At 40.8% G+C, this 214,205-nt stretch overlaps 11 protein-coding genes and 1 pseudogene across 19 annotated transcripts; 8 read left to right on the top strand and 4 right to left on the bottom strand.

The window, feature by feature from the left end:
• Window positions 1-8,326: 8,326 nt before the first annotated feature.
• On the top strand, window positions 8,327-32,017 carry LOC117551256 (AF4/FMR2 family member 1-like). Of its 3 annotated transcripts, none has more exons than XM_034224053.1 (9): window positions 8,327-8,574; window positions 9,071-9,913; window positions 12,893-12,934; window positions 14,426-14,512; window positions 14,721-14,754; window positions 15,038-15,081; window positions 16,630-16,771; window positions 16,870-18,071; window positions 31,916-32,017. In XM_034224053.1, exons 2-7 carry the CDS (start codon window positions 9,110-9,112, stop codon window positions 16,636-16,638), a joined length of 1,020 nt encoding a protein of 339 aa, XP_034079944.1. In that variant the 5' UTR covers window positions 8,327-8,574; window positions 9,071-9,109; the 3' UTR covers window positions 16,639-16,771; window positions 16,870-18,071; window positions 31,916-32,017. The 3 variants fall into 3 exon arrangements, with proteins under 3 accessions (XP_034079944.1, XP_034079946.1, XP_034079947.1); XM_034224055.1 differs by having other exon boundaries at window positions 31,900-31,959; XM_034224056.1 differs by lacking the exon at window positions 16,870-18,071 and having other exon boundaries at window positions 31,916-31,961.
• On the top strand, window positions 19,126-46,216 carry LOC117551286 (nuclear pore complex protein Nup54-like). The gene is made up of 15 exons (XM_034224097.1): window positions 19,126-19,166; window positions 32,445-32,509; window positions 36,233-36,316; window positions 36,471-36,506; window positions 37,057-37,143; window positions 37,294-37,452; window positions 37,974-38,212; window positions 38,294-38,481; window positions 38,892-39,088; window positions 39,185-39,239; window positions 43,708-43,801; window positions 44,301-44,408; window positions 44,571-44,690; window positions 45,747-45,857; window positions 46,018-46,216. The coding sequence occupies exons 1-14, from the start codon at window positions 19,126-19,128 to the stop codon at window positions 45,759-45,761; spliced, it is 1,488 nt and encodes a 495-aa protein (XP_034079988.1). The 3' UTR covers window positions 45,762-45,857; window positions 46,018-46,216.
• A 1,172-nt stretch (window positions 46,217-47,388) lies between these two features.
• On the bottom strand, window positions 47,389-70,526 carry LOC117551266 (serine/threonine-protein phosphatase with EF-hands 2-like). Its single transcript, XM_034224078.1, has 18 exons — window positions 70,490-70,526; window positions 68,713-68,724; window positions 62,135-62,262; window positions 61,660-61,714; window positions 61,330-61,505; window positions 61,119-61,233; window positions 60,944-60,990; window positions 59,973-60,139; window positions 59,825-59,861; window positions 59,387-59,536; window positions 59,236-59,268; window positions 58,929-58,989; window positions 58,630-58,811; window positions 57,921-58,063; window positions 50,108-50,214; window positions 48,344-48,507; window positions 48,158-48,245; window positions 47,389-47,625 (listed from the first exon to the last, which is right to left on the bottom strand). The coding sequence occupies exons 1-18, from the start codon at window positions 70,524-70,526 to the stop codon at window positions 47,441-47,443; spliced, it is 1,887 nt and encodes a 628-aa protein (XP_034079969.1). The 3' UTR covers window positions 47,389-47,440.
• LOC117551272 (growth/differentiation factor 5-like) lies at window positions 65,585-69,444 on the top strand. The gene is made up of 5 exons (XM_034224082.1): window positions 65,585-65,729; window positions 66,931-67,088; window positions 67,209-67,301; window positions 67,401-67,513; window positions 68,155-69,444. Exons 1-5 carry the CDS (start codon window positions 65,608-65,610, stop codon window positions 68,296-68,298), a joined length of 630 nt encoding a protein of 209 aa, XP_034079973.1. The 5' UTR covers window positions 65,585-65,607; the 3' UTR covers window positions 68,299-69,444.
• Window positions 70,527-81,535: 11,009 nt separating the features above from the next.
• On the top strand, window positions 81,536-90,196 carry LOC117551269 (AF4/FMR2 family member 1-like). Its single transcript, XM_034224080.1, has 8 exons — window positions 81,536-81,761; window positions 82,258-83,100; window positions 86,126-86,167; window positions 87,672-87,758; window positions 87,967-88,000; window positions 88,284-88,341; window positions 89,888-90,038; window positions 90,137-90,196. The coding sequence occupies exons 2-8, from the start codon at window positions 82,297-82,299 to the stop codon at window positions 90,167-90,169; spliced, it is 1,209 nt and encodes a 402-aa protein (XP_034079971.1). The 5' UTR covers window positions 81,536-81,761; window positions 82,258-82,296; the 3' UTR covers window positions 90,170-90,196.
• A 1,143-nt stretch (window positions 90,197-91,339) lies between these two features.
• nup54 (nucleoporin 54) lies at window positions 91,340-107,849 on the top strand. Its single transcript, XM_034224079.1, has 12 exons — window positions 91,340-91,406; window positions 92,141-92,227; window positions 92,378-92,536; window positions 93,058-93,296; window positions 93,378-93,565; window positions 93,976-94,172; window positions 94,269-94,323; window positions 101,094-101,187; window positions 101,720-101,827; window positions 101,991-102,110; window positions 107,023-107,133; window positions 107,294-107,849. Exons 1-12 carry the CDS (start codon window positions 91,355-91,357, stop codon window positions 107,420-107,422), a joined length of 1,539 nt encoding a protein of 512 aa, XP_034079970.1. The 5' UTR covers window positions 91,340-91,354; the 3' UTR covers window positions 107,423-107,849.
• A 919-nt stretch (window positions 107,850-108,768) lies between these two features.
• LOC117551267 lies at window positions 108,769-146,183 on the bottom strand (annotated as a pseudogene).
• Window positions 141,270-144,188, top strand: LOC117551273 (growth/differentiation factor 5-like). The gene is made up of 5 exons (XM_034224083.1): window positions 141,270-141,391; window positions 142,587-142,744; window positions 142,865-142,957; window positions 143,057-143,169; window positions 143,811-144,188. Exons 1-5 carry the CDS (start codon window positions 141,270-141,272, stop codon window positions 143,952-143,954), a joined length of 630 nt encoding a protein of 209 aa, XP_034079974.1. The 3' UTR covers window positions 143,955-144,188.
• LOC117551270 lies at window positions 145,340-147,883 on the top strand. The gene is made up of 2 exons (XM_034224081.1): window positions 145,340-145,769; window positions 145,931-147,883. Exons 1-2 carry the CDS (start codon window positions 145,388-145,390, stop codon window positions 146,305-146,307), a joined length of 759 nt encoding a protein of 252 aa, XP_034079972.1. The 5' UTR covers window positions 145,340-145,387; the 3' UTR covers window positions 146,308-147,883.
• Window positions 147,884-155,985: 8,102 nt separating this feature from the next.
• On the top strand, window positions 155,986-181,819 carry aff1 (AF4/FMR2 family, member 1). 5 transcript variants are annotated; one of them, XM_034224077.1, is made up of 21 exons: window positions 155,986-156,244; window positions 158,647-158,767; window positions 159,152-159,994; window positions 162,510-162,551; window positions 162,695-162,781; window positions 162,990-163,023; window positions 163,307-163,364; window positions 164,911-165,061; window positions 165,429-166,436; window positions 166,529-166,620; window positions 166,720-167,032; window positions 167,185-167,279; window positions 167,556-167,619; window positions 167,721-167,857; window positions 167,953-168,024; window positions 168,442-168,535; window positions 168,698-168,735; window positions 168,836-169,062; window positions 170,842-170,957; window positions 178,569-178,670; window positions 180,908-181,819. In XM_034224077.1, the coding sequence occupies exons 3-21, from the start codon at window positions 159,191-159,193 to the stop codon at window positions 180,959-180,961; spliced, it is 3,588 nt and encodes a 1,195-aa protein (XP_034079968.1). In that variant the 5' UTR covers window positions 155,986-156,244; window positions 158,647-158,767; window positions 159,152-159,190; the 3' UTR covers window positions 180,962-181,819. The 5 variants fall into 5 exon arrangements, with proteins under 5 accessions (XP_034079968.1, XP_034079963.1, XP_034079965.1 ...); XM_034224072.1 differs by having other exon boundaries at window positions 155,986-156,188; window positions 164,920-165,061; window positions 180,908-181,818; XM_034224074.1 differs by having other exon boundaries at window positions 155,986-156,188; window positions 180,908-181,818.
• A 3,983-nt stretch (window positions 181,820-185,802) lies between these two features.
• On the bottom strand, window positions 185,803-202,949 carry LOC117551263 (macrophage mannose receptor 1). Its single transcript, XM_034224071.1, has 37 exons — window positions 202,909-202,949; window positions 202,283-202,338; window positions 199,674-199,819; window positions 198,722-198,834; window positions 198,479-198,618; window positions 197,598-197,821; window positions 196,986-197,092; window positions 196,787-196,905; window positions 196,556-196,691; window positions 195,951-196,033; window positions 195,735-195,854; window positions 195,535-195,636; window positions 195,293-195,451; window positions 195,120-195,202; window positions 194,307-194,451; window positions 194,178-194,222; window positions 193,922-194,089; window positions 193,178-193,297; window positions 192,770-192,880; window positions 192,659-192,691; window positions 192,396-192,530; window positions 192,125-192,271; window positions 191,414-191,548; window positions 191,146-191,303; window positions 190,553-190,697; window positions 190,344-190,398; window positions 190,146-190,212; window positions 189,916-190,049; window positions 189,788-189,831; window positions 189,478-189,651; window positions 188,703-188,857; window positions 188,502-188,615; window positions 188,300-188,415; window positions 187,202-187,356; window positions 186,906-187,112; window positions 186,077-186,254; window positions 185,803-185,993 (listed from the first exon to the last, which is right to left on the bottom strand). Exons 2-36 carry the CDS (start codon window positions 202,290-202,292, stop codon window positions 186,178-186,180), a joined length of 4,182 nt encoding a protein of 1,393 aa, XP_034079962.1. The 5' UTR covers window positions 202,293-202,338; window positions 202,909-202,949; the 3' UTR covers window positions 185,803-185,993; window positions 186,077-186,177.
• A 315-nt stretch (window positions 202,950-203,264) lies between these two features.
• Window positions 203,265-213,937, bottom strand: klhl8 (kelch-like family member 8). Of its 3 annotated transcripts, none has more exons than XM_034224138.1 (12): window positions 213,837-213,937; window positions 210,995-211,214; window positions 210,708-210,769; window positions 210,213-210,378; window positions 209,752-210,072; window positions 208,834-209,020; window positions 208,369-208,512; window positions 207,622-207,733; window positions 206,869-207,037; window positions 206,218-206,377; window positions 205,489-205,690; window positions 203,265-204,985 (listed from the first exon to the last, which is right to left on the bottom strand). In XM_034224138.1, exons 2-12 carry the CDS (start codon window positions 211,190-211,192, stop codon window positions 204,862-204,864), a joined length of 1,845 nt encoding a protein of 614 aa, XP_034080029.1. In that variant the 5' UTR covers window positions 211,193-211,214; window positions 213,837-213,937; the 3' UTR covers window positions 203,265-204,861. The 3 variants fall into 3 exon arrangements, with proteins under 3 accessions (XP_034080029.1, XP_034080030.1, XP_034080031.1); XM_034224139.1 differs by having other exon boundaries at window positions 213,517-213,911; XM_034224140.1 differs by lacking the exon at window positions 213,837-213,937 and adding an exon at window positions 211,739-211,870.
• Between the last annotated feature and the right edge of the window lie 268 nt (window positions 213,938-214,205).

Here is a 214,205-nt window from a genome sequence, read left to right as displayed (position 1 = left end):
ACCAGCTGGTTAAAGGGACTGCTGTGTGTATACGAGCTGTTCTTTTTAAATGAACAGCCACATGTTTAATTTATAAAGCATTCTTACAAGTGATCCTCAGTGAATTCTTATCTGCCGTGTTTTGACCAACTTGGAACTTTGGTTTAAAAGTTGGATAACAACAGAAAGCTATTTTCCTAAAAATAGAGGACAGATAGGATGCTCAACTGAACCACCCTACCACTAAATTATAATCTGAGCAGAATATATTACATTTAAGGCACAATTATGCCTAACATGATGATTTATTTTCTCCTGTAATCATGTGGCTTCAACTATTATATATATAGCTGACTCAGAAAGCGACTCAGGTTCTGGTCCAGGCTCTCGTCATCTCACGCCTAGACTACTGCAACTCCCTCCTGGCTGGTCTACCTGCATGTGCCATCCGACCTCTGCAGCTCATCCAGAATGCAGCGGCTCGTCTGGTTTTCAACCTTCCTAAATTCTCCCACACCACTCCGCTCCTCCGCTCCCTTCACTGGCTTCCGGTAACTGCTAGAATCCACTTCAAGACAATGGTACTTGCTTACCGTGCTGCGAATGGATCTGGCCCTTCCTACATCCAGGACATGGTTAAACCGTACACCCCAGCGCGTGCACTACGCTCTGCATCAGCCAAACGACTCATTGCGCCCTCGCTGCGAGGGGGACCCAAGTTCCCATCGGCGAAAACACGTGGGTTTGCTATCCTGGCTCCAAGATGGTGGAATGAGCTCCCCATTGACATCAGGACGGCAGATAGCTTGCACATCTTCCGGCGCAAACTGAAAACTCATCTCTTTCGACTCCACTTCGAGCGTTAGAACGATTAACGAAGCACTTTTATACCAATAAAGGACTGGATTACCTAAAGCCAGTTGAGTAGCACTTGAAATGTTTGGCTCTATGAAACCTGATATACTTATATGATTCTGTTTTCTTCAAGGTTGTGTCTTCCTGGTCGAATGTACTTATTGTAAGTCGCTTTGGACAAAAGCGTCAGCTAAATGCAATGTAATGTAATGTAATATTATTAACTCAATTAAATGACAAACAACATCCAACTTTTTAATTTATCTTAACATATTTATTATTGCAAAAAAAAAAAAATGCTATTCAGCTGCTTCAACATGTGAAGGTCCTGCTATTATTCAAAACAAAGAAATAAACTTTGTTCTCTGGAGACTGGGATGGACGTGCTTTATTATTTTCTGACGTTTTATAGGCCGCACAATTATTGATCTAGAAAACAATCTTCTGATTTAAACAATGATAAAAGCAATTCTTGGTTGCAACCATAAAGTGGTACATATCCACTTTGTGCAACAATGTCAACATGAGTGAATGTTATGCATATATGTCTGAAGCATGCGAATCACTTTAAAGTCACTATTTACCTTTTTTAATACTACTAGCAGAAACTTGACTTTGGTCACCCCCTGTATCAGCTCTCATAACTTCCTAAATGTGCTACTGTTTTCACATGTCAGACGTTTACCAGGACGACTGGATTGACTAGTCATATTGTGAGTGGGGTTACCTTTGGTGGTTGTTTAGGTGTGCAGTTCTGATTTTAGTCTTAAGGTTCCTTGGCTTTTGTCTCTCGTTGCTTTAAGTTCCACTGTGTTGCGAGTTTCTCCGAATCTGAATGATGGGCTTTCCTGACTGGGCTTGACTTAAACAATATATTGTTTTGTTCAAACCATATTGTTTAAATAGGAAATACAATTCCTGTTCAAATAATACAACTACTCACAATGCCGACATTTAATTTAATCGCAAAGTAGTGCAAGCTAAATTGATGAGCATTAAACAGACATGCAGGCTACCTGTGTGCTGTTGAAGCCTGGTTTAACATGTGCACACGTAAACAGAGATTAAGATTATACCTGTGTGGGGGGGGGGGGGGGGGGGGCTACTTCTGCACAATTTGTTTCACCCTTTTTAAACACTAACCCCGGCATTGCTATCACTTGCAGGAGCTTATTCTAATTTATTCTGTGAGTTGTTTGCTTCTCTGTGTTAGATCATCAACAAAATGTTTCATGTTTGTTTTTGGATCACTGGTGTGTAACTTAATACAGGCAGGCACCTTGTTAGGTTTCCCGAGAAGTGACTGGAGATGAGAACCCGCTATGCAAGCACTACAACGGAGACTGTGGTGAAGTGTCAAAAAGGCTTTATTTTGTCCACGACACTGACCAGGAGTTGACGAAGCACACGTAGAGGGAAGACGTAGAGCTGGGCTGCTCTGGAGGGGAGGCTGGACGTGGCAGGCAGAGCGGCTGGAGTATGTGGATCTGGAACAGGAAAAACAAGCAGGATTAGGAAATGATCTCCCTTCACTAGGAGCATCAAAAAAGTCACTAGGAAAAACCACTAGTAGGCCTGGACGATAGTTTACCACTGAAGAATAAACGAAGAACTGGCGAAGTCTGAAGATGGGAACCAGGGTTTTAAGCAGGTGCAGGTGAGTAGTGGCAATCAGTGAGATGAGCAGCAGCTGAGGCGGTGAGTTGGCGGGAATCGGAATGTAGGTAACCACGCCCAGCCAGGGAGACAGACACATAGGTTGCGTTCCGATAATCCAAAAATTAGCTCCTAAATTCTAACCCTATCTCCTATTCCTTGACCTCTGAGTGAAACGTCACGGGGTTAAGGGATAGTGGATAGGAGAATTCAAAAGGATTTAGGAGAAGAGACTGCGGTGCTTAGAGAATCCGAATGCACTTTCACTATCCGACGTGTTTATGATGCGCCAGCGGACGTCATGAATGTGCGTCTGCTGCTGTGGGGAAACTATGGAAACTAGGGGCCCATTCCAATAGTCCATTTAGCTTAGGAACCTTCCTAACCAAGTGAAATGACCCGGAAGTACGTCACTGGCTGCCATGATAAGTGCCGTTCCAATTCTCCAAATGAAAGGAAAGGAGGTTTCAAACTTCCTTTATAACCTCCTTTAGCTTAGGAACCACTGGACCTCCCTAACCAAAAGGAGAGGAGAAAATGCTGCCCCACAATGCATTGCAGCCGCAGCATTTGCCGTCACTCAACAGTCGGCCGTTCACGGACACAAACGATAATGGGAGAAATTATATCATGAAAGTTACGGTGCTTATTACGCATTTTAAAACGTATGTGGTAAGTTGCCAAAGTGCTTTGTTTTGAACGTTCATCAGTATTATAATCAAAAAGAGAAATATGAAGGTTAGTTTTTACTGAAATGATCAAATAAAATCAACATTTCACTGAGCTGTGTGGGGTTGTTCAACTTTTAAAAGATGTTTGAATGGTGATATAGGCTACACAGTGATAGATGTTAAGGACTAACGTTTATAATAAATACATTTGTATTTATTTTAAGATCTTTTAATAGTTCATACAATCATACGTATTGGGATCATTTGTATTAATGTGGACCGGAGGGAGAGGGTGACGAGCATAAGTTTCACTTTCCTTTTTTATTTCAATTCCAACTTTGGTCATGAAGAATATGTTTCTCTGTTGTTCATAAAGCAACAGCATCAGAGCACGGTGCAGAGTCTCTAGATGAGTTTACAGTAGTCCCTCGTTCTTATTAAACATCCATGTTGTAGTCCGCTGTATAGAAAACTGTAGTTTCCATAGTTTCCCCACAGCAGCAGACGCACATTCATGACGTCCGCTGGCGCATCATAAGTACGTCGGATAGTGAAAGTGCATTCGGATTCTCTAAGCACCGCAGTCTCTTCTCCTAAATCCTTTTGAATTCTCCTATCCACTATCCCTTAACCCCGTGACGTTTCACCCAGAGGTCAAGGAATAGGAGATAGGGTTAGAATTTAGGAGCTAATTTTTGGATTATCGGAACGCAACCTAGTTTTCTATACAGCGGACTACAACATAGATGTTTAATAAGAACGAGGGACTACTGTAAACTCATCTAGAGACTCTGCACCGTGCTCTGATGCTGTTGCTTTATGAACAACAGAGAAACATATTCTTCATGACCAAAGTTGGAATTGAAATAAAAAAGGAAAGTGAAACTTATGCTCGTCACCCTCTCCCTCCGGTCCACATTAATACAAATGATCCCAATACGTATGATTGTATGAACTATGAAAATATCTTAAAATCAATACAAATGTATTTATTATAAACGTTAGTCCTTAACATCTATCACTGTGTATATCACCATTCAAACATCTTTTAAAAGTTGAACAAACCCCACACAGCTCAGTGAAATGTTGACTTTATTTGATCATTTCAGTAAAAACTAACGTTCATATTTGACTTTTTGATTATAATACTGATGAACGTTCAAAACAAAGTACTTTGGCAACTTACCACATACGTTTTAAAATGCGTAATAAGCACCGTAACTTTCATGATATAATTTCTCCCATTATCGTTTGTGTCCGTGAACGGCCGACTGTTGAGTGACGGCAAATGCTGCGGCTGCAATGCATTGTGGGGCAGCATTTTCTCCTCTCCTTTCGGTTAGGGAGGTCCAGTGGTTCCTAAGCTAAAGGAGGTTATAAAGGAAGTTTGAAACCTCCTTTCCTTTCATTTGGAGAATTGGAACGGCACTTATCATGGCTGCCAGTGACGTACTTCCGGGTCATTTCACTTGGTTAGGAAGGTTCCTAAGCTAAATGGACTATTGGAATGGGCCCATAGACAAACAGACAAAACAAACACAGACAGGGGAAAAAGAAGGAGGAAGTACTGCAGATAGTGCTGTAGCGACGCGTCGACTTCAAAATATCGTTGACGACATATTTCCGCGTCGACGCGTCGCTACACACACGTGGTTCACCCAAAGCAACAAGCAGTTCGCAATCGCACTTCAAACACAATGGAGACTGAAACGGCTACCACCTCCTCCTCAAACGATTGCGCACGAAGCCCCCAAACGAAAACATCTCGCCCTAGGTCTTCAAAAGCATGGGAATATTTTAAAGTTAGTCCAAAACGCAAAGATATTTATATATTTATATCTCACTGAGACTGCTGCATATCCTAGACCGGAAGCAGCAGCTAGCTGTGGTGGCTACCATTAGCAGCTAGCATTTGCTCTCCGATTTTTACATACAAATGGAATTATGGATTATAAATTCAATCATTTTTGTATACATAGACGTTAAAAACCTATGGATTAACCGATTAAGCCGCATTTTTTCTCATTTTAATGCCATTGAACATGTCTTGATCAGATTGACAGCTACGGTGGTGAGACGATCTCCCTAGAAGCTCTGTAAAGGTACGTGTTGTGATGACTGTATTTGCTTCCCCTGTCGCGAGTCCGGATCACTCAGTGATGATACTATATACCTACATAATCTGTGGAGTCTCAGCTTTAATCGGATATTGTATGTGCAGCTACGATACGTAATAAGGGTACTTTTATCTTGAGTTCTGTGCCAATGTCCGTTAGCATTTTTCGCTCAGGGGTCATTTAGATGCTTCTTATGAGACTTGTGTTTTGTGTTGGTAAACATGGTTTGTATCGTCAGTTAGCTGAGATTATTTCTGTTAATCTGGTATAACACATTAATAGCTTCTTAAATATTAAGATCCCCTGAGACACAGTATCGTGAAAAACATTTTTTTTACATTTCGTTTTTTTTACATTACATTTTTTATGAATTGAACAACAGAAAAATAATCGTTAGATTAGTCGACTAATCGATCAAATAATCGCCCGATTAATCGTTTTCAAAATAATTGTTTCCCCCCAGCACTAACTGCAGATCCTCACACACCTTGTGTTGGTTTATCCCTGGGTGGTACTGTGACCGGGCAGTTGGTGCTGTTTTTGTATTTTGGCCAGTCTCTCTGCTCCATTAATGAGTAAGTGCTCATCTGTTTGGCTTAAACCCAAATCTGTGTTGCTCCACTTGTTGCCATGGAAGCATCCCATTGGGGTTGCTGTGAGTGAGGATGATAAACACTGTTTTGGGAAAATTACTAGTTCCAAATGTACATTCAATTTACTTCAGTATTTTTGTATGTGTTAAACAGGTCCTGACCCTATGAGGCCGCTTGTTGTTTCTGAATATAATTTACTATAATGAACAACTTATTTTTACCCATGGCCTTATATTTGGACTAGTCATATCCATGTGATGTCTGCATGGGCTGCATGTCATCTTTAGGGACTAAAAGGAACAGATGTGTGGGGACTCCTCATGGTGTCTGTAAGTCTAATTGCACTGACGTTTCTGGTGATATGATGGGCACTGAGTTCTCCCATGAGACCCTGCTTCTCTGCCACTTGGGTACATAAGGCTGTGATTAGATGTCATCAATTGTTATTCTTTAAAATGTTCTCGTGTCGTTAACCAAAACCTTTTTTTATCATATGAATCAGCCGGAGTGAGTCAATGCTTTGTGGTTTATTTGATCAAATCAAAGATAGCCTAAACAAATATGGCTGTGTTAAAAGATTGGTTGGAATTATTAGTGGTCACCAATTACATGTTTGGTCAGCAAGGCACGTACTGCATCTTTGAACTGGGTCATCACATTTAGTGTTAGAATAATGCACTTAATATCTTTCTTTCTTTTTAATGTTCTACAGCAGGGGTCTTCATCTAAAATTCAACGAGGTCCAGTTAGAGAAAATCTCCCCATGCAAAGGTCCGGAACATCAAAATGTCTAACTTGCTTCATGAATTAGTGTGATATATATTGAAGTGACCTGTAGCTTTATCAACGTCTGCATGTAATCAACAACTGACTGCCAATCAAATAAAGAAAGTACAATTCAAAAACAACAACATTTATTGTCAATTAACATTACTTAAATACTGTGGATATGTGTAATGTTCCTCTCGGGAAGCATGACTTAACAGTTTCAGCCGATTATAGAACAATATCAGTCTTTACATCATAACAATTGAACAGTTTTAAAGTTTCTCTTTCTTTCCCTCTTATATTGCAGTCCTTCACTCACTTTTTTTAAAATTCAGTGTGAGAATTGAGCTGGAGCTTGTCCTGCCAGGAGTTTGTAAATCTGGGCTGAAATGGTGTCAGGGCTATTCTCATACACATGCAGGTGCTCATTGGTTACAGTGATGCAAACACAGGTATGGTGAAAAAAGAGAGAACTATTCGAAGCAGGAAAAAACAGTGTAATATACCATCTGACAAAGGCCTGCGCTATAATGCTTCAATTAACTGTTCTTTATAATATACTCAGATCAATAGGAGACAGAGATGTTAAGTTATAAATCAAGGGTTTTTATTATTATTTACAGCAGGGGTGGGGAACCTTTTTCCTTTCAATTTTTACAACATCCTCCGAGGGTCGTACAAATGATTGAACTCAACCTCTGCTTAAAAAAACTAAAATCACAGCCCATTCATTTGGCCTTTCTTTCATGCTGTGCACAGAAAAAGCAACCTCTTAATCCAGATATCTCACCATGACTCACGCATGCATGCATGTGCACGGTGTGGCATGACCACCAACACAGAAAGATATGGACACAAGATGTGTGCAAATGTATTTAGTTTCCTATCCATGGGAACATGATTTAAGTGGGGGGGGGGGACCTAACCTCCTCTAGGGGGGTCCGGGGGCATGCTCCCCCGGGAAGATTTTTTTTAAATATTGAAGTTAAAAGCATCAATCTGGTGCACTTTGAGAGCAACATGAAGAGATCTATGGATCCATCTTTCAACACCCATATGAAACAGAACTGTAAGCATATTTTTCTTTTTGGATATTTTACAAATCACTCCCCTTTTAAACTCTATTCTTGTTATTTTTAACAACTTTTTTGTGACTGTCATATAGTATTTTATACCTGTTTTTGATTTAGTCTCTAATGTCTCATTAATAACTATAATGATCATATCAAGGTGTGCGTTAACCTCCTCACTGAGCTGAGGTTATGTGAGCCTCTCAGGAGAGAGCTCTCTTCCACCTGGTTGTAGAAAAGCTCTTTAAATTCATTAGCATAGCTAGCTAACCAGATGATAATAACAACAGATCGCCACTGTGCTTACAACTAAAGACACAGCCACGCAAACACTGCGGCATGTGTACGGCTCCTTATGGGTACTGCAATATTTGAAGGGCTGGAGCGGCGTTCCGGTGCTCTCTGTCAGCACTCCTTTCAGACGAGACATATACCACGTGAAGACACGTTCCGCTCGTGTTGTGTTCAAGGAACCTGTCCTTGGCCAGGACAAACAGGTACTCGCTTGTTTAATTATTTTTGCGGTCTAGATTTCTTCTTCTTTTTTGAAGTGAGAAGTTGTCCGTCAGTCCGACTCTTCGGTTCTCCACGAATTACACAAGTCACCCAAATCAGCGTTAAAAAAGCGGGAGCCACCGAAAAATCCCCTATTAATGTATTGATTATAGCTCCGGGTCCGTATAGGTCGGCATCTGGGTCCAGATCCGGACCGCGATCCGCCTGTTGCCGACCCCTGTTCTACAGCATATACAATGAAGAAAGGAACCGTCTTCGCCTCTGAGCGCGGGAACAGAGGAACCAAGAAACAAGCCCACCCAAAGAACCCAACCCTGAGAATGTGCCACTCTTTAGGGAACCATACAAGGTAAAGACCCACTCTACAGGAGTTACCTGCTCTAATGATCACACTGGGCTTCAACTGTTCATATTATTGATACAAAGATTATTATTTTTGACTTCTTTCAAAAGCAACGGTTTCAGGATCAAAATGACTCTATTCATTATCAGAGGGAAATTGATCATTTCTGTATGTGTGCTGTATTGTTGGCTTAAAAGTTACATAAAACCTTTCACCTTCTAGTGTTTTTTGTAGTGTGCTATACAATTATGTTTACTTTACAAAAAGAAACTGTCAAAGACAACAACATAACCTTTGCATTTTAAGTCCAATGTGTGAGGAGTGTCAAGAGAGATATTCTTAAATGTAACGTACACATTATTGGGAACAAATAAATAAATGGCAAATGATATTGAAACAAAAGCAAGTTTGTTCCACCTACTGTTTGTCTTAATTAACCAAATCCTACATATTGCTACCGATATATTGCTTCTAACAAAGTGTTTACCCTTTCTTTACGCAGACAAACAAAGGGGATACTCTTTCCAATCGAATCCAGAGGATGCTGGGTAGTTTTGAAGATGTGAATAATCCCTGTCCCTTAGCCATTGAGCCTTTACCCATTCCTACTTATGTAACCTTCTCACAGTCAGATCAGGCTCAGCCAAACACAGATAAACCAGCCAAGCCTCCATTCCTTAACCAAGTCCACACGTCCATCCCAAGTCAGAAAGCCCCCTCTTGTAACGGTTACTCCTCTCAGCCCATGAGGACGTCCACTGCCCCTTCTCCTCCTAACCAGCATGGACATTCATCCACTTTCTCGAATAGGTCCTTAAACCACAGTCAGCTCGGCCTCTCAGCACAGCAACAAAAGAAGAGTGAAGCCCACTCAGGTCTCAGGGAGTGTGTCAGCCTTCCCCAGGAAATGTCTTATCAGTCTCCTGATGACAAGCGGCCACCCTTCCCACATTCCATTGACCATGATAACTATGACACGGACACTAGGGACACCTTTGATAGACTTCAAGTTCAAGGGTCCACAGATCACCACCCTGAGTCTGACAGCGCCATGGATGTTTCCACATTTGACCTGAAACAGTCCCCCAAAGATTCATCTCTGCCTCAAGCAAACAAAGGTAACACACTACCTTCCCAGACCTTCCCTTCACTCCTGTCGTCGAAGCCGCCCAGCGTAGTCATGACCCAGAAGCCCACAGCGTATGTGCGGCCCATGGATGGTCAGGACCATGTGGTCAGCGAGTCACCTAGGCTGAAGCTTTCACCAGAGCCATATGTACCTCTACCGGAGATAATCAACAAATCTGCGCTAGGCAAAACCAAGTTGCTGCCACCATTTTTGGAGGTAAATATATTCTCTTAGTTCGCTGTACTGTTATTAGACATGATATTATCTAGGCTGTATAATGGCTGGTTAGCTAATTTTAGCATGAAGAAAGAAAACAGGAGGTAACGGCTAGCTTGTCTAAAAATAGTTCTGCTTTTGAGGTGCTGGTAGATGGATTCTGTTACCTAGACAAAACCAAACTAGCTGTATTCCCCCTGTTTTTAGTCTTAATTCTAACCAGCTTTAAATTGGTGAAAAGCTTTCAGGTGGTATTGATTTTATCTAACGCTCGGAAAGAAATAGAATAAGTGTGTTTACAAAAATGTTAAAGTATTCCTTTAATATCATTAGTAATAGTGTCATAGCTAAAATCCTGACACCATTTCCAGGATAGCAGCGTCCATCAACTGGCCTCAGTCTGTCGGACTGTAATTTAAACCAACTACGGCCATGTGCTTCAGGAAATAGTGTGTTTTCTTTAAAGACAGCTATTAAATAAAATAAATCATAAGTTTGCAGGACTGGATTCCTTCAATCCAAAGAATTTGGTTTTTCTATAGAACCTGGTTGTTCCTGTTAAATACAAAAGTCCGAATCAAAATACCTTTATTAGTCCCCCAGAGGGGAAATGTACATTGTTACAGCAGAAAAGAGCCAAAGACAGCTTAATGTTACCTTAATGTTAAGTAGCATGCACACAAAAAAAAAATTAAAGATAAAAAATATATATAATAAAAAGGTTACACAATTTACAAAAAACACATCCTGTTCTGAGGATTTAGCAGCCAGGTATATATTGCAGTTATTAACGGTGTGTGTATATATATATATATATATATATATATATATTGCACATAGTTGGTGGTTAACAACAAGGAGTGTTACAGTATAGTAGTAGGATAGTAAAGACAGCATGGAGTAGATACTTGGTATATTTGGAATATAAAATTGTCTTGAGATGTCAGTGACACTGAATCTCTGGTTTTGGTGGTCCGGTGATTGGTGAATGTGGGGAGTGATAGAACAAGGGAAGTCCTACTTATTATTTCCCAGCACTGTTGTCTGGGCTATGAATGTACTGTGGAATGAGAGGATTGTGTCATCTGGAACATAGGGTTAGGGCTAATCAGCTAAAAAAAAAAATATTCTTGATTTAAATTTTAAGGCACTTTAAGTTCTAAGGCTTGATTTGTTTGAGAGAATTTGGCTGAACTCCAGGTCAATTCTATAGAGAGGCGAAGTCCCGCCCATCTACTTCCGACCCATGGGACCTTATTTCGGAAAACTCATGTATTGAAGTCAATTGGGAGAGAAAGATTATCTTTCGATCCCGTTTGAATTGTGCCACGAATTACACATATGATGTTTGTCAATTTAAAAAATAATTTCCATGTCAAAAAAGTCACAGTTTGTCGTAAAACTGTTGAAATATAAGACTATGAAAAATACGCAACTAGAAAGACTACAAATCCCAGAATCCCGTTCCCGCATGCTGGCTCTTACGGAACCGACTAACTCCCCTTGTGTGTATGTACAGCTCTCAACATGCCCAGACTTGTAGTGATTTTCACCTCTTTTAATACTTTTTGCCTCATTCTGTAAGAAAGAAGTGAAATGTGCCAACGTGACGGCCGTCTTGTTGTGTGGTGCGAGATGGGAGATGTAGTTCATTGAGCGGTTTCTCACAAAAAAAAGTGTTACTTCACAGTTTTAGGACACATTTAAAAAATGTTGACTTGCAAAATTATCTTTTAAATTGACAAACATCATATGTGTAATTCGTGGCACAATTCAAACGGGATCGAAAGATGATCTTTCTCTCTCCATTGACTTCAATACATACTTTTTCCGAAATAATGTCCCATGGAGCTCCCCCGGAAAGGGAGGGACTTCGCCTCTCCATTCATAAATAGACACACACAGGCGTTGCATCTGCAGCACGACACAGCTCCCCCTACAGTCCTGCAGCAGCACAGCAGTGCTAAATATGCTTCTATTCTCGCTACTCTGACTAATCCATGATTGCAGGTTATACAGGCAATTATTTATATTCCTACTAAACCTTTGCTCCTAAATTAGGATCCACATCTGCAGTTTGCCATGTATAAAACACTTTGGATATAAAGTACAATCACAAATGTCTCTTTCCTCCAAACTATTGAGAAATAGAAGAAGTAATGTGCTTTCAACAATGTGTTTTTCCTTAAACAAGTCAATACACAGGTTTAATGGGTCAGAGAACCAACGTCCCAGTGCACGCCATTTTTTTAATTCCGGCACAAGTGTAAACCTTCTGGTGTGAAACTAAAGCTAGTTTAAAAATAAACCCTTAAACTAGCTTTCTTAAATGGAACAACCAATGGTAAAATAACAATTACATATATTTTTGTATTTTATAATAAATATGGTTTTCATGTGAATGTTAATTCAACATCAAAATGCAATTGTTGCCCCAAAACGGTGGAACCTTGATATTGCTGTTATTTTGTAATGTTAAATGGTTTCATTTTAAAACCAAACTCTCCACTGCATCTCTTCATGGAAACAATGCGAGTGCTTCTGCAGGTCTCTACCGCTCTCTGCTGGACAACACTGAAATGCATATATCTCTTTACTTTGATTTTAATGTGGTATGGTTGTATTTAATGTTTTCAGTGTTTTCAATTCCCCCCAAATTACAGTATACTTAGAGATGATTTTACATAATGCAGGTTTTAAGATAAAGAACAGCTGGCCAATTCCCAAGTAGGGCTCGATATCTCTCTATTCTGGTGAGATATAGTTGCAACAAACCGATGCAAGAAGTAAACAATCTGAAGGGGGGTCTTATGTTGTATTTAGCTATGTTATTTTACCTGTTTGACCTGTGAAATACCATTAAAAGGTTTGCTCTTGGAAATATTAGCCCTTTACCATTTTCTATGTCTGTCATGTTATAATTGCATAAAGGTTTATTCACTGTTTTGGACAGATCATTTGTTCATTTCTTTTCTACAGACAAGGACAGATGAGGTTCAGTGTGTCGAAGAAATCTTGAGGGTAAGTCCAGCTTTTACAACTCTCATTTACAGTTGAAGGCCGCAAGGTGAACCTCGAAAAGTCCTTTAGAAAAGAAATCCCGCTCCACAGAAGTGGAACTACATAATCTTTAGTTCATAAAAAAGAACGAGTCATGCTTATCCACCAAAGAAAAGTTCGTCGCTAAAATTCCTGTCAATTCTTCTAGGCACGTAATTATTGGCTGAACTAGTCCCTTCAAAGCGTAATAATATCTTGGTCAAAAGTAGTGCCACGGTTTGTCACGTGATCATGCCAATCTACCAATTGGGTAGCTGCATATTGTCAACAGAAGTGAAAGATGGCCGCCTCCATGGTTACACTAAACCAGACCAAATGGATTCTAAACAGTGCTGTATGCTTGTTTTATGTCATGTTTTGTCATATGTCTTAATACATCACTAAGTCCGAGGTATTTGCGTTATATACGTGGTATTTGTGAGAGGTTTTACTATCTGGGAACAGAGTTGACCATCGAATCAACATTGGCTAGCAGCGTTTATCAGCCAACTCCAGCTACAACAACATTCCTGGACTACCATGTTCGCATCGCTAGGTTCATTTGCTGAGTTTGTGGATTATTCCATTAGACTGAGGACTTTTTGTCTGTCTGTCTGTTGTTATTGTTACCCTGTACACGTTAAATGCACTCTTAAAATAAACATGACTTGATTTCATACATAGCTGAGTCCAAGAAGAAGGTTAACTTGTTACGTTAAGTAATTTAGATCAATAAAATGCAGTACTTATACCAATGACCATTGATTCATTTATTTACTCATTCATCATATAATAATTTGATGAATTACATTATTATTATTATTATTATAGATATATATAATATATATATATTATTATTATTGTAATATGATAATATTGTATTTGTAACTTCAAAATCAATGCCACCGTTGTAAGCTTGTCCTGTACGTATTCCATCTTGTATTGGTAAAATAATCAACCTTTTCGTGCTTCACAGACGTAATATGCATGTAACAATGTTTGTGTGTTGATAATTTTGACTTTTTGAGACTTTTTGGTGCGTTTTCCTCGTCCCCGCTACTCGATGAAACCATGGCGGTCGCCATTTTTTCCAAATCTGTTTGTTGATACCGGTATATGCAGCTACCCAATTGGTGTAGCACGATCACGTGACGGACCGTGGCACTACTTTTGACCAAGATATTATTACGCTTTGAAGGGACTAGTTCAGCCAATAATTACGTGCCTAGAAGAATTGACAGGAATTTTAGCGACTTTTTTTGGTGGATAAGCATGACTCGTTCTTTTTTATGAACTAACGATTGTGTAGTTCCACTTCTGTGGAGCGGGATGAAACGATAACAGGGTTCACCTTATGGCCTATTGCTACATCTGCTTGCTATAATGTTTATTTTATGAAGAGTGATGCCTGTATTGTAGTTGGGCCGTCTTTAGGCTCCTTGCATATAACATTCTTGTTATCCCACCATACAGGAAATGACCCACTCATGGCCTCCTCTCCTGACAGCCATACACTCACCGAGCTCAGTAGAACCCTCCAAGTCTCCGTTCCCAGCCAAGGTAAGACTTTAAAAGTTGAGGATAATTGAAAAGAAAAAGCATGTTTTAAGGCCTTAAGTCCTGGTAATTAAAGATCTGTTTGCATATACAGTAACGATTATCACACCATTTATTAATTAAGTGTACATGAAGATAACCATGTGCAAACTTAAATAAAGCCCATGTGTGACCCATGTAAAAGCTTGCGTTTGTTTCATTGTCTTCACAGGAAGCAGCGTGTCTCTCTTCATGTCCTGTACAAAGTGAGTCATTAAGTGAATGGCAATCAAAAATCAAGGCACAAAACCAGGATACACATGTTCATTAATATACATGTTGGTACTATATCATAGAACATCCCAAACAAGCATGCAGACCAGGGTTAGTGTTTTGTCTGTAAAGGACGAGGGTAAAATACAGTGATTGGAAACATCTGCTGTACATACAGCCTTTAGATAAAGAGTCTGTTTTAATAATTTGTGTGAATTGAATACTATAAACATTTCAAGGTTTTTCATGACATGTAATTCCCCTATTTTCTTCCAGAAAACTACAAGTCCCCTCCAGCAAATCCATCCCAGCTCATCATCGTAAGTGACAATTAGGCTTTTGGCAGTTTGTTAATTCAGCCATTTAGACAACTTACAAGTTTTTTCATTAATGGAGCAACTAATCATTATTTCCTAATCAATACATCTGCATCAATCATCAATTTAAATATTTTATCAATAATCAAATGTTGTATCTACACTCACCGGCCACTTTATTAGGTACACCCTGTTAGTGCCGGGTTGGATCCATTTTTGACTTCAGAACTGCCTTAATTCTTCGTGGCATAGACTCAACAAGGTGCTGGAAACATTCCTCAGAGACTTTGTTCCATATTGACATGTTGGCATCACGCAGTTGCGGCAGATTTGTCTGCTGCACATCCGTGATGCAAAACTCTCGTTCCACAACATCCCAAAGATGCTCTATTGGATTGAGATCTGGTGACTGTTGAGGCCATTTGAGTTCAGTAACTCGTTGTCATGTTCAAGAAACCAGTTGGAGATCATTTGAGCTTTGTGACATGGCGTGTTATCCTGCTGGAAGTAGCCATCAGAAGATGCGAACAGTGTGGTCATAAAGGGTTGGACATGGTCAGCCTCTATACTCGGGCTGTGGCGTTTAAACCATGCTCAATTGGTACTAAGGGGCCTAAAGTATGCCAAGAAAATACCCCCCATACCATTACACCACCACCACCACCAGTCTGAACCTGATAGATCCATGCTTCTGACCCTACCGTCCAAATGTCGCAGCAGAAATCGAGTCATCAGACCAGGCAACATTTTTCCAATGTTGGTGAGCCCGTGCAAATTGTAGCCTCAGTTTCCTGTTCCTAGCTGACAGGAGTGGCCCCCGGTGGGGTCTTCTGCTGCTGTAGCCCATCTGCTTCAAGATTCCACGTGTTGTGCGTTCAGAGAGGGTCTTCTGCATACCTTGGTTGTAACTAGTGGTTTGAGTTACTGTTGCCTTTCTATCATCTTGAACCGTTCTGGCCATTCTCCTCTGACCTCTGGCTGCCGCTCACTGGATATTTGTATCTTTTACGACCATTCTCTGTAAACCCTAGAGATGGTTGTGTGTGAGATCCCAGTAGGTCAGCAGTTTGAGACACTTAGACCAGGGCTGTCTGGCACCAACAACCATGCCACGTTCAAAGTCACTTAAATCACCTTTCTTCCCTATCCTGATGCTGTGTTTGAACTTCACCAGGTCGTCTTGAGCATAAGCGCTTTGAGCACCAGGAAAACGCTATATAAATGTAATTTATTATTATTATGTCTACATGTCTAAATGCATTGAGTTGCTGCCATGTGATTGGCTGATTAGGTATTTGCGTTAACGAGCAGTTGAACAGGTGTACCTAATAATAAAGTAGCCAGTAAGTCTATTTATATACATTTTATAGGAAATAATTAATATTGCTCTTGTAATTCCCTAAAGGTAAATTATTCAAATGGCTTGTTTTATTTAATAAATGGACAAAACCACCAGAATATTACTGTTGTAAATGACAAAGAAAAGTCCCAGATTTGAGAAGCTGGAAATGTGATATTATTATTGTTGTGTTCTGTGTGTGGGTGCCGTAGATCACTTGAAGCAGCACATTCCCGAGGGGTAGAGCCGGCCAGCTCCAGCGACTCAGAGTGTAGCTCAAGATCAGAGTCGGAAAGTGAAAGCACCATCGAGGAGCCGCCTCCACCCCCTGTGAGCATCTCTGTTAAAACCGAGGTAATTTGCTGCTTGCCACATTTACATTCCAGTGGTTCCTAAGCTAAAGGAGGTTATAAAGGAAGTTTGAAACCTCCTTTCCTATCATCTATCTATAGAATTCGAACGGCACTTATCATGGCTGCCACTGAGGGACTTCCGGGTCATTTCACTCCGTTAGGAAGGTTCCTAAGCTAAATGGACTATTCGACTGAAACCCTGGACTTTTACTTGTAACAGAGTATTCCTACACTCTAGTATTTCTACTTTTACTTAAGTACAATATCTGAGCACTTCTCCCACCTCTGCTAGCTATTGAAATCCGTTGTAGCTGTACGCTAATGTAACTGTCACGACACTCAACACTCATAGCACTCTCTATGTTCATGTGAAGGCACGTCCGGGTTTTCATTTGGTGCCAAAACTACAGCACCAATTGCAACATTTGGCTTTGGCTCAGCAGCCGCCGCCGCCGCCTCATTCGGATTTGGCAGTAAGTCCATAGATCCGATGGTCACTAAAGAGGGCACCTCTCCTCATCTGAGCCCCAATAATCAAAGCTACTCGGCTGTGTTGTTGGGCAGTTGTATTGAAGAGATCGACTAGGTCTGTCTCATCCAGATTTGCAGGAACAGCAACTTAAACACCCACCTGCCACTTCATTAGGTAGGCTACATTTAATGTGTATTCAATACAACAATGCTGCCTCTACATGCATAATAATGTTCAGTTTACTTTGACACTGTAGGAGAGGTATCACTTTAAAAACATTGTTATGATTGAGCTATTAGTAGGCAGTGGTGATAGACTTGTATTTATTACTAATATTTTGTCTATTGTAAGAGAATATTTTCATCTGATCTGTTTATAGAGTCTTTTATGGTTCCTTAGAGTCTGTGATACTGCAAACATCTGCTTGTAGTCAGTCAGAGACTTCTCTGTGGGTTGAGGTCACAGGTCAAACGCGTCTCCTATGTCCGAGGGTTGACCTGGCAGCATCTCTTTGAGACAAGCAGATCATTGTCTTGCATCGGCTAATTGATTATACGCGGGCTTTCTGGAAGCCCGCCTCTCCTCGTGTTGGTTAGATGTTTTGTGTCTTTTGGTTCAGAGAGATCGCTGGTGGAGCACTGGGCATGTGTGAAACTTAGATGATCTCCCCGGCCGTTATTGTCTGTACTGTGATCAATAAAACTCTTCAGTGCTCTTGGCTAACAACGGTTCCAGACTCCTTCATTCTACCTCAACATTGCAACAACAGAAGTTTACCTTCACATTTTGGCGTCTACGAATAGGATGCCGAGATTTCTTCAGAAGGCTGGTAAGTGCTTTTTTTCAAATCTATTTGAACAACTGCCTTTATAGCGGCCAAAATCATAAAAATATAAGAAAGAAATATAACGCAAAGTGCCGCCGAGGCACCCGTCAGCGAATCTTACGCATGGGTAAAAATCAAGGTCCGAGCAAAAGTCGTTTCAGTGCAATTTATTGTCAACACATCAAGCATTTCTCTTCCTTCTTACCCGATGGTAAAAAACCATAAGCCTACCGGGTGCGCCGCTCACTACCACCTGTTTCCCATATTTATAATGAGCCGGTCTCCCCTCCCCCGGTGCCCAAAGGCTGTCTTTACAAAACAGAGGCATGGTACAACTTATTTGATCAACTTAAATAAGAATTAAAAGGAAGATTTACTATAAACAAAAAATAACAATAAAATAAATGGATAACTATTAAATAATATAAGCTCCTAGATATGGCTTCATCATACCGGCCCCTAATTGTGATGCAATAGCAAATCAATTACAACAAAACATTCTATGGAGCCAGGTAACACCTTTAAATATTTGAGACTACGCAAAATATCTAATTACATTTTTGTTTATCATACAAAATCTACTAATATGCATATATACATTCAACAAGTCATTTCAATTAGCCCCCACTTAGATCCCCCCCAAAGTTCATGCTGCATCAGTGTCTTTGGTGGTTTCACCAGTCACTGTCCCTGAGGCAGGAGACAATAGTCAAAGGGTATCAGTGTAGTTTGAAATGGAGAGGTTTGTGTATGGAAAGATGTAAGAAAGACACTATGTGTGTGTGCAGGGGATAGGGGTAGGGCATTGGCTAGCTCTTGGCTCAGTTGGCTTCCAGGAGTAGACAGAGCTTACTAATGGGCCTTTGCAGGATGTTAGAATTGGTCCTCTTCGACATGAAAACCGCCTTATGGCGTTGATGCAGGAGTTAGTATCCAGGGTACTCGCCACCTCCAGATGAATAGCTCGACTCACAAGGCAGGTGAATATTACCCCCCACCGCTTCACCTGGCCTCGACCTCTTTTAACCACGATGGGTCCGAAATAGTCAATTCCCACATGAGAGAAAGGTGGAAGGTCTGGAGCCACACGATCTTCAGGTAGGTCAGCCATTTTTTGTTCTCCAACTCTAGCTTGCATGCGTCTACAAAAAACACAAGCTGGTTATTTTCCTTGCAGAAGAGTTGGCAGAGGGTAACCAGAATTTCTGGCCTAGTCTGGAGAGCATGTGGTTCCTCCCAGAGTGTCCGACCTGCTGATGAATATCGCGTAGAATCAGTTTGGATATGTGGGAGTTTTTTGGAAGGATTATCGGGTTTCTCAAATGTACTGGCATAGCAGATTTACTTATGCGTCCTCCAATCCGTAGGATACCTTCATCCAGAATAGGATCAACTTTGCGTAAGGGGCTGTCAGCTTTAACATCTTTTCCTTTCCTTAGCAGCATCAGCTCAGATTCAAAGTAGCGCTCTTGTTCATAGTGAATGATGGATCTCTCTGCTTCCTCCAAATCCTCCACAGATAGTCCTTGTTGTCTTTCTGCAGTTTTGGAGCAGGTCACTGGTGCTTTAGCTCTTTTGGATTGAAGCAGTCTTTTGAGTTTCAACAACCAACCAACTGCTCTCTGTAGTTTTTTCCAAGAGGAGTAGTGTTCAATGAGGTCGGTGGTTGCACAGTTATTTATTTTCAAGCTGTTAACAGAGATGTCCTTTTTGATCTCTGGATCATTAAGGAGGATGTGGCCAAGATCCTTTGGCACTTCGGGCCATTCACTTTCCTCCTTTGAAAGGAAGTCAGGGCCATTCAACCATCTTGTGGACTCCAAGAATGGTTCAATACTCAATCCACGTGATGCAAAGTCTGCTGGATTGTCCTTGGAACTTACATGCCTCCATTGGCTTTCTTGGGACAAGTTGTGAATCACAGCTATCCTATTAGCAACGTAGGTATGGAATCTTTTTGTTTGGTTGTGGATGTATTTTAGTACTGATGTACTATCTGTCCAGAAGGTTGATTTCTGTAGTTTCATGTTTAGTTCCTTCTGTAACATCCTGTCAACTTTTACAGCAAGTGTAGCAGCTGCGAGCTCCAGTCTGGGAATGGTGATTTGCTTCAGAGGATTGACTCTGGATTTCCCGAGAATGAATGACACATGAGTATCTCCTTTGTGGTTCGTGAATCTAATGTAGCTTGCAGTGCCATGCCCTTTTTCACTTGCGTCACAGAAGTGATGCAGCTCAGCAGTCCTTATGAGTCCAACATGTTCAGGCTTCATGCACCTGTTCACTTCAAATCTGCCCAGCTGATCTAGTTCTGCTATCCATCTTTGCCATGACTTTGAAAGGTGTTCTGGGATAATTTCATCCCATCCACACTTATCAATGCAGAGTCCTCTAAGGATTTGCTTCGCCTTGAGGATGAATGGTGAAAGGAAACCGAGGGGGTCGTAAATAGAACTGACAATAGAAATAACTGTTCTTCTTGTAGGAACTCTGTGTTTGATGGCAGCAGTGAAGGTAAAAGTATCTCTCACAATATTCCACTGGATGCCTAGAACTCTTTCTAGAGGTGTTTTTTCGTTGTCCAGATCTAGTTGCTCAACTGGTTTAGCTCTGTGCACTTCAGGGATGGTTCTAAGCACGTCTTGGCTATTACTCACCCATTTGTTAAGAGTAAATCCTCCTTCGGCACATGCCTTCATTAGATCCTTGGTAAGGTTGATAGCTTGAGTTGTAGAAGCCACTGATTTGAGACAATCATCCACATAGAAGCTGCGCTGAATGGTTTCCAGTACTTCCGTGCTGTATTTACTGATATTGTCTCTTGACACTTGTTGCAAGGCAAAGCTGGCTATGCTTGGGGATGATACTGCACCAAAGAGATGCACATTCATCCGATAGACCTCCAGTGGTTTGCTGATGTCTCCTTGAGGCCACCACAAAAACCTGAGATAGTCACGGTGGTCTTCCTGTACTTGTACTTGGTAGTACATTGCTTCAATGTCAGCCATTATTGCAATTTTCTCCTGATGGAAACGAAGCAAGACGCCTAGAAGGGGATTAGTCAAGTCCGGACCTTGGAGGAGTGCAGCATTAAGGGACTTTCCTTTAAATGAAGATGAACAGTCAAATACAACCCTGAGTTTCTTCTTTCTTTTATGGTAAACCCCATGATGCGGTATGTACCAGAGCCTGCCGTCTGATCTTTGAAGTTGATCTTGTGGAACCTTTTCGGCATAGCCCTTGTCCAGTACCTTTTCCATGAAGGCTTTATATTCTTCAGCGTAAACTGAATCCCTCATGAATTTCCCAGCAAGGTTGGCTGTGCGATGTAGTGCCATGTTGTAATTGTTAGGCAGGGCCAAGTCCTTATCACGGAAGGGTAGAGGTAAGTTGTAATGTCCGTTTTTGATGATTATTGAACTTTCAGCCAAGTCCATGAATTTCCTGTCCTCACATGACATCTCTCTTTTTTCCTCATATTCTTTTTCAGGGAAATCCTGGTTGTACTGTGAGACTAGCTGGTCCCTCAGATTATCCAGTGAAATTCTATTGACGGTTGCTGACCTTGTTTCAGAAGTATCCAAAGCAGTGTGAGATTTGAGGGGCCCATTGACCACCCATCCAAACATTGTCTTCACTGCATATGGTCCATTACCCTGACTGTGGATTATATCCCAGGGTTCCAAGGCTTTGGGAACATTCATCCCTATCAGCATTTCAATGTCTGCATCAATTTCCTTGATTTGGATCTGACTGAGATGAGGCCATTTTTCAAGATCGGAGTGTGTGAGAAGGTTTTCCGTTGAGACAGGAATCTTAGTTTGTGTATACACTTTGGGCAAGTTGATAAATTGTCCTCCATCTATGTTTCCTATTTCCAGACCTGTGATTTCATAGCTTTTTGCATTCCTTTTTTGTCCCATTGTGCGGAGTAGAATTTCAGTCTTTCGTCCTTTAGTATTCAGTTGGTTCATTAGGTTTTCAGTACAGAATGTGGCCGTGCTCCCAGGGTCAAGAAAGGCGTAGGTTTGAATATACTTGCTTCCTTTTGCTGCTTTAACTTGCACTGGAACAATAGCAAGAGCACAATCCTCACCGGCCCCTGTTGACTGATCAGCTGATACCTTCGCACTGTTGATGGACGCTCGCTTTGGTTCTGTTCTACTGTTTTGCAGGGTGACTTGTTTTGAATTTAAATCATCAATATGCAGCAGTGTTGGATGTTTCCTTTGGCATGTTAGACAGTTTAGCTTCAATGTACAATCTTTGCTCATGTGACCCTTCTTAAGGCAACCAAAACAGTAACCATTTGTCTTTAGATAATTAACCTTTTGGTCGTGAGGCTCTGATTTTAGTTTTAAGCAGTCCACTACTGCATGCCTGCCTTGACAGAAACTACATAGGGTTGCAGGGGCAGCTTTGATGTAGGTGGGTTGCTGCACCTTAAATGCCTGTAGCCTGGTGTCATGATGTTCAGTTGCGGCGACAGCCGTGGCAAAGCTACTGCTCCTTTTAGGTGTTCTGAGGTCAGTTGTCCTATTGTTGGTGATTATCCTTTTAGTGGGATTTGAGTCTTTAATTTCTCCAAACACTGGGTGTAATAATATGTCAGAATGCTTTTCGGTGAATTCGACCAGATGTTTGAATCTAGCCCTGATGTTCTTCTTTTGAAATTCTTCATACGCTGTTGTGCGCCATCTTTCCCTGAGCTTATATGGTAGCTTGGATACAATTAGTCTTAACGTTGATGTGACGTCTAGCTCATCCATGTACTCCAAGTCCTGCATGGCGTTAAGGCATTCTCTTAGGTATAGTGAGTAGGCATGAAGAGATTGTCCATCATCTGGCTTGATAGCTGTCCAGTTGAGTGCCTTATCCAGATAAGCATTTGCAATTTTCATTTCATTTCCATAATGTCTCTTTAAAAGTTGCATGGCCTCTGAATATCCTCTTTGTGCATCCATGTGAAGACAGCTACGGATCAGATCTCTGGCTTGACCTGATGTAAACTGTTCAAGAAAGTAGAGCCTGTCATGGCAGTCACTAGTTTTCTCTTCAATTAGGTATCTGAATGCATGCATGAAAGGTTGATAAGAGAGTGGGTCCCCATTAAACACAGGCACCTCTCTCTTAGGTAGCAGGGATAGATTTTGTTGCATTATCATGAGATCAGCTATGTCCTTTTGTCTCTGTGCCAGTGTGTTGAGGTTTTCCTGAGTAAAAATGTTGATTGCAGGATTTTCCAGTTGTGGGCTTGATGCACCATTTGCTTGCCGAGATCTTTTATGGAAATCCACAATAGTTCTATGTAGTGGAGTTTTAGGTACAGCAGCTACTTCAATAAATTCCAAGACAGAAGTGTCTGTATACGTTTGCTCCACATTTTCCAGTTTACCTTCTTCAGCTAAATAAGCATTCATAGCATCCCCAAGATGATCATCCTCATGTGGGCTGAGAAGAACCCTCATTTTGGCATCTGCTGCTGCAATCTGTGATTCCATCTCCACCTTTTCCATCTTTGATTTGAGAATGGTTTCCTCCAGTCGCAGTGCATGCATGTGCTTTAAAGCAGCACACTTAGCCTCCAGAGCTGCCCTTTCTGCTGATGCTAACTTAGCAGCAGATGAGGCCCTTGATGTTGAAGTCCTTTTGGAGGCATTGGAGATACTGTCAAGTGGATCAACTTGTAGTTGTGCAATACGTTCTCTTCTCCATGCTTTAACTTCCTTTGCAAAATAATTAAAGTTCATAATTCTGGGTTCATACCAGTCCGTTGCATCAATGTCCTTTTCCTCTTCAGATAAGAGTTGTTGGAGAGAATGATGCACTTTATTGAATTCATCCATAGCAGTTTTAAACATATCCATGCAATCATCAACATCATCAACATTTCCATCGTCAGTAAGCAGGGCTTTAGCTTCATTTAGTTTTCTTGTGCACACTCCAAGTTTCCCTCTGCGTGTGGCCGTGAGGGATTTGAAAAGATCCTCTGCCTCAATGGCAGTTTTAGGTTCAGTCATTTTTACTTGAGAGTTGCTTTTAATTGTATTCAATACCTTTGATCAGATTGCGTCTGCGTTAATCCATCACGCTGTTCTCCGCAGCGTGCGTAAAGCTGGCTTGCACAGACGTCCTTATTTCTTTGATGAAGCGCTTAATCATTCCATCCATAACCTTTGACACGTTTGGCTCATATATTCATTTGCGTATGCATCCATTGATTAAATCACAACAAGCATGACTCATTCATTTTTCCTCTTGTTTACTCACGAGTCCCACGCGCTCTGTCTCGCGTCTTACATTTCCAACTCGAGGCCGGCGTCCGTCCTCTTTTCCACGCGACTCACGGAAGTTTCAATAAGGAAATCCTTTTCTCCCTCTTTGCAGCGGGCCATCCACAGAAAAAGGGTTTCCAAAAAAAATAGTATCCATTCATGAGGCGGGTTTTTTTACTATATAGCGGCCAAAATCATAAAAATATAAGAAAGAAATATAACGCAAAGTGCCGCCGAGGCACCCGTCAGCGAATCTTACGCATGGGTAAAAATCAAGGTCCGAGCAAAAGTCGTTTCAGTGCAATTTATTGTCAACACATCAAGCATTTCTCTTCCTTCTTACCCGATGGTAAAAAACCATAAGCCTACCGGGTGCGCCGCTCACTACCACCTGTTTCCCATATTTATAATGAGCCGGTCTCCCCTCCCCCGGTGCCCAAAGGCTGTCTTTACAAAACAGAGGCATGGTACAACTTATTTGATCAACTTAAATAAGAATTAAAAGGAAGATTTACTATAAACAAAAAATAACAATAAAATAAATGGATAACTATTAAATAATATAAGCTCCTAGATATGGCTTCATCAGCCTTACCAGACTCTGTGATTGACGGTATCAAAATTATCTGTGAAACTGCGCGAGTGCAATTTTTTTTTTGGTCTCTCCACTATGTACATCTGAAGGCTTAATCATAACCTGAGGAATCGGTGTCAAAAGGAGATTTCTATCTTGGCCGTTTCTTCCTGTGATTGCTGCTGGGGCAAGTGCCAACAAAAGCAAGCACAGCTCATGTATAAACAATAAGAATATTTGGGGCTAATAAATAACCTCGGAACATCGACTTTTAACGATTTCCGCTGTGTGTGGTTTCTAGAATTAAATTACTGGACAATCACACACTGCAAATATTCGGAGAGACCTTAAGGAAAGCATCAGCAAGGTGGAACCTCTGTTTAAAAAAAAAAGCAATGTGAGGATTTGTAATTGAAACAAATTGCCGAATTCTGGAGATTTCAACGGGTTTAAATCAGACCTATCCGTTTTCGGGTGTCTGCTCAGGCTGCAGGAGGGAGGGCGAATTCCCTTCCCCCCTGTGGTGAGCGGCACAAGAGTAATGTTTAAGAACACAGACTTATATTTTCTGTTAATCACACCATAAGCTCAAGAACTAAATTGAGCTATTAAATGGGAAGGGTCGTGGCAGAATATTACGTTCACACTGTGTTTAATAAACTAACGGATTATTGAATTGGCTGTTGTTAAAAAAAAAAGCAAAAAAAAAAAAAGCACTGAATTAATTAAAACAATCGCTGCTCTCGGTCGGTTGAGCAGTTTTACCACTACATTTGCATAGTGGTTTTGATTGAGAATAAGGTAGTTATTGCTCATCAATAGATTGAATATGGCTGAGAAGAGCCCATATTAAACAGATATTTCAGTGCTCCCGTTGACGTTTTCCGTAATTCTCGGACTAAATTAAACTGGATGATTTTTGGCCAGGGCACTGATTTTGTTGCGAGTACATGTTTGTTTGTCTAATTGCAGTGTTTGTTTTATTGTACTAACCGTTAAACATGGGTAATACTGCCTCCACAAACGATTCAGTTGGTAAGAGGAAAGCCATTTCACGCACAAAGACACTTAAAAAAAACCCGATTGCAGAAAACCACACGCATTTGTTTTCTCCAAACATGCCGTCTGGAATTGTCGGAAGAACTTTGGATTGGTCTAAAGTTATGCCGTTTACATCGTTACTTTGCGAACACTCACAACAGATTAATCAGAAAGGATTGATTCGATTTGATTGGCCTCTGACAGGTAGTTTTGATATGGCCGTGTTGTGGCAAGCATTTAAACTGGTGGAAGATAATTCAAATTGTTCATGGGATCAAGGATACATGACAGAATGTGTGAAAGCCTGGATGACTTTGGCAGAAAAGCGGGGTTATGAAGAAAGGAAAAATGCAAAATCTGTTGGCAGCGAGCGAGGCTCCATTGAGCTCAAGGCGCTTATTGATAAAGTTTCTCAATGTGCAAAAAGTTTTCATTTGCTTAGCCTAGAGGCTGCTTTTGATGTGAGATCAGAAAACATGTCCAGATTCAGGGAAAGACACGGTGAGAATGTTCCAGACATTGCAAAATCCATAATTTATGATTGGATTAAAAGACAAGGTAAAACTCCAACCCCATCTCAGCTCATTTGTATTTTGACAGACGCAGGGCTGTTGGACGGAAAGCAGGCTGTATCTCTCTGTACGAAAATAATTCCCGCGACAGAACTCTCAAATCCCGTTGCGAGAAACTCCGATGATGATCTGTTAATAACAGCTGCAGCTATCATGAATGAAAATAAGTTGAGATATCAGATAGGACAACATGGAGAATTAGAATCGGCACACGCCGAGCAGAGGGCAGCAGCGGGGGAGGGGAATGTTTCACATGGCAGTCCGCGATTGACCCCCACTCCTCGCACTCAGCCACTCATTTTACGAGATTACCCAGTTTCGCCGTACGGCAGCAGTTTTCCAAGTAATGTCCAGCGTAAAATGTACACGACAAAGCAAACATCTCAGGATAATAATTCTGAAGAAAGTGTGACCGCCCCGAAAATTCTGATAGGAGATGTTCCAGTTTGCAAACCCTGGACACCCGCTGAGGTCATTGATGTCACTAACCACGCTCCCAGTCCCACTAAAAGTCCAGATGAGTATCTGTCATGGTTGACTAATATTGGTTCAGTTTATAACTGTTTGGTTCATGATGTTAAACAGCTGATAATCTTAACATACAAGGCAGATTGGCCCACGTGCAGAGACGAGTTTAAATTTCCTGAGTGTACAGCCGCAGGGGACTGGCCCACGACACAGACGCGAGACATGTGGATACAAAACGTCGCCGCATTGGCTATCAAAGCATGCGCTAAAACTCACACAGATTTCTCACAAGTGACGGCATGTGTACAAGACCCAGCGGAAAATGTCCCAGAATTTATCCAGCGTTTCATGACAGTGTGGGATAATAATGCGGGAATTAAAAGAGACGGTAATGATTTGTTTGCCATACAGACCTTGTTACATAATTTAATCCCAGAAACGGCTCAGGCCTACATGATGTCGACTCCCGAATGGCAAATTAAATCTTGGAAAGCGACTATCGCCACAATGCGTGCGTTGCATAGGAGCCAAATATTTCTTACTCCCAGAATTTCACAACTGCTTCAACAATTGCCTCAAAACACCCAGGCTTATCAAACGCAGGGACAAAACCACACACAGCAGTATCAAAATCAGGGGAGATCACAGGATTATCATAATAAGAGCAGACAGAACAAAAATCCCAAAAAGTTGATGCCATGTCATGTTTGCGGAGAAACCGATCACTGGGCAGGACAATGTGGTAAGCGGTGGGGGGTCCAGCAGCACACACAGCCCCCCCTCACCCAGCCCCCCTTCTCCCAGCCCGCACTTCCCCCCAACCTTCCCCAGCAGTCCGGACATCTGGCATTAATGCAGTCTCCACGTTATGACGGACAGAACCAGGGGCAGAACGCTCAACAAAGTGGATTTAATAGAAGATAGTGGTGCCAAGAAGATATAGGGTCAGAATCACAGTATTTACCCATTCAAGCAACAACAATTCGCCTTTCCAATAACCCGCGTGAAGATCCAATTATGCCCGTTGATTTTAGTGGTACGGCTGTAGACATTTTGATTGACAGCGGAGCCACCTTGTCTGCCGTGCGTACTAAGGAGAAAGTGTGTGAAGCAACCAATAAATTTGTCACAACCATCGGTGTTGCCGGAATTTCTATGTCCGAACCCATTTCAGAGAACACTAATGTTTCAATTAATGGATCAAACGTGGAACACTCTTTCATTATTTCAGATGGAAGTCCTATTAATTTAATGGGCAGGGACTTACTATGTAAATTACAGGCAACAATACATTGCACTTCAGACGGATTGTTTTTGACAATTCCTGACAGTAAGGTCTATCAGGCAGTCCAATTCATTCAATCATCGCGAGACAACCTGTATTGTTGGTCATTTCCAGATTTCAATATGATTTCTGTTTTCTCCACAACAGGGATTCAGAAGATTGCTAGCATTTCTCCGGTTTGTGCGTCTTTAATGTCTCTTATGCGACCTGTGTTGAATTGTCATTGCACAGCAGCCTTTAATCCGTCAGATGACTACGCGCAATCAGTAAGAGGTTTTTGCAACAAATCAGATCGGTTGACAAGTGAACAATATTTGTTCATTTCCCGACAAGGATGTGTTTTACCCATCAGACTCACAACACCCCAGCAGGTTCTCCAAGTTGAAGAAAGCCTCCCCTACATAACGGTGGCTGTTACGCCAGGCAGTAACCCAAAAGAGGTGGGGGCCATGGCAGCCCGCTGCCAGGCCCAGCTAGAAGCCTCACTTTTTTCACACACACACACACACACGCCTAACGTAATTAACTTTGGAGGGGAGCATTTCCTGCTGCGTCTCGCGGAGCCAATTGCTCTTCCACAATGCACTTTCCTTCATTTACAACCAAACCCCCCCACAGAGTATGGCCCCCCCCTCAGATTTTTCAGAAGTACCGGCTGCATTATGGGCAAAACACAAGAACCATGTTGGTTTTGTTGCCTCAGCGCCTCCACATCGAGTAACACTTAAAGCCAATGCCAGATTGCCAGCTATCAGACAGTACAATTTGCCCCATAGAGCCATTTTGGGGATTGAAGGAGTCATCCAATCTTTGCTTGATCAGGGTGTGTTAATTTACACAACTAGTCCCTGTAATACTCCAATTCTACCCATACCTAAACACAATCGCCCTGATGAGTGGCGCTTTGTCCAAGATTTGCAAGCTATTAATGCTATTGTCATTCCGACAGCTCCAATTGTGCCGGACACCAATTCAATTTTAGCTTCTCTGCCCCCGGACTCTAAGTACTACACAGTGATTGATTTATGTTCAGCATTTTTCTCTGTTCCTCTGCATCCAGACAGCCAGTATCTGTTTGCATTTACTTTTAAAGGTAAACAAATCACATACACGCGCCTCCCACAGGGGTTTGTTGAGTCGCCTACTGTGTACGCAGCAGCTGTGAGGAGAGATCTGGACACTTTGGTCCTGACAGGAGGTAGTACCTTGCTTCAGTACGCAGATGACCTGTTGTTAGCTTCTCCCAATAAAGACGCCTGTCGCATCGACTCCATTGTGCTCATGAAAAGACTTTCTGAATGCGGACACAGAGCATCCCTGGCCAAGTTGCAATACTGCCAGACTGAGGTCACGTATTTGGGTCACATTCTGAGGGATGGACACCGTCTCCTCTCGCCAGCAAGGATTTGTCTGTTGAACAAAGTACCACCACCTCCCACAAAGAAGGACATGCTTTCCTTCTTGGGCATGGCAAATTATTGCAGACACTGGATTTTTGAGTATGCTGCGATGGATTCTGTCCTGCGTGCTGCCACTCTGCAGGCTGCCCCTAACATTGTTCAGTGGTCTGAGGACATGCACACTGCCTTTCAGGACTTAAAGCAGGCCCTCACATCTGCTCCTGCCCTGGGGCTCCCTGACTACCATCAGCCGTTTCACCTGCACGTCCATGAGAGGGGGGGCTTTGCAGCGGGCATCTTGGTGCAGAAGCATGGCTCTAATTTCCGGCCTGTTGCATACTACTCATCTCGACTCTCCCCTGTGGTGCTTGGTATGCCTTCATGCCTGCGGGCTGTGGCCGCAGTGGCGATAGTGGTAAAACAATCCTCTCCCATTGTACTGGCCAGTGACTGTGTAGTACATGTCCCACATGCAGTTTTGCATATTCTGAACACCTCTGCTACTCAGCATATGACGGCAGCAAGGCGATCTGGTTATGAAGCTGTAATTCTTTCAAGTCCACACATCACTCTTAAACGTTCCCCCCCCCTAAACCCAGCTACACTGGTGCCAATTCCAGATTTTGAAATAACACATGACTGCGTCACAACGATTGACATGTCTTCCTCCTCCAGAGCTGATATGTTGCAAACCCCTATCCCTAATTCAGATATGATTCTGTACACAGACGGGTCTGCGAGCAGGCCGTCTGACACAGTACACTTAGCAGGCTATGCTGTTGTGAATGACTGGGAAGTTTTAGAAAGCCGGGCCTTGCCAAATGGCACGTCAGCTCAGGCTGCAGAGTTGTATGCTCTGCTCAGGGCGTGTATTTTGGCTGAAGGTAGAGTTGCAACCATTTTCACAGACTCCAGGTATGCATTTGGTGTGTGCCATGATTTTGGTGTCTTGTGGAAAATGCGCGGTTTCTTAACATCGGCTGGTAAGCCTATTCAACATCATGCGTTAGTAGCTGAGCTATTAGACGCTATCCTGCTCCCTGCACAGCTAGCAGTAGTTAAATGTGCTGCTCACACAAATTCTAATGATCCTATTTCGCGTGGAAATGCGTTAGCCGACACCGCGGCTAAACAAGCAGCAGTTTCCTCCTCTTCTATGGTGCTCCAATGCCCCTCGACACAACCCGCAGAAACCATTTGTTTGCCTTCCTTTAATGATGTAGCGGACATGCAAGCCCGCGCTGATGTTAGGGAGAAAGATTTATGGCTGAGACGAGGTTGTACACTTGACGCTGAGTCCAGCTTGTGGCTCCACCCAGACGGCCGGATGGTCTGTCCCCGTTCATTCCTCCATGTTTTGGCACATGTTGCACATGGCAAATCACATGTAGGAAAAGGAGGGATGAATGGGATTATAAAGTCACAATGGTTTGCTCCAGGCATTACACTAGCTATACAGACCCTTGTAGATAGATGCATGATATGCCAGCAGACAAGAAGAAGAAAAGGTCCAGTTCAGCATGAACATTTACCGCCCCCCTCGGGGCCCTTTGTAAATATGCAAATTGACTTTTCGCACATGCCACCATGCCAAGGATTCAAATATCTTTTGGTAATAGTGTGCCAGTTCTCCAAATGGGTAGAGGCCTACCCTACCAGAAAAGAAGATGCCAGAACAGTTGTAAAGTGTCTTCTCAAAGATGTTGTCCCTAGATTTGGTGTTCCAGCAGGGATTAACAGTGACAGAGGTCCAGCATTCATTTCTAAGATAACCCAGAGTCTAGCTACAGTGTTAGGGTTCAAATGGCAATTGCATGTTCCCTATCATCCACAGAGCTCAGGCCAGGTTGAGAGAATGAACTTGACTATAAAGGAAAAACTCACTAAAACAATGTTGACCACAGGACTAAAATGGGTAGACGCGCTGCCGCTAGTTCTGTGCTCAATCAGAAACTCACCAAATGCAACGACAGGGCTTAGCCCACACGAAGTATTGATGGGAAGGCCAATGTTCACAGGATCTAGTCCTCCAGTAATGCCCCACAGACTCACTCTTTTGTGGACAGAGGATTACATGACTAACTATGTCAAATATCTAACTGACATGTTGAGAAAGTTTCACAGGCAGGTGGCTGACAGGCTCCCCCAGCCTGGTGAGGAGCCCACCCACCCTTTTCAGATTGGTGATAATGTACTAATCAAATCGCTTGAAAAAGATTCTTTGTCTCCCAGGTGGAAAGGTCCTTTCCAGGTATTAATAGTGACCAGAACAGCCCTGAGAGTACAAGGTAGAGCGGAGTGGATTCACGCTTCAAGATGTCGTCTCTCTCCTCTACCGGATGCTGGCGTGTGAAGGCAGTCACCATCATCGTCATTCTGGGTTTACTGTACCTGGCCAAGAACGCCCTGCTAGATGAAGCTGTGACAATCCCAACGACAGGTGGCGAGGGACCTCGCCCATCTGAGGGAGAAAATAAGGTACTCTTATCTAAGAGCGCAGACGACTTGACCACTCAGGGTCCAGACCCTGAGGGCAAAACAACACCAACGGGCAAAGGAGTGCCTAGCGACAAGGACAGGTTGTATCCAAACACCACACAGACACTCAGTATGGTGCAAGAGACACAAAGAGAGAGAAAAGGAGGGAGAATAAGGAGGATTGTCTCCCTCCCTGATCATAAGTCAGAGACTATTGCCGTTAACTGCCCAAGTTCAATATGTGACTCATCTAACTGTATTATTGTGTTTCCTGTGTTCTCAGTTTACTCAACATGGGAGTTATATCCAGAAAACCAGTACTCTTGGTTCAGGGTCGCACCAGAGGGGGTAAGGATGGTTCTTAACAACCATCGAAGAAATGCCCCCAGAACTGTGGTGTAGCACGATAGAACAGTTCGAGGCACTGATAAGGAAGGAGGTAAAATGTACAGTGCGGAAGCCAGATTACCGCATTCCCAATCTAGGTGATACTGCATGCACAGTTACTGGACCAAATAGCAAAACAAATGTTCCATCTACTCCACTTAAACAATCAGGAGGCGAGGTAGATTCTTCAAAAAAGGCCTTAATTACTCCTTATAAACAAACTAAAACTAATTCTGCAGTAAGTTTAATGTTAGACTATGCACATGAACGTAATGTTAGCAACTGTTGGTTGTGCCAAAATATGCCAGAATCAATGCATTCTCCTATGTTTAGCCCAATTCCTTTCACAAAAGCTGATTACGGTTTAGTAAACTGGAATGACATAGCATCTAGAATTAGCGATGAGGCTGGGGATTGTTACACTCCTTCCTACCCAATAGACTCTGAAAAACCTTTACAGTACAAGGGCTTAGTCTCTCTCATTGTTGATACAGTAAATAAAGATTACCTGCCTGACGGTTTCAAACGTTTGATGTTTTTAAAATTAATATATATGAAGAAATACGTTAACCTAGCTTTTGAATATAGATTCCAGTTAGCTCTAGCTCAGACTAATTGTTCAGCTAACTTTACAAGTCCAACATGTACAATGCAACCACACACACCCGCTTTGTTAGTGGAAGCGTTGGTAACAGTGGTGCCCTGGTTCGGCTCTAGGACAGTGGACTCCGTTGAGGTTAAAATACATGACTGTACGCAGCCAATACCCTTAGGCAAGCCCCCTACACGTGACTGCTCAGTATATGTTCCCCCAATTGTTGTACATGAATGGAAGAATGTGTCCATCTGTTTCCAGAATGCAGTAGGATCTCACACCTCTCCTGATGTGGGACACAGCGACTGTAATGCCATAGTGAGAGTACATATAGCCAGAATTCCCCTCCCACAGAGAGTTTACTTAGTTTGTGGGGATCGCGCGTACGGCTGTGTGCCATATGATGTTTTTTATGGTACCTGTTATCTAGCCTACCTAATCCCTTTAATCCGTAAAGTAGAGGCTACTGAGATTGCAGCAATACTTCCCTCTCTACACAGGAACAGCAGGTCAATTACACAAGGACAACAGATAGCTAGCCTATTCTTGCCTTGGTACGGTATTTATGTTACTCAGCAGGAAATTGTCTCATTGTCTAAAGTGGTAGAACATCATTTAAATGTATCCAACACAGCGATGTTAGATGAACACAAAGAATTGCAGGAAGTTAGGACAGTAGCACTACAGAATCGTATGGCGCTTGACCTCCTCTTAGCTGCCCAAGGAGGAACATGCAAGGTGATAGGAAGTGAGTGCTGTTCTTTCATATCTGATGCCACACCTGAAGTTATGGACATGGCTCATGATACTGCCAGGGGAATAAAAGAATTGCATGAAACTCATGGGTTTACATTTGGGGAATTAAGTGGAACTTTTGGATCTTGGGGAGCGGGGCTGGTTAAATTTGTTGTTACTGTTTCAGTGTTTATCTTGGTTGTGCTAATCCTAGTGATCTGTTTGATCACTGTAGTTAAATTAGCCATACGAAGGGTTGCCAAGACTGCCCTCCAGGCCCCACAAAGGCTAGTTGGACATTCGACTGTACAGGACACAATATTAATGTACAATGCCGAGCTTCCGGACCCCTGGGTCTCCATCGTGATCTCCGACCCGTGGGTACCTCCATTCAGCGATTGAGATGTTGTTTTAAAGTTGATATTCTGAATAAAGAACAGATGTTTTGATAAATGATTACAGTTGATACACTGGATTAAAGGACAAATGTCTGATTTTTCCTTTGCAGGTTGTGATACAAATAAAATGTCTGATTTTCCTTTTCAGATTTTGAACAAGTGTATTTGAATGAAATAAATGTATTACTAAGTGCCTTACTCTTGAATAAAGCGTAATGAAGTAAACGTAAAGTAATGTTAAAGATTGAGGACACTGTAACTTTACAGTTTACAGATTGATCGATTCATCACTGCGAATTTATACCTTAAACTAGGAACCTTAGCTGGATCTCTCATGATTCTGATTTATACCTCAATTGGATTTCTCATAATCCTAAATTATACCTCAATTGATTTCTTATAATCCTAATTGTGTTTTTTAATAAGTAATTGCCTTAAAGTAAATCTTTAAGATGTAAGCTGATTTAGAATCTGTGTTTGATGAATGAGATTAACTGAGTGATAAATGATAAAAGATCTTATTTTTTAAACATATATTTTGCTATAATATTTTGTACCCCATGTGTTTATTATTGTACCTTTTGACAAAAATGCCAAGCACTGAAGAGAGATGATTTTTATTATGATTGACTGTGTTCAATCATGGTGATTGAAGTGCTTTTCAATCTTGTTCTATTTTTAATGTAATGAATGTATCTGAGCCCACCCAACTCTGAGGACGCCTATTGATTTTAAGTATTGACTGAAATATTCTTAGACTAATGTTAATTGGTTATCAATAGATTGATAAAAAGAGTGAATCTGTAAGAGAATATTTTCATCTGATCTGTTTATAGAGTCTTTTATGGTTCCTTAGAGTCTGTGATACTGCAAACATCTGCTTGTAGTCAGTCAGAGACTTCTCTGTAGGTTGAGGTCACAGGTCAAACGCGTCTCCTATGTCCGAGGGTTGACCTGGCAGCATCTCTTTGAGACAAGCAGATCATTGTCTTGCATCGGCTAATTGATTATACGCGGGCTTTCTGGAAGCCCGCCTCTCCTCGTGTTGGTTAGATGTTTTGTGTCTTTTGGTTCAGAGAGATCGCTGGTGGAGCACTGGGCATGTGTGAAACTTAGATGATCTCCCCGGCCGTTATTGTCTGTACTGTGATCAATAAAACTCTTCAGTGCTCTTGGCTAACAACGGTTCCAGACTCCTTCATTCTACCTCAACATTGCAACAACAGAAGTTTACCTTCACATCTATGGCATTTACATCTGAGGGGCAGAATAGTAGAATTACCTCAACATAATGTACTCCAGCATTACACAAATATCCACTAAGAACTCAATTATAAACATAGTTTGTATTGGATTTAATGATGTTATTAGTATTACATTATTACTGTTATCTTTTTAATATATTCTTTAATTAGTTGTCTTTTATTTCCAAAAGTAATTTGATATAGTGAAACAGCTTCCTTTACAAAGGGTTACAATATATAAAGTTGTATTCTTCAAACATGAAAGTAAATAATAATTGAAAACAAATTATAACATATAATAAAAACAGTAACCAATGCAAATAACAAGCATATCAAAATGTAAAATAAACATGGGTTATTTATAAGTTCACCTTACATAGGTAGGTACACATTGCCAGTCTAAAATACATAAGGAAATATTTAATTACATCCAATTTATGTATCTCAAAATGAAATGCAGTACATTATTTAATTTAAACTCCCTTTTAGTCCTTTCCATCTTTCTATAAAAAATCACTCCGTAATCGTGGCATGTCGTTTAGCAACATGTGGATTTGGAATCATTATGATCAAACAACATCGATATGAAAACAGAGAAAATGATCTCTTCTTGTGATAACTATTGGTAGTTATCACACAGCCCTGGTTATATCCAAACCTCTGTCTGCCAGTTTAACTCACTGCCGTTCTTGTGTCTGCTTTTTTCTTTTAGCTCTTACAGCTCCTGGTTTTGGGGCAGCCCCCACCGCTGCTGCTGCACCAGCCACAGGATTCAGTTTTGGCTCCACCAACACTGGTAAGATACAGGTGTTATAAACAAAGCCATGGTTTTAAGATACCTGAAGACTGTGTTTACAATATATGTAGTCCCATACGAGGCCTGACCTTTTGTCCTTTTAACTCCTTCATGTCATTCTCTCTTTCTCGCTGCCTGCCTCCGCTGGCTGCAGGATTTGGGGGGCTGGGAGCTGGAAACACCACGGCTGGTGGGTTTAGTTTTGGGGGGTTTGGTTTAAATGCCAACCCAGCAGCAGTCAGCGTTAATGTGGGGTGCTTTGGTACAGCAACCACCACTGGCACTGTTTTCAATTTTGGTAATAGCCTGGCTAGCACAGGTAGATGACCTTTGTGATTTAATGAATCAGTACAGTCTGTCTGTAAACACATTTTCATCCATTTTCACATCTGTGTGGTGCAGTGATTTTTCATCTCACTTGTGGCTTTGTCTCAAAGTGTCATGCATCGTAGTTTCCATTTGCATGAGGAGACAAAATGTTGTATCATGCACTCTCCTTTTGATTTCTTTGCAAATCTAGTACATTTTCACCTTCTCTGTACAAAAAGATAAGCAATGCTAAATGGGGAAAAAAAATCAGTGTCCCTTTCTGTTAATCTTCAAAGCTCTGTCATGACTTTAAGCTCCCTATATGTCAGTCAGCTATTTCATTATTTTTTATTTACTCCATTTATCTATCTTTCAACCCTTTTTGTATCACCTCCTCCATCTCACTTGGCATGATTTGCTTAACATTTCAGGTACGTTTGGTGGCTTTGGGGCAGCTGCAGCAACTGCACCTGCACCAGGATCCACTTTTAGCTTTAGTACTCCTGCCAACACCACAGGTCAGCAGTGTAACTCTTATTGCTTTTCTTTGTGTATGTTTATGTCAAGGAAATACAAGTTGCGTGCATACAGCGTTTAAAAAAACAAATTTCCAGTAACAAAAAACATAGGATATTTGTTCTCACTGTTGATACTTTGTTCTGTTTTAGGAGGCCTGTTTGGTAACACACAGAACAAAGGTTTTGGGTTCTCCTCTGGGATTGGTACCGCGGCTCCTGCTGGGGCAACAGGATTTGAAACTGGATTAGGAACAACAACCCTGGGAGGGTTTGGAGGTTTTAATATCCAGCCCACTCAGCAGCAGACAGGTAAGACCTGGATCTCAAGGACAGCCGTTGTCAATACAGAAAATTCAAGCTTATATCTGAAATTGCTTCTCGGTTAGTTAATTATCAGTTTCTTAGGCAGTATTATCATGAAAATGAAATGAAAAGCACATTTAATAGTCGGCTCGTCACTGACGATAATCACATTGAAGTACGTTTGAGCAGCAAAAGAAACGGGGAATTCAAACCATTTCAAAATCCAACCTATAATTATTTTCTCAGCAGGGTCACACACACAGACTTCAATTACAACTCTACAAACGGTTTACCTCTTATCCCTGCAGAGGGCGACAACAATCACATGTTTACAGAAATCAGCATTATTATCGTCATCAATACAAATGTGCAGTTGAAGCACACAGAAAATACTGTTTATTAAGTTGTGACATTTTTGGGGACTTTTGTAGTATTGCCCTGTTAATATAAGACCATAAAGATGTTTCAGGAAATGTAAAGGACTACACAATCTGACGTGATATTTGACCTCACCTGCCCCCTACCAGGAGGCTTGTTCGGTCAGCCGGCCCAGCAGCAGGCCCAGCAGCAGGCTCAGGCTCAGACCACCCAGCTGTATCAGCAGGTCACTGCTCTGTCAGCCCCCACCTTGTTAGGAGACGAACGTGACACCATCTTAGCCAAATGGAACCAGTTGCAGGCTTACTGGGGAACTGGGAAGGGCTACTACAGCAACAACAACCAACCTGTCGACTTCACGCAGGAGAACCCATTCTGCAGGTTCAAGGTAATGACCGATAGTTCATAAAAGTGTACTTTAGGTTCTTTTGAACTTCATCAAATGGTATTTCTGTGATTTGTTTCCTAGGCGGTGGGCTATAGCTGTGTCCCAGTGAGTAAGGATGAGGACGGTTTAGTGGCCTTACTTCTCAATAAAAAGGAAGCTGATGTGCGAGCGCAGCAGCAGCAGCTGGTGGAGACTCTTCACAAAGTCCTGGGAAGCAACCAGTCTCTCACTGTCAATGTGGATGGTGTCAAAGCCCTGCCCAATGACCAGTAAGTAACTATAATATGTCATTCAGTACTATTACACACTTGGAAGACAAGGAAATGTAATTGTATTTATGTTCAACATTTCAACGACAAAGCGATTTAAAGTGCTTACAAATAAGCAACACTTTAGCAAACAAACACGTCTTCTGCCTTGATTTAAAGAATTGAGAGTTGCAGCAGACGTGAAGTTTTCTGGTATTTTATTCCCAATAGATGGAGTGTAAAAAAAAACGCTGATTGTACATGTTTAGTTTTGACTCTGCGAACAGAAAGCAGACCGTTCTGGATGGTTCATAATGTAGCAAAGGATCAGAAATGTGTTTTTGTCCTAAACCAAAGCAAGAATTTTAGGTGTAATAAATTCTATAAATCTAAAAAATGTAATTTAAATGTTTGTGTGTCCTTTGCCCTAGGACTGAGGTGATCATTTACGTGGTGGAGCGTTCTCCTAATGGCACCTCCAAGCGGATCCCTGCCACCACACTCTTCAGTTATCTGGAGCAGGGCAACATCAAGGCCCAGCTCGCATCGATCGGAGTGGCCATGTCTGGGACGCGCACAGAGCTGTCTCCAGCTCAGCTCAAACAGCTGCTGCAGAATGCACCTGCAGGTAAATGCATAGTTGTGTCATCATCTTGATGATTTTAATTAGTTTGTTGGTGATTAGAAGTTATTTACTTATGAGGATGTTGTCTCCTCTCACTAGGAGTGGACCCCATCATTTGGGAGCAGGCTAAGGTGGACAACCCTGAGCCAGACAAGTAAGTGAACAAAGGGGGTTTATGAACAATGTGATGATGGGGAGTAGATCCTCAATATTCTCTAGTTACTGCATTTTAGGCCCCGGCCACACGAGGACGATAACGGTAAAACGCATACGCAATCGCAATCGCAAAAAAGGCTTCCGTCCACACGCAATAGACACCGGAAAGTTTCTGTCCACACGAGACAGCTCCGTTTAGCTCCAACCGCTGGAGAAGCTGCAGTACATATGCCGAGCCTGTACGTGGCGCTGTAACTTCCTCCACAAAAGCAGCAAAGTTGTAATTGTTGCCCTTCTGTTTATTCTCCGCGGTGGGGGCCGAGGGAACCGGGCAGAGTTTTTCGCCAGTCAACGTGTATTAAAGTTGAAATCTTCCGGACAAAATTATAAAAGTGCCGGTCAAAGGTCTTCTTTGTTATTTATTGAGCTTTAAAACAAATGAATAACGACTCTATATAATGTAATAATAAAATACACGGAGCCTCTCTTTTTCCTCCCTCTCTTCGGACAGTGTCAGTGTCTGTCTCATGCAGCAGCTGATCCAGTCAGTGACCCGGCCGACAGTAAAAATAAACATATTTATAACTAGTTTAGGTAGTTTGAGAGGAAATTAAAATAGCTTAGGGTGATGATCTGACTTGAAGTGTGTGTTTTGCTCCGTTCACCGCTGCATCACAGCGGGAGGAGCTGCAGGTGAGCAGAGCTGCGTGTCTCCGTCCTGTCAGATTATACTTCACTCGCGTTTATGTCCATATCGAGAGAAAGATAAATAATCTGAAATCAGTGTGCAGTTTACTTTGATGCGGGGGTGAGCAGCAGAGGTGGGGAGAGGCGGGGCTATTGCCTCATCATTATCAGAAAATGATGGTATAGGGTGTACACACGGAGCCGTTGGACCCCCCAGAGCGTTGCGTATGCCGGTCTATCCACCTTGGGACCCGTTATCGTTACCGTAGTCGTTTAGTGCCGTATTCTGTCGTCCTATCAATCAATCAATCAATGTTTATTTATATAGCCCAATATCACAAATGTTACATTTGTCTCAGTGGACTTTACAGTTTGTACAAAATATCAGTATGACAATACGACACCCTCTATCCTTAGACCCTCACATCGTACAAGGAAAAACTTCCGGAGAAAACCCACAGTTTAAAGGGAAAAATGGGAGAAACCTCAGGGAGAGCAACAGAGGAGGGATCCCTCTCCCAGGACGGACAGACGTGCAATAGATGCCGTGTGTAAATTGAAAAGATAATACATTTGCAACATAGGTAGTCCAAATGTTTGGAAATGCATGTGTGTATAATAGGAAGATGAATCCACGAGGATATCCATCCAGGACCTATGATCCAGGACCACAGCCACGACTCAAGATCCAGGGCTCGCGATCCAGGACAGAGGAGCGCAGGATCATCCATGACTCCGGATCCCGGCGTATATAGACACAAAAAAGAAAGACATTTGGGGAAGCTGGGTTAATCGGAACATGAGAGTACACAGGTATAGACAGAGAGAAGGAAGAAGTAAGATGTCCCCCGACAAACTAAGCCTATATCAGCAAAACTAGGGGCTGGATCTAATCAGCCCTAACTATAAGCTTTATCAAAAAGGAAGGTCTTAAGCGCACTCTTAAAAACGGATAGGGTGTCTGCCGCCCGAACACAAACTGGAAGCTGATTCCACAAATGTGGAGCTTGATAAGAAAAGGCTCTGGCTCCCATTGTACTTTTAGAGACTCTAGGAACAACCAACAACCCTGCATTCTTGGAACGCAATGCCCTAGTAGGACAGTAGGGTATAATGAGTTCTTTAAGGTAAGATGGCGCCTGCCCATTAAGGGCTTTGTAGGCGAGAAGAAGAATTTTAAATTATATCCTGTGTTCTATAGGGAGCCAGTGTAAGGCAGCCAGAACAGGAGTAATGTGGTCCCTTTTCCTAACTCTGGTTAGTACACGAGCCGCAGCATTTTGAATCAGCTGAAGCGACTTGACTGACTTCTTGGTACACCCTGATAATAAAGAGTTACAATAATCCAGCCTTGAAGTAACAAATGCATGGACTAGTTTCTCTGCATCGTTTTGAGGCAAGATATGCCTGATTTTTGCAATGTTACGTAGATGGAAGTAGGCGGTCCTTGAGATTGATTTTATGTGGGCGTTAAAGGATAAATCCTGATCAAATATAACACCAAGATTCCTTACAGTCTCACTGGAGGCCAAATTAATGCCATCCATAGTTAGTATATCCTTAGATAATTTGTTTCGTAGATTCTTCGGGCCAAGTACAATAACTTCAGTTTTGGTCGTGTTTAACATCAAAAAGTTTAAGGTCATCCACGTTTTTAAGTCCTTAAGGCAGTCTTGAATTTTATTTAGTTGATTAATTTCATCAGGCTTGATTGATAAATATAGTTGAGTATCATCCGCATAACAATGAAAGTTTACAGAATGATTCCTTATAATATTGCCTAACGGAAGCATATATAATGTGAACAAAATAGGTCCGAGCACTGAGCCCTGTGGCACTCCATGGCTAACTTTGGTTTGCGTGGAAGATTCATCATTGACACGTACAAACTGAGAGCGTTCAGATAGATAGGACCTAAACCAGTCTAAAGCAGTTCCCTGTATGCCAACTAAGTGCTCTAGTCTTTGCAATAAGATATCATGGTCGATAGTATCAAATGCAGCACTGAGATCGAGCAAAACAAGAATAGAGACACGTCCCTTGTCAGAGGCTATTAGAATGTCATTTGTGACTTTAACCAGAGCTGTCTCTGTGCTATGATGTGTTCTAAAGCCAGACTGAAAAGCTTCAAATAAATCATTGTTTTTTAAGTAATCACACAACTGTTTTGCGACCGCTTTCTCAAGAATTTTTGAGAGGAACGGAAGATTAGAAATAGGTCTATAGTTGGCTAAAACCTCTGTCCTAGTGTGGCCGAATGGTCTATATGACATAGAACGGTAACGGAAACGACCGTTATCGTCCTCGTGTGGCCGGGGCCTTAAATTCAACCAACATACTTGCATTTGACCTTCCTGGTTAACACTTACTGTACCAACTGCTTAAATGCTAGCTAAATCAGAGCTAAGATTGTATATAATTCTCTTAAGCCCCATTCCAACTTGAGCGGTGGGCGATATTGAAAAATATAATATCACAATATTTTTCAAGCAGTATCACGATAGACGATATTTATCACGATATTTTTTCATGTCAGTTATTATGGTTATTTTTCAAGTTACTTAACAGTACAACCAAGGTAACAAAAACTCAAATAAAAAGGAGTAACAGACCAAAATACCATTTCAAACTGGTTTTAATTCTGCAATGAATCCCTGAATGAACAATTCAACAGGAATTTTGATATGGCTTCCTCAGTGTTCAAGTAGGTAGGCCTACACCCTACAACAAACGTTAACACTGGTTTGTTCGCCAAGTAAAGTGCACTCTCTTGCTAAATAAAATAAAATATTCAAGGCACAGTTTCTCAGTATAAAAATTCACTTTCTGTTTTAGGTAGCACTAGCAGTGATGTTACATCAATACACATGAAAAGGAGAGTAAAACATAACTAAGTAAAACATAAAACATCAATGAGGAAAAGTCAGTGCCAAACAATTAAAATGTAAGCTTTAGACTTGAAGTGCAATCAAAGACTTTAGCATAACTGAACATCTGTTTCAAAAGGGAAAAACAATATAAATACCTTTATTGATCAAATATAAGCCAACAGAATCAACCAAGACAATAAATGAAGTGCAATACTGTGAATCCTGACTAGACAGCTTGGTTTTTACTAACCGTTATCAGTATTTAGTTACTTCGGCATCATTTTGAAGCGTGTATTACAATTAAATCACAATAAAATAGGTTCATTTTGTCGTAGTTGGTTCCCACCACAGTATTTACATGGTTATAAGCCCCGCCCCCTCTCCAGCGCGTCCTGTTTGAATCTTTTTTCTCCTGCTCTTAATCAATTATTTTCTTAACTCCCTGCACCACCTATGCAATAAAGAGCTACTCGTTTTACGCGTTTATCCTAATTGGATGCACATTTTCATTTAAAAGAAGCTTCACACAACCAAATCAGAGCTTCATATTTTATGAGGTTAGTGTTATACATTTTTTCAGATTTGGGTGTTTGCAGCCGCTGCCTAGACTTCCTATATATATTGAATTAAAGTTCAATTAAACAGCCCTTTTTTCTCAAGAGATTTAAAAGTGTTTCCACATGTCACTCATTATTTCAACAAAATAATAATAGATGGCTCTGACATGCTTGAACATTGTCCATTATGCACCGCTTTTCTGCCTGTTGCTTTTCTGCCTGTTGCTTTTCTGCCTGTTGCTTTTCTGCCTGTTGCTTTTCTGCCTGTTGCTTTTCTGCTAAAAAAAAGACATTAAGTAACATTATGTACAAATGCATGTTTTCATTTAATTTAATACAAAAATATGTCCAGACTAATACCAGTGCCCATGGTGGGTTTCAAGGAGCTCCTTCGCAGGCTGCAGTTCCAGGAGCAGATGACCAAACAGCACCAGACCAGAGTGGATGTAAGTGAAAACACTGCTGTCTGTTTTAGCTCTCCAAATGTCAAAGAAAGACTCGCTGGACATGGGCACAGTGCCTTCTGATAATCAACAAAGGTATTTTGAACCAGAGTTTGTGGTGTCAAGGACAGAGTACACAGATGTCCAATAAATGCTGCCAACAGGTTGTTTATAGCCAAAATAAATATTATAAATACAGCCACAAGTGTTTACTTTTGTGTATCAATGCGAAGCTCTTTTTGTGTCTTTTTCCCTATTTTGGAGAACTTCGGGCTCCATTTCTTGCATGAAAGGACCTTTTATTAACAAGCCACTCACTATTTGTTGAGGGAAACTGTGTGTAGGACTGAGTTGAAAAACTGAACATAGTTTGTTGTTGAGCTAAATTGTTTTCTATTAAAAATGTTATCGGTAGAGAAATGTCAAAAATGTTAATAATTTACCTCCCTTCCTTTTTCCCACACAAATACTCTCCACAAAAACACCCACACATGGACTACAGATTATTTCCGGTGACATTAGTGAACTGCAGAAGAACCAGGCGACAACAGTGGCCAAGATTGCGCAGTACAAGAGGAAGCTGATGGATCTCTCTCACAGGGTGCTGCAGGTAGCTGCTCTCTTTGTTCAGCCACATTTTGTTGGTTATTGACAAGGTCTATGATAAAAGACATGTCCCCACTTAGAGTTTGAATGCCCAGGCACTGTCTGTGTGCCCAATATTTTCTTTGATATTGATCACTCCTCCCTCCCATCCCTGTTTTCCTGCCAGGTGCTGATCAAACAGGAGATCCAGAGAAAAAGTGGCTATGCTATCCAAGTGGACGAGGAGCATCTCAGAGTTCAACTGGATACCATTCAGTCTGAGCTGAATGCGCCCACGCAGTTCAAGGTAAGGGTGCCTAAACCAGTGCCGCTTCTAGACCAATTTGACTAGGGGGGTCAGGCTGGGGCCAGTTATTTCATGAGAGGGGCACAATAAAAGCGGGTTACAAAGACAGTATAAAGTTATTGTGTAAAATAAACATAAAATACAGTAATTGGTATTTGTTTTTGTAAAGGTATTTGTTTTAGTACATTTAAGTTACAGTCCTTTGTTTCAGTGGTTTTTTTCATTTAGAGTATTTGTTTTAGTAACTTTAAGTGATAATTTAATTAAAAAACATAAACAGTATTTGCTTTTATATGAGGTAATGAACAGTTTAATCTCCATTGTACATCCGGGTCTCTGATTTGATTTAGTTCCAATAAATTGTAATATTGTAACCTTTTTTTTGGAGCGGTGCCACGGGGGTCCCTGGTCGGTGTTACGGGGGCAATGGCCCCTGTTGCCCCCGCCCCCCTAGAACCGCCCCTGGCCTAAACCAAACAAGTTATACATGCATGCTGACCGTGGACATTTTTCCATCCATCGAGCTCTTATTAGAATGTAAATCAGGATAACAAGGGTTTACTCTGTTTGAAAATGATATATTACCAAAACAAATTGGTTTTCAACAATTAATTCAATATCCTGTAAGTTGGTAGATAACTTATAAGTTATTCAGGAAATAAAACAGTTTTTATTGGTATTATTTTCGCTATCTGGTTACATTGCAATTATTTATTTGTATTTATTATTTAAGGTGTCCTGTGAAGGTTTCAACGAACTAAAGTGGTTACATTCAATGTTGCTCCCCAAAATGCAGGGTTTTTTTGTTTTAAGTTTGAAACCTGCATTGTTAACATCCATGTTTGCTAGCAAGCATTATTACTCTTTACTGCCTTTGCCAACGCATAATGTGACACCATTAGCGGTCATGAGTTGTTGGCCATCCTTGGGATAAACAACACATGTTGCCTTTTAAGCTTCATTTCCATCAAGTTGTATTTTTGGCTTGTCAATCCAACGCTTGGGACAAAGTCTTTGGTGGAGATTTTACAGTATTTGTGTTGTTTTCTCTTCCAGGGTCGGTTGAATTAATTAATGTCTCAGATCAGGATGCAGAATCACTTTGGAGCTGTGAGATCAGAAGAGCGATACAGTGTTGATGCAGACCTCCTCAGGGAAATCAAACAAGTGAGTCTGGAGTTTACAAAATGCATCTTGTTTTAACGTCTTTGCCCTGTAACTGTGGAATCCAGACCTCTGAAAGCACAGTTCCCAAGTAAAGCAAAAGTGTTTTATTTTTCCTGTTGGTTATAAATGGTAACATTTCTTTCTTGTCTGTCCCTCTCAGCACTTAAAGCAGCAGCAGGACGGGTTGAGTCATTTGATCAGTGTCATCAAAGATGACTTGGAGGACATTAAACTCATAGAGCACGGCCTGAGTGACAGTGGACACATGAGAGGAAGCATCCTGAGCTGAGTCTACCCTGCCAACACTCATACACATGCCCTGATTCAAAATAAATCCTATAAAAAGCTGTCCTGCCGTTCATCAAGACGAGTCATATTATTCTTTTTGTCATGGGAGCAACAAGGTCATGACAGAGGATCTGAATTTGGAGTAGTAGTTACCCTCTTGATCAGCATTTGATCAGGCCCCACTATCTGTACCAACAAAACAAGGAAGGTTTATACCGAACTGATAAAGAGTGGAAAGACTCATCATCGTCTAACAACATCTGGCCTACCTAATGTTTAATCAGATTATGCATATGAGACTGTTTGAGCCTGCCCTGTGAACAAATCGTGGGATTGAGTGTGTTGTGATTGAATACATTGTAAATACAACTTTGTATTTCTTTTTTTATGCTGTTAGACTGTAATAAATGTCAGTTAAATTGTCAACAAGTTCTTCACTACATCCCTTTCCTTGCAAACTTAATATAAAGGTCGGGCTGTACCGAACATCACCTTTGTATCACTTTTACATTTTCTGTTAAGGTTTTTTAAATGAAGCATTGATGGCCTTACATAAGGTTTTGTGACGTTATAACCCTTAAAATATTCATACAATTGAATGAGTTAGTCTTTTCAATAAATCAACTTTCTTTTAATGAAGATCTTGAGGGTAACCTTTGTGTATGACAAGCTGGAGAGCAGACCGTTTTTGACCGAATATATTTCATTTACTAGTTCTTTTGATTTTTGGAAATTATAATATTCTATATTCAATACATTTTGAGGTTGTTTCCTTTAAGGTTGGGATCATAAGATTAAGCAGACACCACTGAAATGTTATCCAAAAATTATAGTTTTGAATAATATTAATGTAGCCTAATCTGATCTCTTAACTGTGCAGCAATATTGGGTTTAAAATTAAATAATCCACCAAAATTGTGTTTTAGAATTTAAACGTCATCATTATGAATGAGGCTTCAAACTATTCGGTAAAGCCCTAAAAGGTAACTTAATTTTTTTAGTAATCGCTCGGTGTGACAAATATAGTAATGTTGTTTGGCTTCTCATAAGGGAGGTTTCTTTCATTCATAACTTTCTCTGACCAGCTTGATCCATGAGTTAAAAACATAAATCCTAAGGATACTCTAATTTGTGAGATAAAAAGGTTACAAAAAATAACATCTAAGATGTAGAACATATGTAGGTTGATCTCATGAGGTCAAATGGATGATAGTACTCAACATTTGAATTTCCACAGGTTTTCCAAATCGGTTCTGGGTGTTTTCTATGCAGCAGGTACAGCTCCTGGTCCAGACTCAGTTATGTGCTGATATGTCCACCAGCCTGAAAGCCTCCAGGAACTCATTGATGTCGATGCTCCCGTCCTTGTTGAAGTCGATGCTCTGGGCCAGGTCTGCAATAGCCTTGGCACTAATCTCTGTCTTCAGATGAGAGCGCAGGAGTTCCCAGGTCTGATGAAACTCCTTGAATGAGATTAAACCTGAAAGGAAACACAAGGAGGATGTAGTTGAAAAACTTGTGTAGCATATATAGATATCTAGTGTGATTGCATGCCTTGCATTTTGATGATTAACTTAAAGTTGGAAGGTGTTTTAATGAAGAATGAACAAAGAGTGAGAGAGTTTAAGATTTATATAAAGACCTTTTATTACAGTCTAGAAACAGAAGACTTATCTTCCCACTGTTGTAGACATTTGTGAAATGTGACCAGCTTTTAGACAGAAAGACAAAGACGCTGTGAGGGTGTGGTGATTTGAGCTTAAAGCTAATGTGATTATGCAAACTCATTTATTAATATATGTATTCTACTAGATTGATAACACAAGATGGAAAACCAGGCGTCAATCAAAATCAGTAGGGTTTTATCTTCTTGGGAACATCCAATAGTTCTTGAGATATTTCAGTTTGGACCAGAGTAGTGATACCAAATCATTGACTTTCATGAAGTCAAAGCTGCAAGAGAAAACAAAAATGATCTTTTCAGTGGGATCAAAGTGAAGCTGTTTACTGACCTGAATGATCTGTGTCTATGATCCGGAAAATGGTTTCCAGATTGGAGTGGTTCTTGTACATCGTATCCAGGATACTGTTATCTGAGATCTGAAATGGGAGAAACGAATATTGCTAATCTGTGTGTCAGTCTTACATAAACGGTGAGAAAGAAGGATATATATCGGATACAAGTTTTAAAGGCTGACCTCTAATTTGGGTTCAGTGATTGAAAGCTCCTTTATCCACTGCTGGTAGTCCATCATGCCACGCTGGGTGCTGCTGACAAGCTGAGGGCGCAGCACCCTCCAGGGCAGACCCAGATTCAGGACTCTCTCTGTGGTGCTAGCCCAGTGTGTCACAGAGATCATCCCTTAGGCACAGATAGAAATATACAGTAGAGTTAAATTCATTTTGAATAACTAACACAATAAGCTTCCTCTTGAGTGTTAGGGCATTTTTTTACAAGCCATAGGCCATGTGGCTAGTCTTAATGAGTTTCTTTACTTTGACTTGACAGTAGTAATCTATTATGCTCACAAAATCTACATTCTAGATCGTCTTTATATCATCACTATTTTTGGGATTTTATTTAGCATACACTATAGAGGTTTCTCAATACTCAAATTTCCCCTCCTCGACTCCTCGGTCCTCCGGTAGTGGCCCGGAAATGAATTTCAGCGCGCCATGTTGAAGGACGTCTCATTTCTCTAAATGCACTTCGAGGACCGAGCGTCGAGGATGCTCTCTGGAGGAGCTCTAACCGAGGAGACACTGATGCATCCTCCACGGCTCCTCCACGGATGCATTTCCGGGAACGGTGGAGGCGTGACGCACGGCCGGACTTATCTCAGCCAATGACAGCTCTGCATGCATCCCTTGGATATTATATTAGTAACTGCTTTCATCGCAATGCGATGTTTACAGTGAGAACAGCTGTGAGGTCCGTGCAGAAAGCAGAGCAGTGTGTAAAATATATATCACTCAGTATAACAGGCCTACATTACTTTCTGTATTTGTTTGCTGTAGTTTAGTAGATATCTACAAACAAAGAGTCGATATTTTTCTAAGACCATTTAGTGCTTCACATAATAAAATACACAACGGCTGTAGCCTGATGATGCTTTAGGAGCAGTAGGTGTGTGTGGTACAGTGTGTAGGTGTGTGTGTGGTACAGTGTGTAGGTGTGTGTTGTACAGTGCGTAGATGTGGCGGACAGACGGGTCTCAGTTGGTTTGGTGTCCTGTGCTTACTTTTAATACTTGTACAACTTTTGGCCCGTAATTTCAATTCCCAATTTCAGCGACCAGAGAGAGGGGTGGGGGGGGGGGATATATCCAGTCTCTGATTGTGTTACGTTATTATGAGAGTGCTCTCATACTTGTTTGATTCTGAAATTGTATATATTTATATAAATATATGTGTGTGTATATGTCCGCATCTGTAGCCTGTTATTGTCTCATTATACCGCACTGTGATTGAATTAAAAGTAAATATATAAGTCGTCATGAACACATCTGTCCATCAGACAGAGGGCTGCTGTGCCTCCTGTCATCATTAATGGACGTCTCTTTAAAATGACCGCTCAGAGGAGAGGAGTTCTCATTTCTCTAACCGCCTGCTGCTTCCCCTCCTCTCTCCTCGGTTCCCCTCCTCAGTCCTCCGCTCGCATCTCCTGTGGGCAGCACCAAGTCTCGAGGAGGGGAGTCGAGGATAGGAGTCGAGGAGGGGAAATTTGAGTATTGAGAAACCTCTTATATGTTCTCTTTGTCCCCTATGTCAGGTACATATCAGACTGCTGCAAAAATTCCATGTCAGTCCTACCAAATCAGGTTTACCAATTGTTAACCTTTGTCCAACGTATAATCCTGCAATTTGGTTATTTTCCTGCTTTGAGTTTGATGGATCAGACTTAAGTGGTGGTAAGAGAAACTGCCCTAAAAGTGTAACGATCTATCACTGCTGCTCAGTACCTTTGTTGTTAGGATCAAACTCCTGGAAGGCACTGATGAGATCAGACCTATGTACGAAAAGTTGTTCCCTCAGAGCTTGCAGAGCGGATCTCTCCGTCCACCCAACACTGACAAAAAAAGGAAGATTATTTTTTTCAGTAAATCTTGGAATCACTGGGTAATAAACTGATCATAATGTGATCATACGATCTCAATATTTTGCGATGTTAATAAAAAATACATCTTTTGATGCTCCTGAACACATCATCGGTGATGTAACCAGGGGTTATCGGGTGTTTCGGTTCTTTCGACATCATACACTCTTGCCCTGGCGATGGCCTCTGGGATGGAGTTTCACAACCTGATCATAGCGCAAGGCCCTGGCAAAGAGCCACTAGGCAGCTGCTCAGGATGGGCTCCAACATTCCCTTGCCTGGGCATTGCGGGCATGCCGGGTATTCCACTTTGCCCCAGGTGAAGAGGTTCGAATGGCTGGACAAGATATGGTACACTACCTGGACCAGGACTTTGATTCGTTGAGGTACTGCCCGTCGAAGATCAGTCAATGTGACTTTACGGTCCATGGCCTGCTCCCACCTCGTCCAGGCCCCTTGCTGCCTCAGGCCAACCGCTCTGCTAGTCCGCTCCTCCTCAACTGCTGCCCTTACTTCCTCCTGTACCAGCCTGCACCTCTCTTCTCCCTTGGCCTTGTCGTACTGGGGGGTTCTGAAGGTTCCCAGTCCAGCTCTCCCCTGCATCAATGTTCCCACTATTGCTTTGTGGTGGATCTGAGACTTTGCTTGCAAAAAAGCTTTGTCGGCTCTCCACTTCCTCCCACTTTTTACTTCCACCCCTGCCTGTGCCTCCTTGGGGTCATTGGAGTCCTTATATATTATTACCTGTATGGCTCGAGTCAAGTCCTACAGGGACTTCAGGGAAAGATGGAGTTCTGTGTTGTTCCCGTACAGGCAGGGCTGGACTGGGACAGCAAATCGGCCCTGGCATTTAGACCCAGACCGGCCCAAATCCATAAAACAAACGAATAGTAGCGGTTCCTGACAAGAAGAATAACTCAGTATAATTTTTAAAAAACGCTATTATTATCCTTTTTACGTACCAGGGAAAAACTAAACTAATACATACAACAAGTATGTGTAACTATCAATCATTAGAAATTAGACCTTCAAACCCTCTCACAAAGCGAACAGTGACCGAGCAGGGGGGTCTGATGGTGGTGGAGGCGGGGAGGGAGCGGATCAACAGCTTGAGCAGCTGTCAACTCAACATTGTAAATAACCAACCAAAAACGATCACCGGTTCATCTTGTTTTTGGCGTGAGAATAGTTTGGGCAGCGTGAGAGCGTGAGATTGAGAGTGAAAGCGTGTGTCACACGCTAGATGCGTGAGAGTTGGCAACCCTGGTTTACCTGCTGCAGGTGGGGCCGACCAGTTATACAAGAGGGAGATAATAGCTGTACTTATTTTTTAATGAGCCACATGCCATGATGCACCAACTTCAGACTTCCTTACAGAGCCACTCCTCCAACACACACAAACGCGCACATGACCAATGAGGGCACGAGATAAGTTTGTGCACAGATGGAAGGCTGACAGGCAGGTAGGCCAACCCAAGTTCCCATCAGCAAAAACAAGTGGGTTTGCTATCCTGGCTCCAAAATGGTGGAATGAGCTCCCCATTGAAATCAGGACAGCAGAAAGCCTACACATCTTCCAGACTGAAAACTCATCTCTTTCGACTCCACTTCGAGCGATAGAATTACTAACAAAGCACTTATATACTAATAAAGGACTGGCTTATCTAAAGCCAGTTGAGTAGCACTTGAAATGTTTGGCTCTATGAAACCTGATGTACTTATATGATTCTGTTTTCTTCAAGGTTGTGTCTTCCTGGTGGAACGGACTTATTGTAAGTCGCTTTGGATAAAAGCCTCAGCTAAATGCAATGTAATGTCTGGGGGGGTATGCCCCCCCCAGAAGAAAAGTTTTAAAAATAACCCCTTAAATGATGACTTCTAGTGAATTTAGGGGGGGGGACCCTATAGTGCCCTGCCTCCCTTTCTATGACAACACAATAGAGATAGGACCAGATGAGTCTACAGGATGAGTCGACGGCATCTTTTCTTGGGCTTGTTTCTCCCACAGATTGACCCTCTGATATGACTCCCTGATAAACACTGCTATGTCATTGATTAGGTTGAAAAGTGTTCCACATTCGATGACAGTTTGGGTAGTTTCAGCCAGGACAAGATTAAGAACATGAGCATAGCACCACACATGGACATGAGTGGGTGACTGGGAGGTCATCAGTGCAGAAAATCCTTTGTACCGGCCTTGCATATTGGATGCTCCATCTGTTGCATTACCTATACACATGCCCTTGTCCAGTTTCAGATGCTCTAAGACCTCTGAGATCAAGTTCACAAAGTATTGTCCGGTGGATGCATGGCACTTCACTAAAGCCACAAGCCTCTCTTGCACAGTCTCATTGACATATTTTAAGATTACTGAACACTGATCCTGAGAAGTTATGTCTTGTGTTGTGTCCAGCTGAACAGAAAACATTCCGGCCTTCTGGACATCACTGGAGATACTTTCTTTGATTAGAGTTTCTATTATGGAGTTAACAGTAGTTTTGGAGAGTAGGGTGATGAGAGACCCTCTACCTTTTGTTCCACTGGATTGGTGCAATTTCTTGCTCTTCTCTACGCAATCATCCAGATGCTCTTTTAAGCAGACATCATACTTTCCTAATAAAAGGATGAGCTCCAAAAAGTTACCGTGGTCCACGGTGTTGTCAGCTAGCATATATGCTCCCTCATTCTCCACCTGCCTGCACTTTCACCACATCCACCACACGCTCCAAAACCTGACGTCTCTTTCAGACTTGTTCCCTATGAGCAGACATTTGACTGCCAGCAAACATGCTTTCAATGTCTGCTTTAGAGCACCGTAAGAAAAAAGCTTCAGCACAGGTTGAATGTGTAATGCTCTTTTCGTGCTCCTCTGTACGCTGGTGTGCGTGCCTCCAATCTGACATTCCAGTTATAAATGTGCCAGTGTCAGTCCTCTTCCCAAATGCCAGACATACAAAACAAAACAACATATGACGTCCCTTGCAATATGTAAGCCACTTTCTGCTGGTGCCATCTTTACCTTCTGCACAACTGGATTTCTGGTATGTTGTTGTGGGTGCTGTTCTAAAAACATCTGTAACATAGATCGGCTCGGGGCGGGCAAAGTAATCTATGTCCTCCTGCTCTTTGCTCTCCTCACTCTCGCTGACACTCTCCTCCTCTGGGGATGCTACCTGGCTCAACACAATGATACAGAATGAATGGATTCCCTGATAGAGGTCCATACAAATAGGCATTGACATAACAATACCACACAGTTAATGGTCAAAACTACATGTGTGCCTCAATCTTTTATCTATTTCTATATGATTCATTCTATATATTGTCAATCAAAACTACCACAAAAAGCTGACTATACAAACATTTTTCAGGTCCCAAAAGACCACTGTTGCCCTTATAACCAAATAAGTAAATAAACTAAACAAAACAAGCTGCCAGCTGACAGTAATTGTTCATGAATGTTGGTTAACTTTCAATGAGACAACGTATCAGAGTCCCATTAAGCTATATTTTAACTTGCCAGGGAAAACCTAAAAAAGACAGCTTACTAGCTTGTAGGCTAACGAATGTTTCTCTTATAATATTTGTCTTATTAGTGCTTCATCAAAGGGATATTAATGGGTTCCAGAACTACAGAGTATCATAACCTTAATAATAATCTTTTCCTAATTGTCTTAGCTTCTGCTTACCGCGAGTTCTCCACGCTCTCCCCACTCGCGCTGATCTCTCTCCCTCATCTTCCTCACCACCAATATCGGCCACGGGTTAGAAGAAGATGGACCTGCACCTGTACTAAACATGTCGGTTATTTTGACACAAGTGGCAGCATCAGCACGAAGGGCCTGGTTTTTTCTTGCCCGCAATTTTTCTGCTCCCCCTTTTCGCTTGGCCTTCGCCTTCGCCATTTCTAACTCGAACTTTTTTTTTTCTCGAAAAAAAAGGCAGTTTGGCTTCAACGGCCGGTGTTGTGCCGTAGATTGAAGCCTTGCCGTGGATTGAAGCCCTGGGCCGGCGGACGCGCAAACGTGACGTCATCGCCTGTATTGAGCGTTCGTCTAGTTTAATAAGCTTTTCTCTCTCTTTTGAATGATATATTAAACAGCAAACGGCTGAATAAATAATCTGCATACAATTGCGAGGAGGCTCGTTTTAAGGACACTTTTCAGATAGTCACAATCTTCGTATTGGAACAAACTTCCGTTTTTGAGTGCAGTCCCACTCTGCTATGTTCCTCCTTCCTACAGAACAGACAATGACAGGATAATATGTCATTTGCCAGTATAGTCCTATTTCTTAAAACCTTCTCTGTTGTTTAAGTGTCTGATAACCACGAATAGTAAGCAATTATATGACAGTAATGATATAACATATGTCAGACACTGTGTTATTTTCAAGCAAGCCTAAAAGATAATGTGTTCAAACTGGCTTCACTCGCTTTAATTGCTCCTTTGTAATTTTCCTCTGTGGTTTCCTACTCAACACATGTTTGTATTGTAATGCCACTCATATTTTATTTTTTATTGTATTTTAAGGTGACATTGAATGCTTTGAAAGGTGCCCTAAAATAAAGTGTATTATTGATCTTTTAGGCTTGATTGAAAATAACACAGTGTCTGACATGATCATATATGTGATATAATTACTGTTATATCATTGCTTACTATTCGTGGTTATCAGACACTTAAACAACAGAGAAGGTTTTAAGAAATAGGACTATAGGCCTACTGACAAATCACATATTATCCTGTCATTGTCTGTTCTGTAGGAAGGAGGAATATAACAGAGTGGGACTATACACTCAAAAACGTAAGTTTATTCCAATACGAAGATTGTGACAGATCTGAAAAACGTGTCCTTAAAACGAGCCTCCTCGCAATTGTATGCAGATTATTTATTCAGCCGTTTGCTGTTTAATCTGATATATCACTCAAAAGAGAGAAAAAAGCTTAGAAAACGGCGAACGCTACAGGCGATGACGTCACCTTTGCGCGTCCCCGCGAACAGGGCTTCAATCCACGGCAAGGCTTCAACCTACGGCATAACACCGGTGACACCTGTTATGCGCAAAGGTGACGTCATCGCCTGTATTGAGCGTTCGCCGTTTTTTCACCCTTTTCAAAGCTTTTTTCTCTCTTTTGAATGATATCCTGGAGAAAGATATAGGGGGGGTTCCAAATCCGGCAGGAGAAATACCTGCTCTGAACATGTTATGTAGAGAACAGTGCAGATCTTCCCTATTGACACCAATAATACACTTTATTTTAGGGCACCTTTCAAAGCATTCAATGTCACCTAAATACAATTAAAAAAAAATATGAGTGGCATTACAATACAAACATGTAGGGATCAATACAGGCGATGACGTCACGTTTGCGCGTCCCCGCGAACAGGGCTTCAATCTACGGCAAGGCTTCAATCTACGGCACAACACCGGCTCACCTCCTGGGGGCGTGATTTAATGATGCACACCGAGCGGCCAAAGGGGGAGGTGATTAAAGATTTGATTGAGCCGGCCCAGTGTCAGTGGCGGTTCTAGAACATTTTACATGGGGGGGCAAAGGGGGGGCAAGAGGTCATGCCAGGGTGGCATGGGAGGGCGGACAGTACGTGGTATTTTATACTGTATATAACCTATTTATTGTTAATTCATGCCCTAACACAAGTGTTCTTAATGCACAAGAGAAACAAGGTGTTCAGACAAACAATCGGGTGCCCTTTGAGTCCCCCAAGCTTACCTCAACCATTTTAAATGAAAGGAAACTACAAAATGTATTTTAAAGCAATGAATTAATGGAACAGGTTTTTTTTGCATTACAATGTAAAATTAAATATATATTTTGTTTTAAAAAAATTGGTTTTCTTAGTATTAGACAGACATATTTGCATGTCCTCACTAAGCATTATTACATATTAATTTAATATCAAACCAATCAAAATGGCCAATTATCCCAAAATGTTGCTGCTAATATAATCATATGCTTGTCAACTTTAACTGATCAAAAATAAATTCTGAAAGAATACTTGAATTATCTATGAAATTGCAATATTGTCCCTCAGTTTGTTTCAACCCCGTCACGCCATACCATTTACCCTCCTATTAAAATAATGGATCAGTCCATGTGTGATCTGCATTGAGGGAATTACATCATAAAAGTGTCCGTTTCTTCTCTTACCTATATTTCAGTTTTTGTATTTTCAGATTAAGATTGACAAACTCAACATTTCAATTTATAATTAAGTACACAAATTACATCACCCATCTCTTCAGAGAGCTGAAGGTGACCTGTGCAGCAACACATTTCAATCATTATTTGTCAATACTAAGAGCTGCTAGATTGTGCTGCTGTGATGGAATATGTAAGGAGAATAAGAACATACCATGTGGTCCAGCTGGAGTTTCATCTGCCTCCTGATCCCTGCCTCTGGCCCTCTTTCTGACACTTCATCTTTATTCCTCACATACATTTCTTCTTCTTCACTAATGTCTTCATCTCCTCCTCCTGCTCTGACCCTCCTGGTCTCTTCATCTCCTCCTCTTCCTCCTGCTCTGACCCTCCTGGTCTCTTCAGTGAACTCTCTTTTCCTTTTCCTCTTTCTGTTCGTCCTGATCACTTCTCATATGTCTTTGTGTTGTTGTTGAATCACTCCTATACTCTGGCCTGCAAGAGTCTACTTGTGAAAAGCACTGGTACAAATGCTTGTATAACTTTACGCGTTAGGGCCATGTAGCCTAGCTAATATGTAGCATATCATATAACATCAGAAAGTATTGATCAAGCGCACACAGGCAGCTGTGCTTGGATCCAGTTTTTACAGTAAAGGATGTATCCTGGGTTCATTGATCTGGCCTCATTGCTGTGATGTGTAGTTTACGTGGATTTAATAGGAGGCTACCGCGTAGTTTATCAAAGTGATCGATCTCCCAGCTAACGCTGTCTGCGTAGTATTTTGTAACGTAACGCCCCAAACAGCGCCCGTCTGTTAAACGCTATCGATTCAAACTGCAGCGTTTTATTAATATTTAGTTTCAAGCTCTCGTCCTTAGTAAAAACAAAACTAGTGGAAAGGGAAATGCTCCCAGGGGAAGCTGAACCATAGGTGCTGGGACAGCTCGCTCCCTCTCTGCAGCGGTATGAGCCGCGGTCTGTGTGAACGCCACTCCGCAGTTTAATGCAGGGCCGTAGCTGCGTTTTTAACGGGCCTAAAATTATATTTAAAATTATTCACTTTTAACTAATGTAATGCTTGTTTTGTTGCTTGAGAAGCTTGTGGAAATAGTGTAGGTTTGTTTTAGTACAGTTTTAGGGAAACAAAAGTTAGGGGGGCAGCTGGGGGGGCAAGGCTCTACAGTGGGGGGGGCAGCTTCCCCCCCGTAGATCCGCCCCTGCCCAGTGTCAATTACTAAAAACATTTAAACAGAAAGGCCAATCTACCCGTCTTATGGGCCGGAACTTCAGAAGAAAAAAAAAATGACGTGTCGGCCCAAAAGGCACGTCGGCCCACCGGGAAAATGCCCGGTATGCCAGATGGCCAGTCCAGCCCTGCGTACAGGGCGATACTGCTAAGGCTTCTTGGCAATCACAACCACCTCCGGAGGAAACTGCTGTAATATCACTCGACGGAAAGTATTAAAAATGCAGTTCTGTCATTCTGATGTCTGTGCTGCCCTGTCTTTGTACCTTTGTCTCAGGGTGAGCTCTCTGCATGTGGTGCTGGCCTGATACTGAATGAAGTGGGGGACCAGGTCAGGTCCCATTCTGATGAAGGCGCCTCTGTTGCTGCCCACCTCGTAGTAATTAGACGCTGAAAATATAGTAATCACCTAAATGCAACATAAGAGTCAATACCGTAAGTCTTAACATGAATAGTAAACGTGTAGAGATATGCTGTTTGTTAATCACTAATTTCTAATTGCTTTCAGATTAAATGTTTAATTAAATGGAAAAACAACCGCACAACCGTCATTTTGTACTTTTTTCTTAATTTCCTGTTTTTCATCTCCTGTCATACTCAACAAAGCTACTCAAAACCTAAAAGTACGGAAGCACAAAGTGGATTTGATGAAAGTATCATTTTAAAATCTAATTCCACTCTAATTTCCGTATATTTATGTTGTATTTCAGTAAATAATTCAACATAAATGTTGCCCCGTACTCATTTTGGTGTTCAATTACCACATTACAAATATTTGTGTTTTGAGTAAATGCTAATTACATCTTTGAAAAAGGAAAAACTATGTTTTAACACGTGGAAAGTTGTAATGTTTTAAATAAATTCAAATCAACATTTACCATTTAATAGAGTCCTTTATGGGCTTCCATACAAAAGTACCTGTTCCCATCGTCAGTATTGCAACTTAAACTCTTTCTTGTGTGTCTTCGTGCTCACCCTGCGGTTGTGGCAGAACTCGTATCCGTCCTGTTTGCACTCGTGGGAGCGGATGAGGAGCTGCAGGTTGTTTCTTCGCAGCACCTCCTCAGTGACATCTGGCCCCCAGTAGCAGCCTCCGCCTCGCACCTCATTGGGAATGCATCCATTTTGAGGCATTGGGTCACTCCACAATACATCCACTATCTGGGAAGCCAAATTAATCAGTAAAAAAGTCAGTGAAATAATAACATGTGTGCATTATGGAGCAATACTACATGTTGAACATCTGCCAAAACATTAACAACCACTGAGACCACTTACTTGTTTCCACTCATCCAAATCTGTCTCTGTTGTTTTAGACTCCAGGTATGAGTCAGACTTCTTCAGTTCACATCTGGCCTGATCAAACCCAGACAGCCTGCACCTGCTATTTAGCTTCTCATCCACCGACAAGTCTAACTTACTGCACACAGGGGTGTTGTTGAGCGAGCGGCGTGGGAGGTCGTGCCTGTGATCCGGGGCCGAGCTGTGGTAAGTCAGAGAACACACTCGACGCCGGCCTTCCACCTGACCACAGGCCTCTCTTTCCCTGTTTTCGTTCATCTTAGTCATACAGCCATGGACTTTCATTTTAGGAGGCCTGAGAGCCGATGCATACTGCAAACATTCAAAAATACACAGACCCTTGGTATGATGATCATGATAACAATTCTTCATTTGCTGCCTGTAAATTGCCCCACATACACAAATGTTATTATCCCTGAAGCCATCTTACTTTTTGTCTGTCCACTCTAGCTATCTTGTCAAGGTCTGTGGTGTCAGAGATCCCACCGTGAACAATCAGCACTTTGTTATCAATCACTGTGGCCAAAGGTAGCCAGCTGAAAATCATCTGGAGGAGCTTTAGGATCTTCTTGCCATGCACCTGCAGAACAAAGCGAGCCATAAAGTGAGTTCTTAATATGAACTCATTATTTTATTCATTTGGGCACATTCAGTTGCAGACTAAAACAGGAGTAAAAGTGTATTCACTATTTCCAGTTGTGGATTAATAGACATTTGGTATTATGTGAGTTAATACGCAAGCAGGCATTGGACTAACTGAGTCAAACTACATCATGATGATGCAACATGTCCCCAAGGGTTTTAAATCGTCTTAGTACAACAAAATAGGACAATACGTTGAGTTGAATGCAAATCAAACAAAACCTACGCTGTATTTTCCCAAAACTTCTTTAGTGAAGCCATATCTGAAGAAAACACACATTAAACAACTAGGTTAGTATACACACCAGCTGTAGGTTGAATATAATAAGAATGAAACCATATACAGTGTGAGCATTTTGTGATTGGCCTCGAACCTCAGATTAACAATGTGGTCCTCATGGTTCCCTCTGTTCAGATGGACGTCATTGGGGTAGACCAGCAGGAAGCCGAATAGGGTGAGAAGAATCTCTAAAGAGTTTTTACCACGATCCACAAAGTCTCCATTAAAAACATATGGTTTATCAGAGGACGGCAAACCGTTCTGAAAGGGGTACAATAAGATGACACCTTTTATTAAGTATAACAAAATGTGTGGTGATGCAGCAGAAAACCAGAAATAAGTACAGAGAAATACAGAACCAAAATATGAACAAGAATAATCAAAATAGGAGGTTAATACTAGTAGAAGAGTAGAAACTATACTATACGCTTCTCAAACTTTTTTCAGTAATGTACCCCCTTTGAAACATTTTCTCAGCCAAGTACCCCCTGACCGACCCCGAACATTTTTGATCGAAAAAAAAGCCTATACAAATAATTCCAATATAGTGATGTTCCCTGATTTATTAACTCCTTTACAACAAACTAAGGATATTTTCATTTTATGCATGAAAAAAAAGAACATAACGACATAATTGATTTTTCAAAGGAGTTTTTCAACTGAAGTAATATCTGTTTAACAAACCAATGAACACAATGATATATTATGCAAAACTATAAAATACAATACACAAATTTGACATGTTTATATGAGGACCCCCTTGGTGGTTCTAGGAATATTTTATATAAAATTGTGTTTTCTATTTAACTTATTATACTAAGATTATTTTTGTAATCATGCATGGTATTTTTTTAATTAACTTTTTTTTTTAAATCTCACGTACCCCCTGCAGTACCCCAACGTACCCTTAGGGGTCCGCGTACCCCCATTTGAGAATCACTGCTATACGAGAATGGTCTATACAAGAGCAATTAAAGGCACTTTGGATTAGTATGATTAGAGAGAGTAAGGTGTTGAAATGAACATCTCTGTCTGACAATTTGATTAATTGAATGTAATGAGTACCTTGTAGAATATCAACAACAGGTCTTCAAGGTGCCCGTGTAGATCCCCTGGGAAAGAGATAAATAATGAATTCATATTTGTTACAGTGTAACTTTATGCTCAAGAACGTTAAGAAAATAATGTGGGAGAAAAGATCTGAGAACAATATATACAGGAAAGGCCTGCTGTTGAGTACCGCATATGGTAATGGGCTTTGTATGGCAGGCGATGACGTGACTGATGTTGGGGAAAGTTCTCAGAAGTCTCCAAGTCTCTCCAAGAAGCTGCAGAACATATCGAGCATGAAGCTGCTACTAGAAAACAAAGAAAGTGTGTATAAACCGAGCACAGAGGAGAAAAAGCAAACCTTGGATTGAACACCTTTGGGGATATACTCATGTACTTACTTCTTTGTGCTTGAAGGCCTCCACCAGCTTTGACACCCCACAGAACGTCACGGGGAACGTCAGATGGGGGCCTGTGTAGCTTTTTGTCACCTCAATGCTCTTGTAGCAAAAATATCTCTCCCACTCTGTGTCAAGACAGATTTCATTCTTACGAAATATGTGGGATATAAGGTTTCCTATGGTAAAGGTGTAGAGAGGAAGTGAAAAAGTAAGGGCAAACCCACATTATGTTTCTCAGCAGATAGTAGACTGGTTAAACTCAGATTATCTGACTGTCAGTAATCTAATGAAACCTACTCTGCATCAGTGAAGAGTTGAGGTCTGTTTTACTTTCACTGCTGGCTGGGGTGAAGTGGTCCATCAAGAAGCCAAAGTAATTGTAGAGCTGCAGGAAGAAAAAATACATGTTGTTAAATGTCTTATTTTGAAATTGTCAAATCAAAGTACTGGAAAAAATGACATTTTAGATAAAAATGTTGGGGCCACTAAGGTTATTGTAATAAATCCCAGATGGACCATGGATGCGGAATATCTCAGCCATCCATCTTGTAATGATTATTATTTTTCAATCAAATTGATATATGTTTCACTCTGAACCACAAATGTCAGCCTCATGGTGGTGCTGGAAGGTCTGGAGATCACAACGTTGGTAAGAACTATCCTCTTGGGTCCATGAATGTCTGTTTTAAAATGTAATGGCAGTACATCCAATATTTAAAATGTATATTTCTTACCGACAGCCTGATGTTGCCATCCACAAGGCTTCTAAATGTTGGTGGGTAAGACGAGTTCTGTCAGTGCTCACCTTGATCTGGTCTTGCTCTCCTGCATATTCGATAGACTGGAAGATGTTCCACGTGCACCTGCGTCTCATCTCCAGCCGTGCAACATGCTGACGGTACCAGCGCTGGATTAACAGAGCCGCACTGATCGCTGCAGATTAGGAGACAAGACGGAAGCACTCGGACATAACCATGCTGAGGTAACCTTCCTCTTCCACTATGAACACATTCATATACTAAGTTTGATCCATTCTGTAAGACTTACCAGTGGCAGCTTCACAGAGTGCATACAAATTGAGTAGAAAAGCGAGTTAAAATTGTTTGTTGAGACTTTTGTGTAAATATGTGATGGAGTAAACATATATTTACCTGGAACTGAGATGGACTCTAAAAATGAAAAATAGCATTAAATTATTGCGTAAAAAGGTACATTTGACTCTGGAATTTCACTGGAATAATAAAGGCAGCACCTTTGTGACATTTTGTCAGCAGTGGTTCAGACTTTCCCAGACCACATCCCATGATCCTGTGCTGTTTTCACTGTCAAAGAAAAATATACTTTCATGTGTGAGTGTGAAATGTCTGACCTTGTGTTTTGCAAGCTGCGAAATAATGAAATAATAAACTTTTATAAACAACAAAACACATTTCCCTGTTTCATCTGTTTCACTACAGATTTTTGTAATAAATCAATTGGACAATCAAGTTAACAGTTAGGAGTAAAGCAAATGGAAAAAGACACAAATACTCGATGTTTTAAAACATAATGGCAAATGTTTGCATGGAATACACACTTCAGCATTTCAAGTTTAAGTAATGTTTCCCAAACTTTTTTAAATAGAGCAATCAACAGTAGAAATAAAAGAAAAAGCACCAGACTGGCCGAAAAAACCCTTACCTGTTCACGTTACCTTTCTTTCAATATCCCCCTCACTTCTTCTGGACCTTGAAATAAAACTTTCCATTTTGTATGCCCCAAACCAGCCAGCCAAATTATATTTGTTTAAAGAAGAGAAAAGGCAGATATGTAGCATGTGTTATCACTCCATTCATTTCCAAGGCCCAGCAACACAGGTCCCACTGTCTGTAATGTTGTAGTTAGATTTCCCCTCTTGAAGATACACACTCTCGTCCACCAACACACACATTGGCTCAAGTCTTGTAAATATCAAAGCCAAGTGTCCTGTGCCCTGTGATCACACAAAACAAGATGCAAGTGGATTAGGATTAAACATTACTACGGCTGTCATGTACGCTGAGTAAACGGATGATGGCTCTGATAAAGGGCAGTATCGGTTTTTAAATCTTGGCCTTGATGCAAGACATGTGTCCTCCCTGTGACTAATGAATAATGAACATCAATGTATCTCCATTAGTGGTTAATTGGCCTTGGCTAGCCTGGATAGATAGACTTTAACATTAAATATATCATAGTACTAGTCATAGCACCCTTTATATTCAATACAACTCGTACAAATATAGACACAAAATTATCAAATAAAATAAAAAACAGAAACAGTCCTTCTTTTACTTTCCTCACTATGCATGTAAGTGAAGCAGTCATACAACAAGTAGAACACACCAATCAAGGTTGAAGGATTGTAAATGTAACATTATTGGACAAGACATTAAACAATACCGCTTCCAATTATGAGATTCCATAAACTAATCATTTGGGTGCTGTACAATGAGTCTATTGAATTGAATTGTTGCAGCAGGTGTTCTGTCTATCCACAGTCATTATGTTCAAGTCTTGTCGGGCACAAATTAAATCTTAATAGCAATATTTCCCACAGAATGAATCTCCTGTAATGTAGCTTTCTATCTCGCTACACCAAATCCTGCCACATTTTTAATAATGTTTTGTTGAGATTCATCCCAAGAATGTCCTCTGCATGGTGCTTCCTCCCTAGCCCTTGGCCTATTTATAAAGACCTCTATGATCACAGCCAGCAGCAGCAGCTGCGGTGGTGTGACTCCCTGCTGTAGTAGAACAAGGACATTGTGGGAGACGTCTGATACTCAAGGACTCCGCTCATGTATAGGTGGTCGAAAACTGCAATATTCCACAGTGACCTAAGGCGACCAATGCGTTATTATAAGAACAACCGACAATTTTGCACATTTTTGTTAGTGAAAAAAAATCCCATAAAAAAAAAAATACATTTGTTTTTGGTTTGTATTAACAGAAACATGACATAAATCCATAAAAAAAACAACTTCACAGTGAAAACTAAACCAAACTGCTGCCTCCTGATAAAACACATTATGAGCAGGCTTAACAGCTACACAACAAAACATAAACAAATTGAAGATTTGCGATAAATATATATTTATCTGTTTAATATATATATATATTCTATACAATCTATAGCTAGTTAGAAAGATAGATGGATCAAATTATTTATTATTTAAATTGACGTAAAAAGAAAAATGATTTTGTGTAAAACACCTTAAAAACCTATAAAAACTCTCTGATACAAGACACAAAGATGGCTGCCTTATGGGCCATCAGAAATAATTTGATGTAACAGCTGATATAGATATAGAAATATATGAAATATCCCCGGAGTTATCCTCTAAGACTTTATTTTTAAATATTGTCAATTTATCACCATTGTTGAGACCTGATGATCATTTCAGAGCTCAAATCTTCACAGTGTTGTTTAGACCTGTAGGAGGTCTTGTGCAAGAACACATGGCATACTTGTGTTATTATGCCTGTTATTTCACACTGACTGCAAGAGTATTGCCATGTCTTGTATCAGCCTGTACCAACAATTCCTGTGGCACTGCCTATTATGATTGGTTGTACCCTCCAGCAGTAAAACCGTGTTCTTTGGTGCACCATGCAAATATTGCTGTGACCCAGTTTAGTCCACAGTGAGTTAGTAGTCTCTGATTAAAGGGGCCTTAACGACTTTAAACTACCGTTCCTTGCTTGCCTCTCAACTCAGCCTCGTGTTTTGCTCTTTACTCTCATAGAGATGGATAGTTGAGCATGTATGATACTGGTAGTGTGGAATAATATGGTTTAAACATGTACAATACACTATGAGTGGCATCAGAAGGCCCAATTAACCTTTTTTTGTTGAAAGAAGTTTAAAAAAAGAATATGTTCACTGGGGAATATGTGAACGTTTATTCACTGACTATTTGAAGATGTTTTTGCATCTTTTACTTTGTGTAGGCAAAACCATATTCTTGATTTCAAATCCTCCCTAAGAAATCACATCCAGTATTTCATGTCTGGAAGAAATAACTGAACTGATCTCTTTCACACAGGGACAAGACAACAATGTGAAATATCTCAAGGCCAAGCTTTGGTACAGGAAGATAAAAACCCATGTTCCCAGGCCCTGACAAACAATACCTCGTGCAGCATCACTGTCTGGTCACTCCTATCTTCTCTTCCAACCAGAGTCAACCGTAGTCGGCCGCAAGTCCAAATTTGAGAGCAGTTGATCCAAAAGATTGACCATCCGGCCCATACACCATGTCCTTTACGTTTACTGTCATGACGATGCTCCTGTGCTCTTCAATGGTGTTTGCATTTGTCTTGCTGCCATCCGAGGAAGTTTCTGCTGCCCCTGCGAACTCTCCTGTCTCGCAGCACAGGTCAGTACCAACCTATCTGTTCCCTGTCTCTAAAGTGCAATATGTTTGATTTATAAGAGCGCTATTGGTAAATGTTTTATTTCAGGAGCACATTTTTACAGTGTTTTGGTACTTAAATAATATTACGCTTTTGTTTGCTGTGTAGTGTATCCATTTTATTATAGATTGCAGGCCCCTATTCAGAGGGGTTCATTTGATACACTGATATCTGAATGAAAGTTGGTTCTATAGAAACCCTCAAATATGCATTATGAATGTGTTATATTAGTCTAAAAATGGTGTAATTGAATATGTCTGCATGCTGGGGTCCCAATGAAGGTGAATTGCATATATTGGGTATGACTTAATACATCTGAGACTCTTTATGATGTTAGTCCTCATTTCACTGTAGTTTTTTAAGCTTGACCTTGCTTTACAAAATCAGCTTTTTATGAAACTACAGCCTCTTGAAACATTACAACTACAAACTACAACACTTGGGCATTCATAGAATATATGGCTTTCATTGATATGTAGCCATTAAGTAGGCTTCTGAGCATTTCTCTTTAAACAAAAAAAAATGCTCCCCATCCAATCGCTAATCAGAATTCATGCAGAACGTTTTTGATACCAAGTCACAGTTGTCCTCTTACTAGTGTTCCAAAAGGTCTTGGGGTGTTAAAGTGTTATTTTGAAGTAATTTTTTCAGTCTCAAATGTTAGAATGTGTTTCATTTTGCATCAAATCTGTGTATCAAATTCCTTGTGACGTATACTGTGGACCTGCTATATCTCCCCTTACCTTGTCAGGTCGTAGAGGTTAATACATATTTTGAATAGCCTCAGTGCTGCAGACTTGCTTAACAGATAACATATCCATGATGTGTCCGTGCTGAGTAGTTCTCAGGGGAAAATACATCATTTTGATCTATTTCTAGGAATTTGCAGAGCTGTAACATGCTGTTGCAGTTAAGCTTCAGTAGTGTCATAAATTACTCTTCCACAGAGGAATTTGTGTATGCCTAAGAAAATAGTCCCAGAGCTATTGAGGTTATTGAGAGAGTACATGTCTGGCATGTGCAGCTGCTCACAACTACACTTGTTTAGTCTTGATTGGATTGTTAACACAATACTTATTTGTTGTCATGTAGAGCATTTCTTCAATTTTTCTGTGTAATCCTTTTTAATGCAAATGTAAATGTAACCTTTTATATGATGTTTAGATGCTCGGGGGGGTCATTGCAGTCAATCAGACAGAGTCTCCTCGAGGGCCTCAACTTGCAGGCTGAGCCACAGCTGCCTGCTGGTGGGCTGGACGGTATCGGAGAGAAATGGAGGACCACCTTCGGCTCTATTGCTCACAGAGTGAAGGACAATGGTGGTATGTAACACCCAAACACTTTGAAGAAACCTTTGTCGAGCCCACATTTTGTACAGCTTTAATTTAATCTTAAGAGGTTTTCACATTCAAACTGAATTGAACGTTTTTTTGTCCTTACAGTTCCAGTGGCCTCTGGCAACTCCGTGTCCCCTGATGGTGGAAACAGTACAGACCTGAAGTGCTGTTCCATGGCCTCTGAGATCTTCATGAAAGGTATGCACCAATGTGTGCATGTGTTCATGTATGCATGCAAATTGACATGCAAAAATATATAAATGCATGTACTAAAATGTCCATTATTATGTGTTTCAGATCTGGGCTGGGAAAACTGGATTATCCATCCTGCCAGCCTGACCATCGTCAAGTGTGCACTCTGCAACCCCGCAGGGCACCCTGTGCAATGTCCACCATCCCAAACCACTCAGGTATAATTCTCTATATTAGAACAGTGAAATAAATGTCCTCCAACCCCAATTACCTTATGTTTTACTGTTAAATGTATAGCTTTGTTTATTGTACTTGCTTCCTCTTCTACAGTCCTACATGTCTTTTTTCACCTCTTTGCCTAAGTTACATTGGAGCTACAAACACCAAATAGTTTGCCTGTGTTTGCTCAGGAGGCAAAACAGCTGCCAATAGATAAGCCTGTTCTCTCACTCTGCCAACACAAATATACAAATGAACCAAATTCAAGCTGAGACACTCCCAAAACTTTGGTCAATCAGAAATGAATGCAGTGTACGTGCTAAGGAAACATAACGTTGTGTACCATCTTTATGCGATCTTATAAATAACTTTGCAAAAGAAAAAATACAACTAAGATCTAGACTGCATCTTTTAAATGAAACTGTTTGGAAACTAATTTGTAATTTGTTATTTTATATTTAATTTTTCTACACTTTTTTATTTCTGTACTTTATGTGTAACACGTCCACCATAGCATGCACCACTTTTTTGCATTTCTATCAAGAATATAAATATTCACACGTTCTTAACGTCCTTTTTTGTTCAAACTGTGTTATCCAACATAACCTCTTTAACTCCTCCTCTCTTTTTTTCTCTCCAGGTGCCATGTTGTCAGCCCACCTCCCTCCAAATGGTGCCTGTTCTCTATGTGGATGAGTTCAGCACCCTCGTCATCTCCTCCGTGCAGCTGGCCAGCAGCTGCGGGTGTGGGCCTAGTAACCTCCAGCAGCCAGGCACAAAGTAAAGTTTGTTTTATAGTCTTGTGTATGTGAACCACCTGGTGCACACAGACACACAAAATACAGAAAACTTAGTGATACATTATATGCAGGCCTATCTTCTCTCTATAGACTTATCTTAGATCCTTTCAGTGTGTATTCAGCACCGAGTGTGGGAACCAAAGCAAAGTCTCTCTCAGTTTTGCATTCCTGTTTCTCCTTTCAAACAAGAATGTGCCAGCACAAATCTGATCATTTTTTTATTTTAGAGGTTAACTGCCAATGATTATTATGATGATGATAATAATGATACTGCAGACCCATCAAAAATGCATTTCTGTAGATAAGCCCAACTATTTCTCTTGCGCCAAGAGCTGCAGAGAGCTGGAGGCGAAACACTGCCAGCTAATCTTTAAATACATCTCATGGGTGAAGAGCACTATTTAAAGCTGCTAACTATTACAGAGTGTTCCTAACAAAAATGTGAGACTGTACAGAGCCAAATCCTTACTCATACCAGTTGTTTCCCCCCATCTGTGAACGACTCCTTTCTTGGGCAATTTAATTCAAAAGGCATATAAAAATAATAATAATATACATATATATGACAACAATTCACAATCACATTTCATATCAATTTTTCCTGAGTAGGGACATCTTCTGTATGGTGCTTTCTTTTAGCCCTTTCAACTTGCAGAAAGCAACAATGCCCCATTGCAACCACCAAAAAACATTCACTTTTGGAATGAATCATAATTAGGTATAAAAATGACATTAAAAAAAAATCAAACAATTTTTTCTTGACATAACCTTCTTTGAGATATGCCATTAGATCATAGTTTTGACCCAAAGCAGTTTTTCCCTTCTTTTTTTCATAAATGAACCCAAAGAATGTTGTTTGATTTAAATAAATGTCCTCTTATATACATTTTTTACAGCAGAGTTCTTGTTTTCCCTCATATGCCTGTAACTTGCTATAGTTCTCAGTTTATCATTTTGTTAAGCTTTTGTCTACTGCTGACTTTACAAAATTACCTCACCATGTACTTTATTTTATTTTTCAACTATTACTTATTATATTGACATAGCACCATAACTTGTATTTAGATCTCGTACAAAATATTGTATTTTGCTAATGAAACTGCTATAGCATGCTAATCATTTGTACCAATTTCCTGATTTTTTGCTTACAAACTTTTGAATAAAGATGATTCAAATCAAAAATGTTTTGCTCTCAGCTGTTTTTCCTGCAAACATTTATTATGGACTATAACTCTTGATTACTATTTTGGTAAAGCAGTTCCTTAGTCCAGCCTTTAGGTGTTTCACATTTCAAGTCTAGAGGGAGGAAAATAACCTGGAGGATAGGCACTGCGCTCCAGGAAACCCTCCTCATTTCAGTGTAAGAGCAGCATGTTGCGCAGTTCTGAAAGTCTTGAACGTTTATAGCTGCTGTGCATGCAAAGTTTTTTCCTGGCTGAAGTTGAATCTTATCCTATGGTTGTCAGGTTGTGCAAGCAATATATTGATCCAGGACAACAACTATCCCACAATAGGACGAGAAGATCTGGACCAATCGCTCAACATTGACAGCAATTGGATGTTTTATTGATACTGGACAGAATGTCAACATATTTCACTTTGTGGGTGTTTTTTGGCATACTGTCCCCCTTTCTGCTGGCTGAAGGGGCAGCTCATTGTTCAGAGAGGGAAGGGTTGGTGAAACTGCTGCCCAAGAGACCCTTATCAAACTGTTTGATCGAGTGCACTCAGATGACCTACCATAGGAAACTTCAACTTGAGGACAACCATAACATACGGCTCTCATATTGCACAGAAGGTAAGGCATCTCTCAGTTACAATTTCAACTGTCCTTGACTAAATGTGCAGACAGATATCAGTAGTGCAGGTGGTCTTCTTATGTCAGACCATCGCTGTCTGACTGTTTTATGTGGCACATCCGATGTGTATAGCCCTTCATAAATGAGTCTCTCTTCCTAGGAGACCCCGGGGAATACTGTTGGTCTACGCAGCTCAAGTGCAACATTGGAGAAAGCTTTGTGCAGGCCTACGTGGTGTTGCCTGTGGATGTATCTGTAGCTGGACATGAGATGCTGGAAGTGAGAGCCACTGTCCCCTCTGCCACCACACTGCTCAGACACAACAGCCCCACCACAATCGCAGACGACTGTGGCCTCCAATACGACGTGGCGCCACAATTCAGTAACGAGAACACGGGGAACTCTTTCTGCATACAGGTTGTTTCCCCGGTTGATTCCCCGGTTGTTTCCCCGGTTGATTTTCTCAAATGTCCTCCTTTTCTGGTCACCTTCTGGGAGAGAAAACCAAATCAGATCAACCAAGGAGGTGATGGATAAAATACCCATATATTTTACTAAAGTAAAATAACTAATGCATACTTTACAAATACTCAGCCCTGAATTGAGCATGTTACTTAAGTAAAAGTGCGTAGGTATAGTAACTAAAATGTACTTCCGGTATTACAATTTGATATCATTGTATTGTTATCATCTCATTCATTAATGTGTAACCATCACTTTAGTAATTTTTAGATTTTGAGCAATTTTATTTAAGGCTGCAACTGTTGATTATTTTCATTATGGATGAACCCTTATGTTGTGTTTGGGTCTCCGGTGACCCGTATCAAGGTACAATTATATAATAACTACGCTCTAGTTTTTTTATCGGAACGAGGCTTCATGATTTCAAACCTTTATTTAAGGTGGTCCAATTGAGATAATCGATCTCTTTTTCAAGGGAGACCTGCAGATGATATCCTCCACAACAGCTATATAAACACTACAAAACAGATTTTGACAATTTTAGCCAAGTCTGAAGGTCTCTTAAAAAAAAAAAGTGTATAATTTGGTGTTCAGGTCTGGGAAGACACAGCAGAATTGTTGTGGGTGACTCTGGGGAAAATTTGGCCCAATCAAGATTAATCTTTGACTTTAGACACCCCAACCCCACCCCCTTCATCCACTGTAACAATAATTATTTCACAACATGCACCTGGTTGCCCATCCCTCCCCCCCACGGGAACTCAACCTTTCACAAAGAATATGTACACAAACCCTTGAACCTGAACACACACATGCACATGTGCAATATGTGGTGTGTTTTGGGGCCATAAAATAAAATTACAACAGGATTGTACGGTTATGAATGCATTATAAGTTAGTTATGATGTAGTTAAAACAATATTGGATGAGAGTCATTATTTTTTAGTGTTTTTCTGAGGTAAATCATGGGTCAAAATTGACCCGCGAACACCATGAACGGTAACAGCTTTCGAACACAACACAAGGGTTAAGCTCATGATTATTTTCTATGTTCATTGATTGATCGTTTGGTTTTACAAGTCCAAACCTCACAACTATTGGACAAAGGCATAAAGCAAAGCAAGCTTTTTTGTGTGTTAAATGACAGACAACCAACAAAGTTGTTTCCAATTAATCTGTTGTAAATTGTTTTAGATATATTTTAGATGTCATATATATACTGTATAAGATCTTATTATGTTTTGTATGCAAGCATCTTTATTTGTAAAATAACTAGTAACTAGTAGGTGTCAAATAATTTTATAGGACTAATAAGTACAATATTTCTCTCTGAAACGTAGTTGAGTGGAAGTAAAAGGATAATTAAATGAACAGTCCAAGTATCTAAATTGTGTGCTTGAGTACTGTAGTTGAAACAACGCTTGACGCAACTCCCCACACGTTTTGTATGATATTGTTAAAGCTTGATTTATGTGACTTTAAACTTTTAGTTTCGTTGTGAAGGTATTTGATGGCATTTGACCATAGAAGAGCATGTAGATCACTCTAAATGTGTGAATCCATCTTTGTTAAGCAATAATAGAGACTTTTGAAGATCTGAAAATATATCATTGGTCCAGAGTGATGCAAAAGATGTGAATGGTTGTAAGTGTTTATGGCAATATTAAAAACAATTTATTTTTATTTTGTAGTTGATGTTGTGTTTCAATGTTGAGATTCATTCAATGATATAAATGTACATTTTTGCTAAAAAAGAACCTACTTTTGAAATCTCAATTACCATTACATTAAATTGCAAAACAGAATATCAGTAAGTATACAAAAATGAAAATAAATTAGATTGGACTAGTGTTATATTGTTGTACTTTTATGTGAGAATGTGCTGCTCTGGTAATGTAATGTTCATCCATTTACCAAAAAAAAAGAGCTTTTTATTCAAATGTCGGTTATTTTGTTCTAGTTTCTAAGTTTGGATTATTATTTATGATATACACTTTCTTTGTAAGTCTAACAGGTTGAGGGCAGAGTGAAGAACTGAATATATCTCCTTCCCTGCCAAACACCCTGTCCTGCTTTAGAAAGGTATGCGGTTAGAATAACCTAGGAAAATCGCCAAGCATTAGGGAGGAAAGCAACGAAATGTGTCATAAAATAACCATATTCGGCATGCCTTATCAGTTAAAATGTTAAACATATATTTATACAGTAGATGTCATTCAGACAAATGTATAGTTTAGGAATTCATTAAAAAAAAAAAATCGCAGCTCTTTCTGTTCCAAATGTATCTAAATCCCTTGTTTTACACAATCTTCCTGCAGATATATTTGGTTAATTGTACAGTTTATCAATTGTTTTTCTGCTACGCATTAAATGAAATATGGAATATCCATAAAATGTATTTCTCAATCAGGGGCCATCATTTAACTCAATGGTAGAAAGGGGAAAGAGGTTTGGAACAACTATTCTATTTACAGGAAACTACTACCACCTACTGGTTATCATTCAAACTACTAAAAGTCTCAAACTTCAGTCCTGCACACTTGTGACTGTGCAGTATCGTTTGTGTGTATGTGTGTGTGCAAAAGATCACCAAGGTCATGTTTCTTTTGAATATATTTAAGTTTTTTTACTTTGAACACACATTTGGACTGATATACTGTATATCTTACTCACCCATGATATTGTTAATAGGTATACAACTTAAACTATAGGTGATTAAATAAAGACATGTATAAAAATGAATATTCAAATATTCCCAAAAATATTAATTAACAAAATAAATACATTAAAACATTCTTTAAGGACTGATAAATGGTCCGGGGTCTATAACAGTATACCCTAGTATCTAGGTACATAGAAACAAGCACAAGAGGAACATATCCTTAATGTATTCTATTGTATTACATACAATAGGCCTGACAGCCCTTTAAAATAGCAAATTATTCAGCGGTAAAACAAGAAAAATGTGACTAAGTGAGAAGAGCAGCTTGGCGAAGACTGTCAGAAACGCATGACAACCAACTTTGGTTGTTAAGAGAGGCGCACCATGGCATCTCAGCCGAGGTAGGCAGACACAGCTAGCTGCTAACAGCAGGGCGCTAGCTCTTCAGCCTGACCGGGTAACTACCCTTAATTAGCTAGATACGGTTAGTCTGATAACTAGCAGCGCACTTGAGCAAAGTCAACTTTAAGTTTGTAACTCTGCAAAGGTATCAGAATTAAAGGGGTGTTTTTTTGTTGTTAATGGTAAACCGACATAGAGGATTTTGGCTTTGGTAAGCAGTACGAGGAAGAGGTGGAATCAGCTGGAAAAAGCAGGCTGGTGTGATTTCTACCAGCTGGTTAAAGGGACTGCTGTGTGTATACGAGCTGTTCTTTTTAAATGAACAGCCACATGTTTAATTTATAAAGCATTCTTACAAGTGATCCTCAGTGAATTCTTATCTGCCGTGTTTTGACCAACTTGGAACTTTGGTTTAAAAGTTGGATAACAACAGAAAGCTATTTTCCTAAAAATAGAGGACAGATAGGATGCTCAACTGAACCACCCTACCACTAAATTATAATCTGAGCAGAATATATTACATTTAAGGCACAATTATGCCTAACATGATGATTTATTTTCTCCTGTAATCATGTGGCTTCAACTATTATTAACTCAATTAAATGACAAACAACATCCAACTTTTTAATTTATCTTAACATATTTATTATTGCAAAAAAAAAAAATGCTATTCAGCTGCTTCAACATGTGAAGGTCCTGCTATTATTCAAAACAAAGAAATAAACTTTGTTCTCTGGAGACTGGGATGGACGTGCTTTATTATTTTCTGACGTTTTATAGGCCGCACAATTATTGATCTAGAAAACAATCTTCTGATTTAAACAATGATAAAAGCAATTCTTGGTTGCAACCATAAAGTGGTACATATCCACTTTGTGCAACAATGTCAACATGAGTGAATGTTATGCATATATGTCTGAAGCATGCGAATCACTTTAAAGTCACTATTTACCTTTTTTAATACTACTAGCAGAAACTTGACTTTGGTCACCCCCTGTATCAGCTCTCATAACTTCCTAAATGTGCTACTGTTTTCACATGTCAGACGTTTACCAGGACGACTGGATTGACTAGTCATATTGTGAGTGGGGTTACCTTTGGTGGTTGTTTAGGTGTGCAGTTCTGATTTTAGTCTTAAGGTTCCTTGGCTTTTGTCTCTCGTTGCTTTAAGTTCCACTGTGTTGCGAGTTTCTCCGAATCTGAATGATGGGCTTTCCTGACTGGGCTTGACTTAAACAATATATTGTTTTGTTCAAACCATATTGTTTAAATAGGAAATACAATTCCTGTTCAAATAATACAACTACTCACAATGCCGACATTTAATTTAATCGCAAAGTAGTGCAAGCTAAATTGATGAGCATTAAACAGACATGCAGGCTACCTGTGTGCTGTTGAAGCCTGGTTTAACATGTGCACACGTAAACAGAGATTAAGATTATACCTGTGTGGGGGGGGGGGGGGGGGGGGGGGCTACTTCTGCACAATTTGTTTCACCCTTTTTAAACACTAACCCCGGCATTGCTATCACTTGCAGGAGCTTATTCTAATTTATTCTGTGAGTTGTTTGCTTCTCTGTGTTAGATCATCAACAAAATGTTTCATGTTTGTTTTTGGATCACTGGTGTGTAACTTAATACAGGCAGGCACCTTGTTAGGTTTCCCGAGAAGTGACTGGAGATGAGAACCCGCTATGCAAGCACTACAACGGAGACTGTGGTGAAGTGTCAAAAAGGCTTTATTTTGTCCACGACACTGACCAGGAGTTGACGAAGCACACGTAGAGGGAAGACGTAGAGCTGGGCTGCTCTGGAGGGGAGGCTGGACGTGGCAGGCAGAGCGGCTGGAGTATGTGGATCTGGAACAGGAAAAACAAGCAGGATTAGGAAATGATCTCCCTTCACTAGGAGCATCAAAAAAGTCACTAGGAAAAACCACTAGTAGGCCTGGACGATAGTTTACCACTGAAGAATAAACGAAGAACTGGCGAAGTCTGAAGATGGGAACCAGGGTTTTAAGCAGGTGCAGGTGAGTAGTGGCAATCAGTGAGATGAGCAGCAGCTGAGGCGGTGAGTTGGCGGGAATCGGAATGTAGGTAACCACGCCCAGCCAGGGAGACAGACACATAGGTTGCGTTCCGATAATCCAAAAATTAGCTCCTAAATTCTAACCCTATCTCCTATTCCTTGACCTCTGAGTGAAACGTCACGGGGTTAAGGGATAGTGGATAGGAGAATTCAAAAGGATTTAGGAGAAGAGACTGCGGTGCTTAGAGAATCCGAATGCACTTTCACTATCCGACGTGTTTATGATGCGCCAGCGGACGTCATGAATGTGCGTCTGCTGCTGTGGGGAAACTATGGAAACTAGGGGCCCATTCCAATAGTCCATTTAGCTTAGGAACCTTCCTAACCAAGTGAAATGACCCGGAAGTACGTCACTGGCTGCCATGATAAGTGCCGTTCCAATTCTCCAAATGAAAGGAAAGGAGGTTTCAAACTTCCTTTATAACCTCCTTTAGCTTAGGAACCACTGGACCTCCCTAACCAAAAGGAGAGGAGAAAATGCTGCCCCACAATGCATTGCAGCCGCAGCATTTGCCGTCACTCAACAGTCAACAGTCGGCCGTTCACGGACACAAACGATAATGGGAGAAATTATATCATGAAAGTTACGGTGCTTATTACGCATTTTAAAACGTATGTGGTAAGTTGCCAAAGTGCTTTGTTTTGAACGTTCATCAGTATTATAATCAAAAAGAGAAATATGAACGTTAGTTTTTACTGAAATTATCAAATAAAATCAACATTTCACTGAGCTGTGTGGGGTTGTTCAACTTTTAAAAGATGTTTGAATGGTGATATAGGCTACACAGTGATAGATGTTAAGGACTAACGTTTATAATAAATACATTTGTATTTATTTTTAAGATCTTTTAATAGTTCATACAATCATACGTATTGGGATCATTTGTATTAATGTGGACCGGAGGGAGAGGGTGACGAGCATAAGTTTCACTTTCCTTTTTTATTTCAATTCCAACTTTGGTCATGAAGAATATGTTTCTCTGTTGTTCATAAAGCAACAGTATCAGAGCACGGTGCAGAGTCTCTAGATGAGTTTACAGTAGTCCCTCGTTCTTATTAAACATCCATGTTGTAGTCCGCTGTATAGAAAACTGTAGTTTCCATAGTTTCCCCACAGCAGCAGACGCACATTCATGACGTCCGCTGGCGCATCATAAATACGTCGGATAGTGAAAGTGCATTCGGATTCTCTAAGCACCGCAGTCTCTTCTCCTAAATCCTTTTGAATTCTCCTATCCACTATCCCTTAACCCCGTGACGTTTCACCCAGAGGTCAAGGAATAAGAGATAGGGTTAGAATTTAGGAGCTGATTTTTGGATTATCGGAACGCAACCTAGTTTTCTATACAGCGGACTACAACATGGATGTTTAATAAGAACGAGGGACTACTGTAAACTCATCTAGAGACTCTGCACCGTGCTCTGATGCTGTTGCTTTATGAACAACAGAGAAACATATTCTTCATGACCAAAGTTGGAATTGAAATAAAAAAGGAAAGTGAAACTTATGCTCGTCACCCTCTCCCTCCGGTCCACATTAATACAAATGATCCCAATACGTATGATTGTATGAACTATGAAAATATCTTAAAATCAATACAAATGTATTTATTATAAACGTTAGTCCTTAACATCTATCGCTGTGTATATCACCATTCAAACATCTTTTAAAAGTTGAACAAACCCCACACAGCTCAGTGAAATGTTGACTTTATTTGATCATTTCAGTAAAAACTAACGTTCATATTTGACTTTTTGATTATAATACTGATGAACGTTCAAAACAAAGTACTTTGGCAACTTACCACATACGTTTTAAAATGCGTAATAAGCACCGTAACTTTCATGATATAATTTCTCCCATTATCGTTTGTGTCCGTGAACGGCCGACTGTTGAGTGACGGCAAATGCTGCGGCTGCAATGCATTGTGGGGCAGCATTTTCTCCTCTCCTTTCGGTTAGGGAGGTCCAGTGGTTCCTAAGCTAAAGGAGGTTATAAAGGAAGTTTGAAACCTCCTTTCCTTTCATTTGGAGAATTGGAACGGCACTTATCATGGCTGCCAGTGACGTACTTCCGGGTCATTTCACTTGGTTAGGAAGGTTCCTAAGCTAAATGGACTATTGGAATGGGCCCATAGACAAACAGACAAAACAAACACAGACAGGGGAAAAAGAAGGAGGAAGTACTGCAGATAGTGCTGTAGCGACGCGTCGACTTCAAAATATCGTTGACGACATATTTCCGCGTCGACGCGTCGCTACACACACGTGGTTCACCCAAAGCAACAAGCAGTTCGCAATCGCACTTCAAACACAATGGAGACTGAAACGGCTACCACCTCCTCCTCAAACGATTGCGCACGAAGCCCCCAAACGAAAACATCTCGCCCTAGGTCTTCAAAAGCATGGGAATATTTTAAAGTTAGTCCAAAACGCAAAGATATTTATATATTTATATCTCACTGAGACTGCTGCATATCCTAGACCGGAAGCAGCAGCTAGCTGTGGTGGCTACCATTAGCAGCTAGCATTTGCTCTCCGATTTTTACATACAAATGGAATTATGGATTATAAATTCAATCATTTTTGTATACATAGACGTTAAAAACCTATGGATTAACCGATTAAGCCGCATTTTTTCTCATTTTAATGCCATTGAACATGTCTTTTGATCAGATTGACAGCTACGGTGGTGAGACGATCTCCCTAGAAGCTCTGTAAAGGTACGTGTTGTGATGACTGTATTTGCTTCCCCTGTCGCGAGTCCGGATCACTCAGTGATGATACTATATACCTACATAATCTGTGGAGTCTCAGCTTTAATCGGATATTGTATGTGCAGCTACGATACGTAATAAGGGTACTTTTATCTTGAGTTCTGTGCCAATGTCCGTTAGCATTTTTCGCTCAGGGGTCATTTAGATGCTTCTTATGAGACTTGTGTTTTGTGTTGGTAAACATGGTTTGTATCGTCAGTTAGCTGAGATTATTTCTGTTAATCTGGTATAACACATTAATAGCTTCTTAAATATTAAGATCCCCTGAGACACAGTATCGTGAAAAACATTTTTTTTACATTTCGTTTTTTTTACATTACATTTTTTATGAATTGAACAACAGAAAAATAATCGTTAGATTAGTCGACTAATCGATCAAATAATCGCCCGATTAATCGTTTTCAAAATAATTGTTTCCCCCCAGCACTAACTGCAGATCCTCACACACCTTGTGTTGGTTTATCCCTGGGTGGTACTGTGACCGGGCAGTTGGTGCTGTTCTTGTATTTTGGCCAGTCTCTCTGCTCCATTAATGAGTAAGTGCTCATCTGTTTGGCTTAAACCCAAATCTGTGTTGCTCCACTTGTTGCCATGGAAGCATCCCATTGGGGTTGCTGTGAGTGAGGATGATAAACACTGTTTTGGGAAAATTACTAGTTCCAAATGTACATTCAATTTACTTCAGTATTTTTGTATGTGTTAAACAGGTCCTGACCCTATGAGGCCGCTTGTTGTTTCTGAATATAATTTACTATAATGAACAACTTATTTTTACCCATGGCCTTATATTTGGACTAGTCATATCCATGTGATGTCTGCATGGGCTGCATGTCATCTTTAGGGACTAAAAGGAACAGATGTGTGGGGACTCCTCATGGTGTCTGTAAGTCTAATTGCACTGACGTTTCTGGTGATATGATGGGCACTGAGTTCTCCCATGAGACCCTGCTTCTCTGCCACTTGGGTACATAAGGCTGTGATTAGATGTCATCAATTGTTATTCTTTAAAATGTTCTCGTGTCGTTAACCAAAACCTTTTTTTATCATATGAATCAGCCGGAGTGAGTCAATGCTTTGTGGTTTATTTGATCAAATCAAAGATAGCCTAAACAAATATGGCTGTGTTAAAAGATTGGTTGGAATTATTAGTGGTCACCAATTACATGTTTGGTCAGCAAGGCACGTACTGCATCTTTGAACTGGGTCATCACATTTAGTGTTAGAATAATGCACTTAATATCTTTCTTTCTTTTTAATGTTCTACAGCAGGGGTCTTCAACTAAAATTCAACGAGGTCCAGTTAGAGAAAATCTCCCCATGCAAAGGTCCGGAACATCAAAATGTCTAACTTGCTTCATGAATTAGTGTGATATATATTGAAGTGACCTGTAGCTTTATCAACGTCTGCATGTAATCAACAACTGACTGCCAATCAAATAAAGAAAGTACAATTCAAAAACAACAACATTTATTGTCAATTAACATTACTTAAATACTGTGGATATGTGTAATGTTCCTCTCGGGAAGCATGACTTAACAGTTTCAGCCGATTATAGAACAATATCAGTCTTTACATCATAACAATTGAACAGTTTTAAAGTTTCTCTTTCTTTCCCTCTTATATTGCAGTCCTTCACTCACTTTTTTTAAAATTCAGTGTGAGAATTGAGCTGGAGCTTGTCCTGCCAGGAGTTTGTAAATCTGGGCTGAAATGGTGTCAGGGCTATTCTCATACACATGCAGGTGCTCATTGGTTACAGTGATGCAAACACAGGTATGGTGAAAAAAGAGAGAACTATTCGAAGCAGGAAAAAACAGTGTAATATACCATCTGACAAAGGCCTGCGCTATAATGCTTCAATTAACTGTTCTTTATAATATACTCAGATCAATAGGAGACAGAGATGTTAAGTTATAAATCAAGGGTTTTTATTATTATTTACAGCAGGGGTGGGGAACCTTTTTCCTTTCAATTTTTACAACATCCTCCGAGGGTCGTACAAATGATTGAACTCAACCTCTGCTTAAAAAAACTAAAATCACAGCCCATTCATTTGGCCTTTCTTTCATGCTGTGCAAAGAAAAAGCAACCTCTTGATCCAGATATCTCACCATGACTCACGCATGCATGCATGTGCACGGTGTGGCATGACCACCAACACAGAAAGATATGGACACAAGATGTGTGCAAATGTATTTAGTTTCCTATCCATGGGAACATGATTTAAGTGGGGGGGGGGGGACCTAACCTCCTCTAGGGGGGTCCGGGGGCATGCTCCCCCGGGAAGATTTTTTTTAAATATTGAAGTTAAAAGCATCAATCTGGTGCACTTTGAGAGCAACATGAAGAGATCTATGGATCCATCTTTCAACACCCATATGAAACAGAACTGTAAGCATATTTTTCTTTTTGGATATTTTACAAATCACTCCCCTTTTAAACTCTATTCTTGTTATTTTTAACAACTTTTTTGTGACTGTCATATAGTATTTTATACCTGTTTTTGATTTAGTCTCTAATGTCTCATTAATAACTATAATGATCATATCAAGGTGTGCGTTAACCTCCTCACTGAGCTGAGGTTATGTGAGCCTCTCAGGAGAGAGCTCTCTTCCACCTGGTTGTAGAAAAGCTCTTTAAATTCATTAGCATAGCTAGCTAACCAGATGATAATAACAACAGATCGCCACTGTGCTTACAACTAAAGACACAGCCACGCAAACACTGCGGCATGTGTACGGCTCCTTATGGGTACTGCAATATTTGAAGGGCTGGAGCGGCGTTCCGGTGCTCTCTGTCAGCACTCCTTTCAGACGAGACATATACCACGTGAAGACACGTTCCGCTCGTGTTGTGTTCAAGGAACCTGTCCTTGGCCAGGACAAACAGGTACTCGCTTGTTTAATTATTTTTGCGGTCTAGATTTCTTCTTCTTTTTTGAAGTGAGAAGTTGTCCGTCAGTCCGACTCTTCGGTTCTCCACGAATTACACAAGTCACCCAAATCAGTGTTAAAAAAGCGGGAGCCACCGAAAAATCCCCTATTAATGTATTGATTATAGCTCCGGGTCCGTATAGGTCGGCATCTGGGTCCAGATCCGGACCGCGATCCGCCTGTTGCCGACCCCTGTTCTACAGCATATACAATGAAGAAAGGAACCGTCTTCGCCTCTGAGCGCGGGAACAGAGGAACCAAGAAACAAGCCCACCCAAAGAACCCAACCCTGAGAATGTGCCACTCTTTAGGGAACCATACAAGGTAAAGACCCACTCTACAGGAGTTACCTGCTCTAATGATCACACTGGGCTTCAACTGTTCATATTATTGATACAAAGATTATTATTTTTGACTTCTTTCAAAAGCAACGGTTTCAGGATCAAAATGACTCTATTCATTATCAGAGGGAAATTGATCATTTCTATATGTGTGCTGTATTGTTGGCTTAAAAGTTACATAAAACCTTTCACCTTCTAGTGTTTTTTGTAGTGTGCTATACAATTATGTTTACTTTACAAAAAGAAACTGTCAAAGACAACAACATAACCTTTGCATTTTAAGTCCAATGTGTGAGGAGTGTCAAGAGAGATATTCTTAAATGTAACGTACACATTATTGGGAACAAATAAATAAATGGCAAATGATATTGAAACAAAAGCAAGTTTGTTCCACCTACTGTTTGTCTTAATTAACCAAATCCTACATATTGCTACCGATATATTGCTTCTAACAAAGTGTTTACCCTTTCTTTACGCAGACAAACAAAGGGGATACTCTTTCCAATCGAATCCAGAGGATGCTGGGTAGTTTTGAAGATGTGAATAATCCCTGTCCCTTAGCCATTGAGCCTTTACCCATTCCTACTTATGTAACCTTCTCACAGTCAGATCAGGCTCAGCCAAACACAGATAAACCAGCCAAGCCTCCATTCCTTAACCAAGTCCACACGTCCATCCCAAGTCAGAAAGCCCCCTCTTGTAACGGTTACTCCTCTCAGCCCATGAGGACGTCCACTGCCCCTTCTCCTCCTAACCAGCATGGACATTCATCCACTTTCTCGAATAGGTCCTTAAACCACAGTCAGCTCGGCCTCTCAGCACAGCAACAAAAGAAGAGTGAAGCCCACTCAGGTCTCAGGGAGTGTGTCAGCCTTCCCCAGGAAATGTCTTATCAGTCTCCTGATGCCAAGCGGCCACCCTTCCCACATTCCATTGACCATGATAACTATGACACGGACACTAGGGACACCTTTGATAGACTTCAAGTTCAAGGGTCCACAGATCACCACCCTGAGTCTGACAGCGCCATGGATGTTTCCACATTTGACCTGAAACAGTCCCCCAAAGATTCATCTCTGCCTCAAGCAAACAAAGGTAACACACTACCTTCCCAGACCTTCCCTTCACTCCTGTCGTCGAAGCCGCCCAGCGTAGTCATGACCCAGAAGCCCACAGCGTATGTGCGGCCCATGGATGGTCAGGACCATGTGGTCAGCGAGTCACCTAGGCTGAAGCTTTCACCAGAGCCATATGTACCTCTACCGGAGATAATCAACAAATCTGCGCTAGGCAAAACCAAGTTGCTGCCACCATTTTTGGAGGTAAATATATTCTCTTAGTTCGCTGTACTGTTATTAGACATGATATTATCTAGGCTGTATAATGGCTGGTTAGCTAATTTTAGCATGAAGAAAGAAAACAGGAGGTAACGGCTAGCTTGTCTAAAAATAGTTCTGCTTTTGAGGTGCTGGTAGATGGATTCTGTTACCTAGACAAAACCAAACTAGCTGTATTCCCCCTGTTTTTAGTCTTAATTCTAACCAGCTTTAAATTGGTGAAAAGCTTTCAGGTGGTATTGATTTTATCTAACGCTCGGAAAGAAATAGAATAAGTGTGTTTACAAAAATGTTAAAGTATTACTTTAATATCATTAGTAATAGTGTCATAGCTAAAATCCTGACACCATTTCCAGGATAGCAGCGTCCATCAACTGGCCTCAGTCTGTCGGACTGTAATTTAAACCAACTACGGCCATGTGCTTCAGGAAATAGTGTGTTTTCTTTAAAGACAGCTATTAAATAAAATAAATCATAAGTTTGCAGGACTGGATTCCTTCAATCCAAAGAATTTGGTTTTTCTATAGAACCTGGTTGTTCCTGTTAAATACAAAAGTCCGAATCAAAATACCTTTATTAGTCCCCCAGAGGGGAAATGTACATTGTTACAGCAGAAAAGAGCCAAAGACAGCTTAATGTTACCTTAATGTTAAGTAGCATGCACACAAAAAAAAAATTAAAGATAAAAAATATATATAATAAAAAGGTTACACAATTTACAAAAAACACATCCTGTTCTGAGGATTTAGCAGCCAGGTATATATTGCAGTTATTAACGGTGTGTGTATATATATATATATATATATATATATATATATATATATATATATTGCACATAGTTGGTGGTTAACAACAAGGAGTGTTACAGTATAGTAGTAGGATAGTAAAGACAGCATGGAGTAGATACTTGGTATATTTGGAATATAAAATTGTCTTGAGATGTCAGTGACACTGAATCTCTGGTTTTGGTGGTCCGGTGATTGGTGAATGTGGGGAGTGATAGAACAAGGGAAGTCCTACTTATTATTTCCCAGCACTGTTGTCTGGGCTATGAATGTACTGTGGAATGAGAGGATTGTGTCATCTGGAACATAGGGTTAGGGCTAATCAGCTAAAAAAAAAAATATTCTTGATTTAAATTTTAAGGCACTTTAAGTTCTAAGGCTTGATTTGTTTGAGAGAATTTGGCTGAACTCCAGGTCAATTCTATAGAGAGGCGAAGTCCCGCCCATCTACTTCCGACCCATGGGACCTTATTTCGGAAAACTCATGTATTGAAGTCAATTGGGAGAGAAAGATTATCTTTCGATCCCGTTTGAATTGTGCCACGAATTACACATATGATGTTTGTCAATTTAAAAAATAATTTCCATGTCAAAAAAGTCACAGTTTGTCGTAAAACTGTTGAAATATAAGACTATGAAAAATACGCAACTAGAAAGACTACAAATCCCAGAATCCCGTTCCCGCATGCTGGCTCTTACGGAACCGACTAACTCCCCTTGTGTGTATGTACAGCTCTCAACATGCCCAGACTTGTAGTGATTTTCACCTCTTTTAATACTTTTTGCCTCATTCTGTAAGAAAGAAGTGAAATGTGCCAACGTGACGGCCGTCTTGTTGTGTGGTGCGAGATGGGAGATGTAGTTCATTGAGCGGTTTCTCACAAAAAAAAGTGTTACTTCACAGTTTTAGGACACATTTAAAAAATGTTGACTTTCACAGTTTTAGGACACATTTAAAAAATGTTGACTTGCAAAATTATCTTTTAAATTGACAAACATCATATGTGTAATTCGTGGCACAATTCAAACGGGATCGAAAGATAATCTTTCTCTCTCCATTGACTTCAATACATACTTTTTCCGAAATAAGGTCCCATGGAGCTCCCCCCGGAAAGGGAGGGACTTCGCCTCCATTCATAAATAGACACACACAGGCGTTGCACCTGCAGCACGACACAGCTCCCCCTACAGTCCTGCAGCAGCACAGCAGTGCTAAATATGCTTCTATTCTCGCTACTCTGACTATTCCATTGCAGGTTTTACAGGCAATTATTTATATTCCTACTAAACCTTTGCTCCTAAATTAGGATCCACATCTGCAGTTTGCCATGTATAAAACACTTTGGATATAAAGTACAATCACAAATGTCTCTTTCCTCCAAACTATTGAGAAATAGAAGAAGTAATGTGCTTTCAACAATGTGTTTTTCCTTAAACAAGTCAATACACAGGTTTAATGGGTCAGAGAACCAACGTCCCAGTGCACGCCATTTTTTTAATTCCGGCACAAGTGTAAACCTTCTGGTGTGAAACTAAAGCTAGTTTAAAAATAAACCCTTAAACTAGCTTTCTTAAATGGAACAACCAATGGTAAAATAACAATTACATATATTTTTGTATTTTATAATAAATATGGTTTTCATGTGAATGTTAATTCAACATCAAAATGCAATTGTTGCCCCAAAACGGTGGAACCTTGATATTGCTGTTATTTTGTAATGTTAAATGGTTTCATTTTAAAACCAAACTCTCCACTGCATCTCTTCATGGAAACAATGAGAGTGCTTCTGCAGGTCTCTACCGCTCTCTGCTGGACAACACTGAAATGCATATATCTCTTTACTTTGATTTTAATGTGGTATGGTTGTATTTAATGTTTTCAGTGTTTTCAATTCCCCCCAAATTACAGTATACTTAGAGATGATTTTACATAATGCAGGTTTTAAGATAAAGAACAGCTGGCCAATTCCCAAGTAGGGCTCGATATCTCTCTATTCTGGTGAGATATAGTTGCAACAAACCGATGCAAGAAGTAAACAATCTGAAGGGGGGTCTTATGTTGTATTTAGCTATGTTATTTTACCTGTTTGACCTGTGAAATACCATTAAAAGGTTTGCTCTTGGAAATATTAGCCCTTTACCATTTTCTATGTCTGTCATGTTATAATTGCATAAAGGTTTATTCACTGTTTTGGACAGATCATTTGTTCATTTCTTTTCTACAGACAAGGACAGATGAGGTTCAGTGTGTCGAAGAAATCTTGAGGGTAAGTCCAGCTTTTACAACTCTCATTTACAGTTGAAGGCCGCAAGGTGAACCTCGAAAAGTCCTTTAGAAAAGAAATCCCGCTCCACAGAAGTGGAACTACATAATCTTTAGTTCATAAAAAAGAACGAGTCATGCTTATCCACCAAAGAAAAGTTCGTCGCTAAAATTCCTGTCAATTCTTCTAGGCACGTAATTATTGGCTGAACTAGTCCCTTCAAAGCGTAATAATATCTTGGTCAAAAATAGTGCCACGGTTTGTCACGTGATCATGCCAATCTACCAATTGGGTAGCTGCATATTGTCAACAGAAGTGAAAGATGGCCGCCTCCATGGTTACACTAAACCAGACCAAATGGATTCTAAACAGTGCTGTATGCTTGTTTTATGTCATGTTTTGTCATATGTCTTAATACATCACTAAGTCCGAGGTATTTGCGTTATATACGTGGTATTTGTGAGAGGTTTTACTATCTGGGAACAGAGTTGACCATCGAATCAACATTGGCTAGCAGCGTTTATCAGCCAACTCCAGCTACAACAACATTCCTGGACTACCATGTTCGCATCGCTAGGTTCATTTGCTGAGTTTGTGGATTATTCCATTAGACTGAGGACTTTTTGTCTGTCTGTCTGTTGTTATTGTTACCCTGTACACGTTAAATGCACTCTTAAAATAAACATGACTTGATTTCATACATAGCTGAGTCCAAGAAGAAGGTTAACTTGTTACGTTAAGTAATTTAGATCAATAAAATGCAGTACTTATACCAATGACCATTGATTCATTTATTTACTCATTCATCATATAATAATTTGATGAATTACATTATTATTATTATTATTATAGATTATTATTATAGATATATATAATATATATATATTATTATTATTGTAATATGATAATATTGTATTTGTAACTTCAAAATCAATGCCACCGTTGTAAGCTTGTCCTGTACGTATTCCATCTTGTATTGGTAAAATAATCAACCTTTTCGTGCTTCACAGACGTAATATGCATGTAACAATGTTTGTGTGTTGATAATTTTGACTTTTTGAGACTTTCTGGTGCGTTTTCCTCGTCCCCGCTACTCGATGAAACCATGGCGGTCGCCATTTTTTCCAAATCTGTTTGTTGATACCGGTATATGCAGCTACCCAATTGGTGTAGCACGATCACGTGACGGACCGTGGCACTACTTTTGACCAAGATATTATTACGCTTTGAAGGGACTAGTTCAGCCAATAATTACGTGCCTAGAAGAATTGACAGGAATTTTAGCGACTTTTTTTGGTGGATAAGCATTACTCGTTCTTTTTTATGAACTAACGATTGTGTAGTTCCACTTCTGTGGAGCGGGATGAAACGATAACAGGGTTCACCTTATGGCCTATTGCTACATCTGCTTGCTATAATGTTTATTTTATGAAGAGTGATGCCTGTATTGTAGTTGGGCCGTCTTTAGGCTCCTTGCATATAACATTCTTTTTATCCCACCATACAGGAAATGACCCACTCATGGCCTCCTCTCCTGACAGCCATACACTCACCGAGCTCAGTAGAACCCTCCAAGTCTCCGTTCCCAGCCAAGGTAAGACTTTAAAAGTTGAGGATAATTGAAAAGAAAAAGCATGTTTTAAGGCCTTAAGTCCTGGTAATTAAAGATCTGTTTGCATATACAGTAACGATTATCACACCATTTATTAATTAAGTGTACATGAAGATAACCATGTGCAAACTTAAATAAAGCCAATGTGTGACCCATGTAAAAGCTTGCGTTTGTTTCATTGTCTTCACAGGAAGCAGCGAGTCTCTCTTCATGTCCTGTACAAAGTGAGTCATTAAGTGAATGGCAATCAAAAATCAAGGCACAAAACCAGGATACACATGTTCATTAATATACATGTTGGTACTATATCATAGAACATCCCAAACAAGCATGCAGACCAGGGTTAGTGTTTTGTCTGTAAAGGACGAGGGTAAAATACAGTGATTGGAAACATCTGCTGTACATACAGCCTTTAGATAAAGAGTCTGTTTTAATAATTTGTGTGAATTGAATACTATAAACATTTCAAAGTTTTTCATGACATGTAATTCCCCTATTTTCTTCCAGAAAACTACAAGTCCCCTCCAGCAAATCCATCCCAGCTCATCCAGCAGAGCTCATCATCGTAAGTGACAATTAGGCTTTTGTCAGTTTGTTAATTCAGCCATTTAGACAACTTACAAGTTTTTTCATTAATGGAGCAACTAATCATTATTTCCTAATCAATACATCTGCATCAATCATCAATTTAAATATTTTATCAATAATCAAATGTTGTATCTACACTCACCGGCCACTTTATTAGGTACACCCTGTTAGTGCCGGGTTGGATCCATTTTTGACTTCAGAACTGCCTTAATTCTTCGTGGCATAGACTCAACAAGGTGCTGGAAACATTCCTCAGAGACTTTGTTCCATATTGACATGTTGGCATCACGCAGTTGCGGCAGATTTGTCTGCTGCACATCCGTGATGCAAAACTCTCGTTCCACAACATCCCAAAGATGCTCTATTGGATTGAGATCTGGTGACTGTTGAGGCCATTTGAGTTCAGTAACTCGTTGTCATGTTCAAGAAACCAGTTGGAGATCATTTGAGCTTTGTGACAAGGCGTGTTATCCTGCTGGAAGTAGCCATCAGAAGATGCGAACAGTGTGGTCATAAAGGGTTGGACATGGTCAGCCTCTATACTCGGGCTGTGGCGTTTAAACCATGCTCAATTGGTACTAAGGGGCCTAAAGTATGCCAAGAAAATACCCCCCATACCATTACACCACCACCACCACCAGTCTGAACCTGATAGATCCATGCTTCTGACCCTACCGTCCAAATGTCGCAGCAGAAATCGAGTCTCATCAGACTAGGCAACATTTTTCCAATGTTGGTGAGCCCGTGCAAATTGTAGCCTCAGTTTCCTGTTCCTAGCTGACAGGAGTGGCCCCCGGTGGGGTCTTCTGCTGCTGTAGCCCATCTGCTTCAAGATTCCACGTGTTGTGCGTTCAGAGAGGGTCTTTTGCATACCTTGGTTGTAACTAGTGGTTTGAGTTACTGTTGCCTTTCTATCATCTTGAACCGTTCTGGCCATTCTCCTCTGACCTCTGGCTGCCGCTCACTGGATATTTGTATCTTTTACGACCATTCTCTGTAAACCCTAGAGATGGTTGTGTGTGAGATCCCAGTAGGTCAGCAGTTTGAGACACTTAGACCAGGGCTGTCTGGCACCAACAACCATGCCACGTTCAAAGTCACTTAAATCACCTTTCTTCCCTATCCTGATGCTGTGTTTGAACTTCACCAGGTCGTCTTGAGCATAAGCGCTTTGAGCACCAGGAAAAGCGCTATATAAATGTAATTTGTTATTATTATTATTATTATTATGTCTAAATGCATTGAGTTGCTGCCATGTGATTGGCTGATTAGGTATTTGCGTTAACGAGCAGTTGAACAGGTGTACCTAATAATAAAGTAGCCAATAAGTCTATTTATATACATTTTATAGGAAATAATGAATATTGCTCTTGTAATTCCCTAAAGGTAAATTATTCAAATGGCTTGTTTTATTTAATAAATGGACAAAACCACCAGAATATTACTGTTGTAAATGACAAAGAAAAGTCCCAGATCTGAGAAGCTGGAAATGTGATATTATTATTGTTGTGTTCTGTGTGTGGGTGCCGTAGATCACTTGAAGCAGCACATTCCCGAGGGGTAGAGCCGGCCAGCTCCAGCGACTCAGAGTGTAGCTCAAGATCAGAGTCGGAAAGTGAAAGCACCATCGAGGAGCCGCCTCCACCCCCTGTGAGCATCTCTGTTAAAACCGAGGTAATTTGCTGCTTGCCACATTTACATTCCAGTGGTTCCTAAGCTAAAGGAGGTTATAAAGGAAGTTTGAAACCTCCTTTCCTATCATCTATCTATAGAATTCGAACGGCACTTATCATGGCTGCCACTGAGGGACTTCCGGGTCATTTCACTCCGTTAGGAAGGTTCCTAAGCTAAATGGACTATTCGACTGAAACCCTGAACTTTTACTTGTAACAGAGTATTCCTACACTCTAGTATTTCTACTTTTACTTAAGTACAATATCTGATCACTTCTCCCACCTCTGCTAGCTATTGAAATCCGTTGTAGCTGTACGCTAATGTAACTGTCACGACACTCAACACTCATAGCACTCTCTATGTTCATGTGAAGGCACGTCCGGGTTTTCATTTGGTGCCAAAACTACAGCACCAACTGCAACATTTGGCTTTGGCTCAGCAGCCGCCGCCGCCGCCTCATTCGGCTTTGGCAGTAAGTCCATAGATCCGATGGTCACTAAAGAGGGCACCTCTCCTCATCTGAGCCCCAATAATCAAAGCTACTCGGCTGTGTTGTTGGGCAGTTGTATTGAAGAGATCGACTAGGTCTGTCTCATCCAGATTTGCAGGAACAGCAACTTATACACCCACCTGCCACTTCATTAGGTACATTTAATGCGTATTCAATACAACAATGCTGCCTCTACATGCATAATAATGTTCAGTTTACTTTGACACTGTAGGAGAGGTATCACTTTAAAAACATTGTTATGATTGAGCTATTAGTAGGCAGTGGTGATAGACTTGTATTTATTACTAATATTTTGTCTATGGCATTTACATCTGAGGGGCAGAATAGTAGAATTACCTCAACATAATGTACTCCAGCATTACACAAATATCCACTAAGAACTCAATTATAAACATAGTTTGTATTGGATTTAATGATGTTATTAGTATTACATTATTACTGTTATCTTTTTAATATATTCTTTAATTAGTTGTCTTTTATTTCCAAAAGTAATTTGATATAGTAAAACAGCTTCCTTTACAAAGGGTTACAATATATAAAGTTGTATTCTTCAAACATGAAAGTAAATAATAATTGAAAACAAATTATAACATATAATAAAAACAGTAACCAATGCAAATAACAAGCATATCAAAATGTAAAATAAACATGGGTTATTTATAAGTTCACCTTACATAGGTAGGTACACATTGCCAGTCTAAAATACATAAGGAAATATTTAATTGCATCCAATTTATGTATCTCAAAATGAAATGCAGTACATTATTTAATTTAAACTCCCTTTTAGTCCTTTCCATCTTTCTATATGGAGGCTGCTGCACCAGCCACAGGATTCAGTTTTGGCTCCACCAACACTGGTAAGATACAGGTGTTATAAACAAAGCCATGGTTTTAAGATACCTGAAGACTGTGTTTACAATATATGTAGTCCCATACGAGGCCTGACCTTTTGTCCTTTTAACTCCTTCATGTCATTCTCTCTTTCTCGCTGCCTGCCTCCGCTGGCTGCAGGATTTGGGGGGCTGGAAACACCACGGCTGGTGGGTTTAGTTTTGGGGGGTTTGGTTTAAATGCCAACCCAGCAGCAGTCAGCGTTAATGTGGGGTGCTTTGGTACAGCAACCACCACTGGCACTGTTTTCAATTTTGGTAATAGCCTGGCTAGCACAGGTAGATGACCTTTGTGATTTAATGAATCAGTACAGTCTGTCTGTAAACACATTTTCATCCATTTTCACATCTGTGTGGTGCAGTGATTTTTCATCTCACTTGTGGCTTTGTCTCATAAAGTGTCATGCATCGTAGTTTCCATTTGCATGAGGAGACAAAATGTTGTATCATGCACTCACCTTTTGATTTCTTTGCAAATCTAGTACATTTCACCTTCTCTGTAAAAAAAGATAAGCAATGCTAAATGGGGAAAAAAAATCAGTTTTCCTTTCTGTTAATCTTCAAAGCTCTGTCATGACTTTAAACTCCCTATATGTCAGTCAGCTATTTCATTCTTTTTTATTTACTCCATTTATCTATCTTTCAACCCTTTTTGTATCACCTCCTCCATCTCACTTGGCATGATTTGCTTAACATTTCAGGTACGTTTGGTGGCTTTGGGGCAGCTGCAGCAACTGCACCTGCACCAGGATCCACTTTTAGCTTTAGTACTCCTGCCAACACCACAGGTCAGCAGTGTAACTCTTATTGCTTTTCTTTGTGTATGTTTATGTCAAGGAAATACAAGTTGCGTGCATACAGCGTTTAAAAAAACAAATTTCCAGTAACAAAAAACATAGGATATTTGTTCTCACTGTTGATACTTTGTTCTGTTTTAGGAGGCCTGTTTGGTAACACACAGAACAAAGGTTTTGGGTTCTCCTCTGGGCTTGGTACCGCGGCTCCTGCTGGGGCAACAGGATTTGGAACTGGATTAGGAACAACAACCCTGGGAGGGTTTGGAGGTTTTAATATCCAGCCCACTCAGCAGCAGACAGGTAAGACCTGGATCTCAAGGACAGCCGTTGTCAATACAGAAAATTCAAGCTTATATCTGAAATTGCTTCTCGGTTAGTTAATTATCAGTTTCTTAGGCAGTATTATCATGAAAATGAAATGAAAAGCACATTTAATAGTCGGCTCGTCACTGACGATAATCACATTGAAGTACGTTTGAGCGGCAAAAGAAACAGGGAATTCAAACCATTTCAAAATCCAACCTATAATTATTTTCTCAGCAGGGTCACACACACAGACTTCCATTACAACTCTACAAACGGTTTACCTCTTATCCCTGCAGAGGGCGACAACAATCACATGTTTACAGAAATCAGCATTATTATCGTCATCAATACAAATGTGCAGTTGAAGCACACAGAAAATACTGTTTATTAAGTTGTGACATTTTTGGGGACTTTTGTAGTATTGCCCTGTTAATATAAGACCATAAAGATGTTTCCGGAAATGTAAAGGACTACACAATCTGACGTGATATTTGACCTCACCTGCCCCCTACCAGGAGGCTTGTTCGGTCAGCCGGCCCAGCAGCAGGCCCAGCAGCAGGCTCAGGCTCAGACCACCCAGCTGTATCAGCAGGTCACTGCTCTGTCAGCCCCCACCTTGTTAGGAGACGAACGTGACACCATCTTAGCCAAATGGAACCAGTTGCAGGCTTACTGGGGAACTGGGAAGGGCTACTACAGCAACAACAACCAACCTGTCGACTTCACGCAGGAGAACCCATTCTGCAGGTTCAAGGTAATGACCGATAGTTCATAAAAGTGTACTTTAGGTTCTTTTGAACTTCATCAAATGGTATTTCTGTGATTTGTTTCCTAGGCGGTGGGCTATAGCTGTGTCCCAGTGAGTAAGGATGAGGACGGTTTAGTGGCCTTACTTCTCAATAAAAAGGAAGCTGATGTGCGAGCGCAGCAGCAGCAGCTGGTGGAGACTCTTCACAAAGTCCTGGGAAGCAACCAGTCTCTCACTGTCAATGTGGATGGTGTCAAAGCCCTGCCCAATGACCAGTAAGTAACTATAATATGTCATTCAGTACTATTACACACTTGGAAGACAAGGAAATGTAATTGTATTTATGTTCAACATTTCAACGACAAAGCGATTTAAAGTGCTTACAAATAAGCAACACTTTAGCAAACAAACACGTCTTCTGCCTTGATTTAAAGAATTGAGAGTTGCAGCAGACGTGAAGTTTTCTGGTATTTTATTCCCAATAGATGGAGTGTAAAAAAAAACGCTGATTGTACATGTTTAGTTTTGACTCTGCGAACAGAAAGCAGACCGTTCTGGATGGTTCATAATGTAGCAAAGGATCAGAAATGTGTTTTGGTCCTAAACCAAAGCAAGAATTTTAGGTGTAATAAATTCTATAAATCTAAAAAATGTAATTTAAATGTTTGTGTGTCCTTTGCCCTAGGACTGAGGTGATCATTTACGTGGTGGAGCGTTCTCCTAATGGCACCCCCAAGCGGATCCCTGCCACCACACTCTTCAGTTATCTGGAGCAGGGCAACATCAAGGCCCAGCTCGCATCGATCAGAGTGGCCATGTCGGGGACGTGCACAGAGCTGTCTCCAGCTCAGCTCAAACAGCTGCTGCAGAATGCACCTGCAGGTAAATGCATAGTTGTGTCATCATCTTGATGATTTTATTTAGTTTGTTGGTGATTAGAAGTTATTTACTTATGAGGATGTTGTCTCCTCTAACTAGGAGTGGACCCCATCATTTGGGAGCAGGCTAAGGTGGACAACCCTGAGCCAGACAAGTAAGTGAACAAAGGGGGTTTATGAACAATGTGATGATAGGGAGTAGATCCTCAATATTCTCTAGTTACTGCATTTTAGGCCCCGGCCACACGAGGACGATAACGGTAAAACGCATACGCAATCGCAATTGCAAAAAAGGCTTCCGTCCACACGCAATAGACACCGGAAAGTTTCTGTCCACACGAGACAGCTCCGTTTAGCTCCAACCGCTGGAGAAGCTGCAGTACATATGCCGAGCCTGTACGTGGCGCTGTAACTTCCTCCACAAAAGCAGCAGAGTTGTAATTGTTGCCCTTCTGTTTATTCTCCGCGGTGGGGGCTGTTAACTGTGTTCTTATTCTCAGCGTCCAGGAAAGAGAAGCTTAAAAAGGAGACTAAATGGAGTCTCTGGAGGTTCAAAATTGGTACTTTAATTAATAAAAAAGGCGCGGTAAAGTCACAAACAGGATATTGTTCGACAGGAGAGAAAGTCTGCAGCTTCCTCTCCCAGGTGCTGGCCGTGCAGAAGAGAGCTTACAAGCATTCGTCCTTCCCGCTTGCTCGCTCCTCCTCTCTGTGAGCTGTAGTGACGTAAGGGACTTCCCCCCTCGTTCGTCTGTGTCCGATATCGCGTTAAACAGAGGATTTCGACATTTTACATTCATTGCTTACTTCCACATGCCTTTTCTCCTCCTTATCTCTTTCATAACTTTATATGTAATACCAGTGCTGGAATTGGGCCGGTACTCACCGGTACGCAGTACCGGCACTTCTGGTTCTGACCCATGGAGTACCGGCACTTCTTGCTCAGTACCGGCATGCTGGCGGTACTCCGGTACTCATGCACCGTGCCAGTACTCAACACTCTCCCGCCGTTCTTATTAAACATCCATATATATATATATACAGCCGCCCGGTACTCAGTAGATGCGTCATGAGGTGCCGAACGGACATTCTCATCGCTCTAACCGCTGGAGTTTCACAGCGGCTGTCAGCTGTTTACTCCTGTCATTCAAACAGAACGTGCTGGAGAGGGGGCGGGGCTTATCTTCTCCATGTAAATACTGTGGTGGAAACGACTATGTCAAAATTAACCTATTTGACCGTGATTTAATAGTAATACACGTTTCAAAATAATAATAATAATAATAATAATGCCGAAGTAACAACATACTGAAAACTGTTAGTAAAACCATGTTTTAATGCTTTACAATTTACATACCTAGATGCACGTGTGTTGTGTTTATGCAGTGCAACTCCCACCCAGTGGGTGGCTATGTAGAGTGATAGAACAGAGCAGGCACGCCCCCGAGAGAAGGAAAGCAAGTCACGTCACAAATTAGCATTTCTAAAATGTTAGCGTGGATTAATAAAAGTGCAAAAAGACAGCTGTTGTCGCCGGAAGAAACTTCAAATACAGAGAATGCTGTGCCTGTGTTGGAAATTGTGTCTGATGGGGAGCTTTCTTTGGTTGATCCTCCTGCTCCAAGTTCTAGTGCATTAGCATTAGCACTAGCTCCGCCGCCTCCTCCAGAGCCTCTAACGTTAGCTGCTGCTGGCGCAACTGCCACCACCAACACCGGGCAAAGCGATGCACCTGACTGCTGGACAACGGACCAGGTGCAATATTTTTGCAAGACCAATGCATGGCTCCTTCTTAAAGATAAGAAGCTAGGATGTCGGATATGCAGAGATGTCAAATCTTTGGGAATACACACTGGACAAGGACTGAAACTGTCAACTGAATGGGGTGAGTGTGCAGTGTCTCATTTCGGTGTTGACAAGGGCAAACAACAAGCTAGCCTGAGAAAAAAAATCAAAGAACATAAAGAATCACAAGCCCATGTAAAAGCTGCTGACATCCTTACATCTGCTTCACGTGAAACTATTCAACATCAAGTGCAGTCTATGCATAAATCTGAATTAGACACCACTATCAGAGTTTTTCGAACGGCATATAAAATTGGCAAACATAGCCGGCCATTCACAGACATGCCAATTGATTTGAATGTACAGAAACTGAATGGGCTGAACGTGGGCAGGGTTTTACACTCCAATAAAACCTGTGGCGAAATCATCGACCACATAGCTCATGAGCTGAAGAAAAAAATGGCAAAAGACATTACAGAAAACCAAAGAAAACTCTGTGTTTTGGTCGATGAATCTACCACTATTAGTGGTAAAACGGTGCTTGTTGTGTGTCTACGCTCAGCATTAGCTGATGCTGAGCCCGAAACGTTTTTTTGGGAGCTGATCGAGTTGGATGGAACAACGGCTGATGACATCACAAAGGCGTTAATGAAGTGTCTTGGAAGAGATTTTAACGAGGACTTTTTAGGTCAGTGTTTCGTTTCTTTTGCATGTGATGGGGCTTCAGTCATGCTAGGGAAGAGAACAGGCGTTGCTACCCAGTTGTGTAGTAAATTCCCAAGCCTGTTTGTGTGGCACTGCTCCAATCATCGTCTAGAGCTGGCAGTTGGGGATGTGGTCAAGGAGGTCTCAGGGCTCAATCATTTCCAGATCTTTTTTGACAAACTCTATTCCTTGTTCCATGCCTCCCCCAAAAATCAGAGGCAGTTAGCGCAGTGTGCGCAAGCAGTCGGACAGCGTCTCCTGGTGATAGGGCGTGTTTTGTCCATCCGCTGGGTGGCTTCAAGTGAAAGGAGCGTCAGAGCAGTCTGGGAAAACTACCGAGTGCTTCATGATCACTTCACAAATGATGCAAACGACACGAGCAGGGATTCCAGAGACAGAGCAAAGTACAAGGGCCTGGATGATGTGCTCACATCTGCAACGTTTGTCAGCAATCTGGGACTGATGTACGATGCGCTCACAGAGCTCAGCGACCTCTCTCGGCAACTCCAAAAAAGAGAGATGACACTGCCTACAGCAGATAGGCTCTTAACTCGAGAAATACGAGTTTTTGAATCCATGGTCACCATGCCTGGCCCACACATGACTACAGTTCATACAGCTCTAGCTGAGAAGTCCTTCAAGGGTGTTGCCCTGCGTGAGAATGGCAGGCTTGTACAGATTCATGCAGGTCAGTTTTTCCGCAGTATGGTAGAGAATCTGAGACACAGAATGACTTCCACAACCTCCTCTCATGTCAGCACAAGAGAAATCCCATTACATGGCCGGGAGGCCAGGGACAATCAGCTAATCCAGGACATGAAAGTTATCCATCCTGGAAGTTGGCCTGAAGAGGAGTTAGACGTACAGTATGGGGACGTAGAGGTGCTACGTTTGTGCGAAGTGCTGAAAGTGGACAGAAGAGAGACTGTTCAGGGCTTTCGCGAATACAAGGAAACCAGGGCATCCCGTACACCTGCTGCCATGGAGCCTCTACTGAAAGCAGTCCGAACCATCGCTGTCTCCACTAGTGAGTGTGAGCGGGCATTCAGCTGCATGAACGATATCCTTACTGCAAAAAGGAATGCTCTCTCTGTCAGCCGACTGTCCAGCCTGGTTTTCATTAAATGTAATGGACCATCACTAGGACAGTTCAATCCGGAACAGTATGTGAGGTCCTGGCTGGCAAAGGGAAGGAGAAGTGCTGATGAAAGAGCCTGTCCAGCTCCAGCCCCTGATACTGATGTCCCCAAGGCCTTCTGGAGCATTTTCTAACAATGTGAAGTATATTGCAAAGCAGCTCACCCAGTGAGAATACTTTTGGCATAATGTGCCGATTTGTACAGATCCTGGAGATAGAAGGACTTCAGACCAACCAGGGAGTTATCTGATCAGCTTGGTGTTCAATGTAACTCTTTACCATGGCTCAGACTTTGTTACTTGCAGTTACAGTTTCTCATTTTAGATTGTGCACATTTTGCATTTGTTTTTACATGTCCTTTGTTCATGCTCTTTATCATTTTTCTGAGTTGGAAAGTTAGATTGCATCATAGTTTACTTTATACATATGTGTATTCTTCAGTGGTGAAGTATATTGCAAAGCAGCTCAGCCATGTGAGAAGACTTTTGGCACTTTTTCGTTTTTCGTTTTCTGAGTTGGAAAGTTAGATTGCATTCAAAATGTACAGAAATACTTAATTTTGTTAAAGCTTTTTATAAAAAATGCTTCTGACCAGAGCTTTGTTTCCTTGTCATTAATGTTGAACACCACCAGAGGGGCTCTCACCTGAAAGGTCTCTGCTTCATGTGTCTTCAGCAGAAGATCTAGACTTTGATTGCTATATTTTCAGTTAATATTGACCTTACTGAGCTTTAGCCATATCCGCTGCCTATCATAAAAAATGTTAAGTACAGTGAACCTTTCTAAAATATACAGTAGTAAAGAGACAAACCCACCAGCATTATAGTAGCCAAATTCTTGTTTGTGGGCTGTATATATAAAATTGACTTGAAAAAGTTGCTGATTTTAGAGTACTGGCACCTTTTTCATTCCAATTCAAGCACTGTGTAATACATGTTAACGGCGTCAATAGCCACTTTAATGATACTAATGGGCGGTAGTCCCGGATGTCGTCATGAAGGATTTTCAGAATAAAAGCTTAACAACTGGTTGTGCACAAGAACTTCTGGTTTTTCAGTATAAAACAGCATTTAAACTGACGGTATGTTTAAGGTACATTATGCTATCAAAACATTGATTTTAATTTCTAACAGGGCCGAGGAAACCGGGCAGAGTTTTTCGCCAGTCAACGTGTATTAAAGTTGAAATCTTCCGGACAAAATTATAAAAGTGCCGGTCAAAGGTCTTCTTTGTTATTTATTGAGCTTTAAAACAAATGAATAACGACTCTATATAATGTAATAATAAAATACACGGAGCCTCTCTTTTTCCTCCCTCTCTTCGGACAGCGCCAGTGTCTGTCTCATGCAGCAGCTGATCCAGTCAGTGACCCGGCCGACAGTAAAAAATAAACATATTTATAACTAGTTTAGGTAGTTTGAGAGGAAATTAAAATAGCTAAGGGTGATGATCTGACTTGAAGTGTGTGTTTTACTCCGTTCACCGCTGCATCACAGCGGGAGGAGCTGCAGGTGAGCAGAGCTGCGTGTCTCCGTCCTGTCAGATTAGACTTCACTCGCGTTTATGTCCATATCGAGAGAAAGATAAATAATCTGAAATCAGTGTGCAGTTTACTTTGATGCGGGGGTGCGCAGCAGAGGTGGGGAGAGGCGGGGCTATTGCCTCATCATTATCAGAAAATGATGGTATAGGGCGTACACACGGAGCCGTTGGACCCCCCAGAGCGTTGCGTATGCCGGTCTATCCACCTTGGGACCCGTTATCGTTACCGTAGTCGTTTAGTGCCGTATTCTGTCGTCCTAGTGTGGCCGAATGGTCTATATGACATAGAACGGTAACGGAAACGACCGTTATCGTCCTCGTGTGGCCGGGGCCTTAAATTCAACCAACATACTTGCATTTGACCTTCCTGGTTAACACTTACTGTACCAACTGCTTAAATGCTAGCTAAATCAGAGCTAAAATTGTATATAATTCTCTCAAGCCCCATTCCAACTTGAGCGGTGGGCGATATTGAAAAATATAATATCACGATATTTTTCAAGCAGTATCACGATAGACGATATTTATCACGATATTTTTTCATGTCAGTTATTATGGTTATTTTTCAAGTTACTTAACAGTACAACCAAGGTAACAAAAACTAAAATAAAAAGGAGTAACAGACCAAAATACCATTTCAAACTGGTTTTAATTCTGCAATGAATCCCTGAATGAACAATTCAACAGGAATTTTGATATGGCTTCCTCAGTGTTCAAGTAGGTAGGCCTACACCCTACAACAAACGTTAACACTGGTTTCTTCGCCAAGTAAAGTGCACTCTCTTGCTAAATAAAATAAAATATTCAAGGCACAGTTTCTCAGTATAAAAATTCACTTTCTGTTTTAGGTAGCACTAGCAGTGATGTAACATCAATACACATGAAAAGGAGAGTAAAACATAACTAAGTAAAACATCAATGAGGAAAAGTCAGTGCCAAACAATTAAAACGTAAGCTTTAGACTTGAAGTGCAATCAAAGACTTTAGCATAACTGAACATCTGTTTCAAAAGGGAAAAACAATATAAATACCTTTATTGATCAAATATAAGCCAACAGAATCAACCAAGACAATAAATGAAGTGCAATACTGTGAATCCTGACTAGACAGCTTGGTTTTTACTAACCGTTATCAGTATTTAGTTACTTCGGCATCATTTTGAAGCGTGTATTACAATTAAATCACAATAAAATAGGTTCATTTTGTCGTAGTTGGTTTCCACCACAGTATTTACATGGTTATAAGCCCCACCCCCTCTCCAGCGCGTCCTGTTTGAATCTTTTTTCTCCTGCTCTTAATCAATTATTTTCTTAACTCCCTGCACCACCTATGCAATAAAGAGCTACTCGTTTTACGCGTTTATCCTAATTGGATGCACATTTTCATTTAAAAGAAGCTTCACACAACCAAATCAGAGCTTCATATTTTATGAGGTTAGTGTTATACATTTTTTCAGATTTGGGTGTTTGCAGCCGCTGCCTAGACTTCCTATATATATTGAATTAAAGTTCAATTAAACAGCCCTTTTTTCTCAAGAGATTTAAAAGTGTTTCCACATGTCACTCATTATTTCAACAAAATAATAATAGATGGCTCTGACATGCTTGAACATTGTCCATTATGCACCGCTTTTCTGCCTGTTGCTTTTCTGCCTGTTGCTTTTCTGCCTGTTGCTTTTCTGCTAAACAAAAGACATTAAGTAACATTATGTACAAATGCATGTTTTCATTTAATTTAATACAAAAATATGTCCAGACTAATACCAGTGCCCATGGTGGGTTTCAAGGAGCTCCTTCGCAGGCTGCAGTTCCAGGAGCAGATGACCAAACAGCACCAGACCAGAGTGGATGTAAGTGAAAACACTGCTGTCTGTTTTAGCTCTCCAAATGTCAAAGAAAGACTCGCTGGACATGGGCACAGTGCCTTCTGATAATCAACAAAGGTATTTTGAACCAGAGTTTGTGGTGTCAAGGACAGAGTACACAGATGTCCAATAAATGCTGCCAACAGGTTGTTTATAGCCAAAATAAATATTATAAATACAGCCACAAGTGTTTACTTTTGTGTATCAATGCGAAGCTCTTTTTGTGTCTTTTTCCCTTCTTTAGAGAACTTCGGCCTCCATTTCTTGCATGAAAGGACCTTTTATTAACAAGCTTCATTAATATTATAGTGGCAAAGGGAACTCGCCACTCACTATTTGTTGAGGGAAACTGTGTGTAGGACTGAGTTGAAAAACTGAACATAGTTTGTTGTTGAGCTAAATTGTTTTCTATTAAAAATGTTATCGGTAGAGAAATGTCAAAAATGTTAATAATTTACCTCCCTTCCTTTTTCCCACACAAATACTCTCCACAAAAACACCCACACATGGACTACAGATTATTTCCGGTGACATTAGTGAACTGCAGAAGAACCAGGCGACAACAGTGGCCAAGATTGCGCAGTACAAGAGGAAGCTGATGGATCTCTCTCACAGGGTGCTGCAGGTAGCTGCTCTCTTTGTTCAGCCACATTTTGTTGGTTATTGACAAGGTCTGTGATAAAAGACATGTCCCCACTTAGAGTTTGAATGCCCAGGCACTGTCTGTGTGCCCAATATTTTTCTTTGATATTGATCACTCCTCCCTCCCATCCCTGTTTTCCTGCCAGGTGCTGATCAAACAGGAGATCCAGAGAAAAAGTGGCTATGCTATCCAAGTGGACGAGGAGCATCTCAGAGTTCAACTGGATACCATTCAGTCTGAGCTGAATGCGCCCACGCAGTTCAAGGTAAGGGTGCCTAAACCAGTGCCGCTTCTAGACCAATTTGACTAGGGGGGTCAGGCTGGGGCCAGTTATTTCATGAGAGGGGCACAATAAAAGCGGGTTACAAAGACAGTATAAAGTTATTGTGTAAAATAAACATAAAATACAGTAATTGGTATTTGTTTTTGTAAAGGTATTTGTTTTAGTACATTTAAGTTACAGTCCTTTGTTTCAGTGTTTTTTTTCATTTAGAGTATTTGTTTTAGTAACTTTAAGTGACAATTTAATTAAAAAACATAAACAGTATTTGCTTTTATATGAGGTAATGAACAGTTTAATCTCCATTGTACATCCGGGTCTCTGATTTGATTTAGTTCCAATAAATTGTAATATTGTAACCTTTTTTTTGGAGCGGTGCCACGGGGGTCCCTGGTCAGTGTTACGGGGGCAATGGCCCCTGTTGCCCCCGCCCCCCTAGAACCGCCCCTGGCCTAAACCAAACAAGTTATACATGCATGCTGACCGTGGACATTTTTCCATCCATCGAGCTCTTATTAGAATGTAAATCAGGATAAAAAGGGTTTGCTCTGTTTGAAAATGATATATTACCAAAACAAATTGGTTTTCAACAATTAATTCAATATCCTGTAAGTTGGTAGATAACTTATAAGTTATTCAGGAAATAAAACAGTTTTTATTGGTATTATTTTCGCTATCTGGTTACATTGCAATTATTTATTTTTATTTATTATTTAAGGTGTCCTGTGAAGGTTTCAACAAACTAAAGTGGTTACATTCAATGTTGCTCCCCAAAATGCAGGGTTTTTTTGTTTTAAATTTGAAACCTGCATTGTTAACATCCATCCATCAATCAATCAATCAATCAATGTTTATTTATATAGCCCAATATCACAAATGTTACATTTGTCTCAGTGGACTTTACAGTTTGTACAAAATATCAGTATGACAATACGACACCCTCTGTCCTTAGACCCTCACATCGTACAAGGAAAAACTTCCGAAGAAAACCCACAGTTTAAAGGGAAAAATGGGAGAAACCTCAGGGAGAATAACAGAGGAGAGATCCCTCTCCCAGGACGGACAGACGTGCAATAGATGCCATGTGTAAATTGAAAAGATAATACATTTGCAACATAGGTAGTCCAAATGTTTGGAAATGCATGTGTGTATAATAGGAAGATGAATCCACGAGGATATTCATCCAGGACCTATGATCCAGGACCACAGCCACGACTCAAGATCCAGGGCTCGCGATCCAGGGCAGAGGAGCGCAGGATCATCCATGACTCCGGATCCCGGCGTATATAGACACCAAAAAGAAAGACATTTGGGGAAGCTGGGTTAATCGGAACATGAGAGTACACAGGTATAGACAGAGAGAAGGAAGAAGTAAGATGTCCCCCGACAAACTAAGCCTATATCAGCAAAACTAGGGGCTGAATCTAATCAGCCCTAACTATAAGCTTTATCAAAAAGGAAGGTCTTAAGCGCAGTCTTAAAAACGGATAGGGTGTCTGCCGCCCAAACACAAACTGGAAGCTGATTCCACAAATGTGGAGCTTGATAAGAAAAGGCTCTGGCTCCCATTGTACTTTTAGAGACTCTAGGAACAACCAACAACCCTGCATTCTTGGAACGCAATGCCCTAGTAGGACAGTAGGGTATAATGAGTTCTTTAAGGTAAGATGGCGCCTGCCCATTAAGGGCTTTGTAGGCGAGAAGAAGAATTTTAAATTCTATCCTGTGTTCTATAGGGAGCCAGTGTAAGGCAGCCAGAACAGGAGTAATGTGGTCCCTTTTCCTAACTCTGGTTAGTACACGAGCTGCAGCATTTTGAATCAGCTGAAGCGACTTGACTGACTTCTTGGTACACCCTGATAATAAAGAGTTACAATAATCCAGCCTTGAAGTAACAAATGCATGGACTAGTTTCTCTGCATCGTTTTGAGGCAAGATATGCCTGATTTTTGCAATGTTACGTAGATGGAAGTAGGCGGTCCTTGAAATTGATTTTATGTGGGCGTTAAAGGATAAATCCTGATCAAATATAACACCAAGATTCCTTACAGTCTCACTGGAGGCCAAATTAATGCCATCCATAGTTAGTATATCCTTAGATAATTTGTTTCGTAGATTCTTCGGGCCAAGTACAATAACTTCAGTTTTGGTCGTGTTTAACATCAAAAAGTTTAAGGTCATCCACGTTTTTAAGTCCTTAAGGCAGTCTTGAATTTTATTTAGATGATTAATTTCATCAGGCTTGATTGATAAATATAGTTGAGTATCATCCGCATAACAATGAAAATGTACAGAATGATTCCTTATAATATTGCCTAACAGAAGCATATATAATGTAAACAAAATAGGTCCGAGCACTGAGCCCTGTGGCACTCCATGGCTAACTTTGGTTTGCGTGGAAGATTCATCATTGACACGTACAAACTGAGAGCGTTCAGATAGATAGGACCTAAACCAGTCTAAAGCAGTTCCCTGTATGCCAACTAAGTGCTCTAGTCTTTGCAATAAGATATCATGGTCGATAGTATCAAATGCAGCACTGAGATCGAGCAAAACAAGAATAGAGACACATCCCTTGTCAGAGGCTATTAGAATGTCATTTGTGACTTTAACCAGAGCTGCCTCTGTGCTATGATGTGTTCTAAAGCCAGACTGAAAATCTTCAAATAAATCATTGTTTTTTAAGTAATCACACAACTGTTTTGCGACCGCTTTCTCAAGAATTTTTGAGAGGAACGGAAGATTGGAAATAGGTCTATAATTGGCTAAAACCTCTGGATCGAGGTTGTGCTTTTTAAGAAGCGGTTTTATCACTGCTACTTTGAATGATTGTGGAACATAGCCTGATAATAAAGACATATTCATAATATTTAATAAATAAGTGCTAATTAATGGAAAAACTTCCTTCAACAGCTTAGTTGGAATTGGGTCTAACATACACGTTGATGGTTTAGAAGAGAGAATCATTGAATTTAATTGTTCAAGGTTTATGGCTGAAAAGCGTTCAAGTTTACTATCTAGTGTAATATTAGAACTTACGTTTCTGGGAGCTGTTGATAACACTATACTGGTCAAAGGCAAGAGGTCATTAATTTTGTTTCTAAGAGTAACAATTTTATCGTTAAAAAAGCACATAAAATCATTACTACTGAGTGCTATGGGAATAGAAGGCTCAATCGAGCTGTGGCTTTCTGTCAGCCTGGCTACAGTGCTGAAAATAAATCTTGCATTATTCTTATTCTCATCTATTAATGAAGAGTAGTAGGCTGCTCTCGCTTTACGCAGTGCTTTCTTATATTCATTGAGAGTAATATGCCAAATTAAACGAGATTCTTCAAGTTTAGTGGAACGCCATATCCTTTCAAGTTGTCTCGACTTTTGCTTTATTTTGCGGGTTTCGGCATTATGCCATGGAGCTTATCTATGTTGTTTTATTTTCTTCTTTTTCAAAGGAGCAACAGAGTCTAATTTTATTCGCAGCGCATCTGTAGCACTATCAACAACATGATCAATTTGGGGTGGTGTACATTTTGTATAAGTTTCCTCCCTTACATGCAGACATGCTATCGAGTTAAGTATTGGTGGAATCTCTTCCTTAAATTTGGCTATAGCACTAACGGATAGGTTTCTGCTGCAGGAGCTTTTGACTAATGCTTTGTAGTCTCGTAACAGTACTTCAAAAGTTACTAAGAAATGGTCGGATAAAGCAGGATTATGCGGTTCGACTAATAGTTGCTCAATTTCAATACCATAAGTCAGAACAAGGTCGAGAGTGTGATTATAGCAGTGGGTTGGTTTATTTACACTCTGACAAAAACCAACAGAATCTAATATAGAGTTAAATACAACAGTAAGGCTATTTTTATCATCGTCAACATGAATATTAAAGTCACCTACGATAATTACTTTATCTGTTTTAAGTACCAAAGTTGATAAAAACTCAGAGAATTCAGATAAGAATTCTGAATAAGGACCTGGTGCACGGTACACTGTAACAAATAAGATTGGCTGCAAAGTTTTCCAGGTCGGATGCGTAAGACTAAAAACGAGACTTTCAAAGGAGGTATAATTTAATTTTGGTTTAGTATTGATAAGTAAACTTGAGTCAAAGATTGCTGCAACTCCACCTCCTCGGCCCGTGCCTCGGGCAATATGAGTATTGATATGGCTGGGTGGAGTGGCCTCATTTATGCTGACATATTCCTCATGTCTCAACCAAGTTTCAGTGAGACAGCATATATCAATATTATAATCTGATATTAAATCATTTACCAATATTGCTTTAGATGCTAGAGATCTTATGTTTAAGAGACCACATTTAATCTTCCTGTTTTGTTGCACTGTAGTAGTTGTTACATTTACTTTTATTAGGTTATTATGTATGACACCTCTATTAGGTTTTACCTTAACTTGTCCTTGGGCAGACACACACACCGCTAATATTGGGTATTTTATTGGGTTCGGGATTTCTATGGATGACTGCCTAGGAGAGAGCGCAGAGAAGCGTGAAAGACTGCGACTCCGCCTCCTGGTCTCAACTCCAGTTTGTCATGGATTAAGTCCACAAAGCCCTGAAATGTTTGCCGAAATGAGATTTGCACCTTCCAAAGTAGGATGAATGCCGTCTCTCTTAATCAGACCAGGTTTTCCCCAGAAGGCTGTCCAATTATTTACGATCCATGTTTGCTAGCAAGCATTATTACTCTTTACTGCCTTTGCCAACGCATAATGTGACACCATTAGCGGTCATGAGTTGTTGGCCATCCTTGGGATAAACAACACATGTTGCCTTTTAAGCTTCATTTCCATCAAGTTGTATTTTTGGCTTGTCAATCCAACGCTTGGGACAAAGTCTTTGGTGGAGATTTTACAGTATTTGTGTTGTTTTCTCTTCCAGGGTCGGTTGAATGAATTAATGTCTCAGATCAGGATGCAGAATCACTTTGGAGCTGTGAGATCAGAAGAGCGATACAGTGTTGATGCAGACCTCCTCAGGGAAATCAAACAAGTGAGTCGGCAGTTTACAAAATGCATCTTGTTTTAACGTCTTTGCCCTGTAACTGTGGAATCCAGACCTCTGAAAGCACAGTTCCCAAGTAAAGCAAAAGTGTTTTATTTTTCCTGTTGGGCATAAATGGTCAAATTTCTTTCTTGTCTGTCCCTCTCAGCACTTAAAGCAGCAGCAGGACGGGTTGAATCATTTGATCAGTGTCATCAAAGATGACTTGGAGGACATTAAACTCATAGAGCACGGCCTGAGTGACAGTGGACACATGAGAGGAAGCATCCTGAGCTGAGTCTACCCTGCCAACACACTCATACACATGCCCTGACTCAAAATAAATCCTATAAAAAGCTGTCCTGCCTTTCACCAAGACGAGTCATATTATCCTTTTTGTCATGGGAGCAACAAGGTCATGACAGAGGATCTGAATTTGGAGTAGTAGTTAGCCTCTTGATCAGCATTTGATCAGGCCCCACTATCTGTACCAACAAAACAAGGAAGGTTTATACCGAACTGATAAAGAGTGGAAAGACTCATCATCGTCTAACAACATCTGGCCTACCTAATGTTTAATCAGATTATGCATATGAGACTGTTTGAGCCTGCCCTGTGAACAAATCGTGGGATTGAGTGTGTTGTGATTGAATACATTGTAAATACAACTTTGTATTTCTTTTTTTATGCTGTTAGAATGTAATAAATGTCAGTTAAATTGTCAACAAGTTCTTCACTACATCCCTTTCCTTGCAAACTTAATATAAAGGTCGGGCTGTACCGAACATCACCTTTGTATCACTTTTACATTTTCTGTTAAGGTTTTTTAAATGAAGCATTGATGGCCTTACATAAGGTTTTGTGACGTTATAACCCTTAAAATAGTCATACAATTGAATGAGTTAGTCTTTTCAATAAATCAACTTTCTTTTAATGAAGATCTTGAGGGTAACCTTTGTGTATGACAAGCTGGAGAGCAGACCGTTTTTGACCGAATATATTTCATTTACTAGTTCTTTTGATTTTTGGAAATTATAATATTCTATATTCAATACATTTTGAGGTTGTTTCCTTTAAGGTTGGGATCATAAGATTAAGCAGACACCACTGAAATGTTATCCAAAAATTATAGTTTTGAATAATATTAATGTAGCCTAATCCTATCTCTTAACTGTGCAGCAATATTGGGTTTAAAATTAAATAATCCACCAAAATTGTGTTTTAGAATTTAAACGTCATCATTATGAATGAGGCTTCAAACTATTCGGTAAAGCCCTAAAAGGTAACTTATTTTTTTTAGTAATCGCTCTGTGTGACAAATATAGTAATGTTGTTTGGCATCTCATAAGGGACATATCTCATCACCTGTGTTTACTTGCAGACGAGCCCTTTCCAACATCTCATCTAAGTCCTGCTTGAGTGGATAGGATTAATGTCCTACATTCCAACTGATTGACAGTTGAACTGATTAACCAGCTACCCAAAGATGATATCCCCTCGTGCATTAGAGTCCTCGAAATGACACTGGTCCAACTCACGCTGACTCAAGTGACATCACTTAAGGACATTTATTAGACATTGCAAAGACTTGTCTTTAATGCAACCTATTTCAGAAAAGCATTAGCACTCCATCACTCCTGTAAACAGACTTTAATGTGTAACATCGGTAGGTTTCTTTCATTCATAAATTTCTCTGACCAGCTTGATCCATCAGTTAAAAACATAAATCCTAAGGATACTCTAATTTGTGAGATAAAAAGAGTACACAAAATAACATCTGTAGAACATATGTAGGTTGATCTCATGAGGTCAAATGGATGAGATAGTACTCAACATTTGAATTTCCACAGGTTTTCCAAATCGGTTCTGGGTGTTTTCTATGCAGCAGGTACAGCTCCTGGTCCAGGTCCAGACTCAGTTATGTGCTGATATGTCCACCAGCCTGAAAGCCTCCAGGAACTCATTGATGTCGATGCTCCCGTCCTTGTTGAAGTCGATGCTCTGGGCCAGGTCTGCAATAGCCTTGGCACTAATCTCTGTCTTCAGATGAGAGCGCAGGAGTTCCCAGGTCTGATGAAACTCCTTGAAAGAGATTAAACCTGAAAGGAAACACAAGGAGGATGTAGTTGAAAAACTTGTGTAGCATATATAGATATCTAGTGTGATTGCATGCCTTGCATTTTGATGATTAACTTAAAGTTGGAAGGTGTTTTAATGAAGAATGAACAAAGAGTGAGAGTGTTTAAGATTTATATAAAGACCTTTTATTACAGTCTAGAAACAGAAGACTTATCTTCCCACTGTTGTAGACATTTGTGAAATGTGACCAGCTTTTAGACAGAAAGACAAAGACGCTGTGAGGGTGTGGTGATTTGAGCTTAAAGCTAATGTGATTATGCAAACTCATTTATTAATATATGTATTCTACTAGATTGATAACACAAGATGGAAAACCAGGCGTCAATCAAAATCAGTAGGGTTTTATCTTCTTGGGAACATCCAATAGTTCTTGTGATATTTCAGTTTGGACCAGAGTAGTGATACCAAATCATTGACTTTCATGAAGTCAAAGCTACAAGAGAAAACAAAAATGATCTTTTCAGTGGGATCCAAGTGAAGCTGTTTACTGACCTGAATGATCTGTGTCTATGATCCGGAAAATGGTTTCCAGATTGGAGTGGTTCTTGTACATCGTATCCAGGATACTGTTATCTGAGATCTGAAATGGGAGAAACGAATATTGCTAATCTGTGTGTCAGTCTTACATAAACGGTGAGAAAGAAGGATATATATCGGATACAAGTTTTAAAGGCTGACCTCTAATTTGGGTTCAGTGATTGAAAGCTCCTTTATCCACTGCTGGTAGTCCATCATGCCATGCTGGGTGCTGCTGACAAGCTGAGGGCGCAGCACCCTCCAGGGCAGACCCAGATTCAGGACTCTCTCTGTGGTGCTAGCCCAGTGCGTCACAGAGATCATCCCTGAGGCACAGATAGAAATATACAGTAGAGTTAAATTCATTTTGAATAACTAACACAATAAGCTTCCTCTTGAGTGTTAGGGCATTTTTTTACAAGCCATAGGCCATGTGGCTAGTCTTAATGAGTTTCTTTACTTTGACTTGACAGTAGTAATCTATTATGCTCACAAAATCTACATTATAGATCGTCTTTATATCATCACTATTTTTGGGATTTTATTTAGCATACACTATAGAGGTTTCTCAATACTCAAATTTCCCCTCCTCGACTCCTCGGTCCTCCGGTAGTGACCCGGAAATGAATTTCAGCGCGCCATGTTGAAGGACATCTCATTTCTCTAAATGCACTTCGAGGACCGAGCATCGAGCGTCGAGGATGTTCTCTGGAGGAACTCTAACCGAGGAGAAACTGATGCATCCTCCACGGATGCATTTCCGGGAACGGTGGAGGCGTGACGCACGGCCGGACTTATCTCAGCCAATGACAGCTCTGCATGCATCCCTTGGATATTATATTAGTAACTGCTTTCATCGCAACGAGATGTTTACAGTGAGAACAGCTGTGAGGTCCGTGCAGAAAGCAGAGCAGTGTGTAAAATATATATCACTCAGTATAACAGGCCTACATTACTTTCTGTATTTGTTTGCTGTAGTTTAGTAGATATCTACAAACAAAGAGTCAATATTTTTCTAAGACCATTTAGTGCGTCACATAATAAAATACACAACGGCTGTAGCCTGATTATGCTTTAGGAGCAGTAGGTGTGTGTGGTACAGTGTGTAGGTGTGTGTGTGGTACAGTGTGTAGGTGTGTGTTGTACAGTGCGTAGATGTGGCGGACAGACGGGTCTCAGTTGGTTTGGTGTCCTATGCTTACTTTTAATACTTGTACAACTTTTGGCCCGTAATTTCAATTCCCAATTTCAGCGACCAGAGAGAGGGGTGGGGGGGATATATCCAGTCTCTGATTGTGTTACGTTATTATGAGAGTGCTCTCATACTTGTTTGATTCTGAAATTGTATATATTTATATTAGGGCCGGGACTCGATTAAAAAAATTAATCTAATTAATTAGAGGCTTTGTAATTAATTAATCGAAATTAATCGCATTTTTAATCACATATAAATATTTGACCTGAGAACAGTGAGAAGCAATTTTTTTCACATGGATTTTAGTATACCATTAGGCGCATTCACACCGCAGTACTTTTCCCACAAAGGTTCATGAGAACTCTTTGAACCTGGGGGTGGATTAGGCAAATGAAGCCACTGACGTCACTTCTTCTTCTTCTGCTTTGGGTTTACTGGCAGGCCGCAAACCACTTCACGGCGTATACTGCCGCCCAAAGTCCCCGGCCGGAAGTCCCCGGAGTTGGGGACTTCCGAGTAAATCGCCAGAACGCCGACACCTCCTCATCTCCACCGCTCCCATGTTTTATTTTGTGTTGCCATAAGTTAGTCTCTCTGCGTTTCTGCGCTGGGCTAATGCTAATAATGCTAATGCGAGGATATGGCGACAATGGCGGCTTCACAAAACTTTTTGGGAGTTTTACGGGGCGTGGTTTGCAATCCGCCCAGCCAATCAGACATATAGCTCTCTTCTCACAAGAGAGCCGTGTTTCGTGGGGTGAACTAATTTTAGTACCGTTTTTTTTTGGTGTGAACGCGATAAAAGAGGCTAACGTCCACGCTAGCTTCCACGCTAGCTGCTATATGTTTTGCATTGAGGTGATACTTGAGGCTTGATGTGCTGCGGTGATATGCGAATTCCTTTTTGCATAATTTGCACACAACCGTGCTCTTATCGACGCTTCCATCCGTCCGTTTTTTAAAACAACATTTCCCACTGTTGTTCACTGTGGTTTGTTGTTGTCTGAAGTCATGAACGTTAGTTGGTGCTCCAGTATAATCGGTACGCCTGAAACTCATCCAGTGAGAAACGTTCCGCGGTGCAAAAATAAGTGCGATTAAAATGCGTTAATTTTTTTAACGCGTTAATTTTTGTGTAATTAATTAATCTTAATTAACGCGTTAAAGTCCCAGCCCTAATTTATATAAATATGTGTGTGTATATGTCCGCATCTGTAGCCTGTTATTGTCTCATTATACCGCACTGTGAATAAATTAAAAGTAAATATATAAGTCGTCATGAACACATCTGTCCATCAGACAGAGGGCTGCTGTGCCTCCTGTCATCATTAATGGACGTCTCTTTAAAATGACCGCTCAGAGGAGAGGAGTTCTCATTTCTCTAACCGCCTGCTGCTTCCCCTCCTCTCTCCTCGGTTCCCCTCCTCAGTCCTCCGCTCGCATCTCCTGTGGGCAGCACCAAGTCTCGAGGAGGGGACATTTGAGTATTGAGAAACCTCTTATATGTTCTCTTTGTCCCCTATGTCAGGTACATATCAGACTGCTGCAAAAATTCCATGTCAGTCCTACCAAATCAGGTTTACCAGTTGTTAACCTTTGTCCAACGTATAATCCTGCAATTTGGTTATTTTCCTGCTTTGAGTTTGATGGATCAGACTTAAGTGGTGGTAAGAGAAACTGCCCTAAAAGTGTAACGATCTATCACTGCTGCTCAGTGCCTTTGTTGTTAGGATCAAACTCCTGGAAGGCACTGATGAGATCAGACCTATGTACGAAAAGTTGTTCCCTCAGAGCTTGCAGAGCGGATCTCTCCGTCCACCCAACACTGACAAAAAAAGGAAGATTATTTTTTCAGTAAATCTTGGAATCACTGGGAAATAAACTGATCATAATGTGATCATACGATCTCAATATTTTGCGATGTTAATAAAAAAATACATCTTTTGATGCTCCTGAACACATCATCGGTGATGTAACCAGGGGTTATCGGGTGTTTCGGTTCTTTCGACATCATACACTCTTGCCCTGGCGATGGCCTCTGGGATGGGTTTCACAACCTGATCATAGCGCAAGGCCCTGGCAAAGAGCCACTGGGCAGCTGCTCAGGATGGGCTCCAACATTCCCTTGCCTGGGCATTGCGGGCATGCCGGGTATTCCACTTTGCCCCAGGTGAAGAGGTTCGAATGGCTGGACAAGATATGGTACACTACCTGGACCAGGACTTTGATTTGTTGAGGTACTGCCCGTCGAAGATCAGTCAATGTGACTTTACGGTCCATGGCCTGCTCCCACCTCGTCCAGGCCCCTTGCTGCCTCAGGCCAACCGCTCTGCTAGTCCGCTCCTCCTCAACTGCTGCCCTTACTTCCTCCTGTACCAGCCTGCACCTCTCTTCTCCCTTGGCCTTGTTGTACTGGGGGGTTCTGAAGCTTCCCAGTCCAGCTCTCCCCTGCATCAATGTTCCCACTATTGCTTTGTGGTGAATCTGAGACTTTGCTTGCAAAAAAGCTTTGTCGGCTCTCCACTTCCTCCCACTTTTTACTTCCACCCCTGCCTGTGCCTCCTTGGGGTCATTGGAGTCCTTATATATTATTACCTGTATGGCTCGAGTCAAGTCCTACAGGGACTTCAGGGAAAGATGGAGTTCTGTGTTGTTCCCGTACAGGCAGGGCTGGACTGGGACAGCAAATCGGCCCTGGCATTTAGACCCAGACCGGCCCAAATCCATAAAACAAACGAATAGTAGCGGTTCCTGACAAGAAGAATAACTCAGTATAATTTAAAAAAAAACACTATTATTATCCTTTTTACGTACCAGGGAAAAACTAAACTAATACATACAACAAGTATGTGTAACTATCAATCATTAGAAATTAGACCTTCAAACCCTCTCACAAAGCGAACAGTGACCGAGCAGGGGGGTCTGATGGTGGTGGAGGCGGGGAGGGAGCGGATCAACAGCTTGAGCAGCTGTCAACTCAACATTGTAAATAACCAACCAAAAACGATCACCGGTTCATCTTGTTTTTGGCGTGAGAATAGTTTGGGCAGCGTGAGAGCGTGAGATTGAGAGTGAAAGCGTGTGTCACACGCTAGATGCGTGAGAGTTGGCAACCCTGGTTTACCTGCTGCAGGTGGGGCCGACCAGTTATACAAGAGGGAGATAATAGCTGTACTTATTTTTTAATGAGCCACATGCCATGATGCACCAACTTCAGACTTCCTTACAGAGCCACTCCTCCAACACACACGAACGCGCACATGACCAATGAGGGCACGAGATAAGTTTGTGCACAGATGGAAGGCTGACAGGCAGGTAGGCCAACCCAAGTTCCCATCAGCAAAAACACGTGGGTTTGCTATCCTGGCTCCAAAATGGTGGAATGAGCTCCCCATTGAAATCAGGATAGCAGAAAGCCTACACATCTTCCAGACTGAAAACTCATCTCTTTCGACTCCACTTCGAGCGATATAATTACTAACAAAGCACTTATATACTAATAAAGGACTGGCTTATCTAAAGCCAGTTGAGTAGCACTTGAAATGTTTGGCTCTATGAAACCTGATGTACTTATATGATTCTGTTTTCTTCAAGGTTGTGTCTTCCTGGTGGAACGGACTTATTGTAAGTCGCTTTGGATAAAAGCCTCAGCTAAATGCAATGTAATGTCTGGGGGGGGTATGCCCCCCCCAGAAGAAAAGTTTTAAAAATAACCCCTTAAATGATGACTTCTAGTGAATTTAGGGGGGGGGACCCTATAGTGCCCTGCCTCCCCTTTCTATGACAACACAATAGAGATAGGACCAGATGAGTCTACACTGTAAAAAAAAAAAAACTGTAAAAAAACGGTAAAAATCTGGCAGCTGGGGCTTCCAAAAACTTACCGTCAAATTACAGTGAAATACCCTAATTACAATAATGGGAAAAAACCGTAAATTCACAGTAAATATAATGAATTTCCTTTACAGAGAAACACTGTTATTTTACAGGTATCTTCCCTTGTTTATTACAGACATAATTTTAAGAGTTAAGCCTGTAAAAACTGTTATTTTACAGTTTTATCCTAAATTATTACGGTCAAACACCTTCAATAAAGTGACAGAACTTAAAGTTCAGCAGTGAAATACTATTATTTTACAGTTTTATCCTAAATTATTACGGTCAAACACCTTCAATAAAGTGACAGAACTTAAAGTTCAGCAGTGAAATACTGTTATTTTACAGTTTTATCCTAAATTATTACGGTCAAACACCTTCAATAAAGTGACAGAACTTAAAGTTCAGCAGTGAAACACTGTTATTTTACAGGTGTATCTGCTCTTTTTACAGTCAATAACCTTTAATAAAAGTACAGCACTAAAACTTCTACGGGCAAAAAACCCGTAAAAAAACGGTCAAATGACTGGCAGAAGCAGGCTGCCAAACAAAAACCATAACATTAAAGTAAAAAAACTGAAATAAAGTGCAAAAGCAATTAATATACAGGAATTGTCCTTAAAGATTTTACAGGAAAACACTTTCCTCTCTTTTCAAAATTCATTGTCTTAAAATGTTACATTCAAATACCTTAAATAAAGTTCTGATGAGAAAAACTGTTTTTTACATATTTTTTTTATTAGATTTGTATGATCTTACATCAACATAAATACAGAACCTAAAGTTCTACAGCTAGAATACTGTTATTTTACAGCTTTTTTCTAACATTTTCCAATCAAACAGGCTCAACAAAATGACATCACAAAATGTTCTATAGCAAACAATTACTCTGAAAACTTATATATAAAACTATTTGTAGAATTATAGTACAACTAATGAATACAGCATTTCATATTTAAACATCATACTTATAAACAGTAGAAACAAAAAGTAAGTAGAATTTTTTTAAGATTACTTTGAAACATTCTCAACTGAAAATAACAAGATTTACAAAATGGTGACATATGTTCACATTGTCCATTTGAAGGAGCAGTGTGCAGGATTTAGTACGTCTAACATTGGGGATGTAGGTTCCAACCAATGGATAACTTGTTCACTCACCCTCCTATCCCAAGTTTGTAGGATAATGTATGTTGGCTGCAAAAAACATGAGGCCCAATCATGTTTCCTCTGTCCATTCTGCGCTACTGTAGACGTGGCAGTGCAACCTAGAGGACAAACAGATCAGAATCAGAAATGGGTTTATTGCCAGGTAGGTTCACACGTATGAGGAATTTCACTAGGTGTCGTGGTGCATACATACAAATAAAAAAAAGTACACAGATAGCAAACTATATTAAGAACACTAATACAAATATAGTAAGATAGCAATAAAATAAAGCAGTAATTTACATCGAAATAGAATGCAATAAATTATAGAATATAAAATATGTGCAGTAAGCAATATTTAAACATTGCATTATTTACCATCCTGTGATCTCCATTATGTAATGCATAGAGTCTGCGTTGTGGCTGAGGTAAAGTGTCAGTGGTGGGGAGCGGGCCTTGTTGAGGTGGAGAGAGGTTTTGGTCCTGATGGAGAGAGGTGTTGGTCCTGATGGAGAGAGGTGTTGGTCCTGATGGAGAGAGGTGTTGGTCCTGGTGGCGAGAGGTTTTGGTCCTGATGGAGAGAGGTTCTGGTCCTGATGGAGAGAGGTTGTGGTCCTGATGAAGAGAGGTTCTGGTCCTGATGGAGAGAGGTGTTGGTCCTGATGGAGAAAGGTTCTGGTCCTGATGGAGCGCGGAGGGGAGGGGGGTGAACAGTTTGTGTCCAGGGTGGGAAGGGTCGGCCACTATCTTCCCGCCTCAGGGTTCTGGAGGCATGCAGGTCGTGGAGGGATGGCAGATTACAGCCGATCACCTTCTCTGCAGAGCGGATGACACGCTGCAGCCTGCCCTTATCCTTGGCTGTGGCTGCAGCGTACCAGATGGTGATGGAGTATCCTCGGCTGTGCTTTTTTGGTGAGGGAGCAGATATTCTGCTCCCATTTGAGGTCCTGGGCGATGATGGTGCCCAGGAAGCGGAAAGATTCCACAGCAGTTACTTGGGAGTCACACAGAGTGATGGGGGTGGGTGGGGCTGCGTTCTTCCTAAAGTCCACAACCATCTCCACTGCCTTGAGAGCGTTGAGCTCCAGGTGGTTTTCCCCACGCCAGGTCACCAGATGGTCCATCTCCCACCTGTAGGCAGACTCGTCCCCACCAGAGATGAGTCCGATGAGGGTGGTGTCGTCTGAACTTCAGTAGCTTGACAGACTGGTGACTGGAGGTGCAGCTGTTGGTGTACAGGGAGAAGAGCAGAGGGGAAAGAATGCAGCCTTGAGGGGAACCGATGCTGATGGTCCGGGAGTCAGAGAGGTGTTTCCCCAGCCTCCAGTGATTCCCACAGCATGTTAATACTTTGGGGGGCCCCCAAAGTATAATGGCTCCCCCCAAAGTATAATTTGTGTGTTTTTTGTTTACTCAGTGAGCACTCATTTGCATTTGCATTGGTGGCAATGAGTGCTCAGTGAGTAAAAAAAACTTAAAAAACCATAAATTATACTTTGGGGGGAGCCATTATACTGGTAAACAGCCTCTATGGGCGCGAGTCCAGACCCACTTTTGGAATCAAATGATGACGTCAGTGGGATTATCTCCTTTATCAACTCCTAAGCATCCCCGGGACAACATCACTAGCCCCGCCCCTAAAAAGGTGTGAACTTGAGCCAATCAAGGACTACTACTACTAGGTCGTCCTTAGACGAGTTTGCCAACGGGTTCGCCAATCCTCACGGTCCTCCATACACCCGGCCAGCTCTGTGGAGCTTTCCACCCCCACATCCTTCCTCAGCACCTCCACATATGTTGGCGTGGGGCGCCCTCTTGGTCGGTGCCCGTGTGTTGGCTCCCAGAGTACTAACTTGCCAGCTGGAAGTTCCTGGTGTCGATGGCAGTGACCTGCAAATTTCAGTTTCCTGGATGCCACCTTGTCACTCAGCCTGGGTAGCCCACCAGGACTAGCCCCGCTCCTAAATTTCACCAGTTTGTATATAGTTAAAATAAAGTTATCCGGTGATTAACGATCAGATACCAGTGTGGAGTTTTCTGTCTTAAATTTGATATAGATCATGTTCTTTGTTGGTTTGTGAGGATGTTCATACACACTTGGGTAAGATGTGTGTGTGAAAGAAGACCACAAAAAACAGCAGTGACTGCTCTCAGCTGTTTAACACTTAAAGACCTAGACACCATCACCAGTTGTAGGTTGTCTGAAGTGCAGTGTTACTATGAAAATTCACTAGAATGCACCCCCGCAAATCAACCCCCCCCCCCCCCGTGAAAAATGTTGAGATTTTTTTTCTCAATTCCTGCATTCTAGTGAATTTTCATAGTAACACTGCACTTCAGACAACCTACTATTGATCCTATGCTAAACCTTCCAGTACACCAACTTTCTAATACCTTAGAAACGACAACTAGCCATTGGCACGAATGTAATGCTTCAGCTTCCTACAACTTTAAAGCTGTGTGGACGTGGCTCTATGAAGAGTCGTTCATATTTTCTCATTATTTCATAAGTTTAGAAGGGGTAACAACAGTTACCTTTTGTTAATTTTACCTCGAGCCAAACTTGTGCGACTTGTTTCTGAAATCCCTTTCTCTTAAAGTGAATACATAAAATAAAAAAACAGTGGAGCTTACCCTAAAACTAACCACTGGATAGGATTAACCCTAACCCATATATATTTTTGTATTATTATTATTTTTTTTAAATATATATCATATAGCACCAAATTGTAACTAATCTATATCTACGGTCACTTTTCACATTGAACATGAGCTCTTTTATTAAATAAACTTAACGCTTTCATTTTAAGTTGAGTTTAGTGTTTTTGACCCTAAGAAACACTGATGCATTAATCAATAACAATAATCCACAGCTCCTCTCTCTGCTCCAGAGGATTTAAAGAATATATTAGGGATCGACCGATATGGCTTTTTCAAGGCCGATACCGATACCAATGATTAGTAATCAAGGAGACCGATAACCGATATTTGGAACCGATATACATTTGCAGTAAAAAAAAAAAAATTGGTGTCAAAATGTCGAATAACACAAACTCCAACACTACTTATTTGAAATGCATTTAAACATAGCCTATATTATGTTTAATTAACTTTTAAACATCTTACAACTGGTTTCCTCTCTGTGCCCTTTTCTTTAGTGCAGTCATCTGCAATGAGTTAGAGAGAGAGACAAGAAGTGGGGCTGCAGGCTGACATGCTTAACTAACAATAATGCTTAATTTATTAGATCTGTCTATCTAGCATAAAATCCCAATAAGCTGCTAGCAACTGCAAAACACTAGTGCTAGCTAATGTTTTGCAAACTATTAAAAGTGAGGCTATTACAGTAGACCCAACGTTAGTCTAGTACAGGGGTGGCCAACCAGTCAGAGGTTAAGAGCCACCTTTTTTCTATGTTACTGCAAAGAGCCACATCAAACACACAGTCACTGATAACGCTTGTTTCAGTTTTTTGTTTTCTGGAGACAAGATTTCAACCACGTCACTGATGCATCTTTGTGGCATTGGGATATATTTTTTAAATCCTCTGGAGCAGAGAGAGGAGCTGTGGATTATTGTTATTGATTATTGCATCAGTGTTTCTTAGGGTCAAAAACACTAAACTCACAACTTAAAATGAAAGCGTTTAGTTTATTTAATAAAAGAGCACATGTTCAATGTGAAAAGTGACAGTAGTTATAGATTATTTGCAATTTGGTGCTATATATATATTTAAAAAAAATATATTATATATATTTTTGAAACACCTTGAATTTCATGGGGGGGCGCGGGGCTCCGTTGGCGGGGCGCAGCGCCCCTCCAACACAATGGTAGGGGAAACACTGGATAGTGTTTAATCAACGATAGGTTTTCCCCCCCTCAAAGGTGATTGGTTCACTGCATCGCAGGTATTATTGTGATTGGCTCTTGGGTCACATCAAAATTAGACGCGCTGTCATCCTCTCATACTGACACCTGACACCACACATACACACATAGGGAGAGCCGGGACGAAAGTAACACGGGACGAAAGTAACGGAGCGATTTTATCCGAGCCCAAACAACTTTGACCGGCCAAATTACGTCAGAATTATCAGCATTCAATACTTAACAGACCTACTAAATATCAGGTTTAACTGTCAGGAGTAGCTAGTGTTATCACGGTACCAACATTTTGGTTTCGATACCAAGTCAAGAATTGCGATTCCGATTCTTTTTTGATACTTTTCTTAAAAAAAGGGAAACAGTCTTAAATGTAATTATTGTGCTTTATTTCACACCAGAACCATAACCATAACACAAACTTTTAAACAATGAGAACAATAAATAAAATAAATGACAAGAATTCGTATTAAATAAAATTAATACATGTCTCACAGACAGGCCTCGTGGTGTCCGTAGGCTTGCCCTCACTGTCAGAGATATAGCTCAAATACTTCCAAATTTCGCTTCTGGCGATTTTTTTGTCAACAAGCCGAGGCGCAGCGGCAGCTGAACTCCCACTTGCAGCCATGCTTCTCGTTTTCTCACATGCTCTGGCAGCTAGCGCGTGCACGAGAGAGGGGAGGCACTTAGAGCGTGCTTGAGAGGGGAGGGACTTAGAGCGTGCTTGAGAGGGGAGGGAGTTAGAGCGTGCTTGAGAGGGAGGGACTGCAGGCACGGCTGCAGTGCAGGGAGTGGAAGAAGAGCGCTGAACACACACGGCTCTTATTAAAACGGCGCTTTCTCACCGGAGTACTTTTCCCCGTCATTCTTAAAGTACCGATACTAATGAAACGGCGGAATCGTAACGTTTTTAACGGCAGGGTATCGCGGTACCTTTCAAGTATCGGTACACCGTGCAACACTAGTCAGGAGTCAATGTCTCTCCCCCAAACTCACACATATACAATTCGATATGAACTGAAGAGCCGCATGAAACTAGGCAAAGAGCCGCATGCGGCTCGAGAGCCGCGGGTTGGCCACCCCTGGTCTAGTAGCCTCACTTCTAATATTTTGCTAAACATTTGCTAGATACATGTTGGCTAGCTAATGAGCTTCACATATCAACCTGAAAAACTGAAAGGCTCCACTCGCAGCCCCCCCCCACCACAGTTACTCCGCTGCGAGACGCTGCACGCACCCCCAACTCTGACTGACTGTAACTGGGAAACTGATAGAATTGGATCATAAGATCGTGGTGTTTTTGCAACTTCAGCATAGGGGATTGGGATGTTTATTGAACTTCGATTTAACACATGTATGGCTCTGCCGCTCAGCGCTGCTGCTTGCTTCAGTCTGTGTCTGCGTTCTTTCGCACCTGCCTGTAATCTGAGAAGGTCCCGCCTCTCTGGCTGTCTCCCGCCCGGAACATCTTCAGTAATAGCCTATCAGATAGCGCTGTGGGCGGGACATTGCTCGTGTACACAGAGTGGTGACTGCAGCCAGAGAAACGGCCGCATCAGAGCCAAAGTTTTATCGGCAATTTGATTAAAAAAAAAGGCCGATACCGATAATCGGTCAAATGCGGAATATCGACCCCTAGAATATATCAGCAGTAAACCTAGGAGAAACACTGACATTCAATATTATGTTAGAGACAAGTTAGTTATTACTCACATATCAAAGTCTTTTCATCTACAAGATGGAAGAATAGCTGGGTGCTGCCAGGAGAGACTGATGAGGAGTCACCGGCTGGCTTCAGCAGCTTTCCACACAAAGCCATCACATGTTCTGTTCCATAGTCTTCACTGTCCACTGGTGCTCTGTCAAAAGAGTGAACATCACAGCTGTCATGGTAACCCTTTGTTACACAACATACAACCAACATGCATCAAAAGTGACCCAAATTAGTTTAAATTGTAAATATCCTTGCAATAAATTACCTCCAGGAATTCCTCAATTAACCTGTTTTTGATCAACACCAATTCAAATTTTCATTTGAACTTTCTTACTTTTTAAAATAAAAATCATGTTTGTATCACTACACTTCTAAGGCACAACATGGGTAAAAAATTATCCGTATTATTTCCTATGTTATTCCTAGTGTTTCTTTAAATACATTGTTTTTGATTACCACAAATCATTATTTTTAATTCTCCAGTTCTAATTGATTAACTAAAATAGTTTATGCCAAGTGTGATACAAATGCAAAAAAATAAAGATACTTTAATGATAATTTTGTTAAAAATAATAATTTTAGCAGAGATTTGGACCAAGCATGTATGATGTAGTAATACAACAACTATTTTAGTTCACACAGTGTGACATTAGCTAGTCATGTTAGCTTGTAATATATAGAGCTAACTAGCAAGTTAGCCAAACGTTAGTGGTTAGCAGTTTATGCTATGATAGCTGTTGGCTACTGAACATTAACAAACTGAATTCCGCAGTAACAAAGCTGTGAAACTTTACAATAAGATTGGCGACAACACTGTGACACCCTGCTGCACGTTTATGTGTAATCGTCCCGCGTTGGAGACGAGAGGATGGCGGCAGCACTGCAATAAGCTGTAAGCTAACGTTAGCAGCCACCTTGTTAACCTGTATAGCCCGATTGTCCCGCCGGTGGGACATCTTGCAAGAAACAGCATCTCAGGACTTCTTAAAATGTAACAACCTATTAATGATGCTTACCTACTTAACGGGAAGAAACTCAGCTAACTGACTATATTAACCATTTTTAACTAAACGAAACACAAGTCTAACAGCTAACGGGGCTAACGCTACTTTAGCACATAACTGGCAAAAGCGATCTTTTTTACTTCATGCTATCTGCACAAACGTATCATATGAAAGCTGAGATTCCACAGATTCCCTTAAAATATATGTCTCATCACTCAAAACTCACTGAACTAGAAGAAGAAACGTAACCTTAAATACACAATTAAACATTCACAAACTAAGGATTATCTAAATACATGTTTAACTCCATTACAGTTGCAGGACTCACCAGATCTCAAGTCTTCTGTTCTCTGTTGACGTCCCGATGCTCATATTTAACGTGTAAATGTAAAACTATCCCGATATTAGTCCATAAACTCGTGAGCAGACAGACAGCTGTAGCTCCGCAGGAGAGCCGCTCAAACTGACGTGGAAGTTTCAAATTGGATTGAAAGGCGCGGACAGTGCTCATTGGCAGGTTTTTTCGACGTTTATATCAACCAATCAGGAGTGTTGTGGACTCATTCCAATCCTGCTTGTCTTGTCTGCCGTTGTATGGCTGGATTCCATTTCAAGTGCCGTAGCTTTTTACATACATTTTACGTTTTTTTTATTTGACACTTTTTTTTACAGTTAACTATTTTAGTATACTATGAAAACTACTTTATTTACACAAAATCATTTTTGGGTATTTCTGCAATATATTAAATTTTTTGTGAAGATGTATACATTTATTTAACATTTTAGAGATGTTTTATAATAAGATTTATTTTTATTCTACAACAGTACAGAATACAGTTATTTTTGATTTTTTTACATTTTGTTACATTAAATTTAAGGTTTTACTTCAACAAAAAAAAGAAAGTTGCCTTCATTTTACATGTAGTAAAATTATGTGTATTTTATGTGTTTTTACATAGAATTAAATGTAATTTAACATTCAAGACAATTAAACAATGGAATTATCCTGTAAAAAAACGATAATTTCTCATCAAACCAATTTACAGAATAAAACCTTTATTTATTTTTAAATAAAAGTAATTTACTGTATTTTTATGGTATTTACACGTAATATAGAAAAACAAGAAAGGTCTGTAAAATAATACAGTACATTTCTGTGAAAAAACTTTTTTTTTTACAGTGTACAGGATGAGTCGACGGCATCTTTTCTTGGGCTTGTTTCTCCCACAGATTGACCCTCTAATATGACTCCCTGATAAACACTGCTATGTCATTGATTAGGTTGAAAAGTGTTCCACATTCGATGACAGTTTGGGTAGTTTCAGCCAGGACAAGATTAAGAACATGAGCATAGCACCACACATGGACATGAGTGGGTGACTGGGAGGTCATCAGTGCAGAAAATCCTTTGTACCGGCCTTGCATATTGGATGCTCCATCTGTTGCATTACCTATACACATGCCCTTGTCCAGTTTCAGATGCTCTAAGACCTCTGAGAGCAAGTTCAAAAAGTATTGTGCGGTGGAGGCACTTCACTAAAGCCACAAGCCTCTCTTGCATAGTCTCATTGACATATTTTAAGATGACTGAACACTGATCCTGAGAAGTTATGTCTTGTGTTGTGTCCAGCTGAACAGAAAACATTCCGGCCTTCTGGACATCACTGGAGATACTTTCTTTGATTAGAGTTTCTATTATGGAGTTAACAGTAGTTTTGGAGAGTAGGGTGATGAGAGACCCTCTACCTTTTGTTCCACTGGATTGGTGCAATTTCTTGCTCTTCTCTACGCAATCATCCAGATGCTCTTTTAAGCAGACATCATACTTTCCTAATAAAAGGATGAGCTCCAAAAAGTTACCGTGGTCCACGGTGTTGTCAGCTAGCATATATGCTCCCTCATTCTCCACCTTTCTGCACTTTCACCACATCCACCACACGCTCCAAAACCTGACGTCTCTTTCAGACTTGTTCCCTATGAGCAGACATCTGACTGCCAGCAAACATGCTTTCAATGTCTGCTTTAGAGCACCGTAAGAAAAAAGCTTCAGCACAGGTTGAATGTGTAATGCTCTTTTCGTGCTCCTCTGTACGCTGGTGTGCGTGCCTCCAATCTGACATTCCAGTTATAAATGTGCCAGTGTCAGTCCTCTTCCCAAATGCCAGACATACAAAACAAAACAACATATGACGTCCCTTGCAATATGTAAGCCACTTTCTGCTGGTGCCATCTTTACAGGTGAATACCTTCTGCACAACTGGATTTCTGGTATGTTGTTGTGGGTGCTGTTCTAAAAACATCTGCAACATAGATCGGCTCGGGGCGGGCAAAGTAATCTATGTCCTCCTGCTCTTTGCTCTCCTCACTCTCGCTGACACTCTCCTCCTCTGGGGATGCTACCTGGCTCAACACAATGATACAGAATGAATGGATTCCCTGATAGAGGTCCATACAAATAGGCATTGACATAACAATACCACACAGTTAATGGTCAAAACTACATGTTTGCCTCAATTTTTTATCTATTTCTATATGATTCATTCTATATATTGTCAATCAAAACTACCACAAAAAGCTGACTATACAAACATTTTTCAGGTCCCAAAAGACCACTGTTGCCCTTATAACCAAATAAGTAAATAAACTAAACAAAACAAGCTACCAGCTGACAGTAATTGTTCATGAATGTTGGTTAACTTTCAATGAGACAACGTATCAGAGTCCCATTAAGCTATATTTTAACTTGCCAGGGAAAACCTAAAAAAGACAGCTTACTAGCTTGTAGGCTAACGAATGTTTCTCTTATAATATTTGTCTTATTAGTGCTTCATCAAAGGGATATTAATGGGTTCCAGAACTACAGAGTATCATAACCTTAATAATAATCTTTTCCTAATTGTCTTAGCTTCTGCTTACCACGAGTTCTCCACGCTCTCCCCACTCGCGCTGATCTCTCTCCCTCATCTTCCTCACCACCAATATCGGCCACGGGTTAGAAGAAGATGGACCTGCACCTGTACTAAACATGTCGGTTATTTTGACACAAGCGGCAGCATCAGCACGAAGGGCCTGCTTTTCTCTTGCCCGCAATTTTTCTGCTCCCCCTTTTCGATTGGCCTTCGCCTTCGCCATTTCTAACTCGAACTTTTTTTTTTTCATCGAAAAAAAAGGCAGTTTGGCTTCAACGGCCGGTGTTGTGCCGTAGATTGAAGCCTTGCTGTGGATTGAAGCCCTGTTCGCGGGGACGCGCAAACGTGACGTCATCGCCTGTATTGAGCGTTCGTCTAGTTTAATAAGCTTTTCTCTCTCTTTTGAATGATATATTAAACAGCAAACGGCTGAATAAATAATCTGCATACAATTGCGAGGAGGCTCGTTTTAAGGACACTTTTCAGATAGTCACAATCTTCGTATTGGAACAAACTTCCGTTTTTGAGTGCAGTCCCACTCTGCTATGTTCCTCCTTCCTACAGAACAGACAATGACAGGATAATATGTCATTTGTCAGTATAGTCCTATTTCTTAAAACCTTCTCTGTTGTTTAAGTGTCTGATAACCACGAATAGTAAGCAATTATATGACAGTAATGATATAACATATGTCAGACACTGTGTTATTTTCAAGCAAGCCTAAAAGATAATGTGTTCAAACTGGCTTCACTCGCTTTAATTGCTCCTTTGTAATTTTCCTCTGTGGTTTCCTACTCAACACATGTTTGTATTGTAATGCCACTCATATTTTATTTTTTATTGTATTTTAAGGTGACATTGAATGCTTTGAAAGGTGCCCTAAAATAAAGTGTATTATTGATCTTATATCTGTGCCTATATCACACCATTAATGTTCCTTATTTTAGATCTGCACTGTTCTCTATAACATGTTCAGCAGAGCAGGTATTTCTCCTGCCAGATATGGCACCCCCCCCCCTACAATTTTGTCCAGGACAGTCACAACTTCACCATAATCACACTGGTGTTGCATGTTCCCCTCTAGTTTATGCTCACCAAAGCATTTTACTCTGGGCCCAGCAGGTACAAAAATAAAGAGGGGCTTCCATATCCGGCAGTGCTGTTGTTAGAGCTGCCGGATTTTGAAGCGCCCCCTGTAATTTTGGCCAGGATAGTCACAACTTCACCAAAATCACACTGGTGCTTGCTGTTCCCCTCTAGTTTGTGCTCACACAAGCATTTTACTCTGGGCCCTGCAGGTGAAAAACTAAAGAGGGGCTTCAAAATCCGGCAGATCAGGTGTTGGTGCTGCCGGATTTGGAAGCCCCTCTTTAGTTTGCTCGTTTTAAGGACACTTTTCAGATAGTCACAATCTTCGTATTGGAACAAACTTCCGTTTTTGAGTGCAGTCCCACTCTGCTATATTCCTCCTTCCTACAGAACAGACAATGACAGGATAATATGTAATTTGTCAGTATAGTCCTATTTCTTAAAACCTTCTCTGTTGTTTAAGTGTCTGATAACCACGAATAGTAAGCAATTATATGACAGTAATGATATAACATATGTCAGACACTGTGGTATTTTCAAGCAAGCCTAAAAGATAATGTGTTCAAACTGGCTTCACTCGCTTTAATTGCTCCTTTGTAATTTTCCTCTGTGGTTTCCTACTCAACACATGTTTGTATTGTAATGCCACTCATATTTTATTTTTTATTGTATTTTAAGGTGACATTGAATGCTTTGAAAGGTGCCCTAAAATAAAGTGTATTATTGATCTTTTAGGCTTGATTGAAAATAACACAGTGTCTGACATGATCATATATGTGATATAATTACTGTTATATCATTGCTTACTATTCGTGGTTATCAGACACTTAAACAACAGAGAAGGTTTTAAGAAATAGGACTATAGGCCTACTGACAAATCACATATTATCCTGTCATTGTCTGTTCTGTAGGAAGGAGGAATATAACAGAGTGGGACTATACACTCAAAAACGTAAGTTTATTCCAATACGAAGATTGTGACAGATCTAAAAAACGTGTCCTTAAAACGAGCCTCCTCGCAATTGTATGCAGATTATTTATTCAGCCGTTTGCTGTTTAATCTGATATATCACTCAAAAGAGAGAAAAAAGCTTAGAAAACGGCGAACGCTACAGGCGATGACGTCACCTTTGCGCGTCCCCGCGAACAGGGCTTCAATCCACGGCAAGGCTTCAACCTACGGCATAACACCGGTGACACCTGTTATGCCGTAGGTTGAAGCCTTGCCGTGGATTGAAGCCCTGTTCGCGGGGACGCGCAAAGGTGACGTCATCGCCTGTATTGAGCGTTCGCCGTTTTTTCACCCTTTTCAAAGCTTTTTTCTCTCTTTTGAATGATATCCTGGAGAAAGATATAGGGGGGGTTCCAAATCCGGCAGGAGAAATACCTGCTCTGAACATGTTATGTAGAGAACAGTGCAGATCTTCCCTATTGACACCAATAATACACTTTATTTTAGGGCACCTTTCAAAGCATTCAATGTCACCTAAATACAATTAAAAAAAAATATGAGTGGCATTACAATACAAACATGTAGGGATCAATACAGGCGATGACGTCACGTTTGCGCGTCCACGCGAACAGGGCTTCAATCTACGGCAAGGCTTCAATCTACGGCACAACACCGGCTCACCTCCTGGGGGCGTGATTTAATGATGCACACCGAACGGCCAAAGGGGGAGGTGATTAAAGATTTGATTGAGCCGGCCCAGTGTCAGTGGCGGTTCTAGAACATTTTACATGGGGGGGCAAAGGGGGGGAAAAGGGGGGGCAAAGGGGGGGCAAGAGGTCATGCCAGGGTGGCATGGGAGGGCGGACAGTACGTGGTATTTTATACTGTATATAACCTATTTATTGTTAATTCATGCCCTAACACAAGTGTTCTTAATGCACAAGAGAAACAAGGTGTTCAGACAAACAATCGGGTGCCCTTTGAGTCCCCCAAGCTTACCTCAACCATTTTAAATGAAAGGAAACTACAAAATGTATTTTAAAGCAATGAATTAATGGAACAGGTTTTTTTGCATTACAATGTAAAATTAAATATATATTTTGTTTTAAAAAAAATTGGTTTTCTTAGTATTAGACAGACATATTTGCATGTCCTCACTAAGCATTATTACATATTAATTTAATATCAAACCAATCAAAATGGCCAATTATCCCAAAATGTTGCTGCTAATATAATCATATGCTTGTCAACTTTAACTGATCAAAAATAAATTCTGAAAGAATACTTGAATTATCTATGAAATTGCAATATTGTCCCTCAGTTTGTTTCAACCCCGTCACGCCATACCATTTACCCTCCTATTAAAATAATGGATCAGTCCATGTGTGATCTGCATTGAGGGAATTACATCACAAAAGTGTCAGTTTCTTCTCTTACCTATATTTCAGTTTTTGTATTTTCAGATTAAGATTGACAAACTGAACATTTCAACTTATAATTAAGTACACAAATTACATCACCCATCTCTTCAGAGAGCTGAAGGTGACCTGTGCAGCAACACATTTCAATCAATATTTGTCAATACTAAGAGCTGCTAGATTGTGCTGCTGTGATGGAATATGTAAGGAGAATAAGAACATACCATGTGGTCCAACTGGAGTTTCATCTGCCTCCTGATCCCTGCCTCTGTCCCTCTTTCTGACACTTCATCTTTATTCCTCACATACATTTCTTCTTCTTCACTAATGTCTTCATCTCCTCCTCCTGCTCTGACCCTCCTGGTCTCTTCATCTCCTCCTCTTCCTCCTGCTCTGACCCTCCTGGTCTCTTCAGTGAACTCTCTTTTCCTTTTCCTCTTTCTGTTCGTCCTGATCACTTCTCATATGTCTTTGTGTTGTTGTTGAATCACTCCTATACTCTGGCCTGCAAGAGTCTACTTGTGAAAAGCACTGGTACAAATGCTTGTATAACTTTACGCGTTAGGGCCATGTAGCCTAGCTAATATGTAGCATATCATATAACATCAGAAAGTATTGATCAAGCGCACACAGGCAGCTGTGCTTGGATCCAGTTTTTACAGTAAAGGATGTATCCTGGTTTCATTGATCTGGCCTCATTGCTGTGATGTGTAGTTTACGTGGATTTAATAGGCTACCGCGTAGTTTATCAAAGTGATCGATCTCCCAGCTAACGCTGTCTGCGTAGTATTTTGTAACGTAACGCCCCAAACAGCGCCCGTCTGTTAAACGCTATCGATTCAAACTGCAGCGTTTTATTAATATTTAGTTTCAAGCTCTCGTCCTTAGTAAAAACAAAACTAGTGGAAAGGGAAATGCTCCCAGGGGAAGCTGAACCATAGGTGCTGGGACAGCTCGCTCCCTCTCTGCAGCGGTGTGAGCCGCGGTCTGTGTGAACGCCGCTCCGCAGTTTAATGCAGGGCCGTAGCTGCGTTTTTAACGGGCCTAAAATTATATTTAAAATTATTCACTTTTAACTAATGTAATGCTTGTTTTGTTGCTTGAGAAGCTTGTGGAAATAGTGTAGGTTTGTTTTAGTACAGTTTTAGGGAAACAAAAGTTAGGGGGGCAGCTGGGGGGCAAGGCTCTACCGGAACTTCAGAAAAAAAAAAAGAAGACGTGTCGGCCCAAAAGGCACGTCGGCCCACCGGGAAAATGCCCGGTATGCCAGATGGCCAGTCCAGCCCTGCGTACAGGGCGATACTGCTAAGGCTTCTTGGCAATCACAACCACCTCCGGAGGAAACTGCTGTAATATCACTCGACGGAAAGTATTAAAAATGCAGTTCTGTCATTCTGATGTCTGTGCTGCCCTGTCTTTGTACCTTTGTCTCAGGGTGAGCTCTCTGCATGTGGTGCTGTCCTGATACTGAATGAAGTGGGGGACCAGGTCAGGTCCCATTCTGATGAAGGCGCCTCTGTTGCTGCCCACCTCGTAGTAATTAGACGCTGAAAATATAGTAATCACCTAAATGCAACATAAGAGTCAATACCGTAAGTCTTAACATGAATAGTAAACGTGTAGAGATATGCTGTTTGTTAATCACTAATTTCTAATTGCTTTCAGATTAAATGTTTAATTAAATGGAAAAACAACCGCACAACCGTCATTTTGTACTTTTTTCTTAATTTCCTGTTTTTCATCTCCTGTCATACTCAACAAAGCTACTCAAAACCTAAAAGTACGGAAGCACAAAGTGGATTTGATGAAAGTATCATTTTAAAATCTAATTCCACTCTAATTTCCGTATATTTATGTTGTATTTCAGTAAATAATTCAACATCAATTTTTCCCCGTATTCATTTTGGTGTTCAATTACCACATTACAAATATTTGTGTTTTGAGTAAATGCTAATTACATCTTTGAAAAAGGAAAAACTATGTTTTAACACGTGGAAAGTTGTAATGTTTTAAATAAATTCAAATCAACATTTACCATTTAATAGAGTCCTTTATGGGCTTCCATACAAAAGTACCTGTTCCCATCGTCAGTATTGCAACTTAAACTCTTTCTTGTGTGTCTTCATGCTCACCCTGCGGTTGTGGCAGAACTCGTATCCGTCCTGTTTGCACTCGTGGGAGCGGATGAGGAGCTGCAGGTTGTTTCTTCGCAGCACCTCCTCAGTGACATCTGGCCCCCAGTAGCAGCCTCCGCCTCGCACCTCATTGGAAATGCATCCATTTTGAGGCATTGGGTCACTCCACAATACATCCACTATCTGGGAAGCCAAATTAATCAGTAAAAAAGTCAGTGAAATAATAAAATGTGATTATGGAGCAATACTACATGTTGAACATCTGCCAAAACATTAACAACCACTGAGACCACTTACTTGTTTCCACTCATCCAAATCTGTTGTTTTAGACTCCAGGTATGAGTCAGACTTCTTCAGTTCACATCTGGCCTGATCAAACCCAGACAGCCTGCACCTGCTATTTAGCTTCTCATCCACCGACAAGTCTAACTTACTGCACACAGGGGTGTTGTTGAGCGAGCGGCGTGGGAGGTCATGCCTGTGATCCGGGGCCGAGCTGTGGTAAGTCAGAGAACACACTCGACGCCGGCCTTCCACCTGACCACAGGCCTCTCTTTCCCTGTTTTCGTTCATCTTAGTCATACAGCCATGGACTTTCATTTTAGGAGGCCTGAGAGCCGATGCATACTGCAAACATTCAAAAATACACAGACCCTTGGTATGATGATCATGATAACAATTCTTCATTTGCTGCCTGTAAATTGCCCCACATACACAAATGTTATTATCCCTGAAGCCATCTTACTTTTTGTCTGTCCACTCTAGCTATCTTGTCAAGGTCTGTGGTGTCAGAGATCCCACCGTGAACAATCAGCACTTTGTTATCAATCACTGTGGCCAAAGGTAGCCAGCTGAAAATCATCTGGAGGAGCTTTAGGATCTTCTTGCCATGCACCTGCAGAACAAAGCGAGCCATAAAGTGAGTTCTTAATATGAACTCATTATTTTATTCATTTGGGCACATTCAGTTGCAGACTAAAACAGGAGTAAAAGTGTATTCACTATTTCCAGTTGTGGATTAATAGACATTTGGTATTATGTGAGTTAATACGCAAGCAGGCATTGGACTAACTGAGTCAAACTACATCATGATGATGCAACATGTCCCCCAGGGTTTTAAATAGTCTTAGTACAACAAAATAGGACAATACGTTGAGTTGAATGCAAATCAAACAAAACCTACCCTGTATTTTCCCAAAACTTCTTTAGTGAAGCCATATCTGAAGAAAACACACATTAAACAACTAGGTTAGTATACACACCAGCTGTAGGTTGAATATAATAAGAATGAAACCATATACAGTGTGAGCATTTTGTGATTGGCCTCGAACCTCAGATTAACAATGTGGTCCTCATGGTTCCCTCTGTTCAGATGGACGTCATTGGGGTAGACCAGCAGGAAGCCGAATAGGGTGAGAAGGATCTCTAAAGAGTTTTTACCACGATCCACAAAGTCTCCATTAAAAACATATGGTTTATCAGAGGACGGCAAACCGTTCTGAAAGGGGTAAGTACAGAGAAATACAGAACCAAAATATGAACAAGAATATTCAAAATAGGAGGTTAATACTAGTAGAAGAGTAGAAACTATACTATACGACAGTGCTTCTCAAACTTTTTTCAGTAATGTACCCCCTTTGAAACATTTTCTCAGCCAAGTACCCCCTGACCGACCCCGAACATTTTTTGATCGAAAAAAAAGCCTATACAAATAATTCCAATATAGTGATGTTCCCTGATTTATGAACTCCTTTACAACAAACTAAGGATATTTTTATTTTATGCATGAAAAAAAAGAACATAACGACATAACTGATTTTTCAAAGGAGTTTTTCAACTGAAGTAATATCTGTTTAACAAACCAATGAACACAATGATATATTATGCAAAACTATAAAATACAATACACAAATTTGACATGTTTATATGAGGACCCCCTTGGTGGTTCTAGGAATATTTTATATAAAATTGTGTTTTCTATTTAACTTATTATACTAAGATTATTTTTGTAATCATGCATGGTATTTTTTTAATTAACTTTTTTTTTTAAATCTCACGTACCCCCTGCAGTACCCCAACGTACCCTTAGGGGTCCGCGTACCCCCATTTCAGAATCACTGCTATACGAGAATGGTCTATACAAGAGCAATTAAAGGCACTTTGGATTAGTATGATTAGAGAGAGTAAGGTGTTGAAATGAACATCTCTGTCTGACAATTTGATTAATTGAATGTAATGAGTACCTTGTAGAATATCAACAACAGGTCTTCAAGGTGCCCGTGTAGATCCCCTGGGAAAGAGATAAATAATGAATTCATATTTGTTACAGTGTAACTGCATGCTCAAGAGCGTTAAGAAAATAATGTGGGAGAAAAGATCTGAGAACAATATATACAGGAAAGGCCTGCTGTTGAGTACCGCATATGGTAACAGCCTGAGACACAAACTGGCTGAACTCAGGCATGAACGGTAAGGCAAGCATATTATGCTTTTCTGAGACCAAATTGGACAATTCCATTACAGATTCAGAGATTGAAATTGAAGATTATCTTGTAGTGAGAAGGGACAGGAACGTGAATGGAGGTGGTGTCTGCATGTACATACATAAAGACACCAATTTCAAAAACCGAACTGACCTGCATCATGAAAATATTGAATCTGTGTGGGTTGAAATTCTTTTTGACAATGCTAAATCTGTAATAGTCGGGACAATCTATAGACCACCGGAACAGAGTGACTTTTATGATACATTAGATGGGTGTTTGGCTGATGTGGGGGATGTAGAGACAATTATTATTGGAGACTGGAACACGGATATGCAACGTAAAGACACGTCCGTCTTCAAGTCCTTCAGTAGGATTTGTGATCTGCACGGCTTCAGCCAGCTAATCACCCAACCCACCCGGGTATGTGAAACAACACAAACTACCATTAATCTCATTCTGACCTCTGACAAGTCCAGGATCTCCAGTAAAGGGGTTATAGCATGCGGGTTAAGTGATCATTATATGATATTCTGTACCCGCAAAAAGCTAAAACAAAGGGCCGGCTGTCACAAAACAGTCATATCTAGAGACCTCAAAAACTACTCTAGCGAGGCCTTTAACCTAGAACTGGAGAGCCTGGACTGGTCAGATGAGCTCAGTGGTACACAAGTTGAAGAAACATGGCTTGGTTTCAAAAACAAATTCTCTGTAATACTCAAGGATTTGGCCCCCCTAAGAACAATTAGGGTAAAAAATCGCGCTGAGCCGTGGATGCACTCCGGCATACTGACCGCCATGAAAACCAGAGACAAAAAATGCTCTGAGTTTCATAAAAGTCAGTCAATGCTTTCCAAAAGCACGAGCAGTGAACTCCAGCCCCACGTGACTGAACTCAAAATTGAAAGAAACAGACTAAGAAATGACGTAAGCTCCATGATCAAAACTGCCAAAAAGAATTTCATCAATGTCAAAACTGAGGAAAACAAAAATAAACCCCGTGAACTTTGGAAATTACTCAATAACCAGCTTGGCTGCAGTAAAAAACTCAAAACGAGATTTTCTAACTTAAACATAAAGACAGATAACAGGCTCATCACAGACAAACTGGATGTGGCCAAGTACTTGAACATTTTTTTCACAAACATAGCCACAACTCTTGTAAATAAATTACCCTCCCACTCAGGGCTTTTTGGAGTAGATCACATCATGACCTACTACAAAAACCTAGGGGTACGCAAAGATGATTTCAGTCTAGCAAGGGTAACAACAGCAGAGGTACTCATTAAACTGAGTGCCCTCCAACCTAACAAGGCCACTGGCCACGACAATATCCCCTCCAAATTCCTCAGAGACTCAGCAACCGCCATCTCACCAGTCATAGCTCACATAATTAACCTCTCCATAAAACAGGGAAAAGTACCCAAAGACTTCAAAATTGCAAGAGTAACCCCCCTGCACAAAAAGGGCAGCAAATTGGACCCAGGCAACTACCGCCCTGTTTCTATACTTAACTCCATCTCGAAAGTCATGGAAAAAATAGTATATGAACAGGTCGAAAAGTACCTCGCGGAAAAGAAACTAATCTATGAATTTCAATCTGGCTTTAGAACATCCCACTCCACTGACACATGCCTTCTTTATTTGAGCGACCACATCAAACAAGAGGTGGACGAGGGCAAGTACTGCGGCATGGTGATGCTGGACCTACAAAAGGCTTTCGACACTGTCAATCACCCCATTCTGATTGACAAGCTAAAAGCAATTGGTTTTGATAAACTATCGGTGAGCTGGATGCAATCCTACCTGGAGGGGAGAGAACAGATGGTGGAGGTAAACGGTACTCTGTCCCCCCCCCTCCCAGTGAGCTGTGGTGTTCCACAAGGAAGCATATTAGGTCCGTTACTGTTCCTAATTTATGTAAATGACATGTCATCAGCATGTGACTGCAACTTATTCCTGTTCGCGGACGACTCAGCCCTGCTGGTCTCTGACAGGAACAGGTTGCAGGTTGAAAAAACCCTCAGCTCCGAGCTCGGCAGAATCTGCACCTGGCTCGCCGATAATAAATTATCATTACACCTGGGTAAAACAGAGTCCATTCTCTTCGGTTCGCAACATAATCTCAGCAAATCCGACGACTTCTCAGTTGCAGTGGGCGACATTATTGTCACAAGTAAGAAGGAAATTACATACCTAGGATCTATTCTTGAGGCAAACCTCTCCTGTGACAAAATGGCATCCAATGTAATAAAAAAAGTCAATCAGAGAACTAGATTCCTATACCGGATCTCCTCTCTGGTAAACAAAAACACCCTGAAAACTCTGGCAGGAGCACTCATTCAAGGGTACTATGACTATGCTTGCACGTCATGGTACCATAGCACCTCCAAGGCGCTAAAAATAAAACTTCAAACATCGCAAAATAAACTGGTCAGACTACTGCTTGACCTTTCATCTAGAACCCACCTCACCTCTGCCCACTTTGACAACCTAGGATGGCTTAGAGTAGACGACAGAGTACAGCTACTTGCAATGGGCCTGGTCTACAAGATCCACTACACCTCTATGGTACCCATGTACATGTCAAAAAAATTATTCCCAAAGGTCAAGGAATACCATGATCATAACACCAGAGGGAGCTCCACAAATCATGTGAAACCCAGATTTGGCACAAAAAAGGGGGAATACACGTTTCGCAATTATGCCACATCAAGGTGGAACGCTCTTCCCACAACTGTAAAGGAAAGTAAAACTATACTTACCTTCAAAACCTCTCTTAAAGAGCACCTTCGGGGGAGAGCATTGCAAAACTGGCCCCGGTAATGGTACAAATCTCAACCTGTCGTTCAATGGACAGCTCCCCCCCCCCCCCCCCCCATCTATGTATATACTCGCATTTTAGACTCTGTTACTAACTGTATATCTGTAGACTTGGTATGTCTTAAATGTCCGGTTAGGATGTATTAGAACGAAATCTAAAATGAAAATTGTAAACAAGCAATCTGTATGTAAAAAACCACCTGTATGTAAATTGTAAATAAGCCATCTGTATGTCAAATATGTCTTATATGTCTTAAATGACATGATGAATTGGAAATGGGGGACCCTGATTTAAACAAGACGAAAGTCTTTCTCTGGTCTGCATCCCCTTAACAATTGTATGTTTTGAGCTGTACTGTACTGTACCCAATATACAAGCTGTTAATAAACTTTTCAATCAATCAATCAAATGGGCTTTGTATGGCAGGCGATGACGTGACTGATGTTGGGGAAAGTTCTCAGAAGTCTCCAAGTCTCTCCAAGAAGCTGCAGAACATATCGAGCATGAAGCTGCTACTAGAAAACAAAGAAAGTGTGTATAAACCGAGCACAGAGGAGAAAAAGCAAACCTTGGATTGAACACCTTTGGGGATATAATCATGTACTTACTTCTTTGTGCTTGAAGGCCTCCACCAGCTTTGACACCCCACAGAACGTCATGGGGAACGTCAGATGGGGGCCTGTGTAGCTTTTTGTCACCTCAATGCTCTTGTAGCAAAAATATCTCTCCCACTCTGTGTCAAGACAGATTTAATTCTTACGAAATATGTGGGATATAAGGTTTCCTATGGTAAAGGTGTAGAGAGGAAGTGAAAAAGTAAGGGCAAACCCACATTATGTTTCTCAGCAGATAGTAGACTGGTTAAACTCAGATTATCTGACTGTCAGTAATCTAATGAAACCTACTCTGCATCAGTGAAGAGTTGAGGTCTGTTTTACTTTCACTGCTGGCTGGGGTGAAGTGGTCCATCAAGAAGCCAAAGTAATTGTAGAGCTGCAGGAAGAAAAAATACATGTTGTTAAATGTCTTATTTTGAAATTGTCAAATCGAAGTACTGGAAAAAATGACATTTTAGATAAAAATGTTGGGGCCACTAAGGTTATTGTAATAAATCCCAGATGGACCATGGATGCGGAATATCTCAGCCATCCATCTTGTAATGATTATTATTTTTCAATCAAATTGATATATGTTTCACTCTGAACCACAAATGTCAGCCTCATGGTGGTGCTGGAAGGTCTGGAGATCACAACGTTGGTAAGAACTATCCTCTTGGGTCCATGAATGTCTGTTTTAAAATGTAATGGCAGTACATCCAATATTTAAAATATATATTTCTTACCGACAGCCTGATGTTGCCATCCACAAGGCTTCTAAATGTTGGTGGGTAAGACGAGTTCTGTCAGTGCTCACCTTGATCTGGTCTTGCTCTCCTGCATATTCGATAGACTGGAAGATGTTCCACGTGCACCTGCGTCTCATCTCCAGCCGTGCAACATGCTGACGGTACCAGCGCTGGATTAACAGAGCCGCACTGATCGCTGCAGATTAGGAGACAAGACGGAAGCACTCGGACATAACCATGCTGAGGTAACCTTCCTCTTCCACTATGAACACATTCATATACTAAGTTTGATCCATTCTGCAAGACTTACCAGTGGCAGCTTCACAGAGTGCATACAAATTGAGTAGAAAAGTGAGTTAAAATTGTTTGTTGAGACTTTTGTGTAAATATGTGATGGAGTAAACATATATTTACCTGGAACTGAGATGGACTCTAAAAATGAAAAATAGCATTAAATTATTGCGTAAAAAGGTACATTTGACTCTGGAATTTCACTGGAATAATAAAGGCAGCACCTTTGTGACATTTTGTCAGCAGTGGTTCAGACTTTCCCAGACCACATCCCATGATCCTGTGCTGTTTTCACTGTCAAAGAAAAATATACTTTCATGTGTGAGTGTGAAATGTCTGACCTTGTGTTTTGCAAGCTGCGAAATAATGAAATAATAAACTTTTATAAACAACAAAACACATTTCCCTGTTTCATCTGTTTCACTACAGATTTTTGTAATAAATCAATTGGACAATCAAGTTAACAGTTAGGAGTAAAGCAAATGGAAAAAGACACAAATACTTGATGTTTAAAAATATAATGGCAAATGTTTGCATGGAATACACACTTCAGCATTTCAAGTTTAAGTAATGTTTCCCAAACTTTTTTAAATAGAGCAATCAACAGTAGAAATAAAAGAAAAAGCACCAGACTGGCCGAAAAACCCTTACCTGTTCACGTTACCATTCTTTCAATATCCCCCTCACTTCTTCTGGACCTTTAAATAAAACTTTCCATTTTGTATGCCCCAAACCAGCCAGCCAAATTATATTTGTTTAAAGAAGAGAAAAGGCAGATATGTAGCATGTGTTATCACTCCATTCATTTCCAAGGCCCAGCAACACAGGTCCCACTGTCTGTAATGTTGTAGTTAGATTTCCCCTCTTGAAGCTACACACTCTCGTCCACCAACACACACATTGGCTCAAGTCTTGTAAATATCAAGGCCAAGTGTCCTGTGCCCTGTGATCACTTTAACAAAACAAGATGCAAGTGGATTAGGATTAAACATTACTACGGCTGTCATGTACGCTGAGTAAACGGATGATGGCTCTGATAAAGGGCAGTATCGGTTTTTAAATCTTGGCCTTGATGCAAGACATGTGTCCTCCCTGTGACTAATGAATAATAACATCAATGTATCTCCATTAGTGGTTAATTAGCCGTGGCTAGCCTGGATAGATAGACTTTAACATTACATATATCATAGTACTAGCCATAGCACCCTTTATATTCAATACAACTCGTACAAATATAGACACAAAATTATCAAATAAAATAAAAAACAGAAACAGTCCTTCTTTTACTTTCCTCACTATGCATGTAAGTGAAGCAGTCATACAACAAGTAGAACACACCAATCAAGGTTGAAGGATTGTAAATGTAACATTATTGGACAAGACATTAAACAATACCGCTTCCAATTATGAGATTCCATAAACTAATCATTTGGGTGCTGTACAATGAGTCTATTGAATTGAATTGTTGCAGCAGGTGTTCTGTCTATCCACAGTCATTATGTTCAAGTCTTGTCGGGCACAAATTAAATCTTAATAGCAATATTTCCCACAGAATGAATCTCCTGTAATGTAGCTTTCTATCTCGCTACACCAAATCCTGCCACATTTTTAATAATGTTTTGTTGAGATTCATCCCAAGAATGTTCTCTGTGTTGTGTGCTTGTGAACATCTGCATGGTGCTTCCTCCCTAGCCCTTGGCCTATTTATAAAGACTCTCTGTGATCACAGCCAGCAGCAGCAGCTGCGGTGGTGTGACTCCCTGCTGTAGTAGAACAAGGACATTGTGAGAGACGTCTGATACTCAAGGACTCCGCTCATGTATACAGTAGGTGGTCGAAAACTGCAATATTCCACAGTGACCTAAGGCGACCAATGCGTTATTATAAGAACAACCGACAATTTTGCACATTTTTGTTAGTGAAAAACAAATCCCATGAAAAAAAAAAATACATTTGTTTTTGGTTTGTATTAACAGAAACATGACATAAATCCATAAAAAAAACAACTTCACAGTGAAAACTAAACCAAACTGCTGCCTCTTGATAAAACACATTATGAGCAGGCTTAACAGCTACACAACAAAACATAAACAAATTGAAGATTTGCGATAAATATATATTTATCTGTTTAATATATATATATATTCTATACAATCTATAGCTAGTTAGAAAGATAGATGGATCAAATTATTTATTATTTAAATTGACGTAAAAAGAAAAATGATTTTGTGTAAAACACCCTAAAAACCTATAAAAACTCTCATTCTGATATAGATATAGAAATATATGAAATATCCCCGGAGTTATCCTCTAAGACTTTATTTTTAAATATTGTCAATTTATCACCATTGTTGAGACCTGATGATCATTTCAGAGCTCAAATCTTCACAGTGTTGTTTAGACCTGTAGGAGGTCTTGTGCAAGAACACATGGCATACTTGTGTTATTATGCCTGTTATTTCACACTGACTGCAAGAGTATTGCCATGTCTTGTATCAGCATGTACCAACAATTTCTGTGGCACTGCCTATTATGATTGGTTGTACCCTCCAGCAGTAAAACCGTGTTCTTTGGTGCACCATGCAAATATTGCTGTGACCCAGTTTAGTCCACAGTGAGTTAGTAGTCTCTGATTAAAGGGGCCTTAACGACTTTAAACTACCGTTCATTGCTTGCCTCTCAACTCAGCCTCGTGTTTTGCTCTTTACTCTCATAGAGATGGATAGTTGAGCATGTATGATACTGGTAGTGTGGAATAATATGGTTTAAACATGTACAATACACTATGAGTGGCATCAGAAGGCCCAATGAACCTTTTTTTGTTGAAAGAAGTTTAAAAAAAGAATATGTTCACTGGGGAATATGTGAACGTTTATTCACTGACTATTTGAAGATGTTTTTGCATCTTTTACTTTGTGTAGGCAAAACCATATTCTTGATTTCAAATCCTCCCTAAGAAATCACATCCAGTATTTCACGTCTGGAAGAAATAACTGAACTGATCTCTTTCACACAAGACAACAATGTGAAATATCTCAAGGCCAAGCTTTGGTACAGGAAGATAAAAACCCATGTTCCCAGGCCCTGACAAACAATACCTCGTGCAGCATCACTGTCTGGTCACTCCTATCTTCTCTTCCAACCAGAGTCAACCGTAGTCGGCCGCAAGTCCAAATTTGAGAGCAGTTGATCCAAAAGATTGACCATCCGGCCCATACACCATGTCCTTTACGTTTACTGTCATGACGATGCTCCTGGGCTCTTCAATGGTGTTTGCATTTGTCTTGCTGCCATCCGAGGAAGTTTCTGCTGCCCCTGCGAACTCTCCTGTCTCGCAGCACAGGTCAGTACCAACCTATCTGTTCCCTGTCTCTAAAGTGCAATATGTTTGATTTATAAGAGCGCTATTGGTAAATGTTTTATTTCAGGAGCACATTTTTACAGTGTTTTGGTACTTAAATAATATTACGCTTTTGTTTGCTGTGTAGTGTATCCATTTTATTATAGATTGCAGGCCCCTATTCAGAGGGGTTCATTTGATACACTGATATCTGAATGAAAGTTGGTTCTATAGAAACCCTCAAATATGCATTATGAATGTGTTATATTAGTCTAAAAATTGTGTAATTGAATATGTCTGCATGCTGGGGTCCCAATGAAGGTGAATTGCATATATTGGGTATGACTTAATACATCTGAGACTCTTTATGATGTTAGTCCTCATTTCACTGTAGTTTTTTAAGCTTGACCTTGCTTTACAAAATCAGCTTTTTATGAAACTACAGCCTCTTGAAACATTACAACTACAAACTACAACACTTGGGCATTCATAGAATATATGGCTTTCATTGATATGTAGACATTAAGTAGGCTTCTGAGCATTTCTCTTTAAAAAAAAATAAATGCTCCCCATCCAATCGCTAATCAGAATTCATGCAGAACGTTTTTGATACCAAGTCACAGTTGTCCTCTTACTAGTGTTCCAAAAGGTCTTGGGGTGTTAAAGTGTTATTTTGAAGTCATTTTTTCAGTCTCAAATGTTAGAATGTGTTTCATTTTGCATCAAATCTGTGTATCAAATTCCTTGTGACGTATACTGTGGACCTGCTATATCTCCCCTTACCTTGTCAGGTCGTAGAGGTTAATACATATTTTGAATAGCCTCAGTGCTGCAGACTTGCTTAACAGATAACATATCCATGATGTGTCCGTGCTGAGTAGTTCTCAGGGAAAAATACATCATTTTGATCTATTTCTAGGAATTTGCAGAGCTGTAACATGCTGTTGCAATTAAGCTTCAGTAGTGTCATAAATTACTCTTCCACAGAGGAATTTGTGTATGCCTAAGAAAATAGTCCCAGAGCTATTGAGGTTATTGAGAGAGTACATGTCTGGCATGTGCAGCTGCTCACAACTACACTTGTTTAGTCTTGATTGGATTGTTAACACAATACTTATTTGTTGTCATGTAGAGCATTTCTTCAATTTTTCTGTGTAATCCTTTTTAATGCAAATGTAACCTTTTATATGATGTTTAGATGCTCGGGGGGGTCATTGCAGTCAATCAGACAGAGTCTCCTCGAGGGCCTCAACTTGCAGGCTGAGCCACAGCTGCCTGCTGGTGGGCTGGACGGTATTGGAGAGAAATGGAGGACCACCTTCGGCTCCATTGCTCACAGAGTGAAGGACAATGGTGGTATGTAACACCCAAACACTTTGAAGAAACCTTTGTCGAGCCCACATTTTGTACAGCTTTAATTTAATCTTAAGAGGTTTTCACATTCAAACTGAATTGAACGTTTTTTTGTCCTTACAGTTCCAGTGGCCTCTGGCAACTCCGTGTCCCCTGATGGTGGAAACAGTACAGACCTGAAGTGCTGTTCCATGGCCTCTGAGATCTTCATGAAAGGTATGCACCAATGTGTGCATGTGTTCATGTATGCATGCAAATTGACATGCAAAAATATATAAATGCATGTACTAAAATGTCCATTATTATGTGTTTCAGATCTGGGCTGGGAAAACTGGATTATCCATCCTGCCAGCCTGACCATCGTCAAGTGTGCACTCTGCAACCCCGCAGGGCACCCTGTGCAATGTCCACCATCCCAAACCACTCAGGTATAATTCTCTATATTAGAACAGTGAAATAAATGTCCTCCAACCCCAATTACCTTATGTTTTACTGTTAAATGTATAGCTTTGTTTATTGTACTTGCTTCCTCTTCTACAGTCCTACACGTCTTTTTTCACCTCTTTGCCTAAGTTACATTGGAGCTACAAACACCAAATAGTTTGCCTGTGTTTGCTCAGGAGGGAAAACAGCTGCCAATAGATAAGCCTGTTCTCTCACTCTGCCAACACAAATATACAAATGAACCAAATTCAAGCTGAGACACTCCCAAAACTTTGGTCAATCAGAAATGAATGCAGTGTACGTGCTAAGGAAACATAACGTTGTGTACCATCTTTATGTGATCTTATAAATAACTTTGCAAAAGAAAAAATACAACTAAGATCTAGACTGCATCTTTTAAATGAAACTGTTTGGAAACTAATTTGTAATTTGTTATTTTATATTTAATTTTTCTACACTTTTTTATTTCTGTACTTTATGTGTAACACGTCCACCATAGCATGCACCACTTTTTTGCATTTCTATCAAGAATATAAATATTCACACGTTCTTAACGTCCATTTTTGTTCAAACTGTGTTATCCAACATAACCTCTTTAACTCCTCCTCTCTTTTTTTCTCTCCAGGTGCCATGTTGTCAGCCCACCTCCCTCCAAATGGTGCCTGTTCTCTATGTGGATGAGTTCAGCACCCTCGTCATCTCCTCCGTGCAGCTGGCCAGCAGCTGCGGGTGTGGGCCTAGTAACCTCCAGCAGCCAGGCACAAAGTAAAGTTTGTTTTATAGTCTTGTGTATGTGAACCACCTGGTGCACACAGACACACAAAATACAGAAAACTTAGTGATACATTATATGCAGGCCTATCTTCTCTCTATAGACTTATCTTAGATCCTTTCAGTGTGTATTCAGCACCGAGTGTGGGAACCAAAGCAAAGTCTCTCTCAGTTTTGCATTCCTGTTTCTCCTTTCAAACAAGAATGTGCCAGCACAAATCTGATCATTTTTTTATTTTAGAGGTTAACTGCCAATGATTATTATGATGATGATAATAATGATACTGCAGACCCATCAAAAATGCATTTCTGTAGATAAGCCCAACTATTTCTCTTGCGCCAAGAGCTGCAGAGAGCTGGAGGCGAAACACTGCCAGCTAATCTTTAAATACATCTCATGGGTGAAGAGCACTATTTAAAGCTGCTAACTATTACAGAGTGTTCCTAACAAAAATGTGAGACTGTACAGAGCCAAATCCTTACTCATACCAGTTGTTTCCCCCCATCTGTGAACGACTCCTTTCTTGGGCAATTTAATTCAAAAGGCATATAAAAATAATAATAATATACATATATATGACAACAATTCACAATCACATTTCATATACATTTTTCCTAAGTAGGGACATCTTCTGTATGGTGCTTTCTTTTAGCCCTTTCAACTTGCAGAAAGCAACAATGCCCCATTGCAACCACCAAAAAACATTCACTTTTGGAATGAATCATAATTAGGTATAAAAATGACATTAAAAAAAAAATCAAACAATTTTTTCTTGACATAACCTTCTTTGAGATATGCCATTAGATCATAGTTTTGACCCAAAGCAGTTTTTCCCTTTTTTTTTTCATAAATGAACCCAAAGAATGTTGTTTGATTTAAATAAATGTCCTCTTATATACATGTTTTACAGCAGAGGTCTTGTTTTCCCTCATATGCCTGTAACTTGCTATAGTTCTCAGTTTATCATTTTGTTAAGCTTTTGTCTACTGCTGACTTTACAAAATTACCTCACCATGTACTTTATTTTATTTTTCAACTATTACTTATTATATTGACATAGCACCATAACTTGTATTTAGATCTCGTACAAAATATTGTATTTTGCTAATGAAACTGCTATAGCATGCTAATCATTTGTACCAATTTCCTGATTTTTTGCTTACAAACTTTTGAATAAAGATGATTCAAATCAAAAATGTTTTGCTCTCAGCTGTTTTTCCTGCAAACATTTATTATGGACTATAACTCTTGATTACTATTTTGGTAAAGCAGTTCCTTAGTCCAGCCTTTAGGTGTTTCACATTTCAAGTCTAGAGGGAGGAAAATAACCTGGAGGATAGGCACTGCGCTCCAGGAAACCCTCCTCATTTCAGTGTAAGAGCAGCATGTTGCGCAGTTCTGAAAGTCTTGAACGTTTATAGCTGCTGTGCATGCAAAGTTTTTTCCTGGCTGAAGTTGAATCTTATCCTATGGTTGTCAGGTTGTGCAAGCAATATATTGATCCAGGACAACAACTATCCCACAATAGGACAAGAAGATCTGGACCAATCGCTCAACATTGCCAGCAATTGGATGTTTTATTGATACTGGACAGAATGTCAACATATTTCACTTTGTGGGTGTTTTTTGGCATACTGTCTCCCTTTCTGCTGGCTGAAGGGGCAGCTCATTGTTCAGAGAGGGAAGGGTTGGTGAAACTGCTGCCCAAGAGACCCTTATCAAACTGTTTGATCGAGTGCACTCAGATGACCTACCATAAGAAACTTCAACTTGAGGACAACCATAACATACGGCTCTCATATTGCACAGAAGGTAAGGCATCTCTCAGTTACAATTTCAACTGTCCTTGACTAAATGTGCAGACAGATATCAGTAGTGCAGGTGGTCTTCTTATGTCAGACCATCGCTGTCTGACTGTTTTATGTGGCACATCCGATGTGTATAGCCCTTCATAAATGAGTCTCTCTTCCTAGGAGACCCCGGGGAATACTGTTGGTCTACGCAACTCAAGTGCAACATTGGAGAAAGCTTTGTGCAGGCCTACGTGGTGTTGCCTGTGGATGTATCTGTAGCTGGACATGAGATGCTGGAAGTGAGAGCCACTGTCCCCTCTGCCACCACACTGCTCAGACACAACAGCCCCACCACAATCGCAGGCGACTGTGGCCTCCAATACAACGTGGCGCCACAATTCAGTAACGAGAACACGGGGAACTCTTTCTGCATACAGGTTGTTTCCCCGGTTGATTCCCCGGTTGTTTCCCCGGTTGATTTTCTCAAATGTCCTCCTTTTCTGGTCACCTTCTGGGAGAGAAAACCAAATCAGATCAACCAAGGAGGTGATGGATAAAATACCCATATATTTTACTAAAGTAAAATAACTAATGCATACTGTACAAATACTCAGCCCTGCATTGAGCATGTTACTTAAGTAAAAGTGCGTAGGTATAGTAACTAAAATGTACTTCCGGTATTACAATTTGATATCATTGTATTGTTATCATCTCATTCATTAATGTGTAACCATCACTTTAGTAATTTTTAGATTTTGAGCAATTTTATTTAAGGCTGCAACTGTTGATTATTTTCATTATGGATGAACCCTTATGTTGTGTTTGGGTCTCCGGTGACCCGTATCAAGGTACAATTATATAATAACTACGCTCTAGTTTTTTTATCGGAACGAGGCTTCATGATTTCAAACCTTTATTTAAGGTGGTCCCATTGAGATCATCGATCTCTTTTTCAAGGGAGACCTGCAGATGATATCCTCCACAACAGCTATATAAACACTACAAAACAGATTTTGACAATTTTAGCCAAGTCTGAAGGTCTCTTAAAAAAAAAAATTGTATAATTTGGTGTTCAGGTCTGGGAAGACACAGCAGAATTGTTGTGGGTGACTCTGGGGCAAATTTGGCCCAATCAAGATTAATCTTTGACTTTAGACACCCCAACCCCACCCCCTTCATCCACTGTAACAATAATTATTTCACAACATGCACCTGGTTGCCCATCCCTCCCCCCCACGGGAACTCAACCTTTCACAAAGAATATGTACACAAACCCTTGAACCTGAACACACACATGTACATGTGCAATATGTGGTGTGTTTTGGGGCCATAAAATAAAATTACAACAGGATTGTACGGTTATGAATGCATTATAAGTTAGTTATGATGTAGTTAAAACAATATGTGATAGTCATTATTTTTTAGTGTTTTTCTGAGGTAAATCATGGGTCAAAATTGACCCGCGAACACCATGAACGGTAACAGCTTTCGAACACAACACAAGGGTTAAGCTCATGATTATTTTCTATGTTCATTGATTGATCGTTTGGTTTTACAAGTCCAAACCTCACAACTATTGGACAAAGGCATAAAGCAAAGCAAGCTTTTGTGTGTGTTAAATGACAGACAACCAATTAATCTGTTGTAAATTGTTTTAGATATATTTTAGATGTCATATATATATTGTATAAGATCTTATTATGTTTTGTATGCAAACATCTTTATTTGTAAAATAACTAGTAGGTGTCAAATAATTTTATAGGACTAATAAGTACAATATTTCCCTCTGAAATGTAGTTGAGTGGAAGTAAAAGGATAATTAAATGAACAGTCCAAGTATCTAAATTGTGTGCTTGAGTACTGTAGTTGAAACAACGCTTGACGCAACTCCCCACACGTTTTGTATGATATTGTTAAAGCTTGATTTATGTGACTTTAAACTTTTAGTTTCGTTGTGAAGGTATTTGATGGCATTTGACCATAGAAGAACATGTAGATCACTCTAAATGTGTTAATCCATCTTTGTTAAGCAATAATAGAGACTTTTGAAGATCTGAAAAGATATCATTGGTGATGCAAAAGATGTGAATGGTTGTAAGTGTTTATGGCAATATTAAAAACAATTTATTTTTATTTTGTAGTTGATGTTGTTGTGTTTCAATGTTGAGATTCATTCAATGATATAAATGTACATTTTTGCTAAAAAAGAACCTACTTTTGAAATCTCAATTACCATTACATTAAATTGCAAAACAGAATATCAGTAAGTATACAAAAATGCAAATAAATTAGATTGGACTAGTGTTATATTGTTGTACTTTTATGTGAGAATGTGCTGCTCTGGTAATGTAATGTTCATCCATTTACCAAAAAAAAAGAGCTTTTTATTAAAATGTCGGTTATTTTGTTCTAGTTTCTAAGTTTGGATTATTATTTATGATATACACTTTCTTTGTAAGTCTAACAGGTTGAGGGCAGAGTGAAGAACGATAGTTACGTATGTAACTACGGTTCTATGAATACTGGATGACCGCCAGAGGCGGTGCTTTAGCACTGGATATCTTCTGTCTCGCGCATGCGTAGGTCGAATATTTATATCAACAAAGTCACATGTGACCTCGTACGACCCGGAAGGCATAAGTTCCGGTGCCGTCGCCGAGTTCAGTCCTACGGAATCTTCTCGCAGAAACACGAAATTCCGAGTGACCAAGAACTCTGGCGGTCATCCAGTATTCATAGAACCGTAGTTACATACGTAACTATCGTTCTATTTCATACCTACTGACCGCCAGAGGCGGTGCTTTAGCACTGGATGACCTATACCAACAGAGTCACGAGGAAGTCTGAATACTCACCTTATAAGGATGGTCTAGGCGGACTCTGCAGGAGGACCACACCCAGCGGGTGAGGGGCGGCAACATTCACCCTGTAGAATCTGGCGAATGTGCTCGGCGATGCCCATGTGGCCGCAGCACATATGTCCTCCAGGGGCACACCTCTCAAGGTCGCCCATGACGTGGAGACACTCCTGGTAGAGTGGCACTTTACTCTGGGTGGCAAGGGACGGTCATTCGCCCTGTATGCCTGGGCAATGACGTCCACGATCCAGTGGGACAAGCGCTGTTTTGAGAGCGCATGGCCCTTTCTAGGACCACCGTAACATAAAAAGAGCTGGTCAGACTGACGCATGCCTGCGGTAGTCTGGACATAAGCTCTAAGGCCCTCACCGGGCATAGGAGTCTTGACCTCTCTTCCCCTTCTCCTGATGGGGGGTCAAACCCTGCCAGCTGGATAGGCCGATTAAAGTGAGAGCGTGTCAGCACCTTAGGGAGGAACGCTATGTTCGGCCATAAGGTGACACCTGAGCCATCTGAGTTCCACCTCAGACACGAGCTGTTTACAGACAAGGCATGAAGCTCGCTTACACGCTTTGCTGAGGTGATGGCAAGAAGAAAAGCAGTCTTGGCTGAGAGCCACCTCAGTTCTGCCTCTAACAAGGGTTCAAAGGGAGGCGAACATAGGGCATCCAGCACCAAGGGCAGATCCCATGAAGGGGCCCTTGGGATGTTCGGGGGGCGAAGTCTCAGTGCTCCCCTTAAAAAGAGGGATACCAGTCTATGGCTCCCCACTGTACTGTTGTCAACCTTTGCATGTTGGGCTGATATAGCAGCCACATGCACCCTGACGGTATCGGGACACCGGCCGTCATCCAGGAGGGACTGTAGGAACTCAAGGATAGTAGGCACCGAGCAATGTACTGGGTCCTCATTTCGCCCTTGGCACCAGTCAGAGAACAGTTTCCACCTGTTTCCGTACTGTCTACGAGTAGATGGTGCCCTCGCATTGAGAATAGTCCTCCTGACAGGCTCTATGCAGTCGCTCAGCAGTGGGTCGGGCCCTCCAGTGGCTAGACCCACAGCTGGAGGCGGCAGGGGTCGGGGTGCCATATTTGACCCTCCAGCTGAGACAAGAGGTCCTTCCTGTTGGGGAGACGCCAAGGTGTCCCGCAACAGAGTCTGTGCAGCAGGGAGAACCAAGTCCTGGCTGGCCAGAAGGGGGCCACCAAAAGAAGCCTGTGGCCCTGATGAAGCACTCTGAGGAGTGTTGGTAGGATCAGAGGGAGGGGTGGATAGGCATAGAGAAGACACCCTGGCCATGAATGAGCCAGGGCGTCCTGACCCAAGGGGCTGGTTTTCTCGCTCAAGGAGAACCACAGGAGGCAGTGGGTCGACATCTTCGAGGCAAAGAGATCTACCTCTGCCCTGCCGAAGAGACCACAGATGTTGGCCACCACCTCTGGATGAAGCCGCCACTCCCCTGGTGGGGGCTTGTGACGGGAGAGGAAGTCTGCGACTTGGTTCTGCTCTCCGGACAGATACATTGCCCGTAGGCTGGCCAGGCAAGGAGCTGCCCAGGTCAGGAGAGTCTGGGACACCTCTTGCAAGCGTGCAGATTTGGTGCCCCCTTGGTGGTTTATATGGTACACCGCTGTAGTGTTGTCCGAGCGGACAAGCACATGCCTCCCCCTTAGGTATGGCAGGAAGTGCCTGAGTGCTAGGTGCACAGCTCGTAGCTCTAGCACATTGATGTGTTCCGTGCCGTCCAGAACAGACCACTGCCCCCGGGCTGTCCTGTTTTGCCACACCGCACCCCATCCCGAGAGGCTGGCATCCGTCGTAACAGTCTCTCTGCGGAAAGGAGAGCCCATGGCCACGCCCCTCGACATATATGACCTCTCCCTCCATGGGGATAGAGTGGAGAGGCACTGTTGTGACACCCTGATTCTTTTGTGCCTGTGCAACTTGAGGTCTAAGTGGAGGCCGTTCAGCCATCTCTGCAGGGGGCGCAGTGATAACAAGCCCAAGGGAATGACAGTTGAGGCAGCTGTCAGCATGCCCAAGAGGCCGAGAAACCGGATAAATGCCAGAGACCTGCCCCTTTTGAAGAGGGGAAGAAGCTGGAGAATGTTGTCCAGGCGCTGAGCAGATGGACAGGCCCGCATAGTGACTGTGTCCAGAGCCACCCCAATGAAGGTTAGGCTCTGAGAGGGGTTCAGATAACTCTTCTCCATGTTCACCTTGAGGCCTAGCCGGGTGACATGAGAGAGAAGGAGAGCCGTGTCCTGGGTTGACTGCAACCGGGACGGTGCACAGATTAGCCAGTCGTCTAAGTATGGCAGAATCTTCATACCCTGAGACTGCAGGGGTGATAGGGCTGCCGCGACACACCTGGTGAACACCCTTGGGGAGAGGGAGAGTCCGAATGGGAGCACCCTGAACTGAAAATGACGGCCTCTGAAGGCAAAGCGAAGAAACTGCCTGTGATGAGGTACAATAGGCACATGAAAATAAGCGTCCTTTAAATCGATGGACGTGAACCATTCCCCCCTGGCAACGGTAAGAAGAACGTCCGCTGTGCTCAGCATATGGAAAGGTAAGATCTTTAGGAACTTGTTGAGTCCCCTTAGATCTAGGATTGGGCGAAGTCCACCGCCTTTCTTCCTTACTTTGAGATGGGGTCTACAGGCTCGATTGCTCCTTTGGCAAGGAGGACTGACAGCTCCTGGTTTAGGGCGATTTCTTTTGCCGGGTCGCTTATGGTGGTCATTTTGACCCGGCTGAAGGCTGGGGGTCGGCGTCGGAACTGAAGCTTGTACCCTTGGGTTAAGGTAGAAACCTTAAAAACGGGAAAAAGTCTTAGTGTCCCTCCAGCATGCATGTAACTCCCTCAGATACTCACAAGAGGGAGGAACTGCAAGGGTGGCGGGTGCCAAAGTGCGCCTGAAGAACGCACTGCTAGGCACTGTTTCGGGCTGCTGTACATCCAACTGCTGGCGAGCCAGTGCCATGCGGATGACGGTACTCATGGAGCCGACATCCGCCCCCCCCGAGGATGCATGATCTGAGGTACAGGAGCCAGGCCCAGAAGCCTGGGACGGGCCCTCTCCTTCATACTCATTAAATTGAGTGGCTGAAGCTGCCAATGAGAACACATCGTCCTCTGGAATCAGTTCAGGCATGGGTGGGCTGGGTGGACTGGGTGCAGCGGCGTGCTCTGTACTGACACCAGAATGGAGAGCCAAGAGGATTGACTTCATCTGGGCAACCTCAGTAGTGAGTCGGTCCACCCTAGAGGACAGCCTATCAGGCTTAGTCCTTTTCTTGGGCGGGGCACCTGCAGCCTCTGCTGCCCGACGCCTAGGACGGGTAGGTTGGGATGTAGTCGACTGTGCAGGGGGAAGGCCACCCTCAGTCAGTAGTTCAACCCTGGCTAGTCTAGCAGCTCTTACCGCACGAGGCATGATGGTACAATTCATGCACGAGTCCTCCGAAAGGCCCTCCCTCAGATGCTCGAGGCCAAGACAAGAGGGGCAAAGGTCATGGCCATCCTCTGGTTGCAGAGAAGCCATACAGGTGTTACAGCCGTTAAACATAGCGCCACTCTTAGGGGAAGCACTCAGCTGACTGTAAATAACTGGCCAGGAAACAAACTCCACAATGGAGGGGAGTGAGCACAAAGTAGTTAGCATGAGCGTACGCACTCTGCTAACTGGGATGCGAACAAGTGTGTGGTCAGTTAGTGGTATGCTGTGGGAGGAGAGCGGGAATACTCTCTCCCTAGCGCCGTAGCAAGTTAGCCTGAGCGAAAGCACTCTGCTAACATGAGATGGAATGGTTCTTAAGACAACTGTGTGCAGGGAGAGGGGAGCGGAAACACTCTCTTCACTAGCGCTGTAGCGAGTTAGCTTTGAGCGAGAGCACTCAGCTAACTGGAGGATACAACAGAACCCAACTGTGTGCAGGGAGAGGGGAGCGGAAACACTCTCTTCACTAGCGCTGTAGCGAGTTAGCTTTGAGCGAGAGCACTCAGCTAACTGGAGGATGGAACAGAAACCAACTGTGTGCAAGGAGAGGGGAGCGGAAACACTCTCTTCACTAACGCTGTAGTAAGTTAGCTATGAGCCAGAGCACTCGGCTAACTGGAGGATGGCACAGGAACCAATTGTGCGCCGTGGAAGGGCGAAGACACTCTTTCACTAGCGCCGTAACAGTTAGCTTGAACGGGAGCACTCAAACTAACTGGACGATATACAGGTAAGGAATTAAATGTCTGTAGTGAGAGGAGGGCGGAGACGCCCTCTTCACTTAGTGTAGTAACAGTTAGCTTGAACGGGCTAGCACTCAGCTAAATGGACGATAGAATCAGATAAGAAACCAATGTATGTAGTGAGAGGAGGTGCGGAGACGCTCCTTTCACTAGTGCAGTAACAGTCTAGCTTGAACGAAAGCGCTCAGCTAACTGGACGATAGAATTAGGTACGATAGAATAAAATGTTTGTAGTGAGAAGAGGGCGGAAACGCTCTCTTCACTAGTGCAGTAACCGTTAGCTTGAACGGGCTAGCACTCAGCTAACTGGACGATAGAATCAGGTAAGTAACCAAATGTTTGTAGTGAAAAGAGGTGCGGAGACACTCTTTTCACTAGTGTAGTAACAGTTTAGCTTGAACGAAAGCGCTCAGCTAACTGCGCAGTGACAATTAGCGAGAGCCCTCGGCTAATTGTATACAATTATCTCATTAGTTTGAGAATATATAGCACAAACAGCAAAACCGGTAGCGCCGGCTGACGTGCAGGAGCGTCCGCTCTTTACCGATCCGGAGCTCCTAAGATCCGAGCGGTGAACACCGCGGTCCCCTCCCTTGGGAGGACGGACAGCTAGCTCGTCGCAGCCTTTGGAGGGCGAGCGTCTTTCTAGCCCGCAGCTCCGATCTAACGATCACAAGTCTACAGATAGCGATGAGCTAGGATCTTAATTGTTCAGTAAGCTAGCTTTGGCTTCTACTCATAAAGTAGTAACCTACGCTGCGAGAAGATGAAAAGGACTGAACTCGTCGACGGCACCGGAACTTATGCCTTCCGGGTCGTACGAGGTCACACGTGACTTTGTTGATATAAATATTCGACCTACGCATGCGCGAGACAGAAGATATCCAGTGCTAAAGCACCGCCTCTGGCGGTCAGTAGGTATGAAATAGAACTGAATATATCTCCTTCCCTGCCAAACACCCTGTCCTGCTTTAGAAAGGTATGCGGTTAGAATAACCTAGGAAAATCGCCAAGCATTAGGGAGGAAAGCAACGAAATGTGTCATAAAATAACCATATTCGTTATGCCTTATCAGTTAAAATGTTAAACATATATTTATACAGTAGATGTCATTCAGACAAATGTATAGTTTAGGAATTCCTAAAAAAAAAAAATTGCAGCTCTTTCTGTTCCAAATGTATCTAAATCCCTTGTTTTACACAATCTTCCTGCAGATATATTTGGTTAATTGTACAGTTTATCAATTGTTTTTCTGCTACGCATTAAATGTAATATGGAATATCCATAAAATGTATCTCTCAATCAGGGGCCATCATTTAACTCAATGGTAGAAAGGGGAAAGAGGTTTGGAACAACTATTCTATTTACAGTAAACTACTACCACCTACTGGTTATCATTCAAACTACTAAAAGTCTCAAACTTCAGTCCTGCACACTTGTGACTGTGCAGTATCGTTTGTGTGTATGTGTGTGTGCAAAAGATCACCAAGGTCATGTTTCTTTTGAATATATTTAAGTTTTTTACTTTGAACACACATTTGGACTGATATACTGTATATCTTACTCACCCATGATATTGTTAATAGGTATACAACTTAAACTATGGGTGATTAAATAAATACATGTATAAAAATGAATATTCAAATATTCCCAAAAATATTAATTAACAAAATAAATACATCATTAAAACATTCTTTAAGGACTGATAAAGGGTCCGGGGTCTATAACAGTATACCCTAGTATCTAGGTACATAGAAACAAGCACAAGAGGAACATATCCTTAATGTATTCTATTGTATTACATACTGCATGTCATAATCATTAGGCCCCAGCAGTTACATATTTTTTATGGGCAAGTGACATGGTCCTCTCAGCTGTCCCGAGCCTCCACTAAATGAAGCAAGATGATCTCGATGTGCTCTGCTGGAAGTCGGCCAGTAGCAGCATAACATAACCAGCCGGGGTGAGTGTCCAATAACAGGCCTTTCAGCACAGCCTGTGCTTTAAGCCTGCATTAAATCATACACGTGCTGGTGTCAAAGCTCTAACAACAGGAACAGACAGACAGAGGCTGCTGGATTCTTTTGTGACGCATCTAATCAGCATGTTTGTCTTACATGTCTGGTTTAAATGTGTAAACTGATTTGTCTGCTTTCTTGTCTACAGGCTAAACTATAAAACCTACAGGAGACATCACAACCACTGGCAGTATTTGAGCTCTGTGTCATCAAATCTGAACCCACTCACCAGAACTTGCACCAAGGTGGCATGGTGAGTCAGAAGACTTTATGATCTGCTTCAGGAGATTAGGCAGGTGATTGAATCACTGCTTGATTCAGAGGTCCTACTTTTTAGCTGGGAACAAGGTAAGGTATTGCATCAAAAAGCAATCACAAAAGAGTGTGAAAGATGTTCCTTGAATTTAATTCATTCATGTTTACATTTGATTCGGTTATTAGAGGGCAAATAAACCAAGAGCCAATCATTTATGTTAGTATATTATTATGACAAGGGAGATGCAGTACAGAACACCTTTCTGATCAGTGGAATAACATAATTGTGTCAACCAATATATTGTAACATCTTACCAAATGACATATTACAATATTTTAACATTTTAAAGACAAGCAGGAAACAAATGGTTACAAATAAGTATACTACCCTTTACTGCACCTTTTGAGACACAATTCTCTGTTTTTTTGCCTTCTGTGTGAAACTTTACCTTACTTTTCTTATTATTTTAAAGTCAGATACTTATTTTTCACCATCTGTCAACAGTCACGAAAAATTAATACCATTTGAAAAACGGGAGGAACCTAAAAATCGGCTTTTAAAACTTTTAACCAGGACTCTGTTGTAAAACAACATAACCAAACACAGATGACTGTACCATGTCTGTCACGCAGGGGTAACAGTGTAAAGTTTGGACAAACTGTCGTGTTTAGGAAAACACGGTAAATAATAAAGTTTTTACCGAACATATTTGTTGTATTTACTAATAGAATAGCAACACGACTGCTTTAGACGCTTTTTGTGACAAGCTTGAAGTGCATTGAGTGTATAAAACTGAGCTTGGCCCCCGGCTGGCTGAATAGAGTAGAACAATCCAGTAGACCGAGAAAGAGAGAGAGAGTGGACGACCCAAACACGGACGGTTAGCAGCAACTATCAACCAACGGCCGCCTGACAGCCCTTTAAAATAGCAAATTCTTCAGCGGTAAAACAAGAAAAATGTGACCAAGTGAGAAGAGCAGCTTGGCGAAGACTGTCAGAAACGCATGACAACCAACTTTGGTTGTTAAGAGAGGCGCACCATGGCATCTCAGCCGAGGTAGGCAGACACAGCTAGCTGCTAACAGCAGGGCGCTAGCTCTTCAGCCTGACCGGGTAACTACCCTTAATTAGCTAGATACGGTTAGTCTGATAACTAGCAGCGCACTTGAGCAAAGTCAACTTTAAGTTTGTAACTCTGCAAAGGTATCAGAATTAAAGGGGTGTTTTTTTGTTGTTAATGGTAAACCGACATAGAGGATTTTGGCTTTGGTAAGCAGTACGAGGAAGAGGTGGAATCAGCTGGAAAAAGCAGGCTGGTGTGATTTCTACCAGCTGGTTAAAGGGACTGCTGTGTGTATACGAGCTGTTCTTTTTAAATGAACAGCCACATGTTTAATTTATAAAGCATTCTTACAAGTGATCCTCAGTGAATTCTTATCTGCCGTGTTTTGACCAACTTGGAACTTTGGTTTAAAAGTTGGATAACAACAGAAAGCTATTTTCCTAAAAATAGAGGACAGATAGGATGCTCAACTGAACCACCCTACCACTAAATTATAATCTGAGCAGAATATATTACATTTAAGGCACAATTATGCCTAACATGATTTATTTTCTCCTGTAATCATGTGGCTTCAACTATTATTAACTCAATTAAATGACAAACAACATCCAACTTTTTAATTTATCTTAACATATTTATTATTGCAAAAAAAAAAAATGCTATTCAGCTGCTTCAACATGTGAAGGTCCTGCTATTATTCAAAACAAAGAAATAAACTTTGTTCTCTGGAGACTGGGATGGACGTGCTTTATTATTTTCTGACGTTTTATAGGCCGCACAATTATTGATCTAGAAAACAATCTTCTGATTTAAACAATGATAAAAGCAATTCTTGGTTGCAACCATAAAGTGGTACATATCCACTTTGTGCAACAATGTCAACATGAGTGAATGTTATGCATATATGTCTGAAGCATGCGAATCACTTTAAAGTCACTATTTACCTTTTTTAATACTACTAGCAGAAACTTGACTTTGGTCACCCCCTGTATCAGCTCTCATAACTTCCTAAATGTGCTACTGTTTTCACATGTCAGACGTTTACCAGGAGGACTGGATTGACTAGTCATATTGTGAGTGGGGTTACCTTTGGTGGTTGTTTAGGTGTGCAGTTCTGATTTTAGTCTTCAGGTTTCTTGGCTTTTGTCTCTCGTTGCTTTAAGTTCCACTGTGTTGCGAGTTTCTCCGAATCTGAATGATGGGCTTTCCTGACTGGGCTTGACTTAAACAATATATTGTTTTGTTCAAACCATATTGTTTAAATAGGAAATACAATTCCTGTTCAAATAATACAACTACTCACAATGCCGACATTTAATTTAATCGCAAAGTAGTGCAAGCTAAATTGATGAGCATTAAACAGACATGCAGGCTACCTGTGTGCTGTTGAAGCCTGGTTTAACATGTGCACACGTAAACAGAGATTAAGATTATACCTGTGTGGGGGGGGGGGGCTACTTCTGCACAATTTGTTTCACCCTTTTTAAACACTAACCCCGGCATTGCTATCACTTGCAGGAGCTTATTCTAATTTATTCTGTGAGTTGTTTGCTTCTCTGTGTTAGATCATCAACACAATGTTTCATGTTTGTTTTGGATCACTGGTGTGTAACTTAATACAGGCAGGCACCTTGTGTTGGTTTATCCCTGGGTGGTACTGTGACCGGGCAGTTGGTGCTGTTCTTGTATTTTGGCCAGTCTCTCTGCTCCATTAATGAGTAAGTGCTCATCTGTTTGGCTTAAACCCAAATCTGTGTTGCTCCACTTGTTGCCATGGAAGCATCCCATTGGGGTTGCTGTGAGTGAGGATGATAAACACTGTTTTGGGAAAATTACTAGTTCCAAATGTACATTCAATTTACTTCAGTATTTTTGTATGTGTTAAACAGGTCCTGACCCTATGAGGCCGCTTGTTGTTTCTGAATATAATGTACTATAATGAACAACTTATTTTTACCCATGGCCTTATATTTGGACTAGTCATATCCATGTGATGTCTGCATGCATGGGCTGCATGTCATCTTTAGGGACTAAAAGGAACAGATGTGTGGGGACTCCTCATGGTGTCTGTAAGTCTAATTGCACTGACGTTTCTGGTGATATGATGGGCACTGAGTTCTCCCATGAGACCCTGCTTCTCTGCCACTTGGGTACATAAGGCTGTGATTAGATGTCATCAATTGTTATTCTTTAAAATGTTCTCGTGTCGTTAACCAAAACCTTTTTTCATCATATGAATCAGCCGGAGTGAGTCAATGCTTTGTGGTTTATTTGATCAAATCAAAGATAGCCTAAACAAATATGGCTGTGTTAAAAGATTGGTTGGAATTATTAGTGGTCACCAATTACATTTTTGGTCAGCAAGGCACGTACTGCATCTTTGAACTGGGTCATCACATTTAGTGTTAGAATAATGCACTTAATATCTTTCTTTCTTTTTAATGTTCTACAGCATATACAATGAAGAAAGGAACCGTCTTCGCCTCCGAGCGCGGGAACAGAGGAACCAAGAAACAAGCCCACCCAAAGAACCCAACCCTGAGAATGTGCCACTCTTTAGGGAACCATACAAGGTAAAGACCCACTCTACAGGAGTTACCTGCTCTAATGATCACACTGGGCTTCTACTGTTCATATTATTGATACAAAGATTATTATTTTTGACTTCTTTCAAAAGCAACGGTTTCAGGATCAAAATGACTCTATTCATTATCAGAGGGAAAATGATAATTTTCTGTATGTGTGCTGTATTGTTGGCTTAAAAGTTACATAAAACCTTTCACCTTCTAGTGTTTTTTGTTGTTTATGTAGTGTGCTATACAATTATGTTTACTTTACAAAAAAAAGCTGTCAAAAAGCAAGTTTGTTCCACCTACTGTTTGTCTTAATTAACCAAATCCTACATATTGCTACCGATATATTGCTTCTAACAAAGTGTTTACCCTTTCTTTACGCAGACAAACAAAGGGGATACTCTTTCCAATCGAATCCAGAGGATGCTGGGTAGTTTTGAAGATGTGAATAATCCCTGTCCCTTAGCCATTGAGCCTTTACCCATTCCTACTTATGTAACCTTCTCACAGTCAGATCAGGCTCAGCCAAACACAGATAAACCAGCCAAGCCTCCATTCCTTAACCAAGTCCACACGTCCATCCCAAGTCAGAAAGCCCCCTCTTGTAACGGTTACTCCTCTCAGCCCATGAGGACGTCCACTGCCCCTTCTCCTCCTAACCAGCATGGACATTCATCCACTTTCTCGAATAGGTCCTTAAACCACAGTCAGCTCGGCCTCTCAGCACAGCAACAAAAGAAGAGTGAAGCCCACTCAGGTCTCAGGGAGTGTGTCAGCCTTCCCCAGGAAATGTCTTATCAGTCTCCTGATGCCAAGCGGCCACCCTTCCCACATTCCATTGACCATGATAACTATGACACGGACACTAGGGACACCTTTGATAGACTTCAAGTTCAAGGGTCCACAGATCACCACCCTGAGTCTGACAGCGCCATGGATGTTTCCACATTTGACCTGAAACAGTCCCCCAAAGATTCATCTCTGCCTCAAGCAAACAAAGGTAACACACTACCTTCCCAGACCTTCCCTTCACTCCTGTCGTCGAAGCCGCCCAGCGTAGTCATGACCCAGAAGCCCACAGCGTATGTGCGGCCCATGGATGGTCAGGACCATGTGGTCAGCGAGTCACCTAGGCTGAAGCTTTCACCAGAGCCATATGTACCTCTACCGGAGATAATCAACAAATCTGCGCTAGGCAAAACCAAGTTGCTGCCACCATTTTTGGAGGTAAATATATTCTCTTAGTTCGCTGTACTGTTATTAGACATGATATTATCTAGGCTGTATAATGGCTGGTTAGCTAATTTTAGCATGAAGAAAGAAAACAGGAGGTAACGAAAATGAAAATAAAATAAATCATAAGTTTGCAGGACTGGATTCCTTCAATCCAAAGAATTTGGTTTTTCTATAGAACCTGGTTGTTCCTGTTAAATACAAAAGTCTGAATCAGAATACCTTTATTAGTCCCCCAGAGGGGAAATGTACATTGTTACAGCAGAAAAGAGCCAAAGACAGCTTAATGTTACCTTAATGTTAAGTAGCATGCACACAAAAAAAAATTAAAGATAAAAAATATATATAATAAAAAGGTTACACAATTTACAAAAAACACATCCTGTTCTGAGGATTTAGCAGCCAGGTATATATTGCAGTTATTAACGGTGTGTATATATATATATATATATATATATATATTGCACATAGTTGGTGGTTAACAACAAGGAGTGTTACAGTATAGTAGTAGGATAGTAAAGACAGCATGGAGTAGATACTTGGTATATTTGGAATATAAAATTGTCTTGAGATGTCAGTGACACTGAATCTCTGGTTTTGGTGGTCCGGTGATTGGTGAATGTGGGGAGTGATAGAACAAGGGAAGTCCTACTTATTATTTCCCAGCACTGTTGTCTGGGCTATGAATGTACTGTGGAATGAGAGGATTGTGTCATCTGGAACATAGGGTTAGGGCTAGTCAGCTAAAAAAATATATTCTTGATTTCAATTTTAAGGCACTTTAAGTTCTAAGGCTTGATTTGTTTGAGAGAATTTGGCTGAACTTCAGGTCAATTCTATAGAGAGGCGAAGTCCCGCCCATCTACTTCCGACCCATGGGACCTTATTTCGGAAAACTCATGTATTGAAGTCAATTGGGAGAGAAAGATTATCGTTTGAATTGTGCCACGAATTACACATATGATGTTTGTCAATTTAAAAAATAATTTCCATGTAAAAAAAGTCACAGTTTGTCGTAAAACTGTTGAAATATAAGACTATGAAAAATACGCAACTAGAAAGACTACAAATCCCAGAATCCCGTTCCCGCATGCTGGCTCTTACGGAACCGACTAACTCCCCTTGTGTGTATGTACAGCTCTCAACATGCCCAGACTTGTAGTGATTTTCACCTCTTTTAATACTTTTTGCCTCATTCTGTAAGAAAGAAGTGAAATGTTCCAACGTGACGGCCGTCTTGTTGTGTGGTGCGAGATGGGAGATGTAGTTCATTGAGCGGTTTCTCACAAAAAAAAGTGTTACTTCACAGTTTTAGGACACATTTAAAAAATGTTGACTTGCAAAATTATCTTTTAAATTGACAAACATCATATGTGTAATTCGTGGCACAATTCAAACGGGATCGAAAGATAATCTTTCTCTCTCCTTTGACTTCAATACATATTTTTTCCGAAATAATGTCCCATGGAGCTCCCCCGGAAAGGGAGGGACTTCGCCTCTCTATTCATAAATAGACACACACAGGCGTTGCATCTGCAGCACGACACAGCTCCCCCTACAGTCCTGCAGCAGCACAGCAGTGCTAAATATGCTTCTATTCTCGCTACTCTGACTAATCCATGATTGCAGGTTATACAGGCAATTATTTATATTCCTACTAAACCTTTGCTCCTAAATTAGGATCCACATCTGCAGTTTGCCATGTATAAAACACTTTGGATATAAAGTACAATCACAAATGTCTCTTTCCTCCAAACTATTGAGAAATAGAAGAAGTAATGTGCTTTCAACAATGTGTTTTTCCTTAAACAAGTCAATACACAGGTTTAATGGGTCAGAGAACCAACGTCCCAGTGCACGCCATTTTTTTAATTCCGGCACAAGTGTAAACCTTCTGGTGTGAAACTAAAGCTAGTTTAAAAATAAACCCTTAAACTAGCTTTCTTAAATGGAACAACCAATGGTAAAATAACAATTACATATATTTTTGTATTTTATAATAAATATGGTTTTCATGTGAATGTTAATTCAACATCAAAATGCAATTGTTGCCCCAAAACGGTGGAACCTTGATATTGCTCTTATTTTGTAATGTTAAATGGTTTCATTTTAAAACCAAACTCTCCACTGCATCTCTTCATGGAAACAATGCGAGTGCTTCTGCAGGTCTCTACCGCTCTCTGCTGGACAACACTGAAATGCATATATCTCTTTACTTTGATTTTAATGTGGTATGGTTGTATTTAATGTTTTCAGTGTTTTCAATTCCCCCCAAATTACAGTATACTTAGAGATGATTGAAGTAAGATGCAAGAAGTAAACAATCTGAAGGGGGGTCTTATGTTGTATTTAGCTATGTTATTTTACCTGTTTGACCTGTGAAATACCATTAAAAGGTTTGCTCTTGGAAATATTAGCCCTTTACCATTTTCTATGTCTGTCATGTTATAATTGCATAAAGGTCTATTCACTGTTTTGAACAGATCATTTATTCATTTCTTTTCTACAGACAAGGACAGATGAGGTTCAGTGTGTCGAAGAAATCTTGAGGGTAAGTCCAGCTTTTACAACTCTCATTTACAGTTGCTACATCTGCTTGCTATAATGTTTATTTTATGAAGAGTGATGCCTGTATTGTAGTTGGGCCGTCTTTAGGCTCCTTGCATATAACATTCTTTTTATCCCACCATACAGGAAATGACCCACTCATGGCCTCCTCTCCTGACAGCCATACACTCACCGAGCTCAGTAGAACCCTCCAAGTCTCCGTTCCCAGCCAAGGTAAGACTTTAAAAGTTGAGGATAATTGAAAAGAAAAAGCATGTTTTAAGGCCTTAAGTCCTGGTAATTAAAGATCTGTTTGCATATACAGTAACGATTATCACACCATTTATTAATTAAGTGTACATGAAGATAACCATGTGCAAACTTAAATAAAGCCAATGTGTGACCCATGTAAAAGCTTGCGTTTGTTTCATTGTCTTCACAGGAAGCAGCGTGTCTCTCTTCATGTCCTGTACAAAGTGAGTCATTAAGTGAATGGCAATCAAAAATCAAGGCACAAAACCAGGATACACATGTTCATTAATATACATGTTGGTACTATATCATAGAACATCCCAAACAAGCATGCAGACCAGGGTTAGTGTTTTGTCTGTAAAGGACGAGGGTAAAATACAGTGATTGGAAACATCTGCTGTACATACAGCCTTTAGATAAAGAGTCTGTTTTAATAATTTGTGTGAATTGAATACTATAAACATTTCAAAGTTTTTCATGACATGTAATTCCCCTATTTTCTTCCAGAAAACTACAAGTCCCCTCCAGCAAATCCATCCCAGCTCATCCAGCAGAGCTCATCATCGTAAGTGACAATTAGGCTTTTGGCAGTTTGTTAATTCAGCCATTTAGACAACTTACAAGTTTTTTCATTAATGGAGCAACTAATCATTATTTCCTAATCAATGCATCTGCATCAATCATCAATTTAAATATTTTATCAATAATCAAATGTTGTATCTACACTCACCGGCCACTTTATTAGGTACACCCTGTTAGTGCCGGGTTGGATCCATTTTTGACTTCAGAACTGCCTTAATTCTTCGTGGCATAGACTCAACAAGGTGCTGGAAACATTCCTCAGAGACTTTGTTCCATATTGACATGTTGGCATCACGCAGTTGCGGCAGATTTGTCTGCTGCACATCCGCGATGCAAAACTCTCGTTCCACAACATCCCAAAGATGCTCTATTGGATTGAGATCTGGTGACTGTTGAGGCCATTTGAGTTCAGTAACTCGTTGTCATGTTCAAGAAACCAGTTGGAGATCATTTGAGCTTTGTGACAAGGCGTGTTATCCTGCTGGAAGTAGCCATCAGAAGATGCGAACAGTGTGGTCATAAAGGGTTGGACATGGTCAGCCTCTATACTCGGGCTGTGGCGTTTAAACCATGCTCAATTGGTACTAAGGGGCCTAAAGTATGCCAAGAAAATACCCCCCACACCATTACACCACCACCACCACCAGTCTGAACCTGATAGATCCATGCTTCTGACCCTACCGTCCAAATGTCGCAGCAGAAATCGAGTCTCATCAGACTAGGCAACATTTTTCCAATGTTGGTGAGCCCGTGCAAATTGTAGCCTCAGTTTCCTGTTCCTAGCTGACAGGAGTGGCCCCCGGTGGGGTCTTCTGCTGCTGTAGCCCATCTGCTTCAAGATTCCACGTGTTGTGCGTTCAGAGAGGGTATTTTGCATATCTTGGTTGTAACTAGTGGTTTGAGTTACTGTTGCCTTTCTATCATCTTGAACCGTTCTGGCCATTCTCCTCTGACCTCTGGCTGCCGCTCACTGGATATTTGTATCTTTTACGACCATTCTCTGTAAACCCTAGAGATGGTTGTGTGTGAGATCCCAGTAGGTCAGCAGTTTGAGACACTTAGACCAGGGCTGTCTGGCACCAACAACCATGCCACGTTCAAAGTCACTTAAATCACCTTTCTTCCCTATCCTGATGCTGTGTTTGAACTTCACCAGGTCGTCTTGAGCATAAGCGCTTTGAGCACCAGGGAAAGCGCTATATAAATGTAATTTGTTATTATTATTATTATTATTATGTCTAAATGCATTGAGTTGCTGCCATGTGATTGGCTGATTAGGTATTTGCGTTAACGAGCAGTTGAACAGGTGTACCTAATAATAAAGTAGCCAGTAAGTCTATTTATATGCATTTTATAGGAAATAATGAATATTGCTCTTGTAATTCCCTAAAGGTAAATTATTCAAATGGCTTGTTTTATTTAATAAATGGACAAAACCACCAGAATATTACTGTTGTAAATGACAAAGAAAAGTCCCAGATCTGAGAAGCTGGAAATGTGATATTATTATTGTTGTGTTCTGTGTGTGGGTGCCGTAGATCACTTGAAGCAGCACATTCCCGAGGGGTAGAGCCGGCCAGCTCCAGCGACTCAGAGTGTAGCTCAAGATCAGAGTCGGAAAGTGAAAGCACCATCGAGGAGCCGCCTCCACCCCCTGTGAGCATCTCTGTTAAAACCGAGGTAATTTGCTGCTTGCCACATTTACTTGGATTAATACACTGCATCTCCCCACGGAACACCCACAGTTACATTTTGGCATGCATTTCTGCCTGCATACACACATTAACAACTCTCACATTTATCTACAAAACAGAGAAGGCAGTTAAACACCTCTGTGTGAAATCACTGATACTTTAGTTTTTCATTATGTAATTATCAGAGCAATACCGCAAGTCATTTAAAATGTAACAACCAATTACATACAGCGTTGCTGATATTTTGTTTGTTTATTTCAATAAATGGCACGGGAAACTGATACACATGCATTCTCTGAACTGTAAGCTCTATCTCTTTTTTTTTAAAATGGCATTGTTTGTCTTTTTTTTAGCCTGAACCTCTAGCAGTGACCCATGGTGATTGGCAGCTCGGGAACTGGATCCAGTCCAGGTCCAGCCAGCAGAACTCGAGCGCCGAAGGTCAAAGCTGTTCACATCCCTATGAAAGCCCCACTCACAAGCGGCCACCGCCCGCTCACAGCTCCCAGCACCCACTCAGTGCAGAGGTGGTCGACCCCTACAGAGAGTCCAAACCTTCTTCTTCTTCTTCTAACCAGAAAGAGTTGACCCAGCATCACAGTGAAAGCCCTCAGGACAACTATAACCATCAAAGTGGCCACAAATCCCCCTCTGCTGGTTTGAACATCTCCAGGACACTTTTATGCAACACACACTCCTCAAAACCAGTGACTGCAGGTTGCCCAGATCACACTAAAGCAACTATCAACGTGAAGTGTGAGGAAGTGGTCGATACGCGAAACAAAGACCCCTGTTTTACAGATAGACCCAAGGTTAAGACGAAAGTAGGGCACAGCAAGAACAACAGCGAGACTAAAAGAGACGGTAAGAGGACTTCTAAACACACGTCACTTGACAAGCGGAAGACTGGATCAGATCCTGAAGTCACTGTGGTACTGTGTGTTCATTGTCCATCTTGTGGTGTTCGATATCCTAACCCTTGCTCCTGCCCAACCCAAAGTCCTGCAAAGGCTGACCAGCTGACCCCCGCCCCGCCACTTAGAGTCAGTTGTAGCAAACCAATGTTGGAGACCCTCTGCCCAAAGGGATCCAAGGTTCTTCACAAAACGAGCAAAAGGCACTCAAAGAAAACTGGGCACACGATCAAGAGTTCTCTGGAACCCCAGAAGCCTTTTAGCTCCCTGCTGGTGAAAATTGATCTAAGTCTGCTCTCAAGAGTTCCCTGGACCTGCAACATCCACCAGGAGTTACCCAACAATGCAAAGAGATCAGCACTGGTCGTAGAGCAGCATGCAGGGGGTGGTGATGCTTCTACACCACACAAAGTCATCAAAAGCAGCAAAAAGAGTATATCTCAAAATGTGAGAAATATGTGGGTTCCCATTTTGTTCTAGTTAGCATTCATGTAAAAAACATTTAAATGTATTTTAATGTATGATTTGTTGTATTCAAGGTCGAGGTAGACAATTCAACTCATCCCAGGAAGAAACAGAAGCTGGAAAACAAGAATACCTCATCAACAAGTCATGCTTCTGTCAAACTAGAGTAGGTCCAGAGGCATCCCTTACTTTTTTACGTTTCTTGAACGGAGATAACGTCACACTGTTTAGTGTGTCTGATAACACAAGCTCTCTATTCTTACAGATGTTCCAGCAAGTCAAAAGCAGACGGGGAGCGAAAGAAAAAGGTGGATAAAAAACCTGTTCCTATGCAGCAGCCTCTGACACCCAAAGACCCTGCTAAAGACCCTGCTAAAGACCCTGCTAAAGACCCTGCTAAAGACCCTGCTAAAGACCCTGCTAAAGACCCTACTAAAGACCCTGCTAAAGACCCAAAGGTGAACAAACGCAGTTCTGGGAAGCCCCAGGAGTCCAGCAAGGAGGCAGCAAAGAGCAAGGACTCCCAGAAGCACAAGAAGAGCGGCGGAAAGCATGCCGAACAACCACACTTTGAAAAGGTACCGGGATATAAGCACCAATCTTTTGTGTTTAGCTTCCCCCCCAAGGCAAGCCTCTGAACGATCTCATGGTTTTAGGGATTGTAACCAGTGACAAATGCTCTCAATTTGTTTTCATGAAATGCTAAAGTTCATCTGCCCTTCAATCCTAGCAGAAGCCCCAAAAGAGCACCCCTGCTGTCCCATCATCTTCACAGACCCCCAGGGGAGCTTTGAGCAAAAGGCCCTTGCTCAGAGTTGAGGGGAGGTAAACAATGATTTCTGTGGAGCTGCCAAGTTGTTCTAAACTACAGTTTTTCATTTGTCTGAACAATCTCAAATAATGTATGTCTTCAATTTCTATTGAAATGTTAATTCAATCCCACATTTTCTCAAAAGGTATTACTGGAGTAACTAAATGTATATTCTTGTTTTGAAGGAAATTGTTGCTACAGTATTAACAATTAGTAATGATAACACTTGTATTGTTTTTAATTACGAGGTGTTTAGTGTGGTTTGTTGATAAAGCGTTGTCCACCTACAGGCAGTATCCAGTGAAGCATTACATAAAAGAGGCCAAAAAACTGAAGCACAAAGCAGATGTAGAGGTAAGTTATTTGTGTTTGTTATGAACTCGTATTACTGCACATTTCTACCCGATGATACTAGAAACATATAACCAAACTGTTTTATGTGTCTATCTCTGCAGTCAGATAAGCTGATCAAAGCTTTTAACTACCTGGATGCGGCCATGTTCTTTGTCGAAAGTGGTATTGCCATGGAGAAAGATCCACACATTTCAACGTCTTCCTACACTATGTTTGCAGAAACAGTGGAACTGCTCAAGTGCGATAACATTTATCATTACTGTCTGCACTATTGATAACTGTCATTGATCCAATAGACAAACCTTTAGATATTTATATGCTTCATTTTTACAGGTTTGTACTGAAACTTAGAAACTCAGTGGATGCCTCTGCTACTGCTGCAGAAAAAGACTTTTTTGCTTTATGGTGAGTTGTAGATTATACCTTTTTGTGCTGTTAAATAGCTGCTTCACAAAATAGAATGTCGTGGCGAAAACTACACAACATAACTGGTTAAATGTTTCTCCTCTAGCTTCATTTCTGTTTAAAGCTTTTTCACCATCTGTTCTTGTCTACACATTACATATTTGTAGTTATATTAAAGTCTGTCATAAATGTAATGAAGTCATAGAATGCCATAGTATAGCCATACAGTATTATAAAAAAGCTGTAAATTCACAAGAATGTATAATAAAGTGTGTCATAAGTCAGGCATTAAGTAATTCATTGTAATCGTAAAGTATAAAAACGTCATTGTATTGTTTGTCTTTACAATAACTGTATATGCAATAATGAATCATGCAAATGATAAACAATGTATGAACATTGAATTGTGTCTTGCAGTTTGAAGTGCCAGTCCCTCTTGCAGATGGCAATGTTTCGCCACAAACACAAAATTGCCCTCAAGTATTCGAAGACCCTCACCGACCACTTCAGTGTAAGTATTACATATTCATTTCTTATGCCATTGTAATTGTTTTGCAATTTGATTAGGTCATATCTAAATAAAACAATGTTATAACATGTTTGTGCAGAGTTGGAAAAGTAGTCGCCATGTAATCATAGTTGTACATTTGCCCTCTAAATTTGGACATTTCAGAACTCAACAACTCGCGATCCTCCTGTTTTAACACCAAAGTAAGTCGTCTACTTTGCATGGTACTTTCTCTTTTTAGGTGTATTGCACTAAGCTGTAATATGTAATCATATTCACATATTTTTACTGGTGTTTTTTCAGAGTCACACACACCCCGTCCTACATGCCCAACATGCCTTCTCCAGCCAACACGTCCAGCAGCTTTGGCTCCGGCCACAGCGGGTCGGGTGTGGACCCTGCGGGCAGCACTGTGATGGTTCCTCAGGCCATTGGACAAGTGGCATTAACCTACGTCAACATCACTACATTAGTTTTAAGCGCTCATGACATCTGGGACCAGGCGGAGGAACTGTCGCAGAAAGGCAGCGGTAAGAATATACGAAAAACAGACTGTAAACATGAAAGCATAAAGAAAGCATGACTTTTTCCATATTTGTTAACAAACTACAATAGGCGCTTTCACACTGCGGTACTTTTCCCACAAAGGTTCGTGTGAACTTAGTTCATGTGAACTCTTTAGTTCGCATGAACTAAGTACAGATCGCGTTCACACCGGAATAAGTCCCTAGGGGTGGATTAGGCAAATGAAGCCGCTGACGTCACTTGTTCTTCTTCTGCTTTGGGTTTACTGGCAGGCCGCAAACCACTTCACGGCGTATACTGCCGCCCAAAGTCCCCGGCCGGAAGTCCCCGGAGTTGGGGACTGGCTTCAGTAGAAGCTGCTGGGACTCCCAGCAGCTTCTACTGAAGCCTTCCGAGTAAATCGCCAGAACGCCGACACCTCCTCATCGCCACCACTCCCATGTTTTATTTTGTGTTGCAATAAGTTAGTCTCTCTGCGTTTCTGCGCTGGGCTAATGCTAATGCTAATGCGAGGATAATAAAATGGCGGCTTCACAAAACTTGTTGGGAGTTTTACGGGGCGTGGTTTGCAATCCTTCCAGCCAATCAGAAATGTAGCTCTTTTCTCACAAAAGAGCCGCTCGAAAGTCCCTGCTGCTCTCGAGCAGGGACTTTCGTGGGGGTAAAAAGGTTCACATGAACTAATTTTAGTACCGGCTCTTCAAGTTCACATGAACCTTTGTGGGAAAAGTACCGCAGTGTGAAAGCGCCTAATAGGCGCTTTCACACTGCGGTACTTTTCCCACAAAGGTTCATGCGAACTTAGTTCATGAGAACTATTTTATCGCGTTCCCACCAAAAAGAGCCGGTACTAAAATTAGTTCATGAGAACCTTTTTACCCGCTCGAAAGTCCCTGCTAGAGAGCAGGGACTTTCGAGCGGCTCTTTTGTGAGAAAAGAGCTATATTTCTGATTGGCTGGAAGGATTGCAAACCACGCCCCGTAAAACTCCCAAAAAGTTTTGTGAAGCTGCCATTTTATTTTCCTCGCATTAGCATTATTAGCATTAGCATTAGCCCAGCGCAGAAACGCAGAGAGACTAACTTATGGCAACACAAAATAAAACATGGGAGCGGTGGAGATGAGGAGGTGTCGGCGTTCTGGCGATTTACTCGGAAGGCTTCAGTAGAAGCTGCTGGGAGTCCCAGCAGCTTCTACTGAAGCCAGTCCCCAACTCCGGGGACTCCGGGTGGCAGTATACGCCGTGAAGTGGTTTGCGGCCTGCCAGTAAACCCAAAGCAGAAGAAGAACAAGTGACGTCAGGGGCTTCATTTGCCTAATCCACCCCCAGGGATTTATTCCGGTGTGAACGCGATCTGTACTTAGTTCATGCGAACTAAAGAGTTCACATGAACTAAGTTCACATGAACCTTTGTGGGAAAAGTACCGCAGTGTGAAAGCGCCTATTGTGATATTTTTTTCAAATGTTTCAACATGCTATACTACTTCTTGATATTTTTGACGTACTAAACTATGACTTTATTGGGATATTTTCTACATTCTATGCTATGAATGCTTTTCATTATATTTTTAAGATGCTATACTACCACCTTTTTTAAACAATATTTCCAAAACACAATAGCCTACTATGACTTTTAAAAAAAAAAAAAAAAATGTGTTGGACTTTTTAGTTTTCCAACATTTTCAATATGCTATATTATGACCTATTTTTCATAGTCTATAAAATACATTTTACTCCTGTAAAAAAATCTGTATATGCATCTTAATGAATTGTGATGTTTCAGGTTTGCTGACAGAGCTGGACTCAGTCATGGGTGCATTGAGCCTAACTTCCAGTATGAGCTCCGTGGTGCGCTACACGAGACAGGGCGTCCACTGGCTGAGGCTGGACAGCCAAAAGGTAAACTGACTATCCACCTGCTCTCGTCAAAGAGTACCTGCAAACCCTTTGTGCTGCCCCTCTCTACCTTTACCTCACCTCGCCTCAGTGTGTCACACTCTGAGCTGGACTATCCCTCAGGCTTGTGCCAGGCTTCTTTACTTCACATGGACGTTGTCTCATCTCGTGTGGTGTGTCCCTGAGAATACACCACTGATCAATGCACTTGTTATTTATTGTTTTCTCTCATGTCCGCTCGTGTCTCTCTTTCTCTCTGGCACTTTTATGAACATGTGTTACATCTGTGGTTATACACACACTTCATGTCTTGTACCCACGGTGTATCTTCCTGTTCCTCTTCATGAGTTCATGTGTTTGAATCATCAATTTATTCAGGTGTGACCTTAACTACATTTGGATGGGAGCACATCGAATGTAACCAAAATTGCCGTTTGGTGGCAGCCCCAGCCTCGTGCAAGTCCTGACACAAATCTTGTTTATGATCACAACTTTGGTAATGTCAAAGATGAATGTCACTATAAGGCACTAAAACCATTGTTTAAATGTATCACAATTGTTATTGAATTTCTCTCAAAATGAGTCGGTTTGAATTATGCATTGTATTTCCCCTACAAATCAGTGGGGATTAATACAGTATGAGTTTAATAAATTAATGAATACAGCGTGAGTGCTGTCCAAAACAATCAGACATCTGAGCATGAATAATAAGGATTTGTATTATGATGGCTCAGGATCAGGATCAGAAGTGGTTTGCTATCTTTCTCAGGCTGATTATGACAATTACTGACTAGTTGGTCAGTCCAAAGCAGGCTCGATTTTATTCTTGTCACCCAGGTAAAATAATTGCACTTGTGCCCACTAAAGTAAGTTATACAAACATTAGGTACGGTAAACATTGCAAGAACAAAAAAGGGGCAATCGTTTTACATATTGGATTTTTTTAGTTCTAGTGTTGGAAGTAGTGGTTGATATTAGCCGAGTTTGAGTTACCTTTCAAGTATAGTGGGACTGCCACATTGTTCAACAGATGAAACTACAGTAGTGTTCCCTTTATTTGTTTTTGCACCAGGAAGCTGCTTTTCTGTTTCCCACACATTTTGTTGATTAGCAAATGTTGAGTTTCAATATGTTTACTAAATGTGTGCGAGTAGAATAAAAGGCCAAACTATAGCTTACTACAGAATGCACTTTGTTGAGTATTTGTTGTTAATTTCAGAGCGTTATTGGACATAAGAACACCTTGATCCCAAAGACTGGCAGGACTGTGCTAGTCTTTACTCTAGTTTATTGTAACTTTGATTCTAAAAAAATAAAGCTTGAGTTTTGTTGGTTCAAATTTTTATTGAGGTGTTGTTGTTATGACAATTTAAAAGGGATACTAAAATAATCAGTATGAAATGGTGATGCAGTAAAAGAAACATTGCTTTTGATTTACACATTTTGAAACGTTTTGCAGTTAATTGAGTTTGAATGTCTGTGTGCAATTACACATCAAAAAGGGCTAAACAAGGATCACAAAGTGTTCATGAATTTACATTGTTGCATAAAGTGTAGCGACAATTTTTTAAAATACGGAGCAAGGTCACTGTTGCCATGGCATTTGGGATTATTTTATGTATAGATCATCAGCAGGAGAAATGATCTTGAGTATTTCTTACTGCAGAGGTCTACACTGCACAGAAGCATTTCAGATGTTTTCATGTCTTTTCCAACCTGTGGCTTTCCTTCCATCATCTTTGATTGTTTATGAATGACTCTGCAACAGTTTACACTTCTCGCCCAAATAATTATTTACTGAGAAATTGTTCAGAAAAGGTTTTGAAGGATGCTTTTCCCTTTTTTGTAAAATATGTAAAACATTTTTTTTGCAGAGATGAATAAACACTGGAAATCATTTTGTTAACTTATAATTTATTACTGCTTACTCTTATTTTCAGAAAGAAAACAAGATTACACAATTTGGTTGTAAAGGTCAGTAAATAACTCACGAACAGTCGATTGCATATGGAAAATTACTGAATTCTTGTAGACATAACAACAGTTGAGCACGGAAAATGTAAGTGCAACATAGGAAAACAAGTTTTAATATCTTATGAGTATATTGCAATATATATATATATATACTGTACAAATGAGGTGAATCCTATTGCATTCTTTATACTTAAAAGGGACATTATCAATGATTTGTTTACAAAAACATTTGTTACTGTACAAAACATAAATGATGGTTTATGTGTCTGATTCTCCACCGAAGTTGGGGTTGGTAAAAGCAGGCTGCAACAAAAGAAAGACAACTTAGTTTTTACACTTTCACAAAAACATAACAATATCATATTAGGGATGCCACAAATGAAATTGTCGAAGAAAAGTCACAGCAAAGTATGTCGGAAAATTTGAAAATAATTCATAGTATGTCGGAAAAAAAAATTAATAGTATAATGTAACTAACATTTTTGGAAATAGGTCATAGCATAGTATGTAAAAAAAATAAAAGTCGTAGTTTAGTATGTCGGAACATTGAACATCAAACATTTGAAAAAATAAATTCATATGTCGAATAAAAAAGGAATAGGACGAAAAGGTTGAGAAAAGTCATAGTATTGTATATTGAAAAACTCGTAGTATAATATGTAGATAGTTTAGTAAGTTGGAAAATTAGAAAAAAAGTCATAGATAATTAACAACTTACCACATCAACGGTAGCAGTTGTTCTTGTTGGCAGACTCAAGCCGCTCAGTTTAACCCCTCTCACACTGAAGACATAGAACAACACTCCAGCGATCAAGCTGCAGAACAGAATGGCTCCAATAACGGCGCCCACTATAACCCCTGAATCTGGACAAAGAGATACAGCAGATGTTACAGCAGTTGAAGGTACTCTAAAGGATTTAAAAACAACACTAACAAAATAATGTTTGGCACTTTGTTGCACTTACTGTTGCCTCCTGGACCATCAGTGGGGAAAACTGGATTCCCGCCATCATCTGTTGTATAGTCTGAAAATATGGTTAAACACAGACCAGCTGTTAAGATGTTGCTTATTATATCTAATCTTGGTAAGTATTATTATATCTTAGTAAGTATTAATTTACCACATTTTCTTTCTCTATGTTTTAAGAACCCAAATGAAAGCTTTAACAGTCTGTCTTCACACCTCTGGATGCTATTGAGGCTAAAAGAGGCAAGTAAGAAAATAAAATCTGATCTTTTTTGTAATTCTGAGTTAAATAGTTTTCTCAGCTGTGTTTACGATATGAAGACAGGTTATACAAAATAGGTTTTGCCAGGCTAATCTTTAAGTTCCTTAATTCTTTTTGTTGTTGACAGGATATTTTATGTTTTTCAGTGAAATACAAATGTTGGTCGCAAGAGGCTGATATGCAGGGGTGCACATAACTTTTTTGCCCTGGTTCTCAAAGGAGCACCTGGAGATGTTGCTTGGTGCTCATCCTTAAAATGAAATAAACCGTAACTTTTGAGGGGGTCTTGACTTTATTTGCCAGACACACGGCACTGAACACACATGCAGAGGTGAACACAAGACAACATTAGCACGACCAGTAATTCTACAAGCTGTCATCACTACCCTCCGCACTGTGCTCCTCACTGTCTTCCTCTCTGTCAGACATGGTAGCTGGTGATGTAGGCCTACTTCTTTCTCTCTGGTTGAGTCTGCGATTAGCTGCTTGCATCCACAAGTCAACAGCTGGGTTTGGGTCGAAAGTCTCTGTCATCTTAGAAAAGTGGATGTAATCAAATAAGTATGTAAACATAACCAATAACCTACCATAGCCAATAACAATTTAATGTAACTTATTTTATTTATGTTCATTCATATCTTATTTTACCTTAACATTTATTTATTTATGCATTTTTTTTTTATCTCCAGTTTTAAAGGATATTTTTGGTTACTGTCCTATAGTATACATTGGAATGATTTCAAACCTGTGTATCCCAATAATTATAAAGGAGTGCCTTGGAAATATGTGTTTACATAAATTGTGACCAAACCGTTTGAACTTAGACTAAAGTGAACTATCTAAACACTCAAGAGGCTTCTCAATACTCAAATTTCCCCTCCTCGACTCCTCGGTCTTCGGTCCTCCGGAAGTGACCCGGAAATGAATTTCAGCGCGCCATTTTGAAGGACATCTCATTTCTCTAAATCAGGGGTGCCCAACCTTTTTTGAACCGAGAGCTACTTTTAAAGCTGCCAGTCTGCCGAGATCTACCAGACCAAATAGAGAGGCGTAGCCATTACTGACAGTAAATACACACTTCTACTTGTATAAAACTGACCTTTGTACGATGAATACTTCATAAAATACTGCAGGTCCTTTATCTTACCTCTTTCTAATCTACACACATACAAGTATCTAACTGAAGTTACACAACAGTGTTGTTGATACAGAGTTGGAGTTTATTCACATGTCACATACTACAGTGGGTAATGTCTTCAAGAAACATTGAACAGTGCTGCCACATATGACACAGGAAAAAAGAAAATACTCTGAACCCTTTCTTTGCCATTATATAAAAATAGTGTTGCTACAAAAGTATAAATTAGGCTTACTAATAAGACAACTCAGATCTGAAGCTACACAGGAATCTGCTGCCAAAGTGCAATAAAAAAAGATTATCTAAAAAATTAATAGAATCAAACCCTTTTTTTGTTGCATTTTAGTAGAGTATACAAATAAATGCCTTTTAAAATAGGATGCAAGCAACTCTAGTTTCTTAACCTGAATTGATAATAGACTATAATCAATTTAAGTTTGCATTCTTATACCATGTTGTACAATAATTATAATGAATAAGTTCAAACTAAAACTTACAGCTGATTAATAACGGTATCTAACTTGAGTTTTTATTATATCAAAAACCTGTTGAAATGCTACTGTTATTTTTTACTGTCCCCAAAAAGCGCATCGGCAGCGTCCAGGAACGCTTCTTTCACAACTTCGCCGTCTTTGAAAGACTTCATGTGTTTCGCAAGAACGTGACTGACACGATAAGATACTATGGTAGCAGCCTTGCTCTTGTTGTTGGGCCTGGTGGAAATGGACTGCTGTGCATTTAGCTGTCCTTTCAGGTCCCCTCCCCTTTTGGAGCGTAGGGCAGAATTAGGAGGGAATTCCGTCTCGTAGCGTTTGTGCACTGTTTTGAAATGCCGCTCCTAAATTACTCTTCTTCGATAAAGCCACGCTCGCATTGCAGATGAGACAGATGGACTTTGAATTGGAATAGATACAAAAATAATCATCCTCCCACTCGGAGTGAAAATTATATATTTTGGGCTCTTTTGCTTCTGCCATAATTGCGGTCTTGTGTGTATGCGGACTGTCACTCCTGTTGACACGGACAACGTCAGCGAAATAGTGCCCACTGACCACCAGCCACGCCCCGACACATGGGGTCACGCCGGCCAATCACAAAGCTTTGATGCGTTCAAGTGCATTATTCTGGCACAGGAAGATTATGTTATAGGACATTAACGATAAAACAGAATATTGTTGTTCTATTTTTAGACACATCTCCCGATCGACTGTGAATCTCCCCGCGATCGACCGGTCGATCGCGATCGACTGGTTGGACACCCCTGCTCTAAATGCACACCGAGGATCGAGCGTCGAGGAGGCTCTCTGGAGGAGCTATAACCGAGGATACACTGATGGTTCCTCCATGGCTCCTCCGCGGATGCATTTCCGGGAACGGTGGAGGCGTGACGCACGGCCGGACTTATCTCAGCCAATGACAGCTATGCATGCATTATTTTAGAAACTGCTTTCATCGCGTCGCGATGTTTCCAGAGAGAACAGCTGTGAGGTCCGTGCAGAAAGCAGAGCAGTGTGTATAATATATATCACTCAGTATAACAGGCCTACTCTCTTTATTTGCTTTAGTTTAGTAGATATCTACAAACAAAGAGTCGATATTTTTCTAAGACCATTGCTTCACATAATAAAATACACAACGGCTTATGCTTTAGGAGCTGTAGGTGTGTGTGGTACAGTGTGTAGGTGTGTGTGGTACAGTGTGTAGGTGTGTGTTGTACAGTGCGTAAATGCGGCGGACAGACGGGTCTCAGTTGGTTTGGTGTCCTCTGCTTACTTTTAATAGGCTTACTTGTAAATACAATTTTTGGCCCGTCATTTCAATTCCCCATTTCAGCGACCAGAGAGAGGGGGGGATATATCCAGTCTCTGATTGTGTTACGTTATTATGAGAGTGCTCTCATACTTTAAATTGTATATATTTATATAAATATATTTGTGTGTGTGTGTCCGCATCTGTAGCCTGTTATTGTCTCATTATACCGCACTCTCAATGAATTCAAAGTAAATATGTGGGGGAACAATGTTCAGCTGATCTAACAGAGATACAGCGCTATGACAAAACACTCGACAGCTGATGCAGCTGTTGCCACGTAATAATGAACGGACGTCGCTTTAAAATGACTGCTCAGAGGAGAGGAGTTCTCATTTCTTTAAACGTCTGCTGCTTCCCCTCCTCTCTCCTCGGTTCCCTTCCTCGGTCCTCCGCTCGCATCTCCTGTGGGCGGGTCTAAGTCTCGAGGAGGGGAACCGAGGAGGGGAAATTTGAGTATTGAGAAGCCTCTTCAGAGTCCTTTACCTCACTGAGCCTCTCAGTCTGACTGGAGAGGACTCTCCCTCCACATAATTGTAGAAACATCTTCTTCTTATATCCGTTAGAGCAGCTAGCACCAGATGATAATAACAACAGCGCCGGAACCGGTGCACCCTCCCTCTCTCCCACGCTCACTCGCACTTTGGCTGTGAGCTGCGGGCGCCAGATAAGCCAACATCCCCCATTTTCATCACTTACAGCGCTCATCGTACAGGGCAAATGAAATGTGTAACCGGGGTGAAAAGGGTGTTACATTTACTTAATTGTGAATATTGTTACATCAAGGCCGAAAATTAGGATGAGCCCCAACGGTCACAAATGTTTTTTTCCCTCCCAGAACTGCCAGCGCAGCGCCTCCACAGATCTGGCGCCCTAGACGAACATCTATTACGCCAGTGCTACGGGCCGGCCCTGAGTTCATATCATAGGTTCATGTGAAACTCGCAAATATATTTCTCTCTCTCTCTCTTCTCTTTTCTCTCTTCTCTCTCCTCTCTTTTCTATTCTCCCTTCTCTCTCTTCTTTCTCTCCCTCTCAATGTTGGTACGCAAATGCACCTTTTTTCAAATGACGGTGCTCTTTTTTTGGCGGAGGTGCGCATGCGCACCTGCGCACCAGTTATGTGCAGCCCTGCTGATATGCACCTCTACCTTTGTTCTAAATGGGAATAAAGCATTCATGTTTTCTTCCAGCTGAGCTTTAATTTTACTCACGGATCACTTTTTTACTTGTTCATAAATCATCAAAACAAGAGAGAAAACAGCTTTGAAAGGCAAGTGTTTTGAACTTGCCTTTCCGGGCCTCCTTAGTATTCCACCCAAATGTTGAAAAAAAGAATGTAAAAACACAAATCCTTACATTGGCGATGGCGGCATGCAAAGCCTCTCTTTTGCAGGCAGTTGTTGTCATTCCAGTTTCCGTCTTGGAACATCTCCACACAGTTCTCCTCTGCCACCTCCCCAGGGTGGAAGGCTGCATTGGGCTCACCGGCAGCCCAGTTTAGGAAGCCCAGAGACGTCTTATCCGTCCAGCCCCAGCCGACTAGAAAAGCAAGGTTTCCTAAAGGTTAGTGCACATATATCTGTATATTTCACATATAATAAAAGCTCAGGTTCAAGTAGTATGAAAGACACATTTGTATGGTTTCGACACTCACAGTTGCGGTCCCTAGTGAGGCCGATCCATATGTTGTGATACTTGGTGTGATTGAGGTTCCTGATGAACTCCACCTCCGCTCTGCTGTGGAGCGACAGCAGGTCTGCCTTGGCGGCCTGGCAGTAGTGCAGGGAGTCCGGCCAGGAGAAACCCTGCTGCTGGTTGTACACAAAGTAACAGTAGCGGCCATATGGTATCCAGTAGGGCAGACACTTCCCATCACCAGGGGCAGGGGTCGGCGGCGGTTTCTCTGTGAGGAGATATAAGTTACATCATCAAGGCTACAAGTTTTAGACTAAATGACGGTTTTCAGATAGAGAGACTAGAGAAAAAAAGTAGGAAAAAAGAGTCACAAACCTGGGGAGATCTTGCAGACGTAGGGTTTAGCTTGGTCACACTTGGTGTCGTTCCAGGTCCCGTGGAACGCACGAGAAGCATGCATGCTCACGCAGCCCTCGTCCTTTATATTGCTGGGTTCTCCTGGTCCCCACTGAGTGAAGAAAACTGGCCAGTCATCTGTCCACATGTAGGAGCCGTCGTCCTACATTCAAGGACATATAAGCTCCGGTTAAATAGTTAACGTTTCAAGTTACTCATTCTTTATAGATATTTTCCAAATTGTCGGTACACCAAATGAAGATATTTTTTAATCCAATCCAATCCACTTTATTTATATAGCACAGTTTAAAAACAGAGGGTTTGCCAAAGTGCTTCACAATGAACATAACATTATAATAAAATATAATATTACACGAATAGATAAAAAGCACACAAGAATAAATACAAGGCCAAGGCACATAAAGGCTATGGACAGACAGTAAAGGCATACAAATAGGTATGACATAGCTCAGACTGACTGGTAAGCGAGGGGAAAGAGGTGGGTCTTTAGGCGGGACTTAAAAGCTTCAAGAGTGGGCGACAATTTGACATGGGGGGGCAGGTCGTTCCAGAGCCAGGGGGCTACCGATGAGAACGCTCGGTCTCCCCTGGTCTTTTTCTTTGTTTTTGGGACTATCAGCAGCAGCTGATCAGCCGACCTCAAAGCCCTTGAGGGGGTGTACACCTGTAGGAGGTCGGAGATGTACTCTGGGGCCAGCCCATTAAGAGATTTAAAAACAAACAATAGAATCTTAAAATGTACTTTAAAATGGACAGGAAGCCAGTGTAGGGAAGCCAGAAGAAGTGTGATGTGGTCAAATTTGCGGGTTCCTGTAAGCAACCGCGCCGCAGCGTTTTGTACCAGCTGCAGGCGGGCCAGCGAAGTCTTATTTAGGCCGGCATAAAGTGCATTACAATAATCTAAACGAGTTGAAACAAAGGCATGAATTACACGCTCAAAGTTTAAAAAGGATAAAACCGGTTTAATTTTGGACAGGAGCCTCAAGTGATAAAAACTGGATTTAACCACAGATTTGATCTGTTTATCTAATTTAAAAGCACTGTCGATTTTGACACCCAGATTTGTGACCATGGGTTTTGCAAACTGTTGCAGGGAACCCAGGTCAATGGAAGGGACATCACCATTTGGTCCAAACACAATTACCTCCGGTTTGCTCTCATTTATATTTAAAAAGTTTAGCGCCATCCAGGCCTTTATGTCATTAAGACAGTCAACCAGGGGCATCAGAGAGCTAGTGTTTTTTCTTAGGGGTAGATATAATTGGGAGTCGTCCGCATAAAGATGGTAGGAGACGCCATATTTTCTAAAAATCAGTCCAAGGGGGAGAAGGTATAAGGAAAATAAAATAGGCCCCAAAATAGAACCTTGGGGAACTCCACAGGATAAGGGGGCAGCAGAGGATGTAAAGTCACCAAGCCTAACAGAGAAAGATCTCTGGGACAGATAGGACCTGAACCACTCTAAGGCAGTGCCCCTGATACCCACACAGTGCTCTAGACGAGAGCACTGTTTAATAACTTCAACGTCCTGTAAGGCCAAATGAATCACTGTTGGCTAAAAAGTTAAGATTAGAAAAAGTTGGGAACCAAAGGGTTAAATAACCTGGAAGAAGTTAATACTAGCTCCACCAGCTAAAACATGTTGAGTGAAAAACTCAAGGATGTGTTTAAGATAGCTTATTTCTTATTTGTACACAGATGGTTATGAAACCACATTTGTAGGTCCTTAATGAGTTTTTAATTTCCAGGTAGTTCAGGCAACAACATGGTGTGTTTCCTCCCTGTCAGCACCTTGCGCCTGAGTCCGATCCAGGCGTCGGCTCGGCCCTGCAGGACGGCCCCGGCCACGAAGGCCTGGTCGTAGCTCATGTCGATGCTGGCCAGGTTCCCTCCCTCGTCCCGGCAGGCCGCCTGAGCCGCGTCCCAGGTGGCCAGCTCCTCCACCAGCCTGTAGCAGTTCAGATACCAGGAGGTGTAGCCAGTCGGGCAGGGGGCCTTGGTCGGGGGTGGAGGGATGATGCTGCTCGCTGATGTGGAAGCAGATACAGAAAAGTATTTGATTAAGGACTGAATTGAGATTTTTAGCTCCTAAATGTTTTTTATGTAAACCCTTTGGAGTAACATTGTAGAAAAATTGTTTTATGTGGCAATCTGTGCACACATCAAGTTTAATAGGCATACATGTTGCCAGTCTGAATGATTAAGGCCAATGCAATTACAAAGAAACATGTATGACTAATGGAGTATTTATTGTTGTATTGTATAATATTGTTACTTTTATTTAAATGGAGGATCTAAGTTTTTCATCCACTACTGAAAACAGTCCAGGATATCAACCCGTATTATTAAATAAAACGAAATAAAGCCAATACACTGCATGATAGAACATTTCTCCCTGTAGGAATATTACAGTAGCATGTTAAATTGATTACAAAAAAATGCTCTCAAGTACAGTTAGATCTGTGTGAATTAACTATTCACTACAACAGCCTCATTATATGTTCTCTAGAGAAATATTGTGCAATGACACAGCAGATAAAATGCCACAAAGTACAGTAAGGTTAAAAGAAAAAAATATATATAATTTAATTCAAAACTTGTGCACGGATTGTAAAACCGCATTTTTTAAATGTAATTCCTGTTTCTATAAGCAAATAAATCCTATCCAAGCAAAAACAAAGGAAATTGGGAGTGTTGACTGACATTTCTTCCTGGAGCAGACGAAGCTGTGATCCCTGTGACAGGAGTCATCGTTCCACCTGCCGGTCACCAGGTGGTTGTGAGAAATCGCCACACAGTGTTCCTGTTGAGAAGGACAAGAAAGCTTCAAGCTATCTATCAATATACATTAGAGGATGTTTTAGTCCTGCTTACAAAGATTGAACATGTATCCCACTGGCTTTGCACCGATTATAAATAACTTGTGTTGTAGAGGATCCTCACCGCTCCTCCTGCGTTGTTGGGCTCCTTGTCGTTCCAATTGGTGTACAGCACCGGGCTGACCCCATCACTCCAGGCGTACTGATTCTCCAACAAGAGATCCGACAGGCCGATCCACGTGGGAAGCTTGAGGTCCCTCAGGTAGCTGGAAACAAAGTCTGGAGGAGAGGAGAGAGTATAAATACAGAGAGCAGTCCCTTAGACCTGGAGCTGTTTCCTCCTCAAAGGTCCAGCTTACCGTTCTCGTACTGGTCATCGATAACGGCCAGATCTCCTCCCTGCTCTTTACACCAGCTGCGAGCGAAAGACCAGTTGGCCTTAATGTCACCCGTCTTCCCTTTGAACATGAAGCACTTGTCCTTGAAACGCATCCAGCCTGAGATGAAAAAACAGAATAAAGTTACATCAGGTTTCACAGATAGTTTCAGGATGTATAGCTTTGTGCATGTAAAATCACTTTTGATTCAATAACATTATTACGGGATGTATAATTATCAATGTGTAAGGAAGGCAGGCAGCTCCAACAACAAACACCAATTTAATTAGTTTTGCTCACGTTTGGAGATCAGCACATGACTTCAGAATTCACTATATTGATCAAATCCTCCATAAGGAGTTATCTAATTTAAAAGTGTAATAAAGTATTACAAAATTCATTTTAAACACAGTAATAAAGAGATACAAAATAGAAAAACAGACAAAGATTTTGAGATGGATAACAAATGATAATACATTCCAGCCGGTAAAAGAAGATGCAGGTTTTAAGCGATGGGCCCGAGGGGGCATCACAGCAATATGTAGGATGGTGGAAAAAGGGGAAATGCAGAGTTTTCTATTTTCTATTTCTATAAGAGATAAGTTCGATCTGGAAAGGGGTGACCACTCTAGATATTTACAGGTGAGAAATTATTATATAAAATAAATAAAAATGGATAAAACCACTAAACAAAATGGGGTAATTAAGGTAATGATTGAAGCATATGAAGGGAAGAAAGGCAGGGGGATTTCAGCTCTATATCAAGCTCTGTTGGAGAGTAGGGGGAATTCAACTATGTATAAAAGAAAAGTGGGAGAAAGAACTCGGGATTGATATGACAGAGGAAGAATGGTATAATGTATGTCGAGTGCAGCATTCAACTACTGGGTCAAGGGTATGGAGGGAATTTGGCTGGAAGAACATAATCAGATACTTCATAACCCCGAAGATAAAAGGGAGGTAGGCCCCGGAACAGAACGCATGTTGGAGGAAATGCGGCGAGGTGGAGGCAGACCACACACACAAAAAATGTAAATGCCAAAAGATGAAGGGATACTGGGAGGAAGTATGGGGAGTATTGAAGGAGATATTAGGTTATGAGGTTCCTTGGGGAATCTGGTAGAGGAAAACACACAGGGTGGGGACAGATACCTGATTAAGGTGCTGCTGGCTGCCAGCAAGACAACTATTACCAGAGCATGGTATAGCGGATCCACCTACGAAGGAGCAATGGCTGGGAGTAGTACAGGAAATATTTGATATGGAAAGACTCACACACATATTGAGGGTCCAGGAAGGGAAATTTGAGTCCAAATGGGAAAAATGGGTTGAGTATAAAAGAAAAATTACCGGCACCATAAATTGACAGTTGGAACCAGACAATGATGTTAAAATAGGATAGAAAGCTTCCATGTCACTGTTGTTGTTTGCTTGTTTTTATTATTATTTGTACTTTCTTTTTTTTTTCAATGGGGTTTTAATTCAAATGGATACTGAACTATATGTGGTTTTGTATATTTATAAACATTTAAATAAAAATGTAAGTGAAAAAAAGAAAAGTGTAATAAAGTATATTTCTAAAATATGGGTTGAAGAACAGGTTGTATTCTGTAGTATGTCATAAAAAAAGTAAAGCTGTAATATATTGTAAAAGAGTCATAAAGTCAGTAAATGATGTTAAAATATTGTCATTAAAGTCAAAGTATAATATATGCCATTAGATCATCAACTAATTATAGGTGCTCAGGTTGTTTTACAAAACAAATATATATTTTTTCATATTTTTACTTTGAGATACATTTAGGTGGTAATAATAATTTCAAACGCAACAACTTGTAACTGAGTATTTTGTTTACACTGTGGCATTATTAGTTGCTGTTGTCCTCCATCAGAGAGTGTGTGTTACCTTCAGGGCAGTTGCCCTCCCAGGGCTGTGTGGGTGGAGGGGGAGTGTGGATATCTCCAGGGAACTTCTTACAGACGTAGCCTGCTCCGGCCCGACCACAGTTTGCATCGTTCCAGCCACCTTAACAAGAATGAGATCGAATGATTAATAACAATAAATAAACTAATCTATATTGTGACATTCAGCCAATTAGTTGAGCTTTTTACCTTGAAGTCGGTTCATCTGAACACACTGCTCCTCCCCGTTGGCATTGTTGGGCTCACCTGGACTCCAGTGAGTGTAAGTGAGAGGGGAGAAGTCCACCCACCTGTGCACATCACACAAAGAAACCTTGGTGTTGACCTTTTATGTGCACTTAATAAAGAGAAGGTCCTCTCTAATGGAACAAATGGTTGATAACATGTAAAAAGGCCCTTTTTTTCATTTAAATTATTTTTCTTTTATCTAAATTGAAAAACACTCCTTTTTTTTGCATTATATTATTACATTGTAAAAAACTGAGAAGGTGGATCAATCTGTAAAAGTGTCTAAACCTGGCTGTAGTTAATTGTGAAATAAAGGGGTAAAAAGAGTAAAGATCAAATAACACATACATGTATTGTCCACCTGTGATGCCAAACATCCTCATCCCAATCCAAGCTGAAGCCACCTGGCCGGTCCCCACCTTGAAAACAAGAACATCGTGTCCCAAACACATTTCACTGAGACATGGTACAACATGTTCTGAGAACGAGACGCACCATGGTGTTGACGTAAGCCTGTTCGTCTTTGTTGAGGATGGAGACGAGCGAGGCCTTCTCTTCGTAGCAGCGTCTCATGGCCGTGTGGAAGTCAACAATGTCGGTGTCGTTGTAGTAGTAGCAGATGTTGTTGTTCTTCCTCCAACCGGGGTTCACGCCACAATCAGGAGCTGAGGACGGAGATGAGAAAAACACACACGGAGATAATGTGCTCATAACAAAATGCCTAACACATGGAGTGGAGATTTCTGACACTTACTAATCTTTGCCATTTTTCAATATTGAGAGGTGAGGTTCACTCTACTGAAGTTTCTATAAAATGGGTGGTGTTGCATTTCGGGATTGCGAGCAGTAAGTAGTGTCACATGCATGAAACTACATTTTAAATATATATAGTCTCAGCTCTGGTATTTCAAAATAAAGCAAACACACAACTATATGAATACCACAATGTTTTACTCCCTCCACCTCTGCTGCTGTTTAACCATCATTGTAATGTTCTCAACAACACAGTATTTAGTTACTCCATTATATATATGAATCAGCCAGCCTTGATTTAAAGTGGCAGACAGTCTGAAATCAAACACATCTCTTTCTATAGAAATGTTGCCAAACATGCCGTAGGCTATCAATGGTTTAGTTTCTAGCTTATAACAGGTTCAAGTCAGATTGTTCAATCATGTTGTACAGCCTTCTCAGCTGTAAATTAACACCAGGATAAAACCTTGTCAGTACAGGAAGGACGGTGCATTGTGGGAACAGTTTACCTGGGACTGGAGGTGGGGGCACAGGGGGCAGGATGGGGTTCTTTCCTTTAGCAATCATGCATATCCAGTCCTGGTGGGCGTCACAGTTCAGATCGTTCCATTCAGAGAAGGTCCCGTTGGTGCTGCTCACCATCTCCACACACTCCTCACGGCCCTCGTGGCTGTTGGGCTCCCCGTGACCCCAGTTAGTGTGTGAGAGAGGTGTGCCGTCGCTCCAAGAATAACCTACACGATAGGAATAGTCATGAGTGTATTCTTTATCTGTACCCCAATTATCTTCAGCTCTGTAAAACACACACTACACACACCTCCTTCTGCTGGGTTGTGCTTGAGGCCGATCCACTTGCTGGTGCCTTTGCTGTACAGAGCCAGGAACTCCTGCTCCTCCTGGGTGTGGATGCTCACCAGGTTAGCTCCTCTGGAGACGCAGTCCTCCAGAGCGGCTCCCCAGCTCTTCTTCATGGACCAGTCCACATTGTGGAAGAGCTGCAAGGAATCAGACGATAATAACCAGTGCTGACCAGAGGAGGAAGAAGTATTCTGCTACTTCACTTAAGTAAAAGGTCCAATGCACTATAAGTAAAATATGAAAGTATTGATATGTTGTAAAATGTTCCTTGTCAGTGTTTTACTTTTATTTATAATAAAATAATATAATATTCTGCTCCCAAACATGTGTTGATGTTTCTTAATACAGCTGTAGATGTTTAAGGTTGTCCTTATTTTAACTCCTTTATACACAGTTGAGTAGTTAAATCTACTAAATGCATCATATTATATCAAATCGCCATACGTTTTTTAATGCATGAAGGAAGACAAAACATCCTTCAGGTAATCACACACATTTAAATTCAACTCATCATGAGAAACATGGTTTGCACTGGACAGATACGGATGAACTGTAAAATGTTTGGTAACTTAAGATTTTAAATAAATGTAGAGAACATTTCCCTTTGAGGTGTTGTGGAGTAGAAGAAGAAAGTACCTTAAGAAAATACTAATGTAAAAATGTGGAACTTCTAATTTGTACCTAAGGGCAATACTTGAGTTCATGTGCTTAGTTGCTTTTCCCCACTAGCCGACTTAATGACCTTGCAGATAACCTGGTGTTGGTGTTTATTCCACTGCCTTCTTTACCTTGAAACAGTTTCTGAAGTGAGGCAGGGCGGTCCAGCTTGTGGCACAGCCCTGAGAAGGAGGGAAGGTCGGGGCCTTGGTGGGGGGGGGTGATGTCGGGCCGGGGTTTCTCACAGACAAAGGCGTGTTTCTCCAAGCACTCCTTATCATCCCAGAAACCACCAATCGGACCCGTTGTCATGGCCACACAGGTGCCATCCCCGCTATCTACAGACAAAATGGACATTGGTGTTTTTCCAATAGGTATAATGGTATAGGGGAATTCTTTTGATATCTGCATGTGTTAGTGTCTGTACCTGGCTGATTTTTGTCCCAGTGGGTGAAGGACAGAAGTGCCCCGTTGTCCCAGATGTAGTCGACCCCCCCACTCGACCCTCCTCGAGCACGCAAGCCAATCCACCAGAAACCAGTCTTACCCGACAACGCCACTGTGAAATGTGACTGCTCATAACTGCAGAGAACACAGAGACGATGCATTCAAACTCCTGCCAACCAGATTGTTACAAGATGACAAATGCTTAATCTGCCACTATTATCAATTCATTGTGTCATTTCTCTTTTATTTCCTTATTGGGATTTATGCAGTCTTGTGCAGGGATGGCAAAAGTACACACATCCTTTACTCAAGTAGAAGTACAGATACTCATGTTTAAAAATACTCTGATAAAAGTAGAAGTACTGACTACATTTCTTTACCCAAGTAAAAGTAAAGAAGTATGGGCTTTGAAATGTACTTAAGTAAAAAGTACCCATAACTAGCAGCTGTTTTAAAGAATACCTGACCTCCCTTTATATTAATGGAACAATAATGTCATTGTTAGCTAATGAATGTTTCGATGCTGAACAACGGCAACATTACAACATTTTCATTGGTCCGTCTTCTTTAGAGAAGACCAGGAAATGATGGATACACGGATCGTGTTCAAATCAATAGGCACGCAATGACTCTAAATAATAATGATCACGCCACCAAACACACATTCAAACTAAAGTAACTAACCTGTTTTGAAAATGTAGAAAGTCCAGGTATTTGTTTTAAAAATGTAAGAAGTAAAAGTAAAAAGTCGTCAGAAAAATAAGTAGTGGAGTAAAGTACTGATACCAGAAAATGTACTTAAGTACAGTAACGAAAAATCACAATGCCAGTTTTCTTTTTCATCCGTGGACATTCTGGGGGGGGGGGGGGGGGTTCTTCACCAAACCCTCTTTACTGACTTGGAAAATGGATCACCAGAATAGTGTTTTCTCTCTTGCCTTTCAGTCAGGTAGTTCATTCAGAATAAATCATAAAGTAACTGACCTCATTATTCAAAAGCTGTACACTAGAAATGATTGCAAACATTTGTATCCACAAGGTACAATGTGTTGGGGGTAATAAAAGCAAGGTCCCTCACATGTCTCCGATGTGCAGCAGGAAGCTGTCCTGCTCCTCACAGAAAGCCTTGGCCTCCGACCGGGTCCTGCCCGTCTCCTCCATCCAGTAGCAGGCGTAGCCGTACGAATCCCAGCCCTGACACATAGGCGATTATCTCTTTACTCAACACACGAGAAGATAGATTCAAGATTCTTATCAAATGTATGGCTTGTTTTCCCCACCTGAGGGCATCCGTACACAGTGGGTTTCACAGAGGGCAGTGGGTAGTGTGCTTTGGGCGTTTTGCATATGTAGGTATTGAGCTCGGTGCAGGACACGTCATTCCATCGTCCAGTCTGAAACAGAGAGGACATTTACATCAAAATTCCCTGCAAAGAATGATTAAGGACTTTGATCAAGTAAATGTTGTTACTGGTGTGTACCTGGTATATCATCTCCACACAGTCCTCATGGAACCCGTCGTGGTTGTTGGGCTCCCCCGGGGCCCAGTAAGTGAAGGTCGCCATGTGTTCGTCAGACCAGGTAAACATCCCGGTCACAGCCAGGTCAGTCAGACCCGTCCACACGTCACTGGTGGCTGCATAAACCAACCCAGAAAAAAATGCAATTAGCTTTTTACCATATGCTGTTTTTTTAAGCGTACCAGAGTTCACAAGATGAGTGTCAAAAAAGAATAATGTCACCTCAACCTACAATTTTCTGTCACTTCCATCATTCTCTTGCAATATCTGATATCTTTTTGTACTTGCACTTATTTTATTTATTTGTAAGTGCATTGTATGTTGCATTAATGGAGGATCCTGGGTCTTAACTTTGACCTGCGCACATACATGTAAATATATTTAACAATCCGGACTCAGATATGTGTATATCTTCATTTCTTGTTTTAACAGCTACTTACCTGTGTATCATTTAAATTGTATCTGTAATTGTATTAATCTTGTCTGAATCTGTACTGTACTTTCACACTTACCGGTACTCTGTTGCTGCTTAAACTCCTGAATTTCCACACAGGGATTAATAAAGTTCCATTTTATCTTATCTTATCTTATCCTAAGATTTTCATTTCCAACACTATGGTGTAGTTTATCTGCATGTGACAATAAAGCCCTTGAATCGTTGAATCATCTTCCTTCCTTACTTTATTTTTGTAATCCCTAAACCAAATGATACTTCCTATTTCTTCTAGATACATACCCATGTACAGGTAGCTTTCCAGCCAGCTCTGCTCCGTCATGGAGAGGATGGAAACAAGTTCAGCACCCATCGCCCTGCAAGTCCTCTGGGCATCGTGCCAAGTCTTTTTGTCTTCAAAAGGTTTGTAGCAGAAATCTCCAAACTCATACCAGTCGGGCCCTGAACACCTCAGCTCTGAAGGACAGAGTTTAAAATCAGTGCAATCAATGAATTGAAAAAAGACATAAAAACCAGCACAAATATCAAATGTTATCTGATAAAAAAAGCGTTTGCTTAGAGATTTGTTGAAGGGATGATAAATGTAACTCACCTCCATCTGCAAAAGTGTATGACACAGCGTAGTTCCCATCATATCTGTAGAGAAGAATGTGAATTAGCCTCCAAGGAAAGTTACACTATGAAAGGAAAAAGGGATTTATTTGAAACTCTGCTGCTTACTGTAGAGAGGTGATGCCGTTCCGGGTGGAGCCGGCGTAGAAGTTTTGTCCTGGAGCTTTCAGCAGAGTGCAGTCCCCTCCATTCTCATTCAACACCACTCCAGCATGGATAGCAGCAGCACAGATGTTGGAGTCCTGTTAGAGGAGACACAGCAGAGAGAGGATTATATATTTAATAAGAAATATATACTTTATAAAGTAGAGAAGTTGTGATAAGAAATCCGCTCATACCCCACGATACACTGAAGTGCCGTACACTCTGTGGTAAGTGTTGGAACAGCGCGCTGGACAACTGACACTGAAAGATACACGAGAATCAGTTGTGTGTATGATGGTGGGAAAAAATGTCGCATAGATTTGCAGAATACAAATGTTGGGTTAAATATGCAATTTTTTATTTTTGGTGTAAACATCTCAAGTCTCACTCACGTCATTTTATCGTTGGCAAAGTTGAAGTTGGGCCTACTGGCGCAGCTGACTGCATCTGTTGAACAACAACGTTTCATCATTGACCATCAGATGTCTTGTGACAGTATCACAGCAGGCTTGGACCAATAGTAAACTGTATTTTTGGGAATTTGTAAGTAGATTTGTAAACTGATGTAAAGAGTAAAGTAAGAGTAAACTAATGTTCTTACAGTCGGGGGTGCACCCTAAGACGTCGAAGCGCAGGCCGGCCTGCCCGTTGAACTCCAGCAGGAGGACGCGGATGTACTGAGTCGTCACAGGGGTCCCCAGCAGCTGAGTGACAGGACTGTTTTTGTCCGTCGATCCTGGGAAAGACTGAAAATCAAAGAAATATAGAATGACAACAAGTTCTTCAGCTGGGGCTCTACAATCTTTACAAATCACCTCTTCTTATTATTTAAAGAGAGAGAACAACAAGGAGGGGATGTTAGGACCTCTGCCGATCAAGTCCCTTTCCTTCTGAATTGTCTCCTGAGCTAAGTTGACCCATAAAAAGTCAAACAAAAACTATCTTTTTGCATCAGCCGTCAACCTCACTTAGTCTGGCCTAATAATAATGTTCTAAGGTTATCCAATTTATACTGAGTATGTGCTCATGATAAATGTATGTACACATCTTTGACATATCATTTGTTTCATTTGGGTACTTTTTTGCGTATTTTGCTTTTCACACTTATTTATCAATTGTATGTTTGTAATACTTTGTATGAAGTTTATCTCATTTGTTTAACTTGTGTATATGTTGGTGTCTCTGCTCACTCACCTGCCCGTCCGCAGTGTAGTCCGTCCAGATTGTTCCGTCCATGCTGTGCTGGATCTTAAACTTGGTGATCCAGTGTTCATTTTGAGGACAACCCTGGATTACTACTCCTGTCACTTTTCTAGTTTGGCCCAGATTTGCCTGGATCCAGCTTGAGGTTGCTGAGGAAGATATGAGGACACCAATTCAACATTAAAACAAGATGAAACTCTGCCTTTAAGAATATATTGAAATCTCATGTTGTATGTGTGACTGCTGGTTTGATACGCACAGGTTCCTGAAGGCATCCAGCAGGAGTTTCCATTCAAGCGGGCCTTGTTGGGGGTGTAGAAACCGATGGAGGAGGAAGCAGAGAGCTGGGAGTCCGTGATGTTCCCGTCCTCCACACCCAGGCCGTGCAGACACACTGAGCAGCCAATCACAAAACAACACATCAAATTCAATTTCAAATGAACACATTTAAACATCATGTTGGGGGTTCCAGATAGAAATAGCCCCAAATAATGAATTCAATTGTTCTGTAGGCTAAAATAATGATTTATTAAGCTCAATGAAGAACTACTGATTTGAAGTTTTCCCAAGAAGAGTACATTGCAAACTCAATTTATATGGATACAATATTTTGGATATATAATTTATATTGCTACAATACAATACGAAGTAGAAAAACACGAAAATAAATGGGACAAACATTGTTTAGGTAAGAATGGGTCTAAATACAACAATAAATATGAAAATGATGGTTTCTAAATGTTTCTAAAAGATTTCATTCGTTTTTCTTTTAATTCTTATCTTTTATCTCTTTTGGAAGGTTATATTATCATGTGATCATATTGTCATAATTGTTATATATATATAGATGTTTGCCCCTATTGAATAAATACAAATAAATTAGCCCTAAGATGATTGTAAATAATTCCAGGGCATTATTGTATTTCCAGGAGAGATTTTAAATCAATCACAGGAGGAAAAGAAAGCCCACCTTTTTGTTCACAGCTGTAGACGATCTCAAGGTATTTGGAAACGGTGGGGCAGGGGTCCTCCTCGGTATGGGCGTACAGAAAGCAGAAGGGATGGTTATCACACCTCTTCCTAAAGTAAGGGAGGATACCATCCACTGTGCAGCTTCCTGCAGGACAATGATCATCGTCTGGTTAAGCATGGATCTACATTTACATAATATTTAGATTTGAATTAGAGAACAATTGCCAGTCAAAAGGCAATGATACACATTGACAGAGAGACTACAGCACCTCCTGATCCCTCCAGATGTGGACAGATGTCGGCGCTCTTTCGTCCATAGAAGGCAGACTGGATGTTAATCACACTTTCGGTCGGACAGTGGAGGACAGCGGAGGAGTCCTGGCACACCAGAGCCGTCATGAAGCCTGCAGCAGGAAGGATTTGGACATCAACTTTAATCTTTAAAACAAATTCATCGCAGCTTCAGGTCCATTTGTTGTTGTTTCAATAAGAAAGTATGCAGATATCAATATCAATGATGAGGTTTTGTTACCATCATGAGGAGGAGGAGGCTCAGGTGTGTTCCCTGAAAGAGAGAAAGACGAGTATAGTGTTAGAAACATCAACACTCAGTATTACCTTCAGTTATAGCACCACATCTCACCTCTGCGCTCACAGATATATCCTCTTTTGCTGTCACAGTTGTCGTCGTTCCAGTAGCCGTTGTTAATGAGGATAGAAAGGCAGTCTTCACCGTAATAGTCGTCAGGGTTACCTGTGAGGAATAATGAGGCGAAGAAAGGGAATTCAGTTGTCTTCAAATAATAATGATAAAATATTTTGATCACTTTTTTTTTTTAGACAGCACTGTTCAATTAAATCTTGTTTTTATTTGTATTCTCTCGGCTTTCCAATCACTTTTTAAAAATGTACTTAAGTGTCATTACATAATGTGTTTCTTTGCATGTCTTAATGCTTTGATGTTTTTTGTAAAGCCCTTTGAGTTGCCTGAAATGTCCTGCGAAAATATACTTGCCTTACATTTTGTTATGTTATTAGACCTAAAACGAACCTGCGCTCCAGCGGATGTATCTGAAGGGAGCTCCATCCATCCACTCCCAGCCGCCCTCAGTGACCGAGTCGTGGCCGCCCATCCACAGAGAGATCCCAGTGGGACTCACCTGGATCACACCTGAGGGGAAAACACCAATCAAATTAGAGTGAGAGACAAGCTTAATGCAAGTTTAATCTATCAGAGGAAGTTTGCTCTGTAAGAAGGTTTACACTTTTTGGTGTGGATGCTTATTATCCAGCACATAATATATTCTTAATAGATGATTGAGAGAAATGACACTGTTGCCCACAAAGTTGGAATAATCGTATTTTCAGACACATTCCTCTTTTTATTCCTATTTACACACACAATCATTTCATGAGAAGAGATACTCAATATTGTATTCCAACATTATAGGCATCAGTGCATTTTAGTTTAGGTTAATCCTAAATTTGCCATAGATAGTTTATTTGCTAACTCTAACATCTATACTCTATATACTGCATTTTATGTAGTTAGAGTATGACAGATTATTAGGGAAACAAGTTGTAATTTGAATCTCCAAACTTTTATATATTACCATCATTTTGCTAACATTATTATTATTATTTGATCTTTTCTGTAAATATTACTATTACTATAAAACAATGTTTAAACAAATAAATAGAAATGACAGAAAATGTACTGTCAATCATCATACATTTAGCAATAATTATATATAATATTTTAATGAATTAGTCAGACACAGAGTAAAGGCGGTACCTTGAATGAAGGCCTGTTCGAAAGGGTCTGTGATGCTCACCAGGTCCCCCCCCTGGTTTACACAGTCGGCCCGAGCCTCCGCCCACGTCCTGGTGGACAGGTAGTTGAACAGGTAGCAGTAATCATTAAAGGGGTCGGACATCCAGAATCCACATTTCGGATTCCATCCTGTAACAAAAACAACCGAATATTAGCACAAATCAAGATAAACACACACATATTATCATTGTCAGGCCATGCTAACTATGAAGTGTACCTGGTCCAGATGTCGGGGGCTGGGGAGGAGGGCCTTGTCCTTTAGCTATGAAGATACAAGACAGACATTTGACTTCAAAATATCATCACTAACACACCACATGTGAACAAAAATGGTTTAGTATGAAACCTTTTTTGCAGATGAATTCCTTGGTGGCGGTGCAGAAATCGTCGTTGAGTAACCCCGGTTCGTAGTGGTTCATCCCTCGGAGGTTCACACAGTCCTCGTTGTTCTGCCAGTCGTCCGGCTGGTTGGGCGCCCACGGGAGGAGGTCCTGAAGTCCAGAGGAAATCATTTTAGAGGAGCAACTTCAGTGTCATACTGCCAGATTTTCTATTATTAGTCATTCAAAATAGATGTTTAAACTGGGAATACATGATGAGTCGATGGAGAAAGTAATAACCGTTACTGCAAGCAGACCTAAGAAGTTATCAACGTTTGAAGGACGAATTTGTGCTTAGGGATTGTGACTAATATGACAAACAAAAGTTAAAACAAAGGGATCAGAATAAAATAGTCAAGTTGTAAAAGCAAGTCTTTGCAAGTGATTAAAAAACGTCAAGGATTATTTCTTAACTTTGTCATAACTTTCATAAAAAAGCAATTGGTGTGAAAAGGAGTTGAACGTCAAGAGGAAAAGACAGAAGATACTAGAGGTATATAATATATTTAAAAACCGAAATCATTCAAAGTAATAATAATTAGAGAATAAATAAGATGATGACATTAATTATCAGCCAAATTGAATAACTAGCTTTTAAAAGTATTGAGATCGAAGGTGAGTTGAATGCATTTAGTTTCTAAATAAAGATAGAACTGTATACTGCATTGTCAGCTGATAATTGTATCCTGCTCTGTGCAGTTGACCAGATTGAAGTACTTTGTGTTCAAATGTTTACAGTTATATTTATCACATAATATGTTCCTGGCTCCATCACTTACTGCAGCAGTTCCATCAGTCCACACAAACTGGTTCTCGTTGTTTATATCATTCAACCCCACCCAGGCTTCCCCTGGCATGTGAGCTGCAGGAAAAAGATGATTTGCACTTTAAACAATATACTTTCTTGATTGATTATTTCATGATGATTGCATGTGGTTTACAGGTGGTTTACCAGTGATGAAGCTCAGCTCCTCCAGGGAGTGGAAGCTGACCAGGTGACTCTGCTCTCCGCTGCAGTGAGCCTCGGCGTCGTGCCAGTTCTTCACCTGCTCAGTCTCAAACTGATAGCAGAAATCCCCATACAACAAATACCCAGCGTCACAGTGGGAATCTGGAGCAAAGAATAAAGGTGAGAGTTATCAACACGGCTTCAGATACACCGTGTGTGGAGAGGAAACAGGAAGTCCGACTGACCAGGAGCTGAAGTTGGTTTTGGATTCTGTCCACCCGTCATCTCACAAATGTAACCCAGGCTCTTGAAGCAGTTAGTTGTTTCCCATTTGCCCTCGTAATTTCCTGAAACAGGAGATTTAATCATGTTGGTGTTCATCAGCCTCAACTGAAAACATATCAAGTGTAAGTTCAGGGATGAGATGGTGGAGGGTTTTTTCTACCTGTGAAGATCTGTCCACAGTCCCAGGTGGCAACAGTGTTTTTGGGCCAACCAGGGAGATAGTTGGAAAAAGTAACCGGGGATTTATCCACCCATTTAAAGTCCCCATCCTGGTCCTTATCTGGTGACATCACAAACAAGATAATGAATGGAAAAGGGCATTTTCAAAAATCATTTATTGCAGAGAAGACATTTCTTTATTTCACATCAAAAGTACCTGATAAACCGATCCATAGGTCAGGGATCTCCACTTGGTGAAAGTCTGGGAGTTTTCCATTTATGTAGAACTGTTCATCTTGACTAGAAGAAAACGACACAGGTTAAGTTTTCCACTGTTCTCCCGCAGTCAGCTTTTTAGCCTCTTTTAGCTCTTATTGTTTTGGTTTTTCATCCCAGATCAGTCAGCTGTTTGAATAAAAAGCTCTAATACACTTCTTAACGCTACAAACCCAGTGATAAACTGCAATAAGAGAACGTTTTGTGGTGCACTCAGTGGAGCATTTAGCGGTTAAATAACAGATATTTCACTCAGGAAAATAGTTTAATTGTTGTTAAATGGTAAGTGATAAAAGCCATCAAGACTTATCTCGGACTTCAATTCTTCTTTCACCAAATGCGAGATAAACAACGTTTTTTTTAAAGAATTGAAGGCAACATAGCGTGAATAATTGTCATTTTGTGGTAAAAGTATTCCTTTAAATGTGTCATTCAAGACCACGCTGCAGGGCAGGTCTACTTTTACTCCTTTCCATTCTGCTGTTATTTCAGTTTATGCTATTTCTTATTATAAAAGTCATATACTGTGGCTTCAACATCACCTACTTGTTAATAATGAGAAGGTGGGCCCCCAGATCGGAGCACTTGGTGGCGGCGTCGTGCCAGGTGGTCAACAGATTGACATTACTGACCATCCAGTAACAACTGCCGGAGAAACTCTGCCAGCCAGGGGGGCAGATAGCTGGAGGGGAGTTTAGAGGAACAAGAAGAAATAGTTTAAATGAAAAGCAAATCATTTCTTAGAATTGTATGCTTCTGATAATCAATCCGGCTTACTGTTCAGTGGTCGTTTACACATGTAGGGACGCTCGTATCTGCACACATGGGCACTCCACTTCCCAAACTCGTCTGATGGTTCTTTAATGATTGCAGAACACAAGCCGGCCTGTAAATCCCTGTTGGAGAACATGTGTTTTAACCTTGATTGCACAATATATCTTTATTTAAATAATAAGAAAATAATGTTCTATCTTACCCTGAAGGTTGATCATCGCCCCAGTTTGTGTACCCCACTGGGAGAGCATCAGTCCAGGCGTACTGACTGTTCCCCGCTTCAACCTGACAGGAAATCTTGGTGCATTTCTGGAGGAACAGAGCTCATCTTCAGTACTGTCCTTGATATTTTAAACTCAGAGGATGTGCAACATAGAAGGAAATGTAACTTTAAGCATCAGTTTGACTCCTATATGTGAATCTCTGTAGTTGGCGTTAAACTGTGGAATTCTTTACCAAATGATTGAAAGGGCTGGATGAACATCTCTAGGTTTATGAAAATGTATGAATAAATGATAATTAGACAGTATGAAGATGTCAGGTAACCTTTTTAGATTATGCTAGATTGTTGTGTGTTTAAATTGTGTCTTTTAGTTTCATGTTATAAGTATTGGTTGTAAGCAGCTGTGAGTGGCAGACCATCTTTTTTAATCAAACCATCACAATGTGACTTCCTTCTCCCTGCTCCTTTCCATCATGGGCTATAAAAGCTGCTGAAAGTGTACATGTTTGGTTTGATAATAACTGCCATGAGTGGAATACTCGTTATACTTCAGAATAAATAGCTCTCCTAATGCCACTGTGTTCCTCTCACCAGTGTGGAGAGCCCCATCCAGAGGTCAGCCCACGAGGGGTCCAGAGTTCCTGTGATGTACTCCTCCTCCTCTGCACTGACGATGGACACCAGGTCCCCCCCCTCCTGAACGCAGTCCCCCCTCGCCTCAGACCAGCTCTTCCTGGTTTCAGCCTTCAGCTTGTAGCAGTTGGAGCCGTACTGTCTCCAGCCGTTTGCTAAGTCACACTGCGGGCCAGGATTCGCTGAAGAGCAGGAAAGAAAACATGCTTAATGGTTGTGATTAAACTTGGTAAATTCCACATTTTATGAATGTACTTAAGAACTATTTGAAGTTACTCATGTTGTGCTACTTTATACAATTCCAAACCCATCATCTTACACTGTACTTTGCTTCACCCTCTACATTTATATGACAGCTTCAGTTAGTCACTTAGCAGAGATAGAGTATCAATACATATTCTAAATAAACTAAAAATAGATTATGATATTTAATTACAGGTTAAACAACTTAGCGGTATATAAACTATTTCAAATTCGCTCCACCTTAACAAGCTACAATATTAAAGTGATGAACACCATCATTTATCACTTATTATAATCTCTTAAATGATTTATTATGTTGAATTATGAGTACCTTTGCTGTTTGTACTCAAGCTACATGTTGATACTTTTGTATTTTACTTAGGTGACATTTTATTGCAGATCTTTGCAACAGAGTATTCCTACATCGTGTTGCTGTATTGCTACTTTGCCTTAAGTAAAATATCTGAGTATCTTGTAGAGTCGTCACTAGAAACAAAAGAAATTGCTCTGAAATGTGTATGAAGAGAGGAATAAGGGTTTTAGCTCTACGGCTTCAACTCGTTTTAGATCTAACACAGTACAGACAGTGGACTTACGGTTGACGTGCTTGCAGATATATTTCCTCTTGAAGTTGCAGTTCTTGTCGTTCCACTGGCCTTGGCTCTCCCCGACCACCTGAACACAGTCCTCTCCGGGCTCATCGCCCCAGTTATCAGGCTGCCCGTTCATCCAGTATCTACAACAGGAGAGGAATCACTTATGATAAACTAAAATAAATGTAATGTAATGTAACACATACTTTTTTGTATGATGCATATTTTAATATTGGTATAACATACGATAAGTATGGTATGAAGGTGCTCCCATCGCTCCACTCAAACACGTTTTCTGAGACCTGGTCATTCAGGCCGAACCAGAACGTCTCTCTGCCGATCTGTGTCCTCACCCACAGCTAGACATTATAAATAAAAATACATTGAGAATTATGTATTTTATTTCAAACAAAACACAAGTATAAAACATAAATAAACAGGTTACATATCCCAAATTCTCATTAGCAATTTAAACAATGTCAATACATTTAAATGAAGGTACAGGAGTAGAAAGACGTATTTTCTTACATGATCCTATTCTTTTTCCACAACTGAAACAATGAACTGAACGTTTATCATCTATCAACTCAAACCACATGCTATGATGTCAAACTCAAATATCCACAGTGTCTTCCTCTCAATACCTCCTCAAAATAAAAGTCCTGACCATCTTTTTAAAACAATTTATATTTAGACTTTTGAAAAACCACATCACAGATTCAACCTAAACATTGAAATACACATAGTCCCAAAGTGTAACAAGCACCATTTTTTGTTTAATTACAATTTATTCTTAAATTACAAATCCCTCAGTCTAAAAGAAATGTCATATACATCCCAGAAGTAAATACAATGTTTTGTTTCTAGTGCAATGATTCCCTACAGTGTGTAAGGCTTTATGATCCAGGACTGAATCACTTTTCACACATGTGGTATGTTGGCTTTCTGATTCTGCCGGCTAATCACCTTCAATTGCTTTGTCATATACTCTTTCCAGCATAATCTTTGTTGCGTTTAAATTGTGTTATATTGTCGTCAAAAAACGTTTACATTTACAATTTTCAATTCTATAATCATCTCCAAAATCGGATGCAAATGTTTACCGGAAGAATACATGAGTAGAGCCGTCTGCAGAGAACATTAACCCAATGGGTGATTTCAGGCGTGTGTGTGTGTGTGTGTGTGTGTGTGTTCTCACCCTCTCATGAATGTCCTGGACACTCATCAGGTTGCTGTTCTGAGCGATACAAAAGGCGTTAGCCTCCATCCATGTCCTTACATCAGTTGAAAATAAGTAACATCTATCTTCATTCTCCCTCCAGCCCTGCTGACACTGGCAATGAGCTGAAACACAACAAAACAAAACAGTGTTACTGCGCACTATGACAAAACATGGAATAGAAATAATATATTATGAAGAGCACCACAGCACAGGTAACCAAGCTAATACTACCTTACCAACCTGCCTCTATAGAAAGCACTAAGATGCAAATAAATGGTGAAATAAGTACATGCTAAAACATCTGATCATAATTTTAGAATGCTTAAATGGGATTGTTTTGTCTTTTATGTTCTGATGTGACGCATCATTATAGAGATCACAAGCAACATCTCTCAGTCAGCAAGAATGGTAGAATACAAAATAACGTGATTACTTTTAATGGGTGATAAGTCAAAAAAGTTGATTTGAAACTTCACAAGCTGCTGCATCATTTAAATACCCATTTAATCATAAAAGTCCCGTGACAGATCCACAGTCCAGCCATGTCAGTCAGTTCTCATACAAAACTCTGGGTAATGTTTGACTTTAACGACTTCAACAACAAGACACTATAGCATCACATGTTTGCACACATCCTTATTGAGTTGATAGAGCAAAAGAAACTTGAACCACCACAGCACTGACTCTCTCTGACCGCTGCACGACCTTGTGGGGCGTCAGTAACATCAGATGGCCATTACACTAGTCAGTTCGATGGATGCATAACAAATGAAAAAATGCTACAATCCCATACATTTAAATATTGTTTTAAGTTTAAACATTCTTCTGCTTAAAATAAATGCTAGCGTAACATTTAGCAGTACAGTATACCAGTGTTTTGAGGTATTTCCCCCACATTTCACCAGAGAAGCAGTTGAGTTCATGATGGAAAGTAGTAGTACCATTCAAGATTGGTTGAAAATTGGCTTAACCCTCCGGTATCACTGTGGACGTTTTTGTCCATATGGGTCATTTTTCACTTTTCATTTTGCAATAACTTTGGTTGTGTTGGTGAAAATGACCTGATTTTTGTAACAAGGCTATTTTCTCGATCTATTTTGGAATTCCAATTTCAATTTTTTAAATCGGTCTTTAATTCACTGTGTAACAAATCGACTACGCAAATTAGTCATTCGAGACAAAAATGTCCACTGCAAAAGACTTTGATAAAAACATTATATTAAAAGGTTTTTTTCACAACTTTTTTGGGTTCAATCTTTAAAGCAACTTCAGCCCTACTAGAACATATAAAAAATGTAATAATTTTCCGGATTTTAAAGCCATTTTGAATACATGAAACCGCTGTTTTCTTTCATGATGAAAACAGAGAAAATGAGTTATTTTCCAAAAAATACATATCTGGTGACTGGCTCTTTTTTGTTATCACAGTCTTGGATATGTCAAAGATTAGCAACAACATTGATTTTGGTGGATAATTAGTTTTTGCACAGAATCAGATTAAACAAAAAACTCACACATTAGCCACTCGCGGACAAAAATGTCCCATCCACTCCCATTATAACCACATCTTTTGATCTCTCCGCCATACCGGTATAAAATCATGCATTTTTTAATGTCAGGGTTTTATATTGGAGGAAAATAGTTCAATTTGTCCTTTTTACTCTATATCACCAGATGTGACATTTTACCATTGAATTACATGCTTGTCATTTCTTGGTTTCTTTGCCTGTTGTATAATGGGGCCCTGACAGCCATTGGAATACATGTATGCAACTAAAATGATGTAGGTGTGTTGGTATGGATGTGGAAGAGTGGTATCAGCTGAGAAATGTGTGTGTTTGTGTGTCTGGATGTACAGTGTTGGTTTACAGCAAGTCGCAGTTTTCGTCTCATATCTTTCTTTCTTTCTCTCTCACTCCCTCATTCCCAAACTCATACACACTCTTACATATTAAACTTCCTTATACCTTGTATGTGTGTGAGTGATTGTGTGTGAGAATGAGACAGGACTAAGTGTGCTCTCATGGCGTTTTGTTTTTCATTTGTGCTGTTTCATGTGTCTTTGAGGTAAACAGATGTATGATCTTGACCCAGCTTGACCTCGATGTTTTGAATTGTTTGAACTTCAAAGTCCTTTGATAATGTCAAACAGACATACACAGCGATACATACACTCCTTGAAGTAAATAAAAACACCTGGCTGCAAAGCCAAAGCTTCAAATATGTGTAGTTTGGCTGGATGGTCATTTCATTCCTGTGATACGCAAGCCTTATATACTTGATGTCCTTAACAGTTGCCACATAACAAATATTAAAAGCACTACTTTTTGTTCACTTCACACTTGGTTCTTGTTGATCCAAGTATTTCAAACCTAAAATCTGTGCTCTTTCTTACTTTTCTAATAATGTAACCAAAAACAGACTTACCGCATGCGAGAAGAGCAGCAGCGCTGAGCAGCTGCAGCAGCATTTTTATTTCTGTGTTCACTTCTCAAGGTGTGTTTCTACACATACTAACAACTTCAAGTTTCTTTTCAAAGCCCTCTGAACAGTCTGTGATGTGCTCCCTCTCCCAGTGTTCAAACCTGTGAGCATCTTCTCTTTGGTTCCCCTCTTTTCAGCATCCGGCCGGGTCCAAAGACTGAAAGCAGTAAAACACAGATGACAGACCTCCTCACTCATTTTCTACGTTACAACCTTTATATATAGTCTATGGTTACAACCCACAGCAGTTTGACAACAAATACTGTACATTTGAATTGGTTACAACTATGTTGGAAATGGTGATTCCATTATGTGCAATAAGGATCAAACATTTTAATTGAATTTAACAAAAAGTAGCTTTTGCTAACAATAAAAACAAATAATGGACATTTGTTTTTAATTGAAAGTAATTATCTTTTGCATTTTACTTCTTGCACTTAAGGCACTTACGTAATCAAGGTTAAAGGCCGGACATATTTATTTAAAGCACTTGTTTTTTTGTGTGCCATTTCACTCTTTAAATAAATAAATACTAGTAAATAATTATTGTTTAAATGGTATATACATGCTGTGAGCTGTGTGCAGGGCCAGAAATTAAGTCACTTTACATAGTACAAAATAATAATAATAATGAAAATACAAACACACAGGGGGTAATACCATGTGTCACTTGAACGTAACAGATGTATGTAAACAAATGATTGTATATAAAAAGTGTGCCACTCACATTTGACCCAGTGAAACCACAAAGTCCACAAGAGACTTTATAACAACCACATGTCAACTAATAAACGTTATACTGCCACACCGCTGCCTTCTCCAACCTGTTGTTACAAAACGATAAAAGGCTCATTTGATATCCGATTCTCATTTCATATGTTGCTCAGCAGACACAGCATCAGGAGCTTTCCCCGAACCTACGTTTCAGAAAATAATTATTTTATGAATCTTATTGAGAAAAAATGCACACTCGACAGTTTCAGGTGCGTTTACTCTTTAGTTTAAAGCAGTGTGAGGAGTGACGGGTCATTTAATGCAGTTTTCTGTGAGTCAAATACAGGAGAAAAAAAAGAGGATTCCCAATAATAATCTTTACACAACTTTATTTTCCCAATGTACCAATACCATGTAAATAAAAAGAACAATATGGAAGTAGTGACGAAAAGGAGGAACAACACAAAGCACAGTAACGCTTACAAAAAAAACGTACAAAAGGAGTTTCTGGCTCATTTGCCAACAAAGTTGGCATCAAGTTTTTGTTTTAAGTTTGGTGTAAAAAACGATGTACCATGTTTATAATATGCACCAAAATGATTACCGGCAGGACACAAACTGTGCAATAACAGCTGTTTCTAGTCTAATTGTATATAGCACTTCTGTAAAAGCCATCACTGTCAAACTATTCTGAAAAAAACAAACTGTTGCCAGAAATGATTAATTTTTCCATAGATAGAATAGAAATCGAGTATTAAATAAACATCTTCAAACTTATAACATGAATAACGTGAAATTCTCCATTCAGGACAAAAATATACTCAGACTTCACATCTATTCTAGGAAAATAGTGCACAGCAATGGATTAGATAAGAGTGTAGTAAAGGATAATACCAAAGATACACCTATTTTTATTATTATACAAAATGTCCATATATTAAAATATAGCGCAACCGTCTGCAAACCTCAGCTGCCTCTCTCTCACATCTGAAAGCACTCTGATTAGGATTTCTGACAGTCCAGCTATCGTCAAACACAAATCTTCTCTCTGTACAATAATGTAAAACTGGAAAAGAAGTGTAGAGGCGCACCGTATTGCTCTGATCAGTCCCCGACTCTCAGCCAGTCACACCTCCTCCACTCAGGGTTCAGCAGGCGTTTAACCAGGTTTGCATCGACAGCGTCCTGGAACGCACGTTTTGGTGCTTGGCGTTTGCAGCGGTGAATTCCTCGGACCCGTCGCCTCACACACCTGATTGTCCCGGTCAGTGATTGCTCAAACACATGAACAGGTCAGCTGGCTGCTGCCGATAGATTCATTCTGCACCTTTAAACAGTCTTACTGATTAGCATAAGATCTCAGGAATCTTGGAAATGTTATCGACATCTTATCATCCTATTTCAGAATGGTGCACACGCTGCACTGCAAAAGTTAATCCAGTTTGATGATTTTTCTTTTGTTAAAATCACTTACCTGCCACATATCTGTGAATAATAAAAACAACTGCAATCTAGAAGAAGAAATGCGTCCATACTGGCTTATATACAGTCCACATTCACAATGTGCAGTTAAACCAAATCCCCCAAAACATAACCTTTCATTCTCGAGATGTTAGCATTAAATACTAAATAGTTTCAGTTACTATGTTCCCTTAAAAAAAACGATGTAAAAGGCAGTTAAACAAATACAATACAGTACAAAATACTACATCACTGATTGCAAATAACACCAGCAGGAGTCAAGAAAAAACCCTCAGATTTGTCAGATGTGCACTTCAAGTCAGTCCCTAACATTCCTCCATCACTGTGTGCAAACTGAACGTCTTGCCAAAACAGTTTGAGGCTGGCGTTCAGGGACAGTGACGCAGTGATGTCACTCCGTCACTGTGGGTGTGCTTTGTGCTTGTGCGGTGGTCAGATCTGAAGGAGGCCTGGCAGTCAGTCACCTGGTGGTCAGTGGGGGGGGTCACATGCAGTTGGCCACGTTGCTGGAGCCCTGGCCGACGTCTCTGATCTGACTGACGTGAGACGAGCAGACCGCCACCCCCGCCCCGGCCCGGCAGTGAGACACGGAGCCCACCAGCTCCCACCTGGACAGAGTAATCGGAAGACATGCCGACAGTCCTGACATTAAAGAGGTGTTCTTTAATCTAGCTCTATAACTGGGTCATTGTGGCAAATAAAAGTTAATTATACTGTTTTTCAGGAAGTGTCATCCCATTTGAATGCTCAGGTGACATCATTCAGGAGACTTAACACATCTTTCACCTCAAGTATCTGCTTGGTGGCCTTAACATTGTTCTAATGTGCAGTATGCCTATATCAGGGTTTGTGTTATTTGTTTGTATTTCCAGTTGTTTGTTTCTAAATGAGCATCGCAAAGCCATAAGTTACATTTTAACTGTCGTTGTTTGTGTTTTCTTTTCATGCACTGGTCTCCCTCAGCTATTGTATTATCTAGGTTATTATGCAGGGTGATGCTAACCTTGGCTGATGGGGCACCTACACTTTATTCTGATTGGTTATTGGAGATGATTGATAACACCAAATCGATATATTATCTATAATTAAAGAAATAGCACCTCCTCCTCACCTGTTCATTCGAGGCTCAAAGGCCTCCACCGTGTTCAGGTAGATGTTCCCGTTATGCCCCCCGACTGCGAACACTCTTCCCATCACAGTGGCGACCCCGACCCCCCCCCGCGGGGTGGTCAGCTCGGACACGTACTCCCAGCGGTGCATTCGTGGGTCAAAGCGCTCGACAGAACTCAGCGGTGAATTGTCATCGAAACCACCTTCAGGAAATACGAGGAAGACAATTATTAAAAAATCCCAAAACTTTTGTGAAAAAGCTCAAATGGATGGTTTTAAATCACACGAAAAAAATAACAAAGTGGCAAACAAAACGTTTAGGTGCAACAACGATGAAGTTGTTTATAGTGCAGGCACGGGATAAGATGATTTCAGCTACTGTCCAGGCACGACGCCTCAACAGATGTTTTAATGGACCTTGAATAACTCTTCAAACTCCAGTGGTACAATAAAAATCAAATCCTCACACTCTGTTAATGAGTCTCCAGCTGGTTTTACAAAACATGAACTTTTGCCTTCCTGATTCACGCATTTGTGTATATAATTGTAGGGTGTGTATCTAGGAGGCATGTGACTTTGGTTTATAGAAAAACTCCAGTCACAGCAGTTCAAGCAGATGTAGACAGAATACATCTGGAACTACAATGTGTGGTAACAACAATATCTGGCTAGTGATCAGTTCTGCTTTTGTTACGGGCATTTGGAGTTCATCTTTATGTATTCTTCTCACCCACTACGTAGAGGCAGCCGTTCAGCTTGCTGACTCCGTTTCCCGCCCGGCGTTGGCCCATCTCGCTGACCTCGGTCCACTTGTTGAGGTGGGGGTTGAACCGCTCCACGCTGGACAGTGACGCCACGCCATCGTTGCCTCCCACTGCGTACATAAAACTCTGGCACAAGATGGAAATATGAGTGTTAGTACAGACATTACAACTTTTGACTTTTCAAGGACAGTCAAGCCGAGGGTCAGTATGCACGATAAGCTGCGCACATATAAACACACGTATATGTTCTCTGACAGACAACACTGAGGGCACAGAATCTCACAATGAATGTTTCTCAAGCCATCACGTGACACATGGCAGGGTATTCTGCCTCAGTCACTTCACAGTGAATACAAGCCGTAGTAATGAAAACGCCTCTTTACTTTGTAAAGGTCCAAGAGTGAGTGCTTGTGAAGTGCTACTTAATGAACAAAACTTTGGTCAACATATAAGATACAGTTATGAGGTTCATTTGAATTCCACGGACCGTATTCTTTATTCTTTAGGTCACAACTCACTCACTTTAAGCACCTTTTGCAAACCCTTTAGAAAGCAGTAAAGTCCAGAGGAGAGATGATATATCTTTCGCAGCTGATGGCCCTTCTTTGCGGTCTTACCCCCAACGCCACGGATCCCACTCCTCCTCTGGGCGTGTTCATCGGAGCCACAGCGCTCCAGCAGTCGCCCTCGATGTCGTAACGCTCCACATCGTTGAAGCAGGAGTTGTCGTCCAGCCCTCCGATAGCGTAGATAGGACCACCGAGCGCTGCCAGGGCTATACCCCTCCTGAGAAACACACCTGACCTTGCTCAAAGCTGTATTTCTGCTTGGTACCCAAATACTCTTAGTACACTAAATGCATACGGTACATAGCAGTTGGAAAAAGGAACATTTTCAGAGTCAACCGGATGAGAGAAAATAGGATTTAGAGATCAACAGGAGGGTTTTGAAGAGGTCAAGCTGTGAGTGTAAAGAAAAGTACACATTCTAGGCTTTATGTATTTAAATATATTACATATTTTCAATGACTTTGTCCAATGAAGTGGATTTGGCCACCCATATTATCCTACTCATTTGGTCAGTCAAATAGTGTCATTATTAAGGCGGAGAATTGCAACAATATAGAGATGATTATCTTCTTTAGACTCTTTTGAAACCGAAAAATAAAGCACCTAAAACTGGAGATTGTAAATATCACTGCTACCAAGTACCAGAACATTCATTTGTATATACAAAGGTTTTGTTTTTCTTAACCAAACTGCAGCCCAAAATGGCGTTTTAGATGCATCCTCTGGAGTTTCTTTTGTGTTCAGAATGTAAATGGGAGAAGAAATGGTCAGAAAGGACCGCACATTGTAGCGTCTGCGTACCTCTTGGTGTTCATGGAGGCTTTCATCATCCACTTGTTGGTGAGGGGGTCAAACATCTCCATGTTGCCCAAGTGTTCGGTACCATCATGGCCCCCGACAGCATACACCTTGCCTAAAGAAACAGACAGTAATAAAAGAAGGAAGTTAAGTCTAAATGATCATGTGACCTGACCATGGATAATGCTTTCATTCGGTAAGTTCAAAAGGTCAACTGGATTCACTTAAGTGTGTTTTCCAGATTCCCCATAAACCTTTTTCTTTGCAAATTAGGGCTAGCATTTATAGAGGATATTCTTAAAACCTTAAATGTCAGGGTAAAGCAGTAGACAAAGTATAAAACACACACTCAATTGCCAGTTTATGTAAATAATAAAGACACTTTTGAATAATGCAACACAGCAACACAAACTGCATCCTCCAAAATGATCATGACGTTGAATCAATAACTCTCCACAACAGATTCAACAAAACGGAAATATCTTTTCATTTCATTTCAAACCTTTATTTATACAGATAAATCCCATTGAGATCATTGATCTCTTTTTCAAGGGAGACCTGCTCAAGTAGTTCCACATCTTAACCTTTACTAAGGTGGAATTGAATGAAAGACTGTTGTATTAGACGGCATTAGTTTCAGATAGGTGTCCTGATGAACTGGCAGTGATAATGTTGTAATGTTGCTCTGTGCTCTTTCTAAACCCAGCTGCTCCTTCTTTCTGCAGCTTTCTGATACGTCACCGCTCTTACCTCCTACAGATATGACACCCACGTGACGCCGTCTGCTGTTCATTTCAGGACCAAAGAACCAGCTGTTTTTGGTGATGGAGTAACACTCGATGCTGCGAAATGGGTCACCAGAACCCCCCCGGCCCCCCACACAGAACAAAACCCCTGAGGGGAAAAAGGGAAATAACAGAATGTTGATAAAGGGAAAGCACATCATACTTAAAGCCCAAAGAACCTCAGAATAAACACTTTTTTAAACTTTAAAAAAGACAACAAATTATGAAAAAACTGAAATTATATACGTTTTTGGAATTGTGCTTTTGTTATGAAAACAAGACTAAGCGTGTAACAACACAAACGCACAGACAGGCATTTGGTTTTATGAATGTGTTTTTTCAAAGATGATAAGAAAAAGTGCTGATTGTTGCTAGAAAAGCCATAAAATCAGTTGATCAAAACCAAACACCAGCATCATATAAGCATCACCTGCAGTGTGTTTCCGGGGAATGGTACGGACTGTATACTCAAAGTCCAGCACCACCTTGTTGCTAAGGTGCAGGTGGTAGTTCCTGGCTTCGTCCATCAGGTCGCGACAGCTCAGGTTCCCTTTAATCATCCCGTCCTTAGACACTGACCCCGTCAGGAACTCTACAGGGAGCAGGGGGAGGCGCACCTGCAGGAGAGGCCAGCGTGCACTTGTTATTGTGGGTGTAAAAGTGATTGAATAAAGCTTAAAGAACACATATGTAACACTCATTCTACAGAGTTATGTCACTAAACAATTAGATAACCAGTAAACTAGGCCACAAAGTCACACACTTTCAAACACATCACTTTTGGTTGTATAACACATTTAAGAAAAACACAGCATTGATTTACTTAAAGGTCTCCTATTATACAATTTGAAGGCATATATTATAGGTCTCATATATATAAAAAACATGTCTATGTAGTGTTTTGCTCAAAATACCAAACAGATCACCCGTTCTAGCCATGCCTCACAACCCTCTATTTCAGCCCTGTTAGAGAACTGCTGATTCCGGAAAAAAGTACAGGTTAGCTCTGAGTGTTAGCGATGCTTGCTAATGTAAACATAGACCATATTACTTCCAAAACGTCACGCATTGTTTCTGATAGCGACGTTGGTGTAAAGCCAGCTCACATTTCCGATATTACGTCAGATCGGCAACAAATCTGGATCAGCTCCGTTGTACCCCCGTTTTAAGAGATGTGGGTACGGAGGAAAAGAGAGAGGGTTTTATTTTCTGACACTTTGTGGGTCTACTGACACACCGGGATTTATGTATAAGACATTGAAAAGTGCCTTTTGCATGATAGGAGACGTTTAAAGTAAACTAAGCTAAACCCCAGCCTTTGATGACTTTAAGTGTTGCGCTCTCTGACCTGAGACATGATCTGTTCCAGCCAGTCCTCGTGGTGCTGCGGGTTAGCCTTCAGCCATTTCACGGCTGCGTTGTACACCTGTGTTTCTGAATGAATGTTGAGTTCGCTAGAGGACAACAAGGTGCGCAAGTGCTTGGGAGACACGCAGGTGAAGTCCTCGCACTCCGTCACCTCAGTGAAGTGTTCGCAGGCGTAGCGGTCGGCCATGTCCATCAGGTCCACACGATTGTGGCTCTCAGCGAAGGTACGTACCGCCAGGCAGTTCGTGGGGTGAAAGTGGGCCTTCATGTACTCACAGCAGGCTCTCGCCACCAATTCCACCTGAGATAAAGCAAATAAACGGAAATAGGATTAACAGATGATGTATTACCTGAAAGCAAAAAGTCAGAGACCCTTAATTCATGCAAAATAAGGAGGACAACGTGCATAAAAGCTTGGTGTTGTTGATTGTTTGTGTTTACCTGAAGGATGCAGGCAGCATACAGCAGAGGTTGAACATTGTCCACAGTTAATGTGAGCTTTGAGGAGTAAGCGAAATGCACCAGGTCCTGGATGGCGTCACCATCAAAGTCCTTGATCTCTATGAGGTTCTGCTTAGCCTCGGACATCTCTGACAGGAACATGGCCCTGAGGGAAGAAATGACCACAAAGTTTCAAATATTTTTGAATTCAGCTAAAGAAGTTTTTATATTTAGAACACTGTCATCATCTCCATCTACACAAAAGAACAACAAAACCACGTTCATGTGTTTTCACCGATATGAAACGGATATAATAAAAGACACAGGATCCAAGGACCTGTGGGAACCCAAATGTCAATATACCAGAACGAACACAGCAATTTTATCTAAGCATCTTTATATAAATGTTACATGAAATCAATTTTAAGATTAAATATCCAGCACCAAGGTAAACAAATATATATTCAAAAAATAGAACATAAAGATGTCCCATACCTGAAGTAAGGGATCACACAAGCCAGCACTAGCTTGTGGCATGGTATCAGCCTACTGCCAACCTACAAAGAGACACAAAACACATGTTTAAAAAAACAGGGGGAAAAATACAGAATATTGTGGTTTTGGCAGCGAATAAGGGATTTAAAAAAAATAAGATTAACATGAATTTCTGATTAATTATTCTATACAACTTTTTTTAATCGCAACCTTTAACATGGCAATACTGACAAACTTGTAAGACAAACAAATCTCCCACTTTACTTGAGTCAGATTGAGTGACCTACCTTCAGCGTGACGTCACAGAGCTCTCCGACTTCATAGAAATGTCTGAGGGAGTTATGGAAATCTTTCCAGGCCTCATGAGCCTCGAAGATAAACGACCCATCCGGCTCACAGTCTGCTTTCGGTGCCTTGATCGCAGGACGCTTCTCTTTGGGCTTCACCTGCTTGATATGGTCTGGCACCACATCCCCTGGTGCCATAGCTGGCTACAGGTAACAACACCTATAGGACAGAGAGGATTACATTATTAATGACAAATCAACTGTGATATTCAATTGTTTCTTCCAGCACGTCAGTGGTGAAGATTGTTGCCTATCACCACAGTTTTTCCCGCAAAAAACTCATAAATTGAACAATACATTGAATATTGATTTATGAAACCAAATACCCAATTGATAGGCTGTGAAGGAAATGATAAACAATAGATCATCGGCCCGTTCTCAGCTAAAGGCAGGCCAAATGTTCACTGCATGATGTAAGAATACCTTGCAATATGAAATAGAAACCACAACTCGGTGCAAATAACCTTCTGCAGATTTCCATGGAGGAAACAAAAGCGGAATCGGTGGCGGGGGACACTGCCTGCCAGCTGAGCAAGTTCAGTCAGTATTACTCTCCCTTTCAGTGTCACTTCCCCTTCAACTCATTCCTTCAACAGAGGCTAAAGACAATACATAAAACATGCAGATTCCTCTAAGCTTACAGGCAGAGAACAACTGTGCAATCGAACCCATAACAATTCCTACCTATTGATGAAGCTGATGAAAAATCTCCACAGCTGATACTTTCAGAGAGAAACTGAAGCAGACAGCCCGAGGCCAGAGCTCCACCCACATCTTTCAGATGATGCCGTCTCTCTGTTAAGCTATGTCTCTGACACTGAATAGACAGTGTATCGCCCCCTCATCACTAGTCCTCTCAGCTATAAGAGCAGAAACATCAAGTCACATCATATGCACTAGTGATCAAAGGCTCTCTATCTCCACTTCTGATAGGCTTCATCTATGCAAGCACACGTAGGGACTTTGTAATATTCCCTTAACTCAATGACAGTCAGGACTTTCATATCCTTAAGATGATAACATTGTCAAGTTGTATTATTTATGAGGAGTGAGATATTCAATAATTTAAAAAGGCAGAGATGTATTTCAGAACTCTGCTGAACTGAAAAAACAAACGTGGTGACAGCAACCTATTTTTAAATGCGTACATATGATTTCAATGCATCTGCATACAAAAGGGACTTCCATTAAGCAACCAAAGAACCCATTAGATAGACATGTGTAGAAAACCTCTATGCACTCATGACACCAAGAACACATAGTCTGATCACAGTATAGTGACAGTAACTACACAATTATTTGAGCTTTCATCTGAATGTACATTTGTTGTAATATTTCCTTTTAAGATATTGAGGCAGATTGTGAAAAGGAATGATAATTGTCAAGCAGACTTATTGAAACGCAGAAGGCAGGACAAATATTGCACATCTACAGTATGTATTTCTTCAGATTACACATCACACATGCACGTTTTTACTATTGTATCTATACCTAAGAAGTAGATACTGTTTTTGCCATCCAAACATGGTGCAACGCTAATCCCAAATCTCCAACTAAGTATTCAAGTGTGGAGCAGCAGAGTACTTCAATCTTGTACTTAAGTCAAAGTCAAACTATCAGAGGGTAAGTAAACTCTGTCACAAGTTAAAATCCTGCAATTAAAATGTTACTCATGTAAAAGTACAAAAGTATCAGCATCAAAATGAAGTACTCATTATTCTGATTGGCCCATACCAGAATAATACATATGACATGTTTTGATTATTATTATTATTGATGCATTGAAGTGCTATTAAAACTGGTAAAGGTGCAGCTAGTTTGAATGACTGGATAATGCAGGGTAGCTTGTGAATGTTACTCCAGGTGTAAACAAAGTCGTGTTGAATATATTTCACATCATTAAACAAATTCTGAAAAGTAACTAAAGGTATTAAATTAAGGTTATGGCGTAAAACACACCATTTACCTGTGAATTATAGGGGGATAGAAGTACACAGTATCAACACATGACATTGAAATACAAGAGAGTACAGTACAGTACTTCAGTAAATCTACTTCGTTACTTTACACCACTGGTGTGCACGACACTTTTTCTAGTACGTGCCCGAATGTATGTCACAAAGATAGTGTCCAACTACTCCTGGACACTATAATAAAGAGAATATTTAAAGCAAGCAACCATTTAGGATAAAACACCACGTATAACGTTACTGCAAATATCACACACACCTAGCCAGTTCAATGTAAACTATCACGAGCAGCATCTTGAGTCAGAATCATGCACACTTCTCGGGTGTGATACCAAAGCATGCTCATATTGATCGCAGTCATGTTAACACATAACTATTGGTATAACAATTGACAAAAGCTGGATTCAGAATCTAAAACACAAACAGTTATTAGTTTGTTTGACCAGCTCGGGTTATAAGGGGTTATGTTAGGTAATGTTGCCGCATACGTACCGTGTTCACATCCTATAGTTAAAGTTGGACCACATGGAAGTGTGTCTCTCTCTGAAACCAGGAAAAATAGCTACCCGACTCTAATAAGTGCGATAAAGCTATCTATAGACTATCAATTACGGTTTTATCGTTAACGGTTGGCTTGTTTGCTAACGGCAACTAGCAAACAGTTAGCTTCCGCGTAGAGCTAATGTTAGCATGCAGGGGGCGGAAGGGATAACGCCGTGAGTTTACCGATAATATTAAATTTAGAATACCACAAATGAGTATAAGACATTGGACAATGGTTGAGCTATTTCAAAAATATTTAATTTAGATACCTCATGTCGCAGCAAGAATTAAGACGCCGGCTTCATTGAGCGGAATGTTTTTTATTTTTGGCACGTTTGTTGTGATTCCAGGTGCTTCATGGGAATTGTAGTTTTAAGTATTCAACGCCAGCTGAAGGAACGTAATGAAACCTTTATATACAGTCTATGAATGAAACCCTGCCAAATATGGCTTTTCCGCGAAAAAAGGATGGTTCTGCAAATGACTTTTTCATTATGATTCTCAATATTGTATTGCATTGCAGTAAAGGGCTTCAATATACAATGCTGGTTGAAAGCAACAAGATTTAAGTAAATGTATTTTTGTTTCAAAATCTTTAAAATGTGATACCTTAAAATATCAAATTGCTTCACATTTAT

This window comes from Gymnodraco acuticeps, unplaced genomic scaffold (genome assembly GCF_902827175.1).
Source record: "Gymnodraco acuticeps unplaced genomic scaffold, fGymAcu1.1, whole genome shotgun sequence".
Classification (NCBI taxonomy): domain Eukaryota; kingdom Metazoa; phylum Chordata; class Actinopteri; order Perciformes; family Bathydraconidae; genus Gymnodraco; species Gymnodraco acuticeps.
The sequence above is the reverse complement of the archived record's forward strand: the minus strand, read 5'-3'. Positions and strand labels throughout refer to the sequence as shown.

Excerpts from the sequence above, each read along its gene's own strand:
- LOC117551266 (XM_034224078.1), bottom strand. The coding sequence starts at position 70,526 with ATGCAGAAAGAGTTCCCCGTGTTCTCGTTACTGAATT. Across the intron at positions 61,234-61,329 it reads AGGCCTTCAAGCACAAAGAA|CAGCTTCATGCTCGATATGT; the intron begins GTAAGTACATGA and ends GTTTTCTAGTAG. Across the intron at positions 47,626-48,157 it reads CATAGACACAGATCATTCAG|GTTTAATCTCATTCAAGGAG; the intron begins GTCAGTAAACAG and ends GTTTCCTTTCAG.
- aff1 (XM_034224074.1), top strand. Across the intron at positions 162,782-162,989 it reads AGTCTCCGTTCCCAGCCAAG|GAAGCAGCGTGTCTCTCTTC; the intron begins GTAAGACTTTAA and ends TTGTCTTCACAG. Across the intron at positions 167,033-167,184 it reads AACAACCACACTTTGAAAAG|CAGAAGCCCCAAAAGAGCAC; the intron begins GTACCGGGATAT and ends CTTCAATCCTAG.
- LOC117551286 (XM_034224097.1), top strand. The coding sequence starts at position 19,126 with ATGAGAGAAAGGTGGAAGGTCTGGAGCCACACGATCTTCAG. Across the intron at positions 37,144-37,293 it reads TACTCCTGCCAACACCACAG|GAGGCCTGTTTGGTAACACA; the intron begins GTCAGCAGTGTA and ends GTTCTGTTTTAG. Across the intron at positions 37,453-37,973 it reads GCCCACTCAGCAGCAGACAG|GAGGCTTGTTCGGTCAGCCG; the intron begins GTAAGACCTGGA and ends GCCCCCTACCAG.
- LOC117551256 (XM_034224053.1), top strand. The coding sequence starts at position 9,110 with ATGCTGGGTAGTTTTGAAGATGTGAATAATCCCTGTCCCTTAGCCATT. Across the intron at positions 9,914-12,892 it reads TGCTGCCACCATTTTTGGAG|ACAAGGACAGATGAGGTTCA; the intron begins GTAAATATATTC and ends TCTTTTCTACAG. Across the intron at positions 14,513-14,720 it reads AGTCTCCGTTCCCAGCCAAG|GAAGCAGCGTGTCTCTCTTC; the intron begins GTAAGACTTTAA and ends TTGTCTTCACAG.
- LOC117551270 (XM_034224081.1), top strand. The coding sequence starts at position 145,388 with ATGCAAAGTTTTTTCCTGGCTGAAGTTGAATCTTATCCTATGGTTGTC. Across the intron at positions 145,770-145,930 it reads GCTCTCATATTGCACAGAAG|GAGACCCCGGGGAATACTGT; the intron begins GTAAGGCATCTC and ends CTCTCTTCCTAG.
- LOC117551272 (XM_034224082.1), top strand. The coding sequence starts at position 65,608 with ATGTCCTTTACGTTTACTGTCATGACGATGCTCCTGTGCTCTTCAATG. Across the intron at positions 67,302-67,400 it reads CTCTGAGATCTTCATGAAAG|ATCTGGGCTGGGAAAACTGG; the intron begins GTATGCACCAAT and ends TATGTGTTTCAG. Across the intron at positions 67,514-68,154 it reads CACCATCCCAAACCACTCAG|GTGCCATGTTGTCAGCCCAC; the intron begins GTATAATTCTCT and ends TTTTCTCTCCAG.
- LOC117551263 (XM_034224071.1), bottom strand. Across the intron at positions 194,090-194,177 it reads GCCCCCGACATCTGGACCAG|GATGGAATCCGAAATGTGGA; the intron begins GTACACTTCATA and ends TTTTTGTTACAG. Across the intron at positions 188,616-188,702 it reads GTGTGGAGATGATATACCAG|ACTGGACGATGGAATGACGT; the intron begins GTACACACCAGT and ends TCTCTGTTTCAG.
- klhl8 (XM_034224138.1), bottom strand. The coding sequence starts at position 211,192 with ATGGCACCAGGGGATGTGGTGCCAGACCATATCAAGCAGGTGAAGCCC. Across the intron at positions 208,513-208,833 it reads TCCCCGGAAACACACTGCAG|GGGTTTTGTTCTGTGTGGGG; the intron begins GTGATGCTTATA and ends TTTTCCCCTCAG. Across the intron at positions 206,378-206,868 it reads TGGGATCCGTGGCGTTGGGG|AGTTTTATGTACGCAGTGGG; the intron begins GTAAGACCGCAA and ends ATCTTGTGCCAG.
- nup54 (XM_034224079.1), top strand. The coding sequence starts at position 91,355 with ATGGAGGCTGCTGCACCAGCCACAGGATTCAGTTTTGGCTCCACCAAC. Across the intron at positions 92,228-92,377 it reads TACTCCTGCCAACACCACAG|GAGGCCTGTTTGGTAACACA; the intron begins GTCAGCAGTGTA and ends GTTCTGTTTTAG. Across the intron at positions 107,134-107,293 it reads TCCTCAGGGAAATCAAACAA|CACTTAAAGCAGCAGCAGGA; the intron begins GTGAGTCGGCAG and ends TGTCCCTCTCAG.
- LOC117551273 (XM_034224083.1), top strand. The coding sequence starts at position 141,270 with ATGTCCTTTACGTTTACTGTCATGACGATGCTCCTGGGCTCTTCAATG. Across the intron at positions 142,958-143,056 it reads CTCTGAGATCTTCATGAAAG|ATCTGGGCTGGGAAAACTGG; the intron begins GTATGCACCAAT and ends TATGTGTTTCAG. Across the intron at positions 143,170-143,810 it reads CACCATCCCAAACCACTCAG|GTGCCATGTTGTCAGCCCAC; the intron begins GTATAATTCTCT and ends TTTTCTCTCCAG.
- LOC117551269 (XM_034224080.1), top strand. The coding sequence starts at position 82,297 with ATGCTGGGTAGTTTTGAAGATGTGAATAATCCCTGTCCCTTAGCCATT. Across the intron at positions 83,101-86,125 it reads TGCTGCCACCATTTTTGGAG|ACAAGGACAGATGAGGTTCA; the intron begins GTAAATATATTC and ends TCTTTTCTACAG. Across the intron at positions 88,001-88,283 it reads CTCTTCATGTCCTGTACAAA|AAAACTACAAGTCCCCTCCA; the intron begins GTGAGTCATTAA and ends ATTTTCTTCCAG.